The 259,936-nt window shown below is 41.5% G+C and overlaps 2 protein-coding genes across 4 annotated transcripts; one reads left to right on the forward strand and one right to left on the reverse strand.

Annotated features, from left to right (window-relative positions):
- Positions 1–11,368: 11,368 nt before the first annotated feature.
- Positions 11,369–242,437, reverse strand: cbl (Cbl proto-oncogene, E3 ubiquitin protein ligase). Of its 3 annotated transcripts, XM_048562032.2 has the most exons (16): positions 242,061–242,437; positions 202,047–202,294; positions 130,209–130,355; positions 104,534–104,690; positions 70,049–70,170; positions 64,338–64,475; positions 61,140–61,227; positions 58,050–58,181; positions 55,227–55,427; positions 48,375–48,506; positions 37,584–37,964; positions 33,226–33,320; positions 24,676–24,837; positions 24,184–24,272; positions 23,861–24,052; positions 11,369–19,456 (listed from the first exon to the last, which is right to left on the reverse strand). In XM_048562032.2, the coding sequence occupies exons 1-16, from the start codon at positions 242,214–242,216 to the stop codon at positions 19,194–19,196; spliced, it is 2,703 nt and encodes a 900-aa protein (XP_048417989.1). In that variant the 5' UTR covers positions 242,217–242,437; the 3' UTR covers positions 11,369–19,193. The 3 variants fall into 3 exon arrangements, with proteins under 3 accessions (XP_048417989.1, XP_048417991.1, XP_048417992.1); XM_048562034.2 differs by lacking the exon at positions 48,375–48,506; XM_048562035.2 differs by lacking the exons at positions 202,047–202,294; positions 242,061–242,437 and adding an exon at positions 185,877–185,960.
- A 2,486-nt stretch (positions 242,438–244,923) lies between these two features.
- Positions 244,924–257,101, forward strand: ccdc153 (coiled-coil domain containing 153). The gene is made up of 8 exons (XM_048562300.2): positions 244,924–244,996; positions 245,094–245,210; positions 247,710–247,781; positions 249,927–249,992; positions 250,933–251,052; positions 253,327–253,419; positions 253,933–254,063; positions 255,579–257,101. Exons 1-8 carry the CDS (start codon positions 244,924–244,926, stop codon positions 255,705–255,707), a joined length of 801 nt encoding a protein of 266 aa, XP_048418257.2. The 3' UTR covers positions 255,708–257,101.
- The last annotated feature ends 2,835 nt before the right edge of the window (positions 257,102–259,936 follow it).

A 259,936-nucleotide genomic window follows, 5' to 3' on the forward strand; every position in this document is an offset into this window, starting at 1 on the left:
ACAGTGCACAATTTATACACAGTCAGTCAATATGGCATTTTATAAATTCCAACTTTAGAAATAAAACTAGTCTGACTACAAACCAAAACACAAACAGATTCTAAACAAGGCCTCACACCTAACATAAATTGTCTGACCTAAAATGTCATCTCTTCTTACACCAATAAAACCATTAGCTCTCTTAGGGAAATGACTTGCAAGAAATTTGGAGATTTATATGTACACATTGAATTAACTTAAACTTTCTAACTGATTAACCAGCAACTCAGATTTGTTTAATACACCCTCATTAGTGGTGTGACCCTTTGATCTTTCACTTATAAATTCTGTGCCTGATACCAACACTCTCACTGACAGCTGGAAGAGGATTGAGCCTCCAAAAGCTTGTGCTTTCAGATAAATCTGTTGGGGTGTAATCTGCTATCATGTGATTTCTGACCTTGTCCACCATCTGCAAGGCACCCATCAGTAGTACAATGGAATTTGCACCACAGCTAAATATTCACTCCCTCCAACACACTATGGCAAAAGTGTGTACCATTTCCCATCTCTGCTGACATCAGTTAACTGAAGAAAGACATCAGATCCAAAAATGATAAAGACACTCCATTCCATACTGACTAACTCAACACTAGAAATGGAGGAACAGTTATAATTATTGGCCTTGTTAGGAATACAGGTATACATAATATACGATGCGAAATTGAACGATGGAACTGGATGTTTCTGGTTTAAAGAGGCTTAATCCTTGAAAGTTGCCACCCAGGTTGACAGGGCTGTTAAGAAGGCAAACAGTGTTTTAGCTTTTATTAATAGAGGGATCGAGTTCCGGAACCAAGAGGTTATGCTGCAGCTATACAAAACTCTGGTGGGGCCGCACTTGGAGTATTGCGTACAGTTCTGGTCACCGCATTATAAGAAGGATGTGGAAGCTTTGGAAAGGGTGCAGAGGAGATTTACTAGAATATTGCCTGATATGGAGGGAAGGTCTTACGAGGAAAGGCTGAGGGACTTGAGGCTGTTTTCATTAGAGAGAAGAAGGTTGCGAGGTGACTTAATTGAAACATATAAAATAATCAGAGGGTTAGATAGGGTGGATAGGGAGAGTCTTTTTCCTAGGATGGTGACGGCGAGCATGAGGGGGAATAGCTTTAAATTGAGGGGTGAAAGATATAGGACAGATGTCAGAGGTGGTTTCTTTACTCAGAGTAGTAAGGGAATGGAATGCTTTGCCTGCAATGGTAGTAGATTCGCCAACTTTAGGTACAATTAAGTCGTCATTGGATAAGCATATGGACGTACATGGAATAGTGTAGGTTAGATGGGCTTGAGATTGGTATGACAGGTCGGCACAACATCGAGGGCCAAAGGGCCTGTACTGTGCTGTAATGTTCTATGTTCATGTAATAGCTTCAAAATTGAATGTCTAAAGGCCAGAATGGATTATTTGCTGTTTACCAGAAAGCATGTAATTTTGTTAAAAAGATACCAATAATGGTTTTTAAGAAAACAAGATGCATTTTCATAGAATCCCTACAGTGCAGAAAGAGGCCATTGGGCCCAGAGTCTGCACTGACCATTCAAAGTGCACTCCACCATACCCTGTAACCCTGCATTTACCATGGCTAATCCACCTCGTTTGCACATCCCGGGACACTAAGGGACAATTTGGCATGACCACTCCACCTAACCTGTACATCTTTGGACTGTGGGAGGAAACCACAGCACCTGGAGGAAACCCCTGCAAACACGGGGAGAACGTGCAAACCACATAAACAGTCGCCCGAGGGTTGAACCGAACATGGGCCCATGGTGGGAGCGAAATGTGCTGCCGTTGTGTTATGGAGTAATTGCAGGACAAACAAACTTGGAGAAACCTTGGATCTGGGTCAGGCTGTTGTCACAGACCCAAGATGAGAGTTGTTGGTGAAGCTTGAAGTTGAAAGCAGCATTCTCTGTCAACAGACAAATTTTTTCAAACTCACGATATTTCTGCGGAGCAGTCTTGTCTGTGTATGAATGAGAGTATTTGGAAATAGGGAATATAGTTGAATTCTGCATCATAGCTCAAATTGATAAATTTCATCATTTGTTTTAAGAACAAGTTGGTTGCTAACAGTTTATTAGAGAAACCCAGTGATAGTCTCTTTTGTTCTAGAGGACGATAATAGAAATTGACCTTTTCGGTGATTAAATCAGAGATTTGGTACAATTTATGGAAAGGTGGGATGTGATTTCCAACGCACTCAAGACTCTTAGCAGCTACAGCCACTGAGTGAGGAAGCAAAAGAAAAACAACCAAACCAATTCCTCTGGAAAGTGCAAGCACCATTTGAAAATGAAATCAAACTGAAATATGAATTCCATCATGGGCAAATAATCTGTCAACATTCAGAAGTTTGCATGAGGAGTAGCCTTTTATATAAAGATTATCTAAACAGCAGCCTAACCCAATTACACGGTTAACTTTTTTTTCCTTTATTCATTCACACGATAATGGTGTCATTTATTGGCAGCATTTACTGCCCATCCCTAATTGCCCAGCGTCAACCACATTGCTGTGGGTCTGGAGTCACATGTAGGCCAGACCAGATAAGGATGGCAGTTTCTTTCCTTAAAGGACATTAGTGAACCAGATGGGTTTTTCTGAAAATTGACAATTGATTCATGGTTATCATTAGTTTCTTAATTCCAGATATTTATTGAATTCAAATTCCACCATCTGCCATGGCAGGATTTGAACCAGAGTCACCAGAAAATTACCTGGGTCTCTGGATTAACATTCCAGTGATAATACCACTAGGCCATTGCCTCCCACTGATGAGAGGCAAACTGGGAGCACTGTAATTTGAAACCAGTGAATGGTGTTGGTAATATTTATTTATATTTAAGGACTGTGAGAAGGAAACTTGAAGAGATGGAATTACTTAGACATGTTTTGGATTGAACAGGATCATGTAATTTCTTGGAAAAGTGTTCAATAATATGTGAACAGTACAAGGTAAATGGAAAGTCACCATAGCCTTACCAGACCATAACGCTGTTCTCCCAATTGAGAGAGATGACTCGTGCTGGTTTAACCTAAAAGGTCACTACGTCTCAGGTCAGGGGAGAGGTTCAGCAGCAGAGTTCTTGTTGGACAGTAACCTACCTGCTAATTGCCAAAGTCAAAAGTTTCACGTGTGATTTACACTACCTGCTGTTTTTCTGGAAATCAAGTGACTTTGAAGAAGCAGCTAAGCAAACAAGGACATAAGAAATAGGGTTTATTGCTTAGAATACTGAAAATAATCCTGGCTTTGAGGGGACTAGGACCCTCTGTTAATTCTGTTTTGAACCCATAAGGTATGACATAGAGACTACCAAGAAGCTGTAGTCTCTCTTCAGAAACAGGATTTCAGAAGATGGCCTTGGGAACTTGTTTCCAAATACCAGCATTTCTGCCTGTCTGGTAAAAAAATTTTTTGACAACTTGAATCCAAGTTGATTGGAATCAGAACTAGACATTTATCAATCAATAGCTGCTAGCAATTCAGTTTCATCACCAGGAAATTTAGGGAATGTGAGAAATCACAATTTATCCTTTGGCTCCAGAACTGCGGCCCAGGAGGTTGTTATTTATTCCCCCATTTGCCTTCATGTACACCAAGACTTGTCTTGTTTCATTTGTGTAAGTACGTTTGTGCATGTGGAATTCCCAGATCACTGATTGCCACTTTCAGAATAAGTTTTGCTCACGACAGATTGTTTTTGAATCCATTAAAGAAGCCTGGTCAATGTTTCTTTTTTTTTGTAGGTAACACTATAAAACAGTGGAATTTGTCATGTTGGTAACTGAATCAATGATACATCACAGTGGGGAGAGTAATGAAGCAAGGGGGCTTTATCAGCTCACCCCTCCTGTCAATGGCCCCTCCTTGTCTAAGTCAGTGGTGATTCTTAACAATTTATGGATTAAATGAAGTATCAGTTTAGAAACTGCAGTTACCATTAGTAATGCAAAATGAAAAGCCTAGTATTTAACCCAAAGCCTTGCATCATTTCTAACTTATTTAAAAGAACAGATGAAGTTTAATTCTGTGTGAAACAGCTGCAGCTGAAAGCTGTGATCAATTAACTGGTATCGGAGTTACATCCCAGACAGCAGGATGGTGACACATGGGGTCCTTGCAGGAGGAAGTGGCAGTCAGCACCATTGACAGGTGGAATTAAAGACAGAAAACAGCTGACAACCGAGGTCCAAACAGACAAAGCCTACAACAGTCCTGTTTCCCTTTGTTTCATTCAGGAGTTTGTTAAAAACAATGACTTTGATATGATAAATGAAAAATTATCAGGGGACCCTTCATGTGGAGTGCATTGACGCCTGCCTCAGTGACTATTTCCTTCTCTTATGCTGCAGTGTTAAAAAACATATATGTTATTTGTGTAGGGTAAAAATAGTGAGGAAGCACCTCAACCACTGAGGCAGAAATCAAAAGGCTTTTACCATTTTCAGGGGTTACCAAATAGATTGAGGAAAGGGATTCAGGAGAGGTGCTCAGCCATTTTCAAGATTTGTCTCCACTAATTAAACCAGTAAATTTATCTACCCAATATTGTCTGACTCTACCTGTCTCCTCTATCACTGACACCAATTCATGCTTTATCACTTCCAATGACATTAGAAGATCTCTTTGTTGTCTTCTCCACTTCCACATATTGCCCCAAATTCTGCAGCCACTTCTTAAACTAAACGAGATTCTACGTGCAAATCATTCCCTAATTATTTGTTGCTTCTCTGGTGTGTCGGTGGAGAGAACGTCTACCAGAATCAGAAGGCTGTCAGTTCAAAACTCACCCCAGAGAAACAAATTGAAATTTCAAGGATGCAACTCCAGTAAACTACTGAGGGAATGCTGCAGCATGGGAAGGGCAGGACTGAGTAAAAAGTCTGAGAGTACTAATCAAAGAGCCTTCCTCATGATCCTAACTGATATTGTTCCTCAAACAACACTAATCAAATCCCATTATTTATTGGATTGCTGTTTCTGGGAATCTGCTGGGTGTATTGTGGCTGTACCAGTAACCACTTAAAAAGGTTTTTGACTGGCAGTGAAATACTTTACAATGCCCTTAGGCAGTGAATAATGTCATAAAGAAAGAATATGCTTCTTTTCTATGTTAGGACAACAGTGAATGTGATCTAGGGCACAAGTTTCAGATCAGTCAAGTCTGTAAATCTACAAAGAGCAGTATTTGCATTCAATGAAATTCCAAAGTACTTTACAGAGCATCAACCACTGTACACTGTGAACAGTTTCTGTATACTCAGTGCCAGAGGAAATTGGTTTCAGTGACTGAATACAAGAGACATTCTGTGGGGCTCTGGGATACTCACTGATGTTTGTGGAATCATGCAAACCATGTTAGTTTTTTTTAAAGGTTATTAACATAAATAAGGATTACTTTTTTGACATCTAGTTGAGAAGGCAGTATTAAGTTGGTACAGATATGTGGTCACAAACAAAACTAATATGACAGTTAGAGAAAAGTTGATACAGAAGATGGTTAGAATGTGAATGTATTAGCCACAGATCAATGCTGAAGGAAAGCCTATCTTTGTTTTTAGCAGGGAATTAGTTAGTCCAACACTAAATTAATGAGTTTGGCAAATATGGGATTAGACTCACGACACCTCTGAAGAAAAATGCCAACACAGACCACAAACTGGATGTGATAATGGGAACTGCAGATGCTGGAGAATCCAAGACAATAAAATGTGAGGCAGAATGAACACAGCAGGGCCAGCAGCATCTCAGGAGCACAAAAGCTGACGTTTCGGGCCGAGACCCTTCATCAGAGATGGGGATGGGGTGAGGGTTCTGGAATAAATAGGGAGAGAGGGGGAGGCGGACCGAAGATGGAGAGAAAAGAAGATAGGTGGAGAGGAGAGTATAGGTGGGGAGGTAGGGAGGGGATAGGTCAGTCCAGGGAAGACGGACAGGTCAAGGAGGTGGGATGAGGTTAGTAGGTAGGAGATGGAGGCGCGGTTTGGGGTGGGAGGAAGGGATGGGTGAGAGGAAAAACACGTTAGGGAAGCAGAGACAGGTTGGACTGGTTTTGGGATGCAGTGGGTGGAGGGGAAGAGCTGGGCTGTTTGTGTGGTGCAGTGGGGGGAGGGGACGAACTGGGCTGGTTTTGGGATGCAGTGGGGAAAGGGGGGATTTTGAAGCTGGTGAAGTCCACATTGATACCATTGGGCTGCAGGGTTCCATTGTACCCAGTGTGGCTTCCTCTACATTGGGGAAACCAAGCGGAGGCTTGGGGGCCGCTTTGCAGAACACCTCCGCTCGGTTCGCAATAAACAACTGCGCCTCCCAGTCGCAAACCATTTCCACTCCCCCTCCCATTCTTTAGATGTCATGTCCATCATGGGCCTCCTGCAGTGCCACAATGATGCCACCTGAAGGTTGCAGGAACAGCGACTCATATTCCGCTTGGGAACCCTGCAGCCCAATCGTATCAATGTGGACTTCACCAGCTTCAAAATCTCCCCTTCCCCCACCGCATCCCTAAACCAGCCCAGTTCGTCCCCTCCCCCCACTGCACCACACAAACAGCCCAGCTCTTCCCCTCCACCCACTGCATCCCAAAACCAGTCCAACCTGTCTCTGCCTCCCTAACTTGTTCTTCCTCTCACCCATCCCTTCCTCCCACCTCAAGCCGCACCTCCATTTCCTACCTACTAACCTCATCCCACCTCCTTGACCTGTCCGTCTTCCCCGGACTGACCTATCCCCTCCCTACCTCCACACCTATACTCTCCTCTCCACCTATCTTCTTTTCTCTCCATCTTCGGTCCGCCTCCCCCTCTCTCCCTATTTATTCCAGAACCCTCACCCCATCCCCCTCTCTGATGAAGGGTCTAGGCCCGAAACGTCAGCTTTTGTGCTCCTGAGATGTTGCTGGGCCTGCTGCGTTCATCCAGCCCCACATTTTATTGCCACAAACTGGATGGCTTGTTTCCATGCTGTGAGATTGGAATAAAACCCTTAAATAAATACAAAGTTGCTCTTACTAACAGACTCACAAGTACAAGTTAGGCTCCTCAGTAATCAGGGTGTGCCTTTTTCCTGCCTAATACTTAAAAAGCAAGCCCCAAAGGTTCTACAGATGTCAGTCAAAGAACACTTCTTTAATGGAATGCCACAACAATTTTCTTGATTGTAGCATTCTTGGATTGGTTTTAAGCTAAATACAAACATCAACCTCAAATAATCAAAAGAGTATTGATCCCTTTCCTGCTCTAACAATCAACCATGCAATTCTAACTGAACCCTGGCAGCTGCAAATTAATTCACAGCTGAAACGCTGGCATATAAATTCAAGTATAACACCTGGAGATTGTGCATAAGAGCTGTTCATTGTCAGGACTATCCTTAAATGTAGTTTGATCACGCTTAAACCTATAAAGTACTAACAAGACAAGACAAATGCAGGAAGGATGCTCCCAATGACCAGGAGTCCAGAAATCACAGTTTAAGGATATGGTGTAGGCCATTTAGGAATGAAATAAGACAAATTTCTTCATAGTGGTGAGCCTGAGGAATTCTGTGCCACGTAAAGTGGTTAAGATCAAAACCACTGAATATTTGTTAGGAGTTAGATAAAGTTCTCAGGACTAAAGGTGTCAAAGGTGTGGGGAGAAACTGGGGAGAGGGGACTGAGTTTGAGGTTCAACCATGATCATTTTGAATGGTGGAGCAGATGAAAAGGGCTAATTGCCTAGTCCTGCTCCTATTTTCTACGCCTCGCCCACCAATTACTCAAACTGTGAGCCAGCTGTTAATGAAACATTTATTACTTTGAAGAATTCTCTGTCAGTTTCACAGGATTTATTCCTCTGGGAAACAAATAGATCTGTAACTGCTTGAAAAGATCACTTCACCAACTATTGCACACCTACCCACCAGGATGCATTCAATGGATATTCACATGATATTGTCCATATTAATGGTTCAACAGATCCTACCACATTCATGATCTGTGTAGATAGAAGAACCAGTTCATAGCCATGGAAAGGGAAAGGAGCAGTTACCAGGGGAAGATATTTAACTGGGGTAAAGGAAACTATGACGCTATCAGACAGGAGTTGGGAAGTACAGATTGGGAGCAATTGTTCCACTGAAAGGGCACAGCAGACATGTGAGGGCTGTTTAAGGAGCAGTTATTGTGAGTGATGTATACATTTGTTCCTCTGAGACAGGTAAGAAGGGGTAGGATTAAGGAGCCTTGGATGACGGGTACAGAGATGCTTCTTGTCAAAAAGAAAAAGGCAGCATACATAAGGTGGAGAAAGCAAGGGTCTAGCACAGCTTTAGAGGATTACAGGCTTGCTCGGAAGGAGCTCAAAAGTGGACTGAGGGGGGGCCAGGAGGGGGCACGAAAAAGGCTTGGCAGGAAGGATTAGGGAGAACCCGAAGGCATTTCACTCATACGTGAGGAATAAGAGAATGATCAGGGAGAAGGTAGGGCCGATCAGGGATAGCGAAGGGAACTTGTGCGTGGAGTCTGAGTAGATAGGGGAAGCCCTAAATGAGTTTTTTGCTTTGGTTTTCACTAAGGAAAGGGACCTTGTTGTGAATGAGAACTTTGAGGAGCAGGAAAACAGGCTTGAACAGATCAAGATTGAGGAAGTTGATGTGCTGGAAATTTTGGCAAACATTAAGATTGATAAGTCCCCAGGGCCAGACCAGATTTATCCTAGGTTGCTCCGGGAAGCGAGAAATGAGGTTGCTAAGCTGCTGGCAAAGATCTTTGCTTTCTCACTCTCCACGGGAGTCGTACCGGAAGATTGGAGGGAGGCAAATGTTGTTCCTCTTTTCAAGAAAGGGAATAGGGAAATCCCTGGAAATTATAGATCAGTCAGTCTTACGTCTGTGGTCAGCAAGGTTTTGGAAAGAATTCTGAGGGATAGGATTTATGACTATTTGGAAAAGCATAGCGTGATTAAAGGGAGTCAGCATGGCTTTGAGAGGGGCAGGTCATGCCTTACAAATCTTATTGAGTTCTTTGAGGAAGGTTGACAAGGGTCGAGCAGTGGATGTGGTGTACATGGACTTCAGCAAGGCATTTGATAAGGTTTCCCATGGCAGGCTCATTCATTAAGTCAGGAGGTATGGGATACAGGGTGATTTGGCTTTCTGGATTCAGAATTGGTTGGCTGACAGGAGGCAGAGAGTGGTTGTAGATGGTAAGTATTCTGCCTGGAGGTCAGTGCTGAGCGGGGTCCTGCAGGGGTCTGTTCTTGGGCCTCTACTCTTTGTAGTTTTTATAAATGACTTGGATGAGGTGGTTGAGGGGTGGGTTACTACGTTTGCTGATGACACAAAGGTTGGAGGTGCCGTTGATAGTATCGAGGGCTATTGCAGGCTTCAGCGAGACATTGACAGAATGCAGAGCTGGGCTGAGAAATGGCAGATGGAGTTCAACCTGGATAAATGCAAAGTGATGCATTTTGGAAGGTCAAACTTAAATGCTGAATATAGGATTAAAGGCAGGATTCTCGGCAGTGTGGAGGAACAGCGGGATCCTGGTGTTCAAGTGCATAGCTCCCTCAAAGTTGCCACCCAGGTGGATAAGGTTGTTAAGAAAGCATACGGTGTTTTGGCTTTCATTAACAGGGGGATTGAGTTTAAGAGCCGCGAGGTTATGCTGCAGCTCTGCAAAACCCTGGTCAGACCACATTTGGAATATTGTGTCCAGTTCTGGTCGCTCTATTATAGGAAAGATGTGGAGGCTTTGGAGAGGGTGCAAAGGAGGTTTACCAGGATGCTGCCTGGGCTGGAGGGCTTGTCGTACGAGGAGAGGTTGACTGAGCTCGGACTTTTCTCTCTGGAGAGGAGGAAGAAAGGTGACCTGATCGAGGTGTACAAGGTAATGAGTGGCATGGTTAGATTCGATAGCCAGAGACTTTTCCCTAGGGCAGGACTGACTGCCACGAGGGGTATAGAGGAGACGTCAGAGGGTGGTTCTTCACCCAGAGAGTTGTGAGCGCATGGAATAGTTTACCAGTGGTAGTCGTGGAAGCAGAGTCATTAGTGACATTTAAGCGACTGCTGGACATGCACATGGACAGCAGTGAATTGAGGGGAATGTAGGTTAGGTTATTTTATTTTTGGATTAGGATTATTCCACGGCACAACACGGTGGGCCGAAAGGCCGGTACTGTGCTGTACTTTCCTATGTTCTATGTAATTAACATTAAACCCACATGCTGTGGCCGACTTGAATTCTAAGTCAAGAAGCCTTTGTTCTCATTCCAAAATCTGTGAACACACAATTATAAAGTGCCATTCAAACTGTGCAGCCAAGATACCTGAAGTAAAATAAAGGCAGAATTCACTTGAAACTGTAATCTGAGAATGTAAACTTGGCATAAAAAAATTATTTCCATAAAACATAACAGTTGATTCTGTAGAATTTTACAATTCACTCATTTAACTTGTAAATGAATCAGAAAGCCTGTCGACATATTAACAAATTAAGTACCTGTCCATTAAAATTTCAAGGGGAAAACAGAAGATGCAGGAAATCTGAAAAATAAATGCTGGAAATAGAGATCTGTCAGTGCCTATTAGGAGAAAAGTTAACATTTCAGGCACAGGACTTCTTGCAGATGTGGAAAATTAATCAAGATGTGGAAAAAGAGGCAGCAGTCATGCAATCACACAGGTGAATGAGATGCAGAGTAGACTGTTAACATAGGAGTCTTGATAAATATAGTGAGCATTAGATTAGGCTTACATTTATTGTCACATGTATATAAAAATACAATTAAAAGTGGTCTGTCGCATGTTAGATGCAAAGTGTCACCATATTGAAACTGAATATAACAAACTGGGTTGCAAACAGGATAGCTTGGAAGCAACAAAACAAACCATAGAAGCTAATGATCAAAGCATCATTAATGGAAGAGACTGGAGAGGGGAGGGGGAAAGAGAGACACGCGCACGCACACGCACGCACACATGCACGCGCACACACACACGCGCACACAGGCAAAAAAGGTTCATGTAGAGGAATTGGAGGTGAAAGACTGTTTAGAGAAAAAGGGGGTGAACGAGATGATGAGTTCCAGGCTAGAAGTGAAGAAAAATTGTTCATTAGAAATGAGAGATGAAAGATAAAAGCAGAAACACACTTAGTTGATCCTTTTCCCCATCATCTCCATCACACAACAGGTTTTACTTCCCTAACAAAGTTGTTCTTTTCTGGAGCTGTTACTAATATTTGTGACTCTCAATAAAAGCCCAAACACAAGCCTTTGTGATTTCAGTACATATTTAATACATTATTTCACAATAGTACTTTCCATTTGCTATTTCTTAAAACATTTATCAACACAGTAAGAGAGCACTTAAATGAATATAAATTAATTGCACAGAACATCCAGAATCTGCAATGAGGTTAGGAGTTTAAAAAACAATTACACATTGCAAGCACAAAAACCCTGAACAAAGTGAAAGATCATCCTACATCAGTGCAGAATAAAACAAATTGAAATCTCAGGAAACTGACACATTGCTTGAAATGGGCGCCAAAACTGACCTATAACATGGCAAGTCTCGACTTTCATTATATCAAAAGCATTGAAGTTCATTTCTTATAGGAGCATTTTCATCAAAATTAAAATCTTAAGATTACAGTATTCAATAAAAAATACCGTGACTTAAACGTCCTGCAGTTCTGTACATTTCTACATTTATCACATTAAACATATGAAATTTACAGAAAACCATTTTCTCAGAGATTATGAGGCAAAGCAAGTGCATACTGGAAAGCTGTTGAGTTCTCAAAAGGGTTAACGAAGAGATCCTTTAAAAGTAGGGTCTCCTATTTTCTGATCGTGCCTTGTGTGTGTCGGCCTTTCTATCACATGGTAGTCCTGCCTCCATCCACCTCTTCCCCTTACCCATCTTCATCAGTACCCAGATTGTGAACTATGCCATACCACAATCAATCCAGCACAATGGCTAACCCAGACTGGAGCACAACTGGATATTCACTTTGAAAATTTGCCCCTCAAGTATTTGTATCTCCTCACAGATGAATCACAGTGCTGTGTTCAATTTGAAGAAAAATAGCTGTTGTTCTAAATAATTTCAACTCAAGGCTTATTGGTGCGGTCCTCATCATACCTGCAGACATTAGTCCAGGTTTCTTTATTCAGTTTGCTTAGACCCAATTTTTAAAAAATCTAGGAGTTGAATGATTCAGTTGTCTCAACCATTAGAGACTGCTAACTGACACAAGCTGCGCGATGAAACTCTGTTAGCATAGCTCAGGCTTGCAGCCTGTGAAATTTAGCAACTTGATTAGGTTAGTTTAGTTGATAGTTTTAATCTCAGGTTCAAAGAATTAAGGAGGTAGCCTTATTCATGACATCTGAGCACATACTCCAAGCTAATATTCAAACTAGGAGGCCTCAATTTGGGTGATCAGTTTGGGGGATGTTAAAATCTGAAGGGCAGCGAGAAATTAACTGGTAATTTATCTCGTTGCTACTTAGTGCATTTGCTCATCAATAGTCAGTGCAAATTCAAATAATTTGCGTGAGAAGCCAGGTATTTCAGAGTGATGACATAAATCTTAATGTGACCCAAGCCTAAACTTCATAAGATGATTTCTCAGTCTGCTATTCACTGGAAAAGTTCCAATCACTGGAGAGCACATGAACCACCAAGAAAGGATTCAGGTGTTAATCAGAATCAAAACCCCACAAACCACACTAATCATTTCATCCTGATGCAATGAAAAAATGCCTATTTTACGGGAAATGTTTTCCATGAAGTAGGAGGGGTTAAGTTGGCTCAAAGCAAATAATGTGATTCATAAGTTGTCACCTTTTAACTTATTTTTGTGTCACACTCACTGTAGACATTGACTGGCTCTTGTTCCCTCCTTCAAAAGAGGCCTTTGTCATAGATTGCAGAATAGCAACATTCTGCAGCTCCAAATGGAGAAAACTTTGCATGACATCGACTAAACGTAACCTTTCCTTAAGTGCCAACGAGATCAACTAATGCCAGTCTGTACAGAAGAAACAAAATGACTGCACTACACAGCAACAAGTTCAATAAAAATACATATATGTTCTCTTTATTAAGATTTAAACGTCTTTTCAAACAAGGCGTGCTGGGGGTGATTGGAATGAGTACATTTTGGTGCCCATTTCTAAAATGGGAGACAAGAAAATGAAACATCCAATCCAGGCCTTGGGCAAATTGGGGGTGATTGGAATGAGTACATTTTGGTGCCCATTTCTAAAATGGGAGACAAGAAAATGAAACATCCAATCCAGGCCTTGGGCAAATTGGGGGTGATTGGAATGAGTACATTTTGGTGCCCATTTCTAAAATGGGAGACAAGAAAATGAAACATCCAATCCAGGCCTTGGGCAAAATGGCTACACAACTATCACTGAAAGTTCAGCAAATTCAGAAGTAATAGGTTTAATTTTTTTTGAATGTTTTTATAAAATATAAAAATGACCCTGATTACCTGAAATATCTTGCATTAATAATGCTGGGTTTTAATTAGCTTAGGTCTAGAACTCCTAACTTCAATTTCAACCCAGCATTATGTTTAGTATGTAAAATCAGATGGCTACTTTGTAAACTGTGGCATTATTAAGGCTCAGGCTTGAACCACATTTAAAGATAAACTACAAGTCACATCTGGCATCTGCCGTGGCTAATGCCACTAATTTGGCTAATTGGGGTCTCAGGTCTGCTTTTCATCAATAAACAGAAATCGGCATTGTACTTCACTTCCTTCAAAGTGCAGCTTCAGCCTCAAATACAAAATTCCTTTCCAATACAATACACCCTGGATTACTAAAACGCTCAGGAGAAGATTCACAAAAGTTTAAATGGAGGGTGAATCAATTACACCTGCAATGAATCACAATTTGAGTTGAAGTTGCAGTGAATATCCTTGACGTTGTTTGAAAGATATTAAAAGGTGAGAATTCCAGAAGTGATGTTGACAAATTGTCAACTGAAAGAATCTATAAGATTGACCGTCTGTTCATCCTGAAGGCGGTCAGGGAGAAGGAAGTTAGAATAATCATACCTTAATTCTATTTCATAAGACTCAAGTTAGCACATCCTGCTATGTGTGGTCAAGTTGTTTTAAACTATTAGCAATTTGCTTTCTCCCTGAAAATGAATGCTCTGAAACCCCTCAAATCTGGTCAAGTCCATTGATTATATAATTAAACTCAAGCTTTCAAGACATTGTGATTTCAGAAGAAGTTAAATTAATTTTAATTTAAACACAATGTTATACTTTTAAACCAATTCATCATTGAGTAATGTGCCTTTTTCACACAAAACAAGCAGCAGTAAACAGCAAACCAAACCATGAAATTATCAGTGCTTTCTAAACTCTTTCCTGCAATTGGTGGAAGCACTCATCAAATGGCAAATTTAACATTATCAGACAAAAGCAATTATTTTTTCTACACCCCTTCCACCCCTGAAAACTACATTTTCTACTTAATTTCCACAACAGTTCTGAACTCAAGGGCAATGCAAAATAGAAATGATCCAGAAAGTCGCCTGTTCTGTTTGAAAACAAACATATTACTACTCTGAAGAAAAACTGCAATGGATCTGATGTATATAAACATGTAATGGGGTAATACGTGCTCCAGCTACTCATTGCCATTGTAATCAGGCTTACATATGAACTCTGAATTAAAACAAACACAAAGCTCAAAAACTAGCTGCATTTCATTTATCTGAGAATATTCGTTCAATTTGTCCATTCACAAGGAGCACAATCACAGGGTTTCTTTTACTTTTATTTGCTCCCTACCTCACTGTATTTGCTTGAAGCCACAGAGTGATGGAAAATATTAATATATTTTAAAAAATACAAATAATGCAGTTGCCTTTTTGACAATGTCAAAGAATTCCCAAGGCTTTTGGCAAAGAACAGGAGTGGAACTAATCAGATAAAACATGTTACACACTAAATACAAGGTTACTGCTAGAGGTTTTCAGAGTTGAGATCAACTGCATCATGCAATCACGTCTCTGGAGGGCAAGTGGAACTACAAACTCATAACTCTTCCCTTCGGGAAATGGGAATCACTTCATACAAACACTGTCCAACAAATCTTCCTGAATACTGTGCAAGTTGCCAACATCACTCAAAATCGTATTCATCTAATGAGTTATGTGCCTCCCAAGAAACCAAGTTATTGCATTATCTTTCATTAACAAAATTATATTCTTATGAAAGACTTCTAAATTTGGATCATGTTTAATTACACTCACACTGAAATGCAACACTGACGGGCTTTTGTCAGTGTCAGGTACATGAAAAAAATCCAGTTATTAATGCCGACTACTGATCAATAAGTACAAATGATCACAACAGCAAACAGATCCAATCTGAGTAACTAAGATAACAATAAACTTAAAACATAGTTGGTTACTAGATATTTACACTCCATAACTAATAACCACTACCATTTCTGCACCCCTACCCCAACCCCACAAACAAAACACATCCCAAATATGGCACAAAACATCAGAATACACCAGGCAACTTTGCAATTCACCAAATGTCTGTAAAGTTAGCCACAACCAAGTTATAATCAAAGTATGACAACCTATAAATAAAGATATTTTTAATTAATTACAGTTTAGAAAACTGAGTTGTGCTGAAACAAGAATAAAATTAAATTAAGCTGTTAGAAAATTGTGATAAAGCACAAATATCTATACTAAAAACAAAGTCAACTAAATACACACATTGATCCAGTGTTCAACTCTGCCAGACAATAGGCAGAATATTTAGATGCGTATAGTACTGGGAAAAGAATAGTTGACTACAGTCAACTTTCCATTCTCCATTGCAGTACACAAACACACATGCTTGCATTTGAGACTGATGAAAATGGCTCTTTTAATGAAAAAACTGCCCACAGTTTGGGTTAAAAATAACATCACAGGATTATGCAGTTAGAATACTATATCTTCACATAAAAGATAAAACCTTTCCAACATCTACTCCAGTATCTTCAATCAAAAATGTTCATTTTTTGCAACTCTGAAATTGAAAAACTTCTTACAAATTTTTAATTTCAATAATTTTAGTTTCCGATCTATCCTGCTAAAATCTGTAAACAAAGATAGGGCAGAACGTAAACAAAAATGAAATCATTGTGCTTTTGACAATGTCAAAGAATTTACAAGGTTTTTGAGAAACAGTGGGGTGTGGAATTAATTGGATAACGTTTTCTAGAGAGCTGGCACAGGCACATTGGCCCAAACAAACAGTCTCCTGCTCTGGTGTATCATGGTGATTCAACGTTGGGTAGAAATGCCTTCCTCATAAATATCTGCCTTCATATACTTTCATGAACTTCACAGTAAATGTAATATCAAGTTGTATTTGCTGGTTATCGATCACAACAGCAGTGAAAAATGGCACCCATATTACTTCTTACATCAATGCTTGCATAGGGCAAGAAAGAAAATTATTTAAAAGTGCAACAGTAATATTGCTGTTAATCTCACTTGACTGTAGCAGTTTGAATTATTTTAACTTAGTTTTAACAAGTTTTGAACAAAAAGCATTGTAGGAAATAAATTCTTTTAACATCTCTGAACTTGATGAAAACTATTTAAAATTTTTTTTGTTAAGAATTCTTGTGAGATACGTGCAGCTGGCAAGACCAGCATTTATTGCCCCTGTCTAGTTGCCTTTAAGATGATGGAGAGCCACTTTCCTGAATCACTGCAGTCCATGTGGTGCAGGCACACCTACAGCACTGTTAAGAAAAGAGAAGAACTTCAACCCTGCCTTAGCAAGGGAATGGTGATATATCTCCAAGTAAGGATGGTGTGCAATGTGTACTCCTCAGCAGAGTGCCACATAGCCTGAAATAAGGAGCTACAGCACAACCTACAAGACAGTACTCCACTGAATCCGAACAGGAAAAAACTAGGCCAAGGTAAAAATGACAAAAGGTAAAACTGAGTCGGATTCAAAATACCACACATTTCCTCTTTTCCACTTGCCGTCTCCTGAATCACTGACTCCCTCTAGTGCCTGACAAACGCAGACTACTATACCAAAGAGGGCAAGGTTACATAGGGCAAGTGCAACCCTTTGCTAGTAGAACAACTGCAACTAACAAAGAGATAGACAGATGCCAACAGCCAGAGGTGCAGCCACATAGTGACCGACCCAAGTATATCCACACAAGCATTCTTTTGCAGGATTTACTGGAATGCAATCAGAAACCGATTTTTCCCATCCTCTGTCCAGAGACTATTATGATCAAGCGCAGCATCCCAGGTATTGCCCCTATTCAATTTTGGAACAAGCAAATTGTAATCCAAATAGCAATTTGAATCGGTCAACCCAGACAATATATTGACATAACTCCTTTATCAATAAAAAGAAGAAAATGTTCTAAGTATCCCAGATTAACTGCAAGCTTCCATGGAGAGAGAGCACAAGTCAGAGAATATTTCAGGTCAATGAAGCCAGTTCTGTTGAAAAATCACTGATCTGAAACTTCAATTTTGTTTCTGTCCCCACCTCCAAAGATGCTGCTTGACCTGAGTACTTCCAGCAGCTGCAGTATTTTGCTTTTCTATTAGAATTTTCATTTACTTGTTCATATTAAAATAGATAATAGAATTAGAACCATAGCTCAGTTCTAAATATCTTAGAAATTACAATGGGTGAGCAGTACATTGAAAACTACAAGTACATCTTCATTTGGGGCTAAATGGCCAAGTGTAGGATAGGGCTAATGTTCTTGAAAGATGAACTTCATGTGTAAGGTTGCAACTTACAATTCCTGACTTTCTTCATGTTCGTGTGATTAAATGCATTGTATTACAATGATTACAAAACCAAGTGTTTTTAACCTAGAGGGTTCTTTCTTGGTAAACTAACATTGAGACTTCTCTCAGAGATCATTGGGGATAAAATAACAATCTCTTCTAGTATCTGCTCAGCATCAGTGCTGCATCGATCACACGCAGTTATCTTCAGATGAATTTTCCATTCTTATTTGCTCCTTACTTTACACTCAAACCTCATGCCAAGCACAATATTTCAAATGGGAAATATATCAGTTAGAATTGCACAATAAGACCCATTCTGTTGTTGCAAAACGTGTGTGGCAAAACTAGCCACCTCTTTGTCCAAGCTGATTCGGTAGGGATTTAATACTGGTATCAACCAAACCAAGTGAAAACTGTGCAGGTGTGTCATGGCAAATTGTAAGACCATCCCAATCCAATTTATTTACAGCATGAACTTTGCATGATTGGACTGAACATCTGTTTTGGATCTGTGTAAATTGGGATCCACTTTTCACATTAAATTCCTCTTTCATACGTACATAAGGTACTGTATAAATACAACCTCCTAACTATATTTTATTCTGTGCAAATGATTCCCGCTTCTACAAAAATAGACCCACATGTTTATTCTGAATGGCTGGAAGGTTTAAGTGCTAACCTGATTCCAGACCAGTAGCCATACATCCCAGTGACACAAATTTATAAGTAATACCAAGTAAAGCTGGGTCTACTTTTACTCCTTATACTGAAACTACCTTTTGAACCCCAACTCACTTAAAGTTTTCAACTTTGTTCACACAATACTTCCACAGGCAGACAGATGCCTGTTACTGCACACTTTGAATAATACAATGTTTGAATATGATCCAGCCTGTGTATTTATCAACTTTGGGATCCAATTTGGAAAATACAACTTCGAAATCTGTTCATGAACTACATTGGAATATTTTTGGAACAAGAACCAAAGATAACATTCAAACATTTCTGATAATTCTGCACGAATTAATCAATTGGGATCAGTTTTACATGGATTGCAAAATTCCTTTGTATGTGCCCTTAATTTTGTAAATTTATCCAATGTCAGACATCTTTAGAATACCTTCATACATAAACTTTCATCAAAAATCCTGCAGTTGGAGTGGAAACGAGGCAGGGTGCTACCATCCTGTTATATTTCAGTAATTGCACAGACCTGATTATTCAATTTGATGAGGCGAGGGGGTTAGACGAGGCACGTTGTCACTCAAGCCAAGGCTTATATCAGACTAACCACAAGCTCTGGCTAGTTGGAGGCAGTGTCCTAAGGGATGGCTATGTTGCAATGTGTGCAGGGGAAGGGACAGACACAAACTCTCGAAGAATATTCTTTGCCATTTCCACATTATTTTGAGCAATTAGCAATGCTTTCTGGATATCCTGATATGAGTAGCCCTGGCTCAAGAGACTGTTGATCTCAGCTGAGAGTGTCTGTGGCTGTGTCTTATGACAGCTGTTGGACTGACCAGGACCAGCTTTACGCTCTGAGTTGATTCGCCGAGGTAATGGCTTGGGAGGTCTTTCAGGTGCAGATGAATCTGTAATAAAGAAAAAGAAACCCTGCTGTTCAGGCAGTGTTATCATCCAAAATCACATCTCACTTCTAGTATCTGAAATTGTTTTATTTCCTGGCTTTAAAGTACCGACACTTGTTGGTTTATAGATTGTAACTGCCCCTCACATAATCCATGTTGCAATGTTGCACATTGCTGACACATACAAATTCAATTTGGTACTCTATTCAAATAGGTAGCCTTGAAATATAAAAGTCAACAAAACTTTGCTTTCACAGGCTTCTTCCTTTCCTTTTTCTAAACATTTTTTTGATGTTGACCTTCTTCAGTTCAATGACAAGCAACCTGCATCCAAGAATTAACATCAATGATGCAAGAAACCAAAAACACAAGAACGCAATTGATGCGAAGGGTGTGAGACTGAATATTACAGATATAGTGGGAGGGAGGTAGGATGTGTGCATCAAGGTGTCATGGAGTGATTTTTATTTTAAAATGAGAACTTTAAAATCAAGATATTGCTTAACCTGGAGCCAATGTTGGTGAGTTAGCAAGGATGGGGAGGGGAGTAGATGTTCCTCAGAACACCATCCAAGACCTAAACAACTACTTCATTTATCTTCCCTCCATCGTTAGGTCAGATATAAGGCTATTGTATCCTGATCACAAGGCGTTCGATTCCATTGTCAACTCTGAAGGAAATGAATCCTCCAAAGCTGGATAAAAATTAGAATGAAGCTGCTGAGTGACAGTTTCGGCCATAACAATTACATCCAATTTGGCAGGTTAACCACTTTCCATGAGTTGAAAAGCATGACCAACGAACCTCCCAAAATTTTCTCTTGTCATTGCCAGGGCACAGAACAGTTGCTCAGTCAGCCCAAGGGTTTGGGCTTAAGATTTTATTGAGAGCTAACATTTGCTTTTGGGCTGCTTTTTATATTTACATAGAACATGGAACATTACAGCACAGTACAGGCCCTTCGGCCCTCGATGTTGTGCCGACCTGTCATACCGATCTGAAGCCCAACTAACCTACACTATTCCATGTACGTCCATATGCTTGTCCAATGACGGCTTAAATGTACCTAAAGTTGGCAAATCTACTACCATTGCAGCAAAGCGTTCCATTACCTTACTACTGAGTAAAGAAACTACCTCTGACATCTGTCCTATATCTTTCACCCCTCAATTTAAAGCTATGCCCCCTCATGCTCGCCGTCACCATCCTAGGAAACAGACTCTCCCTATCCACCCTGTCTAACCCTCTGATTATTTTATATGTTTCAATTAAGTCACCTCTCAACCTTCTTCTCTTTAAGAAAACAGCCTCAAGTCCTCAGCCTTTCCTCGTTAGACCTCCCCTCCATACCAGGTAATATTCTAGTAAATCTCCTCTGCTCCCTTTCCAAAGCTTCCACATCCTTCTTATAATGCGGTGAAGAACTGTACACAATACTCCAAGTGCGGCCGCACCAGAGTTTTGTACAGCTTCAGCATAACCTCTTGGTTCCGGAACTCGATCCCTCTATTAATAAAAGCTAAAACATTGTATGCCTTCTTAACAGCCCTGTCAAGTTGGGTGGCAACTTTCAAGGATCTGTGTACATGGACACTGAGATCTCTCTCCTCATCTACACTGCTAAGAATCTTACCATTAGCCCTGTACTTTGCCGTCCGCTTACTTCTACCAAAGTGCATCACCTCACACTTGTCAGCATAAACCTCCATTTGCCACCTCTCCTTTCTCATTCTCATCAGTACATTTATTCATGCCCTCTTTGAAGCCTCTGTCTCTCACCATCACCTCCCCTTAATGATCCCATTTTTCCCACAACCAAACCTGCAGTCTCTCTTTCTGCACTTTTATGTATTGTTTGTGCTTCTTATTACTGACGAGTTCTGAAGAAGAGTAATAGGACGTGAAATATTTACTGTTTTCTCTCTCCATAGATGTTGCCAGGCCTATTGTGTTTCTCCAGCATTTGCTGTTGTACTTCAAATTTCCAGTACCTGCACGGTTTTGCTTTTCTTTCAAGCTTCAGGTACATGACAATATTGTCACCTACAAGTTCCCTCGCAAAAGGTGTGTGGCAAAACTAGCCATCTCTTTGTCCAGAGATAATGGGAACTACAGATGCTGGAGAATCCAAGATAATAAAGTGTGAAGCTGGATGAACACAGCAGGCCAAGCAGCATCTCAGGAGCACAAAAGCTGACGTTTCGGGCCTAGATCCTTCATCAGAGAGGGGGATGGGGTGAGGGTTCTGGAATAAATAGGGAGAGGGGGGAGAGGCGGACCGAAGATGGAGAGAAAAGAAGAAAGGTGGAGAGGAGAGTATAGGTGGGGTGGTAGGGAGGGGATAGGTCAGTCCAAGGAAGACAGACAGGTCAAGGAGGTGGGATGAGGTTAGTAGGTAGGAGATGGAGGTGTGGCTTGGGGTGGGAGGAAGGGACGGGTGAGAGGAAGAACAGGTTAGGAAGGCAGAGACAGGCTGGGCTGGTTTTGAGATGCAGTGGGGGGAGGGGACGAACTGGGCTGGTTTTGGGATGCGGTGGGTGAAGGGGAGATTTTGAACCCGGTGAAGTCCACATTGATACCAATGGGCTGCAGGGTTCCCAAGCGGAATATGAGTTGCTATTCCTGCAACCTTCGGGTGGCATCATTGTGGCACTGCAGGAGGCCCATGATGGACATGTCAATGATGAGACCACTCTCTCTGTGACTCCCTTGTTCGCTCCACACTGCCCTCCAACCCCACCACACCCAACTCCTTCCCCTGCAACCGCAGGAAGTGCTACACTTGCCCCCACACCTCCTCCCTCACCCCTATCCCAGGCCCCAAGATGACTTTCCATATTAAGCAGACGTTCACCTGCACATCTGCCAATGTGGTATACTGTATCCGTTGTACCCAGTGTGGCTCCCTCTACATTGGGGAAGCCAAGCGGAGGCTTGGGGACCGCTTTGCAGAACACCTCCGCTCGGGTCGCAATAAACAACTGCACCTCCCAGTCGCAAACCATTTCAACTCCCCCTCCCATTCTTTAGATGACAGGTCCATCATGGGCCTCCTACAGTGCCACAATGATGCTACCCAAAGGTTGCAGGAACAGCAACTCATATTCCGCTTGGGAACCCTGCAGCCCAATGGTATCAATGTGGACTTCACCAGCTTCAAAATCTCTCCTTCCCCCACTGCATCCCAAAACCAACCCAGTTTGTCCCCTCCCCCCACTGCATCATACAACCAGCCCAGCTCATCTCCTCCCCCCACTGCATCCCAAAACCAGCCCAGCCTGTCTCTGCCTCCCTAACCTGTACTTCCCCTCACCCATCCCTTCCTCCCACCCCAAGCCACACCTCCATTTCCTACCTACCACCTCATCCCACCTCCTTGACCTGTCCGTCTTCCCCGGACTGACCTATCCCCTCCCTACCTCCCCACCTATACACTCCTCTCCACCTATCTTCTTTTCTCTCCATCTTTGGTCCGCTTCCCCCTCTCTCCCTATTTATTCCAGAACCCTCACCCCTCTCTGATGAAGGGTCTAGGCCCGAAACGTCAGCTTTTGTGCCCCTGAGATGCTGCTTGGCCTGCTGTGTTCATCCAGCTTCACGCTGCATTATCTTCACCTCTTTGTCCAAGCTGATTCAGTACAGATTTAACACTGGTATCAACCGAACCAAGTGAAAACTGTGCAGGTGTGTCATGGCAAGATGTAAGACCATCCCAATCCAATCCCTTGCAGATATCGAAGCAGTACATGCCCACATACAGTGTGACACGGACAATATTCAGACTTGGGCTAGTAAGTTGGAAGTAACCTTCACATCTTACAAACGTAACATAATGACCATTTCCAACAATAAATTATCTAATAATCTCTCCTTAACATTCAGTGGCATTACCATTGCTGAGTCCCCCAAAATCAACACCTCAGGGGATTATGATTGACCAGAAAGTGAACTGGATCAGGTATATCCACATTGTGGTGACAAGAATAGGTCAGAAACTAGGAATTTTGGAGTGAAAAGCTCCTTTCCTGACTCCACAAGGCACAAATATAGACTGTGATGGAATACTCCCCACTTCCCTGGATGAGTGCAGCTCCAACAATGCTCAAGAAGCTTCACAACATCAAGGACAAAACACTCCGCCTTCTAGCTATTCTATTCATCACCCTGAGTATTCATTCCCATCATCACCAATGCACAGTTCCCCTCCAAGCTATACACCAACTTGACTTGGAACTATAGTGTCATTTTTTTTAGTGTTGCTGGGTTAACATCTTGGGAGTCCTTATCTAACAGCACTTTCACCAGACTACAATGGTTCGAGACAGATTATCATGTCTTCAAGAAATTGAAGATAAAAATGCCGGTGACCTTCACATCCAGAAATTGCATTACTAAAGAAAACTCACCTCCTGTGTTGGGACTAGACAGATTTTGATCAACAGACACATTGGCAAATGCTGAACTTGCTTGAGAGATATCAGACAGTGTGCGACGTGCTGGAGGAAGTGGCACAGGCGGTTTAGGGAAGTCGTATGCATTATCTTCATCTTCACTCTCACCTTGTTCAGGTCCATCACTGATAGCACAGTCACCATTGTCTACAGATAATAAAGAGATTAAAACGTTCAGTTAAATAACAGAGAAAAGATCACTAAGGGTTTTGGAAGGAGCAAAAAAAATGTATACATCACACAGAAGACTCACTGGGAAGGATAAAGAAGCATCTTACCAGTTGTAAAGTCTATGTTGGTGGCCTGAGACGACGACGTAAACATAAATTCGCACATCTGCTTCAATGGGTCTGAATCAGACAAAGCTCTAATGAAACAAAAAGGGAAAATCAATAACACTTACTCAGTTACAAGAATCTCTCAATTGTGTTTCAGCTTATATATCATCAGGTGGATGGTTGTTGATATTGACATTAAGAATAGTTTTTCATTCATGAACAAGTATTTGTCATTATATTCAGAAAGACGATGCACAGCACATTCATATTACTACCAAAGATTTTTATGTGACGAAGAATATCCAACTGAACTGTTTATGAAACACAAGTGCATTCCAAAAGGGGCTGTAGGGGGCAGCAATGCTTCTTATGAGCCTTTTCCACAGATTAATCTGATTGCAATCAATGTCGCCCAGGTTCAACTAACGAACTCGCTTTCTAGCAGCTCAGAAGTCTTAAATACTAATATGCTTGAAATAAAATTTCCCTTACTCTGCATTGTGGCTGCCCTGTGACTGAACCAAAACACTGGAATCCAACGAGGTGGTAACACAGAGTGGAGTATGTACAGGGAGTGAGGACGGAGTCATGTAATCAATATCCTCATCACTACTTTCTGAACGCTCCTCTGGAGTAAAAGGCTTTGTCAGGGGTCTGAAAGTACAAAATGAGAATTAAAGTAAATTCAAAATGATTTATTCCACTTTTATAAATTTATACACACTCACCCTTGAGCCCTGTAAACTCTGCCACAAATAGTGCCGTTACATACAAGCAGCACCCAATCCATGAAATAGAGATATCACATCTTGTGTGTAACATTAAATAATTATTTAATATTAGATACAAGATGTGATAGCTCCATTTCATTAGAACGTGAAGGACAAATGACTTCCATTTCAGAGAAATTAATTAATAGAATACCATGATTCCAGTTGTCTGCTTAAACAATGACCAGGGGTTTAATTACGCAGAAAACACAAATAGAACAACTTCATAGAAGCTGTTTCGTGCCAAAATATTTGTGACTCAACTGAATTCATGCTGTAGAAAGTTACTGCAGTAAATCCTGTATTGAAATGATTTAATTTATTATGGAAGAGATGAAATTGATTGCCCATTCCACTACTGTCTCAAAGTTACCTTTTGGAAAGTTAATAAAGTTATAGCTTTCTCCCCTTTAACACAAGATTAGATCATGGATAGAAGGCTACCTCACTTTCAGATCTCTGTCAATACCACTGAACAATGCTCAGCAATGAGATGCCTGAAAGCTACTAGGGTACAACTAAACTCCGTACCCTTTTTGAACCTAGAAACATAGAACAGTACACACAGTACATGTCCTTCTGCACACAATGCTGTGTCAACCTATCATCCTACTCTAAGACCAACCACCCTGCATTTTACTATCATCCATGTGCCTATCCAAGAGTCGATTAAATGTCCCTAATGTATGTGACTCCACTATCACCGCTGGCAGTGCATTCCACACACCTAACACTCTCTACCTAAAGAGCCTACCTCGGACATCTCCCTTGTACCTTCTTCCAATCATTTCAAAATTATGCCCCTCGTAACAGTCATTTCCGCCCTAGGAAAAAGTCTCTGGGTATCCACTCGATCTATGGCTTTCATCATCTTGTACACCGCTATCAAGTCACCTCTCATCCTTCTTCACCCCAATGAAAAAAAAGCCCTAGCTCCCTCAAACTTATCATAAGACCTGGACTCCAGTCCAAGCAGCATCCTGGTAAATCGCCTCTGCACCCTCTCTAAAATTTCCACATCCTTCCTATAATAAGGTGATCACAACTGAACACAATATCGCAAGTGTGGTCTTAACAGGGTTTTATACAGCTGCAGCATAACCTCGCAGCTCAAACTCAATTCCCCTGCCAATGAAAGCCACCACACCATAAGTCTTCTTAACAACCCTATCAACTTGGGTGGCAACTCTGAGGGATCTATAAATGGCATGGCAGTTCAGTGGTTAACACTGCTACCTCACAGCGCCAGGGACCCGGGTTCAATTCCGGGCGACTGTCTGTGTGGAGTTTGCACATTTTCCCCGTGTCTGCGTGGGTTTCCTTTGGGTGCTTCGGTTTCCTTCTACAGTCCAAAGACGTGCAGGCTAGGTAGTTTGGCCATGCTAAATTGCCCATAGTGTTCAGGGATGTGTAGATTATGTGGGTTATAGGAGGATGAGTCTAAGTGGGATGGTCAGTGTTGGTGTGGACTTGTTGGGCCGAAGGGCCTGTTTCCACACTTTCTCTGTTTCTATCCTTTCGTCTCTTCATGACGTGGCTCGTTATCATTGGCTTCTCCTGATTACTATTCTGATCAGAATCTCACTATGTGGGAAGCAATGAACAAGAACCCAAATTGATGCACTACGATCATACATCTTGATGCAGCAGAAATAGAGTACTCACATGCACAAGTGTGGCTTATCTAAATTGAGTTGCATTTTACAGTTTGGGTATCAATGCTGCTCACTGATTTCTTCCTAAAATGGCATTTTAAAAACTCTTCAATCTTAAGTATAAACTGAAGATACATCTATACAAGTGTACCAAGTCTGAAGGCAAGTACAACATGCCACAGATCAGAGTGGAATTATGGAATTCTGAAGTACAGAAATCAACCCATTAGGTCTGTACTAGCTCCCAAAAAGAGTTACCCAGCTAGTCTCATTCTCCAGCCCTATCTACAAAATCCCCTAAATTAATCACTTGCAAACTTATATCCAGGTGTCTTTTGGAACGTCATGTGGAACTCACCTCCACCACTCTCCCAGGCAGTGCGTTCCAAATCCTAAAAACTCTGAGTATTCATAGGATCCGAACAGTCTAGAAGCAGGCAATTTGGCCCATCAAGTCCACATCACCTACCCAAAGAGCATCCAACCCAGATCAAATCTCGTGCACCCCACCACCCCCAACCTACCCCTGTAACCCTACATTTCCCATTACGAATCAACCTAGCCTACACATCTCTGGACACAATGGGCAATGTAGCATGACCAATCCATTTAGCCTAAAGAAGTTTCTCCTCATCTCACTCCTAGCTGACAAACTTGAAATTGTGACCCTTAGATACTGACATACCAGTAAGTGAAACTGAATATCCTTTAGCCTGTGAAAATTGTTCATAACTTTGAACGCCTCAATAAAGGTCATCTCTTCAAATTTCTCTGCTCCAAGGAGAATAAGCCCAATTGTGAATAAGCCCAATTGTGAATAAGCCCAATTGTGAATAAGCCCAATTTCTTTAATCTTCCCTTGAACCCTATTATTCTATTTGTCTACCTGGAATTCGGCAAGGCGATCAACAAGGTAGACTGGTTAGCAAAGTTAGGTCATACGGAATCCAGGGCGAGCTAGCCATTTGGATACAAAATTGTCTCAATGGTAGGAGACAGAGGGTGATGTCAGTGTAAGGTTGCTTTTCAGACTGGAGACCTGTGACTAGCAGTGTGCTGCAAAGGTTGGTGCTGGGTACACTGTTTTTTGTCTTTTATGTAAATGATTTGAATGTGGATATAGAAGATATGGATAGTACATTTATAGATGACACCAAAATTGGTGGTGTAGTGGGCAGTGAAGAAGGTACCTCAGGGTACAAACGAACATTGATCAGATGGGCTGAACAAAGAAACCGTGGAGTCCAGGTTCATAGTTCTTTGAAGGTGGAGTTAACATGTTGTCAGGTTAGTGGAGACAGCCCTGTTTGGTAAGTTTGCTCTTATTGGTCAGTGTAGGAGTTGGGATGTTGTATTGCAGCTGTATAGGGCATTGGTTAGGCTACTGTTGGAATACTGCTTTCAATTCTGGTCTCCCTGTTATAAGAAAGATGTGATTAAACGTAAAAGGGTTCAGAAAAGATTTCCAAGAATGTTGCTGGGGTTGGAGGGTTTGACCTATTGAGAAAGGGTAAATAGGATGCAGCTTTTTTCAGTGGAGTGTCAAAGGCTCAGTGGTGATGCTACTGAGGTTTATAAAATAATGAGCATGGGGAAGGTAAAAGCCACAGTCTTTTCCACAGGGTAAGGCAGAACTAGGCGGCATACATTTAAGGTCAAAGGAAAAAAATTTAAAAAGGGACCCATGGGGAAACTTTTTCACGCTTATGGAATGAGATGCCAGAGGTTGTGGAGGAGACTGATATAATTACATTTAAAAAGCATCTGGATGGTTACATGAAAAAGGGTCTAGAGGGACATGGACCAAATGCTGGCAAATGGGACTAGATTGATTTAGACTATCTGGTCAACATGAACATGTTGGACGAAACAGTCTGTTTAGTGCTGTACATTTCTATGACTCTGACTCTAGTAAATGTCTTTTGAAATCTCTCCAGGGCTTTAACACCATTCCTTCAATCAGCTGCGGTTATGGAACACAGTATGGTCGAACCAATGATTTGTAGAGGTGTAGCACCACTTCCCTTGCTTTAATACTTTATGCCTCTATAAAACCAAGCATCCTATAAGCAATGTTTCAACTTACCTGGTCACCTTCAGAGAATTATGCATATAGGCCAGAGGTCTCGAAAATCTTACACATCCCTCGAAGTAGGACCACCTGTATTGTCTGTCCATGTTTCTTCTACCAATGTGTATTACCTCACATTTCTCTGCATTGAGGTTCATCTGACAGATGTCTGCCAACTTGGTCAACTTGTCAATGACCCTCTGAAGTCACTCAGCATCATCCTCACAATTCACTATTCATCCTACCTTAGGATCGTCTGCAAATATCCAGATTTTGCCCTTGAAACCAATCTCCAAATTATTTAAAAACATTAGAAAAATCAAGATTCCCGACACAATCCCTGGGGAATATCACATTCAACTCATCTCCAGTCTGAGAAATGCTCATCCATACCTACCCTCTGTTTCCTACCTTTTAGGCAACTTCTAATCCATACTACTAAAGGCCCAACAATCCTAAACAATTCTAATTTGCTAACTAATCTGCCATGTGGCATCATATCAAATGTTTCATTCACTGCCTGCATCACCCTCAAAGAACTCTATTAAATTTGTTAGACATGACCTGTCCTTGACAAAGCCATGTTGACTGCCTAGTATTAACTTACATCTCTCTAAAAGTATAATTACCATATCCTACATTATGGCCTCTATCATGTTTTCCCACTACTGACGACAAGCTGACAGGTCAGTAATTTCCTGGATTATCCTTTGCCCCTTTCTTAAACAATATAGTGTCATATTTACAAACCTCCAGTCCCCCAGGACGCATCCAGTGTTCAGAGAGGTCTAGAAAACTTCTGTCAATGGTGCCACAATTTGCTCCCTTATCTCTCTCAGCAACGTTGGATGCATCCCATCCTGGCCTGGCGACTTTGCTACCTGGAGTGCTGCTAGCCTTTTTAGCACTTCTTTATCAATCACTATACTGCTCAGTTACTCAACACCCACGTTTTCAATTCAGCACTTGTCACAATTTTCTAATCTGATAAAGACAGAGCAAAAGTACTCATTTCGTAGCCCTTCCATCCCTTTGCTTCAGTGAGTAGCTTCCCCTGCTTGTCATTTATGGGCCTCACTCTATCCTTCACTAATCTTTTACTAATATGTTTGAAGATGATGTTACTACTTGTCTTAGCACAGCCTGCCATCCTTTCCTCTTGCTGCTTATTAGTCTCCCTTATTCCAGCCTTAGCCTCTCTCCTGCATTTGAGGTACTCTTCCTGATTTCTATTGCTGTTATTATTCCAGTATGCATCATGAGTCTTTCTTTTCTTCCTTATTTTCTCACTAACATTCTTAGATATTCAGGGTAATCTGCTTTTGATACTTGTATTTATTTCTCGCACATACATACCTGGCTTACACCCTATTCATCTTTCTTTGGAATTCTCACATTTCTCATTCCATTTTATCCAGCAAAACGCAGTTCCAACCTGCTCCAGTTCAACTTTTAAACCCTTAAACGCTGCCCTTTACCAGCCTGGGATCTTGGATCTTAGTCACTGACTGATTGTTATCTTTTTTCAACTTAACATTGAACCTTATTATGATTGTTATTTCCCAAATGCTACCCCAGTCTGAAATTCTCACTTGGCCTGCCACATTTCCTAAAACCAGATTGAGCACAGCTCCCTCGCTGGTAGGACTTGAAATGTACTGTTCTAGAAGGTTCTCCTCCACACACTGCAAGAATGTCTCTCCTTCAGTACCTCTCATTCTACATTTTTCCCAGTGAAGCCTACGACAATTAAAGTTACCAGCTATCACAACTATCTACATTGCAGGGGAGGCAATGGTCTAGTATTATTATCACAGGACTATTATATATCCAGAGACCCACATTGTTCTAAGGACTCACGTTGAATTCCTAACAGAGAAGATGGTGGAATTTGAATTCACTTAAAGAAAAAATTCTAGAATTAAGAATCTAACGACCATGAATCCATTGTTAATTGTTGGAAAAACCCATCTGGTTCACTAAGGAAACTTACTTCCTTACTTAGTCTGGCCTACATGTGACTCCAGACCCAGGTTGACTCTTAACTGCTCCCCTGGGATGGACAATAAATACTGGCCTAGTCATTGATGTCCTCATCTTGCTGTCGAATAAAAAAAATCCTATTTGTCTTGTAGATTTTCATAATCTGCCTATAAATGTTCTCTTCTCTTTCCTCCCCAGTACTTGGAAATCTATAATAAATCCCCAACAAGGTTACTGCTCCTTCCTGTTTCTTACCTGTAACCATATAGATTCTAATTCAGGAAGTGCATCTCGTTCAAGAGCAATGATACTATCTTTGACCAAAACTACTTTACTTCCTCCCGTTTTACACACCCTCTTCCTGCTAAAAAAAAACCTTATGCATGCTAAGTATCATTCTGGTTCTGGCTCAAGCTATGATTCCATCATTGCTACAATGCCATATCCTCCAACAGCAATTTCTGCTTCTAATTCTCCAATTTGTTTGTGATACTCCATGCATTTACATACATACAATTTAACCCTGATGTTACCTCTTTCTTTCCCATTGGAAGGCGACCATTTCTTTGTTCACTGTCAACACTCAAGACTTCCCTCACCACCCCCAACCCACAACAGTTCCCCATCTTCTCTCTTTGGCCCTCTGTGGTACTTCCAAAATTAGGTCCATTAGTCAAGGCATCCCCCAGGAAAGATGTCATATTGAAAACATTTCTCATTACAAATTCTGAAGGATTTCCTGCATATTTGCATCAATTTTTTTCTCCCCACTTTAAAACTATAATATAACATTTTGTCTAAACACCTGTACTTTAGGTTCTATCAAAACTGTTGTTATTAAAATAATGAAGTGGAAAAAGCACTCAGTACAGTGGAAGCCCCTACCATACTGCTAACTCACTGCTACTACAAATACATAACTTCGGAGGTTTTTTCCCCTGACTGGGTTGATAAAAAAAGATATGTTTTTAAGCCAATTACAGCCAATAACCTGTCCTGAAAACTCAGGTTACAATTTTCAGCTGTGACAAATTGCATCACATAGCTAAGACAATCCAAGATGTCCTAAAACAATCAACTGTATACTAAACAAAACAATCTACAAAATAAGTCAATTTATCCAATTTCACAATGACAACAGTTCCTTTGAAAAATTCCAGAATCTTTGTCAAACACCAAGAAAACTAAGGTTTTCCTTGAACCATATAACGTGTACTAAGCCGTTTTAAAATCTGTCCATTACTTTGAGACAGGCAGATTAATAAACAGGTGATAAACAGGTATTACTTCCTCCAACTTTCTCTAAGGCAATATATCTACAAATCAGAATCCATTTGCTGACTAATCAGCATTCCCTTCTTATACAGTAAAAATGTGTTTTCCCTCTACTTTGGTATTACTTACAAATCATCCTGATGAGTGAAAGATTAAAATTTCCACAAAATGTGTCTTATTTCAGCAATATTCAAGTTCTGTATTACCAAACGACAATACGTAACTTGTTACAAAAACAGAAATTTCTGAAGAAATCCTGGAATAAGGGTCACTGGACCCAAAACATTAACTCTGTTGACTCTCCGCAAACGCTGCCAGACCTGCTTAGTTATTCCAAAAATTTCTATTTTTGCTTTTGATATCCAGCATCTGCTTGCAGTTCTTTGCTTTTTTTTGTAGGTAACTTGCTGATTATTTCAACAGTTACTGCTAGTTATGACATAACTTCAGGCAACTGACCTGGCATGTGCCAAATGAGGGTGCCTAACTTGTAGCCTTGAAGATTAAAACGATCAAATGCGATCTTACCTTGGGGCTGTCTGTGCATTTGAGGCTCCCGGTATTCCACTTCTATTAGTGGACAGAAAAAGTATAGCCAGCAGCATATAAATTTTAAAGTTAGTACAGGGCCTTTTCTAGCAGAGCAGAATTATCTTTACAATTTAGACAGTATACTTGGAGACATTCATCTTTGAAAGAAATTGGTCACATCAAGTTCCGTGGGTCACAACCTCCAGGTGAAGGGTTATGATTAGAATACTTGACTTTTTTTTAAAAAGACAATGTTTAAAGCAAATCCTAAATTTAAAAGGGCAAACCTTTGATGGTGGAAAATGGCACAGATCCATTTTTTAACCACTATTACTATAATTTGAAAATTACTATAATTGAAAATATGGGTGTGGATACTTGGCAAGGAATAAAATGAGTTGCCAGTGGGTTCCCCCAACTCCCAATCAAAACCTATCCATGCTCTATTCATTAATAATGACCACTTGAGTAGGACTGCCAGTATCCTTGAACTGTATGTACCTAAAGCACAGAGTAAATTTGCTAATCCCTCACTCCCTACAATACCAGAGAAAAATACTGGAACTGACGTCACTGTCTCACTTAATAATGACAATGTAAGTCATGTAAAGGAAAACTGTGATTGCTTCATGCGACAAGTCATTGGTGCATTGCTGCATACAAGTAAAACTATTCACTTCCTTATGCACACTATTGCAGATAACACAAACTGTCACTGACGCTCAATGCAACATCCACGATGCAGAATTTTATATACCGTGAGGCAAGAGAGTAGATGGTATTTGCTGATGTGGAGGGTTTCACTTTGGAGGACTCGTACTCCAAGCCGTCACTCAAGGCACCACAGAAAGCCTGCAATAATCAAAAGATATCATGTAAGGATTAGTAATTTCAAAAAGACATTCTTACTAAAAATCAGCGTAAAGTAGGTGAGTTAGATGTACATTTGGATCTGCATACAAGAACCCAAATCAAGCTGTGAATTATTTAACAAAATAGGACTGTAGAAACTGCTAAAATTCTGTCCAGAAGCTGCCACCATAGTATGCATACACACAGATCACCGTTTGCTCAGACTATTTGCTTTCTTTGGCCTTTCACCTGCATCTTTCATTTTCTTGCTGATCGCTATTGGTGAAGAAATCGAATATAATTTTATGGCTTTTGTTTAATGCTGGCAAGCTGCTGTCGAAGTAACTTAGTGTAGCATGTAAATCATGCATTTGGATAGAGTAACTAGCACCTCTGTTTATGCATTGAATTCAGTTCCAGTTGAACATTTATTCAGTACCACCATTTAAAAGATAACTATAGCTGGGGAGGGGCACTCTGTGTTTCAGATAATCCATCTCGAAAATTCCTACTGAAATTGATGTACTGCAGGGTCTAATTGTAACGTCACTGAGTTGTACAGCACAGAAACAGACCCTTCAGTCCAACTTGTCCACGCTGCCCAGATATCCTAAATAAACCTAATTCTATTTGCTATCAATTGCCCCATATCCCTCTAGGCCCTTCCTATTCATGTACCCATCCAGATGCTGTTTAAATTTTGTAATTGCACCCACCTCCACCACTTGCCGTGGCTGCTTATTCCATTCACACATCACCCTCTGCGCAAGAAAGTAGCCCCTGAGGATCCTTCAAAATCATTCCCTTCTCACCTTAAACCTGTGCCATCTAGTTCTGGATTCCCCCACCCTGGGGAAAAGACCTTGGCCTTTCAGTATATCCATGCCCCTAATGATTTTATAAACCTTAACGTCACTGCTCAGACTCTGATGCTCCAAGGGAAAATTATCCTGACCTACTCAGCCTCTCTGTATGGTTCAAACCCTCCAGTCCCAACAATTTCCTTGTAAATCTTTTCTGAAACTTTTCAAGTTTCACAACTTCCTTAAAGAATTTAATCTCAACTTTCTAGACTACTTATCAGATCACTGTTTGCTATCTTAGAAAGCTCAAAATACATGGAATCCGTGGGCAGATCCACCCCTGAAAATAGCCTACGAACGTTCACTCATGGGGACCACCAGTAGAAAAGTCATCCCATAAAGAGAATGTGAGAGTGATAATAGGAACTGCAGATGCTGGAGAATCCAAGATAACAAAGTGTGGAGCTGGATGAACAGAGCAGGCCAAGCAGCATCTCAGGAGCACAAAAGCTGATGGCCCCACACCTCCTCCCTCACCCCTATCCCAGGCCCCAAGATGACCTTCCATATTAAGCAGATGTTCACCTGCACATCTGCCAATGTGGTATATTGTATCCATTGCACCCGGTGTGGCTTCCTCTACATTGGGGAAACCAAGCAGAGACTTGGGGACTGCTTTGCAGAACACCTCCGCTTGGTTCGCAACAAACAACTGCACTTCCCAGTCACGAACCATTTCCACTCCCCCTCCCATTCCTCAGACGACATGTCCATCATGGGCCTCCTGCAGTGCCACAATGATGCCACCCGAAGGTTGCAAGAACAGCAACTCATATTCCATTTGGGAACCCTGCAGCCCAATGTTATCAATGTGGACGTCACAAGCTTCAAAATCTCCCCTTCCCCCACTGCATCCCAAAACCAGCCCAGTTCTTCCCCTCCCCCCACTGCATCCCAAAACCAGCCCAGCCTGTCTCCGCTTCCTTAACCTGTTCTTCCTCTCACCCATCCCTTCCTCCCACCTCAAGCCACACCTCCATTTCCTACCTGCCACCTATTCCTGCCTCCTTGACCTGTCCGTCTTTCCTGGACTGACCTATCCCCTCCCTACCTCCTCACCTATACTCTCCTCTCTACCTATCTTTTCTCTCCACCTTCAGTCCGCCTCCCCCTCTCTCCCTATTTATTCCAGTTCCCTCTCCCCATCCCCCTCTCTGATGAAGGGTCTAGGCCCATAAAGAGAATGGAAGGGAATGATAAGATGCTGCTTCTCCAATCACAGACTAAGTCTCCCCTAAATCTGCAGCTAATATGCACATTTGTATGCACACAGTACTGAACATAAGAAAGAAACAGTCTGTGATTGGAGAAGCCACAAGCAATTAATAAAGTCAACACTGGCACTGAAAGTAGGAACTGCAGATGCTGGAGAATCCAAGATAATAAAGTGTGAAGGCTTATTATCTTGGATTCTCCAGCATCTGCAGTTCCCATTATCACTGATACAATTTTAACCTCACTGCGAAGCCTCTTTGAGGGATGCCTAACCTGAAGAAGTTACCCTCCTCCCTCCAGACTAACATCAGGGAATCTCTCTCCCACTGCAACTCTCTTGTAATCTCTTCTTTTCTCTCCATCTTCGGTCCGCCTCCCCCTCTCTCCCTATTTATTCCAGAACCCTCATCCCATCCCCCTCTCTGAAGGAAGGTCTAGGCCCGAAACGTCAGCTTTGTGCTCCTGAGATGCTGCTTGGCCTGCTGTGTTCATCCAGCTTCACACTTTATTAACTGGCACTGAAAGTGTTGCTTTTATCAGGTGAGGGTTGAGAGTCAGGTAAAGACAGCCAGCAGCTGGGGTTTGGGGCTCAGAGCTGCCTTTAATCATGTTGGGGACACGTTTTGCAAGAGCAACCTTTTGCTGATGCTGGAAGGAACGCACGTTAGAACCATTTTTGTTTGTTGCACTCAAAGCGTGTATGCATATGTATGCGTGTCAGTGTGCTGTGTGCCTGTGTAAATGTTGGTGTATGGGAAGGGGGAGGCAGTGCATGGAGAAGAGAAGTGAGTGAGAAAAACAGAGAGGAGGCTGCAAAAGGGGTGCAAGAGAAGAGGAAAAATAAAAAATAAAGAGAAGCTGTAAGAGGAATGCAGTGTGCAAAAAGGCAATCGAGGAGGGAGCAAGAAGCTACGAAGTGTTTGAGTGGAGAGAAAGAAGCTGCAAGGGAAGGTTGGTGAAGAAGCAAGCTTCACAGAGCGTGGAGTGGCAAAGGGTTGCTGCAGGGTTATGAGCAAGATACAGGCTGCGTAAGGTTGTGCGTGTGTCTCCGCTCGTCAGGGGAGGCACCAGAGGAGTCAGGAGGGAGAAATATGTACGAGAGGTCTGCGTAGGGGAAATAAAGCTGAAAGAGAGATACAAGGAAGGGAAGGTTGCTAGAGGTGATGGGGGGATGGGGTCAGAGAGTGAGAGTGAGAGAGTGAGAGAGTGAGAAGAGAATTTAAAAATTGTGTCGTCTGGGAAATTAATGCTTTCTTTGTGCATGTGGCTTAAAGTTTTGATGGTGAACTGAACGTCATTGAAGATATTGATGAATTAGTTTAATTCTGCTAATGCAAGTCCAGATATCACGTATGTCAACAACAGTACAGAAAGTATTGTTGCTACATGATGGCATCACCTAAAAGGGGAGTTCAAGAAAATGGAAAAGTAGCCTTCAAGGAAAGCTCAAGAGGAGAGCTGGCTATTTTATGTCTCTAAGAGCAGCTCCCTGATGCTCATTTTTGAGGTGGTAATGTCCAAACTCATCCTTAGACACTGAGAATCTATCACTTAGATGTCTTCCTTGTGTTTCAGTGATTGCATGTAGTGCTCAGAATGTAGCATGATAATAGTACTAGACAGTTTGACCATACTCTCGCTAACTTGCATTCTCATATGCTAGTTTAGTGGCTGCTGCTTTATCTTGGTTGTAATTCCTGGATCTCTTAATACCTTCCCTAACAATAATTAGCTTTTCAATGGTGATATTTACTAGATGTTCAATTTAGTTATTTCACTGTCACATTTGACGCATTTGTGTCATTTTATTTTCAGTTTTGAAGTGCATTATTTTAAATATCATCTGCCAATGATCCACTCACTTGCAGATTTTGTCCAACTCATTTGTAAATTCTAAGCTGCCTTCTTGAATTTCACTTCAAAACCACGGAGTTTGATAATATTTGATTAAATTTGTGTTTCTGAATCTAAATCACTGATGTAAATTAGAACAGCATTAGCTATTGCTTGTCTGATCAAGTGTCTAAGCAAAAACCTGCATCCCTCACCATTAAACAGAAACTCGGATCCAACATCAGGTTACTATGGTTAATTAAGAACTTTTGTAGAAGTTAACCAAAGATCTGCACTGCAACGTATTCAATGCTAACAAAATTAAATGAAATGACAGTGTTGGAGCTCTCACCACTGTATTATCAAGCCCGAGTGAGCTGCTATGTCTAACCACCTCTGTCCTGGTATCCATCTGAGATGACAATGCTAATGGCAATGAGTGCCTGTTGGATAACTCTCGACCTGTCCATCTATCCCCAGAATTAATAGTCTGGACTGGTGTTTTAGCTGCCTGAGATCGTATATGCCAGGTTTCTCCAGGTCGGTTTGGTGGAACAAGAGGTGGCTTGTCTCGTGGTAGGAGGTCACTTGGCGTGCTGGGTAAAGGCCGCCTCTGCATTCGAGAATCAATGCTGGCGGATGGGTGTCGCTCAGGTGGGGTAGGTGGAAGATCTCGATGTGTTGGTGGAACTGGTAAAGGCTTGTCTTGTTTATGCAGGCCACCAGAAGAAGTCTGTTGAAGAAAAATAATATTCAAAATACTAAATCTTTACAACATTAAATATGTCATAATTGTTTTAAAGTACACTAAAGTGGTGCCTCAAAATCAGGTGTTTAGCTCTCATCATGCAAAGGTTCAGCAATGACGACTGAAAAGCAACAATTACAAAGGTGAAGACACAACAGATGGCAAGTGCAAATTTATACATTTTAGTTTTTCCTGCTATATTCTAAGTAAGCTTCGAAACTGCCTAATATAGTATTACAGAAGTGTAAAAACACATTAAAAATAGGATAGGAAAGAAAGAGTGTCTTTTGATCATTCAGGAGCTGGAAGATAACAAAATGACAATATCTTGAGTCATATGAAACAAAGAACTGTGGATGCTGAAAATCTGAAACAACAGAAATTGGTGGAGAAACTCAGGAGGTCTGGCAGTATTGAGAAAAAAAGTGTTTTGAGCCGAGCCTCATTTAAGTGACTAAAGGCTCAGAAAACGCTACGCACAAATTTCAGCCGTTTGAATTCTTACCATCCAGGCTTCGATGTTTTAAAATATGTACTGGCCTTTGTCAAATAAAAGCCACAAAAGTTGGGCAGCGGGTTGCCATAGTAGCTTAGAATGTGCTTCTTTAAACTTTGGGTCCATCAGGAGGAAATGGAACAATTGTTGCAGCTGCAAGGATCTTTTTCAAATGAGTTTTAATATTCAACCCAGTCCTCAGTTAACAGCAAATTTGGAAATAAATGGTCACCTTAACTCTTGACAAACCAGAAATGCAATAGCACACTCAGAAGCTCCTCTCTAAATTGGTAAAATGTAAATCAGGCTGTTTGCTATACTCGATACAGATTTTCAGAAACTAGAATGACCGTGCACTGAATGACCAAGAATGATCAACTAGCTGAACCTACCCTGAACGCAACCACATCATCTTATCAAGTTCCCTCGAAACTGAACTGTAAGCAAGTATCCAATTATACATTGCAACTTTAGATTTTAGCAAATCTACATAAGGTTTCAATCCTTCTAAAAATGTTTACTAGAATGTGTCATTCAATTATATCCCCTAAATCTAGAAAAGATTTAAAAAGCTAGAAATGACACCATGCAATTCCAACATCTATTTTAAAATTGCTCAAAACTATCACTGACAATTTGCAAGCTTTCACAAGACTACAAGCTATGAGAAAAATTAGACAATTCAGTCCATTAAATCTGTTCCACTCTTACTATCATAGAATACCATAATGTCAAGAGTCTGGATCAACTAGTGAGCTGTTCTGTTAGAAATTCAGGTGCATAATGATAATGTCCATGAACTAGAATAAGAGAGTTCAAAGACCAATATGGTAGCCTGAGAACTAAAGTTAATTTTTAAAAATGAAATTTGGAAAAAAGAAGGCAGTTTGTGAAATATTGTGAAGTTGCAAGATGTAGTTTTAAAAAACTGGTTCAGCAATGCTCTTAAGGTCAGGAAAGCTGAAATTCCAATGTTGATCCAGTATCAGGGGGAGGAACAATGCAATCTTGAATACCAATACACTCCAATTACTGAAAATTATCACAGGTTAGCAAGGCCATTAAAAAAGAAAAAAAACAAGGACTGACAGCCTGAAGGCTGTTAAGTGTTGATTCAGAAAGACCGTTGTCTCCATAATGCTCTGGTCTACTTTTCCATCACCCCTAACACTTTCCCACTCTCTATGACATGTTCCCATGCAATCACAGAAGATGTCACACTTGCCCTTTTACCTTAAGGCCACAGGAACAGATTTATACCATTTGGCCCATAGATTCTGGTCCACCATTCGACCATGACTAACAGGTTTCTCAAACCCATTCTCCTGCCTTCTCCCTGCAACCCTTGATCCCATTACTAATCAAGAAACTATATCTATCTTAAATATACTTAATGACATGATCTCTTCATTCCTCTGCGACAATGAGTTCCACAGATTCACTGCACTCTTACTGAAGAAATTCCTTCTCACCTCATCTCAAAAGGTTCAACCCTTCTCTCCGAGGACGTGCCCTCAAGTCTTGGTCTCTCTTCCGAATGAAAACATCTTCTATGTCCACTCTATTCAGGCCTGTTAGTATCCTGTAAGCTTCAATGAAATGCCCCTAATCCTTCTAAACTCCAAGTAGAGTAGGAGTCCTCAACCACTCATCGTATGACAAGCTCTTCATTCCCAGGAATGTTCTTATAAACTTCCTCTGGGTCTCCTCCAACACCAGCACATCTTTCCTTAGATATGGGGCCCAAACAGCTCACAATGTCTCAAATGCGGTCTGACTGGAGCCTTACAGAGCCTCAACAGTGCATCCCTTCTCTTGTATGCTAGCCCTCTCAAAATGAATGATATCATTGCATTTAGCATCCTAACTGCCAAATGAACGTGCATTAGAAGTTCAGTTGAAGAATAATAATGTCAGTCAACTAGAATAAGAGAGTTCAAAGACCAATATGGTATCATGTGGCACCTTGCCGTAACGATAAGGTTAATGTTAGCATGGGCACAAGGTAATTTATTGAAATAGCAAACTGCAGGAAAATTGGGATAACAAAGTGTGGAGCTGGATGAACACATCAGGCCAAGCAGCACCTTAGGAGCACAAAAGCTGACATTTCGGGCCTAAACCCTTAGGCCCGAAACATCAGCTTTTGTGCTCCTCTGATGCTGCTTGGCCTGCTGTGTTCATCCAGCTCCACACTTTTTAATCTCGGATTCTCCAGCATCTGCAGTTCCCATAATCTCTGATGCAGGAAAGTTGGGCTCATTCTTATCAACAGAGTAGAGGTGCACTATAAAATAGCCACCCACTTGCTGTTTGGTACTCCCATTGTAAAGAAAACTGCATTGTGAGCAGCAAATACAGTAGACTAGATTGAAAGGAGTACAAGTAAGCCACTACTTTACCTGGAAGGTGTGCCTGAACAGTGAAGAGGCAGGTCGTAAGAAACCAGCAGAGGGTAGCAGAAAAAAGCAGTAAGTGGGAAAAGCTGAAATATGTGGGTAAGCTAACCAATAATATAGAAGAGGACTGTCAGAGTTTATTTTAAAGATATAAGTGCTAAGAAAGAGATAACAGCAGACATTGGACTGTTGAAAAATTAGGCTGGAGGAGTAGTAATAGGGAACACGTTCTTTTTCTTTATTCATCCATGGGATGAGGGCATCGCTGACCAGACAGCATGTATTACCCATCTCTAATTGCCCAGAGGGCAGTTTAGAGTCAACTACATTGTTCTGGGTCTGGAGTCACATGTAGGCCAGACCAGGTAATGATGTCAGTTTTCTTCCCTAAAGGACATTAGTGAATTAGATGGGTTTTTCCAACAATCAAAAATGCATTCATCGTCATCATTAGATTCTTAATTCCAGATATTTTATTAAATTCAAATTCCAACACTTGCAATGGTGGGATTTGAACTTGTGTCCCCAGAACATTATTTGATATACCACTCAGCCAGTGCCTCCACAAGTGGTATAAATAAGTGGTGTGGGAACCGAATAGGTACTTTGCATTAGTCTTCATGGCGGAAGACATCAGGAGTATATCAAAACTTCAAGAGACAGGGAGCAGAGGTGACTGCAGTGGCCATCACAAAGGAGAAGGTGCTGGGGAACTTTAAAGGTCTGAAGATGGATAAATCACCTCGATCAACTGGAATAACCCAGAGATTTGAAGGAGATGGTTGAGGAGATTATGGAGACATTGGTGATGACCTTCCAGGAATCATTGGAGTCAGAGGGGACAGGAAAATAGCTGATGTAACACCTCTGTTTAAGAAGCGAGGGAGGCAGAGGATGGGAACTTATATGCCATTTAGCCTGAGATCAGTTGCTGGTAAGATTTGAGTGTCCATTATTAAGGATGAGATTGCAAACTGCTTGGAAGCGCATGGTAAAATAGAGCTGAGTCAGCATGGCTTTGTCAATGGAGCCCATGTTAGAATTACTTGATCAGAAGGCATATGACACAAAGTTATAGTCCAACAGGTTTATTTCAAATTGCAAGCTTTCGTAGCACTGCCCCTTCATCAGATGAAGTGGCTTCACTTGACGAAGGACTAGCACTGCAAAAGCTTGTGATTTCTGATAAACATGTTGGACTATAATCTAGTGTCATATGACTTGTGACCTTGTCAGTCCCAGTCCAGTATTGGCATTTCCACATCAGAATTATTTGAGGAGGTAAAGGGCAAGCTAGAGAAGAGACACCCAGTGGACATGATCTACTTGGATTTCCAGATGGTCTGTGACAAGGTGCCTCACAGAAGACTGCTAAATAAGGTGCGGCCACACAAGGCTAGGGGCAAAGTCTTGGTAATGATTGGTTGACTGACAGAAGGCAAAGAATGGGGATAAACGACTCTTTTTCAAGAGGGCAGCCAGAGACTAGTGGAGTTCGCAGTGGCCTGTTTTAGGACTATAATGATTCACGTTATGCATTAACAATCTGGATGAAGTAGCTGAGCACATTGCTGCTAAGTTTGCAGATGACAAAATAGGGACAAGTAGTGTTGAGAAGGCTGCAGAAGGTCTTAGGCTAGGAGAGCAGGCAAAGAAGTAGCAGATAGAATATACTATGGGCAAGTGTGAGGTTATTCACTTTGGGAGGAAGAATAGAGGCATTGACTGTATTCTAAATGCAGAAAGGCTTCAGAAATCTGAAACTCAAAGGGACTTGCAGTCCTAGTTCATGATTCTCTTAAGGTTAACGTATTACATTCTGACTTTGTTGTAGTGCTCCAATGAAGCTCAACGCAAGCTGGAGAAATGCCACCTCATTTTCTGATGAAGCTCTTTATGGCCTTCAGGACTCAACATCAAGTACAACAACCCCAACTCCAATACACTTCTCTCAGAAGTACAGGCCTAATTTCTCCTTTTCACACTCATCAATTACTTCTATTTTACATGTCAAAATGCCCTTTACTACCATCAGCACTCTGCTTGTCTTTTGTCCTGACACACTCATTCCATGTTTCCCTGTCAGTTGCATAAAATGCATCATTTCCAGCCCCTTTCACTTCTGAATGTGTTTCATATCATACCCAAAACATTAATTAACTCTCCACAAATGCTGCCAGACCTGCCGAGTTTCTCCAGCACTTTGTGGTTTTGTTTTAAAGTATTCAAAATGCCTGATTATGTTCACAATTCTGTTCTCAGTTATCTTAGTATGTCTATACTTGATAATTACAACTATCACACTGAAAAAGATAAAGAAAAATCCATAAAACAAAATTATCGATAATCACACGTGGGATAGTTCACCATTACTGAATACATAAATGCTGAACACACACACTAGAAACAATTAAAAAGAGATGAAATTAGCAAGAGTGACAAATTATAATAGTGACAGAACAGCAAGGCTCTTTTAGGATTTCGGATTTCAGTTACCCAAACTGTCCAAGTCATTTCAGAATCATTTATGTGTAGGAGTCGCAACTCGTAGGTAGACCACATAATTAGCATCCAATTCCTTCTAGTATGTACCCCTGCTCCGCTTATATATCACTGACTTAAGCATTATTTATCAGAGGGCACATAACACATTTGCCAAACAGTGATTTAAAATTGGTATGTTATAATTCTTATAACCACAAACAAAAACGATTGCCAGACTTACTTTTCAGAAGTAAACATTTTTCTGTAACAGGTGCCAATGACCCTGCCACTTGACACCATTACTTCACTTAATGGAGTAACACCTCTAATTATCTTGCAGACTCACCAACACAATATGCTGCAATTTAGATGTGGGTTTCTCACTTCCTACACAGCACAAGCCTCTTGTGATCACAGCACATAAATTTTTCAGAAGTACTATACCATGCCTTCGGCACAGCAATACAAATCTCACTTTATTCAATTCTTCCAAGACAGCTTGGTCATATCTCACTGAACAGTCACCACCTCTTAGCTTCCATGGGTCCATTTTGCTACCAACTTTCTTGATTTCACTTTATCTTAAATTAAATAATCCCTTCACTATAAAAGCTACCCCAAGAAGCCCAGCCTTTTTTCTTATCATGCCAACACACTTTCCTTAAAATTTCCTCCTTCTCCATTTATACTTTGATCCAATCATAGAATCCCTACGGTGTGAAAACAGGCCCGTCAAATTCACACCAACCCTCCAAAGAGCATCACAGCCTGATCCAACCTGTACTCTATCCCTGTACCCATGCATTCCCAATTGCTAACCCACCTAATCTACACATCCCTGGGCATCATGGGCAATTTGCCAAGACCAATCCAGCTAACCTGCACATCTTTGGACTGTGGGAAGAAACCGAAGCACCTGGAGGAAATCCAAGATAATAAAATGTGAGGCTGGATGAACACAGCAGGCCAAGCAGCATCTCAGGAGCACAAAAGCTGACGTTTCGGGCCTAGACCCTTCATCAGAGAGGGGGAAGGGGTGAGGGTTCTGGAATAAATAGGGAGAGAGGGGGAGGCGGACCGAAGATGGAGAGAAAAGAAGATAGGTGGAGAGAGTATAGGTGGGGAGGGGATAGGTCAGTCCAGGGAAGACGGACTGGTCAAGGAGGTGGGATGAGGTTAGTAGGTAGATGGGGGTGGGAGGAAGGGATGGGTGAGAGGAAGAACAGGTTAGGGAAGCAGAGACAGGTTGGACTGGTTTTGGGATGCGGTGGGTGGAGGGGAAGAGCTGGGCTGGTTGTGTGGTGCAGTGCGGGGAGGGGACGAACTGGGCTGGTTTTGGAATGCGGTGGGGGAAAGGGTGATTTTGAAGCTGGTGAAGTCCACATTGATACCATTAGGCTGCAGGGTTCCCAAGCGGAATATGAGTTGCTGTTCCTGCAACCTTCAGGTGGCATCATTGTGGCACAGCAGGAGGCCCATGATGGATATGTCATCTAAAGAATGGGAGGGGTGTGGAAATGGTTTGCGACTGGGAGGTGCAGTTGTTTATTGCGAACCGAGCGGAGGTGTTCTGCAAAGTGGTCTCCAAGCCTCCGCTTGGTTTCCCCAATGTAGAGGAAGTCACACCGGGTACAGTGGATGCAGTATACCACATTAAGCAGAGGTTCACCTGCACATCTGCCAATGTGGAATGTCATCTTGAGGCCTGGGATAGGGGTGAGGGAGGTGGTGTGGGGGCAAGTGTAGCATTTCCTGCGGTTGCAGGGGAAGGTGCTGGGTGTGGTGGGGTTGGAGGGCAGTGTGGAGCGAACAAGGGAGTCACGGAGAGAGTGGTCTCTCCGGAAAGCAGACAGGGGTGGGGATGGAAAAATGTCTTGGGTGGTGGGGTCGGATTGTAGATGGCAGAAGTGTCGGAGGATGATGCATTGTATCCAGAGGATGGTGGGGTGATGTGTGAGAACGAGGGGGATCCTCTTTGGGCGGTTGTGGCGGGGGCGGGGTGGGAGGGATGTGTTGCGGGAAATGCGGTCAAGGGCGTTCTCGATCACTGTGGGGGGGATGTTGCGGTCCTTGAAGAACTTGGACAGCTGGGATGTGTGGGAGTGGAATGTCTTATCGTGGGAGCAGATGCAGCGGAGGCGGAGGAATTGGGAATAGGGGATGGAATTTTTGCAGGAGGGTGGGTGGGAGGAGGTGTATTCTAGGTAGCTGTGGGAGTCGGTGGGCTTGAAATGGACATCATCTCCAACACCATTCATGACCTCATCACCTCAGGGGACTTCCCACCCACAGCCTCCAACCTCATTGTTCCCCAACCCCGCAGGGCCCGTTTCTATCGCCTTCCCAAAATCCACAAACCTGCCTGCCCTGGTCGACCCATCGTCTCAGCCGGCTCCTGCCCCATCGAACTCATCTCCACCTATCTAGACTCCATTTTCTACCCTTTGGTCCAGGAACTCCCTACCTACATCCGTGACACCACCCACGCCCTCCACCTCCTCCAGGACTTCCAATTCCCTGGCCCCCAACACCTCATTTTCAACATGGACGTCCAGTCCCTATACACCTGCATTCCGCATGCAGATGGCCTCAAGGCCCTCCGCTTCTTCCTGTCCCGCAGGCCCGACCAGTCCCCCTCGCCGAACTCGTCCTCACCCTCAACAACTTCTCTTTCGACTCCTCCCACTTCCTACAGACTAAGGGGGTGGCCATGGGCACCTGCATGGGACCCAGCTATGCCTGCCTCTTTGTAGGTTACGTGGAACAGTCCCTCTTCCGCACCTACACAGGCCCCAAACCCCACCTCTTCCTCCACTACATTGATGACTGTATCGGCGCCGCATCTTGCTCCCCAGGGGAGCTCGAACAGTTCATCCATTTCACCAACACCATCCACCCCAACCTTCAGTTCACCTGGGCCATCTCCAGCACATCCCTCACCTTCCTGGACCTCTCAGTCTCCATCTCAGGCAACCAGCTTGTAACTGATGTCCATTTCAAGCCCACCGACTCCCACAGCTACCTAGAATACACCTCCTCCCACCCACCCTCCTGCAAAAATTCCATCCCCTATTCCCAATTCCTCCGCCTCCGCTGCATCTGCTCCCACGATAAGACATTCCACTCCCGCACATCCCAGATGTCCAAGTTCTTCAGGACCGCAACATTCCCCCCACAGTGATCGAGAACGCCCTGACCGCGTCTCCCACATTTCCCGCAACACATCCCTCACACCCCGCCCCCGCCACAACTGCCCAAAGAGGATCCCCCCTCGTTCTCACACACCACCCCACCAACCTCCAGATACAACGCATCATCCTCCGACACTTCCGCCATTTACAATCCGACCCCACCACCCAAGACATTTTTCCATCCCCACCCCTGTCTGCTTTCTGGAGAGACCACTCTCTCCGTGACTCCCTTGTTCGCTCCACACTGCCCTCCAACCCCACCACACCCGACACCTTCCCCTGCAACCGCAGGAAATGCTACACTTGCCCCCACACCTCCTCCCTCACCCCCATCCCAGGCCCCAAGATGACATTCCACATTAAGCAGAGGTTCACCTGCACATCTGCCAATGTGGTATACTGCATCCACTGTACCCGGTGTGACTTCCTCTACATTGGGAAAACCAAGTGGAGGCTTGGGGACCGCTTTGCAGAACACTTCCGCTCGGTTCGCAATAAACAACTGCACCTCCCAGTCGCAAACCATTTCCAATCCCCCTCCCATTCTTTAGATGACATGTCCATCATGGGCCTCCTGCAGTGCCACAACGATGCCACCCGAAGGTTGCAGGAACAGCAACTCATATTCCGCTTGGGAGCCCTGCAGCCTAATGGTATCAATGTGGACTTCACCAGCTTCAAAATCTCCCCTTCCCCCACCGCATCCCTAAACCAGCCCAGTTCGTCCCCTCCCCCCACTGCACCACTCAACCAGCCCAGCTCTTCCCCTCCACCCACTGCATCCCAAAACCAGTCCAACCTGTCTCTGCCTCCCTAACCTGTTCTTCCTCTCACCCATCCCTTCCTCCCACCCCAAGCCGCACCCCCATCTCCTACCTACTAAGCTCATCCCACCTCCTTGACCAGTCCGTCTTCCCTGGACTGACCTATCCCCTCCCTACCTCTCCACCTATCTTCTTGTCTCTCCATCTTCGGTCCTCCTCCCCCTCTCTCCCTATTTATTCCAGAACCCTCACCCCATCCCCCTCTCTGATGAAGGGTCTAGGCCTGAAACGTCAGCTTTTGTGCTCCTGAGATGCTGCTTGGCCTGTGTTCATCCAGCCTCACATTTTATTATCTTGGATTCTCCAGCATCTGCAGTTCCCATTATCTCTGGAGGAAATCCATGCAGACATGGGGAAAATGTGAAAACTCCACACAGAATCACCTAAGGCTTCAACTGAATCCTGGCACTGTGAGCCAACAGTGCTAACCACTAAGCAACCGTGCCACCCTCTGAGTTGCTCTGCAGCTATCTTTTACTATTCCCAGGTTCCACATGTTTTCTTTCACAAATTCTTCCTCTTCCAGGGTGTCAAAACCCAGACTCATTTCATTCCTCCCACATTCCATACCAGATTTATTGATGACTATGTTGCAGTTATAGACAGGAAGGGTAGAAATGCTTTGCTTGTGAGGGAATATTCGCTTTGGAAAACTATGACAGTAGGTATTGCTTTCCTTGGGAAGAAAGTTTGAGAAAGGGGTAAATAACTTTCTCTCCAACCTCCCAAAAATTTTGCTGTAACCTTTTATTGCATTACACGGAACATTCAATGTAGGATGATTCAAGGAAAGGTTAAAATTGCACTGGACTACTTCGACTAAATCTACACATTTTGTCTGAATCATTGTACATTTTTATCTTCTAGGCCAAATCAAGAACTCATTATACCCAGAATTGTAATATTAATTCCAGTCCGTACACTGTCTCAATAAGTTTTTGGGTCTCAGAAATGTTAGCTATAAATATACAAAGTATCATGTGAATAAAATAGTCCCTTACCTTGGGTGAAACACAAGGACTAGGTGCACTAGAAACTGTGGGTGATCGATGCTGCAGCAAGTCTAACCGCGGAGGAACTGGTGGAAGCGCTGAATTGGGAGCTGGGGTGATTGGAGATGGTGGCCTCTCAATCTTTTTAGGAAACAAATTACAAACTAATATAGTGAATGATGCATACAAGAAACATTGTTCAAGGTTTCCAGCTCACAATATTTTTGTATAGTATCAGTAGTCTCGTTCCACACTTACACAATATTGTTGCTGCTCCTCTATACAAAAAAAATTGGTAGGGCAGTAGAGAATTAGCCAAGCCTCTTTTCCCTAAAATCTATCTTATTCTGCAGAAAAATACATCTCCATTCACACACACATGATATCATCAGGATCAAACGGAATTATCCCACAAACATTTGGCTGGCTGACTCTCACCATCAAGGTCACACACGAGGAACTTTTTTTTGGATTGCAGAAAGCATCTAGGCAATGCCTTCAGGAGAGGAGAGAAAATTGAAAAACCCTCATAACATTAAATAAGTATTTCGATGTGACTCACAATGCCAATGCCTACAAAGCTACAGGCAAAGTGTTGGAAAGTAGGATTAGAATAGGTGGTTGTTTTGGACCACTGTGGACATGATGGGCCAAAGGGTCTCTTGATGTGCTGTAGATCTCTTTGACTCTATGATTCGAAGGGTTAAAATAAAAACTGACAAATGATCAACCATGGGGCAAATAATAAATTTAGTACCATGACCTGGAACTGAAAACCAAACACATCTATATTAGTAAAGAAAGTCAAAGCAAAACAACATCACAGCTTCAAGTAAAGGGAATGTTAACAGTAAACAAAAACTTTGAATATAGGAATGACCCACACAGATTTAATTATACAACATAATTGGCAGGGTAATAATAAATAGAAGCAATAAATACCATGCCAAAGGGACCAGTAACAGTTCTAAGTGGCACTCACGCAGCAATAATCTGCTTGCTGAAGCTCATTTTGGATTCCAACAGATCCATTTAGCTCCAGACTTCACCACAGCCTTGGGCCAAACATAAACAGAAAAGCTGAACTCCAGAGGGGAGCTGAGAATGATAAATGCTGTCCTGATCTCAAGGGCAGACAGAGTGTAGCACCAAGGAGTTCCAGCAATGACTCTTACCTCATGGGAGCATTGCTCTTGTTGGAGATGTTCTTTTCCTCGGACTTGTGTGACACAAGTATTACTTGCCTCTTGTCACCATGTTTGAACATTGTTTATGTCTTGTTACATGTGGACAGAGACTGCTTCAACAGCTGAAGAGTCATTAACAAGGCTGAACATTATTGAAGTGACCCCATCTATGATGGAGGGATGGTCATGAATGAAGTAGCTGAAAGAGGTTCGGCCCAGGACACTATGTTCAGGAAAACCTCAGTGAGAAGTGGAGATGCTTCTGATGACATCAGTGATTTCAGTGGATAATGTAGTTCCTATGATGTGGATGCTGAAACAGTTACTAACTACAAGTAGTTACAATTTAAAATAGATGGTAAATTGAATTGCATGGGACAGAAGGGAGTTGGGTCAAGATTAAAATCCTTTTGCTATATCTCAAAATTATAAAATTCTTATACGACTGAAGTTGAGTTCCATTCTATTTTGATATCGCTCTAGATACTGTGCCCTTTGCGTATTAGACTTTGTAAAGATACAGAGATTGTTGATGTAGGTGAAAAAAGGTGTTACTGGACAAAATCTGCTTCCAAAGAATTGTGGCAAATGTAAACATCATGAACAATAAGAATTACTGATGGATGTGTTCAGGGAAAAGGCCACAATCCATTAGATGCAAGACAAAATGGGTCTTGAGCTGATTTGCATGCGTTTTTAGAAGAAATTCTCTACAAGGAATGTGATGAAAGAATGAGAATTTTCACTCATTCTAGGACTTAAAGACTGATTATGTTAATGCTAATGAAACAATACTAATTATATTTTTAATTAAATGTAGTCATCTGTAAAGATGTAATTTTTGGATAGACAAACATGTACCCAAAATGAAGTTCTGTTCAAACAAAGTGAAATTGAATTGAACAGAAAATATCTAGAAACAGAAGAAATGTAATAATAGTCAGCCTGGAATTCAAAAGGAATAAGCTTGCTGGACCATCCTTAATAAATTTTAAGAAATGGTAACAGAGAGTAGACAATGGCATCATGCAATTTATCTGAATTTTCAAAGGATCTTCGACAAGGTACCACACAATAGGCTAATGAATAATATCAGAGAACGAAGAAACATTGTACAAGTGGAAGAATGCCTTATTAGCTTGTTTCAAGACAGAAAACTGAAGTAATAGGTAATTATTCACAAAAGCTGAACGTGGGATTGATATTCCACAAGTATCTAACAACACTGCTGTTAACAATTTGCATCAAGAGTTGGATATTGTATTATAGATTCCAATCTTTGAATCTTCAGATGACACCAGCTTGGAGGGATAATCAATACTGGGGAAGGCTGCAACAAAATACTGAGGGCGGCATTAATAATTTGCAAAATGAGCAAACAATTGGCAAAATAAAACAGAAAATCAGTTGTGGAAGGGCTGAATGACCACAAGCCTGCTCTGTAATTCATTTTGATCATGGTTGATTATTCAACTCCACAGCCTATTCCCACTTTTCTGAAACATCCTTTGATCTGTTAAACCCCAAGTGTTATATCCCATTCCTTCTCAAAATCATACGATGTTTCAGCCTTGATTGATTTCTACAGTAGTGGATTCCACAGGCTCACCACTTGCTGAGTGAAGACATTTTTCTTCATCTCAATCCTTAGTAGGTATCCAGTACCCTCAGACTTTGAACCCTGGTCCTGGACTCCCCCACCATCAAGAACATCGTTTTTGCATCTACTTTATTTAAACCTCAGAGGTTTTGTGGTTCTATGAGATCCCCTAGTTATTTTTCTGAACTCCAGCACAAATAATCCTATCTGATTCAAACTGTCCTCATACGTCAGTCTGGTACTTCTGTAGCATAACGTACAGCGAGGAATATTTCCGATCCAACAATCCTCCACTATCAACATCCTGGGGTCTTCCATTGGCTGGAAACAATTGGATCAGTCACATAAATTACTGTGGCTAAAAGAACTAGTCAGAGACTGGGAATCCTGCAGCAAGGAAATTACTGTCCGCCTCCCCCAAGGCCAGTTCATCATCAGCAGTGTGATAGAATACTTCACACCTAACCTGGATGAGTGCAGTTCCAATAACAGTCAGGAAACTTAACACTAGTGAGGATAACTATCTGGCAGACAGTGAACGTCAAATGGAGCATGAAATGCACTGAGCCAAATAGACCGAAGCTAAAGCCTGGCAGCATAAACAATAAACAGTGGAATACTTTCAAACAGGAGATGGCTCAAGCACGGTCAAAGTATAGTGTCTTAAATAAAATCCAAAGCTCTAAAAATGATAAGAGTTGGAAATCATGTCAATGTAAAAGAAGTGTGCCTTTGATAGGTTTGAATTTGATTGAGCAAATTCAATTAAGAATCAAGCTAAATACAAAGGCTCAGAAGTTGGAAAAGCAAATTAGAGAAGCAAAGAGGGGTCATGAAAACAGCCTGGCAGTTGATAAAAGGTGAAACCCCACAGACTTCTATAAGCCCATCAATGGTAAAAGAATGAGAGAAAGGAAGACTTGGGCTGATTACGGACCAGAAAAGGAGATTAGCACAAAGCAGCAAGAGGCATGGCTGAGGAATTAAATGAATACTGTACATCTTTCCTCACCCGAGACATAGATGCTACCCAGGCCATAGTGACACAGAAGCAGGTTCAGTCACTACAAGAGTTTAAAAATGATGAGGAAAAAGTATTGGATAAACAGCTGGTACAAAAAATTCATCATCTACTGGAAGTGGATGAGATGCATCCAGTAATGTTGAGAGAAGTGAGTGTGGAAATCACAGACACAAGCAACGATATTTAACCTTCCCTGGATTAAGGGGTAGTGCAGGCGACTACAGAATTACAAACATTATGCTTCTGTTCAAAACAGGTTGCAAAGCAGGTGCAGATCTTGGTCACAGTCTGCAAGGGAGAATTACAATGCTTGCAGATGGCACAAGCTTGGAAGAATGTGAGGAGTATTGTATAGAACACCAAACGGACATTAACAGTCTGGTGAAGTTGTCAGACAGATGGCAGATGAAATTTAATATCTAGAAAAGTGACATGATATACTTTGGTACAAAGAACATGGAGACACAGTCTAAAATAACGGTACTACTCTAAAAGGCATATAGAAGCAGAGAGACCTAGGCATTTATGTACAAATGTCATTAAAGGTGACAGGACAGATGGAAGGAGCTCTTTAAAAATTCAGTCAGTATTCTAGGCTTCATTAATAGGGGAGAGAATGCAACAGCAAGGAGATGATGTACTTCTAAAAGATAAATACCAAAAGAACTGTGGATGCTGTAAATCAGAAAGAAAAACAAAGTTTCTGGAAAAGCTCCACAGTTCTGGCAGCATCTGTGAAAGAGAAAACAAAGTTAACATTTTGGGTCTGGTGACCCTTCCTCAGAACCATTCTGCCAGACCTGCAGAGCTTTTCCGGCAACTTTGTTTTTGTTACTTATACAGGATGCCAGTTACACTTAGAACATAGAACATAACAGCACAGTACAGGCCCTTCGGCCCTCAATGTTGTGCCGACCTGTCATACCGATCTCAAGTCCATCTAACCTACACTATTCCATGTACATCCATATGCTTATCCAATGACGACTTAAATGTACCTAAAGTTGGCGAATCTACTACCGTTGCAGGCAAAGCGTTCCATACCCTTACTACTCTGAGTAAAGAAACTACCTCTGACATCTGTCCTATATCTTTCACCCCTCAGTTTAAAGCTATGCTCCCTCGTGCTCGCCGTCACCATCCTAGGAAAAAGGCACTCCCTATCCACCCTATCTAACCCTCTGATTATTTTATATGTTTCAATTAAGTGACCTCTCCAGAGTTTTGTACAGCTACAGCATAATCTCATGGTTCCGGAACTCGATCCCTCTATTAATAAAAGCTAAAACATTGTATGCCTTCTTAACAGCCCTGTCAACCTGGGTGGCAACTTTCAAGGATCTGTGTACATGGACACTGAGATCTCTCTGCTCATCTACACTATCAAGAATCTTACCATTAGCCCAGTACTTTGCATTCCGGTTATTCCTACCAAAGTGCATCACCTCACACTTGTCCGCATTAAACTCCATTTGCCACCTCTCAGCCCAGCTCTGCAGCTTGTCTCTGTCTCTCTGCAACCTACAACATCCTTTGTCACTATCCACAACTCCACCGACCTTAGTGTCGTCTGCAAATTTACTAACCCATCCTTCTACGCCCTCATCCTGGTCATTTATAAAAATGACAAACCACAGTGGACCCAACACCGACCCTTGCGGTACGCCACTAGTAACTGGACTCCAGGATGAACATTTCCCATCAACCACCACCCTCTGTCTTCTTTCAGCAAGCCAATTTCTGATCCAAACTGCTATATCTCCTACAATCCCATTCCTCCGCATTTTGTACAAAAACTACTTCTGTGCAGTTCTGTAAATGCAGTGGAGAGAGTAGAAAAGAAAATTCCCAGAATGGTTCTAGTAATAAGAAATTTCAGTTATGAGTTATGGAGGAAATTGGGGCTTGTTTATGCTGCAGTGGAGAAGACTGACGGAAGATTTAATCAACCTTCATAAAATCATGAGGGATCTGTAGTTGATATGGTGAAACTGCTCCTTCTTCAACAAGATCAAAAATGAGACGTCAAACATTTAAATGATTTTGGCCGAAGGAGAAATGCAAACAGAAAGAAAATCTTTTTTCACATAGTGGGTAGTTAGGGTGAGGAGTTGCACTGCCTGGAAGTGTAGTGTAGACAGGTTTAATTGAGACATTCAATGATAATTTAAACAGAAATTGTATGCTGGCTCATGAGGATAGGACAGGAGACTGACACAGAATCAAAATCCTTATAGGTCCAGACACAATAGGTCAAACGGTTTCTGTCTGCTCTGGTAACAATCCTGTGATTCAATGCAGGGATCTCTTTAACTTTGCTTTCCTTTGTACTTTTCGTCATCACTTTGCTTGTTTGTGTAATAATTATTCAATCTGCACAGCTTCCAGTTTTGTCAGTGGGTGGCAGTGTGGCCAATTTTGACAATAAAATAGATAACAAAGAGATTTTCTCGTTCAATGTTCTGGCACAATTCACATGAGATGAGATTTGTCAGCTATCAATTTTACTATCCATTTCTCATTTCAAAGCACTAATTTAAATCGACACAATATCAGATTCTTTCTGCTATTTCTCACTTCCAGCATACTGCAATTTGGCACCACTGAATCTGTATAATTCAACATCATTGCCAGTATTTAGATTACGCTCTTTCCAAAATTGGGACTCGTAATTTAAATGTATAGAGACTTTGGAAGATAATCTCCAATCTGTTATTAGCCCAACATTCCCAACTAAAATAACACCTTAAAAACCAATACTAGATCTTTCCAAAGAAAGTTTCCTGCTAGTCTAGATTAAAATATATCGAAATTACAGGACAAGTAAGGTGTTCAATCGTTCATAATTCAAATGTGAATGGTACAACAAATAAGTAAAAAGTTATTCTTTGAAATTTGATCCATTTGTTTTCGTGGATAAGTATTTTATTGATACAAGGCAGAAGCTGGCCTTGTATGCTAGCCTTAATACATAATTTCAGCTCAGCAGGAGCCCTGGCACTCTTCATTAACTGGATTTTGAAAAATGCGCACACAAAAATCTTTAGTACCTTGGTACTTGATAATTTGTTCATCATAAACAATTCATCAGCACGGTCATCTTCTTCATCCTCATAATTCGGGGATAACATTGTCTCCATTCCTAAACGAGCTTGACCTGGCCCATCTTTGGGGTCAAAGGGGTCCACAACAATTGGTTCAGTGCCTTTTATTTCACAGCGACAAAATGGACATCCTTGGCCTTCAGATTCCTAGATGGAGCACATAGAATTTAATGAGATGAATCTCCTAAAATTAAGTCTCTCTGCAAAAGTTCTCAGGAAGAGTCAAGAGAGTGTTTTATGAATTTTCTGTGCAGTAGAATGCAAACATACTTCCACCGTAGTGCTGCCAAGTCATATACTAAACACTACTGCAAAGTTTACAAAAATCAAATTTGATATTCTGCAAAGCTTTAGTTGAAATGACACTAGTATTTCACCATCGGTGACAGGAAGAACTGGCTTTGCTTCCCTCCGTAGTTACATTTCCCTCTTTTCATTAATGGTGCACCAGAAATATAGACCAGAGATATATAATGCAGCATGATATCTATGTCATCATTCCTTTTCTTGTCACTACCTGAAACTAAAACAAGAAGTTCAAAATAATGCTACAATATAATCACGCTAAAGTACATTCCAAAAAGACTGAAAACAGCTCACTAATAAAAAGGATGAAAAATATCTTCACTTTGTGATTGATTAATTATGACCGTAATGATTATTTAGCAAATTCTGTTGTCACGACCCACTCAGAAAAGTGCACCGATTGTGATGCCCTACTACTCTCAGGGTCATCACAAAATGATAATGATTTAGTCAAAATACACAAGTTCCCAGAGTTGTCTGTTGGAATCAAGTTAACGAAAACACTGACCAGATTCCTGCACTATCAAGAATTACTACTGTGATGATCCCAGGTGATGTTATCACAGGACAATTCAGATTCCACACTGAAACCTGGCTTAAAACATAATATTTTGGCTTTAATAAGGTGGTCCAAAATACAGGCATGCAACGTTGCAGAGTTATCTTGAGCAATAAAGTTGAAGTTTATTAACAAATATCATGACAATAGAATAGAACAATCCAAACTAACATTTTTAAACACACAGAAGTATAATCCCTTGAATCACAAAACAACATCATAAATTGACAAAAGGATAGCAGGTTTTGTATAATACGCAAAACACCACTCATGCAGTGTGCACACCACAGTCCCTCTATCTAACACCTTGATAGGTACAAGTCATTTGTGACATCTTATAGATTGGAACTGCAGATAGCTTCTTCCAGGAGGTATTAAAATGATCCAACTTCAAGTAACCTCTTCAGGGCTAATCCCATACTTCTGGTGTGGGAGTCTCATTAACTCTACTCTAAGGTAGTTATAGTCTTACTGTATCCTGCCCTTCTCAGGAACACTGGTCTATACAGTACCTTTATCAAGAACTTAAAAGGACTGCTCCAAACACAAAGCAAGACTGCAAAAAACTCTCTCTTTAAATTCTGCAAGTTCCACTTAATATTAAAACTCTCCTGATTTTCTGAAGTGGAGCTTGTTTTTCTTGTTCAGTCATAAAACTCTACCACCGTACACAAAGACCTACTTTCTAAAATTAGGCCTCCAATTCGGATTTAAAATAAGTTACCGTGCAGAAATACTTACAAGTTAATTATTAACTTGAGACACACAAAAAGCCCATGTTACTAATTCTAAAACCAAAAAGTCCAAACTTACAATAAATTATATTTTAAAAATATAAATCATCTAGTTTACAGTATGCCATTTATTACAAATAAGTAAATTCTAAACACAAGTAAACAGCTATGAATTATCAACATAAGGCTCTCCTCAAAAGGACTATAATTCCTTATAAAACCCATATATATACAGACAGATGGAGACAAATTTTTTAAAAAAGTGTTAGTATAAAAGAGTAGCGGGGTGGGGGGTTTAAGGGGGGTGCGTGGGAAGCCAAGACTGAAAACCATAGTTCAATAGCACCAGTCCACAGGGTTCGCTGATATGATGATCTTGGCTTGCCATGACTTTCTGTTCTTCAATCTCTTTTCTCAAGATTTGTTCACTTCTTCGAAGAAGACACAAAACAACTGATACACTAACTGCAAAGTCTCTTAATTACTGGTTAAGGCAAAAAGCTTACAGCTACTGATGGCAAAAAATAACTACATTTTCAGCCTTCATATATTTTTACCGCAGGGGTGAGACAACAAGCTACTTGTTACTGGCCAAATCTCACTTTTCATATCTACCCTGGCACTGGACATCTACGAACAGCTCCCCCGACTCCTTGAACAAAGCAGTGTAAACATCGCCTGCAATGAGTTTCAGGAACATGCTTTTAAAAATAAAGCAACTCCTCTCACTATGCTTGGTTCAGAAGTTCTTGTGCTATTTCAGTTCATATTTAAAATTCAAGAAAAAAAAGGTACAATCTTGACATTTCATTGTGTGGTTCACAATTTTATTTCAAACTAACTACATTCTTCCATCATCTCACTATACCAACTGGAAAAACACATTTAAGTGCTGTAAAGAATGCATCTTTTTTAAAAAAACAACCATATTTCAGTAGTTCTTAATGAGGTGATCTTCTGAGCATTTATCTGATAACAATTTGATAACAATCTGATAACACTTTGTGGCTGAGATCTACAATACCCGTTGTATCTACATTCAGCATTGTATTTTGGCTACATATAACAGGAATAGAATGGAAATGTCAACAGATCATCTTCATGATAATCTGCATTAGCACATATATAAGTTACAGATGTTCCTGACAATTGTAGATTATTCTCTCCTACCTGCCAGGATGTAAGACAGGAAGTACACATTAGGTGGCCACAGGGTTCTATTTTCACATCCTTGTCATTTTCTGCACAGATCTTGCAAAGCTGGAAGGTGGAGCCCATCTCACAATACAGTTCATATTGTTCCTTGAAAAAGCAAATCAAAAAGATGAGGATTATATCTTTGTATTGGCAAAAGTTCAATAATAAAACAATTCAATTGTTTATTCTATCTCCTGAAAAAGTACCACTTTGATGCAGTTCCACAGCTACCAACTGCTGTTTGGTACCTTGCACCCAAGCGACTCATCCTTATATAAAAAAAGAGAAAATGGACAACAACTGAAACAGGAGAAGGGATTTTATTCATGCCTAAAGGCTAATTCCAAGAGTTGGGTGATCAAAATTTAAATAAAGAAACCCTAGCTCATTTTTCCTTTCTTGTAGCCAGAGTGTGATAGGCTAATAATCATGGAGGCCACAAACCGAATCTCAACCTGAATAGTTCAATCATATGCTCGCTTTACCAAATATCTTGATAGGTCAGTCACTTTGCATTTTTTTTAATCAATTACATTTCCACACATATGACCTCTTATAAACATAATTAAACACAAATATTTAGTTATCCTTGCTCTTAGAATGGCAATAGGATGAAGAGAAGTGCCACAAAATTTGCACAAGTACAATTTCTTAAAATGACTAAATTGCTCTACAGTATCTCAGATGTGGGTTCTGGACTTTCCATACTGGAACATGGAGTTATTTAGGATCATTTCCCCATCAAAAGCACACTCAACACAATTTGTACACAAACCAAAGCCATAACTGGCATTTTAAATATTGAATCATGAATACATAATTGTAAATTACCAGCACTGGGTAACCTTATTAAGACGGTCATCTAATTCATTGAAGTTTAAGTTAACTATCTAAACCTCAAAAAGGTAATAATTTGCACTGAGCAACTTTATATCATTCAAGTGCACTGCAGACAAACTTCACAGAGCCAACTTACGACGACAATATTTCAGAGCAAGTAGAAGCAGGTAGTGATGTCCCACAGGGTTCTGCTTTTGAGGCCACTTTTGTTCACCACGTATGTCAAATATTTGGATATAGGTCAAGAGAGAATGGCATTGAAATTTGGAAACTTTATCAAATAGGAGACAAAAGACAAGCACACAATATCGATAAGGTTATGCTGTGCACCAAAATGTAGACAGAATTTCCCAAAAAGTGTGTACAAGTTTCAAAACAGCAGTAACTATACTTTGAATGATGGTAGACTAAGATGCTGTGAATGAGCAACGGTCTTTGGGGCTACAGATCCACTGGTTTAACATTAGAATTTCTGCTAATGAAATTACAGCTTTTATCATAACACATACAGGGTAAAAAAGTTCAAGTAATGATCAACAGTCTTCATGAAAGGTAGGAAATTAAAGAGGAATGAGTTAGTGATGCTACATTTAGGAAGACAGATGATTTAGAACATATAGTAAAATAAAACATTTCATGAACTTTGCTCCAGAATTAAACATCTGACGCCAAAATGATCAACCATTAATTATTTCACAGTAACTTGGAGTTGGACAAACACAGTCTGGAACGCATGACTAACAACATTTTTCAGCTCATTCCATCATATTCAAAATTCTAACCTTAATTTACTGGACCACAGGGTGTGAAAGAAAGTGGGTAAGAGCTGTAATAATGCGTCTGTTAGAGACTGTATCCAGAAAATAGAGTTTTGAGTTGGTTCAAGTGATTAAAAAGTAAAAAAAAATACATCCAGAAATGAAAACAGGCATTCATCTTCAAGTTGGTGAATATTTTAGCAGTGGTGCACAGAAAATAAAAAGACAGTGTTGAGAGGAGGAAGGAGGTAAGGAAAACTCAGTTCAAGTCTCCGAGAAAATATAAAGGCTGTGCACTGTCAGATCACCTGCCAAATGCAGCCAGGATACAGTAAGTCACTTCCAGAAAGAAAGCGGGGATTAAATTAGCTATCATTATGGAACTTTTATCTCCTCCAGTTGCAGATGAGGACATGCAAATTCTATAGTATGCGTGGTAACTGCAGTGACAGACAAGTATACGTCTATAAAAATAAACAAAAACAAGATTTTAATGGTTTAAAGGATGATGAGAAGTGGGCACAAGGTTGAATTTATTCTGCAATGAGATCAGCTATTATAGAATTAAATGGGAGAGAAGGATCGCGAGGCTGAATTGCTGACTCCTCCTCCTGGTTCTTACGTTATGTTTAAAAACTCATTAGTAATTGATCATCTCTTCTCACTGTTGACTTTTTCAGCACTGCTGAGCACAACAATAAAATACAGACAGAAAGCAGGTATCTTGCTGAAATGGTAAAATGAAATAGCAACAGACATGGGTTCTCTCATTGTCAAAGAGAATCGGGAGAAAACCGAATTGACCTCCGGCTCAACAATCTATCCGTTGCAGATGCATCTGTCTATAATGTTATAGTACTAATGAACACAGCCAGTTCTTGAAATAGAATAATCTGTCCACAGTCAATCCTTCATTGTGTTTTGTGGCACCACCACCATGCTAAATGGACTACACTCAGAACAGATTCAGCTAGGATCAATGAAGTGCTGTGCACCATCAGCAGCAGCATAACTGTATTCAACCACAACGGCCAATAGTATTCCTCATTCTATCAATATGCTAGAGGGGGACACATGATTCAATGAGGAATGTTGGAAATGATACCAGGAGGAGCACATTCACTAAATGAGCTGCTAACCTGGTGAAACCACAACGTACATCTCGGGGGAATCACATGCATGCATGAACAGAAGCAACATGTTGTAAGTGGGACCAACAATCCCATTACCAACCGATCAGTTCAATAGTCTGTAAAGTCTATGAACATTTCCTTCTTAATAATGCAGGTGTTCAGGACATCAGAGCAGAAGTTGGGCTGAAGCACTTACAATGACAGTTAGCCATAAATTTTGAGTGGAGCTTATAGATGAGCCAAAAATAAAATTATATGGCAAAAATCAATGTAATTTTGTTGACAGCACTATTGAGTTCCACAGAGAGCAGAAGCAGACGTCAGAAGTATACCTGTGTCACTTTGATATGGTCATGTGGTGTAGGCTCACATAAGCCATTCAGGTCTGGATTTTGACTACGTCCATCAGGAAACAGGTAACTAGAAAAGAATACAAAGAAAATTAAATTTTTTTCTGAATACAACAGAAACACACAATATCAATTTGTACGATAGCAACACTTGCAAGAATCTTGGAGAATCTTAATGCACATTCTTTTTGCATCCTTTTATTGGGACGCAAAAACTGAAAAATCGGGTAAAGAGAATTTTTGTCGAAATTTAATTTTGACTTTATGTCTAAATTGTTTATTTTAGCTTTCTAACGCCATCATCAACTGAAGGGCACAGGGTCACTGACCAGAACAAATTTTACTTGCATTGTACCACATAAAAATAATACTTATTCAAAACTAAAGTCACCCAATCTTAAATAGAGTGTCGGCGCATCAGAATGGGTTCAGAGAAGTGATCAGAATGGTTCCACGCTTCAGAAACCTAATTCATGAAAGACAATAACTTACTTTCCATAAGTAAGAAGTGACTGAACACCGGTGTTATGTTTATAGATGGCACAAAAGTTACAAAATTCATAAGTCTTCTTTGAGACAAAATGTAAATAAAAACAAGACCCCTCTCCATAGGATAACTGACATGTATGGAATAGAGAATGAAACTGAGGGTCAATTACAATCTTTAAAAAAACAAACTAGGCTAAATTGAGAGATGGTTGACAGTAATGCTATCAGCAAATATTCCCTCAAGAAATGATCCAGGAGGAAATTAGGTTTCCTTAAAATAGGGTCTCAACAGCTGGCGTGGGAGGTAAGTCAGTGATAGAATAAATACACATGCACTTGGACTGGAGGAAGGTTAATAGGCTAAATAGAATTTCAATGTTTTGGATTTTCTCCTAAAGCACAGAAACAGGGTCATATTCACACTACTCCCAGTTTAAAATACAATGGCATTAATTGACAGGTGATTACTCAAAAGAAATATTAAATTCATGACTGACATAAACAGTCAGGAGTTCAAATAATGGGAGAAGCATGACAGGGAATTCAAATCATGGAAAGCCTAGTGCAGCAACAATGGAAAACACTCCAATCTAGCAACAACACTGAATTATGAATACCTCCTGTGTTTTATTCCTTTGAACAATGATTGCGACAACGGATTATCATATTTTTAATTTCTTTTTACAAAGACCATGTAATTTATTGAGATTCCAGATTGGGAAAACAGTTGGATCTCACAGGCTACACTTTATGGAAGTTTCCAAAGTAGTCCTAAAATCTCCAAGTTCACACTTCTGCCCATTTGGGTTATAGTCCAACAGATTTATTTGAAATCACAAGCTTTCAGAGCATTGCGTCTTTGTCACGTGAAGTCAGCCACACGCCAAAAGTTTAAGACTTCAAATAAACCTGTTTGACTGTAACCTGGTGTTACCTGACTCCTGGCCTGTTCCACCCCAGTCAACACTAGCACCTCCAGATCACTGCCCATTTGGGGTGAGGCATATCATTCCCTACAAAGGGCAGAAATGGAAATTATATATAACGAATTTTTGTAGATTAATATATAGCTTGGTTTTCCATCTGACTGTCATTCAACAGTTGAAGTAAAAGAAGGGAGGGAGAAAGGATTTCAAATCATATTAGTAATAGATGATTCACCACATAGCAATATTTCAAAAGTCACTCCTTTCAGAACTGAAGAAGCTGCACAAATCCCCATCTGCAGATAACTGGCAGCTGAAACCAATACTGTTCATTCAAAGACATGGAATAGGCTAAGAGGTCAATGTTGAGGTGTACTGACTATTTAGATAAAACAAAATAGGGTGGCATTTCTCTTCATCACTTAAAGAATTCAGACAGTAGTTTGTGCTTATGATTGTTCACTTATTGCACTAGTTTAAACTGCGTCCTTTAAAAGCTAGCCTGATATTACAAGTTGCATTGCAACCACAAATGAGTTCAGGAATTCCATCCCAGCAGTAAAAGTGTTAGCCAAGAATACCCAAATCGTGAAATGTAAAATCTAAGAGAAAAGAAAAGTGCTCATCATCAGTGCATCCAATTATCTAACTTTTCAGATTTCAATGGAAATAAAAACTGAGTAAACCACAAAATATTCAAGTACAAACAAAAGTAATGCAGATACTGAAATAAAAACCGGAAGTGCCAAAGAAATTCAGCAGGTCCAGCAGCATCTGTGGAGAGAGAAACACAGAGTTAACATGTCAAGTCTGATATGACTCTTCCTTATAACTGAAAAGGGGTGAGAAATGATGGGGTTTTTATGCTGTCGACAGAGGGAGAGGAGGACCAAGTAGAACAAGCTGTGACATGTCCAGCTGAAAAGCCAAAAGGTAGTGCTAATGGTCATAAAGGAGAGAGCAAGTGAGGGTGACAGAGAGGGAGAGCAAGAGATGTAAAATGTGTAAATGATGCAAATAATATAAATGATAGGTGTAAGAAGGAGAAAGTGAGTTAGCTCTGCTAAGGCAAGGTGAGCAAGACACAAACAAGAGATGTCTGGAGGGGAAGTGGAGGAATGCAAGAATAATAGAAGACAGAAGTCATGGTCGGGAGTTGTGGAACATAGGAACAGGAACAGGTTGTTTAGCCTGATAGGAAATGAGGTGTTGGTCCTCTAGTTTGTATTGAGCTTCACTGGAACACGGCAGCAGGCCCAGGAGTCAGTGTTAGCATAGATCACGGTAGTCAATTAAAATGACATGCAACTGGAAGGTTCCTTTGTCTTTTACTAGAGGTACCCTCACAATCTGTTCCATTCGCTTTTCCTCAAGTGTACAAAACACCACATTCCAGGCCCTTTCAGGTCTGAAGAGTCAAATTGGAGTTGAAATGTTAATTCTGTTTCCCTCTCCATAAATGCTGTCAGACCTGAATTTCTCCAACAGTTTGTTTTTAAACAATATAAACAGATAAAAGATCATATTAAGTTCTTTGTAGTAATTAGTCACAATATTCAAATTTTAATTTAATGACGCTTGCACAGAGTTGAAACTGGGCCACATTTGAGTCAAACACAAAAGCCATAATTTGTAAGTCAAGAGATATTTGAACAGTTTCAACATTTTAAGGGGAAATTTTAAATGCAACTGAAAGCGAAGCTAACATTATAGTAGAGTATTATATCTGTAACATTATAACACAAAGAAACATTTGTGAACTTACAATCCTTCACGGAATCCATCAATCAGAGCCTGGAAGAGAGGTTTGTTATGGGGGATTGTTTGAAGAATGTTGCCGTCAGCTGTGACATAACCAATTGCCCATTGGCCAAGCCTGGTGCAGCTCAACCTGAATATGTAGCTGAAAAAAAAGGAAGTTATATTTGATGAATTATAGTATAATTACAGATGTTTTGGCAGGTCAGATTTGGAAGTTCATTTTTTTCTTTTAATTCATTCCTCAGGTTAGTGTGTCACTGGCAAATAACCAATATTTATTGCTTAAGATAACAAAGTGTGGAGCTGGATGAACACCGCAGGCCAAGCAGCATCTTAGGAACACAAAAGCTGATGTTTCGGGCCTAAACCCTTCATCAGAAAAAAATTTTTTTGCCTATTTGTTTTGAGGTAGTGATGGTAAATCACCTTATTGAATTTCTACAGTGATAATGGGAACTGCAGATGCTGGAGAATCCAAGATAATAAAATGTGAGGCTGGATGAACACAGCAGGCCAAGCAGCATCTCAGGAGCACAAAAGCTGACGTTTTGGGCCTAGACCCTTCATCAGAGAGCTTTTGTGCTCCTGAGATGCTGCTTGGCCTGCTGTGTTCATCCAGCCTCACATTTTATTATCTTATTATTGAATTTCTACAGTTCACTCTACTAGCAATGGAGTTTCCAGTGATAATGAAAGAACGGCATATGAAGTCAGGATGGTGTAAGCCTTGGGGGAAAACTTTCAGGTAGTTATATTTCTTCCAGCAGTTGTCATGGCAGACCATCTTGCTGAAGGTACATCTAGTACGTGGTGATCTATTAAGTTATGATCTTTTGATCACTTCACTGCCATGAAATATTTGAGTTTATGGATAGGAATAGGTGCATAGAGGGTTTCCACACATCAATACCAATCTATGTGGTGAACGAGTACATCTTAAAGTGTGAAACATACCATAAACTACGCTCATATTGATTCGTGCCAGTTAAGTTTTGTAGTCGCGGCCTATACAGATTTTAGCCTTGCTAACATATTGTTGTTTCAAGAAATTAGTACTTTTCCCAATACTTTTTATTCAGTAAAATGTGTGAAGGATTTCCTACAATAAGAATTCATTTATTTATGCATCTCCATCACAAAATAGGGCACTGCAATAAGAGAAAAGAAGCATCACATCAACAAAAGCATTATCCCAAAGCCAAAACATCACTCCCTGGCAGTCTTGCTGGTGAATGAAATAAAACTAACATTAATCCATGACTTTTCATTAACTTAATGTCGCTACTGTTTCATTCTGTGAATAAAAGTAGTGATTCAGATGTTCTGGAATGATGCTGGTTTTAGTACAATAACTGCTTCACAATGAAGATGTTGAGCAAGCAAGGTCAAATCGCATTACCCATTTTTTAGCAAAAAATTAAGCTGATAGGTGGTGTATACTCCTCTGTGAAGGCTGTTCAGAAGTTTATTTTGGAATTATATGGGTAGTAATAAACTAAGTGCCAACTTTTCACAAAACAGAGAATTTAATTGTTAAAGAGATTTGCTGCTTCTTCCCTCACCTTTAGGAATATCTCTCTGACCTCTACAATTGATTTACTGGGATAATCATTAGAAGTAGCAATGACATTATTCTGGCGACAGAGTCAATCCTGGCATATGCAAATAATAGAATACATCATTATTTCCTATCATTAATGCTATTACATTCCCGGCATCCATTACTTAAAATCTAAATAGCCAAGCATGTTTCATGCAAGTTTTGAGCAATCTACTTATTAGGTAATTCATATCGAACTAAGTTTTTTGAATATTCACAGGATATCCTGGAAAGTCGAGGTTTATTGTCTAAACCTAAATGCCCTGAGAAGTGGTGTTGGAGCCTTCCTGAACTGCTGCAGATTGCATGGTGAAAAATCATCTCACATTGCTGTTACACAGTGAGTTCCGAGATTTTGATCAGCAACGATGAAGGTACAGCAACACATTTCCAAATAAGATGGACATGCAACTTGAAAGGGAGTTGGTGGTTTCATCATGGGCCTGTACCCTTGTCCTTCTGGCAGTATATATTTCAAATCTGCAAACGTCTTGGTGAATTGCTACAGCACATCATGTAAAAATCATTTGTTGTGCTGGGGATCGAGTGAGGTCAATTAGTTTAAGTTCAATTGTGGGAGAGCTTTTAGAAACAATAAGCCAGGAAAAAAAAATTAACAGCTGCTTGGCCAACTGATAAAGAAAAATCAGTATGAATTTCTTCAAGCAAATGATGTTTAACTAGCTTATTTGAGGTTTTCTAGATGTAACAGAGAGGATTGATGAAGGTTATGTGCTTCAGGTGGTTTACATGAACTTGCAAAAAGTATTTCATAATGTCCAACACCATAGATTTGAAGGCAGTGGAATAGTAGGGAAAGTGACAAAATGAACACAGGGTTGGCTGAGTGCCGAGAAACAGTAGCAGTGAATAGAAATGGAAGAATTCTAAACGAATAGAAATAGAAAAAAAATGGAAGTTATATTTGATGATTTATAGTATAACTACAGATGCTTTGGTAGGTCAGATTTGGAAGTTCACTCTTTTCTTTTAATGCATTCCTCAGGTTAGTGTGTCACTGACAAATAACCAACAATTATTGCCTATTTGTTTTGAGGTAGTGATGGTAAATCACCTTCGAATTTCTACAGTTCACTCTACTAGCAATGGAGTTTCCAGTGACAGTGAAAGAATGGCATACTAAGTCACCACTTCTCAGAGCATTTAGGTTTAGAAAATAAACCTCGACTTTCCAGGATATCCTGTGAATATTCAAAAAATATAGTTCGATATGAATTACCTAATAAGTAGATTGCTCAAAACTTGCATGAAACATGCTTGGCCATTTAGATTTTAAGTAATGGCTGAAAGCCTTGGGGGAAAACTTTCAGTTAGTTGTATTTCTTCCAGCAGAAGTCATGGTGGAGCATCTTGCTTATGGTACATCTACTCTGTTAGCATTTGGAATGCAAGATGATATGGTTGTCCCTGGGTTCAGTATAAAGACCACTGCTTTTCTAGAAAGATTTTAATGATCTGAACTTGGGGATAAATGGCATGACTACAAAAATTGCAGATTGTTGCAAAGAATTTGTAGAATATAAAAGCACTTGAAACTATAAAGACAATAGTGATAAACTTAAGAGGAAATCTACTGACTGGTGGAATGGGCAGATAAATAACAGATTTTATTGTACAGAATTGTGAAATGATAGATTTTGGTGGGAAGTATAAAGAGAAGCTGTATAATGATAGAATCTAGTATCCCTATAGTTCAGAAAGAGGCCATTTGTCCCATCGGGTCACACCAACCATCCGAACAACATCTTACCCAGACCCCAATCGTATCCCAGAATCCCACGTTTACCACGGCTAACCCAACTAGTTGCACATCCTAGAATAATAGAATTCCTACATTGTGGAAACAGGCCTTTCAGCCCAACAAATCCACGCCGCCACTCACAGCATCCCACGCAGACCCATCCCTCAAAACCCACCTAATCTACACATCCCTGAATACGAGCAATTTAGCATAGCCGATCCACCTAACTTGCACATTTTTGGTTTATGGGAGGAAACTGAATCACCCGGAGGAAACCCACGCAGACACAGGAAGAATGTGCAAACTCCACACAGACAGACAGTCACCTGAGGGTGGAATCGAACCCAGGTCACTGACACTGGGAGGCAGCAGGGCTAACCACTGAGCCGCCAAGCTATACAAACAATTTCAGCATTGTGAATCCATGTAACCTCTACATCTTTGGACTATGGGAAGAAACTTGAATACCCAGAGGAAACTTCAAAATAGAGAGTACAATTCTAAAACAAGTGAAGGAACATAAACATCTGGGAGAATTTATACAAATTATTGAAGATATTAAGGCAGGTTGAGAAGATGGTTGAAATATTGAGATTTAGTACAAGCATTTGGTACAAAGTCAACTAAGTTATAATGAACTTTTTTGAAACAAAAAATCTCTCAACTGGAGCAGTGTGATTAATTGTGGACACATTTTAGGAAGCATGTATTATAAAAGAAGAGTCAAAATTTATGAGCTCCAAAATTGAGAGATTTCAGTTGCATAGGCAGATGTACAATCTAGGGTTGGTGCTTTCGAAAGAGAAGAGGTCGAGATGATTTAAGCAAAGCTTGTCAAAATACTGAGGAATCTAGAAAGAATAGATAGAGAGAAAATATTCCCTTTGGCAGAACGGTCAGGAAGCATAGGACACTGATGAAGGTGACTGGCGAACAAAAAAAAGCAAGGTGAAGCATTTTTACAACAGCAGTAAGGATCGTGACAGCACCAAGGGTACGGTGGAAGTAGATTCAATCACAACTATCTGACAGCGTCATAGAGGCATACAGCAGGATCCAGACCCTTCAGTCCAACTCGTCCATGCTAACCAGAAACCCTACATAAATCCAGTCCCACTTGCCAGCATTTGGCCCCTATCCGTCTAACCCTTTCCTATTCATATACCCTCCAGATGCCTTTTAAATGCTGTAATCATACCAGACTCCTCCACTTCCCGTGGCAGCTCGTTCCATACACGCATCACCCACTGCATGATAATGTTGCTTCTTGGGTCCCTTTTAAACCTTTCCCTTCCCACCTCAAACCTATGCCCTTTTGTTTTAGATTCTACTACCCCTGGGAAAAGACCTTGTCTATTTACCCTGTCCATGCCCCTCATAACTTTATAAACCTCTAAGGTCACCCCTCAGCCTCCAATAGTGCAGGAAAAATAGCCCCAGCCTATTCAGCCTCTCCCTATAGCTCAAAACCTCCAACCCTGGCAACAACCTTGTGGATCTTTTCTGAGCTCTTGCGACTTTCACAACTTCCTTCCTATAGGAGGGAAACTAGAATCGCACACAATACGCCAAAAGTGGCTGAACCAATGTCCTGTACAGCTGCAACATGACCTCCCAACTCTTATATTCAAAGTACTGAATAATAAAGGCAAGCATACCAAACGTCGTCTTCACCATCCTATCTAGCTGTGATTCCAGCTTGAAGGAACTATGGGCCTGCACTCCAAGGTCTCTTTTTCAGTAACACTCACTAGAATCTTGCCATTAAGTGTATAAGTCCTGCCCTGAATTGCCTTTCCAAAATGCAGTATCTCATACTTATTTAAGTTAAACTTCATCTGCCACTCCTCAGCCCATTGGCCCATCTGATTAAGATCCTGTTGTGCTCTGGAGGTAACCTGCTTCACTGTCCACTACACCTCCAATCTTACTAACCAGACCTCCAATGTTCACATCCAAATCATTTATATACATAAAAAAAGCAGTGGACCCAGCACCGATTCTTGTGGTAAATCGCTGGTCACAGGCCTCCAGTCTGAAAAGCAACCCACATCATGAGTTGAGTTGAGTGTTCTCCTTCTGGCATTTTTGAATGCTTTCAACCAACAATAGCCAAGATGAAAATTTCACCATGCAAGATCCTACCATTGAATAATTCCACCCATTTCATAAAAGCTGACTTAAGGAAATATTTTTCTTTTCTTCTCATTTAAAAAAATCTCCCATTCAGTTACAGGAAGCAGAAATTTGCCAAAGAAAAATGACTTGTTAATTAGGTCATGCTGCAAAAAATCTGATTCCCTCTTTCTACTCGACCCACCCCCATAAACACTGTAGGTCTTAAATTCCTTACCTCCCAGGTTTGTGGATGAATTTCTGGAGTCTTGCTTTTACCTCATCATAGGTTAAGAAGGCCATGTATCCTGGGTGAGTAACAGCTAATGAGTTCCAGTTCCTGAGCAATGACGACCATGGCTAAGGAACAGAAACATATGGCGCAATAAGTACAACTCACTTGTTACAATTAATATCTAACTGTCTTCTACATCAATACCAACCACAAAAGGCAATGTCCTGTATCCACAAGATATGCAGTCCTTGAAGAAATTAGTCAGACTGCAATTTGTAAAGCAATGCTTATGCCTCACAGTGATCAATGATAGAATTGCCATTCTTCAACCACAGTAGCAAACAGAATCACATCCAGGGATTCAATCCTATTTGATGACGTAGTGTATTTGATCTAATTCAAGTACTTGACGAAGTATTGTACTTAGCAAAATTAAAAACAAAAAACTGTAGGGGAGGAGAAGAACTGGAGAAGCCCTTGCATTTTCAAGATTTAACTGGTACTTTCGGAACTAACTTTTCAAATGTTTTAGTTGACCTTTTAGGAACCACTAATCTCACAAATGGCAATTATAAACTCCCAATTACTCATCAGGTCAACCCACTCATGTGATGATCCTTGACGACTGTCTTCACCTTGTTGCCTCCATTTTTCACGCATTCTGTTCTTAAAGATTGCCAAATTTATGCCAAACCGAGAGAATTATTCTGCTGTGGAATTTCACCCACTGAGATGCCGAGTTGACACTATCAAAACTAATTTCATAGAAAACGGCTAGCTAAGACAGGGAAAGTTTTTAATTTTAAATGTTACAAACATTTATGATTTCATGAACTATTTACTAATGCTGTACTCCACATCACTTATCAGTAGAAAAGACAGTATTCACATGCCTTCACTTTCATCTGTTGAACGTCTGCACATTAAAGCAATAATCGTGGTTACATTCAAAGTCATGTCCTAATCGTGAAATGAGATGCATCAAATAAGTCTCTTACTACCAAATAAAAACCAAAAGAACTGCGGATGCTGTAAAACAGGAACAAAACCAAAGTTGCTGGAAATGCTCAGCAGGTCTGGCAGCACCTATGAAAGAAAAAAAAGTTAACATTTCAGGTCCAGTGACCCTTCCTCAGAACCAATGGTGGCAGGGTAAACGTTAGTTTATACGCAGAAAAAAGGGAAGGGGGTGGTGTAGGGAGTAGACGATCGGATAGAGCCAAAAGAGGGAGAACATCAGTTGGACAAAGAGTTGATAATGATTAGGGCTGAGATGGTGAATAGTTGTTAATGGGGACTAATAGTGACTACTAACAGGTAGTGTGTAATGGCAGGCTATGTGGTATCAAGGCCTAGGGGTCTCCTCTCCAGTGGGTAAACAAAGTGTAGACTGGGTGATCACTTCATAGAACATCTACGTACTGCTCGCAAAAAGACCCTGAACTCCCCGTTGCATGCCACTTTAATACACCACCCTCTTTCCTGGCCAACATGTCTGTCTCTGGCTTGCTGTAGTGTTCTAGCAAAGCTCAACACAAGCTGGAAGAACAACACCTCATTTTCTGCTTGGGAACCCTGCAGCCCTCTGGACTGTATATGGAGTTCAATAATTTTAGGGCCAACACTCTCCCATGTCCCAGCACCCTCATTCCAAACACCAGGCCTTGTTACCACAGAGCCTGTTATTACACGCCACCTATTATTAGTCACTAATAGTCCCTATTAACAGCTATCCACCCACCCAATCTGATTGTTAGCAGCTCTGTCTGTCCAACTGCTCTTCTCTCACTCTTCAGGCTCTATCCTATTGTTTACTCTCTGCCCCCTTCCCCCTCCCCTTTTCTCTGCACATAAATTGACATTTTCCCAGTCACCAGCAGTTCTGAGGAAGGGCCACTGGGCCTGAAACGTCAACTTTTTTTCTTTTACAGATGCTGCCAGGCCTGCTGGACATTTCCAGTAACTTTATTTTGTTATTACCAAACCTCTTCAATATTTCTGTTTCACAGTGTGAATAACAACATTTTATTTCAGAGTTTAAGCAGCACCCTAATATCCTCTGCAATAGCCAGTTACGTTGCAAGATATTGACAGTCAAATGTTTTCTGAATAATTACGTTACAGCTGAACAAGCTCTTTCTCTTTGTTGAAGTATGTAGAAAGGAAATGCACGATTAATACTGTCCAGCCATACCCAATTAAGTACTCAGAGATAATAAAATGTGAGGCTGGATGAACACAGCAGGCCCAGCAGCATCTCAGGAGCACAAAAGCTGACGTTTCGGGCCTAGACCCTTCATCAGAGCTGATGCTGCAGGTCAGGGTGAAATTGGTTTCAAGAAATTAAGTGTATTTTTGAGATCAATAACCAAGCTGAAAGCATACTTTCCCTTACTTACCAGATCTGGTGCTAAAATTAGTCCAAACTTTCTCTTTCTACTATTAACCTCTACTCTTGCTTTTCTCCAAGAGAAATACACCATCAGATTCAACATATATGCACTTATATAAGAGAGAAAAAGCTAAAATCTAATAATAACCAGGAGGTGCTGTTAAAGTTGCTACAATTGAAAGTGCTTGCCACCATGCAGTCACTTTTGCATTATGATGTGATGGCTGATATTTCTCATTTTCCTACCCATTTAAAGCAGCTGTTGTCAGAGAGTTAAAAACAGAGGAAACTGCATATGCTAGAAATAAGAAACAAGAACAGAAATTGTTGGAAAAACTCAGCAAGATTGGCAGCATCTTTGGAGAGAAACCAGACTTAATGTTTTGGGTCCGAAGAAGGGTCACTGGACCTGAAATGTTAACATTGGTTTCTCTCCACAGATGCTACCAAATCTGCTGAGTTTTCCCAGCAATTTCCGTTTTTATTACTGTTGTGCACCGAACACAGTTCCGCAGATTAGGGAAGTAGGTTCAACTTATCACATCACTGAGCTCCACGCAAGTAACATTGAGAGAAAAGCAATAAGCCAAATTCTGAGCTTTGTCGATAAAATAGGAGGGGGGGTTCAGGACAAATGGGGGAAAATTACAAATTGAACTGGTATTTTCCAGAATGAAAAGTAGTCTTAGACAATCTTTGCCTCACCACAGTACCACAGGAACTTTGGGCAACAAGATTCTACCACTGGGCTTGGTCCATTGCAATCTCTTTCACTTCTGCTCAGATTACATCGTTTTTGAAGTTCCTCCTCAAAAATATTTCATCAGGCCTTTTTGGATGAGCCAGCCTTCTTTTGCTATCTGGTGGTGTCCATTCTACTGTTCCTCTGGTGGGATGTACTCCAGGAAGGAAAAGCATATGTGCTGCCAATCTGAATTCTGTCAGATGTCTTTCTGTAGCATCTCTTGCTTATCTCTCCATGTGATTTCAAGATTTTACAGACAGCCTGTTGAATGATTACCAACTTGCACAACACTTTTGTTGTTCTCTTCCATGTCTCACTGACACAAGTTGCAGTTTGTCCTAATATAAAAATGTAGAGTCACAGGTTCATGGCCATGTTGATAGCATTGGATGCCCAGATCACGTGGAACCACTGGAAGGCTGATTCTGGTTAGCCAATTCTTGTGTGAACATTGATTTCTACAAGATCCTCCCTGGAGCAGTTGCTTTCTAGATAACAAAATGATTGACGCCTTTATTGTTTGACTGCCTGTAAGTGGCAGGAGGGCCTTGCTGCCAGCCAATTGCCAATGTCCTCATTTTATCACAGCTACTAAACAGACCAATCTTGGTGCCGAGTTCAAGACCGGTCACGGTGTTTTGGAGTATGCACAGTTCCTCAGCTAGATAGACAATGTAATCTGTGATATATACTGGATACCATGGTTTGTACCCATCATTATGATCTCCATTATAAAATCAACAACCAAGAGAAAAGGATGAGTACGCAAACCATCTGCACTTCTGTGATAATCTGCAAAATGTCTGTAGTCCCTGTGCTATTCTTCATGCAGCACTAAAGATGCACTACAAGGTTTTGAAGATGTCAGCATACACTGAGTGGTGCTATATCATACCGTAATATACCATAGTGCTTGGTGACTGATGTTATTAAAACCCTTCTTGAAATCATTGAATTTGAATACTGATATACCAGGCTCTGCTTCTAATGTCCCTGACTGCGAAGATCTATTTGCAGTATGACCTGCCAACCCAGAAGCTTGACTTATTCACAAAAGAGAAGAACTGTCTACTTTTCTGTCCATCTGTTGAGGATTGGAGGTCCAGGTGTTGAACTGGGCAGACAAAGTTAGAAGTCACAAAACATCAGGTTTATAATTTAAACAGGTATAATTTGAAATCACAAGTTTTCAGATTCCTGTTTTCTTTGTCAGGTAAAGTGATGAAGGATCAGTGCTCTGAAAGCTTGCAATTTCAAATCAACTTGCTTGACTATAATCTGATGTCATGTTAGTTCTGAATCTTTGGACAAGTATTACGCTCCTCCAGTTGTTATGGTCCCTTTCTTTGGCACCTTGAGGATCATACCTTGTCTCCATTCGTCTGGGATGCAGACAACAGATTGCTAATCATAAGCTCTGCTGTAACAATGTTTTTACCAAGTATCTACATCACTGCTGGAATTTCATCCATCCTAGGTGCATCATTGTTCTTCAGGCTCTTGATGGCTCTTTGGATCTTTAATGTGGCAACTTCTCCCAAGTGATTTTCAGTTTCTAAGGTGTGAGTCTGTTATCAAACTCAAATGTGGAATTGCTGTTGGGCTCATTAAAGCTGTCCCAAAAATTTTCTATCGTCTTCATCTGAAAATCAAGTCCTGCCGTCCTTATCCTTGATTGTTACATCGGTCCTGCTTCTGGCACCAGCAATCCTGTACAGAGTATTGCATCCATTCCAATTTGTCTCATCTCTCCATGCCTTTTAACTCAATCCATCCATATTTATCTTCTTTGCAGCTCTTCTTCAAAGCTTTGTTCACTCCTGTACTTTCCATGGTCTTCATTCAAAGTTCCTCCCCTGGCCCTTCTTGCTCTTTGCCAGTTTACCTCCATCATTCAACTTCCATGTTAGGTTAGTGATCCATCATTCTATACCAAACAAAGAAACAACTAAAAGAAATGCAGATGCTGGAAATCAGAAACACAAATAGAAAATACTGGAAAATTTCAGCAAGTCAGGCAGCACTGTAGAGAGATATATTTTGAAGAAGTGTCACTGGACCCAAAACATTAACTCTGCTTTCTCTCCGAGAATACTGCCAGATCTGCTCAGTTTTTCAAACAATTTCTGTTTGAGATTCATCGCCGATGGTGGTTCCACTCCTCTACCCAATGGTGACTTCTGCACTGTCCTGAATCCTTTTCTGAAAATTTCAAAAGACTGTATTTTGAAGTTCAAATTACATACAAAAGTAGGCAACTATCAGAAAGAGCCAGCTAGAAGCAGGATGACATGTCCTTGCCCCTGCCCTGCAGGTTCCGCTTTGCAACTGGTTGCTCTCATTTCATGGTTACCATCTTCTTCAGCTTCAGGTAGATCACGCTTCACACAAAATGACGGCCCAAACGTACGTTAGTACATCACATAACAATGTCCTTGGTTTGCTACTGATGCACACAGAGCCATTCTTGCTCAAGGAACATCTGCTATTGCAATGAGTTTAGCACTGGGAATACTTTCTTCAAGAACAAGGCACTAATTTCTGTACAGTTCTCTAGATACTAACAAACTGAATAGTAGTATTGTAATGATGATTAAAATGAGACTGCAATTTAAAATCAGCAATCTACAAATGGGGAAAAAATCATATTTCAATTGTTTTATTACTTGGTTATTTTCAATACTAATATATCCTTTAACAGAACATAAAGAATCCAATTATATAACTCATGGCTAGAATCACAAGTACTGGCAAAAGGAAAATGGAGCCAAAGTTAAATAACTATTAACTCCACAGTTATCTTTACAAAAATGCGTTTGGCATATCATCCAAACCTAACTAAATTACAGCTCATGACTCATTCATATTGATGATACAGCCTGTTCTCTTGAATCCATTTTTGCTTTAACACAACAATTCAAATCAAATGCAAAGGCATTTCCTATATAATTAGAATTTTCTGTTAATTTCAATTGTAATTAAAGAATTCATGTGCAATAAACAATATTTCCAATAGAACACTGGGTGCTTTCACTTGGATCAGAGGTGGGTGAAGGAGATTGGAAGTGTCTTTTGCTAGCAACCTACAGTCTTGGCCTTCTTTTTGAAGTTTGCCTCAAGTACCAGAAGCTCAAAAGTGCTTACTGTTGCCTTACACGATCTGCTGATTTAAATGTATTTACAACAACAGATATTTACAAAAATCACACGTTTAAAAACATTTTTAAAATTTACAATTGATTTTAAATGGACAGAAACAGGATTTTTCCAAACCTCGCTGTTCAAACTATTCTATGTAGAAATAACAGACAGGCAGACTGGAATGAAATAGCCATTTACCAACTCTGCAATACACCTGTGAAAACACTACTGTCCAATGTGTGGTGCATCATCAAGGAACCTGAACTCCATCTTAGAATTTGATTTTTCAATTTTCAGGATTACTGAACATCATTTTCCACAAACTTAGCTTTTCAAGGACAGCTTTCAGATTCTTAAGTATTCTTAAAAAAACTGAAGCCAGTGATCAGAAATTCAACCATTTCCTACATTTAGAGGATTGATTCTTTGCCAGTTCTAAACTGAACCAATTTAAACAGTAAAATCTCCTTATAAACACAGATTTTTTTTCCCTTCCCTAGTACATCAGCAAGCTTACTTAGTTACTCAGCTTCACAAGCATGCAAGGTCTCTGGTTCAACTCTTGGTCTATGATAGGTTCCTACAACTCAGCCACAGAGAAAGTGAACACATCAAAAATTTACAAGCTAGTTCAGCCCAAATAGTACATGTGGATTTTAATCTTTCATTAAGCTCAGTAATGGGGTGTCTGAATAACTGCTCAGATAATTAATGTGGAACTGTAAAAAAAACAGATCCACCCCTGACATTAAGGTTGAAGTTTGCTGAACCAAGGACCTTCTGCAGAGGACCTCTTGCAGTGTGGTCCTGGGTGACGGTGATAGATTTCAACCATCGCATTAATGTTCCTTTACCACACTTATCCCTGCAAATCAGACTAGCGTTTTCCCTCACTGACCACAGTTTTGCCAAGTCTTCTTGCTGCTATACTTCATCAAATGCTGCCAAAATGTGAAGGGTAATGACTCTCACCTTTCCTCAGCCATTGGGTTCTTGCATCCACGTCTGCAACAAGACTGTGAAGACATCTCATGATGTCAAGTTAGCATTCTATTTGGCAAATAGGTCCTGTTGGACGGCACCACTGTATATTCCATTCAACATTTCATTAATTTTCTTTGGAGAAGATTTATGGGATCAGAACTGGCTTGATAAATTACTGCTGTTTTACCGTGCCAGGGATAGGAGTTTAATTCCAACCTTAGGTGACTGTCTGTATGGTGTTTGCACATTCTGCATCTGTGTGGAATTCTACCAGGTGTTTCAGTTTCTTCCCACAGTTCAAAGATCCTTCAGTCCTACTTGTCCATGCTGACCAAATATCCTATATGAATCTAGTCCCATTTGCCAGCATTTGGTCCATATCCCTTTAAACCCTTCCTATTCACATATCCATCCAGATGCCTTTTAAATGTAATTGTACTAGCCTCCACCACCCCCTCCAGCAGCTCATTCCACACATGCACCACCCTCTGCTTGAAAAAGTTGCCCCTCAGGTACCTTATAAATCTGTTCCCTCCATTCCTAAACCTATGCCCAGCTAGTTTTGGACTCCCCTATCCTGGGAAAATGCCTTGGCAATTCACTCTATCCACGTCCCTCATGATTTTATAAATTTCTTATTAGATTACCCTGCAGCCACCGACACTCCAGGGAAAATAGCCCCACCCTACTTAGCCTATCACAATAGCTCAAACCCTCCAACGACAGCAACATCTTTGACAATCTTTTTTGTACCCTTTTAAGTTTCACAACACTGTTCCTATAGGAGAGAATTTCACACAGAATTCCAGAAGTGGCCGAACCAATGTCTTATACAACTGCAACATGACATCCCAATTCTTATACTCAATGCTTTGACCAACAAAGGTACATGCTCCAAACAGGGTGGTCTTCACTATTCTGTCTACTTGTGACTCCACCTTCAAGGAACTATGAATCTGTACACCAAGGTCTCTTTGTTCAGCAACACTTCCCAGGATCCAACCATTAACACTATAATGCTTGTCCTGATTTGCCATATCAAAATGAAACACCTCATATCTAAATTAAACTCCATCTGCCACTCTTTGGCCCATCTGGTCAACGTCCCATTGTACTCTGAGCTAACCTTCTTCACTGTCCACTGTACCACCAATTTTGGTGTCATCTACAAACTTACTAACCATACCTCACATGTTCACATCCAAATCATTCATATAAATGACAAAAAGCAGTGGATCCAGCACCGATCCTTGCAGCACAATGCTGGTAACAGGCTCTGGTCTGAGAAACAACCCTCAACACTGCCTCACACCTTCAAGCCAATTTTGTATCCAAATAACTCCCCCAGATTCCACAAGATCTGACCTCATTGATCAGTCTACCATGTGCAATCTTGTCAAACACTTTGCTAAAGTCCATATAGACAATGTCTACCGCTCTGCCTTCAATCATCTTTGTCACTTCTTCAAAAAAGAACTCAATAAAGTTCGTGAGACACGATTTCCCACATACAAAGCCATGTGAAACAGCCTTTAGCAGTCCTTGCCTTTCCAAAAACATGCAGATCCTGTCCCTCAGAATTCCCTTCAACTTACCCACCACTGATGTCAGGCTCGCCAGTTTATAGTTCCCTGGCTCTTTCTCATCACCTTTCTTAAAATAATTGCACCACATTAGCCACCCCCTAGTCTTCTGGCACCTCACCGTGGCTATCGATAATACAAATACCTCAGCAATCACATCCCAAAACTGAGGGAAGCCAGGGAAATATTGATCAGCTCCCAGAGATTAATCCATCTTTATGTGTTTTAAGATGTCCAGTATCTCTCTGTCTGCAATTTGGACACTTTCACGATATCACCAGTTATTTCTCCAAGTTCTCTAGCTTCCATATCCTTCCCTAAAGTAAATACTGATGTGAAATACTGGTTTCATATCTCATCCATTTCCTGCAATTCCACACACAGATGACCTTTTTGATCTTTAAGGGACCCTAGCGTCTTCCTAGTTAGTCTTTTGTTCTTCATATATGTGTAGAATTTATCTGGATTCTCCTTAACCATAACTGCCAAAGCTTTCTTATGTCCCCTTTTTGCTCTTCTGATTTCCCTTGAGTATAATCTTACTGCCCTTATACACCTGGACAGGTTCCCTCAATCCCAGTTGCCAAAACCTGCCATATCCTTTCTACTTTTTCTTGACCTGAGCCTTAATTTCTCTAATCACTCAGCATTTCCTACACCTATCAGACTTGTCCTTCACATCAATAGGAACATACTGCCTCTCAACTTTCATTACCTCATTTTTGAAGGGCTCCCACTTTCCAACTGTCTCTTTACCTACAAATAGCCTCTCCCAAACAACTTTGGAAATTCTTGCCTAATACTGTCAAAATTGGCCTTCCTCGAATTTGGAACTTTAACTTGTAAGTCAACTCTATCCTTTTCCATAACTGTTTAAAAACTAATAGAAATAAGATCACTAGCCCCAAGGTTTTCCCCTATTGACACCTCAGTCACTTACCCTCCCTTACTTCCCAAAAGATGTCAAGTTTTGTTCCCTCTCTAGTTGATTTATCCACATACTGAAGAAAATTTTCCCTGTACTCACTCAAATTCATCTCCACCTAAGCCCTTAACCCTATAGCAGTCCCAGCTTATGTTTGGAAATCAAAATCCCCTACCATTACAATCCTATTTTTCGTACAGATATTGGAGATCTTCTTACAAATTTGCTTCTCAATTTCCTGCTGAGTGTGTGAGTGTGAGTGTGAGTGTGAGTGTGAGTGTGAGTGTGAGTGTGAGTGTGAGTGTGAGTGTGAGTGTGAGTGTGAGTGTGAGTGTGAGTGTGAGTGTGAGTGTGAGTGTGAGTGTGAGTGTTCGGGGGGGGGAAGAGAGAGAGAGAGAGAGAGAGAGAGAGAGAGAGAGAGAGAGAGAGAGAGAGAGAGAGAGAGAGAGATTCTATAGTACAATCCTAACAAGGTGATTATCCCTTTCTTATTTCTCAGTTCCACCCAAGTAACTTTGCTGGACAGACACCCAGGAACATCTTCCATAAGTGCTGCCATACTGTCATCCCTAATCAAAAATGTCACTCACCCCTCCTCTTGTACCCTCCTTTCAATTGTTCCTATAGCATCTGAACCTTGGATCATTAAGCTGTGAGTCCTGTTCCATCCCACTCTTCCGACTCACTATATCTTTCCTATAGCAGGGTGACCAAAACTGGACACAATACTCCAAATGCAGCCTCACCAACAATGTACGCAACCACCACATAACGTCCCAACTCCTACACTCAATACCTCATCCAATAAAGGCCAGCTTGCTAAATGCCTTCTTCACCGACCTGTGATACTGCTTTAGACAATGTATTTGTACTCCTAGGTCCCTCTGTTCACAACAATCCTCAGGACCTTACCATTGTATAAGTCCTACCTTGGTTCAACTTTCCAAAGTGCAACACCTCACACTTAAAGGTAGTAAAAAGGGTCCTGACCCAAAACATCAACTTTCCTGTTCCTCTGGTGCTGCCTGCCCTGCTGTGTTCCTCCAGCTCCACAATGAGTTACTTCACACTTATTTGTATTGAAATGCATTTTCCAATCCTCAGCCCACTTCCCCATCTGATCAAAGTCTCTCTGGAATTTTTGATAACCTTCTGCTATCAATGCTACCTCCTAATTTTGTATCACCCGTGAACTTACTAATCATGCCTTGTACATTCACATCCAGATCATTTATATAAATAACAGATAACAAACGCAACAGCACTGACTCCACCTTCATGACTAGCCTGCCATGCGGAGCTTGTCAAAGGCCTGACTAAAGTTCATATAGACAACATTCACTACCCTACCCCTATCCATTGTCTTGGTTACCTCTTCAAAGAACTCAAAGATTTGTCAGACAGACTTTTCATGCACAAATCTGTGCTGACTGTCCCTAATCAGACCTTGACTATACAAATGTTGAGGTCGGTTGGCTCGCCAAGCTGGCTTGTTGTTCCACAGAAATTTTGTTACCGTGCTTGGTAACATCATCTTTGCAGACAAAGGGAACGTGACAGTGATAATGAATAAAAAGGACTACATCTCTAAAGCACAAGCACTGCTTGACGAGAACACATACCCGACCAGTACAAACTGACCCGACACCACAACTAGGCAACAAAATCCTATACATGCTTCAAAGACTTAAACAGAACAGATCAACAAAACAGACTCAAGAATGTTCAAAGGAACCAACACACACCGATTCTATGGCCTCCCTAAAGTGCACAAGTGGAAGTGCCCCTCAGACCCATAGTCTCCCTCCCAAGCACTCCATGGCACAGATTAGCCAGAGAACTACATAAACGACTCAAGCACCTAGTCAACAAATCAACCCACGAATTCCTCAACTCCGACAAAGATGTAAAGATAGAGGCCGAAGAGACCATGATATCGTTTGATGTCACCACCCTATTCACATCAATAGGCATACCACTAGCAAGGGAAACAATGACAACATTACTTGAACAAGAACACGACCCCAATGAGACCATCTCCAAGGACAACATGCTTAAACTACTGAACCTATGCCTGACCACACACTTCAACTGTTAAACATACAAGCAAATCAATGAGACACCCGTGGAATCACCTATCTCCGGACTCATAGCAGAAACCATGACGCAAAGACTGGAAAGGACTGCCCTTCCGCAAATCCAACCTAAACTATGGATACGCTACGTGGACGACACCTTTGTCATCATTAAAAGGACCAAACTGGAAGAGACACACAAACTCAACCAACACCCTCACCGCATAAAATTCACCAGAGAGGAGAAGAACAAACAACTCCCATTCCTGGACATCATGGTAGATCGCAAGACAAATGGGGAACTGAAAACAAAAGTACACCGAAAAGCCACACACAGACCAGGTACTGAACTTCAATAGTAACCATCCCAGCACATACAAACGAAGCTGCATGCGAACACTATTTAAAAGGGCAACAACACACTGCAGCGACATGGAACTATGCCAAGAGGAGGAGGAATATCTCTTCCAAGTGTTCAAGGATAATGGATATCCAAAGAACTGGGTCAGGCGATGCCTACAGGAACAGCATCAGAAAGATTCTACGTGCCCCAACACACTCATCACACTACACTACATCAGGAACATGTCTGAACTCACCACAAGACCTCTATGACAGCTGGGGATCAGAGTGGCACACAAGCCCACATGAAGCCTACGACAAGTGCTCACCCGAACTAAAGACCCAGTCCCCGCCAATGGACAGAGCCAATCCCCTGCAGAGACTGCGAGAAACACTACATCGGACAAATAGGAAGGAAACTAACAAGAGTACATGAACACCAACTGGCTACAAAAAGACACGGCCAATACTCACTCATCTCAATCCACATGGACAAGGAAAACCACCACTTCGACTGGGACAACACCCGAGATCCTGGGACAGGCTAGGTAGCGACATGCACGAGAATTCCTGGAAGCATGGCACTCCACAAAGCATGCTATTAATAAACGCATTGAACTCGGCCCCATATACATTCCACTGTGGAGGAAAACTGGAAGTGAAGCAATCCATTGCAACGGACCCCAGAGTTTAAAAACCAGGCAGGAAAACACACCAATGCTTCATCAGAGGCTGCAGTGAAGATGTTACCAAGCACAGTAATGAAACATCTGCAGAACAACAAGCCAGCTGGGCGAGGCAAACAACCTCAACACCCACAACCTGAGCTACAGATCTACTCCAAAACCTTACATACAAATGTTGGTTGATCCTGTCAATGAAGACTTGATGGGCTGAACAGGCTCTTTCCGCACTGTAAGGATTCAATGATCCTATGGTTCTACGAAAAGTGAGTAATATTCTATATTGCTGGTTAGATGTCCCTTACCAAACTATGACAGCTGGAAGAGCACAACAGAATGAGTCACAGCCAGGAGGCTGTCAGCTACATAACAAGAATCTACCAAACAATATGGAAAATTTACCAGGAATGTCCCATCCATAAAACAGAGCAGAAATCCAATCCGAACAATTACAGTCCAATTAGTCAGCTCTAAAGCACCGGCAAAAGGATGGAAGATGTTGTCAACAGTGCTATCAAGTCCAAAGATGTGCAGGTTAGGTGGATTAGCCAATATTAATTGCCTATAGTGTCCAGGTATGTGCAGGCTAGGTGGATTAGCCTTGGGATATGCAGGGCTACAGGGGTAGGGCAAGTGGGTGGGTCTGGGTGGGATTGTCTTCAGAGCGTCAGCGTAGACTTGATGGGCTGAATGGCCTGCTTCCACATTGTAGGGATTCTATGTAGCGGTACTTAGCTAACTATAACCTATGCACCAAGCACAGATGAGTTCCACAAGGGCCATTCAGTTCCAGAACTTACTGCCCAAACATGAAAAAGAGGGGTAATTTCAAAGTTGACATTGCTTGACCAGGAGTCAATGAAACTCAGCAAGGACAGAGCCAAAAGGTGGTGAACACAGCTTTCTGAAATTTAAGACATAGTCAGCAGAGTTTGAATGACCTCCGGTTTATGGAGGTTTGATATCATAGATTAGTCAGAAGCATAAATAGTTGAATCTAGGAGTGCGAAATAGATCAGACCATGTACAGATTGTGCTGGCATACAATTCTACTGCTGCTATTAATGAATCTCACAGACATGCAATTTTGAACTGTTAGGTCTGCCTATATTCTGTTCTATGGAGCATAATGTTAAAGTGAAACATTACATGATAGACTATGTCCTCGGGGTGAAAACAAGGCAAGATCATCATCGTCAGACTGTCCTTTGTCTTGAACCGATTTTTAAAACTCCATAGTGCTGTAACCAAATAACTATAACTTAGGTTACTTCACCTACTCTCTCCAGTCTCAGCTATCCATCAAGGTTTATATATTTTAAATTACTTGACATAAATGAATGAGAAGAATTGTCTTCATTGGCCAGTTGAAGAAAATTACAATCCCTTTTTTCCTTTAATACATTAGGATCAGAACTAATAAATTTAATCTTTTCAGGTGTATACACATTGCTTTGGATTCCCCGCCATCCCACGACATGGACACATTTATTTACTGAAATGGTCCTCCAGACACACGATCAGTATTTGAAGCCCCTTGTCCTTAAATAAAATTCTTGTTCGCACTATCACTGCTTTATGTTTGCCAGCACAACAAATTAGGTTAACTTTTATATAGTGCTTGTTTGTGATACTCAATACAAACCAACTTTCTGCATGATATGCAGTCATGAGAGCCCGTAATTAGAAATTATTGCTTTTATTAGTTCAGAGATTCTAACATGAAACTTCTGTGCAACTGGTAGTTTTTTGAATTGTCAAAACAAGGTCCAAAAGTAAACAAGGCAACTTTAAGGGAAGATTTTTGCATTCAGTATCATTATCTACAGAAGTATTTAGAATTTTTGAAATACATATAGCTTCTAAATTCACCTTTTAACAGTAGAACTACTCAAACAGTATAAAGATGGGGTGGAGTACTCTATTCTGACCCACACAGAAAGATCTATATCATGATAACAAAATGTGAGGCTGGATGAACACAGCAGGCCAAGCAGCATCTCAGGAGCACAAAAGCTGACGTTTCGGGCCTAGACCCTCCTCTGATGAAGGGTCTAGGCCCGAAACGTCAGCTTTTGTGCTCCTGAGATGCTGCTTGGCCTGCTGTGTTCATCCAGCCTCACATTTTGTTAACCCAAGATCTATATCATTCCATCTTTAACAGTTCCACCACTAGATGGTGTCACTGTACTCGTCTGAAAACTTGACATCAGCTGAACTACAAGGAAATACAGAGTGTATAGCATGGGACCAGACCCTTTGGTCCATCTTGTCCAAGCTGACCAGATATCCAAAAAGTAGTCTAGTCTAATTTGCCATCATTAGGCCTGTAACCCTCTAAACCATCCGATTCATACACCCATCCAGGTGTCTTGTCTTTTAAAGTTTGCAATTGTACCAGCCTCCACCACCTCCTCTTGCAGTTCATTCCATACACACACCGCTGTCTGTTGAAAGAGTTGCCCCGAGGTCTCTTAAATCTTTTCCCCTCTCACCCTAAACCGAAGCCCCCTAGTTTTGAGAGACTCCGTGCCCGAATTCAATTTGCCAACTATAGTCAAACAGCAACAAGAAAAATTGCAGGAGCGCACCAAAAACGTGGCGTCGAATGGAGTTGAAATAACGAAGAGGTTCCTAACTTACAGTAGCTCGGCACTATAACAGGCAATTAAAGATGTTGGAATTCACTTGGGAAAATGCTCTCCAATCTTTTTCTGCTTTGCATGGTGTTTTTGGTGAAGTTCAGTGCAATCATAGAATTATAGAATCCTTACAGAGTGGGAGCAGGCCATTCAGCCCATCAAGTCCATACTGAACCTTCAAACAGCATCTCATGTAAACCCACACCTGTTCCCTATCCCTGAAAGCCACCTCTCAAGCACATCCTGGGGCACTAAGGGCAATTTAGCATGATCAATCCACCAAACCTGCACATCTTTGGACTTTGGGAGGAAATTGGAGCACCTGGTAGAAACCCACGTAGCCGGGGGAGAACATCCAAACTCCACACAAACAGTGACCCAAGGTGGAATTGAACCTGGAACGCAGTCAAACAGGTTTTCATGCTACAGCAGAAGATTCCAGATCATTGCAACATTAGGCAATAGGTGCTGGAGTAGGCCATGCGGCCCTTCGAGCCAGCACCACCATTCATTGTGATCATGGATGATCATCCACAATCAGTATCCTGTTCCTCCCTTATCCCCATAACCCTTGATTCCACTATCTTTAAGAGCTTTGTCTATCTCTTTCTTGAAACTATCCAGAGATTTGGCCTCCACTGCCTTCTGGGGCAGAGCACTCCATATATCCACCACTCTCTGGGTGAAGAAGTTTTTCCTCAACTCTGTTCTAAATGGCCTACCCCTTATTTTTAAACTGTGTCCTCTGGTTCTGGACTCAATCATCAGCAGAAACATGCTTCCTGCCTCCACAGTGTCCAATCCCTTAATAATCTTACACGCCTCAATCAGATCCCCTCTCATCCTTCTAAACTCAAGAGTATACAAGCCGAGTCGCTCCAATCTTTCAACATATGATAGTCCCGCCAATCCGGGAATTGACCTCATGAATCTACGCTGCACTCCCTCAACAGCAAGAATATCCTTCCTCAAATTTGGAGACCAAAACTGCACACAATACTCCAGGTGCGGTCTCACCAGGGCCCTGTATAGCTGCAGAAGGACCTCTTTGCTCCTATACTCAATTCCTCTTGTTCTGACGGCCAGCATGCCATTAGCTTTCTTCACTGCCTGCTGTACCTGCATGTTTGCTTTCATTGGCTGATGTACAAGAACACCTAGATCTCGTCATACTTCCCCTTTACCTAACTTGACTCCACTGAGATAGTAATCTGCCTTCCTGTTCTTGCCAAAGTGTATAACCACACATTTATCCACATTAAACTGCATCTGCCATGCAACCGTCCACTCACCTAGCCTGTCCAAGTCACCCTGTATTCTCATAACATCCTCCTCACATTTCACACTGCCACCCAACTTTGAGTCATCAGCAAATTTGTTAATATTACTTTTAATGAAACAGGCAAGTGAGCAGGAGGATAGTTATTGGACTCTAAACCATCAGCCTCCATGGCTGAAAAATGTACTATATCTATGACTGCCTCATCTGTTAAGTCCATTGTACAGCTTATGGCATCATCCACTTCAGCACACATTTCAACAGTTATCGTTGCTGGGATTTCCATGGCAGCCTTCTGTAGGCAAGTGTAAATAGCCCCATCTTTGGGCAGGATGGCCTCACTGAGCTTCTCCTCATTTTCAGCAGTTTGCTGAATTGTAGCCTGTTTGAACCCAGCATGGTGGGAGCAGTTGGCAATTCTAGTTTTCACATCTTCCACATTGGTGTTGCGAACATGGTCTCTAGAATAGCTGGCCTGCTCTCCTTCTTACTGATGGCCTAGCTAGAGATAAGCTACCATTGAAAGTTGGTTTTTAGGCTCCCAACCATCCTGACCCATTTCCCAGAGCTTTCCTGTGTTTTGGGAGGCAAGTTCATTAGCCTAATACTCTTAAGGCAAAGATGTCACCGATGTTGTCTATAAATGTGACTACTTCTTTAGTTATGCACTTTATTCATTTTCCTGACCAAGAGTTTTGACATTCACAAAACAACATGATTTCTTGAAAATCACAGAGGCAAAAGCTCAAGCAACAGAAAACTGTAGAAGGAGTTTAAGAATCTATCTTAAAATAGTAAGGTCTGTTAGCAGTCTAAGGATCTTAGAAAGAAATGTGGACTAAAGAAATAGCTGGGAATGAATTACAACAACTTAACAAACCAAACCAAAACAGAGGATTTGCAAAGTAGCGGAATTGAAACATTCAATGACCCTCAGAATTACTCAATTGCTCCTCACCAGGCTTTACAAATAATAGATCTTGGACCCAAATTTATAATTTAAACATAAACATAAATTAACAATTTATTAGGAATGCAATTTTATTGGAACACAAATAAACTACAAGACAATATTTCATATCTACTCTACAATTCAAGTCCAATCGTCACTTAATATAAACTCCCACTCTCACTGACAGTGCCGGGGATAAGTTTAAAAAAAACTAGATGGTGACTTTTTAAAAGATTACACTTGACAATGAGATAAGTTACTTTCAACTCTAGTAGATAATCTTTGGTCCTGCATCTTAATAAGCTTTGCTGTTGCAAAATTCAAACTATATAATCTGAGGCGTCAATCCATATCTCCACAATGCCAAGACACTGTAAACAGCTAAAATAAAACAAAAATGCAAGACAATAGGAGGGCAGGGAGTAATTGTGAAGAGAAAGAGATAAAATTTCTGCTTTGTGATCTTTCATGACCTGAAACATCAAACCCCTCTCTCTCTATGGATGGCTCCTGACCTGGTGAATATTTCTAAGTTTTTTATGTTTTTATTTCAGATTTCTAGCATCCACAGTATTCTGCTTTTTGACTGCTGATAATAGCTAGTTTCATTACTTCAAAATCTGACCTGATTTAATCCAATGCTCAGCAAATTAGAAGGCAGTAAAGAGTGTGGAGTCATATGTAGGCTAAATGAGAAGGACAGCAGATTTCCTTCCCTAAAGGGCAATAGTGAACCTAGTCCGTTTTTACATCAACAGTGGTTGCTTACTACTATGCCACTGCCTCCCCAAAACCAGCATCCTCTACAGATAAAGTGTGGGGCTGGATGAACACAGCAGGCCAAGCAGCATCTTAGGAGCACAAAAGCTGGCATTTCAGGCCTAGACCCTTCATCAGAAAAGGGGGATGGGGACAGGATTCTAAAATAAATAGGGAGAGGGGGAAGGCGGACCGAAGATGGATAGAGGAGAAGATAGGTGGAGAGGAGAGTATAGGTGGGGAGATAGGGAGGGGATAAGTCAGTCCGGGATGCAGTGGGGGGAGGGGACGAGCTGGGCTGGTTTTGGAATGCGCGGAGTGTGGAGATTTTGAAGCTTGTGAAGTCCACATCGATACCATTCGGCTGCAGGGTTCCCAATATTCCACTTGGGAGCCCTGCAGCCCCACGGTATCAACGTGGGCTTCACAAGCTTCAACATCTGCTTCCCGCCACCGCACCCCCCCCCCCCCCCCACACTGCATCCCAAAACCAGCCCAGCTCATCCCCGCCTCCCTAACCGGTTCTTCCTCTCACCTATCCCGTACTCCCACCTCAAGCCACACCTCCATTTCCTACCTACTAACCTCATCTCGCCCCCCCCCCCCCCCCCCACCTTGACCTTGTCCGTCCTTCCTGGACTGACCTATCCCCTCCCTACCTCTACTCTCCTCTCCACCTATCTTCTCCTCTGTCCATCTTCGGTCCGCCTCCCCCTCTCTCTCTATTTATTTCAGAACCCTTCCCCCATCCCCCTCTCTGATGAAGGGTCTAGGCCCGAAACGTCAGCTTTTGTGCTCCTGAGATGCTGCTTGGCCTGCTGTGTTCATCCAGCCTCACATTTTATTATTCTTTAAGCCCATGCTGGAATATTCTGTCCAAGCCTGTGCAGCACACTTTAGGGTGAGCACAGTGGCTCCGAAGAGAGGTTAATGAAGTGTTCTACCAGAATGGTTCCAAGGGTTTACAGTTATGTAGGTAGACGAGAGAAGCTGGAGCTGCCACCCTGGAATATAGAAGTTTGGCATCATATTTAATAAAATGGAACGTTTGGATAATGTTAACATAGGGGAACTATTTCCAAAAGCACAAAGGATCAACGATCAATGGATAAAGGTTTAAAGTGATTGACAAAAGAGCTCAGAAATTACACAAGAAAAATCTTAAGAAACAAGTGGTTAGGGTTCAGAACAGGCTGCCTGATAGGGTGTTAACTACAGATTAATTTGCAGCCTTCAAAAGGTTTCAGAATAAAAGCTTGATGGAAAAAATGCAGGAATATGGGAAATGAACAGCAAAGTGGGATTGCTCTTCGAAAAGGGCAACTGCAGACTTCCTTCCTTCGGTGCAATAGAAATGATTCCTCAGAGATGGTGTATAAACAGTCTATACAGAAACAGGGATGAAGTTGTTCTCATTTTGGAACCCATCCAAAACATCATCCCATCTTTCTTTCAGATTAATCAAATTATTCTACAAATGGGAATAATGATTTCACACTGTCCAGCTCAATTCAGATATTGCTCCTTGCTTCATTACAGAATGTTTCAAAAATAATTGGCATCATTTTAAAAGAAACTGAATCAAGCAAAGACGCCTCGAAGTCAACTTAATTAAGAGCCCTGAAACAGAAACAGAATGTCTGAGTTAAGGGGCTGAAGTGGAGAGAGAAGTTTTTAATTGTTTAAAAAAATCAGGGTCCCAAAATTTTGCAACATTTGACTGCAATATTTGAGACGGTGAATGTTGTTGGCCTGCATGTGACAGGTTTAAAATTATATATATTTAAACACTCTCAAAATTTGTTCTTAAGCATTTTACAAATTACCAATACATAAATCTATCATTGTAAAGGACTCAAGTCCAATTTATTCCTCATTCAGTGCAACAGAAAAAGAAGTGTATATTTCTATAGCAACTTTCATGAGCACAGTAACAAATGAAGTCCTGAAGCTTACAGAGGGTCCCACAAACATCTCTCTGAAATGATCACATTTTCTGTTTGAGCAACATTGAGCGATAAATATTAGCCAATGCTCTGGGGAGAACACTGCAGCGCCTCTTAAATTGTGTCACAAGTTCTTAACATCCACCTGAGAGAGTTTTAGTTTAATATCTTGAGAGATGATTATAGGAGGCATCAATTCTATTTGAAGGTTTCATCGGATGCCTTGGCCAACGTTTTTCAGAGTGCAGCAGCGCAAGATTGCATGCCACTAGTCCCATTTAAAACTGCACACTTAGCTTTTCACGCAGGAACCTTTTGGTTCCAGCTCAGCTTTGGATCCAATGACAAGGCAACACTGGCAAAGCACTACAATGACATCATAACCCCTTTTGCTTTATAAACCGAAGACAATTCCCTTGAAGTGTATCTTGGATTCAATGCAATCCAGTATTTCTAAATAAACCCATCCTTAGGTGTCCCCCTACTTTAATCCCACATCCCATCCCTGCTCACAGACTCCCCTCTGAAGGATACTCACTGCCCTGCCCACACGGCTCAGCAATGCTGGACTTCCCCACCACCTGCCACTAGCATCTGTCCAATTAAGGAGCCAGAGATTCTAAAGATAGTGGATAATGGGCCAAGGAGTGGGTAGTGAACACTGGTCCAGATATTCTGAGGATGGGAATCAGTCAGTCTGCCACTCCACTCCCACTTCCTTCCACCTTATATGGAGCTCTGCATCTCTGTCCAGAATTTTAAGCTCGGCTCCTTCAGACACTTTAACCTTTGAGATCTACAGTGAAAAGGCATGTATGTCAGTGGAGTGTGGAGTTAAGGTGATAAGTAATTAGGTAGGAATGTGGAGGTGAGGGAGTGGGGAGGGGGAGAGGGGGCGATTCCAGAGTGAGAGTGGAAGTATAGGAAGCAGGTTTTCAGGCCAGTATTGAGGGAGAATTGGAGATCTAGTTTTCCTGCATTACTGCCAAATAAACAGAAACAGATCCCTTTAAATCCTGTGCTTAAAATGGATTCTTTCAGAAGTAAATTGCCCACTTAAATCTTCAAATTTCCCATAAAGAGAATCTGCAGTGTCTGTGATTCTACAGGATCCCAATGTGCAACTCCAAGCTGCACTAATCCAATGACTAAAGGAGTATGGAGCCCATCATTTGGGCTGAGCCTGCATGGGGGAATAGCACAGTACTGGGGTGGAGAATGAGATATTAATTGTTCCGATTCAGGCCTTGACAATACAGTTTGCACAGTCAACCTAGGTTCTACACCTGTGGTGACACTGAGGGGCCCAGGCATGGCAATTTAGCCAACCTGAAATTTAAAAATCCCCAGTTAAATTCTCTCTTGTTAATAAAGGTCAATGCCCAGTACTTGTGAAGCACGAATGTCACTCGTTTGCTTAGCCCAAGCCTGAAGGCTATCCAGGTTTTACAACATACGGATACAAACTAATTGAATATCTCAAGAGTAGAAAATGGTGCTGAAAATGCAACCATCTGAAAGTCCGCCCATTTCTGACCTTAGGTTGGCAGCACTGTGTTTGACAGAACAGCTGAAAATAACTATATCTAAGATACTGCTCCAAGAGCTTCCTGCAATTATGTCAGTACTTAAGCACTCTGGGAAATGCACTGGCCAGGACTATGGTATCAAGTAAAGCTTCAAACAGCAAGTCTCACACGCTAATCTTTGATGGGAACATTTCTCCCTGGTAATTCAGACACCAAGAATCTAGAAGTTCAGATGCATTTTGCAACAAATTCAATTTGTATCCTCCTGATGTTTTAGACAAGACCAAAAGCAGTATTCAGGCTGTTCTGGGCCACGAGGTAAAGAGAGACTTTATGATATTAATATCTTCAGAAATCAACATGAAAACATATTGCTAATAAAGTGTGTTAGAATTTCAGCTATTTTGCTTTGCAAAATCACAGATACATTTTAAAGAATTCACAAAATCTTTAAGAGTGGATTCTCTAAACCGAAAACAATGAGTATTAAGCATTAAGGATGTAACGAAGCAACTTAGCAATATATCAACATTTGGACTGCACAGAAATATTTTTAGCCATGAACTTCCTCCTGCACTCGCACCAGGATTTTCACAAAGGTGTCTTGCAGCAAATGCACATAGAGCAGAAGAGATAAACGCAAAGTTTGAAGCCTTACATTTGGATACCCTCATAAAATATGCCCTTGTGGAAGTCACTGGCTATGTTCTGTCAAATCCAATTAAACAAAAGTGCTGATCAATCCCAGACATTAATCACCTTGATCTTTTTGAACCTGTGTCCTGCAGAAACAAAGGCCAAACAACAACAAGTAGGCAGGATAACCTCTAACAGAATGCAACAAATGAAATCGTGAGGGTCAGGGATGAGTGTGATCAAAATCAAAAAGATCACATCTTTGTGACAACGAAATTTACATACTTTTCACATGCAGTGAAATACAAATAGGTCTAGGCAACTTCAAATGGGTGGATTATAACACTTTTTCCCCAAATGAATGTGAGCATTGCTTACTAGGCCAACATTTATTGCTGATCCCTAATTGCCTGGAGATGGTGGTTGTGGTGAAAATCCTTTCCAACTGCTGCAGTCCTTGGGGTATATAACTTGAAGTGGATAGAACCATTAGTTTCCCTTTGCTTTCTATTATTGTCAAGACTGTGGATCAATGCATTTCTATCAAATAAACAGTGTGTCCACAGCACTTAAACATTTTACCTTTAAATGCAGTTAGCATGACAGGAAGTTCCAAGTACTAACACGAGAACATGACATATTTCCATCTTGCATTTGAATGATGATTAAAAGAATTGAAACTTAAATGTCCATAAGAAGGAATGCATGGTCTGTGTTTGACCCTTTCTATGTGCGCCATTGTTAAATGTAATCTATGTTATGATCTCAGCTGATGGCAACATTCGACAAGTCAGGTCCCAGAGTGAAACATGGTTTGACAGATTATGGGTTTTAATTTAAGCAGTTACATACAGTAGTTAGTCACTAAATGTGTTCACATGAGGCTGTCAATATGCTTCAATAAAAGGATACAAGTTTATTACACAAAAGAAAAATAAAACCAAACTAGATACGACAATTTAAAAAGGGCTTAAAATAAACAGCAAAGTTCCAATCTTTACCTCAGCAACATTTTGAAGATATTCAATTCAAATGAAATACCTCTCCTACCCTAACTTTAACTTTTACTGAACTGATTCTTTCCAGTTTTGATGGCCAAGAGACTTCTTTACTGTTCCGATGACCCAGATTCCTCCTCAGTTCTAATGGACTAAGCTTCTTTATCATTCCGACGCCAAGAAAACCTACACAAAAACTTTCATAGCTTAGAAATCTCGCAAACTAAGATGCCATAGCCTGGAGGTTTTCACATCTTCTGCTAGGATGAAACCCAATTCTGAACTCAAAACTACGTTACTTTTGACAATTTTCTGTCCCCCTGTACCACCAGCTTACGAATGCTCATACTTACAAATGCGATCCCACACAGGTGTGCATTAATATTCCTTTACTCATGACCAGCAATTTTATATTATCAATAACTTTTCACTTTCCCATCTGGAGTTTAACTTTTTTTTAAAAGCCATGGCTACAGTTTTTTTCTACCAATAGTGTGTGTGTTAAACCATTTGTCTTTTTCTCTCTTAATTATAATTGAAAGTGTGAATATTTGGGGTTTTGGAAGGATATGGTTTAAGTTTCCCAGCAGTAGTTTGGAAATCCTCTTTTCATTGCTTGTTAAAATTAAGTGTGTTACAATAGCATTATCTTTCTGTTACTGACAAAACTTGGTGTGAATTGTTTCTGTCGGGAGTAGCAGTCTGTCAGGCAAACTGATCACTCTGGTGGTCTTGTTGAGACTTCATACATTAATACTTGGGTTGTGGAATAGTGGGGTATGATCATCAGTGCACTCTACCCAATTAACTCAAGACATCAGCAAAAGAAACACCAACAGTGGGGGAGTTTTTATATCTAACTTCTCAACTGTGTCCATGAGAAACCTCCAGGCTATGACCTAACAGAGTTTTATTTACCATACAGCTCAGTTTAGATGGTCAAAGATATTTGTGTTTCAAAGGTAGATGCTGAAATCACTTTATATGCCCAAGATTTTACTTCACTTGTAATATAAACCTGTTAGTTTCCATACACACACTAATAACACCCCCAGCTCTACCTTACCATTAGACAAAAGCACAGGTTGCTGGAAAAGCTCAGCAGGTCTGGCAGCATCTGTCAGGTCAAGCCAAAACATTAACAGATTTCTGTCCACATGTGCTGCCATACCTGCTTTTTCAGCAAGTTCCATTTTTGTTCCTGATTTACAGCATCTGCAATTCTTTCAGTTTTCATCTACTTTACCATTACCTCTCTCAAGCCATCTATCGCCTCCACTAGTTTTAAGTCCACCATTCTACAGGCAAAAATATTCACCATTTTAATATCAGGAAGATTAATGCCATTGTCTTTGAATTCCTGACAAAGTCTGTTCTCTCCTCACAGATTTCATTCTTTCCCAAGGTTAAACCAGACTGTGCCTACTTCAAGAGGAACTACCACCTAATGCATCTCATCAGTAAGACTGCATACTTCCACTTCTGCAGCATTGCCCATCTCCACTACAGCTTCAGCTATCACAATTAAATTGAAACAAACAGATTTGAAGGCCTATATAGCTAATTTCTCTCGTGTCACCCTAAAGAGATCGAGTCTGTCAACGTGAATGTGAAACATAACTTCATTGCTTCTAGTGGAAAGGATGAAAACCTTGGCAATCACTATTTATTTACTTTCCACAACCATATTCTGTAGAATTCATTCGTTCATTCCTAACTATCTGCTCAGTTACATTGAACCATATTTTTTCAGGTGCCTAAAAGTTCCTCACTAAAGGTTGGGAAAGATAATGAGAGATGGCAAGGCATGAAAACAAAAGGAGGCAGGGGTGGGAATAACAGAACAAGGGGAGAAGGAAATGACAAAAGACCATAACTACAACAGTCCATACTGAAAATGAGGCAAAAGGAATTAATTATGCAGGAGTCGAGGTCTCGGATTGGAAGAAGTGATAAAAAAATCAGTTATAACTCAATTTATTAAGTACATAATTAACTGTCAAAATTAGTCTGGGATCACCTATTTCAAAACGGCAGATTTCTTCTCAATTTGGGTTATACTTTGATTCGGATATATTCAAAAATGTGAATCTGACTGTGATAAAGGTGACATGTAGAAGTGGCTGCTGTGTTTGGTGGCTAATTTGTAGTTCCTAGTAGTTCTTCAAATAGAGATAACTAATCCAAAGAGCTTCACAAATCCCACATGAATTTGAATGAAGATTAGGAGAGCTATCAGTGCTTTAATTATCAGATTAATTCTGCCCACAAGTTCATTTCAGTATTAGACTTGATTAATTCTAATTGTTAGTTTGAAAATGAAAAATGTGCAGGCTTACAAAAATAAAGACACTAGGTATACTGCTGATTTGAAAATCTTACATAGACGATGGGCTAAATGGCCTCTTTCTATGCCATAAAAATCATTCAGTGACAAAGTAAAAATGGGTCACAAGATAGAAACTTGGTTACTGAAGATTGTAATCACATGGTCTGCCTGAAAGTGCTTTTCAGGATAAACCCACCAACCAAATAAAACATTATAGGGAAAGCAGAGTTTCTTAATGTTTTTGTAGTTCAGAATCAGAATAATAATTTTGTTTTATAAAACGTTGGGAACAATTTTTGTATAAAGTAACATAATCCTCTAATGAGTAACATTTTGCTGATGTTTGATTATTGTACATTAATTACTCTTAAATTTACCCTGTTGGAGTTATTTAATCAATGTGCATCTGGTCATGTTTGATATTTTAAAGCATACGTGAAGGTCATGAGACAATTTATTGCATTGGAGGATTTACTAGATGCTGGTTACTTAATGTTCTATAAAGAGCGAATCTCTTATGTTGTACACTTCCTGATTGGGAAACATTGCATGACCGTGTAACAAGAGAAGACATTTAAAAGCCCAAGCCACACAAAGACATTTCATATATTGGAATTTGTGTACCCTCAAAGAGAATTGAGAGATGATACTATGGCTTTAAATGGTGCATTTTGTCCTGGTTTTATTTGGAGATTGATTTTGAACCATAGGCGTCGAGTTGTTTCATCTAAGCCAATAAAGTAAACAGCTTGTGGGGCCTGGGTTTTCTTTTAAAAAGGTTAGAACAACAGAAACAGCATAATGGGTAGAGTCAGGTTCCCCACAGAGCCAGCATTTTAGTTTAGCTTTAGTTGTTGGAGTTTTGAAGTTGGCCGTGCAAGTTGTTTCATCTCTTAGCCGAAGCAAAAACCTGGAGCACTGTCTCACTGCCAGATTTTTCTCTAGGTGCTCCTTTCACTTGGACCAGAGAAACATTGCATCCAAGACAGTCCATTTTACTGAATTTGCCTTTGCCAATGGTGTTCATGGGATGTTACTACATAGGAACAATTGCTGTTTAGGAATTAAATAATCTATTATTCTGTTAATTATTCCAATAGAGTTAAAGTTGTACCAATTATTCTTTCTTTCAAATATATTTTAGCTAGGTATAGGAATCAAATGTGTTTTGCTTAAAGCCAACAGTCGAATTACATCAGAAATACTGCACCTTACACTTGCCTTTAAACAAGATAGAAGTTAGGGTCTAGGTTATCGCCTAAATTTTTTGAAGGGGGTTTGATCTGGTCCAATTGGGAAAAGAGTGAAGTAGAAAATTTGTTTGAAAATGTAACAGTTTTAAGCCATTCGTGGAGGCCAGGGTATTAATAAGTCCAAAAGGAAATGTCTATGATAGGGTGGAAGACATGAGCAATTAAATGATGAAAGGTGATGCATGGCCAAGATAATGTTAATTTAATAAATAAAGAATCAAACGATGCATCTCGTTGATACACGAATGGCAGAATCATGAACTGCTGTATCAAAGCAGGAGATTGAAATGAAACCTGCAACAAAACGGCAATTAGAACGAGGACTGCAAAGTGAAAGAGAGGCGAAGGAGTTTAATGGAGGAAATAAGGCAACCAAAGATTTTGTCATTAATGGCAGGCCAAAATGAGAGGTGGGAGAATGCATAGGATCACAAAGTTGGAACACCAAACAGCGCAGGTAAGGATGCAAAAATGCAGGTAGCTGTAGAGAATGAGCATTTAAACCTAAAGCAGGAGGGCCAAGGTACAGCAGTGGGAAGTTGGGCAAATGAAATCGGAAAGGCAAAGAGGAGAATGGCAAGGAGTATATAGGGAAAAATATAACATTTAATGGCAATAACAAACATCAAGGCTTCAGCAGTACAGGGACAAGATAATGGCAGGAGACAGGTATCTTCATACATGAATCATAAAAATTTAGCATCCCAGGAAAGAAATCCAAAGAATGAAAATAGAATGTCAGCCCGTATTGCAAGGAGATGGAGGATACAAGTAGTATTAAAACTGGGAGAGCAATGGTGAGAAGGCATCTAAAGTACTGTGTACAGTTTTTGGCCCATTGTAACTGGTTCTGATTTACAGCACCTGCAGTTCTTTTACTTTTTAATCTGTAAGTAGTGCAGCTCACATTGGAGAACAAATTTAAAAACACAGGAGGGAAGGCAGTGAGCTGCTGCAACCTTATGAAATGCATCAAAGAACAAAAACCTTCCAGTGTTGAAACAAAAAGATTTGAGAATGGCTCCTGGTTTGAGGGTGTACAACCAGTTTCAGGATTCAGGTAGTCCATTTGTGACTGAGATGAAGAAAAATTGCTTCACTCAACATGGCAGAGAACCTGAGGAATTCTCCACTGGAGGACTGAGGAGGTCAAGTCACAGAATACATTCAAGAACGATGCAGACACATTTTTAGGTTTTAAAGGCATCAAGGGGTATGGGGAGAAAGCAGGAATATGGCATTGAGATAGAGGATGAGTCACAGTTATACTGACTGGAGGAGCAAGCTCAAAAGGGCCAAGCGGCCTTCTACTGCTCCTAGCAGAAGTTTAGATGTTATTTTTTGCTTTTCATTACATAGACATGGTTTCTCATGGGTGAAACATTGGAACCAACTTAATGCATTTTTAATGATCTGTATTTACACAGATAAAATATATTATTCTATTGCAAACTACCTGAAAGAGAAAAATAATAATGGGCACAAAGAATAAATAAGACACTGCCAACCAGGTGGTCACAGTGGACAAAAGCACTGGCACAGACATGAGTGAAATGACCTGATTCTATTTTGCAATTTTCTATGATTCCGTAATTCTATTAAAGCATGCTTAAATTTCAAAGCCACAAAACTCTTTCAACCCATGGTGTCAACTCATAAGAGAATGTGAATACAGCTTTTACACATTGTATTGTTTCACTGAAATGTTGAGAGCGATGTTAGTAATAAATTTGTCTAAAAAAATTCAGTGAAGAAATTTTGTACAAATACACTAACTGTTACAATATTACATGTATGATTTCAAACGTTTTAAAACAAATACTGTTAACACCAGTATCCAAAGTGAGGTATGAAAACAGGATGTGTAATGCACCAACAAGAATAGACATGACAATGTGATTCAAAGGCATTAACACAACCCTTGCCACTCTGCTTCACTTCACCCAAAATTATACATGCATTAATTAAGGGCTTTTCATAGAATCCCTACAGTGTGGGAACAGATCCTTCGGCCCAACAAGTCCACACCAACAGCATCCCACCCATACCCAACCCCCTATAACCCACCCAAATACACATCCCTAGACACTATGAGCAATTTTAGCATGGCCAATCTACCTAATCTGTACATCTTTGGTCGGTAAGCAGAAACCTAAGCACTCAGAGGAAACCCAAGCAGACACGGGGAGAACATGCAAACTCCACACAGACAGTCACCCAAGGGTGGAATCGAACCCAGGCCCCTGGTGCTGTGAGGCAGCAGTACTAACCCAAGCCACTATGCCGCCCCCACTTTACGACATGGTTCTTGGAATATCAGATGATCTTTGTCTAAAACAATACGGCCTATTTGAAAAAAATTGAAATCCTTATTTTGCTTAGACAACTTCAACTGCAATCATAGAAAAACTCTTTCCTTTCACAACGCACATTCTAATCCTCAAGCTTTTATATTGTCTAGGATGTTAAAAGGTGGGGAAGGAATAGACGGCAGAGTTTTCACGTTCATGGTCAGAAGGTCAAATATTCCACCCATTCAGTGAAAAATTAAAAGCTGAGATGCAGAAGCAGACACTTGGCCAGAATTAAGCATTTCTAGAGAAGTCAATTCAAGACATTTGGATAAACCATTTTAAATATATATATACACATCCTGACAGGAGCGAAGCTGGTAAAATCTCAGTTCTGAAACAAGGTCACTGGACCCAAAACGTTGACTCTGCCTTTCTCTCTACACGTTACCAGATCTGCTGACTCTCTCCAGCAATTTATCTTTTTGTTTCAGTCTCCACACTGGCTGTGGTAGCTCATGTACATCTGCCTCCTGAGAGTAATACCCCTTCAGTCACAAAGGGTGTAAAAGCAAAATTCTACAGATGCTGGAATAAAAAAAACTGCATTAAAAACCCGAAAGAACAGCGGGTGCTGTAGATCAGGAACAAAAACAACGTTGCTGGAAAAGGTCAGCTGGTCTGGCAGCAATTGTGAGGCAACTATGAGGTCTGAGGAAGGGTCACCGGACCCGAAACGTTAACTCTGTCTTTTCCTTCTCAGGTGCTGCTAGACCTGCTGAGCTTTTCCAGCAACTTTGTTTTTGTTCCATTAAAAAAAACTGCTACACAAACTCAACAAATGCAGCAGCACTTGTGGTCAGAGAAAGAGTTAACATTTTGAATCCATTATGGCTTTTCTTCAGAACACGAGATAGACAGGGGTCTTGAACTCTTATTTGATCAATAAGAGATCTGTTTAGCTCCTTTCCATAGCCCTTATTTCAGAAATGAGGAGTGTAGGATCTATTTGATATTGTGTTTGAAGTTAACTGTGAAAGTCCACATTTGACGTCAATTCCATGTGTTACTTAAACAAACAAATTTCATTTCGACAAGCAAGGTTGCTCTTCAATATTTTTCAATGCTAAATTAACCTCCATTTCTTTTTCTTGGATAGTAGGAACTGCAAACGCTGGAGATTCAGAGATAACAAGGTTTAGAGTTGGATGAACACAGGAGGCCAAGCAGCATCAGAGGTGCAGGAAGGCTGACATTTCAGGCTTTCCTGCTCCTCTGATGCTGCTTGGCCTGCTGTGTTCATCCAGCTCTACACCTTATTATCTCAGATTTTTTTCTTGCTAGTTTTTCTTTCCAGCCATGTAAATAATAAAGCTTAGATTTTTTAATGCACTATAGGTACTACCAACATAAGCTGCATTTGATTCCTCACTTTCTAAATAAACATATCTACGTGGGTGGCTCTTTACAACACCCGGGCCAAAATATAAGTCTGGAAAAACACAAGTGGACTTGCAGCTATACTGCTGTGAATAATGAAAGTTTATTATTGGAATTGGAAAAGAGATAATGGATGCTGTAGTTGGAATAAGTCAGTTACATAACACAGAAAAATAAAGCTAGACCAATTTAGTTTGCAACTTTTACAACAACTGACACAGGTCATTATCGGAGAGACAAGCACGGCCAGTGTAGTCAAGGAACTGACAAGCGTTACCTCCCAAACAGAATTACATAGTTAGCCAATGCATAACCATTCACTCAAATGGGGATAAATTAAATAGTCCCTGCAATGTCAGACATCCCCAACAAAAGCAGCCAAGAAACAGCATCTAAATGCAATAAAAGGGTTTTATAATTTTTTAAAATTCTAATGGTGGAGGAGGGAGGAGCTCTAATAGAAGAGAAAGAGGCCTGTCATGAATTAGAAAAAATTGCTTCACTGCATGAAGATTTTTGCAATATCGCAAATGTCAGTTTGGACAGTGAAGATCTGCACATGAAAATAAACAAGAAAATATAATAATGGCTTACGACAATCAATCCCAAATATATTTTTCTGCTCATTTCTCTTTCTTTCACTTATCTATCTTTCCTTAGTCACCTCACCCACTCCTTGAAGTAGTGAGTTCTATATGCTTGCCATTCTCTGGGTGGAATAATTCTCCTGAACTTCCGTATTAGATCTCTTCGCTACAACCTTACAGTCATGGCATGTAGTTTTAGACTCTCGACAAATGTGAACATCTTTTCTACAGCTACACAATCACATGCATTGGGAATTTTAAAGATCTCCAGCAAGTCAGCCTTAGTCTTCTTTCTCAAGAAAAAAGTCTTCAGTTTGTTCAGTCTTCTCGATTGTCACACCTTTCAATTCAAAATGGCTCGTACTTTTCAACAACGTCACACAAAAAAAGCTGTGAATATTAGTGCATGCAAGATTATACTTCATGATTTTTATTTATTTTGACCTGACAGTCAGCATGAATAATTATCTAAATACCCACATATTGCTCATGAAATTAGACAGGTTACGAAGTAGCAATGCTCAAGCTCATTATAGAAAAGCAACTTATTATTAATTAGCAATAACCTCCAGGACCTGTACATGTACAAAACCTAGTCATGACTTGAAGCACAAAGTAGACATTGAGAGTCAGGACTTTCCAACTCTTCTGATGCTGCCTGACCTGCTATGTTCCTCCAGCTCCATGCTGGGTTCTCATAATTCTAAACTAGACTAGTCCCACCTGCCTGCTCCTGGCCCATATCCATCCAAACCTTTCCTGTTTATGTATCTATCCAAATGTCTTTTAAACATTGTAATTGTACCCGCATCCACCACTTACTTTGGCAGTTCATTCCATGTGCAAACCACCTTCCGTATATTAAAAAAAAATTATCCCCATGCCATTTTTAAAATCTCTCTCCTCTCACCTTAAAAATGTGCCCCCTAGTCTTCATACCCCCACTCTAAAGAAAAGACAACTACCATTAACCCTATCTGTACCTTTCATTATTTTATAAGCTTCTATCATGTCACCTCTCAACCTCCTATGCTCCAGTAGAAAAATGTCCCAGCCTATCTGGCTTTCCTTTATACTCAAACTTTTCATACCCAGCAACATCCTGGTAAATCTCTTCTGAACCCTCTCCAGCTTAATAATATCTTTCCTATAACTCCCCTTTCGATCTTGAATAAATCAGTAATCCATTAAATGAATCAAAACTAACTTAAGCTGTCAATCCTATGTTCTCCATTTCCCACTGTTACGGAGAGGAGTTCGAACCCCTCTGATAATTAAACTGAAATTCAAGCCCCAGTCTATTGTGGTGATTTTAGAGGTTGCCTTCTGATAATTAAACCCGAGACACCCAGAAGCTCACCTTGCCTTTATAAACTATTAAAAGAGTGGTTAAATGAAATAAAATCCCTGACATTCACTTTATAAGTAACAATTTATTTATTTAACCCTAACAGTGAACAAATTAACAGAATTAATAGCAAACCAAGCAATTCTCCCTTAATGGCTAAATATTCCCTAACTGAACTATATTCTATTGGTATGCTGTTCCAATAATAACAACAAGTTCCATTTATATAAACCCAAGTAATGAGAAGATAAATGAAAACTTAACCTCTCAAAGTCGACACGCCTTCCTTCTGCTATTCTCAACCCATAAACGTGTTTCTTCTGCTGATCAGACTGTCAAGGATGTTTTCACTGTGAAGTCTTCTGGGAGGACTCTTCGCTAGAAGTGCTGTGGTACTTTTTACGGATAGCAGCTGTTTTCTTAGAGACATTGGTGATTACTTATCAGAGCTAGGTGCTTATTTCTCAGATGGCTGTTCGCTCTCACCCAATTTTCAAAAACCCTCTGCTTATATATCTTGGATGACATCAATTTTCTTACAATAGCACTGGGGTTCAAGGTTGTCAAAAATCAGATTTCAATGGAGCAAAGGCCTTATGAAAAAAGGCTGAGGGACTTAGGTCTGTTCTCATTGGAGAGAAGGCAGCTAAGAGGGGGATTTAGTAGAGACATTCGAGATGATCAGGAGATTAGATAGGGTGGACAGCGAGAGTCTTTTTCCGAGGATGATGATGTCAGCTTGTACGAGGGGGCATAGCTACAAATTGAGGAGTGATAGATTTAAGACAGATGTCAGAGGCAGGTTCTTTACTCAGAGAGTGGTAAGGGTGTGGAATGTCCTGCCTGCCAATGTCATGAACTCAGCCACATCAGGGGCATTTAAACAGTCCTTGGATAAGCATATGGATGATGATGGGATAGTGTAGGGGGATGGGCTTAGATTGGTTCACAGGTCGGCACAACATCGAGGGCTGAAGGGCCTGTTCTGCGCTGTATTGTTCTATGTTCTATAATTCAATTGGCTTTCAATCGCTAAGTGCTTGACTTAAATTAATTGGTTGATTGCAGCAAGTTGCCAAAATGTCAAAACAAGCCTCAAGTTGTTTCCAATCACACAGCCAATTGATGCATGTTTCAATTTCAAAACTGGCTGTACATCTCCAGCTAAATAGACATTATTTTCTCTAAACTTAGAAAAGCGCTTTATCTCTTTAGGGAACCACTCACATTTTCAGAAAAAACAGATTCTAGTTTTCTGCCTTCCAATTCACGATTACCTCACATAACTTCATAACACCACACAGTTCCATAACCACCACACCCTCCACCTTATACAACTTGGCAAGTGGTGAGCACTAGCACAGTTCGCGTATGGCAGACAACTGTTCATGTCTGAACACAAAAAAGTAAATTTCAATAAGAAACACTAACACGAGCACATCGTAAATCAGATCCTAACCTTAAGTCATGCAAAAGTGTTTTCTATAAAGGTCACTGGATAACATTCAGGAGCAGAAACTCCCCGTTACTCACTCAAAAAAGGTGGGGCTAAATGCAGCTTTGCAACTAGACTTGAGAGAACATCAGTTTAATAGTCTTCTCATAGTTACGTTGACATACAGTACTTACCTGAAAAAGTCGAGTGAATATGTCAAATTCAAAGACAGAGATGAAATCATTACATGTTAGATCGATAGTAGATTTCAAGGCCATGGCCTCCAAGCCAGAAGTGATTGGGTGAACATCATGCAAGGCTTGTCGAAAAACCTTCCAGTGAACGATTGTCCTAACACAAGGAGGAGAGACAGATCAGTCAACATAAAAATAACAACGAAGCAGTTTGGAATGCTGCAGGCTTTACTTTAGCATAATGCCACTCTGATCAACCACAAGTATAATCTTAGAAGATACAGCAATGCTGGTAATTTTGATCGGCAATCTTCTAACACACCAGTCAGTCCATTTTACTGTTACTTAGGTAGTTATAAAATGGTATCGATAGTACTTTGTATAGAAAACAGCTGAATGTGATCACACAGTTCACATCCTGTGAAGTGCATTGTTATAAATGACTCCACCCTCAGTAGACCACAGACGCTGCTGACCCACATCACTTCCTTAGTGTTGACTGGCCACGAACAATTAAGCCAGAAAAAACTCTTTAAATTGAAAAGTGAGGAGGGAAAAAGGAACAAGTCCATGGGAAGTAAATGCTCTACCCACCAACTTTCTCCACAATGTTCCAACTACCATCAGTTGCTAAGTGGTTAAATAAATCAGATACCTGGGCATTTTACAGTTACTTTTTTTGGATTTTCTTTCTCTTCAAGGAATTATTTGACCCGCACACTGATTCTCTACATATGTATACCTGAAATGTACAACTTGTTGCGCAAGGAAGTTAAATGAACAAGTAACTGCATCTTAGATAATGGGAACTGCAGATGCTGGAGAATTCCAAGATAATAAAATGTGAGGCTGGATGAACACAGCAGGCCAATCAGCATCTCAGGAGCACAAAAGCTGACATTTCGGGCCTAGACCCTTCATCAGAGAGGGGGATGGGGAGAGGGAACTGGAATAAATAGGGAGAGAGGGGGAGGCGGACCGAAGATGGAGAGTAAAGAAGATAGGTGGACAGAGTGTAGGTGGGGAGGTAGGGAGGGAATAGGTCAGTCCAGGGAAGACGGACAGGTCAAGGAGGTGGGATGAGGTTAGTAGATAGCTGGGGGTGCGGCTTGGGGTGGGAGGAAGGGATGGGTGAGAGGAAGAACCGGTTAGGGAGGCAGAGACAGGTTGGACTGGTTTTGGGATGCAGTGGGTGGGGGGGGGAAGAGCTGGGCTGGTTGTGTGGTGCAGTGGGGGGAGGGGACGAACTGGGCTGGTTTAGGGATGCGGTGGGGGAAGGGGAGATTTTGAAACTGGTGAAGTCCACATTGATACCATATGGCTGCAGGGTTCCCAGGCGGAATATGAGTTGCTGTTCCTGCAACCTTCGGGTGGCATCATTGTGGCAGTGCAGGAGGCCCATGATGGACATGTCATCTAGAGAATGGGAGGGGGAGTGGAAATGGTTTGCGACTGGGAGGTGCAGTTGTTTGTTGCGAACTGAGCGGTGGTGTTCTGCAAAGCGGTCCCCAAGCCTCCGCTTGGTTTCCCCAATGTAGAGGAAGCCGCACCGGGTACAGTGGATGCAGTATACCACATTGGCAGATGTGCAGGTGAACCTCTGCTTAATGTGGAATGTCATCTTGGGGCCTGGGATGGGGGTGAGGGAGGAGGTGTGGGGACAAGTGTAGCATTTCCTGCGGTTGCAGGGGAAGGTGCCGGGTGTGGTGGGGTTGGAGGGCAGTGTGGAGCGAACAAGGGAGTCACGGAGAGAGTGGTCTCTCCGGAAAGCAGACAGGGGAGGGGATGGAAAAATGTCTTGGGTGGTGGGGTCGGATTGTAAATGGCGGAAGTGTCGGAGGATAACGCATTATCCTCCGACACTTCCGCCATTTACAATCCGACCCCACCACCCAAGACATTTTTCCATCCCCTCCCCTGTCTGCTTTCCGGAGAGACCACTCTCTCCGTGACTCCCTTGTTCGCTCCACACTGCCCTCCAACCCCACCACACCCGGCACCTTCCCCTGCAACCGCAGGAAATGCTACACTTGTCCCCACACCTCCTCCCTCACCCCCATCCCAGGCCCCAAGATGACATTCCACATTAAGCAGAGGTTCACCTGCACATCTGCCAATGTGGTATACTGCATCCACTGTACCCGGTGCGGCTTCCTCTACATTGGGGAAACCAAGCGGAGGCTTGGGGACCGCTTTGCAGAACACCACCGCTCAGTTCGCAACAAACAACTGCACCTCCCAGTCGCAAACCATTTCCACTCCCCCTCCCATTCTCTAGATGACATGTCCATCATGGGCCTCCTGCACTGCCACAATGATGCCACCCGAAGGTTGCAGGAACAGCAACTCATATTCCGCCTGGGAACCCTGCAGCCATATGGTATCAATGTGGACTTCACCAGTTTCAAAATCTCCCCTTCCCCCACCGCATCCCTAAACCAGCCCAATTCGTCCCCTCCCCCCACTGCACCACACAACCAGCCCATCTCTTCCCCCCCACCCACTGCATCCCAAAACCAGTCCAGCCTGTCTCTCCCTCCCTAACCGGTTCTTCCTCTCACCCATCCCTTCCTCCCACCCCAAGCCGCACCCCCAGCTACCTACTAACCTCATCCCACCTCCTTGACCTGTCCATCTTCCCTGGACTGACCTATCCCCTCCTTACCTCCCCACCTACACTCTCTCCACCTATCTTCTTTTCTCTCCATCTTCGGTCCGCCTCCCCCTCTCTCCCTATTTATTCCAGTTCCCTCTCCCCATCCCCCTCTCTGATGAAGGGTCTAGGCCCGAAACGTCAGCTTTTGTGCTCCTGAGATGCTGCTTGGCCTGCTGTGTTCATCCAGCCTCACATTTTATTATCAAGTAACTGCATCTTGCTAATTTGCAACAGAGTATACTGCAGCTCTAATACTTAAATTAAATACAGTTTAAGATCGTTCACACCAACCTTGGTGAATTATAAACACCAATACAGGAGCTCCACATTCAACTCTCACTTACTAATAACTTAAGTCATCTCTGATAGGAGCAACTGCAACATTCTAAACTGATGTAAGCATCCAAAGGAAGAGGTGATATTTAATTCCTGTTTTAAGTGGCATCCAATGATACTTGCTAAAACTACCTGGATCTCAGGTATCAGAATCTGGGCCAATCCTTGTGTTCTCTACAGTCAAAAACTCGGCTGCCATTCTGTGCAGTTAACACAAAAAGAGTCAAAGTACTATAAACAACCAAGTCAAGGAGCCAAAGCACTAGTAGTAGAAGAAAGGTGAGAGGGAAAAATCTAACTGATCTTGCCCTCAACAACCTATATCTCACAGATGCATCTATTCATTACAGTATTAGTTGGAGCGACCACTACACAGCCACAGGCTAAATCCCATCTTCTCATTAAGGGAACCTACCATCATGTTATGTGGCACTGGAGTACCACCACAGTAAATGGAACAGACTTTGAACACATTTCAAATTTAGTAACTCAAAACTGGACATTTATTAAGGTGCTGCTGATCATCAGCAGCAGAATGGAATTCAATCACAATCTTAAATCTTATAGCACATCTCCCATTCTACCCTTACTGCCAAGCCAAATCATCAACACTGATTCAATGAATACAACAGAAGTACATGCCAGAGATAGCAGATGTACATAAAAATGATGCACCCACTTGGTGGATAAACTTTACAGGACCATCTACATGCCAAACAGCTGGAGCAACATGCATCAGCCAGAGCTAAGTAATCCCACAACTTAAACTCTTCAGTCCCACCTCAGCAATGGACAACTAAAATAAAACCAGGAGCTGCAGGTTCCAAAAATATCCCCATATCAATAATGGGGGAGACCAGCTCATCAGTGCAAAAGACAAGTCTGAAGCAGTTGCAACCATCTCCACCCAAAAGTGCGAAGCATTTCAGCATTCTCCTCAGGTTCACAGCACCACAGATGTCAATTTTTAACACATTCTATTCACTCCACATGACATCAGCTCTGTAAAGCATTTGGATGGGGATGGATGTATCAGTAGCAATCTGTAGAAGAGAAAGTTTAGTAAAACGAGATTATCTTGAAATCAGCAGTTTGCGATAGTCCCTAACCAGAGGAATTGGGATAAAACCCTGAAGGCGTTATTTGAAGTGGAATATTTTTAAGCTCGAGGAAGAAGCTATCAGCATATCCTGTCTAGGAATTACCTTAAACTTAAATCAGGTGCTAGGCGAAGATTTTTCCCTCTGGTGCAAGCTTTGTACCAGAGGTGCTGCTGGGCACGATACAATGTGTTAAGACAAAGGGACAGCAAACTAAACTAAATCATCTTTGCTATCACTGGATTCGCAACAGTGAAATTTAAGTATTCACTACTCTGCCAAATTGTTCCTAACCAAGCTTTCAGACACTAAGGTTAAAATTTAAACAGAAATTAATTTATTATTTATACTGTAATTTTTGCAGAGCAAAATTAAACAAAGCAATACAATAACGTCTATTTCTTCTTTGATCATAACCCACCCCCCACTCACATAGACAGACACTTGCATATACAAACACACAGATAAAGAATAAATTAAAAAGAAAGTAAAACAGATGTAGGTGCCAGCTCAAAAACCATTTCAACAATGAGTATCAGGTCTCAAAAGAATTCTTAAATAATATGTTGTCTTACAGATATATGGAACTGTATCTTGCTTCAATTCTAAAATCATGTAAACAAAAACAGATTCCAGCAGGCTCTAAGATATAATCACATGTTTTTTGAAAAGCTGGAATTCTTTTCTCAGAACATACAATAATTCATTATCTGAACATAAAACGAGACACCAAGTAAAACTCAAACACGGCTTCCCAGTCCACAGCCTTCAGCCCAAATATCTAATCATGACTAAATCAATGGTTTGAGAGAGATAATGGGAACTGCAGATGCTGGAGAATCCAAGATAAAGTGTGAAGCTGGATGAATACAGCAGGCTAAGCAGCATCTCAGGAGCACAAAAGCTGACGTTTCGGGCCTAGACCCTTCAGAGAGGGGGATGGGGGGAGGGTTCTGGAATAAATAGGGAGAGAGGGGGAGGCGGACCGAAGATGGAGGCGCGAGCAGTTTCAAGGCTGAAGAGATTACAAGAGAGTTGCAGTCGGAGAGTGATTCCCTGAGGTTGGTCCGGAGGGAGGAGGGTAACTTCTTCAGGTTAGGCATCCCTGGAAGAGACTTCGCAGTGAGGTTAAAATTGTATCAGAGATAACGGGAACAGTTCCCATTATCTCCGGACCAACCTCAGGGAATCACTCTCCCACTGCAACTCTCTTGTAATCTCTTCAGCCTTGAAACTGCTCGCCTCTCCACCTATCTTCTTTTCTCTCCATCTTCGGTCCGCCTCCCCCTCTCTCCCTATTTATTCCAGAACCCTCCCCCCATCCCCCTCTCTGATGAAGGGTCTAGGCCCGAAACGTCAGCTTTTGTGCTCCTGAGATGCTGCTTGGCCTGCTGTGTTCATCCAGCTTCACACTTGATTATCTAAAATCAATGGTTTCTTTCTTTTTCCAATATAGAACATAAAGAACATAGAAAAGTACAGCGCAGTAGAGACCGTTCGGCCCACCTTGTTGTGCCATGCAATAATCGTAATCCAAAAATAAAATAACCTAACCCACATTCCCCTCAATTCACTGCTGTCCATGTGCATGTCCAGCAGTCGCTTAAATGTCACTAATGACTCCGCTTCCACGACTACCACTGGCAAACTATTCCATGCTCTCTCAACTCTGGGTGAAGAACCTCCCTCTGACGTCTCCTCTATACCTTCCGCCTAACACCTTAAAACTGACCCCTCGTGGCAGTCAATCCTGCCCTGGGGAAAAGTCTCTGGCTCTCGCCTCCAACCATGCCTCTCATTACCTTGTACACGTCGATCAGGTCACCTCTCTTCCTCCTTCTCTCCAGAGAGAAAAGTCCAAGCTCAGTCAACCTCTCCTCGTAAGGCAAGCCCTCCAGTCCAGGCAGCATCCTGGTAAACCTCCTTTGCACCCTCTCCAAAGCCGCCACATCTTTCCTATAATAGGGCGGCCAGAACTGGACACAATATTCCAAGTGTGGTCTCACCAGGGTTTTGTAGAGCTGCAGCATAACCTCGCGGCTCTTAAACTCAATCCCCCTGTTAATGAAAGCCAAAACACCATATGCTTTCTTAACAACCTTATCCACCTGGGTGGCAACCTTGAGGGAGCTATGCACTTGAATACCAAGATCCCACTGTTCCTCCACACTGCCAAGAATCCTGCCTTTAATCCTATATTCAGCATTTAAGTTCGACCTTCCAAAATGCATCACTTTGCATTTATCCAGGTTGAACTCTATCTGGCTTTTCTCAGCCCAGCTCTGCATTCTGTCAATGTCTCGCTGAAGCCTGCAATAGCCCTCGATACTATCAACTGCACCTCCAACCTTTGTGTCATCAGCAAACGTAGTAACCCACCCCTCAACCACCTCATCCAAGTCATTTATAAAAACAACAAAGAGCAGAGGCCCAAGAACAGACCCCTGCGGGACACCACTCAGCACTGACCTCCAGGCAGAATACTTACCATCTACAACCACTCTCTGCCTCCTGTCAGCCAACCAATTCTGAATCCAGACAGCCAAATCACCCTGTATCCCATACCACCTGACTTTATGAATGAGGCTGCCGTGGGGAACCTTATCAAATGCCTTACAGAAGTCCATGTACACCACATCCAGTGCTCGATCTTCATCACCCTGTCACGTGACCCCCTCAAAGAACTCTAAGATTTGTAAGGCATGACCTGCCCCTCTCAAAGCCATGCTTTAATCATCTCCCTTTAATCATACTATGCTTTTCCAAATAGTCATAAATCCTATCCCTCAGAATTCTTTCCAAAACATTGCTGACCACAGACGTAAGACTGACTGGTCTGTAATTTCCAGGGATTTCCCTATTCCCTTTCTTGAAAGCAGGAACAACATTTGCCTCCCTCCAATCTTCCAGTATGACTCCCATGGAGAGTGAGGAAGCAAAGATCTTCGCCAGCGGCTTAGCAACCTCATTTCTCGCTTCCCGAAGCAACCTAGGATAAATCTGGTCTGGCCCTGGGGACTTATCAATCTTAATGTTTGCCATAATTTCCAGCACATCAACTTCCTCAATCTTGATCTGTTCAAGCCTGTTTTCCTGCTCCTCAAAGTTCTCATTCACAACTAGGGCCCTTTCCTTAGTGAAAACCAAAGCAAAAAACTCATTTAGGGCTTCCCCTATCTGCTCAGACTCCACGCACAAGTTCCCTACGCTATCCCTGATCGGCCCTACCTTCTCCCTGATCATTCTCTTATTCCTCACGTATGAGTGAAATGCCTTCGGGTTCTCCCTAATCCTTCCTGCCAAGCCTTTTTCATGTCCCCTCCTGGCCCTCCTCAGTCTACTTTTGATCTCCTTCTGAGCAAGCCTGTAATCCTCTAAAGCTGTGCTAGACCCTTGCTTCCTCCACCTTACGTATGCTGCCTTTTTCTTTTTGACAAGAAGCACCTCTGTTCCTGTCGTCCAAGGCTCCTTAATCTTACCCCTTCTTACCTGTCTCAGAGGAACAAATTTATACATCACTCGCAATAACTGCTCCTTAAACAACTTCCACATGTCTGCTGTGCCCTTTCTGTGGAACAGCTGCTCCCAATCTGTACTTCCCAACTCCTGTCTGATAGAGTCATAGTTTCCTTTACCCCAGTTAAATATCTTCCCCTGGTAACTGCTCCTTTCCCTTTTCATTGCTATGGCAAATGTGAGGCTGTTGTGGTCACTGTCGCCAAAGTGTTCTCCCACCACGAGATCTGACGCCTGTCCTGGCTCATTGCCGAGCACCAAATCCAAAATGGCCTCCCCCCTTGTCAGCCTGTCCACATACTGAGTAAGGAAACCCTCCTGAACACACCTGACAAAAAACGGCTCCATCCAAACCATCTGCACTCAGGAGGTTCCAATCTATATTGGGAAAGTTGAAGTCACCCATAACAACAACACTGATACGTTTGCACTTTTCAACAATCTGCCGAAAAATGAGTTCTTCGATCTCCCAACTGCCATTTGGGGGTCTGTAGAAAACCCCCAGTGAGGTGACTGCTCCCTTGCTGTTCCTAACTTCCACCCATACTGACTCAGTCGACAAACCTTCCTCAGCAACCTCAGCCCATACCACCTCAGTAGAGTCCTCAAAGGTTCTTTCAGCCACCGTTATACCATCCTTGACCAACAAAGCCACTCCTCCCCCTCTTTTACCACCTTCCCTGACCTTAATGAAAGATCTAAACCCTGGAACCTGCAACATCCATTCCTGACCCTGCTTTATCCATGTCTCCGAAATGGCCACAACATCGAAGTCCCAGGTACCTATCCAAGCTGAAAGCTCACCTACCTTATTCCGGATACTCCTGGCATTAAAGTAGACACATTTCAATCCAGCTTTCTGCCTGCCAGCACACTCCTGTGACAGTGAGGTCCTGACCATGTCTTCCCTACACTCATCCTCCTGTGTACTCGGACTACAACTCAGTTTCCCATCCCTCTTCTGACCTAGTTTAAATCCACCCGAATAGCACTAGCGAATTTCCCACCCAGGATATTAGTGCCCCTCTGGTTCAAGTGGAGACCGCCCTGTTTGTAGAGGTCGCACCTTCCCCAGAATGAGCCCAAGCCCTCCCTCCTGCAACATCCCTGCAGCCACATGTTCAGCTGACATCTCTCCCTGTTCTTTGCCTCACTATCACGTGGCACGGGTAACAAACCAGAGATGACCACTCTGTTTGTTCTAGCTCTCAACTTCCACCCTAGCTCCCTGAAATCCTGCCTGACATCCCAATCCCTCTTTCTACCTATGTCGTTGGTGCCTACGTGGACAACGACTTGGGGCTGGTCACCCTCTCCCCTCAGGATCCCAAAGACACGATCCGAGACATCACAGACCCTGGCACCTGGGAGGCAACACACCAATCGTGAGTCTCTTTCGTTCCCGGAAAACCTTCTATCAGTCCCTCTAACTATCAAGTCCCCAATGACTATCACTCTCTTCCTATTCCCCCTTCCCTTCTGTGCAAGAGGGACAGACTCTGTGCCAGAAACCTGCACCCTACTGCATGCCCCTGGTAAGTACCCCCACCCCCAACAGTATCCAAAACGGTATACTTGTTTTTCAGGGGAACGACCACAGAGGATCCCTGCACTGACTGCTTTTTCCCCCTTCTAACAGTTACCCAGCTTTCTTCACGCTTAGGAGTAACTGCTTCCCTGAAACTCTTGTCTATCACTGACTCTGCCTCCCAAATGATCCGAAGTTCATCCAGCTCCCGCTCCATATATTTGCGGTCGGCTGGCCAGCCAGCACTGGCCTCCCCTCAACTGACCGATGCAACACCCAACCAACTGCCAGACCATCCATATAACATGTCCTGATGCCAAAACATCTGCAGTGCTCTTCGAATAATAATTAGCTTGAAATTATCGTTCCAGGCTAGTTCCAAATTGCAAAGATCACTTTGTTTGTTCTGTTCTGTTTTCTGAAACAAGCTGTTCAAAGTTCAAAGTCTGGTTCATAATGAAAAATGAGAAAAATAAAAGAAAACAGGGATGGCCTCACCAAAAGGATGCTAATTTTTTTAAGAATTTGTAAATGATTGATTTGGGATTAATGGGGTTATACTATTACATAATAAAAGGCGACTTGGTGACAGGATACTGGACTCAATAATTGAGTTATTTCAGTGGTAATATGAGTAAGGTTAATGATGTAGCTTCAAAGAGGTGCTGCTTTGGGACACCACAGTGGCTCAGCGGTTAGCACTGCTGCCTCACAGCACCAGGGACCCGGGTTCAATCCCACCATCAGGTGGCTGTCTGTGTGGAGTTCATAAACTCGCCGTGATTTCTTCAGGACTGCTAAAAAAAAACTGTTGTTAGTGCCACTATGTGGACTCAAGACAGCAATAAAAAAGTCTCACAAGACCTAAACTGAGCAAGAGAACTGATAGGCTGATATCCAGGAAAGCACACACCCAGGCAAGTCCACCTACACCTTGTTTGGAACAGTTCAAGCATCCAAATCAGAACCAAATCAAAATAGAGAGATAGCAAGAATCGCAGATGCTGGAGCGACAACACTCTGTGGAGCTGGAGGAACACAACAGGCCCGGGAGCATCAGAGGAGCAGGAAAGTTAATGATTCGCGTCAGGACCCTGCTTCAGAAACCGAGCACGTCAACTTTCCTAGATAATAAAATGTGAGGCTGGATGAACACAGCAGGCCCTGCAGCATCTCAGGAGCACAAAAGCTGACGTTGGGTCGAGGCCCAAAACGTCAGCTTTTGTGTTCCTGAGATGTTGCTGGGCCTGCTGTGTTCATCCAGCTTCACATTTTATTATCTTGGATTCTCCAGCATCTGCAGTTCCCATTATCACGTCAACTTTCCTGCTCCTTTGATGCTGCCTGGTGTGCTGTGTTCCTCCAGCTCCAGTGTTGTGCCAATCAAAATAAACACCTGTTTAAATGGTCACCTCGTTCTTATGAAGGTTGATACTGGTGCAGCCACTGATTACAGAACCAGTCTTTAACAAAATTCGCTCTAGACTTCAACCCTTCAGTTTGCGCAAGACCTGGTACAACTTTGGTTCCAGTCTGTCTTGAGAAGCACCTTCGTTCAGTTATCACTGATTTAGAAGGTGGTTCAGGCCAAAGTTTGATGGGGCAATATCGGTTCAGAGAGATTCACCTACATGGGCATAACATTTTTTAAAATTTAAAAATGGCTGCCTGATCAAAGTCCTAACTAAATGCCTGCAAGTTTCTCAAAAGGTCTAGGGACTATCAAAGGAGCTAAGGCCACCTTACATGTTGACCCGGAAGCAATGCCACGAATCTGTAAAGCCCATACAGTGCCATGGGCAAAAGTAGGGGCAGAAGTCAGATGTCTGTAAAGCAAAGTAATCATAAAATCAGTCTAATTTGCAGAATGGGCAGCTCTGGTCATACCAATTGTGAAGCTCAACGGGTAGGTTTGCCTTTGTAGGGATTTTAACCAAATGGTAAACTGTTTTTCGCAGCTGGATAAATACCCAATCCCTCACGTAGAGGATTTATACGCAAAGCTGGTAGCGGCGGCCATCCTTAATGTAGCTGGACAGGAGTCATGCATACCTGCAACTGCAGTTAGATGAGGATTCCCAGAAATATGCTACAGTTAATACCCCTAAGGATTTACACCAATACATGAAACTGCCAATTGGAATATTGCCAACCTGTGCAATTTTTCAAATGGACAATGGAGAACATTTTACAAGATCCATCCCAGGTCACTATCTAGATCACGTGCTAGAACTTGGACATAGTCCTTAAACATTTAGTCCTTAGAAGAGAAAAATGTGTGTGTTCTAGGCACCCCAAGTGACCAACTTGAGCTACAGAGTCAATAAGACCGGGCTACAACTGTTGAAAGATAAAATGGTCGAGATCAAGTGTGCCTCAGTTTTCACACCTGAACCGGAGCATGGGTCCTTTCTTGGGGTGGTCAACTATTACAGAAAGTTCATATATGACATGGCCTCCATCCTGACACTTCTGCATCAATTCTTTTTTTTACAAAAGGGTCAGCCTTGGAAGCGGTTTATGTAGCCAGCCACAGCTTTCAGGGAAGTGAAGAAACAGCTACCATCCTCTAAGGTGCTGGCACTCTGTGATCCCAAGCGAAATCTGAGTTTGACATACGATGCCTCCCCATACAACACTGCGGTAGTATTAGCTCATAGGTGGCACAATAGTGAGAAATGCCCTAAAGCGCATACATCCAGGACTTTGGCTCGTGCAGAGCATAAATACACCCATGAATTGGAGGTGCTGATGTTAGACTTGGGCAAAGTTAGAAGTCACATAAAACCAGGTTATAGTCCAACAGGTTTGTTTGAAATCACAGCTTACGGAGGACGAAGATGAAGGAGCAGTGTCCAACAAGCTTGTAATTTCAAATAAACCTCTTGTACTATAACTTGGTGCCAAATGACTCCTCACTGAAATATACCCAGAGAGAGAAAATAGATTTAGCAGTCATATTTGTAGTCAGGAAGTACCACCCATTCCTTTATGGATGCAAATTCATTATAATAATGGACCACAAACGTCTGCAAGGTCTGTTTAACCTAAGGACAAGGCAGTGCCACCCACAGCTTCAGGATGAATTTAGCATTGAGCTCTAATACTAATTTTTTAGAATTACAGTTTGAAATATTGTCTTGGAGGCCAAGTAGCAAATGAGGATGCACTGAGCCACCTCCCACTGGTAGGCACATCACTGGTGGTACCACCACCAGAAAGTCTGTAATGGTTTAAATTTTTTGGACATACTTCCAGTCACAGCTGACAATGTCAGACTTTGGATGCAGAAAGATTTGGTCCTGGCAAAACAAACAGCTGATGGTGATGGGGGAAACCAAAGGGCAGTCACAATTAAAACTGAAACCTTTTCAGACCCAGAGAGACCAGATCACAATAAAGGATGGCATATTATTGGGGGGAGCACTAGTGACTATCCCAAGTAAAGGTCGCTGCCAGATACTTGCTGAACTCCACTAGTGTTATCTAGGGGTTTTCAAAATGAGGAAGATGTTGGTGGCCAGGGCTGGATACAGACACAGGTGCATTGGTGGAGCAGTGCCCAGAGTGTTAATGAGGACAAAAATTAACACCAGCAGCTCCTCCGCATTCATGGGAATAGCCAGGTAAACCCTGGACTTGGTTACACGTTGACAATGCAGGTCCCTTTCATGGGCTCAAAGCTCTTAGTCATTGTGGATGCCCTTTCAAACTGGTTGGACGTGCATAGAGTTCATTCATCAAATACGCAGACAATAGAAAAAATGTGCACGGCTTTTGCAATACACAGACACATGGAACTGTTAATCACAGAAAACTGGCCATCGTTTACCAGCGGGGAATGAGTATTTCTTGAAGTCGAATGGTATTCAAAATACAAGGACAGTTCCATACCATCCAACATCCAGTGGTCGAGCAGAAACAGCTGTCCCAAACTTTGAAGGCAGGCTTAAAGAAACAGCCTACAGCTTCAAGGGATACCAAACTGTCATGATTCCTATTTAATTACAGGGCCTACATGAAACTACAGAGATAGCTCTGGTAGAGCTGTTAACGGGAAGAAGAGTCTGCACCAGGATAGATCTACCCAGACCAGGTTGAGTGGGCATGGGGGTGCTATGTGTGGGTGTGTGCTATGTATGTGGTTGTGCTGTGCACAGGGGCACACATGTGGCAGGGTGGGTGACGGAATGAGGGGTGGAAAACAGCACCAGGAACACCAATGCCAGACACAAGACTCCAGTAAGCCAGAGACGCATTTTACTGCAGGGAGCGAAATTCTGATGTAGGAACCACAGGAATGGTTCTGCACGGATAGGGATGGTCAATGCCAGGTCAGATACAGTAATGTATAGAGTTCAGGGAGGTGCAGTCTTGAACAGGCACGTGGACCACACAAAGGCTGCAAACTTCCAAACAGTGCAGGAGCTAAACATGCCCAGCTCTTCCAACACATTTGTGTTGGAGATTCCTTGGAATCTGAGATGGACACGGTGAAGTCCAAAGATGTGCAGGCTACGTGGATTGGCCATGCTAAATTGGCCGTAGTGTTCAGGGGTGTGTGAGTTATGGGTGATGGATCTGGGTGGGATGCTCCAAAGGGTGGTACAGACTTGTTGGGCTGAAGGCCTGTTTCCACACTGTAGGTGATCTAATTTCATGTAATCTAAACATCACCACCTCGAAGCCTTTGCCACCTGGAGACAAGATGAATTTCTTCCCAGACATTCTGGACGTAAGAGGTGAACTACAGTGTGCTACATGCTGCCCATACCAGAGGCAGAGTTGGAGGAACTTGATCCAGTGCTAAAACACCCCTCAAGTAGCTACAATTAAAACTGTCCTATGCCCTCAGACTCAGATGAGGTCAGTCTGGCAGACCTCTCAGAATAGGAGTTCCCTCATTGGAGTTGTTAATCTGGTCCAATTAGAAACCCCTGGCTGATAGATATAAAGAGGAGTATCAGGGGTCTAGCCTAACCTCAGTCATTGGTAAAATTCTAGAATCCATCGTTAAGGATGAGATTTGTAAATTCTTGGAAGTGCAGGGTCGGGTTAGAACAAGTCAGCATGGATTTAGTAAGGGGAGGTCGTGCCTAACAAACCTGTTAAAATTCTTTGAAGAGGTAACAAGTAGGTTAGACCAGGGAAACCCAGTGGATGTTATCGATCTAGACTTCCAAAAGGTCTTTGATAAGGTGTCTCGCGGGAAACTGTTGAGTAAGGTGAGGGCCAATGGTGTTCGAGGTGAGCTACTGGCATGGATTGAAGATTGGCTGTCTGACAGAAGTTGGGATAAAAGGCTCTTTATCGGAACAGCAACTAGTGACAAGTGGTGACCCGCAGGCTTCAGTGCTGGGGCCACAGCTGTTCACCTTATACATTAATGATCTGGATGAAGGGACTGGGAGCATTCTGGCAAAGTTTGACGATGATACAAAGTTAGGTGGACAGGCAGGTAGTAGAGGTGGTGAGGAGGCTGCAGAAAGATTTAGACAGTTTAGGAGAGTAGTCCAGGAAATGGCTGATGAAATTCAATGTGAGCAAATGCGAGGTCTTGCACTTTGTAAAAAAAGAATACAGGCATGGACTATTTTCTAAACGGTGAGAAATTTCATAAAGCCGAAGTACAAAGGGATCTGGGTGTGCTAGTCCAGGATTCTCTGAAGGTTAACTTGCAGATTGAGTCCATGATTAAGAAAGCGAATGTAATGTTGTCACTTATCTCAAGAGGTTGGAATATAAAAGCAACGATGTGCTTCTGAGACTTTATAAAGCTCTAGTTAAGCCCCATATAGAATACTGTGTCCAATTTTGGGCCCCACACCTCAGGAAGAACATACTGGCACTGGAGGGTGTCCGGCAGAGATTCACACAGATGATCCCTGGAATGGTAGGCCTAATGTACGATGAACGGCTGAGGATCCTGGGATGGTATTCATTAGAATTTAGAAGGTTATGGGGAGATCTAATAGAAACTTACAAGATAATGTATGGCTTAGAAAGGGTGGACGCTGGGAAGTTGTTTCCATTAGGTGGGCAGACTAGGAGCCATGGGCACAGCCTTAGAATTAGAGGGGTTCAATTTAGAACAGAACTGAGGAGACATTTCTTCAGCCAGAGAGTGGTGGGCTTGTGGAATTCATTGCCACTGAGTGCAGTGGAGGCCAAGACGTTAAATGTCTTCAAGGCAGAGATTGATAAATTCTTGATCTTGCAAGGAGTTTAGGGCTACAGGGAGAGTGCAGGGAAGTGGAGTTGAAATACCCATCAGCCATGATTAAATGGCAGAGTGGACTCGATGGGTCGAATAGCCTTACTTCCATTCATGTGTCTTATGGTCTCAGGTCCTGCTCACTCTCAGAGCTGGCTATGGAGGAAGATGGATCAGCGCCAAGGACTTTGCAAGGGAAATAAAGGGTGATATGGTGAAAAGGATATCAGCCTCTATGGAGTTACTTCAGACTTGAAGCTGAAGACACCATTTATATTGTGGCTACAAGAGCAGGTCACAGGCTGCAATAAGTAACTCGACTCTGGTATTGACCGTGTCAGTCCACCATCTGTAAGGTACAAATCAAGAATGTAATGTAATACTCTCCAATTACCTGGATGGATGCAACTTAAAAAACACTCAAAATCTGATGCCATCCAGAACAAAGTGGCTCACTTCTCTGGCAATCAATCCATCATCTTCAACATTCACTCCCTTGACCACTGATGCTCAGTTGTAGCAGCGTGTACAATCTGCAAGATGCGTACCAAAGAAATTCACCAAGGCTCATTCGACAGCACCTTCCAAACCCATAACCTCTACCATCAAGGCAGAGAAAGGTGGCAGATCCGTGGTCACCACAACACACAAGTTTCACTCCAAACTACACACCATTCTGACTTGGAAAATACATCACCATTCCTTCACCGTCACTTGGTCAAAATCCTGGAACTCCCTAACAGGATCATTGTGGCTCAGGAAGACAGCCCACCACCACGTTCTCCAGGTTAATTAGGAATGGGCAACAAATGCTGGTCTAACCAGCAACAACCACATCTCATGAAAAAGTAATTTTTCTTAAAAATCAATTGACAAAAGGCTGTTGCAACAAAACTGCAGTGCAAACCAGACTTATCTGAACCCATTAAATAGCTGTAGTTGACATTTTGTCAGAACGAAACAGCCCCTTGCAAGTAGTTTATCAAAGGTTCAACAAATTGTCTGCATCCGAATGCATTTCAATTCCATCTGGAACACAGAATTTAACTGACAGCCTTTTTTTTAAATTCAGGCAGGTGTGCTTTTTAACTTTTGGCAATACATGCCAAACACAAGGAGTGCGAATCACTATAAACTAATAATTATAGATGATGCTTCAACAAGATATCCTGAAACAGGTTCAAGCCTACCAACTCCCGTAGCTACCTAGAATACACATCCTCTCCCCCACCTTCCTGCAAGAATGCCATCTCCTATTCCCAATTCCTTCGCCTCCAAGGCATCGGCTCCCAAGATGAGACATTCCACTCCCTGACGTCCCAGATGTCCTCGCTTTTCAAGGACTGCAATTTCCCCTCCAGTGGTCGAAAACGCCCTCAACTGCCTCTCTCGTTTTTTCCGCAACTCATCCCCTCACACCATTCCATAACAACAACAAAGACAGAATCCCCCTTGTCCTCAGATATCACCCCACCAACCTCCGGATTCAACACATCATCCTCCACCATTTGCAATCTGACCCCACTAACAAGGACATTTTTCCCTCCCCACCCTTATCAGTCTTCCGGAGGGACCGCTCGTTCCGCAACACCCTCATCCGCTCTACACTTCCCAGTAGCCCCACCACCCCTGCCACATTTCCCTGCAACTGCAGGAAGTGCGACAACTCTCCACAAGAAAACCTTCCATATTAAACAGATGTTCACCTGCACATCTGCTAAAGTGGTATATTGTATCTGCTGTTCCCGATGTGGCCTCCACTACATCGGGGAAAAACAGCGGAGGCTTGGAGACTGCTTTGTGGAACACCTATGCTCAGTTCGTGACAAACGACTGCACCTCCCAGTCACGAACCACTTCAACTCCCCCTCCCACTTCTTGGACAACATGTCCATCCTCAACCACCTCCAGTGCCACAACAATGCCACCCAAAGGCTGCAGGAACAGCGCCTCATATTTCGCTTGGGAACCCTGCAGCCCAATGGTCTCAATGTGGACTTCACAAGCTTCAAACTCTCCCCACCCCCGATCTCATCCCAAGACCAGCCCAGCTCACCCTGCCTCCTTGACCTGTCTATCTTTTCTCCTACCTATCCGATCCTCCCACCTCACCTGACCAAGCCCCAAACCCCACTTCCTACCTACTAGCCTCATCCCTGCCACCTTGACCTGTCTGTTTTCCCTCACCTGACCAACCCCCACCCTACACTCACCTTTACTGGCTCCATCCCCGCCACCTTGACCTGTCCATCTTCTCTCCACCTATCCACTCCTTTACCCACCTTCCATCATTGCCTCCCCTTCCCCTCGTCCATTTCTGAAGGGTCCAGACCCGAAATGTCAGCTGCTCCTCTGAAGCTACCTGGCCTGCTGAGTTCATCCAGCTCTACAGCTGGTTATCTTATTCCTGAAACAGTTGTGCTTCGAGAAAATTAGGACTAAAATGCTAGCAGAGAACTTAGTCTAATTTTTACAACGTGTAGATTGAATTTCTTTGGGAAATCAGATCATGGTTAAAATTTATGTCATGAATATTCAGGGAAGAATGAACAGTCTGACAATAAAATAATTTTGACCCCAGCTTATCATCCACAATCTCAAGGAGCATTGTGAAGATAGCATCAAAACTTAAAGATCATGATTTCAGCTTATTGTCAAACTATCCTAATGATCGGGATAAAGGAATTTCTTTGTTACTGTACATCATTGTGATGAACCAAATGAGTCCACAGGATGCAGCCTTTTTGCAGATATGCAGAAATGAGTTGAAAGGCCCCCTTAAAATAATCAAAAGAAAATATATAAACCAAAGCCTCCATAATGCAACATCTATTTATCAAGTTTCAGAGCAAACCTAACCAAAACATATGAAGCATTTGAAAAGTGCTCAAAAAACAATGAAGTCTTGAGGAGGTGAAATGAACAAAGATCAAAATTTTGTTGCTGGAGTCTGGTTACCTGTCTCTAAGGAATCATTCAAAGCAACGCTCATTGAACCTTAGCAAATAGAAAATAAAATGTATCGAGGAGCATTATGCAGAACACTGAAGGGGAGGAAAAAAATCAGAGTGTGCCATATAATTACCAATACATTCCTAAGGTACACAGAACACAGAACAATACAGCGCAGAAGAGGCCCTTCGGCCCTCGATGTCGTGCCGGCCTGTAAACTAATCTAAAGCCCATCCGAGTTTTGAGAAGATTTGTAGCTCAGGTTGAGGTTCTGGATGCAAGTTTGCTCGCTGAGCTGGTTAGTTTTCAGACGTTGCGTCACCATTCTAGGTAACATCATCAGTGAGCCTCCGATGAAGCTTCATCGGAGGCTCACTGATGATGTTACCTAGAATGGTGACGCAACGTCTGAAAACTAACCTTCCAGCTCAGCGAGCAAACTTACACCCTAAGCCCATCCCCCTACACTATCCCATCATCATCTATATGCTTATCCAAAGACTGTTTAAATGCCCCTAATGTGGCTGAGTTCACTACACTGGCCGGCAGGGCGTTCCACGCCCTTACCACTCTGAGTAAAGAACCTGCCTCCGACATCTGTCTTAAATCTATCACCCCTCAATTTGTAGCTATGCCCCCTCATACAAGCTGACATCATCATCCTCAGAAAAAGACTCACTTTCCACCCAGGTAGAGAGGATAGTTGAAACAGATGCATATTTACAATGGCAGAACATATCAGAATGGTTAGGGTATTAATCAGAAAGTTGAAACTCATCAGTTGCACCATCAGTAATCAGATTAATTTCTTAAAGTTAACTAGGAACAGTAGTAGGCAACTTAGCCCCTCAAGCCTGCTCTACCATTTGATACGACAATAGCTGATATCACCTAAGCCTCAACTTCAGTTTTTTGCTTGCTCTCCGTAACACCTTTGACCCATTAGTAATTAAAAAATTGTCTATTTCCTCCTTAACCTTACTCAATATCCCAGAATCCACCGCACTCTGGGGTAGTGAATTCACAGATTCACAACCTTTTGAGGGAAGGAATCCTCCTCATCGCTAGTTAAAATCAACTACCCCTTATCATAACTATGACCTCACATTCTAGATTTCCCCAAATGAGTAAATATCCTAAGTCTAATCCCCTTTAGAATCTCATATAACCTAATTAAATCTCTTCTCATTCTTCTAAACTCCAGAAAATACATATCTAAACTGCACTCTGTCATCACAAGACAAACTCTTCATCTCTGGAATCAATCCATGATGAACCTCCTCTGAATAAACTTCCATTGCAAACTACATCCCTCCTCAAGTCTGAGGACCAAAACTGTAGACGGCATTAGTGCAGTCTCACTAAAGCCTTACAGTTCTAGCAACACTTCCGCACTTTTATCGTCTATTCCTTCAGCAATAAATGTCACAATTCCATTTGCCTTATTTTACCTGCTCTATCTACACACAAACTTTTTGTGCACAAGAACACCAAGATCTTCCTCTATTGAAGCACTCTGAAGCTTTTCTCCATTTAGATAACATCACGTTTCTATTCCTCTGACCAAAATGGATAACTTTACAGTTATCCACATTAAACTTCATCTGTCAAATTTTGGTCCATTCACCTAACCTGTCCAGTTCTGTTCATAAACTACTTACTGCTCCTTTGCATAGCTAAACTTGACAAAATCTATATCTAAGGATATAATAACGGTCAAGCGAAGACCATTAGTTTGAACAAGTCCAGCATTTTTGACTGATTTTAACACCATAAAACATTTGCTTGCTGCACTGTTCAATCATTTCTTCCATAAGTTAATTGTATATTGAACAAAATGTAGCCTGTCCTCTGGACTTGGTCTTCATTGGTAATCAAAAGTAGCATTTGTCACAGTTCAACCAATCATTTCACATTTGTTCTAACTTGTTGATTTTTTAAAAATGTAGTACTCTTCACAATTAATAGCGGCCGAGAGTAACTTCAATAAATATCTTAGGGAAATGAGTGTGAATAAATGTAGCTTCTAACTTATTTCTTTTTCAGCAGTAATTAAGTTTTGTACAACCAAGCAATTATTAATCACTATTGGCAAACAAAATTTTTTTCAATTCATTTGTGGGATGTGGGCATCACTGGCCATTCAGGAGGGAATTCCAGGATTTTGACCCAGCGACAGTGAAGGAACAGCAATATGTTTCCTAGCCAGGATGGAGAGGGGCTTGGAGAAGAACTTGGTGGTGGTGTTCCCACGTATCTGCTGCCTTTGTCCCTCCAAATGAGAGTGGTCATGGATTTGGAAGTTGCTGCCTGATGATCTTTGGTGAATTTCTGCAATGCATACTGTAGATAGCACACACTGCTGCTTTGTCCTGGACGGTGTCAAGCTTTGAGTGCTGTTGGAGCTGCACTCATCCAGCAAAGTGGGGAGTATTCTATCACACTCCTGGTTTGTGCCTTGTAGATGTTGGACAGGCTTTGGGGAGTCAAGAGGTGAATCACTTGCCACAGTATTACTAGCCTCCAAACTGCACATGTAGCTACTGTGTTTGTTTATGTGGTGAGTCCAGTTGAGTTTCTGGTCAATGATAACTCTCAGGATGTTGATAGTGGGGATTCAGTTACTGAATGTCAAGGAGCAATGGTGAGATCGTCTCTTAGCCTGGCATTAGTGTGGCACAAATGTTACTTGTCACTTGTCAGCCCATCTGGATATTGGATATTAAGGGTTATGATGAGTGGGTGGGTAAGTGGAGCCGAATCTCAAAGATCAGCCATGATCTTATAAATGGCGGGGCAAGTTCGAGGGGGCAAATGGCCTACTCCTGCTCCTAGATCTTATGCTCTTATACTCAGCATCTGAGTGGCCGCAAATGATTCTAAACATTGTGCAATCACTGGTGAATATGCCCACTTTCAACCTTATGATGGAGGGAAGGTCGTTTATGAAGCAGCTGAAGAGGTTTGGGCCTCGGGCACTACTATGAGGAACTCCTCTAGAGATGTCCTGGAGCGGAGATGACTGACCTCCAACAAACACAATCATTTTCCTACGTGCAAGGTATGATTCCAATCACCAGAGAGTTTGTTCCCTGACACTCACTAATTCCAGTTTTGCCAGGGCTCCTTGATGCCACTCACTGCATCTTTTTCATTGAGGAAATGGCTACGGAGACAGCCAATCCCAGTTGCATCTCCTTGACAACACATAGACCAATTGCAGTTGACTCGCCCGATTTAAAATGAATCAGTTAACTAAGGGAGTTAACAATTTCAGCTGCATGTCAGCTGCATGTCCATGCCACGACTGTCCAAACAATCATCTTTTTCTCAGGTCACATAACTTATTGTTGCCTTTCTATAGTTGGTTTTCTTACATTTCAGTCGTGAGGGGTGTAAGAAAAATTGCTTCGACTTCATGTCTCTTTTTAGCTACATTCATAAATGCTACAAAATGTAGATCACATTTAAGTATCACACCTCCACAAATAAAGTCACACTTTCTTAGCTTTTCATTACAGCCAACATCCAAAATCTTGTCTATTCATGATCGCCATGGTTAGCAACATATATTGATACATAGGTCCTGTTCTTTGCAGGCAGAAAGACAATGTATAGAAGAGGTGATTGCCTAGTGGTATTATTGCTGGGATTGTTAATCCAGAGACCCGGATAATGTTCTGGGGACCTGGGTTCGAATCCCACCAGGGCAGGTGATGGAATCTGAATTCAATAAATATTTGGAATTAAGAGTCTAATGGTGACCATGAATCCATTGACGATTGTTGGAAAAACCCATCTGTTCACTAATGTCCTTTAGGGATGGAAACTTCCATCCTTACCAGGTCTGGCCCACATGTGAGTCCAGACCCACAGCAATGTGGTGGGCTCTTAACTACCTGCTGGGCAATTAGGGATGGGCAATGCATTCTGGCCTAGCTGGCACACCCTCATCCCATTAATGAATAAACAAAGGATTCACTGCACTTGTTTCAACTCATCAAAATAGGTGATAGCCATTCACTGGCTCATCAGAATTAGCCTACCCGGTTTAAAATTTAAACAGAGCTCAGTTGTGGAGTGTCAATCAGCATTAATCTGTGTATTCTCCATGGCAATGCCTTTACGAGAGTCCACTTGCCACCCAACCAGCAATTCCCTCTCATGCAACATAAATGTTGGTTGTCCCTCTGAATCTTGCAAACTGTCCTAACTAGTACAAGGTGAAACGCTTCAACAAAATGTGCCCTTCTGGGCAATATAAATTTTGTACTATCCTAATTATTAACCCTCTCTTAGCTGATTACAGCCTTTGTAATTGTATACTATATTTGGGTCTGATTAAGTCAGCTTCTACCAACATACTGGGGGTTACCACCAATCAGAAACTGAAGTGGACCAACTATTAAAAAAAAGAGTGACTACAACAGCCTTCACAGATAAGAAATTCTGCAGCAAGTAACTGTTTACAATCTACAAGGCAAAAGTCAGGAGTGGGGTGGAATATTCTCTAACTGCCTGGATTGATGCAGATCCAACAACATTCAATAAGATTAATACATCCAGGACAAAGCAACCTGCTTGGTTGTTGCTCCGTAAATCACCTTAAATCTTCACTCCCTTATTTCCAACACAGTGACAGCAGTGTATACCATGTACAGGATACACCAGAGTAACTCACCAAGCCTCTACCATCTGGAAAGCAAGAGCAGCAGATGCATACCTACGCAAGTTCCCCTCCCAATCACATATTAACCCTCTCCAAAAGCAAGCATGGATGGGCAATAAATGTTAGCTTAGCCAGCAATGTCCACATCCCCTGAACAAATATAAAACAAATCAGTATTTCCTTTTGTGACTAAATTGCTACTCTGAAATTTTCCCAAACTTTCCAGGAATATAATTATCAGCCTACTATATGCAACCATCTAACAAACAGGTCTCAACATAACTAATATAGGAAACTGAGGGCGCTTCACTTCATAGGTATGGGATTTAATTTGTCAAATGAGGTTTGCAGTTACAATCGTACATGGATTCTAAATAACCTCACTCAAAACGTTAAAATACTGAACAGATCTTTATATTTCAGGGGGAACACCACAGATTAAAGTTTTATGTTTTAATATTTCTTTGACTGGTATCCCTTCACAATTACACACTTGTAAACAAATACAGTCATTGTTTGGCACTATAAAGGTTCTGTTTTGAATGAAGGGCTCCAAATTAAGGCCAAGGCTGCTAAAGAAAGATTAGTACATTTTATGTAAGGACAGCAAGAGTGGGAGTGCAGCTGGTCTGATGAATAACTGCATGCTCTGTGCTCCCACACCCAGGAAGTCGCTGGTGCAAGCCATTTAACAACTGCTTCCAAACAAATACTTGAATGTAAGGTGCAGCAATTGCATTTTCTATTTCTATCTTGCTGGTGGACTGTTTTATTTTGTTGTGAAACAGTGATTTCTGTCTTTTACTCCAGTTAATATGAATTGATTCATCACTCTCCTGAAACAGAAGGTTATAGGTTCAAGCCCCACTCCGGGACTTCAGCTCATAATCCAGACAGAACAGTACCAAGGAAATTCTGCATGATAGCATTTTATTTTTGGTGAGATGTTAAATTAAGGTACTGTCAGGAATCTTAGATATAAAAGACACCATGGTCCCCATAATTAACAAAATGCTTCAAAGACATTTTGGCAAAGGCCTAAATCTCTTCCACATTGTATGCATTTAATTAATGTCAAAATTTATAATCACAAACAAATTTCCTTAAATCAGCTTGAAACTAGTCAATTGTTTACCGGTTCATTGCTGGCATTACACCACTCTGGGCCATACACCACACAGATTTGGAACTACAATGTTATTTCTTCACTGTCACTGAGCTAAAATCCTGGAACTCACTTCCTAACAGCATGCAAGTTTACCCATAACACGTGTACCAAAGAGGTTCAAGAGACTGAAGGAAGCTTATCAATCTTTGCAAAGGCAATTAAAGATGGGTAACTATAGTGGCCTAGCCAGTGATACCCATGCACCTTGAAATAAATTTTTAAAGCCAAGAAATTTGCAAAATCTTGAGGTTAGGGCTATAGTTATAACCAAGAGGATGAAAGTCAACATAAACTTTAGGGGTTATGGTGCAATATCTTTCCACAATGATGACTACAGCCACTCCCTTTAAAATTGTGCATTTTTTCTGAAACCAGGATGCAGAGCAAGGCAGCAACAAGATGTTCTCAACTTGAAGTAGATAGCAGCCTCACAGCAATACTTGGAAAAGAGCAGGGAAGACGGATCATTCCTGACGTTTTGTGATAACAAATAATAAGTAATCCAGAGATTATAATGAGTGGGTTTAGATGGTTAACAATGGGGATCTGTGCTTTTCTTAGTAATGGGGAACAATTTTGATTTGATCAACAGCTAAGTTGAGTTTGATAGTATCAGCTCCTGGTGTCTGGAGTGCTGAGAGTGAATTGAGCATTCAGAATAAGTTGACCAAGAGACAAGACACAGTTTGGAGGATGTGAGGAGGGAATATATGGAACACTTTTTTTCCTTGGGTGAGGAAGAAACGAAGCACTGAGCAGAGAATGGACAGCATTGAGTAATTTGGCAAGCAGTGGGAGAGACTGATTGTTCTTAACAAGAAATAATTTGCACTCAGGATGATTGCATGAAATGGAAAATGACAAGCAGTGGAAAGCAAAGCATCGATTGTTAGATTGTAGGAAAATGTTCTTGAAATGTGAAAAAAAAACTGACAGAGCAATGGCAGAGAAGAAAGTATTGTTCAATTTGAGAAGGAAAGATAAAGAAATTTGATAGGTTGAGTAGTAGAGGGTAACAGCATAGGGGGAGAGAGGTACAGAAAATAAAAACTTCCAAGTCTTTCCTTCCATTCTCTATGTTAGGTTTGATTGAGGAAGTTTGCATTTTAATAACAGTTCTGTGCTTCAAAAACACACCCCACCAGTGACACAAAACAATTTATTTCTAAAATGTACCATGCAGCTGTGAGAATGGGCTGCACAAGGATAGGAGAAAACAGATTCATACAGAGATCTCTAAAATTAAAACCAGGTGGTCAGGATGGGATTGCTGATGGGAAGACGACCATGATGTACATGTTTGAGACCACATAGTGGAAAAAGAGCGAGATGGAATGCATGTCTTTTAAAAAAAATGGCGTGGAGCAGCAAGTTCGGTAGTAACCTGCCTGATGCAATTAACTTACATGATGCTCCATTCATTAAGAACTGAAAACACAAACCAGTAAGATAACTATTTCATAAACAAAAGGATGATTTTTATTTTGGAGGTGGAAATTGTCAGGACTCTAAGCTGTACCAAATTAAGGAGCTTACTTTTCTCCAAACACTTTCCTCCAGAAATCCGCTGCATCTGCTTTTGTGATCCTGAAAGTGTCCCCCTGGAACACGCCATTTTGGAATATAGCTTTCAGCTCTGCCAACATATGACTGAATATCAATGACAATTTCGTCAGGTGTCGCCTGCAAAGAAAAATAAATAAAGTTTCAGACAAGACGAAATATTTTAACCAAATAATTAGATTTACAACCGAAATGTCCTTAATGTTTATGAATTCCACAGAGCTCCTGAAATGACAAATCCAACATCAACATAAATAGGAGCATTTTAACTGAACACAAGGATAACAGCTCCTGGTAATGAATATTGCAATTGTTCTTTTCACCAATTTTGTTGCCTCATCCTTTCTTTAGTTTTTCCTGAAAACTATTATTCATTTGGTTGCAAGACTACAACAGGCGTCACAGCAGATCTCCAATTTTCCTTTATCCAACATCCACATGTGCATTTTCAAGAGAATTCATGGGTTTGCAAATAGAATCAAGAATCTTTTACCCTCTTCGAAGTTGCTGTCCTGAAGTCAAGTGCAGTACCCCATCACTGCGTCAGCTGACATCAAGCAACTCAGCAGAGAACAACGTAGTAGTTTGATGTCATTGGTTAAACAAGGGATTTTATTAGCTTTGAAATTAACTGAAGTATTAACTCATTTAACATAAACCCATATTCAATATTCTCCACAAGTGGGGAAAAAAACTCAATTACACTCAAGCCACGCAGGATCCAGAAATGGCATTATATAATTAAACACTGATTGGATGTGAATAAGTAGCATTAACACAAAGCTAAGAACAAGTAAAGAGAGGGCTCTTGAGGTGCAGTGAAGGTGTCCCTGTCTCTGAGCCAGGAGACCCAGGATCAGGTCCCAGCTGCACCAGAGATGTGTTTTACATCTGAACAGGTTGATTCAAAAATGCCAAGAATAAGATATCAAAGGATAAATGAAATGAACAAAAAACTCAACATCTGGCTTTACCTTTGGAGGGAGAAACAGAGATAATGGTTTAAATTTATGGGGTGGTTAAAGTGGGTTGAAAGATGAAGGAACTATAGAATTTAATGGTAGAATTGGATTTGACCTTTCCCTGCCCATTTCCTTTTGGACAGCTGGCCACCTTCAAGTTAACTTGCTGCCAGGCGGGAGGCCTTTCAATAGGCATCAGGCCATATACAAGAAGTGGATGAGAAGGGCAAGTGGGATTAGCAGAAAGGGTGTTTACAGAGAAGGGGCAAGGAGATAGCGATCATAAAAGTGAAATATCTGGCTATGTGATGGGATTTTGAGCAGTCACATGGGTGGGTGAAGCAACTCTAAAGGCTCATTTGGGGGCCGCTGGGACAGTGGAAAAATTCTGGAGAAACATTAAACTACACCCAACACTGGTTATGTCAAACCTTCAAAATTTAGCCCAAAATTATTAAATCCAAACACTAAACTCTGAGGCAAGCAGCCTCATTTTGTTTGCATCCTGAGGGGTTAAAATTCCATTTCTCCCCTACCATCTTTTTCCACCGATGTTGTCTGATCTGCTGAGTATTTCCAGCATTTTGTTTTTCACGTTAGAGTTCCAGACGCACAGCATTTTAATTTATTTGTATAAAGATTTTTCATTCTTGACTCTACTAGTGATCAGGATACACCTTAAACAACTGAATGTACAACAGAACCAAAACTTGTCAATTCATTCTTGCATCATGGCATGTTTGAGGTCCAAAATCCAGAACAGTCAGGGCCGAGGCCATTGCCAAATTGTGAATTCTTCCTCAATTTTGGATTAGCTGCTAGATCAGAAGAATGAATCCAGGTTTAAAAATAATAATTTTAGTTTCAAGTTTCTGAACTGATCTGAAGTCACCTGTCTTTTGACAGGTCAGAAATCCCTCTTGGATACAATATTAACTTGAAGTATTTTTGGTGAGGCAATTTCCTCTTATTTAATATGCAAGTTTGAGTGACAGTGCCAAAAACACTCTTCAGTATTGATAATAATTTCAAGGATGTCATTTACGTAAGCATTCACATAACCACATACTGTTTTTCAAACAGCTTGCAATTATTCCTTTTCTTCCTCCAACAGCCATATTTAATGGGTTGAGAGAAAAATACGCACTTTTCAGTCAGCCAGGTTGGGGGTACTCTGCCGAAAACAGCATTAAATCCGGTGGTAGAATACTATCCAACGACATCCACAATAAACCATGGCTTGCGCATCACATGCTAATTATTTAGCAACCAAAGAATTTCAATTTTACAAACATAGAAAAATGCACTTTGCACTGTTAAAGCCATTATTACAACTTAGGAAGTTGGATTCTTAGACTGGGAAATAAACATTTCAAACTATTGGAATTATCACAATCTATTCTCATCTCCTATTATGCAGATGGATTTCAGCATGACACTGGCAGTTTTGTTATAATTAAGCCTGAAAGAACAAGCAGCACACATTCAATGGACTGAAGCCACACAATCCACAGTCCAGTCACATTTCATGAGGAATGACTTCCACTATTTTCTGCATATTACCACAACACAAATAGAACACCCAGGGGAGGTTTTAAATTATTGGCTGAATAGCAAAGGCTTTGTACAAAGTTCCATTCATTTTCCTTTGAAGTGCGGCTTGCAATGCAATATTTTGATTTCTGTGTTTATACTGATTATCTTTCAACCATTCATATCCTCTCAAGCAGTGCCAAGCAAGAAATGTATCTTTTGGGGGTAACCAAATGGCTTTACGGCCACCATGCGCTGGGTTTCATTTTCCTGTCTGTTTAACATAACAGGAACAGGACAAACCAAATCTAACTCTGATCGTTATGGAGGCCAATTCAGTCACTACCAGCTGGATAAGGAGTTAGCATTAATAAAATATTGAAAACTGAAAATATTTTAATACATTCAGGCTTTTGCTCAATCATGGTGGAGAAGGAAAGGCTTTCATTATTTAAGCTTTTCTCATTACTCTTTTATTCATGGGATGTGGATGTTGTTGCTGGCAAGGCTGGCATTTATTGCCTATTGTTTGTGGTCCTGTAATAAAATCAAAGTACAGAGAATGCTGGTGATCTGAACTACACACAAAGTGCTGGACAAACTTAATGGGTTTTACACAATCTGAGGAGAGGGAAACAGAGTTAATGTTTTGAGTTCAATATGACTTCTTCACAATTAAGTGTCCTTTAACAGAATAGTGGTGTGCTTAGCCACTGCAGAAGACAGTTAAGAGCCAACTGTGCTTCTGGAGTCACATATAGGTCCACCCCGACTCACTTAGGGGAATAAACTTCCCTCCCTAAAAAGGATATTTATGAACTAGATGAGTTTACAACACTTGACAACGGTCTTATGGTCACCATTACCAAGACAAATTCCAGCTGTATAAACTGAATGTAAATTCAACCAGGTACTATAAAGAGATTTGAATCTGTGTCTATCCTCAGAGCATGGGCTGGGCTTCTGGATTACTAGCCACGTTTCATTATCACCATGCTACTGTCTCACTACATAACAAACTTAATCAAGAAACAAACTATTATTTCTCTTCTCTTTACCTCTTCCACAGATATTAATGCTTCTCTGGGATAGGACATTCAAAAAACATGTTGGCAACCTCCTGAAATGTTGCCCAAAATAATATCATTCATGATCAGTAAACCTACACAGGCTAGTTTTTTGATCCAAGTGATTTGTTTTCTCATCAAATATTAGGGTGTGCACACTTGCAGCAGTGATTTCCTATGGTTGCCAAGGCCAGTTGAAAAATTCATATTGCCAGCTAGGATGAGACCAGCAAACTCAGCATAAACTTGGAAGTTCACCCCAGGCTTTCTAATCTCTATGTATTAATGCTGAAGTCAGTCAGCATTTTTACCCATAAACTTCCAGAGATCTTATATAGAGATAGTAGGAACTGCAGATGCTGGAGAACCTGAGATAACAAGGCGTAGAGCTGGATGAACACAGCAGGCCAAGCTGTATCAGAGGAGCAGGAAGGCTGCTGATGTTTCGGGCCGACACCCATCTGCATAAATGGATTCTGAAAAAAAATTAGGGAGAAAGGGGGAGGCAGATAGAAGTTAGATAGTGGAGTAGATAAGTGGAGAGGAGATAGACCGATCAAGGAGGCAGGGACAGAGCCAGTAAAGGTAAGTGCAGGTGGGGAGTTAGGGAGGAGATAGGTCAGTCCAGGGAGGACAGACAGGTCAAGGCGGCGGGATGAGGTTAGTAGGAAGGAGGTGGGGAGGGGCTTGAGGTGGGAGAAGGGGATAAGTGGGATGAAGGACAGGTGAGGGAGGCGGGGACAAATTGGGCTGATTTTGGGAATGCGATAGGAGTAGGGAAGGGGAGAATTTGAAGCGAGATTACACCTCCTCCCAACCACTTTCCTGCAAAAATGCCATCCCCTATTCCCAGAGATAACGGGAACTGCAGATGCTGGAGAATCCGAGATAACAAAGTGTGGAGTTGGACGAACACAGCAGGCCAAGCAGCATCTTAGGAGCACCAAAGCTAACGTTTCAGTCCTCGACCCATTTCTGATGAAGGGTCTCGGCCTGAAACGTTAGCTTTTGTGCTCCTAACATGCTGCTTGGCCTGCTGTGTTCATCCAGCTCCACACTTTGTTATCGCCTATTCCCAATTCCTTAAACTCGGCCACATCTGCTCCCAGGATGAGGCATTTGACTCCCGTACATCCCAGTTGTCCTCGTTTTTCAAGGGCCACAACTGCCCCCCCGCCCTGCACCCCCCCCCCCACCCTGCAGCCTTTGCCAATCTAAAACCCCGACTATAACCTCTATTTCTATTCACTGTCGTATGTTTCTCTTGCTTTCCCTTAAATCCATCAACATTTTTCACTTTGCAATCAATCTTTTGGTGAAGAAATTTCTTCCAATTCCCGTTTTGGACTTTCTTATTTTAAAGAGCTTCTAGTTATGGTCTTATACTCAAAATGAGGCATTTTTCCTACCTGTGCTTTATCAATACCTTTCACAACAGACTAGACAGGCTCAGGGTATTTGCCTCAGAGCAAAGAAGGCTAACAGCTGATCTAATTGAGATGTACAAAAGACTGACTGGCATAGGCAAAGTAAATGAGGAGAATATTTTCCACGGGAGGGGAATAACAAAGGGGCACAGTGTTAAAATAAGGAGCATGAGGTTTGGAAGGGATTCAAGGAAAGATATTTTCACCCAGAGGATATTGGATATCTGCACTCGTTGCCTAAAAGGGTGGTAGAGTCAGGAAACTTCATGACATTTAAGAACTATTTAGATGATTGATTGATTTGATTTATTGTTACGTGTACCTAGGTACAGTGAAAAGCTTTGGTTACAAGCAGTACAGGCATATCACGATAAGCAAGGATGTACAGATCATAGGGTGAACAAAAGACTTGTACTGAGGCATACAGGTTACATCGCACAGGGCGTGCAAGATCAACTTCAGCAAGATGAGCATTATTTGAAATTATACAGCCCTTTCATCAGTCTATCAACAGCAGGGAAAAAATTCTTCCTGAACCTTCTGGTGTGTATGTTCAAGTTTATGTATCTTCTGCCTGACAGAAGAAATTGCAGGAGAACATTACTGGTGTGGGATGGGTCTTTCATGATGTTGCAGCAAAAAGGCTGCCAACAATCCATGTAAATGGAGCTCATAGGTGGAAAGTTGGCTTCCATGAAGGTCTGAGCTGTGCACACCATCTTCTGTAGTTTGTTGCAGTCCTCGGCTGACCAGTTGCCACACCAGGCAGTTATGCACCCAGAAATTATGCTTTCTATGGTGCATCTGTAGAAGTTGTTGAGGGACCTTGTGGCCATGCCAAATTTCCTGAGCCACCTGAGGAAGAGGCGTCGTTGTGCTTTCTTGACTGTTGCAAAGATTGTCAGTTATCGTCACTCCTGGGAACTTGATGCTCCCAAGCCCACTGCTCTGTTGATGTCGATAGGGACATGTTCTCCTTTCCTTCTGAAGTCAATGATCAGTTCTTTAGTTTTGCCAACATTGGGAGATAGGCTGTTATCACTGCACCATGTCACCAAGCCCTCTACCTCTGTTTTGTATGCTGACTCATCATTATTTGATATCCGTCCTACCACAATGGTACAGTCAGCAAACTTGTAGAAGGTGTTTGTTTGGAATTTGGCAAGACATGGGGTAAAAGTAGGGGGCTGAGAACACAGTCATGGCGGGCTTCAGTGTTGAATGTTATCCTGGAGGATGTGCAGATGTCTATCTTCACCACTTGTGGTCTGTGGGTCAGGAAGCTGAGGATTCCGTTGCAGAGGGCAGAGCCGAGACCTACATCGCAGAGTTTTGCGATCAGTCTGGAGGGGATAATGGTGTTGAAAACAGAGCTGTAGGCTGACATAGGCATCCTTATTGTCCAAATGTTCCAGGAAATGAGTGCAGGGCTAGGGAAATGGTGTCCACTGTGGACCTGTTACATCAGTAAGCAAATTGTAGAGGATCAAAGCAAGCTAGGAGGCTAGCGTTAAAGTGGGCCATGACAAGTCTCTCAGAGCATTTCATTATTATGGAGGTCAGAGCCACTAGGTGGTAATCATTTAGGCACGTTGCATGGGCTTTCTTTGGTACGAGGATGGTGGAGGTCTTCTTGAAGCAGGTGAGGATGAAAGCTTGGAGGAAGGAAGAGTTTGAGGAAATCAACAAATACCTCTGCCAGCTCATCTGCACAGGCCCTAAGTGCTCAGATGTGGTCTCCGTCTGGGCCCGTCGCTTTCCTTGGGTTGGCTCCAAGGAAGACTGATCTGACTTCTGCAGTGGTGACAGTGGACACAGGTCATCCGGGACTGTTGGGGCAGTGACATCACATGGCTCGCATTCTGCTTAAACCAAGCACAGAAAGCATTAAGCACATCAGGCAAGCATGTATCTTTGTCCACTATATTGCTCTGCTTCATGATGTATCCAGCACCGTCGTTTAGGCCCTGCCACATGTGGCGGGTATCTTTATGGTCGGTTTGGGTCTCTAACTTGGTCCGGTACTACCTCTTGGATCCCTAATGGCTTTGAAAACTCGAAATGCCATAGCATGCAAGGCTAAGGACCTAGTGCTGGCAAACAAGATTAAATTAGCTGGGTGTCTGATAACCATCATGGACAAGATGAGTCAAAGGATCTCATGACTCTAATTTTAAATACCTCTATTAGGTCACACTTCCACCTTTTATCTTCAAGGGAAGTGAGACAGCCCGTAAATTCCTTCCTGACAAGGGTAATATCATTTCTGTTATCCTTGAAAATCTTCCCGCCACCATCTTCAATATCACCATGAGGGTGATCCATGATCGTCTACAATTTGCTTACTGATGTAACAGGTCCACAGCGGACACCATTTCCCTAGCCCTGCACGCATTTCCTGGAACATCTGGACAATAAGGTTGCCTATGTCAGCCTACAGCTCTGTTTTCAACACCATTATCCCCTCCAGACTGATTGCAAAACTCTGTGATGTAGGTCTCGGCTTCGCCCTCTTAATGACTGAACAAAAATTTGCTCAGTGCTCTCAGAGTGGGCAAACCAAAGTCCTTCGTCTTTTTTCATTATGTTATCTTATCTTCCTTGAAGTATTTTTTAATGGTCCTCTTGGACTGCCCAATTGTTTTATTGACTTCTTTTATTTTTTTTTCAAACTGGCACAGTGGCACAATGGTTAGCACTGCTGCCTCAGCACCAGAGGCCAAGGTTCAATTCCAGCTTTCGGCGATTGTCTGCGCAAAGCTTGCATGTTGTCTCTGTGTCTGTGTGGGTTCCTCCACATGCTCTGGTTTCCTCCCACAGTGCAAAGCTATGCAGGTTAGCTGGATTGGCCTTAATAAATTGCCCATAGTGTCTGGCATCGTGCAGATTAGGACATTTAGCAGTAAAACCCTGTGTACGGTTACGTGGAAAGGGTGGGGTGCTGTTTGGAGGAGCAGCGCAGACTCCGAGCATAAATGGCCTCTGTCAGGACTGTAGGAATTCAATGATTATCTGTTATCATACATATCTGCGCTGTTTATTTACATAAGATGTGCCTCTTTTCGAATCCTTGATTGCTTGTTTATGTCTTTCTTCATCTATGACAGGCTATCGTTTTCAACCTCTCTCTATTCCTGAGATGTAGTGACCCTCAGGTTAAACTACCACCAGTTGTCTTGCTCTAATGACAAGGCAGTCTAGTAAAACTAATAGTAACTTTATGATTGTTTCATCTGTTCTTTCCTTTTAACAGAATACATTTTCTTACATTCCAAGGGATGCAATTAGGAAGGCAATGGCTGAGTGGGTATTATCGCAAAATTATTAATCTAGAAACTCAGCTAACATTCTGGGGATAACAAAGTGTACAGCTAGATGAACAAAGCAGGCCAAGCAGCATCTTAGGAGCACAAAAGCAAGACCTCAAGTTCACCTGGACAATCTCCAGCACCTCTCTCACCTTCATGGACCTCTCTGTCTCCAGCTCAGGCAACCACCGAGAAACCGATATCCATTTCAAGCCCACCGACTCCCACAGCTACCTAGAATACACCTCCTCCCACCCACCTTCCTACAAAAATGCTGCCATCCCCCTATTCCCAGATCCTTCGCCTCTGCCGCATCTGCTCCCAGGTTGAGGCATTCCACTCCCATACATCTCAGATGTCTTCGTTTTTCAAGGGCCGCAACGTCCCCCCCGCAGTCATCAAGAACGCCTTCGACCGTGTCTCCCGCAACTCATCCGTCACACCCCACCCCCGCAATAACCGCCAAAAGAGAATCCCCCTCATCCACACGCAAAACACCAACCTCCAGATCCCACGCATCATCCTCTGACACTTCTGCCATCTGCAATCCGGACCCCACCACCAAAGACGTTTTTCCCTCCCCACCCTGGTCTGCCTTCCGGAAGGACCACTCTCTCCATGACTCCCTTGTCCGCTCCACAATCCCCACCAACCCAGCACACCCGGCACTTTCCCCTGCAATCGCAAAAGTACTACACCTGCCCTCCACACCACCTCCCTCACTGCCATCCTAGGCCCCAGGAAGACTTTCCACATCAAGCAGATGTTCATCTGCACATCTGCTAATGTGGTATATTGTACCCACAGTTCCTGCTGTGGCCTCTTCCACATCGGGGAAACCAAGCATAGACTTGGGGACCACTTTGCAGAACACCTACGCTCGACTCACAGTAAACAACTGCACCTCCCAGTCATGAGCCATTTAAACTCCCCCTCCCATTCCTTAGACAACATGTCCATCCTGGCCCTCCTGCAGTGCCACAATGATGCCATCCAAAGTTGCCGGAACAGCAACTCATATTCCGCTTGGAAACCCTGCAGCCCAATGGTATTAATGTGGACTTGACAAGCTTCAAAATCTCCCCTCCCCCTACTGCATCTCAAAACCAGCCCAGCGTATCTCCACCTCCCTAACCTGTTCTTCCTCTCACCTATCCCCTCCTCCCACCTCAAGCTGCATCCCCATTTCTTTCCTACTAACCTCAGCCCACCCCTTTGACCTGTCCGGACTCTCTGGACTGACCTATCCCCTCCCTACCTCCCCACCTGCACTCACCTCTACTGCCTCCATCCCTGCCTCTAACTTGTCTGTCTCCTCTCCACTTATCTTCTCTTCTATCCATCTTCGATCTGCCTCCCCCTCTCTCCTTATTTATCTCAGCACTCTCTCCCCCTCCCCCATTTCTGAAGAAGGGTCTAGGCCTGAAACGTCAGCTTTGGTGCTCCTAAAATGCTGCTTGGTCTGCTGTGTTCATCCAGCTCCACACTTTGTTCTCTCAGATTCCCCAGCATCCGCAGTTCCTATTACCTCTAACATTCTGGGGAGCTGGGTTCAAGTTTTGCCATGGCTAAAAACCCAAAATTAACAATCCATTGATGACCACGAACACCATTGCTGATTGTCAGAAAAACCCATCTAGTTCAGTATTATCCTTCAGAGAAGGGAATCCGCTTTCCTCACCTGGTCTGGGCTACACATAACTCCAGCCTCAACAATGTAGCTGACTCTCAACTGCCCTCTGAACTCAACTTAGCTCAAGGGCAGCTAGGGACGAGGGCAACAAATGCTGGCCAGCCAGCATTGCCCAAGTCCCATGAGTGAATAGAAAAAAAAATTCTGATGAACACCATCTAAAATAGTTCTCAATGGCAGTCTATATTATTGTTCGGCAATTCTATTTTCCCTACGTTCCAATCTCAGACTCTCAAAATACACTTTCTCCAAGGTTAAGAACCCAGCTTTTACCATACTGGCCTTGCCATCCATCATCTTCAAGTGTGTTTTATTATTGTCACTGCAGCCTGGATGTTGCCCTATTTATCTCTCTTATCTGGTCTGGCTCATTCTCCATTCTTCCTTTTTGGTCTTATTACATTTTTTTTAAGAAGTGATTGGATGATGTCACCAACATTATGCAGCTGTGCAAATTAAATAATAAATAAATCTGCAGAGTCAGATGAGATGCATCAAAGGATGGAAAGGAGATAAGGCAAGAAAACATGAACTCTGTCCTAAATTTTGAAGAAATGACTAAATACTTGACCATTGCTTGAAGAAAGCAACTCTTTATTTAGGTTATCCAATTTTGTTGATTTGAAACCAAGGTTAGGCTTTCACAAATAATGCCAGAATGGATGACAACCTGAAACAAGCACTGCGTCACAGGGATCAGTGCTGGGGCCACAATTACTTTCAATATATATCAATAACTTGGATAAGCAAACTACTACAGCCAAGTAACACAAAAATGAAAAAGTGGGGAGAAAAATGGCGAGAATGACAAACAGTCTGCAGAGGAATACAGACAGATCAAGTGAGTAGGTAAAAATTAAGCAGATGGAACATAATTTGGAGAAATGTTAAGTTGTACACTTTGGCAGAAAGAGATGGACCTGAATATTTTTTAAAAGAAGAAAACTTACAGTAAACTACAAAAACAGAGATTTGGGAATCCTTGACCATAAATCACAAAAAGTTAGCTTTCAATGTCAATGTGTAATAGGAAGGCAATGGAAAGCTGGCCTTCAGTTAACAGTGAATAAAGTACAAAAAATACTGAGGTTTTGCTAAAACTATTAAAGACAGTAGTCAGACCACAGCTGTAAGACTGTGAACAGTTTTGGTCCCTTTATCAAAAAAGAGAGATAGACTGGCATTGGAGACAATCCAGAGAAGGTACATTAGGCTGATACCAAGAAAACAGGGATAGTCTTATGAGGAGATATTAAATAGATTAGGCCTATGCTTGTTGAAATATCAAAGAATGAAAGATGACTGTATTGAAACATTGAAGATTCTTAGAGGACTTGATAGAGTAACTACAGAAAGGTTGCTTCCCTTTGTGGAAGAGCCTAGGACCAGAGGGAGTAATCTCAGAATAAAGGGTTGTGCATTTAAATCAGAGACGAGGAGGAATTTCTTCTCTCCGAGGATTGTGAATCTGTGGAATTCTTTGCCACAGAGGAAAGTTGAGGCTGGGTCATGAAGTATATTCAAGGCTGAGACAGCTAGATTTTTAATCAGTAAGGGAATCAAGTATTAGGAGGAAAAGGCAGGAATGGGGAGTTGGGAATTATCAGATCAATCATAATCTAATTTACTAGCAGGGTAGACGAATAGGCTGAATGGTATACTTCTGGTCCTCTTTCCTATGCCTTAATATGGTGTTCAGAAGTTGCGTCCTCCCTCATCTTTCTGTTCAGTGATGGAGATGGACTAATAGAATGAACGATTATATGGAAAGTTGAAATAATCAGATTTAGTTATTTGTATTTAAATATTGCAAAACTAGGAGAACAGAACTACTTAACGCAAAGTAATCCTGTTAGGAAATGTCACTATATGTTTAACAAATCCACAATTCCACATCCAGTGAAGGACTGGTGATAGAGTTACAAGTCACGAGGGTAAGTGGATTGGAGGGAAAACTGCTGATTGTATGTTCTCATGTATTTACTGTCCTTGTCCTTCTAAATGACAGTAGTTGTGGGTTTGGAAGATGTGACCTAAGCAGCCTTGGTAAATTTCTGCAGTGCATCTTGCAGTTTCAATACGGTCATCTTTCACTCTTTGATATTTCAACAAGCATAGGCCTAATCTATTTAATATCTCCTCATAAGACAGTCCCTGTTTTCTTGGTATCAGCCTAATGTACCTTCTCTGGGTTGTATCGGTAAGTTGGGTCTTTAGTACAGTTTTTTTTTTAAGTGTTTTGTACCGAAAATAAAGCTGAGTCAGTGGCAATGCTTGAGAATAGATATATAACTTATTGATTGATAGACCCCAGAGGTTGGTAAAATTAGAGACTCGTGGACCCATTGAATGCAACCAACGGCATGCTATTTGGGTCTGTTTCAAGACATCCTCTATTTTGTACCTTTACCGATCTGGAGTTAGAAGTCACCAGCACAATAGTTTTGTATCACTTCTACAACTCAGTCAGTGAGATGAGCAATTCCAAAGTTAAAGGCTATAAACTACAGAGGAATTTGTACATATTTATTGGTTGCACTTCTCAACATTGGCAGATAAAATTCAATGTGCTTCATGTGTCAACAAAAACTTCAGGAAAGCCCTTGACAAACAAAAAGAAAATAGTTTGCATGGAAACTGTAGGAGGTTTCATAATGCTGTCTCATAATTCAAACCTATCTCAGTCACGTTTAACCACAGCGAGTAAAGCAAATCAATATTATGGTGCATTGAAAATGTCACTACTGAACCAAAATAATGATGTAAACCTATCAATTCATAAATCATTGCCATAAACAAAGAAAATTTTGTACATTTCTGATCACTATAGTATTCAAAGGAACATTGCAACTATTGAAGAACGAACAACCAGGATGACAGAGGGAAAACTTTTACGCAAAATGAGATGATCGAGAGGTGACATACAGTAATTGTTCATTCTTTGATGCTAAAAAGAGACTAGAACCTGCTAATTCTCCCTGGAACAGAAACCAAAGTAACTTTAAATTTCAAAATTTAGACGTAAATTCAAAACTAACCATGAAAATATGAAATAAAGTACCAGCAAAACTCAGCAGATCTGGCCAACAGAAACAGAACCAACACTTCAAGTCCAGTATGACTCTTCTTCGGAACTCTTCTAAAGATGTTGCCAGACTTGCTGGGTTTCCTTAGCACTTCCTCTTTTTATTTCAGATTTCCAGCATCCGATAAAATAAAAACAAAATATTGCAGAAGTTTGTTTGAATGAAAGGAAGAGTAATCAATGGAATAGTTGCTCTAGGGAGATGATAAAAAGTATTTTGATTCAGTTAACACAAACTCCATTGCTTTCTTTCAGAAAATATACAATACCAGCTGGCATTGCTATTGCAGTCCCTAACATGTGTAATGACAAGTGAAGGCAGGTTGGCTCCATACAGTAACAGAGACCCAAGGCTGATTTCTCAGCTAGGGCAAAGCAACAGAACTTATTTGATCATCCCATTTCAAAGGTGAATTTGAATGTCTGTAGGATTTGGTGGGACTCCTACTGCTGCATGCATTGTGACTTAGGCAACTTCAAAAAGGACCTGAGCATTTGTTCACTGTGACAGCTTGATGCTGAAATGGGGAGCATCAAAGTTATCCTGCAGAACAGCTACACTCAGATAATTTCTCACTGTACAAACTGCAAAGTCACGAACAGGCTGAAGGCTGTTGTCAGTTGTGATTCTGAAAAGGTGCCCAGTCCACCTCAGACTGTCCTAGAAATAGTACAGTATCTCATATGTTCGAAATGACATTAGCTGTTTGATACTGCTACTACGCAACAACCACAGCACAGGCTGGACTCAACCAAACCACACTTGCAGAACTCAGTGATTCTGCAACTGGACAAGATTTGCCAGATTATCCCAAGTGTGAGAAGAATTACACTGTCAATTAATTTAGTATCTTCAGGCTCACAGTGCGGTGAACATGGTACACCCAGTTCTTTGTAGACGGAAAGATCATGCACATTCACAGCACATGTTTCAAATCAACAAAAATAGGTGACAGCCATTCACTGGTTCATTTCCCTGATCCGAGTCAGAATCAATTGGCCCGAATTAAAATTTAAACCAAACTTGGCAGATTCTGCCAGTTATCATTAATTGCTACATTCTCCATGGCTATGTCTCTTACATCAGGATCCATTTGCCAATCAGCATTTACTCTTATTTAGAAAAAGAAGTGTTGTCTCTTTGCTTTGTTACTTCTTGCAAGTTGTTCTGATAAGTGCAAGATAAAAAGCTTCAGCAAAATGTCTTTTCCAGCAATACTCAAGTTCTGCACTGCCAAATGACGATATATTTCCTGTTGATATATGCGGGTGATAGCTTCACACCTGCAAAATCGGTGACTTCTGAACACAGTTTATAAGTATTGATATAATTTTAAAAACTAAACATTCTGCCTGGGTTGCCAGAATCATAAAGGCAATAAATGCACCACTGTGCATATCTCCAATTATTCACATTGCACTAATTTAGTGAGAAATCATTATCCTGTCGTATGCACTACTTCCCTTAAGAGCTTGGTGCACTCAGCATCTGAGCACTGTGTAACAGAGGGGTGCTTGCCTCTTGTACCAGGAGTGCCTCAGTAGACTTTTACTCTCTTCATCCAGGGGCAAAACTGTTGAAGTGACTTTGTTTTGTTGTGTACCAACCTAGAGCCACTCTGTTCAGAATATGTCCTGAGTGAGGCTATTCAATTGCCTGCACTCTGTGTCCACTTCCATTGGAATACTTCGCAACTCAAATGCTCCACTTGCCTCATTTTCCAATGATAAAATCAGTTGTAGCACTTGTTTGAAGTCTGGTTGAGCTTCAGCTAGGAGTTTTTGCACTGGTACATCATTAATCGTGCATAACAGTCAGTCTCGAAGCATCCCATTAAACCAAATTCACAGACTTCTGCCAGTCATCTTAAGGTAGTGGAAAACCCCACTGCAGATTTCCCTGGTTCTCAAATTGATGAATAAAAACTATTGCATTTCAGAATTAAAAGAGGCATGGGGTCAAATATTCTTAACTATATCAGTCAATTCTTGAAAAATTTTAATATCCAGTGCCTCGTAGGAAGTTAGACTTCTAATGATAGAAAAAACTGCAGCTCCACAGGCTGTCAGGGAAATTACTCATTGTTTTGCAGGTGCCAAAATGTCATTTTCCCAGAAGAAATTACACATTCTTTCCACATACTGGGCCCAGGCTTGACTGCAGGGTTAGACAAGTCAAACTTCCCAGAGGCATGATCTAAGAAAAATGCTTATCCCAACTCAAAGATAACTGTTGCAAGTGAGTCTCTTCAGAATTGTGCTTTACTCTTGGTGCCACTGAAATAACTCTACATAGGCCAGTATCCTGTCACCAGATTAACAGCCCCAATCAGGGAACTGTGACATCCAGCTGGCTGACCTCATTACAAACAGCACATGCAGAACATCACATTTTCTGACCTGAGATTCTTCTGCTAAGTCTTTTGCCAACTAACTCAACCTGTCTATATCCCTCTGCAGACTGTCATCCTCACCATTTGCCCTCCCACTGATGTTTGCGCTATCTACAAACATGGCTATTTTGTATTTCTGTTTCGCTATTCCAAGTCATTGACACATATTGCAAATAACTGTGGCCCCAGCAATGATCCCTGTGGCACTCCGCTAGTTAGAGATTTCCATTCTGTAAATGCCCCCTTAACCTAAGTCTCTATCTTCTGTTTGTTAGTCAATTCTATTTGTTAATATACCACCTCCGGCACTACGAGCTCTTATCTTACATGGTAGCCTGATACATGGTATCTTATCAATCGCTTTCTGAAGGTTCAAATATATTACATCCACTACTTCCCCCTTCATCTATTCTTCTTGTCGTCTTCTCAAAGAATTCTACTCAATTTGCCAGGCATGATTTCCCCTTCCTGAAGCCAGGCTGTCTCTGCCTGACCATGTTATATACTTTAAATGCTCTGCTGGGAGATCCTTTATAATAGACTTCAACTGGCCTAGAGTAACCAGTTCTGTTTTTGTTTTTCTTACCCTTTTGAATAGAGTGTGTTACATCAGCATTTCAGAATTAAAAGAGGCATGGGGTCAAATATTCCTTCACTATAATCAGTCAATGGCTGTTACATCAGCAATTTTACAATCCTCTGGAACTTACACAAAATCTAAGGATTCTTGGAGATTACTACCAGTGCATCCATAATCTATGTAGCAATATCCTTTAATATCCTAGGATGTACGCCATTAGCATGATGAGTTTCCCTCATGATAGATGTGCTTAATTCCTCTCCTCCCTTTGCCCTTGACTATTTAGTAACTTGGAAATGCTATTTGTGTCTTCTACCGTGAAAACTGATACCAAATATTTACTCAACTCCTCTACCATTTCCTGGCTCCCCATAATAATATCCAAATGCCAGGCAATGGCCAGACAAATGCCAGATAATGGCCATCTCCAATGAGAGAAAGTCTAACCACTGCCCTTTGGCATTCAATTGTCACAGAATCCCTCGCTATGAACATTCTGGAGGCTTACCACTGATCAGAAGCTCAGTTGGATGCAATGGTTACATCAGCAGGTCAGAGGCTAAGAATACTACAGCAAGTAAGTTATCTCCTCAATGGCCAAAGCCTGTCTCCCATCTACAAGACACAATTAGGAATGTGACGGAACATTCCCCACTTGCATGGATGGGCCCTCTAACACCGATGTTCAGCAGCAGCATCTGAATGATGCATTGCAGAATTTCATCAAGGATCCTGAGACAACACCTTCCGAACCCAAGGCTATTTCCATCTAGAAGGACAAGGGCAGCTGAAACAGGGGAACCTTTATTACCAAATTCTCTGCCTGATTTGGAAATATATCATCTTTCCTTCACTGTTGCTGGGGCAAAATCCTGGAATTCCCTCCCTAAGGGCATTTTGGGTCAACCTACTTCACAGATTTTAAATAGTTCAAGAAGGTGGTTCACCACCTCCTTCTCAAGGGCAGCAAGGAATAGGCACTAAATATTGGCCAACCAGTGACAACAACATCCCACTAGTAAATAAAATAAATTCCTAACCTCATTCTCCAAGGCTCTAAAATGTCAGAATAATGACAGGTGATATAACCAAAACGTATAATTTCACAGAACCTCTACAGCTCAGAAAGATGCCATCTGGCCCATCATGTAAACACCAACTCTTCAAAGGGCACCCACCCCCATTTGTATTATTCACACAACTGCAAATTTAGCATAACCAATCCACATAACCTGCACATCTATGGACTGCTGGACGAAACCCACAGAGACACAGGGAAAACGTGTAAATTGCGCATGTACAGTCACACAAGGCTGGAATTGAACACAAGTCCCTGGTGTTGAGAGGCAGGACTAACCACCACATTTTGGGGTCATGATTGGGTGAATACTGCAAAGTTTTTTTTTAATCTTGCGAGGGAGACTTGAACTCATGCACATCGCTTATGAATAAAAATTTGAGAGGGTGGTTAGGAGATTTTTTCCCCAACTCCAACAGACATGCTAATTTGTGGAATTACTTTTCCAGAAAGCAATGAAGGTCAGATCGTTGAGTTTACTCAAGGCTAAGCTAGACAGATTTATAATAGTCAAAGAAGTCAAGGCTTATGAGCAAACAGGAAAAGTTGGGTTGAGATAACAACCAGATCTGCAAAGATCTCAAATGGCCGAGAAGACTTGAAAGGCTGAAAAGTTAACAATTCCCATGTTCCTCTTATTATTACAGGTTGCAAAGTTCTTCAAAACCAACATTTTAAAGTTTATTTTCTTCACCTTTGGCTCAGAACATGCATGATATATAGAGATAACAAAGTGTAGAGCTGGATGAACACATCAGGCCAAACCGCATCGTAGGAGCAGGAAGGCTGTCGTTTCGCGCCTAGACCCTTCTTCAGAAATGGAGGCTGGGCGTTCTAAAATAAATAGGGAGAGAGGGGGAGGCAGATCAAAGATGGATAGAGGTGAAGGTAGGTGGAGAGGAGGTAGACCGGTCAAAGAGGCGGAGATGGAGCCAGTAAAGGTGACTGTAGGTGGGGAGGTAGGGAGGAGATAGGTCAGTCCAGGGAGGATGGACAGGTCAAGGGGACAGAATGAGGTTAATAGGTAGGAGGTTGGGGTGGGGCTTGAGGGGCGAGGAGGGGATAGGTGGGAGGAAGGACAGGTTAGGGAGGCAGGGACGAGTTGGGCTGGTTTTGGGACGTGGTATGGAGAGGGGGGAGTTTGAAGCATGTCAAGGCTACATTGATACCATTGGGCTGCAGGGTTCCTAAGTGGAATGTGAGTTGTTGTTCCTGCAACATTTGGGTAGCATCATTATGGCACTGCAGGAGGCCCAGGATGGACATGTCGTCTGCGAAATGGGAGGGGGAGTTGAAGTGGTTCGCGATTGGGGAGGGGAAGTTGTTTGGTGCAAACCAAGCGTAGGTGTTCTGCAAAGTGGTCCGCAAGCCTCCATTTGGTTTCCCCGACGTAGAGGAGGTCACAACAGGAACAGTGATGTATTGTTTGCCAATTTATAAGTTGCAGAAGCTTCAAACATAAATATCTTTGAACTGCTGCTGGTTGGAAGGTATCACCTCAAAAAGTAGCGTCCTTAAATTTTCCATTCCTGCAAGAGAAATTTCCTAACTAGAGTCATACAGCATGGGAACAGACACTTTCATATAACAGATTTGAGAGTGGGTCTGTCACCAAGTTTCTTTCCACTTTTTAATTTCCTGGTGAAAAATGGAAAAGTCATATTCCTGCACTGGCCTATTCACAAGGACGGTACAATCGTCTGCAGATAGTATAGGCAAGTGCATTTCTAATTTCACGAACCGGTACGCCATTAGATTCTACATCCCAAAGTGAACCCTGCAGCCCAAAGGCATCAATGTGGATTTTACAAACTACAAAATCTCCCTTCTCCCCACTGCATCCCAAAACCAGCCCAGCTTGCCCCCGCCTCCCTAACCTGTTCTTCCCCTCACCTATCCCCTCCTCCCATCTCAAGCCACACCTCCATTTCCTACCTACTAACCTCATCCCACCCCCTTGACCTGTCCATCCTCCCCGGACTGACCTATCCCCTCCCTACCTCCCCACCTATACTATCCTCTCCACCTATCTTCTCCTCTATCCATCTCTGGTCTGCCTCTCCCTCTCTCCAAATCATCTCCCATCCCCCTTTTCTGATGAAGCGTCTAGGCCTGAAACGTCAGCTTTTGTGCTCCTGAGATGCTGCTTGGCCTGCTGTGTTCATCCAGCTCCACACTTTGTAATCTTGAAAGTATACCATTAATTGCTATTGTCTGCATCACCAGATAAATGCCACACCTGATTACTTCTCATTATTGTGTCTGTGCTATCAGAAGTCAGGTCAGTTAAATCAGAATGTCATAGATAGTAGGAGTAACCACACAGCCAAAAATAGATCATGTTTAAAAATACCTAAAGCAGCACAAGGCAGACAACATAAACTGCATGACTTCAGAAACCAACTGCACGATGTTCTCTCATGCTGAATTCTCTATCACACAGTCCCCACACACTTCCCAAAGAAACAAAAATAGAAATTGCTTTAAAAAAAGAGCTTTGCAAGTCTGGCAGCATCTGTGGAAAGAAATCAGAGTTAAAGTTTCAGGTCCAGTGACCCTTCCTCAGAAGCCCAAATAAAGAACCTTCAGAACACCCATTCTATCCCTTTCACACCTTAATTTACACCAATTTTTCACTTGTTTTTCTTTTTCACTATCATTAGCAAATCCTTTGTCACTTTCAGTCCTCTTTTACTTTTAGGAAAGAAGGACTCCCTCAGAAATATGGTGACTTCTATTCTGACAGTTCTTTCATAGCACAGAGTTGTCAGAAGAAAGTAATTTACACCTTTTCAAAGTAGATAGCTGCTTTATTCAGAGATGTAAAAGTCTTGATACAATTTGACAAGGACAAAGGCTAAGCACAAAAGGTGTGTGCGATGTCAGGATGCAAGGAGGATAGGATGGCAGTTGGGTCAGATGCCAGATAATTACATTGCTGGCTGGGGAAGAGAGTGCACTTAAGTACAGGATCTGTTGCACAGTTACTCAGGAGTCAAGTTATGTCTTTAATAGTCTAATTTTTTCTGAGAAACTTATTTACTTAATTTCAGAGTCCTTTTAAGTCTCCAATTTAAATGAAAACTTCCAGACAGTTGAGGCATAACTGAATTTTCCACCCGACAATTCCTTCTGGAGCGTTCTATCATGGGGATTTCAGAATGGCCCCATGCACAACTTCAACCTAATTTAGACTGCCTGGCCAGCTGAAAATGCAGATCATGATCTCCAGAACAGAACGTTGGAGAAGACAAATCTTCAATCTCATTGGCTATTTGTCCAGTGACTAAAAAGTAGCCCACAAAAGGAAAATCTATCATTCAAAGATACACCCAATATTCCTACTCTTACTTAACTAAGTAAAAAGGTAAAGTTGCCGTGGTCTTACCAGACCATAGAGCTACTCTCCCTTTAGAGACGACTGGTGATTTAACCTGAGGGTCACCATACCTCAAGTAAGGGAAAAGGTTGAAAATGAGAATCCTTCATGGTAACCTCAGCCGGTGTGAGAATTATACCCATCCTACTGGCATCATTACAAACCAGCTAACTAACCTAACTGACCCTTTATTTGCAGTCTGAGAAGATTTTACAAGTAACACCAATGATTCTACCTGGATTTGAGCCTTCTTTCCCAATATCCATGCACATTACCACACATACTCCCATTGAAATGTTGTTTTTTCTATTAATTGAAACCCTGGTTTATTTAAAGTGAAATGCAGCAGGTTTCTGAGTAAACCATCTGCTTTTACTGTAAGTGTGACAATGGTTTGTATAATTTCACTATTTCTCTATTGCTGGAGAAGATATCATTACACAAGACATCACAACTTGTTAATCAGAGCATCGGGTCTGCTACTTCCGAGAGTTTCCGTCTCAGCTTTCTCCTCCGCTTCCTGTGCCTGAGGGAGAAAAAATACACCGCCAGCAGCTCGTGAAGTGTAAGTCCCGCAGCATTGACTGAAATGCAACAGGTTATTTAGAGTGGGAGCGGGTTTGCACTGTTTGATCTAACGATGTAGGGGCGCCGTGCAGCTAATGCGGTGGGGTGGAAACAGTAACAGGGGAGGGAATTGCAGCGTTGTGGAGAGGAACACACACGATGTCACTGCAATCACTGATACACAAAAAAAGGAGGCTGAATTAGTGGGATTGTTAGGGAAAAAAATGTTTTATCAGTGTTTAATTCCTCAGGGCATTGTGACCATTGATTGCTTGTTCTTGGAGCTTCCTCTGCGCAAATAGTGTGTGTTCCCTACGCTACAACAGGGACCGCATTTCCACACCATCACGGTAAAGATGCCACATCAGTGTAGTTTCTTCTCCCTGCTTCTCTGCCCCAAACCTCTTGAAGTTTCATTGCCTCTCCCCTGGAGTTACCCACTGTGTTGATATGCAGCCCTCTGCTGCAAGACGTGTAGTGAACATATTCGGTCGGCGTTGAACCTGTTTAAGTTGTAATTGTTGGTAGCTGGGAATGTTGTCTTATTGGACCGTTGTATTCAATGTTGCAAGCTGATTTTAGACCGCACACGAGGCTAAATTCAATTGAGAGTAGAAGTGTGCTGCACTCTTGCAGTGGCAGGATTCTTGGCAGTGTGGAGGAACAGAGGAATCTTGGGGTCTGGGCCCACAGATCCCTCAAAGTTGCTACCCAAGTTGATAGGGTTGTAAAGAAGGTGTATGGTGCATTCGCTTTCATTGGTAGGGGAATTGAGTTTAAGAACCGTGAGGTTATGCTGCAGCTCTATAAAACCCTAGTTAGACCACACTTGGAATATTGTGTTCAGTTCTGGTCACCTCATTACAGGAAGGATGTGGAAGCTTTAGAAGTAGTGCAGAGGAGATTTACCAGGATGCTGCCTGGACTGCAGGGCAGGTCTTATGAGGAAAGGTTGAGGGAGCTAGGGCTTTTTTCAGTGGAGCGAAGAAGGGTGAGAAGTGTACAAGCTGATGAGAGCCATAGACAGCGTGGATAGTCAGAGACTTTTTCCCAGGGCGGAAATGACTATTACGAGGGGGCGTAATTTTAAGATGATTGGAGTAAGTTGTAGGGTTCTTTACCCAGAGAGCGATGGGCATGTTGAATGTGCTGCCAGCAGTGGCAGTGGAGTCAGATACTTTAAAGACTTTTAAGCAACTCTTGGATGGGCACATGGAGGATAGTGAAATGTGGCATGTGCAGGGTAGATTGATCTTAGAAGGATAACAGGTTTGTACAACATTGTGGGCCAAAAGGCCTGTACTGTACTGTGTTCTTTAACTTCTTTAACTTAATTCCATTTTTTTTTACAAAATAGAATTACTAATGGAGGCAAATTCAGAAATTGCAGTTACATTAGGCAGTTTGCAACAAGCTAAACAAACATGAGAGCTGGTCAACTCTGTCCGATTCTTCTAAAACAGAAAGAACTCTGGAGATACAGCCAGATACTCTGCTGAGTATCACGGGAGACAGAAAAACTGAGCTAATGTTTCGAATCGGATATCAGTCTTCTTCAGAACGCTAATTCTTCTTGCTGATCCTATGACAAACTGGTTCTTCCAACAATTTAAGAGTTGTCAAGAGTTTGGCATACCTCCATGCATAATAGCAAATGTATGAACAGCCTATCTGCCCAGAGGAATATCTTTATTTTTATACCAATGAATTTGATGAGCACTTGCTCTGAAATCTCTGTAAAACAAAGATGATCAGAGAACAATGATGCTTGCGAATTTTTTAAACAAAAAAGTGCTACAGGACTACATAAGAAACATAAAAGTATATAGGTTTAGGCCATTTAAATCACAACAGACACTTGACTTACACCTGATCGAAAACATCATCAATTTCATTTTGAGGCAAGCGAGATGCAGTGAACAACTACTAATCTCAACACTACTGTAAGGGCACCAGCTATCCAAACCTAATCATTATTCAGCATTGGCAACTCGAAATTCTAAGAGAGAACCACATCAGATAAATGCCTGTCCTCATGTTTAAACGCATACACAACAGTAACCCACTTGTAAAATACCAAAAAAAAGCACAGGACAAATAATAAAAAAAGTGAACAGAAGACACAAGAAACACCGAGTAGGTCAGGCATCAGTGGACAGAGAAACAATGATAACATGAAAACATCAGCTATGCCTCTCTGCCAATGATGACTGACCAGCTGAGTATTTCCAGCAGCTGACGTATTTGGTTTCTTTCAGGACCTGTTGTATTTTCTCAGCAGGAGTCAATGACTTTGTGAGAAAACATTTTAATAATAACTCTTCAGTGCATCCTAGCAATAATTTCCACTCATTTTTTTAAAAATGGCTGTAACAATTGAGGTTGTGGATTTTTCCAAATAACAGAGCTCTTGGGACATCAAGTTTGTTCTTGAAAATGAAGTTCAGAATATTCCAGATAAAATCAAAATGGTATAGCAAACTGAAATTTACCTAGATGGATGGATTTCTGACATGAAAGGGGTCAGGTCAGTTTGTTCAAGAATTTTCTTGTTCAAAATGACAAATAGAGGGGCAGCTCTGATTGCATTCACAAAGGCAAAACCAAAAAGACAGGTCAAAAAGTTGACAATTCAAGTTCATTAAATATGATTCATAACAAACAAACCTTTGTATTTGGTGAACTGGAACTCAGTCTAACTCTAGACAAGCCTGATAAAGAAAAACTGAATCAAATGACAATCATAAATTACTTAGAATCCAAATGAAATCTTATTATTCAGTCCAAGAACAAAGAAAAGACAGCACACTGGCAACTTCCTCTCTTGTTCAAACTGTCTGACCCACTCTCAGTTTACATGTTTTTTCACTCCTTTACTGACGTACTGCAATGCAAATTGGAGAATACGCTGGAAAATATTTTTTCTGAAAATGCAATAGTTAAAAACAGGTTATGAAATAACCACATGGACAGACTAAAAAAACATTCAGAAACTGCTGCAGAGAAAGGCTAAGAAAGTTTTCAGGACTCTTAGGATATTGGACTCTCTACTCAAGTGTTCCGTTTTCACACAACAGATGTATCACCAAATCCCAAGAGTTCCTCAATAACATTAGAAAAAGGTAGCAAAAAGTGATTTTTGCAGCTGTTTTACGATTGAGGGCATGTGCATTGTGAAAGCTGGAGAGGAAATTCAGTCCATAGATAGCTTAAGAATGTTACGTATTCATTTAAAGATACAATATGCAAAACACATGCTATTGATTTCAGCTGCTTATCGTGTCATATGGGAATTGTAAATCAGGGAACTGTAGCCAGAAGACAACGTTAAGGCAATCATAGAAAAAGATGTGTACAAGATATAACTGTCCCCTCTACCATTGACAAATGCATCTTCTTTTCCTAGAAAAGTTTCCTTTTTCTCCCAGTTCCTGCACAACCACTCATTTAATTCAATGGATTTTAACTGCTAGAAAACAGGTGGTAAAATCTGCAATGGCCTTCCCAGGAACCCAAATGGAATTAAATAGCAAACGAGCCATCGGCCAGCTACCATCAAGGGCCCAGTGTATTGAAGGCAAAAGATCCCATCACCAAGAGTACCAGCCCATCATGGGACTCTTCAGTCATGGCATAAGTGGTAGCCGCTGCTGCAGACCCACATCCAGAAACACACTTGGGCTGAAAAACAGGCAAGGTAGATGATGGTGACACATGACAGGTCTTGGGGGAGAACTGAATGAGGATCGAAGGTAAAGGATTGGGGCAGAGAACTTGGGTAAAGGAGAAGGAAAATCAAGAGAGCGGGGAGTTAGGGTGGGGAAGAAATAGAAGGAAAGGGATTGGGGGGTGGAAGGTGGTGGTATCCAGGGATGGAATTGAGGGGAGAAATGGATTGGGATGTCAATGTGACAGCATGATTGTTTGGAAAGGGTGCAGGGCTGTCAGCAGGGGCAGCATCCTTGGGGTACCTACCCAAACAGAATACTATCACAACAAAGCCTTTTCATCCTCAGGCGGCTCAGAAAATCTGGCACATCCATAAAAGGTCTCTCACCAACTTCTACAGATGCATCACTGAGAGCATACTGTCCGGGTGCATAACGGCCTGCTCCACCCAGGACTGTAAGAAGCTACAGAAGATGGTGTGCACAGCCCAGACTATCACGGAAGCCAAATGTCCATCATGGCTTTATTTACATGGCTTGCTGCCACAGAAAGGCAGCCAACAAAGTCCCATCGCACCCTAATGATTTCCTACAACCTCTGTCAGGCAGAAGGTACAGAAACCTGAACACACACAAAAGCAGGTTCGGGAACAGCCTCTTTCTGGTCATTATCAGGCTGTCAAATGCACTATAGCATCAAATAACGTAACCTGCAATGAAGCCTGTATGCCTCCAAGTCTTTTTGGTTTGTACATCCTTTGCTTGCTGTCTGCTCCAGTCTGCCTGTACTGCTTGTCAATAAAGCTTTTCACTGTATTTCAGTACACAAGCAATAAATCAATAAATCAAATGACAGAATGAGGTCTTTAAGTGGCCTTCTTTTCTTCCACCTTGGCAAGCTCAGAGTAACTTCCTGCTGTTGTTACAAGCTCTTACTGCCAAGAATAAAATTGAAGTACACAGTCACATCCCTAAAAGCATTCCTGTTTGACATCCTAAACACACCAGAAAATCTAGAGGAAGGAAAATCTAGGTGAGGGACAGAAGGAAGAAGGAAAACAAAAAAAAGTTTGCATCGATATAACATTTTTCACAACCTCAGTAGACTTGTCAAATTAACTACATTTGAAATACAGCTAACAGTGCAATATGTACAGAAAAGCAGCAGCCAATCAAATACCAGTGAGATAAATGATATGTTTTATTTTATCAGGATGAATGTTACCAGGAAAACTTGACTTCAAAAATCACAGAACATTGTTATTTACTATCGCCTTGTGAGGAAATTCAAGTCTTTTACTTAACATTTCTTCTGAAAGAGGACACTGAATAGCAAACTAAACTAAACACTCAAATCCCTTGAGAAATAATCACAAGCAATGCCTTTGCAAAATCCTACAAATCTGCTGGCTGGATAGGTGCTCTAATATCAGTACCTTTTCTCAGGCCAACATCCCCAGTATGGAGGCATTGGTTACATCTATTCAACTTCATTTGATGGACCATATTATGTGTACACCTGACAAAATTTCCAAAACAAGACCTCCAGTCAGAGCTTTGCACCACAAGGGCAGAGGAAGTGCTTCAAAGATGTCCACAAGTCTTTCCTGAAATTATGCATTATTTCCAGCAATTCAGACCAAAATATCATAAGGTATAGACACAGAATTGGGCCATTCAGCCTACTGAACCTACTCCACCATTTGATCACGACTGATACATGTTTCTCAATCCCATTCTCCTGCCTTCGCCCCGTAACCCTTGATCCCATTGCTAATCAAGAACCTATCTCTGTCTGAAATATATGCAATAACTTGGACTCCTCAACCTTCTGCAATGAGTCCCACACATTCTCTACCTTCTGACTGAAGAAATTCCTCCTCAACTCAGTTCTAAAGGGTTATTCCTTCATTCTGAGATTGTACCTTCTGGCCCTAGACTGTCCTACTAGTGTAAACATCTTCTCCAAATCCACTCTGCCCAGGTGCCTCAGTATTCTGCAAGTTTCACTGTGAACCCTCCTCATTCTTCTAAACTCCATCAAGCACAGGCCTAGAGTCCTCAACCGCTCCTATGACATCCCCAGAATCATTCTTGTAAACCTCAAACACCAGCACATCCTTCTTTACATAAAAGGGGCCCAAAGCTGCACACAATCTGATTTGTAAGAATCTCTAGCTTAAGAGGATCAAATCTGGTGAAAAAGCATTCACGAAGGAACCAACAATTTCAAGCATCTCTGTCAAGCCCAGGTGGGGGCCAAAAGCAAACATGAGCGTACAGAAACCCAAGCATTCAAACCACCCACTTCAGCAATCATTTTATGCCCCTGTGATCCCCATGGATCCGGTAATGGTTTATTTAGTCATCTCAAGAGCCCAACGGAGGAGCGGATGGAAGTAATTTTCAACCTACAGTCGCTAAGACGTAGAAGCAGCTGTTAATCTAGGTTTGTGTGCTTTCAGATGGAGTTGGAGTTGAATCTCTAAAACAAACACAATAAACTCACCACTGAGAAAAGGATGACAGCTTAAAACCTTGTTCACTAACCATTCGTCTCCAATTATAGATATGCAGTTTCAGAATCCAATTTCTAAAAACCACACCACCAAATTTGCACATTGCACTATTTAAAATTAAGTTTTAGAAGGCTAGAGTAACTATTTTGGCTTTTAAAAAGCATGTTAAAGGATGCAACCTTATTAAAACTAACTGAAAAAGTGACAATAAAAACTAACGCTTCATAACTGAATTTTTGGAAAGGGATTCTAAGACAAACATTAGAGTACAAAGTGGAGGTTAAGTAAACAGAAGAATATTGCTATCAATGCATCCAGTAATGCACAAGCTCGAAGTGATGAATGCTGCAGATTTTTTTTTCTGAACATCACTTCAGCACCTGCAGCACCCACACTGAGAAAAGCACTTATCTGCACCATCTCATACGGTTACAACTGCAAACAGTTCATTGCTTGTTTAGCCTCAAATATCTGGAAAGCAAACAGATATTCTTAAGGTCTAAATCTGCATCACCACCTGTTTTTGTGCTTTCACAAGCAAACCACGATTAGCCATACATTAAGGAAAGTTCAACTCAAGTGAGTTGAAGTAATTCTCTGCTCTACAATAGGTACCTAACAAGCCAAAACACGTCCCCAGGTTTCTCCCGAAATAATGGCAAATATTTAGCTTAGGTAATTTCAAAACAGGGAAGGGAAAGAATGGACAATGAGCAGAAGTCCATAAGAATAGGCAGAAGTAGGTAGCAGGGCGGCTTGTGCTCTTTTGTCACCATCCTCCATTCTTATTTGGGGCACAATCTCCGGTAAAAACAAGACAATACAACACAATCTGTATTTACACAAAGCTTTTAATGGAATGGGGCCTCAAAAGAACAGCATAAAGCAAAGACTCAAGATGATATCACCCAGATAACAAATAGCTTGTCAAAAGAGATTGATATCAAGCAGCATCCTAAGGAAAGAAAGAGAGGTAGAGATTTTTGGTGAGAAAAGTTAAATGTTTGGCAACCAAAATAATTTAAATTATTTTATTTAAATGCGAGGTGTGAAAGAGTCCAGAATTAGAACAACATTGGATTCACAGCAGCTTTGCAGTTAAAAGAGTGTTACAGAGATAGAAAAAGTGCCTGGTCATGTGGAAATTTAAAAGCAAGGTGAAAACTTTAAAAATCAATATGTTGCTTAACAATGAGCCAACGTAGAGAGTTAATGGGCAACAGATAAACAGGGCTCAGTGCAGATTCAGAGATAGGTAGCAGAATTCTGGACGATGCCAAGTTTATGAAGATCGGAATGCAGGAGGCTGGCAGCATGGTGGATTAGTCAAGCCCTAAGATAAACAGAAGCACGGAATAATGGTTTCAGAAACACATGAGCTGAGATGTACAGCTGAGTTACATGGCAGGTCTTAGTGATGGCTTGGATAAGTGGTCGGGAACATTCTCAGGATGAAACATGATACCAAATCACAAGCAGTCTTGTTTAGCCATGATAGCTGCGAGGTAGAGGGATAATATCAGTGGCTGGGGAACAGAGTTTATTGCAAACAATAATTTTGATTTTCCCAATTTATAGTCGGAGGAAATTTATTTTCAACCAGTACCAGATATCAAATGGACAGTGAACAATTTAGGGTAAAAGTATTAAGGGAGCTCTTATAAAGGAAAAAGATAAAACAGAGCTGCTTTCCTTAGTTTTGATTCAAATGCCTATTTCAAATCCATATTGTTTAGCACAATTGAACATTCCTGTACCATCTGTGTATAAAACATCTCAGAAATTAAAGGGCAACACAAGGGTCAGTAATTAGCACTGTTGCCTCACAGAACCAGCGACCCGTGTTCAATTCCAGCCATGGGTGAAAGCACCTGTGTGGAGTCTGCATGGGTTTCTGCCAGGTGCTCCAGTTTCCTCCCACAGTCCAAACACGTGCAGATTAGGTGAATTGGCCACGCTAAATTTCCCCGTAATGTTTAGGGATGTGCAGGTTAGGTGGATTAGCCATGGTAAAAATGGCGTTATGGGGATATGGTGGAGGGCTATGCCTGGGTGGGATGCTCTTCAGAGGGTTGCGACAGATATGATGGGCTGAATGGCCTCCTTCCACGTTGTTGGGATTCTATGATTCTATGAAATCATACTGGAGCAATGTGACAGAGAAAAAGATTGTACTGGAGTGATTCAGATAGGCACCAATTTAAATCCAAGGCAGTCCAAATCATTATCTACTTTGGGAGATGTAGCTCAATTGAGGACCAGCTAGGCATACAACACAAGTTTACGCCGGCAACCCTCCACATAGGGAGTTCCTAATCTCAGTGATGTGTCTGGGGAATGGTGCAAAATAGAAAACATATGCTTCCTTTCAGGAAGTGAAGAAAGACTCAGCAAAAATAACCCTAAATACTTAACTGCTTAATTCTGACTCCTGGGCCTCAGTGTCACAGGGTATGGTAGGAGCTTCAGCTAACTTGAAAATCAACCAAGATGAAATAAGACTGTGCCAGTGAATTCAGCCTTGTTAAGAGTACTCAACCTAACTTTAGCTTCCTCTTGCACAGAATTCTAGTTTGCCTTTTTTCACTAGAACGCTCCAAGTCTTTTTCTTTGCCCACAGATGTTGCGTGATCTGCTGAGTATTTCCAGTATCCTCTGTTTTTACTTAGAACAATTAGCTAGTTGATCAGCAAGGGGATTATGTATATGAACATGAACCATACAATCTGGTTCTTTCCAATGTGAACAGAAGTTCATTGATTAGTTAGCTATACAAGAGCTTCAACTTAACCCTGCCCAGTGAAGTGGTTGACGCTACCTCACAGAATTTTTTAAGACAAGGCTAGATAAATTTTTGAATAGTAATGGAATTGAGGGTTATGATGAGTGGGCGGGTAAGTGGTGCTGAGTCTCAAAAAGATCAGCCATGATCTTATTAAATGGCAGGGGAGGCTCAAGGTGCCAGATGGCCTACTCTGCTCCTAGTTCTGATATTCTTAACAGGTGCTCAAACTGGAACCTAGACATGCATTCAACTTCGCATGAATGATTCCTTGTTATCTGAGTTCTACTCTGAAAGTTTACTTCGTTGGTGAGGCCATGGAGACAAATTAATGCTGCCAAATTGTGTCATAACCCAAGGTATGAATGCAATCCCGTTTAAATTCCTTGGTGAATTACTTACTCGGCCATTCAGTTGCAGGGCTCTTGCTGCAAGCATTTTTAATTCAGCACTGGAAGCATATGTTAAAAGATGATTCATCGTTTGTTGGAACATTATTCTCTTTGCAATTTTAATAGACAAAACTTCAGAGATAGGAAACAAACTAACACCACAACCCAGGAGCATAACACTGCCATCTTAACACAGATTTAACATTGAATGCAAATTGGGCTGAGGAGTACTGGAACAAAGGGCTGACTTATAGATGAAAGACTAGATAAATTGGGTATGTTTCTAGGAGTTTACAAGTGTGAGGGGTGACTTATTTCATGTGTGTAAGATCCTGACTGCCCATGATAAGGTTGTTTGGAACAGATGTTTTAGAATACTCTGTACAATTCTTGTCACTCTTCAAAAGGAAAGATGTTGTTAAACTTGAGAGAGTGTAGAAAAGATTTACAAAGATGTTGCTGGGACTGGAGGGTTTCATCTACAGGGGGGAGGGTAAATAGGCTGGGGCATTTTTCCCTACAGCATCAGAGGCTGAGGGCGACCTTCCAGAGGTTTACAAAATTATGAGGGGCGTGGATAGGGTGAATAGCTAAAGTCTTTTTCCTAGGGTGAGGGAGTCCAAAGCTAGAGGGCATAGATTCAAGGCGAGAGGAGAAAGATTTAAAAGGGATCTGAAGGGTAACTTTTTTCACAGAGGGTGGTGTGTGCATGGAAAGTACTGCCAGAGGAAGTGGAGGTGGTGAGTACAACTGCATTTAAAAGGCATCTAGATGGGTACATTAATAGGAAGGGTTTAGAAAGGAGCAGGCCAAATACTGGCAAATGGGACCGTCAGATTAGGACGTCTGGTCGGCATGGACGAGTTGGACCAAGAGGTCTATTTCTAATAGCATATGACTCTAAAGCTCTACACTTCCTCTTATGGATCAGTCCAGAATCTGGGGCACTGTTTAACAATTAGGGGTTACCCCTTTAGGACAGAGATGAAAAGAAATGCTTTCTAAGAAAAAACGATAACAAAGTGTGCAGCTGGATGAACACAGCAGGCCAAGCAGTATCTCAGGAGCACAAAAGCTGACGTTTCGGGCGTGGACCCTTCAGAGAGGGGGATGGGGACGGGGAGAGGGTTCTGAAATAAATAGGGAGAGAGGGGGAGGCGGGCAGAAGATGGATAGAAAAGAAGATAGGTGGAGAGAAGAGTTAGGTGGGGAAGTAGGGAGGGGATAGGTCAGTCCAGGGAGAACGGGCAGGTCAAGGAGGCGGGATAGGTTAGTAGGTAGGAAATAGAGGTGCGGCTTGAGGTGGGAGGAGGGGATAGGTGAGAGGAAGAACAGGTTAGGGAGGTGGGGACGAGCTGGGCTGGTTTTGGGGATGCAGTGGGGTGAGGGGACGAGCTGGGCTGGTTTTGGGGATGCAGTGGGGGAAGGGGAGATTTTGAAGCTTGTGAAGTCCACATTGATACCATTGGGCTGCAGGGTTCCCAAGCAGAATATGAGTTGCTGTTTCTGCAGCCTTCAGGTGGCATCATTATGGCACTGCAGGAGGCCCATGATGGGCATGTCGTCTAAGGAATGGGAGGGGGAGTTAAAACAGTTCGCAACTGGGAGGTGCAGTTGTTTATTGCGAACCGAAGTTGTGCAGCTTTGGAACATAGTGCCTCAGAAGGCAATGGAAGTGGAGAGTTATCGAATATTTTGAAGACAGAGGTGGTAGATTCTTGTTAGTCAGGGAAATCAAGGGTTAAGTGGAGTAGATGGGAGCGTCGAGTTCAAAATACAAACAGATCAGCAGATATCAGATCTTACTGAATGGTGGAGCAGGCTTGAGAGGCCGACTTGTGTATATGTGTTCCCATTGCATATGTTCACAAGTAAACTAGCTGTACTCGTTACAAATTCTACATAAAGACTGTGAGCACCAAAGTGAATGCACATAATTGATCAAACTTCCTTTCTCCTAATTATTAATCTTTGCTCTCCTCAATCCAAGTTCAGATCCAGTCCAAAAAGACCATATATTCCTCTCTAATGAAATAAACTCTCAGCCACAGGACTGAATTCACTGCAGAACAACAAAAGTCTCTCTTGTTTATACTTGAAGTGTGTGATATGCCTAATATATCTACCCCCTCAAAAATTAGGTTCAAGTTAATGTAACAGACCAGATATTGATCACAAGACCATTACATACAGCAGCAGAATTAAGTCAATCAGCCCACTGTGTCTGTTCTGTTATTTGACCATGGCAGATATACCTCTCGCCATAACAGTTGGTCTATTTACAAACCAAGAACATATCACTGTCTTAAATAAACTCAATGACTTGACATCCAGAACACACTGTGGCAATGAATTCCACAGATTCATCACCCACTGGCTGAAGAAATTCTCTCATCTCAGTTCTAAAGGGTCATCCCTTCTGAGGCTGTGCCATTGGGTTTTAGTCTCTCCTACTAGTGGAAACACCTTCTCCAATTCTACTCTATTAGGCCTCTTAGTATTCTCAGCTTCAGTGAGATTCCCCTCATCCTTCTAAACGCACTTTAGTACAGACCTCATAAGACAAGCCCTTCATTCCCGGTATCATTATTCTGAACCTCCTTAGAATCCCATTCAGGGGTAGCACAACAGAAATAGAGATAAAAAATATGTGGAACTGGATGAACACAGCAGGCCAGGCAATGTCAGAGAAGCAGGAAAGCTGATGTTTCGGGTCTGGACCCTTCAGCAGAAATAGTCTGGTTTTTCAAGTGTCTTGAAAGGACTAGCTTCTTGGATTAACAGAAACAGAACTTAAATCACTGATGTGTCCCTGGATGCAGCCAAGATGCCCAGCAGATCAATTATTGATCAGACACCACATAGTCAATGATAACACTTGTGATGATGCATTCTACAACAAGCACGACAGAAGAATTGGCGGATTTGACTAAACAGAGCCTGAAAAGAATTAATATCCTGGGGAGAACCAAACAAATAAATTCAGCTTAATATTATCAAGCCTAGGCATTTTCTTCAGTTTACTAGCTCTTGCATACCTTACCTCCATTCCAGAGTCTAGGGATGTGGAATTTAGAAAATTGCTGGACTCCAAATTGAAACTCCTTCCCCATATTCATTTTGTTATGAAGGCTAGTTTTTCCCCATTTACAAACACGACTATTAACTCTTTGCTTTCCCTAGCTCTTCTTTAATTCATATATTTGACATCAAGATTCAACTTCAGTATTGCTCTCCCAGCTATTCTTCACTTGTCTCTAATACTAACTCATTCCAAACACTGGAGCTTGTATTTTACCCATTTAAGTTCTATACTCTCATCATTCCTGTCCAGTTCCACAGCATTCCCATACATCAGCATGACTTCCTTCCCCTTACTTCCAAAAACTTCTAGGCAGGGGATGGAAGGATATGGTTCAGCAACTGGGATTACTTTACAATGGCATTATGGCCAGCACAGACACAGTGGACTGAAGGGCCTGTTCCTGTGCTGTACAGACGATGTTCTATGTTCCATCGTCTCACTCCAGACTGTCTCAGCAATCTCCTATAGCTATATCCTTTGTAATCATCATCCAATTTCCAATGCTGCATTTGAACTTTTTACCTCACACCCTCTGCTCAAATTAAAAGCTGCATTTTCAGCCACGAGCTCCTAGTGTCCAGAATTTGATCTTCAAATTCATTTTAGAGTGTCAACTTGACTTAATTGATAGCACAGCTGTTGGGTGAGAAGTTTATGATTTCAGGCTTGTCTGCAAGATTTAAGCACCAATAACACAGCACTGACGCACTATCAAAGGTAGTGTCAAACTGACTGCCAAGCATTAGCGGCCTTATGTTACTGGACACCTGCCCGTTACAAATTCATGTTTGTTGAGGCTCAAGGTTTTGAAGTCTTACAGGATTCACAGTTACTTTTCCTGAACCAAGTAAAATATGGCTTTTCATGCGGAATTTGGAGAGTCACCCCCTGCTGACAGACCAAGTACAAAGCATAATTTCTTCTTTTAAGATTCTGGAAACGGGACTAAGTATGTTGCAAGTGAGAAAGATAATTAAAAAGGTCAGTGCTATCTGAAACTAAAGCATTAAAGCAAAGAAAACTGAAGATCACAAAGAATGGCGTTATATCTACAGCCACAAGTCCAGTTTTCTCATTCCTCAACAGCAAAAAAAACACCAACGTTGAGATTTGCTGAACAAAGAGACCTTGAAGTGCAGGTTCTCGGTTCCTCGAAAGTGAAGTCGCGGGTGGACAGGATCGTGAAGGCAGAATTTGGTATGCTTGCCTTTACGGGTTAGTGATTGAGTATAGGAGGAGTTAGGAGGTCATCTTGAGGCTTTACAGGACACTAGTTAGGCCACTATTGGAATACAGCATGCAATTCTCGTCTCCCTGTCGTGAAACTTCAAAGAGTTCAGAAAAAATTTACCAGAATGTTGCCAGGTTTGGAGGGCTTGAGCTATGAGGAGAGGCTGAATAGGCTGGGGCTATTTTCCTTGTAGCGGTGGAGGCTGAGGGGTGACCCCAAAGAGATTTATAAAATCATGAGGGGTATGGATTGGGTAAAATAGCAAGATCTTTCCCTATAGTTTTGGACACCCTCAGGAAATGTGTTTAAGAGGAGAGGGGAAAGATTTAAAACAGGCCTAAGGGGCAACATTTTCACGCAGAGGATGCTGCATATATGGAATGCGATGAAATGGTGGAGGCTGATACAGTGACAACAATTAAAAGGCATCTGAATGGGTAAATGAATAGAAAGGTTTTACAGGGATATGGGCCAAATGCTGGCAAATGGGATTTGATTAATTTAGGATATCAGGTTGATATGGACAAATTGGACTGAATGGTCTGTTTCTATGCTGTACATCTCAATGACTCTAAGTCACTGGACGCTTCAGCAGCTGGTATATCTTTTGAAAATTGAGGATAATTATTGTCACCACACCTTGTTGGCCCAGGGGTTCTTCATGACATTACCAAGTAAAATTTTCCATCTCAGTCTGACTTCTGACTTAGTAAATCTTTAACGGGTTCAGTTGGCAACGCTTCTGCCTGTGTACAAGGAGCACAGTGGTCGAGGCCCTACTCCAGAAATGTAATGCCCATGTAATTTAAACTGAACCTTCAATAAAACATTTAGAAAGTGCGCCATTGTTAGAAGTGTCATTTTCTGGACAAGTAGTAAAACAAAAGGTCCTATATCGAATGAGGTGGACACACAAGATGCATAACCATAATGTTATTAAAAGAGCAGAGGGGGAGTGCACTAATGCCCTGCCCACATTTATTCTGTACTCAGTTTCACCAAAAGAGTGACTGGTCATTTACTTCATTTGCTGTTTTGTGGAACTATACCATATTTACCTAACTAATATTAATTACACTTCAAAAATAAATAATTGTTCCAGACTCCATACATTAGTTCCTTTACACTGTCCATGTAGGGGAAGTCCATGCTCTTGAAAGGCTGTATGGGAACCAAATTGAGGTAATAACCTGAAAAGACGGACTTAGTTGCATTTTGTGTATTATACTGATAAAAGAAAGTTAATTAGAACAAGTTTAAGCATCAATATACGTTGTATCATTCTTAGATCAACCACTAAGCACCTGAACTTCATATCTGCAATTTATGCTGGGTTGGTAATCAACTCAAGTAAGAACCTGGCTAATTATGCCACACCCAGCCCAGAAAACTAGACGTCAACTGAAGCATCTTTGACCTTATCCTTCTAAAGCCATGTGTTTTCAAAGCAGTGGTTACCAACAGAGTCAGACTAAAAACAGCTCCAGAATCACGCACATTTCTCCATTAGCATTTTTCTAAGAGGATTACTACAAAAATTAAATTAGTTATCAACATCTATCATTGGTCAGGTTGATAGAGGTTGTTGTGTACAGCACTGTCAAACCACTTCTCTTACTCAAGTGACCAAAGCTGGCAAAACATTCCAAATGGATCATTCATCATGAAGGACAGAACAGGCTCAGAGGGCTGAACTGCCTACTCCTACCCCTATTTTCTGAATGTCTGAGTGCTTTCCCCAGGACACTGTGGTTCACTCTTCCATTCAGCCCACCACCTGCTTCTATTCTCCTGAAATGCTGGGATGTATATTACAAGCCCCACTCAATGTGTCTCAGTTGGTTGTGGAGCAGGGGCATAAGGAAAGCCCAGATTACCACTTTCTCATCTACTCCTCAGATGTCCCCAATAATACAGAAATGGTTTGACTGCCAAAATCAACAGCCCACCCACCACTAGGTAAATAAACAAACAGACAGGGGCTTGTTAAAATCTTAATTGATTCCACTTTACCCTGTCAATGCTATTATAAGGTGGGCACCTAGAAAAGGAATGGGCCAGCCAGTCATTTTTATTTCACGTGTTTTTTAATTACAGGAAGTAGTTGGATAAAAACTTTGGACGGTGACCATTGCCAGGGTTTCTGGAGTTGTTGACCAATCAGAATAGCCAAGAACTTGAGAGGTAGGGATTTTCTCCCACTGAGTGGCAGGAGTCACATGTTCCTTCCAGAGAAGTTCCTGAGTTGTAAGATATGACCCTGTTGAACTTGATCCAAAATGAAGACTTACTGCCAGCTGTGTTCTCCCAGACTCTTCCCCATTAGTTAGTTTCCATTTTAATAGTTGTTAGACTTCAGCTACACTTTCTGTCTCCAGTTAGGGAGACTTGAGAATACATAGTGGACAAGATATATACTTTTGAAGTTATCCTAGTAGAGACTTTTATTGTTTGTGCTGAAAAAAATTTAGGCCAAAAAATGTTTATGCCAAAAAATCTTTTGCTTCTGATATTACTTATATCCATTATGATTTTTCTCTGGTTCTTAAGTGTAATCTTTTAGTATGTGGAGAAGTCACCATAGTCCCAGCAGACCAAAGTGCTTCTCTCCCAATTGTAGATAGACATGATTGGTGGTGGATTAACCATGCCTCAGGCAAGTTAAAGGTTGAGAAGGAGGGACCCACATGGTAACCTCAACTGTTGACGTCAGTCTCTGCATCGCAAATCACCCATCAGCCAACTGAGCTCGCAAGTTTTGAGAAGATTTGTAGCTCAGGTTGAGGTTCTGGATGTGAGTTTGCTCGTTGAGCTGGAAGGTTCGTTTTCAGACGTTTCGTCACCATTCTAGGTAACATCATCAGTGAGCCTCCGGTGAAGAGCTGGTGTTATGTCCCGCTTCTATTTATCTGTTTAGGTTTCCTTGGGTTGGTGATGTCATTTCCTGTTCTTTTTCTCAGAGGATGGTAGATGGGCTCCAAATCAATGTGTTTGTTGATGGAGTTCCTAGAAGGATGGCATTCCAACTGGAAATCCATCAACAAACACATTGATTTGGAGCCCATCTACCATCCTCTGAGAAAAGGAACAGGAAATGACATCACCAACCCAAGGAAACCTAAACAGAAAAATAGAAAGCGGGACATAACACCAGCTCTTCACCGGAGGCTCACTGATGATGTTACCTAGAATGGTGACGAAACGTCTGAAAATGAACCTTCCAGCTCAGCAAGCAAACTCACATCCAGCCAACTAAGCTAAATGATCTCCGAATGTGGAGAACTGAGTGGAAATTGGACATCAAACCTCTGCAGTTTTCCTGTGTGTATTTTTGGAAGAAAAATGGAGCTGCAGGTACAAATGTGTACTGGCCGAAATAGCTTGCTATCCAACTTGCCATCTAATTTGAGTCTCTTCAGAGACTCATGGCTCCAAGCATTACTTGAGATTCCAGTTTCTGAGCTCAACACTTTACAGAATCATTTTTTTTTGGTCCTATCACCAGAACTGGTTTTAGAGTAACTAATTTCTATTTGAGGCACATATCAGCAAGTGTACGTGTGCATGCATTTATAAATCGCATTCCAACTGGAAATCCATCAACAAACACATTGATCTGGAATTTTAGAATTTAGAATTCTTCTAATTGACACAGTGGCTCTGTGGTTAGCACTGCTGCCTCACAATGTCGATGGATCTGGGTTCAATTCCACCTTCAGACAACTGTCTGTGTGAAGTTTGCACATTCTGTGTCTGCATAGGTTTCCTCCAGGTGCTCCATTTTCCTCCCACAGTCCAAAGATGTGCGTGTTAGGTGGCTCAGCCATGCTAAATTGCCCATTGTGTCCTGGAATGTGTAGGTTAGGTGGATTAGCTATGGGAAATGCAATGTTATGGGGATAGGGCAGGAATATAGGTCAAGATGGGATGCTTTTCGGAAGGTAAGTGTGGACTCAATTGGCCAAACGGCCTGCTTCTGCACTGCAGCGAGTCTACAATTCTACAAAGTGAGCGGATTCTCCGAACACCACACTGTAGGTTTCTGCCAGTTAACTCTTTTTCTCTTAAGAGACAGTGCTTGACTTATTTCCAGCAATTTTGTTACTTCATTGGTGATTGCGTTGTTCATCAATCTGCAAATGTGAGCCCGAAATTCCAGTTGCTTGCTACTTCAATATTTCTCTCCCCCTCCTGTCTTTGGCCTCTTATACAATTCCAACTGAACACAATGTAAGCTTAAGGAAGAGTACCACGCCTTTCTATCCTTCAGTCCTTGAAACACTGAAGTTAGCAAGTTTAGATCTTAAGTAGGTTCAATTTTGTTTGGCCGGCAATGGAAAATAGCTGCACCAGAGCAAGCGGGTGGGAAAATAGTGTGGCCAATCCTCCAAATAGAAATTTTCTTTTGCTACACTATTCTGAACAAGAGTCACTAGATCCCAAAAGTTAACTCTGCTTTCCTTCCACAGATGCTGCCAAACATGCAGAGTTTCTTCAGCACTCTGTTTTTATTTCAGATTTCCAACATCTTCAATTCTTTGCTTTATTCCCTTTTGGTACATAGGTGGTCCCCAACTTTCAGATCTCATCTTTCTTTACCATATTCTCAGGTCTTTGGAGCCTTGTGTCAAATCCATATATCTGTACCCATCTTGTGTTTCTTTCTTTGTTCAACTATCATCTCATCCTTCCTTTCACGGTCATTCTTTTGTCATTAACTCACTTGTCCTCCATGATATCACAGATTTTCCTTTTGTTCTATCCATCCCTCGTTCCTCCCCACCTTTCACTTCCATTCCTCCACCCATCTCGCCAAGTACTTTATGTGGCTTTATACTGGTTTAAAATATGTTAATCTCAAAAATCCATTGCTAATGAATGGACATCGGCTTGAAACCCAAACCATGTCCTCTGAAACTCATGTCCTGTTGATTAGCCGCAGTTTTGGTGGACAGCATACAGGCAATTTGCATAGTAGCTTCATTAATTTGATGTCTTATTTTAAACCAGTTATCACCTAACTAGATGATGGAGCAGTGAGAGGTGTGTTCAGCACGAGGGTATACATTTTGGAGGTACATGCTTTTGCGACTGCCTAAATCCATCAGAGAGATTATTGCACACTTTGCTTTCCCTCCTTTCATTTGTTAAGAATTCTAAAGTATGATCAAATATCATCATGGGGGTGATAAGAAAGGCTTTTTGAAAGATTCCCTCAATTAAGACATTTACAAGGTTTGCTGCAAAATTCCACACTTCCTTCACAGCTACGTAATGTAGCAAGTCTGTTTTGAGGCACATATCAGCAAGTGTACGTGTGCATGCATTTATAAATCTCATGCACAAAATAAAAGACCAACCTGTTTGGATTACAAAATGTAGGAGCAAAGTAGGCCTTCCATTGAGGTCATAGCCAATCTGATCATCGACTCCAATGACCTACCTATCCTCAATCCTTGATCCCCTTTTTTTTGATTAACATATGTCTCAGCTTTGAAAATTCTGAAACAACTTAACTGTAAAAGTTGCCTGCAGGTTCTCATCTCTTTCTTATATGGGCAAAACCTTACTCTGACATTATGCCTTTTGGTCCTAGACACTCCTACAAGAGGATGCAACAACCCCACATCTACCCTATCAAGCCCCCTAATAATCTTAAATTTTTTTTAGTCAGGTTGTCTCTCATTTTTCTGGGCTCCAATCAGTACAGGGCCAACCTGTTCAACCTCTCCACCCAAGACAATTCTTTTATACTCAGAATCAACCTGGTGAATATTTTCTGGACTGCTTCCAATGCAGCATATCCTTCTTTAGATAAGGGGCTGAAAATTGTTCACAGCATTCTCGATGTAATTTGACTAGTGCCTTGCATACTTTTAGCAAAGTTTCCTAATTTTGTACTCCATTTCCTTTGCCTATCCTATTTCCTACAAATTTGGATGCTGGCTTTTAGTCATTCATGCACAAGAACTCAAATTCTTCCATTCTGCAGTCTGTCTTGGTTTAAACAACATTCAGCTCTTCTATTTTATTCTGACAAAGTGTACAAAACTACACTTTCCCACATTATGTTCCTTCTGCCAAGCTTCTTGCCTATTCACTTAACCTGTCTATATCATGGACTCATTCTGTCATCCTAACCAGTTCCCTTCTCACTTATTTTCATATCATCTGCTAACTTGGCATCTGTACATTCACTTCCCTCATCTAAGGCATGAATACAGATTGTACATGTACGTTTTGGTGGTGCACTGATACGCTGATCACTGAAGCAGTCTATTAGTTACAAGCTAATAGACTGAAAATGGCCCCCTTCCCCCAACTTTAGCCCCACGCACTGTCTTTATTAATTAGTCAATCCTCTCTGTGCTAATATATTACCAGCACCATGGGCTCGTGCCTTAAGGAGCCTAATGTTTGGTCCCTTATCGACTACCTACTGAAAATCCAAATATGTAACATCCATTGTTTCCCCATCATCTATCCTGTTTGTTGCCTCCTCAAAAGAATATTACTAATTTTGTTAGCCATGATTTCACAATTCACAAATGATTTCACACTGACTCTGCATGGTCATATTATCAATTTCTAACAGTTCTGCTATTACATCCTCTAGACTTTAACATATATACACCATACATCCTGCTTTGGGCCTTGCTCAAGCTAAACTGCAGCATTTCCATCTGTGACTTTTAATAATTCTAAATGGTACAAAAGCCAGAGTGAACCCTGGCTTTTTAACACTCTGCCAGAAACTAATTAAATTACTTGTTGGGAATGTAAAGTGGAAAAACACAATGAAGTGCCAAAAAATTCAAGACAATCTCACCACTATAACTTTTAAAATTGTCAGAATGTAAACTCAGTACCAGGACACATTCTTACCCAAATAAAACAGTGGACAGGATAATCTACCAGCACATCTTCAGTTAGCACTGTTAGGCCGCAATATTAGCACAGGTACACTGGCCCATTATAATTCTTTCATGCACGACATTAAAAAATGCACTTTGTAAAGCTATGTAGTGGCTGTAGGTAGCATCATATATCAGGTGGATATCGCATGACCTTGCTACACTGATATGCTGTACAGTTATTAATGAACAAAGATTTAATCATTATTTCTTTTTCCAGTATACCACCTTCAGTGTGTTTTTGTCTAGAGATCAAATGGTGCAAATTTTATCTAGGTTCCGTACAAGTCTTTATCGTTGGTGAAAGAGACTTTGAAACTAATAATTACCATTAATTCAGAAAGCAGAATTAAATAAAATACTTGCAAATTAATTTACTGCTTCAGTTTGAACACTAGTGACAGCACAAACTAGAAGTACTAACTTCCAACTAATAGTATGTTTAACTTAAAGAAAGGTCTTAAAGCAACACACATTAAGACATAAGGAAAATGTACATTAAACCAGAAAGTGACAGAAGGCCTGATCTTGGACAAAGAAATCAGTTTTGAGGAAACAAAGACAACAAGGTGTACAGCTGGATGAACACAGCAAGCCAAGTAGCATCAGAGGAACAGGAAAGCTGACATTTCAGGTCTAGGCCCTTCAGTTTTGAGGAGTTTTTTTAAAGAGAAATTTAGCGTGCAGTTCTAAAGAACTGGACCAAAGCAGCACAAATCTGACATTAATGATGACATAAAGCTGGAATGAAGCAAAGAAGAGAGGCCAGAATTAAAGGAAGAGAGCCAGTGTGGGCCAATAAAATTCAAAGAGAAATTCTGAAGGACGAAGGTTTTTGAATGAGTTGTAGATAAATGCAAGGATTAGAATAAAATGCAGATGCACTTCAGTCATCTGTATTTCTTTCTGCTTTATTTTCAACTAGGCATGAAGACTATCAGATCTGAAAATCAGATAGTGTCCACTTCAGGAACTCAGTAACTTTGAATACTAAACCCATTAGACATTTCAATTCCCACTATAATAATTCCAACAGAGTGAACAAATATATGAATTCATGCTTTGGACTAGTCCCTTGAGTTGTATTAAAAGTACTCGCAACAGCATTTTAATTAGAATCTTTGCAATTAAGGAGGGAGGCGAAGATTTGAATGGAGCTGGATTTTAGTCAAATCTCAGGATTAAAGTGCCATATTCTAATCCATTAAGGAAATCAATCCCCTCAACAAACACAATTTAAACCAAAATATAAGGCGCATAACTTTCATATGAAAGAATACGTCAAATTGATTGTTTTTTTACTTCCACATCTGGAAAAAACAAATTTTCATAACTGACAAAATTAAAGCACTGCAAAGTATGGTACTTTATTAGTGTTTGTCAACAAAAATAGTCAATTTCTTCCAGAATAAAGGTCTTTAAGAAAAAGAATAAAGAAACCATAATTCAATCATACCTTTCAGAAAGGAGTGAATCCTGAAAATAAGTTTTATGGCTGCAGAGAAGATTCAGAAGTGTGGAAGAAGCTAAATCTTGCAGAGATTTGACAGGGTTTAGCAAGTGAAATGGTCTATTCCTATGCTGCAATCATTCTATGACAATCCACACAATACTTGAAAATGGGGCCTGACGATTATTTGGCAATTCAAGTAACAGCAAAAATCAGAAAGCATCCAGCAACTATTAGATATTCAAGAAGTTTTGCTGTTTCATATCAATTTTTAGTGAGGAAAGTATGCTGTCTTGGATACCAAATTTGAAACATTCCATGCTAACATCAGAAAACAATTTATTCCATCAGGATTTCCTCCTTTGATTGTTCTTATGCAGATGACTATATTATCTCCATGTTTGTAAGTAAAGAATTTTACAAGTATTCATAGCTACAACAATTCTAGAAAAGAACCACTTTTTGGCCTTGTGTCATAATTAAGTGCATTACAGTCTCTGTTCTGTAAACATACAAGCCACTAACTTTTGTTCAAAGTACTTTAATTTGCATTAACTAAAAGTTTCATTAACATTTCTCTATTGAAAACTGTAAAAATTCAATAAAGTAGCTATTTATATTTATTTACAGCCATTCTGTTGTCAATGTCCATAGCCTTTGCTACACCCCATGCACTCGACTACGACCACTTGTCCAAAAGGACTGAAATGAAAATCTGAACACCGCCATAGTGGAGGCCTCAGGAGGCAGCCAGGTAGGATAATCCATTTAGCAATTGTAGTTGAATGCAGTTCAAACGATGCCTACAATGTCTCCACATCAAGAATAATAAACTGTAAAATTAGAGAATGACAACTGGTCTCCCTCGACTGCAAATCGAAAAATAGAAATTAATCATTCACATCATCTTCAGCAACATATTTTCTTTGATCTACAAACATCAACTGAGGTTAGAGGGCTATCAACTCGGCGAAAGATGCACTAAAATCTACAAGAAACTTTCAAAGGCTAGGACAGCGCTAAGAAACTCTAAGCGTCTAGGACAGCCATTGCAGAGGTGCAGTTGGAAAAGGCCACTATCTAAGACTCTTCACCAATTAGAGACTCAGGTTTTTGTAATAGAAGAATTCCTTGGGTTGTATATTTGATGTCTAATGAATATGATTAAGCATTAAATGCATGCACATAGAAAGTGATTTGATTCATATCTCACGTAATGTCAATTCTGAACCATCATGTAATATAAATGATAAAAATATATTTCCCATAAATTTTAAGAATTAGGTTTATTTTGGGGAAAAAAACACATCAAATAATTCTGGTCCAACTCTTTCATTCACTGCTGGCCTGGACCACTGCAGAGGATGAGAACATTCACAAGAAATAGCAAAAGGGGCAAACCACCTGGCTCATGGGTCTGTTCTGCCATTTAATAAAAATCACAGTTGATCTGATTCTGCCTGTAACTCCTGATTCTTGCTTTTCCCTGCAAGCCTCAGCTCACTTATCAATCAAAAATCTATCCAACTCAGTCCTGAGCATATTCAATGGCCCAGCCTCCACGAGTCATTGACAGAATTCCAAACAAAAAGCCCTCACAAGAAATGCTTTTGCCGGTCTTAAATAGAGCACATTTTTAAACTGGCCCACAGTTCTAGATTACCATGAGAAGAAACATTGCTTCTCTGCATCCTGCCTACTAAGACCCTTTCTCGGCAGGCTGCTCTTTGGGGGATTGGTGTGGGCTCTGTGGGACAAATAGGCTGCTTACACACAGTATGGATTCTATGAAGAGGGTAACTCGAGAGAGGATAGGGCCCTTGAGGATCAAACAGGTTGTCTTTTCTCAGGAAGTGGGAGAGATATTAAGTTAATATTTTGCGTCAGTCTTTACTGTGGAGAAAGAAATAGAGGCTACAGAAGTCAGGAAATAAATATTAATGTTTTAAAAACAGTTCTTATTACTGAAAAAAGGGAAGTTCTGGAGATCTTAAAAGAGATAAAAGGTGGATAAATCTCCAGGACCCGATATATCCTGGAACATTGTGGGAGGTAAGGGAGGAAATTGGGGGATACCTCGCAGAAATATTTGCATTACCTATAATTACAGGTGAGCTGCGTGATGACTGGATAGTGGCTAATGCTGTGCCTTTGCTTAAGAAGGGTTGTGGTCTCACTTTGCTTGTGGGTAACTTGCTGGAGGTGATTTTAAACAATAGAATTTATGGACATTTAGAGAGGCAAAAATTGATTACAGATAGTCAGCATGGTTTTGTGCAAGAAAAATCATGTCTCACAAAATTGCTTGAGTTTGCGGATGAAGTTACCAAAAAGATTGATGAAGGCAGTGATAATGAAGCTGTTTTGTCAAGGTTCTGCATGGCAGACAAATTAGTAAAGATAGGTCACACGGAATTCAGGGTGAGCTTGCCAATTGGATACATAGTTAGCTGAACGTTAAGAGACAGACAGTGGTGGTAGAGGGCTGCTTTTCAGACTGGAGGCTTGTCACCAGTGGTGCTCCACAGGGATTGGTTCTGGGTCCTCTTATCCTTTTACATAAATGATTCAGATGAGAATATAGAAGGCACAGTTAGTAACTTTGCAGACAACGCCAAAACTGGTTGAACAGTAGACAATGAAGAACAATAGAATGCTAGAATGCTAGATGGAGCGCAACTTGGGTAAATGAGAGGTATTGCATTTTGGTATCATAGAAAAGGGCAGGCCTTATATAATTAATAATAGGGCCTTGGGTAGTCATAGTCATAGTCATAGAGATATACAACATGGAAACAGACCAACACATCCATGCCAACCAGATGTCCAAAATAAATCTAGTCCCATTTGCCAGCATTTGGCCCATATCCTTCTCACCCCTTCCTATTCATATACCCATCCAGACGCCTTTTAAATCTTGTAATTGTACCAGCCTCCACCACTTCCTCTGGCAGCTTTTTCCATACACGCACCATGCTCTGCACGAAAAAGTTACCCTTTAGATCCATTTTAAATCTTTCCCCTTTCACCTCAAAATTATGTGCTCGAGTTTTGGACTCCCTCCTCTGCAGGAAAAGTCTATTTATCCTTTCCGTGCCCCTCACAATTTTGTAATCCTCTGAGGTCACCCCTCAGCCCCCAACATTCCAGGAAAAATAACTCCAGCCTATACAGCCTCTGCCTATAGCTCAAGCCCGTCAACCTAGCAACATCCCTGTAAAACTTTTCTGAACCCTTTCAAGTTGAGTGACACGGTGGCTCAGTGGTTAGCACCACAGCCTCACAGCGCCAGGGATCTGGGTTTGATTCTAGCCTCGGGCGACTGTCTGTGCAGAGTTTACACATTCTCCCTGTGTCTGTGTGGGTTTCCTCTGTGTGCTCCGGTTTCCTCCCACAGTCCAAAGATGTGCAGGCTAGGTGGATCGGCCTTGCTAAATTGCTCATAGTGTTCAGGGGTGTGTGGGTTATAGGGGGATGGGTCTGGGTGGGATGCTCCAAGGGGTGGTGTGGGCTTGTTGGGCTGAAGGGCCTGTTCCCACACTGTAGGGAATCTGAAGTTTGATAGCATCCTTCCTATCAGCAAGGAGACCAGAACTTCATGAAGTTGCTGATATTCGCCTAACCAACGTCCTGTACAGCCACAATATGACCTACCGTACCGACTCCTACGTTCAATGCACTGACGGCAATCACACCAACATATTCTTCACTATCTTACTACCTGCAACTCCACTTTCAAGGAACTAAGAACCTGCACTCCAAGGTTTCTTTGTTCAACAACACTGCCCAGGACCTTACCATTAAGTGTAAGTCCCATCCTGATTTGTCTTTGCAAAATGCAGCACTTCACACTTATCCAAATTAAACTCCACTTGTCACTCCTCGGCCCATTGGCCCATCTAATCAAAATCCCATGTACTCCGAGGTAACCTCCTTCGCTGTCCACTATACTTCTAATTTTGGTTATTATCTACAAATTGACTAAACACATCTCCTACAAAATAATTTATATAAATGATGAAAAGCAGCGGACCCAGCACTGATCCTGTGGCACACCACTGGTCACAGGTCTCCAGTCTGAAAAGCAACCTTTCATCACCATCTATCTTCAAGACTACTGTATTCAAAAGGTTAGTTCGCCCTCTATTCCATGTGATCTAACCTTGCTAACGAGTCTACCACGAGGAACGTTATCAAATGCCTTGCTGAAGTCCATATAGATCACACCCACCACTCTGCTTTCATCAAGCCTCATTGTGTCTTTTGAAGAAATAATAATCAAGTTGGTGAAACGTGACTTCCCACACAGAAAGCCATATTGACTACCTTTAATCAGTCCCTGCATTTCCAAATACATGTAAATCCTGTCCCTCAGGATTCCCTTCAACCACAAATGTCATGCATGCCAGTCTACAGTCCCCTGACTCTTCCTTATCACCTTTCTTAAATTGTGGCACCACATTAGCCAGCAGCGAGTCTTCTGGCAACTTGCCTGTGGCAATTGAAGAAGGATATATCTCAGCAAGGGGCCCAGCAATCTCTTCTCTTGCTTCCCACAGAGGTCTAGGGTACATCTGATCAGGTCCCAGGAATTTATCCATTTTTATGCATTTTAAGATGTCCAGCACCTCCTCTTCTGTAATATGGATGTTTTTCAAGATGTTGCTTTTGTTACCATAAGACCATAAGACATAGGAGTGGAAGTAAGGCCATTCGGCCCATTACCACTCCGCCATTTAAATCAAGGCTGATGGGCATTTCAACACCACTTCCCTGCACTCTCCCTGTAGCCCTTGATTCCTTTTGAGATCAAGAATTTGTCGATCTCTGCCTTGAAGGCATCTTGTTACCTTTTTGTCCTTAATGAATTTGTAGAATCCCTTTGAATGGGGCGGCACGGTGGCTCGGTGATTAGCACTGCAGCCTCACAGCACCAGGGACCCAGGTTCAACTCCAACCTCGGGCGACTGTCTGTGTGGAGTTTGCACATTCTCCCTGTGTCTGCGTGGGTTTCCTCCGGGTGCTCCAGTTTCCTCCCACAGCCCAAAGATGTGCAGGCTAGGTGGATCGGCCATGCTAAATTGCCCATAGTGTTCAGGGGTGAGTGGGTTACAGGGAATGGGTCTGGGTGGGATTCTTCAAGGGGCAGTGTGGACTTGTTGGGCCAAAGGGCCTGTTTCCACACTGTAGGGAATCTAGTCTAAATCTTGTCTCCATAACCTTCTTTGCCAAAGCTATCTCATGTGCCTTTTCTGCCCTCTTGATTTCCCTCTTTAGTATGCTCCTAAATTGCTTTTATACTCATCCAGAGGTTTATAATCTCTGTTGTCTATATCTGACATGTGCTTCCATCTTATTCTTGACCAAAACATTAATTTCTCTAGTCATCCAGCATTCCCTACACCTACCAGCTTTGCCCTTCACCCTAACAGGGAAATACTGTCTCTAGGCTCCCGTTATCTCATTTCTGAAGGATTCCCATTTTCCAGCCTTCTGCAAACATTCGCCCCCCACCCCCCCACCCCCGACCCCCCAGTCAACTTTTGAAAGTTCTGGCCAGATTCCATCAAAATTGACCTTCCTCCATCTGAGCCCTTAATACTATGGCAATCCCAGTCTATGCTTGGAAAGTTAAGATCCTCTACCATAACCACCCTATTATTCTTCTCTATGATTTTTACTCTTGACTTGAAGCAAACTATTTTCATACTACAGTAAAAATACAAAAAAAAAATTGGCTTAACTGGAGCCTATCGAAATGCTTAACAGAACATATACAAACTGTTACTAATTACTAATTGAACATAAAAGCAGGGATGTACAACTGAGTCTTTACAAAGGTCTGATCAGGCCACATTTGGAGTATTGCATGCAGTTTTGGGCCCCATATCTCAGGAAGGACATACTGGTCCTGGAGCAGGTTCAGAGGAGGTTCACGAGAATGGTCCCAGGAATGGAAAGCTTACAATATAGGAACAGTTGAGGATTCTGGGACTATACTCATTAGAGTTTAGAAGGATGAAGGGGAATCTAATTGAAACTTACAGAACACTGAATGGCCTGGGCAAAGTGGCTGTTGGGAAGATGCTTCCATTGGTAGGAGAGTCTAGGACCCAGGGGCACAGAGGGAAGCCAGGACAGCAAAAAGGGGACATGAGATAACTTTGGCAAAGAAGGTTAAGGAGAATTCAAAGAGATTCTACAAATACATTAAAGGACAAAACAGTAACAAAAGCAACATCTTGAAAAATGTCCACATTACAAAGAGGTGGTGTTGGACATCTTAAAATGCATAAAAATAGATAAATTCCTGGAACCTAATCAGGTGTACCCTAGACCTCTGAGAAGCAAGGGAAGAGATTGCTGGGCCCCTTGCTGAGTAAAGGAAAGACCTTTTAGAATGGAGATAAGGAGAAACTTCTTCAGCCAAAGGGTGGTGAATCTATGGAATTCACTACCACAGAAGGCTGTGGAGGCCAGGTCATTGAGTACATTTAAAACTGAGAGAGATAGGTTCTTGATTATCAAAGAAATCAAGGGTTACAGGGAGAAAGCAAGTGAATGGAGTTGAGGAACTTATCAACCATGATTGAATGGTGGAGCAGACTCAATGGGCTTAATGGTCTAATTTCTGCTCCTATGTCTTATGATCTGATCGTCTAACTGTTCCAACACAGTAACATACTATAAACACATCCTTGGCAAGGATAAATTCAGTAAAATAGATTGTTTGTGTCACATTCAATTCTAGCAGCAGGAAGAGAATCCCAGCTTTTGACTGGAACAGAAACAGGAATAAGAGCTTCTACAGCTAGCTTCAAGACTCCAGCATGGCAGAAGACTAAAATTAAAAACCCTGGTCCTGTGGAAGCTTGACCCCACCCAAAGTGAATGATTTCACATTTATCTACATGGAATTCCACCTGTCAAACCTTCACCCATTCACTTAAACTATCTATATCTCTCAGCAAACTTCCACAGTCCTCTACACACTTTGCTCTACCCCTATCACAGTGTCATCCGCAAACTTTGACACACTACACATGGTCCCCAACTCCAAATCGTCTATGTAAATTGTAAACAATTGCAGTTCCAGTACTGATCTGAGGCTCACCACTAGTTACTATACGCCAACCAGAGAAACTCTTATTTTTCCCCACTTTTTGCTTCGTTAGTTAACCAATCCTCAAGCCATGCTGATACAGGTGCATGGCATTACAGGCAATGTATCTTATCCAGTAAGCTTTTGTGCGGCTCCTTGTTGAATGCCTTCGGAAATCCAGATACACCATATCTACTGGGGTCCCCATCATCTACAATGATCATAATGTCTTCGCAAAATTGTAGCAAATTAGTCAAGGATAACCTGCCTTTCATGAACCCATGCTGCATCCCAATGGGGCAATTTTCTACCTACGTCCTGCTATTTCGTCCTTGATGATAGATTTGAGGACTTTCCCCACAACAGAAATTAAGCTAGCCAGCCTGTAATTCCCAATCTTTTGTCTACCTCCTTCTTTGAGCAGTGGCCTCACATTGGCTGTTTTCCAATCTACTGGAACTGTCCCCAAGTCCAGCAAATTTTGGAAAATTACGACTGCGCTTGCTACTATTCCCACCATCTCTCTTAGTAGCCTGGGATGTATTCCAGGAGACTTGTCTACCTTTAGCCTCATTGGCAAGGGTACAAAATGTACTCTTGATGGGGGATTTCAATGTCCACCATCAACAGTAGCTTTGTAGCTTAGCAACAGTGCTTCTGATCTTGGTCAGGTCCTACAGGACATAGCTACTAGGCTGGGTGGGCAGCAGGTGGGGAGGGAACCAATAAGGAAAAACATATTTGATCTCATTCTTACCAATCCACCAGCTGCAGATGCATCTGTCCATGACAGCATTGATAAGAATGACCACTACACAATCCTTGTGGAGACAAAGGCCCGCCTTGTCATGGACAATAAACTCCATCGTGTTGTGTGGCACAATCAACGTGCTAAATGGGGCAGGCATCAAATAGATCTAGCAACAGAACTGTACTCAAGCGCAATCTGCAACCTCATGGCCTGGCATATCCTCCACTCAACTATTACCATCAAGCAACGGGGGTCAACGTTAATTAAATGGAGATTGCAGCATACAGAAAAATGAAGTGTCAACCTGGTGAAGCTACCAAACAGAACTACTTGTAAACAAACAGTATAAGCAGCAAGGCACAGGTATAGCCTAGCAATCCCACAGCCAAAAGGTCAGATCTAAGCTCTGCAGTCCTGCCACATCCAGTTGTGAATGGTGATGGTGAATGATTAACCAACTCACTAGAGGTGGTGGTGGCTCCACAAATAACCCCATCCTCAAAAGATCAGTGCAAAAGATATGACTGTAACATTAGCAATCGTCAGTCACAAGTGCCAAGTGGATGATCCATCTCAGTCTCCTCGAGGTGGTCCCCAGCATTAGAGATGCCAATCTTCAATCAATTCAATTCACTCCATGTGATATCAAGAAACAGTCAGAGGCATTGTATACTGCAAAGGATGTGGGCCCTGACAATATTCCACCAAAAGTACTGCTGATTTGCACTCCAGATCTCCAGTTCCTTGGCCAAGCTCTTCAACACAGTTACAACACTGGCATCTACCCAATATGAAAAGTTGCCCAGGTATTCTAAAAGCAGGACAAATCCAACCCGGCCAATTACCATCCCACCCATTTATGTTCGATGATCAGTAAAGTGATGGAAGGTGTCATCAACAGAGCGATCAAGCAGCAGCTGCTCAGTGGCACGCAGTTTGGGCTCTGCCAGGGCCACTCAGCTCTTGATTCTATTACAGCCTTGGTTCAATCATGGACAAAAGACTTAAATACCATGGGTGAGTTAAGAGTGGCTGCTCTTGACTTCAAAGCAGCATTTGACAGAATGTGACATCAAGGAGCCCTACCAAAACTGGGAGCAATGGGAATCGGGGAAAAATTCTCCCCTGGTTGAAGTCGTATCGGGCACATAGGAAGGTAGTTACAGTTGCTGGAGGTTAGTCATCTCAGCTTCAGAACATCTTTACAGGAGTCCCTCAGTGTAGCAGCCTTGGGCCAACCATCTTCACCTGCTTCATTAATGACCTTCCTCCATCCTAAGCAATGTTTGCCGATAGGTGTGCAAGGTTCAGCACTATTCACCACTCCTCTTGATGCTGAAGAATTCCAAGTCCAAACATTACAAGATCTGTACAAAATCCAAGCTTGGGCCAACAAACGGCAAGTACATTTGCGCCACACAAATGCCAGGCAATGATCATCTCACCACTGCCCACGGCATTCAATAGTGTTACCATCACTGAATTCACCCACTACCAACATCCTGGGGGTTACTACTGACCTGAAACTCAACTGAACTCACCAAATAAACAGAGTGGCTACAACTGGAGGTCAGAGGTTAGGAATACTGCGGCAATTTACTCACTTCTCACTTCCCAAATCCTTTCCACCATCTACAAGGCACCAGTCAAGAGTGTGATGGAATACATGAGCTCTATGCCCAGGCCTAAGGGGAAAGAGCACCAAAGCAGGGAGAATGGCAAGGAATCATAAAATAATACAGAACAGAAAGAGGACATTTCGCACACTATGGTGGCTCTTTGAAAGAGCTTTCCAATTACCTCTACTTTCCTATCTTCTCCCCAGTGCCCTGTTAAATCCATATCCAATTCCCTTTTGAAAAATTGAATTGTTGAATCTGTTTCCACAATATTTTCAGGCAGTACATTCCACAGCATGACTCACTACGTAACGTTCACTTTCATAATACCTTTCTTTAGCCAGTGATGTTAAATCTGTTCCCTCAGATTGCTGAAACTCCTGCCACTTTTCTAGCAAAACCCTTTGTGACAATTCATGACAGCATCAATGTTATAGCTCCTGTCAATTTCTTCTTCTCCAAGCAGGAGAAATGTAGCAGAGATAACAGGAACTGCAGATGCTGGAGAATCTGAGATAACAAGGCAGTTTCTGAAGAATGTAGTTTCTCTAATCTCTGAAAAGTACCTTAAGTCATGCATCAACAATACAATCCAGGAAACCTCTTCTGTACTCCAAACCAAAGCCTTGGCATCCTTCTTCAAGTCTGTTGTACAGCGAAAACGAGACATTCATTCAAAGGGTAGGAGGGGTCTGGAATTCATTGTCTGAAAACAGAGGCTGAAATCCTCAACTCACTTAAAAAACACCTGGAAGCATTGAGATATATGGGTCAAAGGAAGGTCTAAGAACATAGGCTACAGCTCTGCCATGATCTTGTTAAATAGTGAAGCAAGCTCGAAGGGCTGAATGACCTAGTCCAATGATATGTAGTTTTATTCTCATAACCTCCATGGATACAGACTAAGTACTGGAAAGTACAGTTAGATTGGTATCAACTGCAGCAGGCGCAATGTGGCATACTCTGTGACATTTCTAAATTTCTTAAAAGGATCAAGGTGCAGTGACATAGGGAGAGAATGAGGGTGGCAGCAGGGGAATTACTCCTTAGAAGGTCCATCACAGACACAATGGGTCAAATCACCTATTGAACTATAATAATTCAATTATTCTATTTGAACACTAAAGTTTAGCATAACTTCTCACTTTTGTAATCGAGCTCTGTATACAAAGCCAAAGATTCCATTTTCAGAAAGAAACAGCCTTGTCAATTTGCCATCTTCAAACAGCTGAGAGCATTCCCCTAAAAGTATGCTGCACTTTAGGTTGTCATTCCTTATGTTTTCAACCAAAGTAAATCACTTGACAGTTAACTTTCATACTTTGATGCCGTAAGCCTAAGGTGTTAAATTTACAATTGTCCACTGAGTATTCAATCTTCCACCCCGTCCAGGTCTTCCTTTAGCATTTTACTATCCTGCTCATTGTCTCTAACTTTGATATTTTGCCAGACATACAAAAGTCCAGGTAACTGAGATTGCTGGCCGAGCTGATTTGTTTTTGTTCAGACGTTCGTCACCATGCTAGGTGACATCAGTGGAGCCTCCAATGAAGCGACGTCGTTCTACTCCACTTGGAATTTGTACTGTTTGGTCCGCTATGCTGAGTACTGTCATTTCCTGTTTTGATCTACATGGGTTGATATGTGGGGTCCAATTCTATGTTTGTTGATTGAAGTATGGGTGGAGAACCATACCTCTAGGAATTCCCGTGCGTGTCTGCGTTTGGCTTGAGCTACCATGGCTACTTTGTTGCAGTTGAACTGATGGCCTTCATTGTCTGAATGTACAGATATACTCTTCTTAATATCTGTACATTCAGACAACGAAGGCCATCAGTTTAACTGGGACAAAAGTAACCATAGTAGCTCAAGCCAAAACATAGACATGCACGGGAATTCCTAGAGGCATGGTTCTCCATCCATACTTCAATCAACAAACATAGAATTGGACCCCACATATCAACCCATGTAGATCAAAACAGGAAATGACAGTACTCAGCATAGCGGACCAGAGAGTATAAATTCCAAGCGGAGTAGAACAACATTGCTTCATTGCAGACTCCATTGATGATGTCACCTAGCATGGTGACAAAACTTCTGAAAAGAAAAACAAGCCAGCTTGGCAAGCAAGTCAACAACCTCACTTATAACCAGAGCAACAAATCTTTGCCAATACTTTAAAGTCCAGGTAACTAAAAAAAGCAGTGATTCTAATATCAACTCTGTGAGGAAACCACTGCACGCTTTCCCAGTGTAAAACAACCATTCACCATACTTCTCTGCAATTCTTGTCTTAGCCAATTTTATATCTACACTGGCGCTGTTTCTTTAATCCAAATATCCAAAATGCATCACAATTCAAGCAACATAATCTTTTGAACTGCAGTTTAAGCTTAGTAAGCTAGAAGCATCAGTTGGGAGTTTTGACAAGAATGAAAAACTGCGCAAGAGCAAAAGGAAATGAGGAAGGAAGTAAGACTGCAATGAAGCCACAAGTGTTATTACACTGTGCAGCATCTATCAGCATAAAACAGCAGTATAAGCCTTTCCAAGAAGTGCTGTTAAAAATGCTGATAACACAAGTCACACCCACAGGCATTTTTTTTGCATATTTTTCTACAAAACATTGGCATCATCAGTCCAAACAGTCTTAACTATTTATGTATTATGAGATATGTAGCATTTAAAATTAAAGGCAGCACACTCCTGTTTTTACTCCAGTTTAAGTTGGTAGTTGGGTATAAATTTACCAAAGGGTGCTTCAGCAGTAATTTTCAACAGGAAGCACCTAGCAAGTCAAAAAACATATACAAGACATTAAATAGATTAACAAATCAATACTGTGAAATCCTTATGTTTAGGCCAATCAAATGAGAAACAAGTTCAACCCAAAATGCATCATTGGTAAAACCTCAAATATATAATCGCAGTTAGAGAGACGTCTGGAAACCAATGACCAGACAAGATGCCACTTGACATTTCTGTGCCATCAATTTGAAAATTTCACAATTGAACTTAGAAATAAGAGATTCAACAGTTTTTGAAGAATGTTGTACCTTATAGGAAATACATTTCCTGGGCATTTCCATTATGAGCAATCTTTGCTTTGAGGGAGATTGCGTGCAGCAAGCACACAACATGCATGAAGAACAGCATAGACAAGTTGAACTGAAGAACCTGCTTCTATGACGTAAGTTTAACATTTCCCCTGATAACAGTTTGTTTTGTTCTGGCCCACAGATATTCCAAAAATTAACAAATTAAGGAAATTGTCTTATCAAAATGGATATCCGATAGGAAGGTTCGGGCAGGAGCAGAGAACGACTGATATAGGACTATCACAAATCAGACACATGAGAAGAGCAGCAATGTAGAACAATCTCACGAGTCTAGGAAGTAAACTTTACAAACTGCCAAAGAACATAAAAGAAAAGGAAAGAACTGATTCCTGAAAAAATTTATTTTCTTATCAAGATCACTGCGTGCTACATGAAATGCAAATATTTCGGCTGGATGCACGTCTGTTGGGTTACTCATAGCAACATATACAAGGAATGTCTATCACCTATTTTGCAGATCTGGATAAGCAATCTACAATCACTCACTCATTAATGTGTAAAACAATGAAGTTTATCAAAGGCAAAACACAGGAAGGGGCTATTTGATAGAAAACTACATTTTGATAACCACAGTTCATGCTTGATTTGCTCATTCCAGGATTCCCTCCTGAAGGGAAAATATATCTGCATTGCAGCAGTGCACTAAAGATTCACTAGGTTCAGGATCACAGAACTGTTACAGTTGCAGAAGGATACTATTCAGTCCAACGTGACAGCACTGGTTCTCAAAATAATCGATTTACTTAGTGTTATTCATCTACCTTTATTCTGTAACTGCACATTGTCTTTTTGCAAAAAGACAATCTAATTTCCTTCTAGATACCTTGGATTGAAAATCCACCATCACACACTCAGGCTGTACTTTCAAGACCCTGACCACTCACTGCATGAAAAAATTCTTCCTCATATAACTTCTTTTTTTTTAAACTAATAAAGGTTTAAACTTTGAGATAAGAAGGTAGGTCAACAGTAAGAGGTGAGCAAATTTGATCTACATTCTTTGGAATTTAGAAGGATGCCAGGTGATCTCATCGCAAATTTCACAATGAAAATGTTTGTTAAGGTAGATACATTATTTTCCCTTGGCTGGAGAATTAGAATAAGGGAGAATGGTTCAGAATAAGGAGATGATCATTTAGAAATAAGATGAGGATAAATTTCTTCATTAAAAGGGCTGTGAATATTTGGAATTCTAGTAGGTAGTTGGTAATGGATGCACCATCACTGAACACATTAAAGGCAGAGACAGATTTTGGTCCATGTAAAGGATTTAGGAAGAAGCTGGGAAAGACTATTGGTGGAACACGTTCAATGGGAAATATAGTCTACTTTTGTTCCTATTTATTATATTCATATGAACTACAGGACATTGAGAAATATTTCACCGAAGTTTATTATCCGCAAGAGAATTCCCTCATCACTATTCTTCTCTTCTTTCCTTCTCTTCCTTGCTGCTAACAAACAACCTAATTGTCAGTGCTTTAGGCCAAGCCAAATTTTTCTCCACCATAATGTCAGCAGACATTCACTGATGATTGCACAGTGTTCAGTACTAAAATGGAGAAAAATTCACCTGTTGACTAATGTCCTTTAGGGTAGGGAATCTATAGACCACATGGCCTATGCTGTGGTCTGGAGTGACACAATGTGGTTGATTCTCAAGTGTCCTCTAAAATGATCCAGCAAGTCACTCATTACAATGACAAATAGGGACAGACAAATGCTGGCCTTGCCAGTGACACCCACATCCCAGGGAATAAAGGAAGGTTTAATTTCTAAATCCTCAGTTACTGGAGTAAATTGTGCCTATACGTGGACTGAACTGGACAATCAGGCTTCAGCTGTTCGAGTTAAGCAGTATTTGTGTCACAAGTGTCAGCCAATGACTGTCAATGCAGAATTTAACCATCTTGCCTTGACACACAAACTGATTACAAACAAGGCCTCACACCTCGCATGCATTGTCTAACCTAAAATGTCACCTCTTCTTTACACTGAAAGCTTTTAGTTCTCTTAGGGCAGTGAATTTAAAGGAATTCAGGGATTTAAATACACATATTAAATCAATTAAAACCTTCTAACTGATTGAAGATTTAACGGCATCCTAGGTTTGTTTAATACATCATCAGTGGTGTGACCCTTTGATCTTGTACTTAGAAATTTTGTGTCTGATACCACTTCACTAACAGCTGAAGGAGGAGCAAGGCTCAAAAAGCTTCTGATTTCAAATAAACCTGTTGGACTACAACTGGTGTTGTGTGATTTCTGACCTTGACATACAAAGACATCCATCATCTCTCACAATGAACATTTTAATTACCATTTACCATTATTAGAAATTTAACCAGTCAAATCTTTTCCATACTGATCAGAGGCTGGGAATTCTGCCCAAGTAATTTTCCTTCTGATTTTACAAAGGTGTTGAACAATTTCTATGATACAAATCAAAAGTGTGATGGAACACCGTATATTTATTTTTGAATATGCACTTTCAACATTACTCAAGAAGCCTGGTATCATAGACAAAGTAATCCACTTATTTGCCACCCCAGTCACCACTGTAACCCATTCATTTGGCACTCCCTGGCTTATACATACAATTAAAGGTTTAAAAAAAATGCACTTAGAATTTTCCAAGGCTCCTTTGACAGCATATTCAGATTTGTAAACTCTGTGACCGAGAAAGAACAAGGCAGTGCTGCAACATCTGCAAGGTCCCTTTCAAGTCATACCCATGGCTGGCTATATATCCCTGTTCCTCACCTTTGATGGGTTAACATAGTGGAATGCATTCCTTAACAATACTGAGAGTATAACAGATATGTTTTCAGTCAAACTGAGCAAATGAAGAACAATGCTGAAGTTCAACTCAATTTCACAACTGAACTAAACAGTAACAATGATAAAGGTAAGTACTGCAAAAACAAGATGCACTCGAAAGAGGAGAATGGTTCTAAGAGTGGATTACAATTTATCATTTTGGCTTTACCCAATTTTTCCTTCTTTCTCTCTCCAAGGTTTTACATCAGTACCGAATCTCTTGCAGTTTATGGTATATATTGATGATATAGGGTTGAATATAGGGACACAAATTAAGACGTCCCAAAAATTGACCCCGTGGTTGATCATAGAGGTCACAGAGAAAGGCTCTTTAGCCCATCAAGTCTGCCCAGTTCAAAAACAACCGCCTAACTATTCAGATCCCATTTTCCAGCATTTGAACCATAGCCTTAGACATCTTGGGGCGGCACGGTGGCTCAGTGGTTAGCACTGCAGCCTCACAGTGCCATGGACCTGGGTTCGATTCCAGCCTCGGGCGACTGTCTGTGTGAAGTTTGCACATTCTCCCAGTGTCTGTGTGGGTTTCCTCCGGGTGCTCCGGTTTCCCCCCAATCCAAAGATGTGCAGGCTAGGTGGATTGGCCATGCTAAATTGCCCATAGTGTTCAGGGGTGCATGGGTTATAGGGGGATGGGGGGGGAAATGGGTCTGGGTGGGATGCTCCAAGGGGCGGTGTGGACTTGTTGGGCCGAAGGGCCCGTTTCCACTCTGTACGGAATCTAATCTAATCTCGGCATCACAAATGTACCACTAACTACTGCTTAAAATGTTATAAGGGCACCTGCTTCCATTACCCTTACAGGCAGTGAGTTCCAGATTCCCACCATCTTCAGTCGGAAAATAAATTTCTCACATTCCCTCTAAATCTCCTGGCCCTTACCTTAAATCTATGACATTTAGTCATTAATCCCTCTGTCATGTTTGCCTCTCAATCATATCCTCCTTAGTCTCCTCTGCTCCAAAATAAAACCCCAGTCCATCCAATTTCATTTCATAACTAAAACTCTCCATCTTAGGCAATGTCCTGGTAAATCTCCTCTGCACCTTCTCCAGCACAACCATATCCCTCTGACAATATGGACTCCAGAATTGTACACAATACTCTAGCTGTGAACTGATCGAATTTTGTCCAGTTTTAGCATAACCTCACTGCTTTTAAAATGTATGTCGCAGTTAATAAAGGCAATCCCATGTATCTTAACTTGTCTACCTGCCCCACTACAAGTGACTGATGGACACATACACCAAGGTCTCATGGTGCTTCTCAGGCTCCTACTATTCAACACATATTCCCTTATTTGTCTGTCCTACCCAAGGGCATCACCACACATTTAATCCGACTAAATGAGGGAAAGGCTGTAGATGTCATATACATGGACTTCAGTAAGGCGTTTGATAAGGTTCCCCATGGCAGGCTGATGGAGAAAGTTAAGTCACATGGGGTCCAGGGTGTGCTAGCTAGATGGATAGAGAATGGGCTGGGCAACAGGAGTCAGAGTAGTAGTAGAAGGGGGTTTCTCAAATTGGAGACCTGTGACTAGTGGTGTTCCACAAGGATCTGTGCTGGGACCACTGTTGTTTGTGACATACGTAAATGATTTGGAGGAAGGTGTAGGTAGTCTGATCAGCAAGTTTGCAGATGACACTAAGATTTGGTGGAGTACCAGATAGTGAAGGGGACTGCCAGAGATTACAGCAGAATATAGATAGACTGGAGAGTTGGGCAGATAAATGGCAGATGGAGTTTAATCTGGGCAAATGCATTTTGGAAGATCTAATTCAAGGGCGAACTATACTGTAAATGGAAAAGTCCCAGGGAAAATTGATGAACAGAGAGATCCGAGTGTTCAGGGCCATTGTTCCCTGAAGGTGGCAACACAGGTCAATAGGGTGGTCAAGGCGGCATCTGGCATGCTTTCCTTCATCGGACAGGGTACTGAGTACAAGAGTTAGCAGGTCATGTTACAGTTGTATAAGACTTTGGTTCGGCCACATTTAGAGTACTGTGTACAGTTCAGGTCGCCACGTTACCAAAAGGATGTGGACGCTTTAGAGAGGGTGCAGAGGAGGTTCACCAGGATGTTGCCTGGTATGGAGGGTGCTAGCTATGAAGAGAGATTGAGTAGATTAGGATTATTTTCATTAGAAAGACGGAGATTGAGGGGGGACCTGATTGAGGTCTACAAAATCATGAGGGGGAGAGACAGGGTGGACAGCAAGAAGCTTTTTCCCCCCCACAGAGTGGGGGACTCAATTACTAGGGGTCGTGAGTTCAAAGTGAGAGGAGGAAAGTTTAAGGGAGATATGCGTGGTAAGTTCTTTACAGAGGGCGGTGGGTGCCTGGAACACGTTGCCAGCGGAGGTGGTAGACACAGACGTGTTAGCGTCTTTTAAGATATATCTGGACAGGTACATGGATGGGCAGGAGCAAATGGACACAGACCCTTAGAAAATAGATGACAGGTTAGACAGAGGATCTCAATCAGTGCTGGCTTGGAGGGCCGAAGGGCCTGCTCACGTGCTGTAATTTTCTTTGTTCTATTTTCTTAAATTCCATTTGCCATTTTTCAGTCCATCTGACCAGCCAGTCCATCCTCTGCTCTAATCCTAGGTTATCCTCCACATAATTTACCACCTTACTAATTTTCCTACCAACTGCAAAGTTACTGATCAAGCCTCCTACATTCAAGTCTAAATTATTTACCAGTACACCACATCCAGCAAGGGCACTAACATTGATCCCTGTGGTACCCTACATGACAGCCACAAGAAAACACCCACTGACCAACACCCTCTGCTTCCTGCAGTCAATCATGAATCCAATTAGCCAATTTCCTTGGATCCCAGAGACCTTTGCTATCAGTCTCTCATATGAGACTTCACCAAAAACCTTGAAGTCCCCAGTATTGTTTCCAATATTTTCCCCACCACCAAGGTTAGGTTGAATGGCCTACAGGTGCCTGAGTTATTCATTGCTCCATTCTTGAATACCAGTCCCACATTTACTGTTCTCCAATCCTCTTCAGAAAGACAGGCCTGAGGGGAATTGAACATGATAGTTAGTTCCCGCCTATTAGTTAGTTCACTCAACAGCCTGGGATTCATTTCATATGGCCCTGGAGTCTTATCTAGTTCTATGTCTGCTAGACCACACAGAACCTCCTTTCTTGAAGTTTCTTGCCAATTTCTTGAAGTATATCACCATTCTTCTCCCTGATTTCTATACCCACATTGCATTCCTGTTCACTCATGACAGGGACAATGCTTTCATTTAGAACACTACCTACATCCACTGCTTCCATAAACAAATTAGCTGTGTGGTCCTTAATGAGCTCTATTCTTTCTTAACTACCCTTTTATCTGTAATATACTTGTAAAATAGCAGGATGGCCTTTATTTCATGTTATTATGGAAAGAAATATCCCTTGTTTGCTCTCCTGATTTCATTTTAAGTTTCCCTTTGCACTCCAGGACTTCTGCTGTTCCGAGTCCTCAATATCTGCCATAAGCCTTCCTTGCTCTCTTTATTCAATCCTGTTTGATTCCTTAACATCCAGGGTTCATCGGATATGTTGGTCCTACCCTTTATCTTTGGTCCCATCCTGTCCCAATTTCCTTCTTTATTGTATCAGAGCAGTGGGACACAGATGTATCTTAAAGTGTCTGCTCCCAGCCCACTCTGGCCAAATCATAACAGATCTTAATAAAATCAGCATTCCTCACATTTAGAACAGGAATTTCAGGCCCATCCTTCTCCCTTTCTATAATAATTTTGAATCCAATGGAGTCACGACTGCTGTCTGAGAAATTATTCCCAACGATTATGCAACCATTTTCCAGCTTCATTCCCAAAACTTAAGTCCAGTACTGCTCTGCCTCTAAGGCCTTAGACATACTGTCTTAAACACCAAACACCAAACCTTCGATCCAGTTAGTCAATATCAACCATGCTTTCAAACTAAACTCATCTCACTTGCTAGCATTTGGACCTATGCCTCCAAACCTTTCCTGTTCATGTACTTACCTGAATGTCTTTTAAACATATCCACCACTTACTCTGGTAGTGCATTCCACACACAAAGAACTCTGCGTTAAAAAAAGAGTTGCCTCTCATGGCCTTTTTAAAAAATTCTCACCTTAAAAAATGCCTCCTAGTTTCAAAATCCCCATCCTAGGGGAAAAAACCCTTGCTACTCACCTCACATATGCCCATTAGGATTTTCTAAACCTCTGTAGGTCACCCTTCAACTTCCTATGCTCCCATACAAAGAAGTCCCAGCCTTCTTTTATAACTCAAACCCTCCATTCCCAGCAACATCCTGGTAAACCTTTTCAGAACTTTGTCTAATTTAATATCCTTCCTAAAGCGAGCTGACCAGAATTGCGCACGCTACTCCAGAAGATGCCTCACCCCATCCTGCATAAACTTAACGTGACACCCCTACTCCTCTAATCAAAGGTCAGAGCAATGAAGACAAACGTTCTAACTACATTCTTAACCACCTTGTCTACACGTGACGCAAATGACTCAAAGAATTACGTACCTGAATCTCTAGGTCTTTATTCTACAATAATACCCAGGTCCCTATCATTAATCGCATAAGTCCTGCCCTTGTTTGCTTTACCAAAATGCAATATCTCTTATTTATCTAGATTAAACTCAATCTGCCACTCCTCAGCCCATTGAACCAATTGATCTTTGTAAACTTAGATAACCTTTCTCACTGTCCAACATACCACTAATTTTGGTGTCCATCTGTAAATTTACTAACAATGCCTCCTATTTTCTCATCCAAACAATTTGCAAATAACAAACAAAAAGTAGACCCATTTTAAAAATTCCACCTCCTCTGAAGTTTCATACTGTGGTAGGAAAGCTTAAATCCCCTACCACTGCAATATTACTTCTAGACATCTCAAAGTGAGGAAGAAAGCTGTAGAATACAGGAAGATATGAAATGGGCTGGTTCAATGGGTTCAAAAAATTGCAAATGGAATTCAGTCCTGTGTAAGGGCAAGGTCTTACAGCTGTACAACACGGAAACAGACCCTTTGGGTCCAACTCATCTAAAGCGACCAGATATCATGAATTAATCTATTCCCATTTGCCAGCATTTGGCCCATATCCCTCTAAACCCTTCCTATTCATATACCCATCCAGATGCCTTTTGAATGTTGTAACTGTAATGCCTCCACAACTTCCTCTGGCAAGTTGTTCCATACATGCACCACCCTCTGTGTGGAAAAAGTTGCCCCTTAGGTCCCTTTTAAATCTTTCTCCTCTCACCTTGATCCTATGCCCTCTAGTTTTGGATCTCCATTACCCTGGGGAAAATACCTTGGTTATTCACTCTATCCATGCTCTGATGATTTTAATAACCTCTAAGATCACTCCTCATCCTCCAACCCTCCAGAGAAAATCGTCCCAGCCTATTCAGCATCTCCCTATATCTCAACCCCTCCAACACTCAACGTCCTCATAAATCTTTTCCGAACCCTTTCAAGTTTCACAACATCCTTCTTAAAGCAGGGAGACCAGAACTGTAGTATTCCATAAATGGCCTCACCAACGTTCTGTACAGCCCTGAAAACTGCCCTCACCACCACCCTCTGTCTTCTACCTTTGAGCTAGTTCTGTATCCAAATAGCTAATTTTCCATCTATTCCTTGTGATCGAGACTCACCAACTTTAAGGGCATTTAGATGGTCATTGGATAAACATATGGATGATAATGGAATAGTGTGGGTAGATGGGCTTCAGATTGGTTTCACAAGTCGGCGCAACATCGAGGGCCGAAGGGCCTATACTGTGCTGTAATGCTCTATGTTCTCTCTGTTCTATCTAACCTTGACAGCCAGTCTACCATGAGGAACCTTGAATGTCCTGAAGTCCATACAGAGCACATGGAAGGGTCACCTGACCCAAAACATTAACTCTGATTTTTCTTCACAGATGCTGCCAGACCTGCTAAGCTTTTCCAGAAACTTGTTTTCTTTTTCTGACTTACAGCATTCACAGCTCTTTCAGTCTTTATTCCATATAAATTATGACCATCATATTCTGTCACCAATCCTTTGTTACTTCTTCAAAAAACTTAAGTCAGAGAGACAGGGTTTCCCGTGCACAAAGCGATGTTGACTATCCCTAATTAAGCCTTGCCTTTCCAAATACATGTAAATCCCCTTGAACAATTTATCCAACACCAACATCAGGCTCACCGGTCTATAGTTCCCTGGCTTTTCCTTACGATCTTTCTTGTGTCGTGGCACCATGTTAACCAACCTGCAGTCTTCCGGCACCTCACCTTTGGCTATGGATGATACAAATCTCCCAGCAAGGGGCCCAGCAATCACTTCCCTGGCTTCTTAGAGTTCTAGGGTACATCTGATCAGGTCTCAGGGATTTATCCACTTTTATGCATTTTAAGACATCCAGCACCACCTCCTCTGTAATATGGACATTTTTCAGGATGTCGCTATTTATTTCCACATGTTTTCTATCTTCCATATACTCCTCTATGGTAAACAGTGATGCAAAATACTCACTTAGTATCTCCCCCATCTCCTGTAATTCCACATATAGGCAGCCTTGCTGATCTTTACGGGATCCTGTTTTGTCCTTAATGTTTTTGTAGAATCCCTTTGGATTCTCCTTACCCTTCTGCGCCAAAACTATTTCATGTCTTCTTTTTGACCTCCTAATTTTCCTTTTGAGAATACTCATGCTGCCTTTACACTCTTCTAGGGATTCCCAATCTCTGTTGTCTCTACCTGACATATGCTTCCTTCTTATTCTTGACCAAAACATCAATTTCTCTAATCATCCAGCATTCCCTACAACTATCAGCTTTGCCCTTCACCCTAACAGGAACACAGTGTCTCTGGGCTCTCATGAGAAGACTTTTTGGAAGACTTCCCTTTTTCCAGCTGTCCCTTTACCTGCAAATGCTAACCCCTCTCCCCATGAACTTTTGAACGTTCTTGCCTAATACCAAAATTAGCCTCCCTTAAATTTAAAAATTTAACTTTTAGATCCAGTCTATCCTTTCCCATCAATATTTTAAAACTAATACAATTATGGTCACTGGCCCCAATGTGCTGCCCCATTGACACTTCAGTCACTTGCCCTGCCTCATTTCCCAAGAGGAGGTCAAGTTTTGCACCTTCTCTTGTAGGTACATCCACACACTGATCAGAAAGTTTTCTAGTACACACTTAAATTCCACTCCCTCTAAGCCCTTAATGCTATGCAAGTCCCAGTCTATATTTGGAAAATTACAGTCCCCCAGTGTTCTTACAGATAGCTGAGATTTCCTTATAAATTTGTTTCTCAATTTCCCGCTGACTATTGAGGGGGTCTATAGTACAATCTCAATAAGGTGATCATCCCTTTTCTATTTCTCAGTTTCACCCAAATAACTTACCTGGATGTATTCCCAAGAATGTCCTCCCTAAGTACAGCCGTAAATCTTATCCCTAATCAAGAATGTCACTCCTCCTCCTTTTTTGGCTCCCTATCTTTCCTATAGCATCTACACCCTGGAACATTAAGCTGTCAGTTCTGTCACCCCTAAGTCACATCTCTATAATCACTATGATACTCCAGTCACGTGTTCCCAACCATGCCCGGAGTTCATCTGCCTTACATGGCAATTCATTTGAGAAGAGCAAAACAGAAAAAGAAAACACAATAAATATTAAGATTCTGAGAATATAAAGGATGAGAGTTCATTAGAGTTCATGTGAACTCATGACAGAAAACACAGAATTTTGTCAGGAATGGAAAACCCTAGTTACAATGAAAGATTGGAGAAAATGGAACAGAGGAAGCTGTGGTGTGGTGACATTCAATTAAGATGTGAAAAAATTGAGAGTGCTTTGATGGAGTGAATATAGGGAACTATTTCTGTCAGCTAAGTCAATAACCAGGGACAAGGATTCAGAGTAATTGGTAAAAACACTAAAAGAGTCGAGAAGTAGCTTTTCAACTGGACGATGGTGTGGCTTGACATTCAGTTAGAACAGACGATGATGGCAGAAACATTCAATGCATTTTTTAAAAAAATTTAGAAAAACATGTAAGGTGCGTACAGGACTACAGACTAAGAGTTAGAATGGGGAACTAACTTTTCAAATGGCAGAAACACAAGGCTTAATTGGCCTCTTTCCGTGCAGAAGATAATTCTATAATTCAACATTGCTTCGAAATGGTTCAACAAGCACCTCTAAATACCTCAAACCAGAAGTGCATTAAGAAATGAGGTTTTCCAGAATATTCTCCCCTCCCCTCGGCATAAGTATCATAACCAAATCTAAATATATTTCCTCAAAATTCACACACACGTCCAACAGATGATACTGGGTCGTGGCCAGAGGGGGGCCCCTTGACCAGTTTCTCTTTTCTGTGCCAGTAGTAAATTATCACTAATTGCAGCACTCCTTATTGTGGCATAATTCAGAATAGCTAACTCAACATTGGTCAGTGATTGAACCTGGCTCAGTTATTCAGTGAATACACTTCCTGAAGTAATCTCAAAGTAAACTTGCTTGTTAAAGAAGTAGTTGCAACTGTGAGACGGAAAAGATTTCAGCCATTTCAACACTTTTTAAGCAACCCCCAACCCCATTCAAGGCTGTTTTCAAACCTACAGCACAGATGAGATTTTGTATGGTGTCTGAATGAATCTGCAGTAACAGAATGTACTGGTTACCCATGTTCCAATGAAGGAGCCATTCTAGAAAATATTAGCCCTAAGAATATTACTGCAAATTTTGTAACATTATACTTTGAATGAGAATAGCCTGGATTTAAAAGCAGCCCAAGGCACAGGATATTTCCCAAAAATGTGACTGCGCTCAAAAGATATTTATTAGTCATTGCCCATTTGAAAACTGTAAAACAACTGTTCATCCATGCTTAGCAGATCAGGATCATTAATTTTAAAATCAGATTACTTTCACTCCAAAAAGAGAACGAATCAAAAACTATATAAATCACTAAATGATGGCACTGATCATCAACACCTCATTGATTTAATTCATTACTGTGCCAAGTCATTGTGACAAGCTACCACTCTCAAACTTATGACTGTCACAATCTCTGTGCAGAGAAACTCTAATGCATTAAAAATGTCAATCATATTAAAGCCTCAAAAGAAATCATACTGTCAAGGCACTTTTGAAATTGAACTTCCTTCCTGCTCAACATGTAAACTTCAGTCACCCAAAGATTGTCTTCCTCTCCTAAAAAAAAGTGTCTACACAAACACTGATGAAATACAAGATCAGTAAAACGTAAAAATGTTCAAAAACACAACTTTCATTCCTGGTTTTGTCATCCATTCATTCCAGACACGAATAAAAAGAGATATAACACCATGGCAGCAACTTAAAAAAGTGTTCTATCACCTTCTAAAAACTAAAACATTCAAGGACTCCACCATTTAGGTATACAGATTACAATCTGAGTGAAATCACCAATCATAACACTGAGACCAATCTACTTTGTTTACCTATGTATTAATAATCGGTAATAATTTACCTAAAGTTTGAAAGGTTACTGAAATTTATGACCAAGTTTCCAACAATTCAAATAAGGTTTTGTTTATTGTAGCCACAATACATTTCGGGTTGCAGATAATGTCTGGGAGGGAGGGGAGACAAACAGTACCATAAATTAGGATGAAGACTGAAGAAACAAACGTAAACAAACTCAAGAGTTAAATACTGCAAAATTACACAACTTAACTGAATGGTTCAATTACCAGACTGAATCCTCAAACTACAAGCAATACTGTCTCTAGCTTTCCTTCAATAATTCTGACTTGGAAACTGAATTAACAAAAATACTGAGGAATATTTGCTTCTTTTTCAAAATTTGATATCAAAAACTCAGGGATTTGGCATCACCCCCAAGTTTGTGAAAAAAAAAACATTTTGATATGCTTGTTCGTGAGATTGCTGGTGCTAATAAAATGGCCAAAATATGCAAGTTGCAAACTTGTTATGGCTTTTTACAAGAAATACTTCCACATAAGGGAAGACTGGACCCAATACAAAAGATTCTTTTTCATGAGCTTACAGATTCATTAGAACATCCTGATAAAAAAAGGAAAAGGTGATATGAACAAAATGGGTTTCAACGTTATTCTCTCTTATCTTCCATTTACTTTTCATATACAATTTTAAAACTATTAAGTATTGCCACAGACACTACTTCATCTTATAGGAGGTTATTTTTATAAAATTGTGATGCGATACTATTATGAATTGGGCCAGGGACATAAAAAATATTCAAAATGTTTCACAATTTCAAATTTCCAAAGCGTTTTACACTGAAGAAAGTACTTTTTAAATGTAGATGCTTTTGGAATGCAGGAAAATCAGCAGCTAATTTACACAAAGCAAAATCCTACTATATGATAACAGGCACAATCTGCTTTTTGTAATGCTGCTTGAGGCGTTACTGTTAGCTAGAACACTAGTCCACTGTTCTTTTTCAAACTAGCAGCACGGGATCTTTTACATCACCTTAGAAGGTGGACTAGGTCTTGGGCTAACATCTCATTTGAAGGACAGTACTTGCCAAAGTGCAGCACTCATTCAGCACTGAGGTGAGCACAATGATCTAGGCTGATATTCAAGTTTTAGTATATAACTTGAGCCCACAACCTTTTAACTCAAGGGGCAACAGTGATACCAGCTGAACCGTGGTGAATGCTCCAATTCTTTTTTGGTTACCACAGTAATACAAGTCTGTCTTATCAAATCAGTACAATTATTCTACCTTAAAAATTCTACGTTTATAAAAGGACATTGACACTAACATGTTATACAATGGAGAAGTAGGAATGGGTTCAAACATCTTGTTGCAAATATATTCTAAATAAAAACCATTTCAAAATCTACATATAACCAGAACCTTTTACCACTTTCCCTCAGTGAAAGATTACACATAACGATATGACTTATATTACTTTTAGGTCAACAAAACACCAATACCATAGCAACAACTTGTGTTAGTGTACAGCATTTAATGTAGGAAAACATCTCAAGGCACTTTAACCAATTCTGTGCCAGCATTTCTTGGTCTAGGCTTTTGCTTATTTTAAGCTGTTGATCCTTCACCCTGAACCAAACAATTACATTCAAATAACCTAGGAGCCTTTCACATTAACGATACTCAGTGTGCCTCAGCAAACATCGGAGGACTGTGCTCACCTGCCAATCTGATTCTTAGGTATCACTTGTTATTTTGGGCTTGCACTCCGTGCTGTCCCCAAAATTCACAGTAGCTTTTGCAGCTTCAGAATGCTGTAGACAGAAGCACATTTAAGGATACCAGAAACTAAAGGATTAAAAGGTGCTATTACAATGAAATGGGAAAATGCAGGAATGAAGGACAGTTAGATATTCAGTTGGGGGAGGGAGGGTGAAGATAAAAGCTGCGAAATCACTTGCAGGTAGGATGAGAAAGGTCCAGAACAAAACAAGTGGGAGAGAGACTTCCTACATCAAGTGGAGAGATAAATGGGAAGAAGAATGCCACCTTAACTGGGTAGGAAGGATAGCATTCAACAGCTTGAAGTGGGAACACAGTGCAAGAGAGAGGGACACAACATCAATCTGAAATAGAAGGGAGGGTTGGAGCTGAAGAGAGCAAATGCACAAAGATACAAGTCCGCGTAGAAACTTGCTTTCACATGGCAGGATAATTATCGAGCCATAAGTTTTTTGGGAGCTGTGTGAGTCTTTAAGAGTTTGACTAATTTTAAGAGCTTGTTGTTAAGTTGGCTAAATAAATAAATTGTTTGAATATAAGACTCAGACTAGCCTCAGGATAACCAGACAATTCAGGAAAAAAAAATTCAAGACCACTGCCATCATTCCAAAGATAGCCAAGGTACAAGCTCCAAGTTTCAGCTCTACTCTAGGCGCCATTTTCCACTATTTTCTCAATTTTCATGCTAAAATCTAAAAGCAACCAAGTGTACTGAATCACATCATGCATCCAGTACACACTCAGTTGTTAACTAATCCGGTCAGATATGATTTTGAATTTATCACGTCCATCAAAATACAGTGAAAAGCTTGGTTTAGAAGTGGTACAAGCAGATCACAGCAATCAAAGGAAGTACAGATCAAAAACACTTAGAAGCATACAGGTTACATTATTTGAGGCTAGAGTCCACTCAACAGTCTGATAACAGCCAGAAAGAGCTGTTCCTGAACCTGCTGGTGCACATATTTCGGCTTGTGTACCTTCTGCCTGACGGAAGAGGTTGTAGGAGGTCATTACCAGAGTGCATTGGGTCTTTGATGATGATCATTGTCTTCCCACAGCAGCAAGCCATGAAAATAGAGTCCATGGAAGGTTGGCTTCCGTGATGGTCTAGGCTGTACACACCACCTTCTATAGTTTCTTACAGGCCTAGGCAAAGGAGTTGCCGTACCAGGCCATTGTGCACCTGAACAACATACTTTCAATAAAGCATCTGTAGAAGTTGGTGAGGGATCTTATGGACATTGTGCCTTCTTGACTGTCGCATTTACATGGGAAGTCCGAAGCAGGTCGGCAGTTATCGTCACTGAGGAATTTGATGCTGTTCACCCCCTCAACCACAGTTCCGTTGATGTAGATAGGGGTGTGTTCTCCTCCTTTCTTTCTGAAAGAAATTATCAGTTCTTTGGCTTTGCCAACGCCAACATTGAAAGATAAATTGTGACGCATTAATTGCAAAAAGAGGAGTGTTCAATCATTTGAAAATGTTATACTTTACCTATGTTAATTTGGTACCTTTGCATGGTGCTTTATACCAGAATTGCTGTATAATTAGGTAACGTAAAGGTGAATTCACCCTGGCCTTACCAGACCAAAGGGCTGCTTTTCCATTAAAGGAAGGAGAAACAACTGGTAGTTTAAACTGAGGATTGCCAAAACTCAGGTAAAGGGAGAGCCCGAGAAGAAGAGTCCTTCATGGCAACATCAGCTAGTGTATGAATTAAATCCATTCTGTTGATCTCACTACGCATCACAAACCAACTGTCCAGCCAACTGAGCTCCCCGACTCCCAATAGTTACGTATAAACAGTTAGACAGTGCAAATACTATATTTCTGGGTTACAAATTTTGTACACTGGCAAGTTACATATATAATATACTTGTGAATAGCTCTTAAAATACACTTTCAACTATGTTGTTTGTTATGCCATCACATCCGACCAGCAGCATTACGAAATTCAGAATAGAAACAAAATCAACTCTCACCTTGGCTGTGAGGTTTCCTCATACATTTTCTCTTTCCCTTCTTTGAAAAGGCTAATGGTCTGTTTTGTCTTCTTAAGCAGGTTCTCCATGAAGACTCTGAAATATTCATTCTCACCAAGGACTTCCATCTTTCCCTCATATCGAGTCAGGATCAGGCGCAGGTGCTGGTAAGTGTCAGGCAACAGATCCAGAATGTAGGGAGGGCTGTTCTTTAGCCCTACTTTGGGATTCTGACACAGTCTCACCACCTAAAGGGTAAAAACAAACGAAACACAAAATCGATCAATAAAGAATGAAAAGGGCAGACAAAAGAAAGTAAAATAGGCTCTGTCCTAACCAAATGAAAGAGGAGATCATTTTAAAAATGCACACCTTGCTCTATTATAATAGAATCAGGAGAGAAGGAAGGAGGTTTCAACCCATTAAGACAAGCTCATTTCTGAAGGAGGGTTACAGGACTTGAAATGTTAATTCTCTTTTTTCTCCACAGATGTTGCCAGAACTGCTAAATTTCTCCAACAATTTCTGTTCTTGTTTGTTTCTCACACCTATGTTTAGCTATTAACCAGTAGTCTCTTTTAGTTCAGGATAAGGTTGATACAACTCAAATTGCCACGGCAGTCACTGCTGCCTCAGAGGACGCAGCCCTCAAGTTCCTGGCCCCTACTTCAGGAAGCCCTGACGCATGCTCTCAGGTTACCGAACTGTTAATTGGTTCAAATTGTTCTTTCCTATTTATATTAAGACATCAGATTTAACTCACTTCTTTTATTCTCTTTTCACCAGAGTAAAGTCCAGTTTCTTACACCTAATGACTTGAAGTATTACATACTTTTCTTTCCTTCCTATAAAAGGAAGCACACAGTTGCATCTGAGATTCAGTGAACCGATTCCTGAATGAGGATTTGTCCTATGAGGAAACATTACTTCGAGAAAGCATGAGGTTCTTCAGATTTTGAGTACATTCTAGAAAAAGATCTAGACACTTTCAGGTTCATGGATAATGGATGTAAGTGGAATTTAAATAGGTCAGGCATGATCTTATTAAATGGTGAAGGATGTTCAAATGGCTGTATGCCCCATATCTACTACCATTTTTTATTTGATTCTTCCAAAAATATGAATCCCAAAAACGACAATGGCCCAACTATGTCCTAACCTATCATTCAAGTGAATCTAATTTCACACTGTCCAATCTGTATTATTTCTTGGATAATTACGCGACAAGAGTTTGCTTAATCCTATATCACCATAACCAGAGATCTACTATTGGTGTTAGATTGAAGCTGAGCAAGACTTCCCCAAAGGTACCAGAGGTCTATCAGGGGGTAAGGCTTTGCAGAGTGAATATGAGGGGTTAGGTTAAAAAAAAATTAAAAAGAACAGCCTCAAAAGCTTGTAATCTCCAGTCTACTTCTGGTGCCCTGTTCTAATAAGAGTAGGAATAATAAGGTAGGGCAGAAAATCAATGGCTAAAGAGGTGGTACAATGTGCAAGGATTCAGACTTTTGATTCATTAGTATCTCTTCTGGGCCAGAAAAGACCTGTTCAAAAGGAATAGATTTCAGCTGAACTCCAAAGGGATCAATACCCTGGCAAGAGAGATTTACTAGTTCTATTTTCGGAGCCATTAGCGCACATGTATGCGTCGTGCATGGAGCCTGGGGGTGGTGATGGAAATAGGGGTCCTGTCTAAGTAACGGAGAATGCAGAAAGACAGATGAGGATGGCTCGGAATCAGAAAAGAGCATGTTAATTAGAAAAAGCAGATGAAAGCACGAGTTAATTCTGGAGAAACAAACTGCATTTATATCAGGTAAGGCTGATGAACTCAGGGCATGTATGGAATATGGATTTGAACATCAAAGCTATTCCAGAAACTTGGCTGAAGGAAGGATAGGACTGGCAGCTCGATGTTTCTGGTTTTAGATGCAGTAGAACGGATAGAAAGGGAGGCAAGTGAGAAGGGGGGGTTGTGGCTTTCTTTAAGAAAAGCGTTACTACTGTAATTAGAGAGGATATTTCTCAGGGATTGTTCAGTGAAACTATATGGGTAGAAATTAGAAATAAGAAAGGGACAATCACCTTTATGGGATTGAAATATGGGGTTCCAATAGTCCAGGGCAAAATGTGTAGCAAATATGTACAGAGATCTCAGATATACGTAAGGATCATAGAGTTCTAATAGTACAAAACATTGATTGGGACTGCCATAGTTCTAAACAACTGGATGAGGAGGAATTTATTAAACTTGTTCAAGAAAACTTTCTTCAATATGTAAATGTTCCTACTGGAGAAGGAACAAAACTTGACCTTCTCTTGGGGAGTAAGGCAGCGCAAGTTACCGAAGTGTTAGTAGGAGAATACTTTGGGACTGATGGTCATAATTCTATTAGTTTAAAGCAATTATGGAATACAATGAGCCTTCCATGAAAGTTAAAGTTCTTAAAAACACAAAGCACCGGACAAACAGATCTGCAGGCATCTGTGGAAAGAGAAACAAAGTTAACATTGAGTCCAATTTGACTCCTTCAGATCTGAAGTGCATGTAAAATTATGCTGTTATGTTTTTTATGCTGTTGGGATGTAGAGAGATCTCTAACGGGAATCTAGAATTAGGAGCCACAGTTTGAAAATAAGGGGTCTCTCATTTAAAGACAGTGTATGAGGAGAAATGTCTTCTCTTAGTCTTTCAAATTCTGTTTCAGAGGGTGGAGGCAGCCATTGAATGTCTTCAGGATCAAGTTAGAAAGATTTTTGATCAACAAGGAAATAAAATGGTTATGGGGCACAGGCAGAGTTAAGGCCAGAACCAGCTCAGTCATGATCTGACTAAAGGGCAGAGTAATCTCAATGGAACAAAGGGCCTACTCCAACTCCCATTTATTAGGATGTACTGATCAGAAATAATTGTGATGTGGAGGTGCCGGTGTTGGACTGGGGTAGACAAAGTCAGAAGTCACAGAACACCAGGTTGTAAACCAACAGGTTTATTTGAAATCACAAGTCACTTCACCTGACAAAGGAGCAGAACTCCAAAAGTTTGTGATTTCAAATAAACTTATTTATCTATAAGTTGGTGTTGTGCAACTTCTGACTGAATTAATTGGTTTGCTGAATTATTGCGTCAATTTACACAGAATATTCACACACCAACACAGGAGCATGACTGACACCTATAAAAACTTTACTCTAGTACAGATCACCATCTTTAGATTTTAAAAAATTCCAAATAACTAACTGAACAACTTCTGTTTGAAAGAAAGACAAGTAGAAACAAACTTTAACCCTGGTTCCACCATTGGGGAAGTGGCTGACAGGACAAGCCACCAGATAAGAAAATGAGTCAAAGTTACACTTCCACTTTTTATACTTCCCTAGTTAGCAAAAGGGAAGTGAACACAACAGTGCAAATGAGTTACATTCTCAAACCACTTAAGTTTTAGAAAGCAGTACCGATAATATTTGCTATGAAAGATTTAAGTGACTAAAACAGAGACTATACCATAGAAATATATCAATTTCTCAAACTGCTTCCCTTCAATTATCTGTCTAAGCTAAGTAAAAAGATATGGAATTATAAAGGGCAGCTGGGATCAAAGCTATTGCTTATCTGGAGAAGAACGGCTAACTGACAATGGCTGGATCAAACCGTACATTGCAATGTCAAGAAAGCACTTCCCTATCTAAATCTTCCCCAATCTCTTAAAAATGTAAGCCTTAAAACCACCAAACTTAAAAGGAAGTCCATAAAAGGTCTGACGACTTTTCATTCATTCACAGGATGGCAGCATCACAGGCTGTTGCAGCATTTACTGCCCATCCTCAATTGCCTAGAGGATAGTTAGGAGTCAACTACATTAGGTCTGGAGTTATACATAGGCCAAACCAAATAAGGCAATCTGTGAACTAGATGAGTTTTATCAACAATACAACTCAATTCCAAGTTTTTACTGAATGCAAATTCCACCATCGTCCATGGAGAGACTCAAACCCTGGTCCCCAGAACTCTACTTAGGGCTCTGGATCAACAGTCTAGTGATAGTACCACTAGTGATAATTAATAGTCTAGTGACCTTTTAGGTCACCAAACCTGCTCTATAAGGCCACTCAGTGACACAGCTCTATACAGATTGACACAAAATGGTGCAGACCAGCTGAATACCACTAATTTTCAGCTAACTAATACATCATATACAGGATCCTGTTTTTCTCATTCCAAATGAGTTAATAAATATGCCAGTGTTACAGATCAATATACAGATGGAAGTACTAATGTACAAAACACAAAGCTCGCATGCAGGTACAGCAGGTAGTCAGGAAGGGTAATGGAATATTGTTCCTTATTTCGAGGGGGTTGGAGTATAAGAATAGGGAATTCTTACCACAACTGTACAAGGAACTTGTTGAGGCCATATCTGGAGTACTGTAAGTTGTTTTGGTCCCTTATTTAAGGAATGCTTTCATTTTAATGGAGGCAACTCACAGAAGATTCACTGGGATGATCCTCAGTATGGAGGGATTGTCTTATGATCAAAGGTTAAACTGGTTGGGATCCTACTCACTGGAGTTTAGAAGGATGAAAAGCGATCTCACTGAAATATATAGAATTCTTAAGGGGTAATTGCTGAGATGATGTTTTTGCTCATGGGAGAATCTAGGTCCAAAGAATATAGTTTCAGAATAAAGGGACACCAATTTAAGTCTGCGATGGAGAGGCAGTTCTTCTCTCTTGGGGTGGAGTGTCTTTGGAATCCTTGCCATAGAGAGCTGTGGGGAAAAATCCTTGCATACATTTGAACCAGAGATAGATTTTTTGATCAGTAGGGGAATTAATAGTTATGGGAAAGGGTAAAAAAAGTAAACATGAGGAATGTTGGTGGAGCCATTATTTACTAAATCGCAGAGCAGGTTCAAGGAGCCAAACAATCTAATCTTGTCCCTACTTCATAAGGCCTATTAATTAAAACAATGGAACTACTGGAAAATAATTACCAATGCACTCTTGATATTAATTGAACTCGAATGATATACAAAAATCAACATATATAGAAACGAACCAAAAAATTGGAGTTAAACCACAAGCCTTTATAACCAATAATCTTGTCCTTTTCGAAAAAGAGAACGGATTGTTGGTTAATCATGAGGAGTTTCATAATCTCAAACCTATTCCAAATTCACTCAAAAACGAGAGCCTAGTTAACACTTACTTACCAATCTGCAGTTTCAGCAGCTTTGGAACCAGATGGTGAAACTTGAATTCAATAAAAGTTTGGTCATAAGAAGTTGGCCTAATAGCAACCACATAACCTCCTTTTCTCGCTATATAAAAAAAACACTTGGATCGCCAATGTCCTTTAGGAAAGAAAATCTGCCATCCTCACCTGGTTTGACCCACAAGTGACTCAAGACCTACAGTGTTGTGGCTGAATTCTAACTGCCCTCTGAACAACTAGAAATGCACAATAAATGCTGGCCCAACCAGGTGAATGAGAAGTAAAAGCTGAACAGATGGAAGTGATCTAGTGCCTCTAGCATATCCAGGACTTTGTGGGAAGTTGTGAAAGGAAATTGTGGGGCCCTTTGCAGAAATATTTGTATCATCTATGAATATGAGTGAGGTGCCAAATGACTAGAGAGTGGCTAGTGTTGTGACTTTGTTTCAGAAGGGACGTAAGGAGAAGCCTGGGAACTATGGACCTCTAACTTCAGTGATGGGTAAGTTGTTGGATGTGATTTTGAAGAATAGGAAGCGTGTGTATTAGGAAAGGCATGTAGTGATTAAGAATAGTCAGCATGGTTTTGTGCAAGGGAAATAATGTGTCACAAACTTAGGGTTAATTGAGGAAGTAACCAAAAAGATTGATGAGGTTAGAGTGTTAGACATTGTTTACTTGGACTTTAGTAAAGCCTTTGACAAAACTCCACCTGGTAGGCCAATCAGTAAAGTTAGATCACATGGGATTCTGGGTGAGTTTGCTAATTGAATACAAAATTGCCTTAAAGGCAGGAGACAGAGGAGGGTTGTTTTTCAGACTGGGGCCTGTGACCCGCAATGTTCCAAAGGAATCTGTACCAAGTCCACTTTTGTCTGTCATTTATATAAATGATTTAGATGAAAACACAAAGCATTGTTAGTAAGTTTTCCCATGACACCAAGATTGATGGTATGGTGCACTGTGATCAAGGTTATCTAAGATTACAAAGAGATCTGGATCAATTGGGTCAATGGCCTGAAGACAAATGAGAGGTATTGCCTTTGTTTTACCAAAATGTAAATAGGGCCTTGTGTAATGTCATAAAACAGATCTAGGGGTTCAGGTACATAATTCATTGAAATTTGTGTAACAGGTGGACAGGATGGTTAAGAGGCATTTAGCACACTTGCCTTCATTGTTCAGCCACTTTACTATCGGAGTTGGGACGTTATGTTGAGATTGACAGGACACTGATGATGCCTCTTCTGGAGTACTGTGTCCATTTCTGGTCTTCCTATTATAGGAAGAATATTATTAAGCTGGAGAAGATTCAGAAGAGATTTACCAGGATATTGGAGCATTTCAGTTATAAGGAGAGACTGGATAGGCTGGGATTTATTTCACTGGAGCAGAGGTTGAGGGTGACCTTGTGGAGGCTTACAAAATCATGAAGGATATTGATACAGTGAATGGCAGGGGGCTTTTCCCTAGAGTGGGGGATTTCAAGACGTGGGGTGGGGTGGGGGGGGGGGGGGGGGAGGCATATTTTTAAGGTGAGAGGGAAAGATTAAAAACAAGACAAGAAAAGCAACTTTTTTTGCAAAACAGAGTTGTTCATGCGTGGAATGAACTTCCAGAGGAAGTAGTTGGTGTGGATATCGTTATAACATTTTAGCTAAGTACACGCACAAGAAATGTTTGAAGGGAAAAGGACCAAGCGCAGGCAAGTGGGGCTAGTTTAGTTTGAGATTATGGCGGCAAGGACTGGTCGGGCCAATGAGTCTGTTTCTGTATTGTTTAACTGTTTGACTCTAAAATTGTTATTTTTGGTCTTTCTGTAGTCAAATTTACTACCTCAAACAAAACCTAATTAAAATATTTATCCAGAATACTGACTTAATATAAGTTATTTTGCCACAAGTGAAAAATTTAAAATATACAAAATGTCATCCAGTTCTCAAGACATACACGCACACCTTCAGACAAACAAATTTACTTTTTGATATTAAAGCAAAACAGGCAAAATTTGGCTAGTCTTCCTTTAAAGCTCCACTACTGAACTATTGGCTGTTTCTGCCAAAACAACATTTTCCAGCAGTATCTCTTGATATCTTTAATTTATAGAAATCTCTGTTTTGAATATATTCAATGACAGCCTCACACAGGAGGCCACCAAGTTCATGATGCCAGTGTTAGCTCTTTCTAATTACTCCATTAGCCCTACAGGCTTCCCTTATTCTTTTGAAAAATTTATCTAATTCCTTTTTGAAAACTGATGAACTGAAAATTTCAAGATGTCTCAGAGACAACTTAAATTCAAGATGACTACACGAAAAGCTTTAAAGTTACAGAATCACACAGGAAAAAGGGTGAAACCTTCCAAAGACAAAACAGGTCTTAGCCCTAATAGTATCAGCTGACAGCATGGTGTCACAACCCTACAAGTGATTTATTAACAGGTCATCTCTGCCTTCACTTTCTAATTAAGGAAGGCAGAGGGACTCCCAACTAAGAAGGTTAACTGGATCCAAAACAGTGGAAGGCAAGGAGACATAACAAGAGAGTAACAAAGGAAACCACAGGGATGCCTCAAAGCTCGGATTTCTGAAAATTAACAAATAACCACAGATACAGGTCAAACTCCTCCCCTGGATGAAGCTGTCGCCCCATGACCTGACAGTTCTGGAACAAGTAGATTTGACAGTAGGCTCTATAGCCTGTTACCAGGAGACTTTATCCAGTACCTGAACAGTTTCAGCTTTGAAGTGAATTCCAAAATGCAAAATTAATGGCTCTTTATTGGAATGCACTTTCCATAGTATTCAGAAGAAAATAAGTGAACTAATGGCATAAATAAAAGTTAATGAAGTATGAATTTATAGCCAGTACAGAGAAATGGATACAGGGAGTCAAAGCTGTGCACTAAATATTCAGGGGTATATTAATTTTCAAAAGGACAGACAGGGAGTAGAGTACGAGGAGCAAGATAATAATTTGCTGACCATTATAGCACTGTGTCAAATTTAAAGCGATCATTACACAGGTGTTCAATAATTTTTATGAACTTCAGTATAAAGGATTGTGGTCACCTGGCTGCCATTTTTTTTTAAGAACAAAAGCAATAAAAGGATAGCACGTTCAATGAGTGAATAAAAAAGGTGTATGATTTTTAAAACAAGGAATTGCTTGGTAATCATCTCTTTAGATATCTTCACATTGAATGATGACTCCCTGCCTGGGTTTACAACCATCTGTTTACAGTAGTTTGTGACCAGCCTGACAAAGGGAAGGAGCTCCCAGTTCAGATCTTTTTCTAAAACCCTGACTATCCTCGTAAAGAGCACCTGGAAGACTTCTTGATGTGGCGTTCCCTGAGCAACCCAAGTCTGCCAGGATCCAAGAGGTAACTGTCTGTTTAGTATCACGCATCTACTGCATATGCCATAATGTCAGAACAACAGCTATGTGTCTCAGACTTGATTCTTTCACCTTCAAGAATTAAGACATACTGCTCAAAAATATTCCTTTTAAATCTCTGAAGCAAATCTCTGAAGAAACATTTTTCTCTGCTGTTACTCAGTCTCTCTCTCTCTCTCTCTTTTGGGTTATTTGGAGGGGTAAACGGTATTTAAAATAAAAATATGGCACTAGAATGAAAACACACATAATTTGCCAACTTGTATTTCCTTTGTGCTTTTTCTTGGCCAGCCTTCCATTCATTCTTGCCTCTGCCAAACTCGCCAATAGACAGTCACCTCCAGAGGTCACAGCTAACAACAACTGTCTCCTAGTTCTCAGGAGAGTATGACAAAATGAAGTGTAGTCATAACTTTTTTTACTTCATCAGGCGTAGCTATCTCTAGCAATGCCAGCATTTATTACCCATTCCTAATTACCCAGAACAGAGTGGGCTTACTAGGCTATTTCAGAGGGCAGCTAAGAATCATTGCTGCGAATCAGGAGTCGCATGTAGGCCAGATCAGGTAAGGATGAGACCTGAGCCTAAAGAACATTCATCAACCGGAAGGGTTTTACAGCAACTGACAATGATTACATGGTCACCATTCAGCTAGCTTTCAATTTCAGAATTTTTAAAATTTTAAATGTCACCATCTGTCATGGTGGTATTCAAAAAAGTCAAGTTACAACAAATACAGCCTAGCCTTCTAAGTTATTAGTCCATGGACAATACCATTACAGCAAAGCATCCAACATGAACCAAGTCAGAATCAGAAATGCATTTAAATGGAAATCTCCAAAATCAGTCCATCTTCCAGCAAAGATTGCACTATGATCTCCATCATGGACAGGTCAAAAGAGGGTGCTCCATAGCCACCCTAACAGGGAACAAGACACCATACTAATCTGATCCACACTAGCTGTCCTACCAAATAGCGAACCAAGGAATTAGAGTTACTGGGGCATCATGAAATGATACATGTATGTTGTGGCCAGGAGCTGTGGATAGTGATGCCACTGCCTCCATATTCTTTCCATCACATAACTAACCAGGAATTCCTCTTTACTTGTAAAGCCTCAAATATCAAATGATGAAATAGTCTGAATCATTCCACTACTGTCAAATGTATCGGAAAACATATTTCATCTTTGAGCATAAATACTACTGCTTCAATTCTACACATACATCCATCTCCTCAAAGAACTAACCATCATAATCATCAATAATCCTCAATCTCTTGGAACATTTCCAACTCCAACACTGGTTCAATTTTCAACATGGTTCTTCGTGCTATTTGCAGCAGTTGAATAGGAAGACAACTTTTAAAAAAAAAAATCACAACAGTAGTAACTTGATGCAAGTACAAAATTGTTTCATGAACTTCACTCCGCAATCCCCAAATTCTAGGTGTTATCATCCAAGGTAACACTGGAAATCTCAATTCCTGGAGTGATTCTTGTATGATATACCATAACACTGTTTTCATTGACTTGTGAGATGTGGGCATCACTGACTGGCCAATATTTATTCCCAAACACTGGTTGCCTTTCAGAAGGTGGTTACAAGCTGTAGTTTGCAGTTTGGTTACTATGATAACTTGAATACATTCACACAAGGCTGTTAATATTCTTTTAAAAAATGCAGAACACAAAATAACAAAAAAAACTATGTAAAATAATTTGAAAAATTCTCAACACTGTCCATAAAACAAAGCTTCATTTCTTTTCCCCTCCAGCAATACCCTTTACAGTCACTCAAAGCACATCAAGTAATATTCCCAATTTAAACTTGAGGATTTTTTTTACTCCAATAATTCTTTCCAGCCCTCCTTCATGGACTGCTAAACAGCTTTACAACTTCTTTCAGTGTTATAGCCTAGGAACATCTTTCCAATTCTGAGGGCCTGAATTCCTTATCACTTCAGACAGCCAGGACTTCAACATAAACTCATTCAGTTTGGAGACTTCATAAACTATATTTCCTTCTGCTGATGAAATTGTTCTTCTGATCTACTAGTGGCTCCTCACCATTTGTTTTTATTCACATAATAAAACTCAACATAGTAAAAACACTCAACTCCACAAGTACCTTACTAGGCACTTAAGTCACCTTTCTTGAAAATAATGTATTTAGTTCATGTTTCAAATCACTGATCTGTTTAAAAATGTTACTTGAACAGAACTGAAACAGATATTTTACGTGCCCTTTAAAATTCAAATTCCCAAACCACCCTTTTATACATTTTTAATGCGCTGGATTTTTAAATTTCAAAATTCCCAAAATTAAGGATTTAATCTGTTTTAGATTCTTGGGCTCCAATTCTACCATCAGAATTAATGCAAATTCCAGTAATTCCCTCTTCTCAAAAATCTAAACTAAACCTTTTGGCTGAAGCTTCTGTGGTGGAACAGAGAGATGCCATGAATCCACCTCAAAATAGCCAAGCACCAAAAACAGTTTTGTCCCCTTAGTACAAAGGATGCTAGGTCATGGAGTTTTGCATTCTAGGCTACAGTGGTGGATTAATACCAATAGTTAACGTTTAGCTTGGGCATTGATAATCCAGTATCTGATCTTTGAAAAATAATCTTCAGAGTCAAACCTATGTATATCTTGCTTACCAGGGATAGCGCATCAGATTAATAAATTGTATTTTGCTCATAAAATATTAACAAGTTCACTTGAACAGCTACTTCTTTTGGTTACAGAATGTTCCAGTTAATTACAGCTCTGGGGTCTGATAATCCAGACAAACAATTAAAAGCTTCGTGAGTATAAATTGCAAGTTTTGAACTTCTGTCACTATGGTAGACTGTATGGGTTAAGCATGTTTTTTTAAAAATCATATTGGTTTTCAGCACGATGTAAAAAAGTTCTTTTACATATTTTAACTAATTCAAATGATTCAAGTTTCAGAAGCACCACACAATGTAACTTGAGCCTCTAACACTACGCAAAGTTTGTAAGATATACTTCATTGGTTTTCCTTTAGATGCCAAGTGACTGAGTGAATACAGCCAGTTTACAAACTACAATCTAACAGCAGCCTATAATCACTCTCAGGCACTCAGCTGACTGGAAGTTTTCCACGTTCAGCAAGCTTTACGTTGCAATGTTTTGATAATTAAAAAGGTTCCTCATTCTTTTCAAAATTTGGGATAATACAACTTTGTATTAAATTTAACCAAGATTGGATGGGGATGAAGATTTTCTCTCATTTTCAATGGTAGAAAAGGTTTCAGAAGTATTATTCGGACACATTTTGGCACTCTACATGGCAAAAATCACTTTGAAGTGCTTAATCACATCTAATATTGAGGAGAAAGCCAAAAAAATACTGAAGGAGCCTTACACAGATCAAAGTAAGTTGAATTATTAAGTCAAGACTCAGCCTATAGTATTTCTGAACTAACAACACATTTATTGACCCAAAAAATGAAAAACATTATTTTATTCAAATCGCAGACACAGCTAATTCTCAATCTATTTTATGGAAGATTATTTTCTGCAGAAGTGATGAGGTAAGGAATATAGAACAATTGCAAACTGCTTATAGATTTCCATTCACTCCTCATTCCTCACATAAGCCTCGGAATGACTTCCCACATGTACAGCGAAAAAAACTTTAGGCAAAAACTTGTTAGCTGAAAAATAATGAGGGAAAATGGGTTGTTATGCACTTTGGAAGGATGAATAGAACATAGAACATAGAAAAATACAGCACAGTACAGGCCCTTCGGCCCACCATGTTGTGCCGTAGAATAATCCTAATCCAAAAATAAAATAACCTAACCTTCATTCCCCTCAATTCACTGCTGTCCATGTGCATGTCCAGCAGTCGCTTAAATGTCACTAATGACTCCGCTTCCACGACTACCACTGGCAAACTATTCCATGCTCTCAACTCTGGGTGAAGAACCTCCCTCTGACGTCTCCTCTATACCTTCCTCCTAACATCTTAAAACTATGACCCCTCCTGGGGAAAAGTCTCTGGCTATCGACTCTATCCATGCCTCTCATTACCTTGTACACCTCGATCAGGTAACCTCTCTTCCTCCTTCTCTCCAGAGAGAAAAGTACAAGCTCAGTCAACCTCTCCTCGTAAGGCAAGCCCTCCAGTCCAGGCAGCATCCTGGTTAACCTCCTTTGCACCCTCTCCAAAGCCTCCACATCTTTCCTATAATAGGGCGAACAGAACTGGACACAATATTCCAAGTGTGGTCTCACCAGGGTTTTGTAGAGCTGCAGCATAACCTCGCAGCTCTTCAACTCGATAGAGGAGCTAAATATTATTTAAATGAATAAAAAGACTGCAGAAAGCTATAGCAGAGTTTTTGGCACTCTCACGCATAAATCGCAAAAACATAGCATACAAGTTCAGTAGGTCACAAGATGTCAATTGGAATGTTGGACTTTCTTTAATTAAAATAATAGTATAAAAGTGAAAATTCTACTAAAACTGTACATGGCACTAATCAGACCTCACCTGGAACTCTGTGAAAGATTTGGGTCTCCTTATTGATTATTAGAGGCAGTCCAAAGAAAGTTCAGACTGGGTTGGTCCCACATATAAAAGAATTAAGTTCTAAATCAAGGGTGAGCAGGTGTTATCCAGACTCATTAAACTTTAGAAGAATGACAGGCAACATTACTGAAACACAGGATTTTTAGGAGGGTGTTTGACGAGGTAGATGCAAAGAGGCTGTTTCTCTTGCAGGAGTTTAGGACCAGCAGGCATAGGGTAAGGGGTCACCCAAAAATGAAGGGGAAATTCTTCTCTCACAAATGTAGCAAGTGTGTGGAATTCCATACCACAAAGAGCTGGTCTTTAATTATATTCAAGACTGCAACAGACAGATTTTGAATCAGTTAGTACAATGGAGAAAAGCAGGAAAGAGAAGTTGAGGATTGTTGGATCAGCCATAATCTCATTGAATGACAGAGTAGACTCAAATAGGCTAAATGGCCTCCCACTGCTCCTATATTTTATGATGTAAAAAGTAATAACAAATACTTTTGAAGGTGTACTCGAAACCTTTGACAATAACCTCAGATCAAAAATAAACTCAAACAGCAAGATTTAGTAGAAGAATCCAACAAACAATCATCTGTGGATTTCCCTAGTTATAAGATTTACACATTTGTTGGAAAATGCAACTCTGGTGGTTTAAAGTCAAAATTTAAATGAATAGAATTGTTGTTGGAATTACTGATGAATTTGTCAGATTTATTCGATTTATTCATCAAAAGATTATTGCAATCCAGAAAAAGGAAGACAGTGAAAAGCAAAAGTGCAGAAACAGCAAACATCAATTCTAAAAAAGGGGGGAAAAAAATGAACCTTGGCATAGGAGATCAGGAGAATCCACGTACTTTTTAAAAGATACAACAACATACACAACATGTCAGAAACCAATTTAACACACAAGACAGGCACCAGACAATAAAAGTCCTCATCAGTGCTCTGAAATGAAAAATCCCTCAGAGGCAGACAGTGCCCAGTTATTACCTGCCACAGAATAGGTCACTTTCAGAAAGTGTGCAGAAGTAAAAGAAACAATTACAGAAAAACAAGAATCCAAACAGCTACCCAGATGAAGAGGTTAATGATATAGAACAGTCTACAATGGAAGAAAACCCAAATAAAAGTGATCTTACAGGCAACTGAATCAAGGCCTAGCTTTTTGGCAAGGGGTTATTTATGCTACTGGCCACCTCATGAATTTCAAGCCAGACACCAAGGCAAGCATCACTATATTACCAGTGAATGAAAGAAGGCTGCAAAAAAAAAACAAAGGCAACAACAATGCAAATACATGGCATTGCAATAAGTTTAAAGATTAAAGCAACGCTCCAACATTTGGGATGCCAAATAGTCAAAAACTTGTATGTGCTTCATAATCAAGAATTCTCACATAAGCAAGATTGTGAATCTAGCCCTCAAAAAAATCAAAGGGTTAATTCGCCAAAGCTAATAGCTCCTTTGAACTGGAATGCCCTAAATTATTTAATGGTTTAAGGAAGCTCAATTCTGAGTACAGCACTACACTGCGAAAATATGAACCATTATGTCACTACACACACAGGAAGATTCTGTGTCTTTTAAATAACGGTGGTTGAGATAACCAGATAGAGGATCATGTTCCAGGTTATAAAGTCAATCAAGCAGAGCTCAGGCATGAATTCTGGCTTTATACAATTCAGTGATGAGAGATAGCCACGTTACCCAAATTATCCAAAAGCAGAGTTTTCACAAAACTCGACACAAACAGAAGATTCTGGAAGTGTCATCAGGTGAGCAATTAAGATAGTTTATCACATTCAAACACCATTTGACAGCTTTTTCTTCAACAGACCAACATCTGGAATCATCTCAGCCCAAAAGTATTTCAACAGGCCAGTTTTAAATTTTATCAGTCTTTAAAGGTGTCAAATGCTGCATGGATAACATAAAGGGAAAACAGTCAAGGAGAATGACCACAGAGTCCAGACAAACCTAAAGCAGTTACAAGAAAGGTTCACCCTTCACCAAGAGTGTGAATTTTCAAAACAGCCTACTGACTCGAGTCACATTGTTCACTTTGTCAATGGCAATGGCATTAAGGAGGCTCACACACCAAAGTTAGTTCATGACCTCCAAATATTTTTAGCGATGGCACATTTGTTGGCGAAAACCTTATTTCACTAGGGAATTACCACATAACCACTGAGATAAGTCGAAAAAGATGCAGTAATTTCAATCCTGCATCAAGAGGATGTTTTTCAGAGAAACAAGGACATTTTAACATTCATAGATGTCCCAACTCACCACAATGCACTACTCCAACCTTCAAAGCAGCTTATGCTTCAGCACAGGCTCAGCAGTGCTCTCCCAGGAGCAATCAGATAACTGTCATAAGCCCATCTCTATACATTATGGGCTTAATCAGACAGAGAAATACAAAATGCTGAAATTGAGAAGGAGGCGCTCTCCATTCCAATCAACTCAACCAAGAATGTCTCAGTCGGCATTGTGTCAGAGGTTTGTGACAGATACATATTTTGCAGTAATGGATAGCCATGCCAAGCAACATCTTAGCCTTCACATGTTGTCAGAAATAATTCAAGGAAATAAGGTAAGACATTATTGGAAATGAAAAGTCTGTGCCCACACATTTCCACGGTCTAGGGATAGTCCAAGAAACTACAGTCCAGTGATTCTCACATCAGTGGTTGGGAAGCTATTGGAGAGAACTCTTAAGGATAGTGTTTACGTGCATTTGGAAAAATATGGTGTAATTAAGGACAGCTTTATGTGGAGCAGGTCATGCCTTATTAATTTGATTGACTTTTTTTGAGGCGGTAACAAAGGTGATCAATGAGGGTAGAGCAGTGGATGTTATCTACATGGATTTAATTAAGGCTTTTGAGAAGGTCCCTCATGGTAGGGTCATCTGGAAGATTAAGATGTATGGAATCCAGAGTGGATTGGCTGCTTGCATTCAAAACTGGCTTGCCCTTGGAAGACAGAGGGTAGTGGTGGAAGTGTTTTTTTGGCTGGAGGTCTGTTACCAGTGGTGTTGCACAGAGATCCATATTGACACCTCTGCTACACGTATATAAGAAAGATTGATGGAGTTGCGGATAGCATAGCAGGTTGTCAAAAGGATACAGCAGGATGTAGATCAGTTGCAGAGATGTGCAGAGAAATGGTAGATGGCGTTTAGTCCAGGCAAGTGTGAGGTGCTGCACTTTGAGAGATCAAATGTTAAGGAAAAGTATACAGTTAATGACAGGACCCTGAACAGCACTGACGTACAAAAGGATCTTGCGGTTCAAGTCCATATCAGTAGATAGGTGGTAAAGAAAGTTTATAGTATGCTTGTCTTTATTGGTCAGGACAATGAACATAAGAGTCAGGATGTCATGTTGCAGCTGTATAAGACTTTGATCAGGTCATGCAGAGTACTGCATTCAATGCTGGTCACCACATTTCAAAAAGCATGTAAAGACTTTGCAGAAGGTGTATAAGTAGTTTACCAGGACACTGCCTGGATTAGAGGATATGAGATATAAGTAGAGGCTAGAAGAAACTATACTTCTCCAGAACGGCAGAGGCTGAGGGGAAACTTGTTGCAAGTCTATAAAAATTTATGAGATGCACAGATATGGTTGACAGTCAGAACCTTTCTCCCTCAGAGATGAAATGTCTCATACTAGGGGTCATGCATTTAAGGGGAGGGGGGCAAGTTCAAAGGAGATGCGAGCCAAATTTTCTTCTTAATACAGAGCACAGGAAGTGTCTGGAACACACTGCCAGGACTGGTGGTGAGGCAGATACAATAGGAGCATTGAAGTAGCTTTAAGAAAAGCACATGAAGATGCTAGGAATGGAGGGATATGGGCCAAGGGCAGGCAGAAGGGATTAGTTTAATTTGGTGTCGTGCTCAGTACAGGATTGTAGACCAAAGGGCCCATTCCTATGCTGTACTGCACAGGCTATGGTTTGTGAATAGAACTAGTTGCACAGTCAGCCATGACATCTTCATTATCCTTGGACATTCCAGGTCACCAGCATTTTACGACACAGACAACTGGTACATGCTGAATGGCTGGTCATTTGAGCTTCACTTCAGGAAGAAAGAAGGAAGCTACGCCAGACACACTTGAAGATCACAAAATGGAGAGCCAGAACTCAGTCAATGGTGTGGTGTCCAGGAATCTATAAAGATTGTGAAGATTTGTGGCTGACTATAAAACATGTTCCACTCACAGATCACAGCCACCAAATCCCATCATATTCCACACCAAACCATGGAAATGTATGGGCAAAGATCTCTTCATGATGTCTTACCTTATTGTCTTTGACTAATTCACACGATAGATAAAAGGTTAAGCCTGAATGAGATTCTTACAATATATGGTGTCCCTGAAACAGGCATGTCAGACAGCAGACCAATTTACAGCCAGACATAGATATTAGCAGGTCATAAGCTCACTGAGATATCTACAATCAAATGGGAACAAACATGGGATCAGGACTGTCAAGCTGCTTTTGAAGTAAAGCGCCGACTTCAACTCTGCACCAGTAAATTACAGGTCTACCCAACTCCAATGTGCTCCTGCAGCAGCAGAGCTGTGGATGGGCAGGAGCCAAAGATACAGTTCCCCATCCTAACAATTTGCTCACAGGCCTACCAAGATGCAGATAAATAGTCAGCAGTTGCTGGGATTCAACAGCCACTCTCATCTACAGGTAGGCCTGCAAAAGATCCATCTTTGGGAATTTTTAACCCCCTCAGGCTGCTAAACAGAATCAAGGGCAATAGATATTTACCTAAACATAGCACTGGATTAAACAGTAACATTGAAGACACCACAGATTCAGATGGATCCATAAACGTTCAAAATGGTACAAATGGGGTTGCCCAATCACTGGTTGATACTAGTTCGAGTAGAGCCTCGTGCCAGCCTCGTTACCTCTGCCCCTACTTTCGGATGGATGGAACAGTGCGTGCCCTCAGACCTTTAGATTGAAAAAGATAGTCAATTTGAGGTTAACCTGGATTTCATCCATTTCTCCAGGGTGTCTCAAATAAAAAGTGTGGTACTTATTGAAGATATCTTAAGAACTTGTTTTAGAATTGACCAATTTGTTCATAGCCCTCAGTTCAATTTCAGTTTCTGTAGCCATGAGTGCCCAGATAAGGCCAGTTAAATTCCTTTCACAATCTGGGGAGGTAAGTTAGCATCCTGATCTGGCAGTTGCGCCACCACCACTGAAAATCCTTTAAGGGCACCATCTACTTTGTTTATGCCCAGAGGGTGATTTTGGAATGCTTGAGTGGTAGCTGCCTCAACTTTCAGTTGTAATTTGTTTTGTCAATATGTGAAACTGCCACCCTAGTATCTATCTCCATTTTGATACATTACACATCCAATTTAGGACAATCCAAAACCTTTGCATTTTGCCCTGAACACATGGGACGTTCAATTTAAATTCCTTGCAAATATTTGATTCACTAGCAGCATTCACATCGATCTTGTGGCCGACAGCATTGATCTCCTTCCTTGGATCTAACTGATTTTTCCTTGTTACAGCCTTTTCCGGACTGCTGTTTTTTCCAGAAATCCCTAGAAATGTGGCCTAGTCACTTAAATTTCTTGCACTAACAGTTTCAGACTGCCCAGATCTGCCACGCCTGCAGTACTCCTGTCGCTGCACGGGTTTCTTTTGTGTGACTGTTGTTTTATATACTTAGGTGCTGGCCTTGGCCGTGCAGCTTCTTTGGTTGTAACTCCATAAAAACTGCAAAGGACATTGCAGTGTCTCACTCAGGTCGACATTGTTGGATGACTTCATTTGGTCAGCCATATTCAAGTATGGACTCTTACGGAGTCATCTAAAATGTTCCAAAACTCAGGGCTCTAAAAATGTTTAAGGAACACAATAAGCCTCTAATTCCCTGTCGTTGATTCTTTCTGTGAAATCAGAACCTCTCTGCAATTAGTCCAGGTTGCATCTAAACTGGATGAACACAAACATTCTGTCTGAGCGATTTGCTGGTGTCACTCGGGAGGATTTAAACTAGCTTGACGGGCGTTGGAAACCAAAGCAAAGGTGAACTGACTGAAAGGGAACTACACAATAGGGTTACAGAATAAGACTCAGAGGAAGAGCAGGCAGGGTCTGGTTGCTGGTCAAAGTGGGTCTGGTGGACTGAAGTGCATTTGTTACATTGCAAGAAATGTGACAGACGAGGCAGATGAACTGAGAGCTTGCTTGCATTTGTACTTGGAACTATGATGTTGTTGCTATTACAGAGACTTGGTTATGGGAGAGACAGGATTGGCAACTTAACTTTCCAGGATACAGATGTTTCACACGGGATAGAGGTGGACGTAAAAGGGGTGAGGAAATAGCACAACTTGTTAAGAAGAATATCACAGCTGTACAGCAGGAGGGCGCCTTAGATGGCTCATACAGCGAGGCAATATGGGTAGAGCTCAGAAACAGGAAGGGTACAACCATAATGCTTTGGGTTTACTGTAGGCCTCCCAACAGCAAAGGAGATGGAAGACATGGAGACAGATTTTGGCAGGTTTTAAAAGTAACAGGGTTATTGTTGCTGGTGATTTTAACTTCCCATATGTTGACTGGGACTCACTTAGTGCTTGGGGTGCGGATGGGGCAGAGTTTGTAAGGAGCATCCAGGAGGGCTCCTTGAAACAGTACGTAGATAGTCCACCTAGGAATGGGGCCATAGTGGACCTGGTATTGGGAAATGAACCTGGCCCGGTGGTCAACATTTCAGTAGGGAAGCAGCTCAGGAACAGTGATCACAATTCAGTAAGTTTTAAGGTACTGATGGATAAAGTGTGGTTGTCAGGTAAAGATGCTAAATTGGGGGAAGGCTAATTACAACAATAGTAGGCAGGAACTAAAGAATGTAGATTGGAGGCAGATGTTTGAGGGCAAATCAACATCTGGTATGTGGGAGGCTTTCAAGTGTAAGTTGATAAGAACAAAGGGTCGGCACATTTTATAAGGATAAAAGATAAGTATGGCAAATTTAGGAAACCTTGTGTAACGAAAGATTATGAGCCTAGTCAAAAAGCAAAAGGAAGCATTTGTCAAGGCTAGGAGGCTGGGAACACATGAGGCAAGGGTAGAATACTGGGAAAGCTGAAAGAAACTCAAGCAAGGAGTCAGGAGGGCCAAAAGGGGTCATGAAAAGTCATTGGCCAACAGGATTAAAGAAAATCCAAAGGTTTTTCATCAATATATAAAGAGAGTAAAATAGGTAGCCAGGGACAGGGTTTCCCCACACAAACACAGGGAAGGAAATGCATGCGTGGAGCCAAAGGAAATGGGCATTAAATAAGTACGTTGCATCAATATTCACCACAGAGAAGGACTTTGTGGATGATGAGTCTGCAGATGGGTGTGTAGACAGTTTGGTGCATGTTGAGATCAAAAGGATAGTGATTTGGGGGTCTTGAAAAATATTAAGGCAGACACGTCCCCGTGGCCTGAAAGATGATCGATGATGGTAGGGCAGCAGATGCTGTCTACATGGACTTCAGTTAGGCTGAATGTCCCTCATGGCAGACTGATACAGAAGGTAAATTCACACGGGGTCAGAGGTGAGCTTGCAAGATGGACATAAAACCTGGCTCAGTCATAGAAGAAAAAGAATAGCCGTGGAAGGAAGCATTTCTGAGTGGAGGGCTGTGACTCGTGGTACTCCTCACGGATCAGCATTGGGGCCTTTGTTATTTGTAATATATATAAATGATGCGGAGGAAAACGTTAACTGGTTTGATCAGTAAGTTTGCTGATGACAAAAGGTTGATGGAATTGCGGATAGCTATGAGGACCGTCAGAAGACACAACAGGATATAAATCGGTTGGTGACTTAGGCAAGAAATAGCAGATGGAGTTTAATCCAGAAAAACATGAGGTAATGCATTTCAGAGGGTCTGATCCAGATGCAAAATATACATTAAATGACACAATCCTTAAGAGTACTGATAGGCAGAGGGATCTGGGTGTACTGGTGTAGAGGGTAGATGGTGGCCTAGTAGTATTATCACTAGACTATTAATCCAGAAACTCAGCTGATATACCGGGGACCCGGGTTTGAATCCCACCACGGTAGAAGGTGGAATTTGAGTTTTAGAAAATGAAGTCTGGAATTAGGAATCTACTGATTTCAATGAATCCACTGTTGGAAAAAAACCTCTGATTCACTAATGTCCTTTAGGGGAGGAATTCTGCCATCCTCACCTGGTGTGGCCTACACGTGACTCCAGATGTGGAGTCTGCCCTCTGAAATGCAAGCCACTCAGTTGTACAAATCACTACAAAGTCTCAAAGAAATGATGGATCACTGGCATCGACCTATGCATCTGAAAAGACAACTGCAGAAACAACCCTGTCGACCCTGCAAAGTCCTCCTCACTAACATCTGGAGGTTTGTGCCAAAATCGGGGAGCTGTCTCACAGGCTAGTCAAGCAACAGCCTGGCACAGTCATACTCACAGGATCATACCTTACAGAAAATGTCCCAGATACCACCATCACCATCCCTGGATATGTCCTGTCCCATACATGTGAACAGACCCAACAGACGTTGTGGCACAGTTGTATACAGCCAGGAGAGAGTTGCCGAAGGAGTCCTCAACATGGACTCCGGACCCCATGAAGTCTGATGGCTTCAGGTTAAACAGGGGAAAGGAAACCTCCTGCTGATTACCATATATCATCCTCCCTTCGCTAAGGAATTAGTACTCTTCAATAGTGAACAACACTTAGAGGAAATGCTGAGGATGGCAAGGGCATAAAATGTACTCTGGGTGGGGGATTTCAATGTCCACCACCAAAAGTGGTTCAGCAGCAGCACAACTGATCAAGCTGGTCGGGTCCTAATGGACATAGTTGCTAGACTGGGTCTGCGGCAGGTGTCGTGGGGACCAACAAGAGGGAAAAACATACTTGATCTCATCCTTGCTAATCTGCCAGCTGCAGTTGCATCTGTCTATGACTGTATCAGTAAGAATGACCATCGCACAGTCCTTGTGGAGAAGACAAAGTCCCACATTCACATTGATCTGGCAACTCAAGACTGGGCATCCACAAGCACTGACAGCAGCAGAACTGTACTACGATACAATCTGTAACCTCATGGCCTGGCACATCCCCCAATCAACCATTAATATCAATACAGGGGATCAACTCTGGTTAAATGGAGTGTGCAGGAGGGCATACCAGGAGCAGCACCAGGCTTACTTGAAGATGAGGCATCAATCTGGTGAAGCCGCCAAACAGCGGAAGCAGCAAGTGGTACACAGCGCTAAGCAATCCCACAACCAACAGATCAATCTAAGCTCTACAGTCTTGCCACATCCAGGTGTGAATGGTGGTGCACAATTAAACAACTCACTGGAGGAGGAGGCTCCACAAATATCCCCATCCTCTATGATGGTAAAGCGCAGCACATCAGTGTAAAAGAGAAGGCTGAAGCATTCAAAACAATCTTCAGGGAGAAATGTCAAATGGGCGATCTATGTCAGCCTCCTCCAGCGGTCCCCAGCATTACTGATACAAATCTTCAGTCAATTCGATTCAGTCCACTTACTGCAAAGGCTACAGGCCCTGACAACATTCCAGCACTAGTACTGCAGACTTGAGGAGGCCACATCTGAAACGGCAAATACAGTATACCACATCAGATGTGCAGGTGAACATCTGCTTGATGCAGAACGTCTTCTTGGGGCCTGGAATGGGGGTGAGGGGAGGGGGAAATGTAGGGGTAGGTGTAGCACTAGAAAGTGGAGTTGAAGCCAAGATAAGATCATGTTTAAATAGATGAGCAGACTCAAAAAAAGGTTGAACTGCCTATTCTTGCTCCTAATACCCGATGTTCCTATGTTCCTTTCCTGAAGGGTCTCAACCCAAAACGTCAGCTTTCCTGCTCGGCCTGCTGTGTTCATCCAGCTCTATACCGCATTACCCATGTTCCTATGTTCAGTCTGAGCTGAACTCCAACAACTTTTAACTCACTTTAGCCCTGAATGAGATTTTTCTTCCTTTTGCAGTCTGTGTGTCCAAGATCCCTCACATAGTGAACACCAAGACTAGGCCTCCCAGTCGCAAACCATTTCCACTCCCCCTCCCATTCTCTTGATGACATGTCCATCATGGGCCTCCTGCACTGCCACAATGATGCCACCCGAAGGTTGCAGGAACAGCAACTCATATTCCGCCTGGGAACCCTGCAGCCATATGGTATCAATGTGGACTTCACCAGTTTCAAAATCTCCCCTTCCCCCACTGCATCCCTAAACCAGCCCAGTTCATCCCCTCCCCCCACTGCACCACACAACCAGCCCAGCTCTTCCCCCCCACCCACTGCATCCCAAAACCAGTCCAACCTGTCTCTGCCTCCCTAACCGGTTCTTCCTCTCACCCATCCCTTCCTCCCACCCCCAGCCGCACCCCCAGCTACCTACTAACCTCATCCCACCTCCTTGACCTGTCCGTCTTCCCTGGACTGACCTATCCCCTCCCTACCTCCCCACCTACACCCTCTCCACCTATCTTCTTTGCTCTCCATCTTCGGTCCGCCTCCCCCTCTCTCCCTATTTATTCCAGTTCCCTCCCCCCATCCCCCTCTCTGATGAAGGGTCTAGGCCCGAAACGTCAGCTTTTGTGCTCCTGAGATGCTGCTTGGCCTGCTGTGTTCATCCAGCCTCACATTTTATCACCAAGACTAGGCCCTCTGGATTTCCTCTCATTTAAAGCTCAAATTCTCTTGTTTTTTATCTCAAGCAAGGAATCTGCTTTCCTGCTCTCTCTCTTTCTTATCTGGCCAAAGTGAGGTGCAGATCCTCTCCTGCTGGCCCGACATCAGAATGCTTTCTTTCCTCCTCTCTTTCACACTCTGGCCGATTCCAGTTTGTTACCAGTTATTCTGTACTGGACAATTACTAGGCTCCAGGCAGTACCAAAGAATATCCAAACTCAACATTTGCTGTCATCCATCAGGGAGCTGTATTCTGAAGTTGTTTTTTTGTCATGATTCTGTAGATGTAGGGATCTACAGGATCTTCTTCGGTAGTGTGGTAGAACCTGCATTTTATAGGCCCCATTTGGAATACTGTGTCCAATTTTGTGCCCCACCCGTCAGGAAGGACTGGAGCTGGAGCATGTCCACCAGAAATTCATCCGTGGAATGGTAGCTTTAACGTATGATGAACGGCTAAGGATCTTGGGATTGTATTCATTAGAGTTTAGAAGGTTGAGGGGAGATCTAGTAGAAACTTACAAGATAATGTATGGCTTAGAAAGGGTGGACGCTGGGAAGTTGTTTCCGTTAGGCAGGGAGACTAGGGCCCGTGGGCTCAGCCTTAGAATTAGAGGGGGTAAATTTAAAACAGAAATGAGGAGACGTTTCTTCAGCCAGAGAGTGGTGAGCTTGTGGAATTCGTTGCCACGGAGTGCAGTGGAGGCCAGGACGTTAAATGTCTTCAAGGCAGAGATCGATAAATTCTTGATCTCACAAGGAATCAAGGGCTACGGGGAGAGTGCGGGCAAGTGGAGTTGAAATGCCCATCAGCCATGATTTAAAAGGCGGAATGGGTTCGATGGGCCGAATGGCCTTACTTCCACTCCTATGTCTTATGGTCTTATAAGAACCTGCAGCAAGTATGAACAAGCCCACAAACCTGAATTTAAAAAACCAAAAGAACTGTGGATGCTGGAAATCAAAAACAAAAACAGAAAATGTTGGAAAAAGTCAGCAGGTTTAGCAGCATCTGTGGAGAAAGCAGAGTTAACGTTTTGGGTCCAGGGACCCTTCCTCAGACCAGTCTGAACGAACCTGACCCTGAATGATGATTCACCAGTGCTCAAGGAATAAGACCTAACATCCAGGTCCTCCTTGTTGTAGATAACAAAGTGTGGAGCTGGATGAGCACAGCAGGCCAAGCAGCATCTCAGGAGCACAAAAGCTGACGTTTCGGGCCTAGACCCTTCATCAGAGAGCTCTCTGATGAAGGGTCTAGGCCTGAAACGTCAGCTTTTGTGCTCCTGAGATGTTGCGTGGCCTGCTGTGCTCATCCAGCTCCACACTTTGTCATCTTGGATTCTCCAGCATCTGCAGTTTCCATTATCACTGATAAAATAATCTACAACAAGGAGGTTATAATTGTAATATAACAGTCTCTGTAACAATGATGTGTTAATATGCAATAAGCCACTTGAAGAACATAGAAACGAGGAGGAGTAAGCAATTCAGCTCCTCAAGTCTGTTCCACTATTTAACATGATGGCTGATGTCATCACGGCCTCAACTTCACTTCCCTTTCTGCTCTCCCCACCACCACTCCCCAGAACCTGTGAACCTGTTAGTAATTGAAAAACCTGTCTATCTCCTCCTCAAATTTAATCAAGTATTCAGATTCTCAACCCAAGTAATTTATTTGTTCAATACATCACTTAGATCAGTAAGTAGTTTTCCTCTACCACACCAACCATAGAAGGCCCTGTGGATCCCTATATCTACAGAATAGTGACAAAAACACACTCCATATAGTGTGTTTAACTGCACATACATTTATGATGCCTGCAAAGCTGACTAATCCTTATACTCACTTTCAAAACTCAAGTCAAATGCTCAAGCAAAATTGCCAGTGGAGTGCTGATGAGATTAACATTGCTATAAAGTTTAGTGGCAGGCATATTAATTTTTCATTCCAAAAAAATGCAAATTACATGAGCAGCAAAATTATAGATTTTGACCTTTTGGACTTTACCTAAAAAGCAGTATGATTATACAACAAAAGGCTGAAGTATCGAGGGATTAATGCATTGTAATGAATTAACAGTTAAACTGATTCACATCGAAGCATTATGCCTTAAGTTCAATTCTTTACGTATTACATTCGGATATCAATATACACAAAATGCCTTGTGATAACCCTCGGTACCAGGTATAACCCAGGAAATCAACACAATCACAGAAATTGAGGCCAAATCATTGTCAGTGGTTACAACTCTGTTGTTTGGAACATTAGAATAGTAATAAAACAAGGGAATACTTAATGTACTGCAGGACACTAGAAAGTTCAGAGGAACAGAAAGATCTTGGTGTGCTTACCTACAAATTCCTGAAGAGGCCAGGCAGGTTAAAAGGGTGGAATACTTGCCTTTAATCAGTCAAAGCATAGATTTTAAAAGCAGGAAGATTATGTTGCAGCTGTACAATCTTTGGTTAGGCCACAGAAGTACCGTGTGCAGTTATGGTCACAGCACTACAGGAAGGATGGATGCAGAAAAAAAAACTCACCAAGATGGTAAATGGGGTGGAACACTTTAGTTACCAAGAGAAGCTGGATAAGCTTGGGTTGTTTTCTCTGACAAAAGTCAAAAATGGTGGGGGCAGGAATGAGAATCTGATAAATGGTGTAAAGATTACAAAGGGCATGGGGACAGGGTGGATAGAAAGCAGCTGTTCCCTTGAACTGAAGGTTCAATAACAGGGAGCACACTTTTAAAAGATGAAAGACAAAATGTTTAGAGGGGATTTGAGTAACAAGATTTTCACCCAGAGGATGGGGGACTCTGAAATGCAGTGCCTGTGAGGGTAGTTGAGGGAGATAACCTCACACAACCTTTAATAAGTAGCTGGATGAGTACTTGAGATGTCATAACAGACTAACATGGGTACAGACCTAGTGCTGATAAGTAGGACAAGAGTAAAATTAGCATAGTTTTGGTAGTACAGACACAATGGGTCAAACAGCCTTTTCTCTACTGTAAAATTCTATGACTAACCCTATTAATGGATAAACATCGCATCAATAGGACAGAAAAAGATTCAGCAAGACCTCGATATGGCATAGACATTAGGATCAATTATCCATGACGCTATAGACAAATACTCATGTGACTCGACCAATGTTGTCTATTTCATACGTTACAGGCAAGAATGCCATAAAGCATGGTACAATGGTGAGACCATGCAAGCGCTGCAACAATGGATGAACGGACACCACACTACAATCACCTGACAGGAATGGTCCCTCCCAATTGGGAAACACTTCAGCGGTCAAGGACATTCCGCCTCCAAATCTTCAGGTAAGCATCCTCCAATGCAGCCTTCCAGATACACAACAGAGAATTTCCAAGCAGAAATTGATAGCCAAGTACTGACCCATGAAGACGACCACACATGTGATCTTGGGGTCGTGTCACATTACATGTGACCCCAACATACTGTTCCGTATCAGTAAAATCTTACTGTCCTGTTTTGACAACCATCTTGATAACTTGTTACAATCTCTCTACCTTAATTAGTTTATAATTTTGGATTCCTTATCACTTTGCTTAGACCTTGGCATGCGATTCTTCGACCTATGATGTTATTCCAGTCATTTGGTTTGCCTCCAGGACCTTACTTTTAAACTTTTTGTAATTATCTCTCTGCCTCAAGTAATCTGATTATAGGCCATCCCTTCACATGCTCACATGTTTCTGTTCAGCTGCTGACATTTTACTCACACTGTCTGATACTCGATCACCTGCAGAAACCTATTATTCTGCGCATCAACACTCCACTCACCATTTGTTTGATCATTACGATTATATATTCTGTGCCTGTGTGCTTCTCCTCATTTCACCTGACGAAGGGCTGTTATTCAGAACGCTTGTGACTTCAAATAAACATGTTGGACTATAACCTGGTGACTTGTGACTTCTGACCTGGTCCAACCCAGTCCAACACCGGCATCTCCATATCATACAGTAAGCAATCATTGGGCCATTAAGCAGCCCAAGAAAGTATAAGACCAATGAAATTCCAAGCAGTGAAGCCCAGGAGGTACGTCACAACGGAATCATAGCATGACATAGGAAAGAACATGTCAAACGTTCTCAGCACATCTACTGCTACAAGACAAAAGGAGTCTGCAGCCTGTTGATCCTGAGCCTGCAAAAACAGTTCTCAAATTCTGCCACAGTTACCTTAAATGGAAGAGAAAAACATGGTCTTGGTGGGTGCACAAATTGCACCTGTATTGAATTATCGTCTTTGTATAATTTGTGGGTTTCTTCATCTATCTAACCCACCATTCATCTTCCAGCGATTTCTACCACCAAGGACAAGAGCTGAAAATGCATGGGAACACCATCTCTCAGAAGTTTCTCTCCAAGACACACACCATCTTGGCTTGGAACTATAATCACAATTCCAACGCGGTTGCTCAGTCAAAACAAAAACAAAGTTGCTGGAAAAGCTCAGCAGGTCTGGCAGCATCTGTGAAGAGAATTAACAGAGTTAATGTTTCAGGTCCGATGACTTGAGAAATGTCACAGGACCCGAAACATTAACTCTGTATTTTTCCCCGAAACAGTTGCTGCCAGGTCTGCTGAACTTCTCCAGCAACTTTGTTTTTGTTCCCAATTTACAGCATCTGCAGTTCTTTCGGTTTATTTTTGCTTAGTCAAAACCGTGGAACAACCCCGTAACAGCACTGTGGGCGTACTTACTCACAAACATCAGCGGTTAAAGAAGGCAACTTGTAATCACTTTATGCAAAGTAATTAGAGGTGTCAATAAATACTGACCTAACCAGCAATGCCCACACCCATTAAACAAACAATTTTTAAAAACTTTTGTAAAAGGGCAACAGTGAATCCAATGCCAATAACTTTGAAGTCAAAGCCTAGAAGTTCCAGCTTTTAAAAGTAAAGAGCTTAACAGACTGAATGTAACGGGCATTGAATATCTTGTTTCAATGCTGAAGTTGTTATCTTTTAGTAAAATGCTAAATAAAAGCTCCTGTGTACCTGCTCAAGTAGACAAAGGTCCCAAGCATGAGTCAGTGAGTAGTACATCATTGCTCTGGCAGCCAGAAGATTTTTTTAAAGCGTTCACTTGTTTGCTTTTTCAGAATATCAACTGCAAATGATCTGTAACACTGTGTATATGGCAGTAACTACATAATAATTTATTGGCTGTAAAGCACTGTGGCAAAAAAATTAAGAGATACTAAACAAATTCAACTTTTCCTTCTTAAAGCAAAATTAAGCACATGGAGCAAGCAACAGTAGAAAACTAAGTACTCACTGTACAAAGAACTATGAGACCATGGCATGTTAAGTGCCATGTACAGAAATCTATTATAAATAGGACAGTTCATTGTAAACAATACAGTAATTGCCAAGTAATCTCCACGAGCAAGACTGATCAAACAACCTACACATTTGAAAGTAACAAACCATATTACAGTTAGTTTCCTAAAAATATGTTTGTGGTCATCACTGCAACTGTAACATTTGATTCATGGTATGAATTCAAGTCAATTTAGTTTTAACTGTGTATTTTTGCAGTCCACAATTATTTGTGAAATTTTTTTTTGTAGATTTGCTCAGAGGATATGGGTGGCATTGGCAATTACTGCCTATCCTTAGCAGCTGAGCAAGTGGCACTTCTTTCTTAAAACTCCTTCATGCTATGTGAGCTAAGGCTCAGCCAATATTGACTCCACATTCTGAACTGCTCAAGGAGCTGTAAGTTACTTTCATGGGCCACTGCAGTCCTTGGGGGTGTAGATATGCTAGTAGGGAATGAGTTCCAGGATTTCAGAGAGTACTTAAGAGTCAACCACAAGGTATACATTTCTGATTTTTGTTTATGAACTTCAGATTCAGATCATTTTCAGCTAAATATTTCTCATGCACATGTTACAAGATACTACGTTTCCTTATAAAGTTATCCTCTCAGGTCAATAACAAATTAGGCAAATACAAAATTGCAGGCCATACACATGTATGTACACAATTGTACAGAGGCTTGAAACTATATTAAGGAAAAATTCTCAGCTTTAATCAACTCAAACCAGAAGAGCCCAAAACCCAGAAGTTAAGAACAGTATCTAACTTGCTTACTAAACTTCCTGCCAACACAATTTACTCCTGCATAGCAGAAAACCAATTTCCATGAACAGCCCAATGGCTCACATGAACTAAAAACTAGTTCTTTTATGCATGAATTGAGTGGGATACTACGTCACATGATTAATAACTCCTCAAGCACACTTTCAAACCAGTGTTATGTTGGCTGTCCACCACGTCTCCTGTTCACTTCAGAGTGCAGTAATTATCACAGTGTATGACCACTACATGGAGTGCAAACGTAGCTCAATTTCTAAGTCAAACAACTAGATAGAAGCAAAAGATACATTAACTTGCACTTATGCAGCATCTTTTACATAAAATGTCAAACATTGACACCCCAGTCATAAGGTGACGTTAGGAAAGGTGAATGAGAGTTTGGTCATACATGCAGGCTTTGAGAAGGATCTTAAAAAGAGAGGAAAGGTCACTGGACCCGAAACATTAACTCAGTTTTTCCCTTAACAGATGCTGCCAAACCTGCTGGGCTTTTCCAGCAACTTTGTTTTTGTTCTTAGAGAGAGAAATTAAGGAGAGAATTAGGGTCTTAAGTCTCAGGAGGTTAAAGATACGACTGCCAGGAGTGGCTCAAATTAAATCAAAGAACTTGAAGGGGTCAGGATTGGAAAATGCAAAGTTCTTGGAGAGCTTAAGGACCTAAGAAGTCAGAGATAGAATGGGGCGACTTCACAGAGAAGCATGGGATGAGAAATTTCATAAATCCAGTTCTGTCCTAAATGTTTCTGAGTCCAGACAACCAAGCAAATCATAATTCCATTTACTCTACTGATACAAAATGTCCAGAGTGTAACAACTGCATTTAAATTACAATTGGAAAAAACATATAGGTTATTAAACATTCTGGAATATTGTAAAGTTATGTGCAACTTTATAACAATAGTCTATCCATCCAGGTAACCTCCAACTTTTTTTTTTAAACTCACTTTATGGATGTTGGCATCACTAATGGGGCTAGGATTTATTGCCCGCCCCTCCTTGCCCTTGAAATACATAGACCCACAATACTGTGAGCGAGGAAATTCAAGAATTTTGACCCAATAACGCTGAAGGAAGGACAGGATATTTGCAAGACTGGATGGGGAGTGACTTGGAGGGGAACTTGCAGGCAGAGGTTCCCATGTATCTGCTGCCCTTGTCCTTCTAAATGGAAGTAGTGGGGGGGGGGGGGGGTGGTGTTTGGAAGGTAATGTCTATGGATCTTTGGTGAACTTCTGTAGAGTATCTTCTGGATGGTACACACTGTTACTTCTGAGCATTCGTGATGGATGGAATGGAGGTTGGTGAATGTGGTGCCAATCAAGTAGATGGCTTTGTTCCTGCATGTCACTGGAGCTACACTCATCCAAGCAAATGGGGAATATTCCATTACACTCCTGAATTGTGCCTTGTAAATGGTCGACAAGCTCTGGGGATCCAGATGGTGAGTTATACACTGCAGGATTCCTAGCCTCTGACCTGTTCTTGTAGCCACTGTATTTACATTGCTAATCCAGATCAGTTTCTAGTCACTGATAACACCAAAATATTGATCTAAAAGTAATGGTTTTTAATTCGACTTTAGGGCTATCTTATCCAAATAAAGATGCTAAACAAAATTCAAGAAAAATAAAACACGAGATTTCTTTAAAAAAAAAATCAACACACCAGAGTGTGACTTCAAGATAAAGTTCACTGCATCATTCCATTACTGAAAATTCCTCAGATTATAGGAAGTTTGTAATTCTCCCAGAGTGGGTGCAGAGGAGATTCACTTGGAAAATGCCTCAGATACAGCAGTTTATCTATGAAACTGGATAAACTCAGGTTGTTTTATTTACAGCAGAGACAACTGAGAAAGGACATTGCCGAAATGTATAAGATTACGAGGGACACATAGTGGGTAGGAAGCAGCTGTGCCCTGAGTTGAAGTGTCAATAATAAGGGACATAATTTTAAGGTGAAAGGCAGGAGCATGAAAGAGGATTTGAGAATTCTTTTTCACCCAAATGGTAGAGAGAATCTGGAATGCACTGTTAAGGCAGGAAACTTCTCAGCCTTTAAAAAACATTTTGATGAACACTTAATGTCATAATGTTCAAGACTAAGGACCAATTGCTGCAAAGTGAGACTGTTGTGTATTTAGAGTAATTTTTTTGTCGGTGTAGACTCAATGGGTGAGAAAGCTTCACTTCTACTGTATGATTCAATTACTATTGTCCTGTGAACTATTTTGTAGGTCTTTTGTAGCAAGCGTCTTATCCAAGAACCAGCACTGTAAGATCGATACCCAACACAAACACAGGTTGAAGAAGAACAGAGAAAAATGCAGCTAACTTACCAAATAATAGTTTCAAAATTCTGCCACATCCAAGCAAGAATTTCTTGTTGCCAGTGCCATTGGGAATTTCTTGTTGCCAGTGCCATTAACACTTTTGATATGGATGAATTAGCATGTTTTAGATATTGAAATGATAAGCAGTTAGTAACAGATCAATCAGCACTCATTTTCAGCCACACTGGCTGTTGCTCACTCTGTGACGCACTCATTTGAGTCAGAAGTTGTCAATTCAAGTCCCACTCCAGAAATTTGAGCACATAACAATGTCCAACTCTCCTGGTGCACTGTGAGCTAGCTACCATTCGTTCAGAATGTTGACAACTTGTCTAACAAACTGCATCACTCTTAAATCACAATGTCTTAATAAATACAACAAAACACTAAAGAAAAAGAAGTGAATCCAGTGCTCTGTGGAATGTTATGTCAAAGGTCTGTAGGTCCAAATTGGCTTGTTCAGTCACACAAAGGCCAATGGCAGGAACAAAAACAGCAATTGCTGGAGAAACTCAGCATATCTGACAGGGGAGAAAGAAGATTTATTGTTTCAAGTCCAGTGAGACTTCATGAGACCAATGGAAGAAGTTTGGGATCCTTAGTAGACATAATCCTAAAATTAAGAGGGAGTAATTGAAGATATTAGGGTGCACTGGAGTGCCCAGGATAGTAACGTTTGAATCAGACATCAAAGCAACACCCTCTCAGCCCTGTAGGGTGAATGTAAAAGACCTGCAGCACAACTTTAAAAGATAAATTTAAGGAGAAGCCAGATAATTTTTAAAAAGTACGGAAAAAATAACAGGATATATCTATAGGATATGTAGGATGGAAGAATACTTAGTACAGCTTATAAACCGACAATCTGTCTACGTGCTATACATGCAGAATGCTTACTTAGAAGAGGTCTCTTGATTTCAGTTTACTAACGAAGAGAAAGATCAGTTGAATCTAAAAAGGCACATTAAACAAATAGGGGTCAAAGAGAAGTTCAGGAACAGATTGGCAACAAATATCAAAGGAAACCCAAGCATAACATATGGATATGTTTAAAATAAGAGTCAGAATTGCAGAGGCTCTGACAACAAGCTTCTAATCCTCCTTAAATACAAGAATAATACATGTTTTTCATAGTGGAAAATTTCCCCAAAGTTCAGTACCAGGATCACCAATAGTTTTGATATATTTTATTAAGTTATTTTTATTGAGTAAAACTTTAAGGATACAAAGTACAATTTCAAATTTGCAGATGACGAAGTCTGGAATGGATGGGAACAGATTCATCCACTTACTAGGGCAGCACAAGTTCAGTGGTTAGCACTGCTGCCTCAGCCCCAGGGACCCAAGTTCAATTCCAGCCAACAGTGATTGTCTGTGTGAACTTTGCACACTGTCCCAGTGTCCGCTTGGCTTTCCGCCGAGTGCTTCAGTTTCCTCACACAGTTCAAAGCTGTGTAGGTTAAGCAGATTGGCCACACTAAATTGCCCTGCAGTATCCAGGAATGCAGAGGCAAGGTGGATTAGCTGTAGTAAATGCAGGGTTACACAGATAGATTGGGGTATTGGATTTGGGTGAGATGCTTTTTGGAGGGTCAATGCAGACTTAATGGGCTGAATAGCCTCTTTATGCATTGCTGGGATTCTACAATTCTATAACTTCTAAAGAATACAGAGAAACTTGTCAGATGTATTTCAACACAGAATAGTGAGGGACGATATTTTTGTGGGAAGAAGGAGGAGAGACAATATGTACAATGCATATAATCTTTAATGAGTGGAAGAATAGACTTGGCATGCTTGTGCACAAATCTTTGAAGGCTGCAAAGTGGGTTAATAAAAAGTGGGCAGGATACTGAGTTTTATAAATAGAGCTACTGAATACAAAGTCAATAGGTTATGCTGAATAAAATACAACATTTTCCCAAGCAAGAGTACTGCATACAAGTATGGGTGCCACATTTTAAAAACCGCACAGAAGCGATCTTCTAGAATGCAGGTCAGAGAACAGGATAATAAAGTGTGAAGCTGGATAAACACAGCAGGCCAAGCAGCATCTCAGGAGCACAAAAGCTGACGTTTTGGGCCTAGACCCTTCATCACGTCTGAAGAAGGGTCTAGGCCCGAAACGTCAGCTTTTGTGCTCCCGAGATGCTGCTTGGCCTGCTGTGTTTATCCAGCTTCGCACTTTATTATCTTGGATTCTCCAGCATCTGCAGTTCCCATTATCTCAGAGAACAGGATACTTTTTTTTAAATTCAGTTGTGAATTTTTGTAATTCTCCATCTCAGAAGATTGAGGCTGCTTTGACATTGAATAGATTTAAAGCTGATATAAACATATTGTTGGTCTCTCAGGAAATCAATGGATACGATGAGTGGGTGGCAAAGTGGAATTGAGATCAAAGATCAGTCGTGATCATGTTTAGTTGTAGAGTAAATTCAATGTGCTATATAGTCCACTCCCACTTCTTGTGTACTTTTGGGATTGCAATCAAGGGGGTAGCTTGAAAAAGCTGACATTGAGTAGTTCAAGCCAGCAAAAGATTAAATAGAGGCCTGATAGAATTGTTTAGGGCCTTGAAGGAATTTGCCTAACAATTTTGTGGAGATAGGTTCAACTGAGGCACCCAAGTGGACATTTAATGTTTATTTGGATAGAAATAGTGTGCAGGAATATGGGGAAAAGGCAGAAGATTGACACTAGAGAATAGAATTAGTTTGGGCACGATGGGCTCAATGGCCTCCTCCTATGCTGCAACAATCCTGTGATTCTCAAATGGTTTATCTTTTTTTTACGGATTCCAATTTCCAAGCTGGTCAGGAGCCAGAGGCAAAGATTTAGGGTCACTGGAAGAACTTTTTAAAACAAGTGGTTAGGGTTTGGAATGGCAACTTAGAGTAGAGGATACAGGTTCAGTAGTAGTCTTCAAAGGGCTATAATAAAAATACATGGAGGAGGAAAAAAAAACAAATGTAGGGATGTTGGGATTCACTCTCATCTTGTGGACAAAACAGACTGCGCTCAAGAGGTCCAGCAGAGACGCAAATGGCCTCCTTTGTATATTTATATGAAAGGATTCTATGACGCATGCCCTGGACAATATTTAGCCTTTAAAAAGGAGATCATCTGATCAATATCACTACACTCTATGGGAACCTTGCTGTGCACAGATTAGCTACTACGTTTCCTTCATTACAACAGTGATTACACCTCAATATAAGTACTTAATTGTCTGTAAAGCACTATTGATCAGCCTGAAGTTGTGAAGAGATTCATGGTTTTATTTTAATATCTGCCTTTCCGAGTGCAGAGGTACAGTCATACTATCATACAACTTAGGAGCAGAAACCATTTAGCCCCTTAGTCTCTTTTGTCATTCAAGAGACCATTGCTGATCTGACTGTAACCTCATAACTTATTCCTGCTGAGTAACAGTTAGTCCTGGTTCTAGTCCTCTACAAAAGAAAACATTCTCTTCACATCTACCTTGTTAAGAATCCCCAGGAAATTACATTTTAATCAACTCACCTCTTACTTTAAACTCCTGCCAACGTAAGCCAAGCCTGCCAAACCTTTCCTCATGAGACAATTTCTCATTTCAAAAATTAGTCTGAAAAATCTTCTTCGAACTACCTCCAATGCAGTTAAATGCCCATTGCAGAGTAATGGTTATCTGATTCACAGTAGGCACTAGTGTACCACCTACTTTTGTACCAAATTCCCTTCACAATAAATGAGGACATTTCATTAGGTTTTCCTAACTCCTTCCTGCACCCGCACCTGCACACTAAGCTTCTGTGATCCATGCATTTGGACACCAAGATCTCTCTGCATCTCAGAGCTCTGCAATCTCTTGCCATCAAGATAATGGGTTTATTTTTTATTCTTCCTGTCAAAAAGGGCCTTTCACATTATATTCCACTTGTCACATCTTTGTCAGTTCAATTAACCTACATCTTCGTTTGTAGCCATTTTAAGTCCTCTTTACTAAGCCTTTATTTACGTCTTTTTTATACAAACGTTGAGGCCCAATCTGAGAAACTGCTGCAAAAGCTCATCAGACCTGGTACCATCCATAGAGAGAAAACAGTGCCAATGTTTCAAGTCAAGTGACCCTTCAGGATGCTTCCAGGCCTGCTGAGTTTTTCCAGCACTTCCTGTTGTTGTTTGAGATTTCCAGCCTCCTCAGATATTTGTTTCGTTCTAGTACAGCCTGCTCTCTGGTCAGCCCAGAAAAATGTGATTCTAAGAAACTATCCAGAAAACAGTTTTTGAATTCCTCAGCCAGGCTACTTCTGCAAACCTGTTTCCAGTCTGTGTGTAAATTAAAGTTTCCCATGATTATCGACAAGCCTTTCCAACAAGATCAATAATTGTTCCTTGATGCTCAACCCACCATGTTATTACTGTTTGGGACTTGCGTACCATCTCTGGCAAGAGACTTCTTGCCTTTCTCATTTCTACCCATACTGCTGCTGCATCCTGGAGTCCTGAACTTAGGCTCCTCTTTTCTTTTTGTGACAAATAATGTGGTAAAATGTGAAAGGCCCTTTTTGACAGGAAGAATAAAAAATAAATCCATTATCTTGATGGCGAGAGATTGCAGAGAGATCTAGGTGTCCAAGTGCATGGATCACAGAAGCTTAGTGTGCGGGTGCAGGAGCAGGAAGGAGTTAGGAAAACTAATGGAATTGTCACAAATTGACTAACAAAGGCAGCCCTCCACCTCTTGCTGTAATTCTTAAATGTCCTGTATCCTTCAAGATTCAAGTCCCAATCCATGCCATCCTACACCCATGTCTCCGTAATGTCTACCAAATTGTACTCATTTCTATTTGTGCTCTCAGTTCACCCATTTTGTTTAGAATGTCATGTGCATTCAGATGCAAAGCCTTTTTAGTTTAATTCTTTTTCCGTCTTTCGTAACTTCTGGCATGATTGATTTGTTGACTCTTCAGTTTCAGTCTCTCAGCCCCATGTCACGTGTTTATCATTTGCTGTTTTATTACTTTCCGCTCTCTTTGGCCTTACTTCATTGTTTGATTTACCACATCTTCTCAAATTTAATCCCTTGTCTCCAGTACATCACACATGACAATATTATACTAACGTGCGCCTACAGAAACTACAGTCAGCAGTTTACTCAATCAGGCAAAATATCCCAGTATAGTGCAGTTCTATCGTTCCCAGATGTCAACGCGTACACATTTTTCAACATGATTTAGTGTATATTTATCATAGCAGACCAGTTTAATTCTTTCTCCCCAGGCCAGAAAGGTTGAGGATGACTGCGATGTCCATAGGCCATAAGACATTGGCCTAATTTCTGTTTTTTCCAGCCCATATCCAACTACTGCTCAGGCTGAAGTTTACAAATTCAGTATACTAGGGCTTGAACATAATTTTGCTGATCCATGTAACTCCACACCACACCAGATAATAAATGATCCATTCCCTTTTTCAATATTATATAACTTTATAGAGAGGTCTTAGACAATGTTCAGTTTTTGTTTGCAAAGGGAAACTTACACACCATTATTCCCACCATTCTTTGGTAATTTAGCGAAACTTTAAATGTTCATTTGATTAAATTAAAATCATACCACTCATTTGTCATACCACTAATGAAGTCTTCCAGGCTTACAGTTTTCTCAATGTTACAGTTGAGTCTTATGGCTGAATTAACTATAGATTGATTGGGATTCAGACCAAATACTGGAATTAACTGCCACGGTCAATCTTTTGATAACTTCTGCTTTGGCAAGTTATTTAATAAGGGGGAATTTTACTTTCTCACATTGTAAGCTGGATGCATTATGCAGCATTTTATAAAACATTAAGACAGCCCTCCACAAGACAAAACCCAAAATTGCTCCAGACATCTCTACAAGTTGCTAGTGAAATATTAGATGCCCAAGTAGCGTAATAATAGGACTGAATAATTAAAATAACTTTTATCTTCCCCCCCCGCCGTCTTACAGAGTAGCTTCATGCATATACAAAAAGTAGTAAGACTGACTAAAAACCTGTTAAGCAGTACACAGACATTGCATTTACTCAAACGGATCAAAACATACAAACTGTTTGACAATAAATAAGATCTCAAATGAAACTTGGTTGCTAGGCATACCAAATGTGGGTACCTCCAACACCGGTTCATAACCTCAGTGCCTTAGACAGATATCCACAATTATGATGATCAAAACAGAAATTTAACAATTGTTTAACTGCCTAAACAATGGTGGGCTTTTAAATAATAGCAGCTGGAACACATACTGCGAATACACTGACTTTAGTCTTTGGAATTTATCTACCAATGCAGTTAGGTTGACAGTTATAAACACACAGGGTGATTGTATTACAAAGGGCAAAAATGTCAGAAATCAAAACCGAAAGTGCGAGAAATCCTCAGCAGGTCAGGTAGACGTTTGTAAAGAGGGGTCAGATCTACTTTTTTGTTACTTCTCTCCCACAATTGCGTTTCTCTAACTTTTTGTGTTTTTAGTAATAACGATGCAAGTGAGAAAGTGCAGGACTAATGCTGGTTTAGCAAACTTTGCAGGCACAGTTTTAACGTACACATAAAGTGACAGATCAATCTTAATACTAATTCTATCATATTCACTTCCTAACTTCGTATTTTAGATCATGGTATTCATTTTGAAAGGCTTCAGACATTCTTCAAAGATTGGTCTCGATTTGTTGTGACATTAATACATTTGTGTCAACTGTAGACTGTTTGCGTCCAGAAACATTAAACCTGTTCGTGCAGGAGCACGATAAGAGGAGGGTCACTGCAATGTAACCTGCAGCTTGTCCGTCAGTTTCCTTCTCTCCATGGGTTCTCTCTTGTCCCTCTAGTAAAAATCACCACTGACAAGGCCACCTCAGGGGAACACTGCCCAAGGGGTAAACATTAATTTGGAGTACAAGAAGATGCAGTTTAGTTAGAAGGGAATCCGCCAGAGTTCTCCCTGACTCCCCCAGGAGATTCTGACCCGAGGGACGGGAGATGGGCTGTCCGTCAGCTCCGGGCACAACTGCTCCCTCTGACCAGTGACGGGTAATGTCCGAGCGCTCCCCGCCCTGTCCGGGGGTGGTTTCGGCAGGACCCAGCGATTGTCTCCACCACCACCCCCCCCCCGACACACACACACACACACACACACACACACACACACACACACACACACACACACACACACTCTCTCACACACACACACACTCTCTCACACACACACACACACACACACACACACACACTCTCACACACACACACACTCTCTCACACACACACACACACACACACACACACACACACTCTCACACACACACACACACACACTCTCACACACACACACACACACACACACACACACACTCTCACACACACACACACACACACTCTCACACACACTCTCACACACACTCTCACACACACACTCTCACACACACACTCTCACACACACACACACACACACACACACACACACACACACACACACACACACACACACACACACACACACACACTCTCACACACACACACACACACACACACACCCCGAGCCGGCTCGCCCCGCACCTTGTCCATGAGCTTCCAACATTTCTCCACGGCCCTCTTGTCCACGACTCCAGCCGGTTGGTGTGGGTGGGGGTGAGGCTGGAAGGCATCTTTCACCAGCCCGATGAATCCTCCCGCTTTCCTCAGGTTACTGCCCCGGGCCGCCGCCGCCGCCATCGACAACCAGCACAGCCTTTGGAATAAAAACCTGCCTCTGGGGAAACACGTCCTGACAAGAGACGGCCCCGTCAGGGAATCCGAGGGCGGCTTCACCTCAGCAAACTCTCCGCTCACATCGTTTTGATCTTTAAACCCGGCGTCGCCGCCGATTTCGCCTCCGGTTTTTCTTCTCGCTCTCTCTCTCTCGCCTTTCCGCTGACCCCGCCCTCGGCCCGCAGCCGCCGAGGTCAAAGTTCAACCCCACCCCTAGAGGCGGAGTGCGCGGGGACCGGCGCTGCGCGCGCGCACGGAGCCGGCCTGGCCCGGAGCTGCGCCGCTTTCGCACGGCGCCATCTTTGATACTGGCGAGACCTGCGTGCTGGCAAATTCTAGGTGGATGGTGTGAAATAATTTTCTGGATAACAAAGTGTGGGGCTGCATGAACACAGCAGGCCAAGCATCATCTCCGGAGCACAAAGGCTGACGTTTTGGGCCTAGACCCTTCATCAGACCTTGATAATAAAATGTGAGGCTGGATGAACACAGCAGGCCAAGCAGCATCTCAGGAGCACAAAAGCTGACGTTTCGGGCCTAGACCCTTCATCAGAGCTCTGATGAAGGGTCTAGGCCCGAAACGTCAGCTTTTGTGCTCCTGAGATGCTGCTTGGCCTGCTGTGTTCATCCAGCCTCACATTTTATTATCTTGGAATCTCCAGCATCTGCAGTTCCCATTATCTCCTTCATCAGACCTTCATCATTTTCTGTCTGTCTCTCTTTCAGCAAAGGTTACAGGGTCATCTGGGTGATTCCAGTATTTTCTGCCCATTATTTCACTGGAAGAGGTTTCTCCATTCGATTAGGACCATGCTAATTTGTATTTTAGAAAGAACAGAAATTGCTGGAGAAACTCAGCAAGTCTGGCGGCATCTGTGGAGAAAAACAGATTTAACGTTCTGAAGAAGGGCCGCTGGACTCGGCACGTTAATTCTGTTTTCTCTCCGCAGACGTTTTTCTCCAGTAATTTCAGTTTTTGCTTGTTTCGGTTCTCCAGCATTTGCAGCTTTTTTTTTAATTATCCGCGTCTTAACTCAATTTGCGTATCTCATCGGTTCACCAACACAATATATTTGTTTAACACCGATAATCTTAAATAAATCCATTGCTTAAATATAAGCCTTTTGTTTCTTATTGCGTCAACTGTCATTCCCAATGAATAAAAGTAGCTTGCAGTAAATTCATTACAAAATCTCATGTTGTCATTTATAATGGAAACTGTTTACATAACCATGTCACGCTATAACTCCTCTTTCCTTCCAGAAGTGGTGCGAAGAAACTCCGAACACTGACATTGAATAACATCAGATCACTGTAATTAGGCTAGATATTGTTTAATTGCTCGTTCATAGAATGTAGCTAGGCCAGTATGTATTGCCTAGCCCCAACTGCTCTTAACATATGAGAATATATAACATTACAATAGAGGCCGAATTGCACCTGCGTGCTCTTCATCAAATGTATTAGTTTTCCTTCTAATGTTCCTTAACCTTAAAATGACATTTGCTCCTGTTTCCCCACAAACAATGGCACAAGAGATTAACTGGCACAAATGTTTTTTTCTGTCTGGAATCGAAGGATTTGTTATTTTTCGGTCTTTTTTACAGTCTACAATGTTTAACTTCCATGACTGTGCCCTAGACACACAAGTTGTTGGTGCCCCCTATAGAAACAGAAAGACGGCATATTCCATTCTCTCTGCACTGATTTATCCAAGTTCATCCTACTTTCAAACTTTCTATCCTGGATCTGACCCGTAGGCTGCTCCTGCATCTCAAGTCGGTACCAACTATTTTTGAAGTAGTGGTGTGGCAAGCGGGTGGGGCTGAAGAGAAGTTCTACCACCCTTTCAGTTCCAACTTCATCACTTCCCTGGGAAAAAGAAATACCAACTTTCTCACACTCCTCCCACCAACCACTTTATATCTGTCATCTGATGTTCATCTATTTCCACTTATAGAAAAAAGTCCTTTGTATCCACTCTATCAACCCCCTCGTAATTGTGCTAGGCAGAGGCTTGCCCAACTCTGTTCTTGGTGAATTATTTGGACCGAAACAAAATTTAGGGCGGCGTAGTGGTCTGGTCAGCATTGCTGCTTTCAGAGCAAGAGCAAACCGGGTTCAGTTCCAGCACCGGTTGACCATGTGGAGTTTGCACGTTTTTCCCATGTCCTGTCGGTTTCCTCCTATAGTCCAAGGATGTGTAGGTTAAGTGTTTTAGCTTTTCTTTAAACTGCCCTTGGTGTCCATGATTAGCCAGGGTAAATACAGAGGTAGGGTGGTATGCTCTTCGGAGGATGGGTGCAGAAGGGCCAAATGGCCCTTTGCCACACTTTAGGGTTTCAGTGAAAATTCTGTTTCTCCCTCAAAAGTTCTGCTAGATCTGCTCGGCTTCTCATCCACGTAATCTTTTTATTTCATATTTCCAGCAGCGGCAGTGCAATATTTTGTATCAATTACAATCCCCTTTCCCTCTTCCATGATGATGTTACGGGGAAAACAACAGTAAAAGAGGAAGGGAGAAATCAGCGCAGTATCTACACAAAATTAATGATTGACAATATTGTGATAATGAAGCGTGCATGAAACGCATTTGCATTATCATAACTGTATATGTAAATAAAGCAAAACTGCGAGGAACTCAGTGAGGAAGGCGATATCTCTTTATTCAATGATCGACGACGAACGCCTTGGAATTGGGCTCCATCCGCCTGTCTCAAAGATGGCGCCGCCTTGTGACCCAGGTATTCCAGTCTCCAAGCAACCTACTCCAGCGCTGCCTAGCAACTTCAAACATTGGCATCGAGTGCCCACCCCTTCATCGTTATTATTGGCTTGCAGGCTTACATGGCGTCATTGTGTTGTGTATAATTGGTGTAAGGACTGTCAATCAAGCCACTTCCGGTTTCCGTCGGGGCGTCCCAGCAGAAACTGCAAACAAGCCATTCAACAAACTGTGTAAATATGTTTTCTTAACATTGCAAATAGATCTACAGTTACGAAAATAATTTAGCATCTAAATTTGTTTCTGTTGGTTTTAACAACATTTAATAAATTGCATTTTTTATTCAATCTTTTATTTGTGTTTTTCTTCCCAAATCGGAATTGCCTGCAGCTAAAGTATTTTAATCTTTACTATTTTCATTTAGTTACCTCTGTTTTCTTGTTATTTCGTTGCGTAACTGTAGATTTTGAGTCAACTCAGTTCCTTTTTTTTAATTTCTCTTTCTGTAAATGTAATTACTTTGCTACTTCCTTAAAAAATGACTTCCCAAAAATGTCTTGAGAATTAACGACCCTAAATCTCCCAGCCCCCTCCCCTGGAATATTCCAGAAAGACTTTCAGTAAAGGCCACTTAAGGTTATTCAATGAAGAAGGTGAGGGGCATTTGAATATCACCCAGACTGACCTAGAGGATTTTGGTTTCATCCTATTCTCTGTTAATTACAGCCTGATTACAGCCTCATATTTCCAGCAGCGGCAACAGTTAACGTTTCGGGTCTGGTGACCCTTCCTCAGAACCGAGGGTCACTGGACCTGAAACGTTAACTCTGTTTCCTCCTCCACAGATGCTGCCAGAGCTGCTGAGCTTTTCCAGCAACTTTGTTTTTGTTCCTGATTTACAGCATCCGCAGTTCTTTTTGATTTTTAGAAACTTTATCATTTTGGTCAATCTCGGTCAATATTTGAGCTTGAGGGGGAGAAAAAAAATGTCAGGCCACTTCTTGGCACTGCAGAGGAACAAGTTTGTGTGTCTGTGTGTGTCACTGGGTCAAAATCATGAAATTCCTTCCCTAACAACATTGTGAGTGCCCCTACACCAAATAGAATGCAACAGTTCAAGGAGGCATCTCATCAACACCTTCTCAAGAGCAATTATGGATAGCAATAAATGCTGGCCCAGGGGTGTGTATGTGTGTGTGAGAGAGAGAGACCCACATGGTGACCCACACATTAAATAACTTTATTAATATTCAATGTCTACATTCACATGTGAAAGATGGCTCCTTGTCCGATGTGGTGGGGATGGCTGCATTGTTACCTCAGCCCTGTCAGTAGACAAGGGAGGTCGCTGCAGGAAATTACATGTAAGATGTAAACTTAATTTTAAACATGTAACTATGTCATACATTTCACAATCTCAGAGCATGCAATAGTACTTTTCAATCAGTATGATAAGTAGTTTTTGAAGTCATTCTTAAGATCATAATTTCATTTAGAAAGCTAGATTCAAGTTGAGACTGTTCTTCTAGGAGAAGAGAAAGCAGAGAGGAGATCATAGTGACATATTCAAATTCTTGAAGAACTTTGACAAACAAGGAGAAAATGTTTTCATCCATGGAAGGGTCAAGTGAGCACAAGTTTAAAGTAATTCTTGTAACAAGTAAAAGCAAACACGGAAAAACGAGTGGTTACAGTTTAGAAAGTGCTGTGCTAAGGTGTGGTCATGGTGGGCTCAAAAGTGTTATTGTCAAAAAAGAAGGCGAGTATAAGGCAGCACCGGGTGAGATGCTCATGCAGAGAGCCAGTGCAAACACGATGACAACATCGATTGTTTCTGCTTTGTAGCAATTCTGTAATGGTGCAATGTAGGCACAAAGGAACCAATTTACACACAGCAAGCTCTCATAAACAGCAATGCCATCAGCCAGGTAATGTGTTTCTGTGATATTACCAGATGTGGGCCTGGACACTGACAGAAACCATTCTTCCCAAATCGTTTTTCAAAATAAAGCAATGGGACCTATGTATCTTCTTGAAAGAGCAAAAAGGGCCTTGATTTAGAGTCCCAGCTGAATGACATAACCAATAGTGTGGCCCTGCCTCAGCAATGACCCTCCAAAAGTGTGGCAATCCTTCACCACTGACCGTCTGAAAGTGCAGCAGTCCCACAGTATTGACCCTTCAACAGTGTGGCACTCCCTCAGCACTGACCTTCCAACAGTGAGGCACGCCCTCAGCATTGACCCTCCAACAGTGCAGCGCTCCCTCAGCACTGACCCTCCAACAAAGCAGCACTCTCTCAGCACTGATCCTCTGACAGTGTGGCACTCCCTCAGCACTGACCCTCCGACAGTGCGGCGCTCCCTCAGCACTGACCCTCTGACAGTGCAGCACTCCCTCAGCACTGACCCCCCCGACAGTGCGGCACTCCCTCAGCACTGACCCTCCGACAGTGCGGCGCTCCCTCAGCACTGCCCCTCCGACAGTGCGGCGCTCCCTCAGCACTGACCCTCCGACTGCCTGTCGCTACTTCCACATTGCTCTGTAATGTTGGACAAGATTTTATGCAGCAATCTCTGGGATTGATGTCTGGACTTGAATTCTCCTGCCTCAGAAAGTGAGAGTGTTAGCAATACAGTCACAGGTAACAAACACAGGGACCACATTGCCAGATGTAACCACCAGTTCCAGCCTCCTCCTTCACAGGAACATATTTATTTGTTTCTTTGCAGGTTCAGGATATTTGACGAAAATGCCACCTAAGAATAAGGGAAAGATAAGGAAAGTGAAGAAAGGAGCAGAAGGTGAGTGAAGAGCAGAATAAATAGTAACATTTCAGTTGGCATTTCCTCACGAGTACATTACAGTGTAACACCCCACAGTGTGAGATCAGCGTCAAACTTGGATTATCTGAGGAGTTTGGAGCGAAACCTTAACTTATTATTTCTGTTATGGCCAGGGTTTCATCTCCGTTGTGTTGCCTCACTGGCAGATCATATAACATTTGAGGGTGAGGGAAAGATGGAAATGAAAAGGGGGCATTGGGGGAGTTTTACACACCATGTGACCAATTTTGATGATACAGCTGGTCACTTCCTGCCTGTGCCTTTGTGACCAGTTCTGGTTCACCTGCTCAGGACCATGTGCATAAACCTGATGTATCTACCCATCAGTTTTCATCTAATATCATCACACTGCCACCAGATGTGACAAGCAGAGATTTCATGGTGGCTGGGAGCACATGCAGGAAGAGTTCACAGGCAGAAGATGTCAGTTGGTCTAAACTTGACAAATCGCTGACTTAAATTAACCGTAGCCATTCTCCTTCTGTGAGCTGCTTTATTATGTCTCAAGATCCATATAACCTCCTGATATCCATCTTCAAAACCAGCAAGAACCTGGGCTCAAAACTGCCTCTCCCCCATCTCTTTAAACTGGGGCAGCAGTCATACAGTTCAGACAGGCTGTGAGACTCACTACCGGCTCAATGGATAAGAAAAACTAAATCACTTAAACGGGTCTCTGTGTAATTTCAGTGAGTCAGATTTTTTTTGATGTTGTGGAGGATTGATTTTCAACTGAGCCTGACAAATATTTTATAAAATGCAGAAGGCAGTGAATGGTGTGAAACAAAACCCATTCAGAGTAAAGAAAAACAAAATTGCTGGAAAAGCTGAGCAGGTCCACAGCATCCGTGCGGAGAGAACACAGCATCAACATTCCCGGTCCGGCAACCCTCCTTCGCTCACTGGACGTCAGAGGTTAACTCTGCTTTCACTCCACAGATGCTGTCTAACCTGTTCAGTTTTTACAGCAATTTCTGGTTTTTGTTTCTGATTTCCAGCATCTGCAGTTGTTTGGAGGTATGTTACCGTTTAGTGTTTAACACATTCAGAGTACCTCAGTTATTTTTGTTTTAATCATACAGGCAATGGAATAAAAATTTATTACATCAGTTTTACAGATGTTGGTGAGACCACATCCAGACTTCTGTGTATGATTTTGATGTCATGATTTAGAAAGAGCAGTATTGTGATGGAAGCAGCTCAGAGAAGGTTGACTTGACTGATACCTGAGATAACAGGGTTATTCTATGAGCAGTGGTTAGGCCTGTACCCATGAGGGTTTAGAAGACTGAGAGGTGAGCTTATTGAAACATATAGGATCATGAGGGCACCTGGTAGGGTGAATCCTGAAAGGATGTGTCTCCTAGGGTCCTGAACTAGGGGACACAGTTTAAAAGTAGGGCATCTCCCATTTAGGAGAGATGAAGTGATTCTTTTTTTCTCTGAGGATTCTAAGTCTGGAATTTTCTTCTCCAGAAAGCATTAGAAGCTGATATTTTGAATATTTTTTAGACTGACTGAAATAGATTGATGAGAGTGTGAAATGACCATGGGGGTGGGCAGGAAAGTGGACTTGTGGTAGCAGTGATAATGGGAACTGCAGATGCTGGAGAATCCAAGATAACAAAGTGTGGAGCTGGATGAACACAACAGGCCAAGCAGCATCTCAGGAGCACAAAAGCTGATGTTTCAGGCCTAGACCCTTCATCAGAGAGCACTTAGATCACTTTTGATCTGATTGAATGGTGAAGTAGACTGTATTCTGGCTCCCAATTCATAGATATTGTTTGAACCTTGTCTTTTGTCATTCCTGATTGGAGTCAGTGTGCCCCAGGGCAGGTGAGAGTAATTTTCTGGCCAGACATTCCCATCCATCACAGACGCCCTGGGGAATTGAGCCAATTTAAACTGTAATCTATGGTTCCTATTGATAAGCGAACCTCAAAACAAACTTCTGATTTGCACATGAATTTAGAATTTTATCTGACAACAGAACATCTAGCAATTTTGTTTTGTTTGTGCCTTGTTCTTTCTCTGTTCTCTCTCACTCTCCTGATTTCTGACATTTCTTCTGTGCCCCTCTCACTGTTTCACATATTACAGGAGATAACATTGAGGAAAAATACAAGAGGACAGTTCAACAAGTTGAATCACTCAAAGATCAGTTGGGTAAGATAATTCATTCTATATCCAGAATTTGAAATAAAGTTGGACACTAATTTCAGTCGGCAGAGCTGAAGGTTTAATGGACTGAACATGTTGGTGAGGCTGGAATAATAAATTGCACATAGACCTTGTCATTGCCATCACTGATAACTCTCTGTGGCTCACTGTCACCACCAGCAATCACACTCCAGCAGATGCTTTTCCAAGTCTAGATTTTAAAAACAGGATATTCTTTTAACAGCCAGGGAATTACCTTCCAGAACAAGTTCTAAACAGTCATGTTCTGCATACGCCTGACGTATAATCTGTGGTTAGATACACTGTAATAAATACGACAGAGTAGAGCGAGTTTCACTCTATATTTAACCCTGTGCTGTCCCTGTCCTGAGAGTGTTGATGGGGATAGTGTGGAGGGAGCTTTACTTATACTTTAAAAGAGTAGAGGGGGCTTTACTTGTATCTAACCCCATGCTGACTTTGTCATTGGAGTGTTTGAGGGGAACAGTGTAGGGAGAGCTTTAACTACTATTTCCTTTCTGTTGTAAAAAGTAGAGTAGCTTTACCTTCAGTTTAGAAGAGTACAGAAAGCTTTACGTTCAGTTTAAAAGGGTAAAGGCAACTTTACTCTCTATCTAATCCTGTGCCGTAACTGTACTGGGAATGTTTGATGAAGGCAGAGTCAAGCTAGCTTTACTTTAATTGTTGAACAGTACAACAGGTATTATTTTGTATGTAACCCCACACTGTTCTTTCCTGGGAGTGTTTGGTGGGGACGGAGTAGAGGGAGTTTTACTGTGTATCTAAGCCTTTGCTGTCCCTGTCCTGGAATGCTAACACCAGGTCAGTTGCAAAATAAATTATTTTCCAGTATTTCTTACTTGATGAGCATAAACTGAGAGTTGGAATAAAGGCATTGTATGAATGTTTGATCCTTTATTCTCAGTTTTGCGGAAGGATATTGCAAGACAGGCTTTGATGGTTAAAGAAGAGTGGAAAGCAAAGTTGCAAGTTCTCAAGAATGATTTGGCTGAAGAACAAGACGTTAAGAAGGCGATCCATTCAGGTAAGCATGAGATGTAAATGGATTCAGAATCTAGCATCTGTCCAAGATGCAGAGTGAGGCACTAACTCCACTGAGATTACCGAGGAAACAAGTTTGTCAGAAATTGACCTTCCAGGGGCCTGACCTGGTCTGTGCAAAGTGAGCAAATCAGAGCTGAAACAGTGGTACAAGATATCCAGATATTAACCGCCTCCTGTATTCCAGGGTTTCAAGGTTAGGAATTAGTCCTAATCTATTGCCAAGTCCCTTTGAGAGTTTCAAAAATGTTGTTGTTGTCAGGTTAAGTTTAGATAAGACCAGGTTTAATTACAGGAAGCAGCATAATGAGAGAGAGGGTCAGCTGCAGCTTCAGTGTCCTCTCCTCACCTGTACCATCCTATTTTGGGCTAAATAACGTCATCACCGTTTATTTCCAATCAAAACCTGCACCAGAATATCATTCAGACAGACATCTACTCCAGGGCACAAACTCTCAGCAGAGAGAGACAGAAACACGTGACTGACACTCAAGCAGTGGAGGGGTTAGGGTGAGGGTGAGGGTAGGGGTTACAGTGAAAGTGAGGGTTAGGGGTAGAGTTAGAGTTAGAGTTAGAGTTAGGGTTAGGATTAGGATTAGGATTAGGATTAGGATTAGAGTTAGGGTTAGAGTGAGAATTAGAGTTAGGGTTAGAGTGAGAATTAGAGTTAGGGTTAGGATTAGGATTTGGGTTAGGGTGAGCATTAGAGTTAGGGTTGGGGTAGGGTGAGAGTTAGGGTTAGGTTTAGGATTGGGATTAGGGTGCGATAGGGTTAGGGTGCGAATTAGGGTTAGGGTTAGGATTAGGTTAGGGTTAGGGTGAGCATTAGAGTTAGGGTTGGGGTAGGGTGAGAGTTAGGGTTAGGTTTAGGATTGGGATTAGGGTGCGATAGGGTTAGGGTGCGAATTAGGGTTAGGGTTAGGATTAGGTTAGGGTTAGGGTTAGGGTGAGAGTTAGAGTTAGAGTTAAGGTTAGGGTTAGGATTAGGGTTAGAGTGAGAGTTAGAGTTATGGTTAGGGTTAGGTTTAGGGTCAGAGTTAGGGCTAGGTTTAGAGTTAGGGTTAGGATTAGGATTAGGGTTAGAGTGAGAGTTAGAGTTATGGTTAGGGTTAGGTTTAGGGTCAGAGTTAGGGCTAGGGTTAGAGTTAGGGTTAGGGTTAGGATTAGATTAGGATTAGGGTTAGGGTTAAGGTGAGAGTTAGAGCTAGGGTTAGGGATGGCAGAGTGAGATATATTTTGTATGTTAGGAAACCTAGTGTAGATAGATAGTTACAAGGATGACAGAGCCTTAAGAACAAGCTGAAGTGGCTCACAGAATCAGGAGCCCATCAAGACCACACGGGCTCTGAGACTACACCATAAAAGCCCAGTGCCCTTGAGAGCAATAGGTTCCCTCAAAGGCCCATCACAAAAAGCAGCCTTCCTCCCACTGACTCCATCCACACTCCCCACTACCTCAGGAAAGCAGCCAACATCATCAAAGATCCTTTCCACCCCAGTTATACTCTCTTCCGCTGTCTTCCATCAGGCAGAAGATACAAAACTTTGAAAACACATACCAACAGATTTAAGAACAGCTTCTTTCCAACTCTTTTTTTTTAGATTAGATTACCTACAGTGTGGAGACAGGCCCTTCGGCCCAACAAGCCCACACCGCCCCTTGAGGCATCCCACCCAGACCCATCCCCTTATAACCCACACACCCCTGAACACTACGGACAATTTAGCACGGCCAATCCACCAAGCCTGCACATCTTTGGACTGTGGGAGGAAACCGGAGCACCCGGAGGGAATCCTCACAGACACAGGGAGAATGTGCAAACTCCACACAGACAGGTACCCGAGGCTGGAATCGAACCCAGGTCCTTGGCGCTGTGAGGCTGCAGACTTACAAACAGACCTCTCATGTATTAGAATTGATCTATCTCTGTACCTTCTCTGTAACACTGTTCTGTTCTGCATTCTGTTCCATTACCCTAATGTACTTATGTAAGGTATGATTTGTCTGCTTATTAGTAAAACAATACTTTTCACTGTATCTCAGATATGAATTCAGATAAGGCAGGTTTGAATGTATAGGTGAAACACAACTGATTGATACGGCCACAGCAGCACAAGACATGGTCAGCGTTCTCTCAACACAGAGCAAATTTTTACTGATTGTTACTCAGGGAGAGCAGAAATATATCAAGCCTGAAGTAAATGCTGTAATCAGTCCCCAGACCATGCAGTCATCTTCATTCTTTCTTCATTCCAGATATGACCCGTCAGTACAAGACAATGAGGGCAGACATGGATCTGCGAGTCCATCAGCTGGAGATTGAAATCAGTCATTTGCAGCAACAACTCAGTGAGTGCCATTGAAAACCGCACTGACACTTACACACTGCAGAGCAGTGTCAGCATTGTGTGTGTGTGTCTGTGTGGGTTCATGTGCTTGTTTGTTTGTGTGTGTCTGTCTGGCTATCTATCTGTCTGTTTGTGTATGTATCTGTGTGTGTCTGTGACTATCTGTCGTGGATCTGTGTGTGTAACTTGAGTGTATGTTTAGCATTTGTGGCTAAATTAATGTTTGTCAAAAATTAAATGACTGAAAATGTGTAGCATAACCTGATCACACTTAAATGTACTGGGACTGTGGGGGGAATATGTTGGGATTGTTCGGAAATTGTGCTTGAACTGTGCTGAGAATGTTCTGGGACTGTGTTGTGATGTGAAGGGTTATGAGTTTGGAATGTGCTGGAGTTTGTAATGTTGATTGTACGATGGGGTTTTGTTACAATTTGGCCTAATGAGGGAAGGGGAAGCTGTAGAAGTGAAGACGTAATGTTAGAACTAATTCAGTCACTTACTTTGTTTTCAGCATCATGTCAGCAGCAATTAGCAAGGACTCAGGAGGAGAAGCTGCAGATCATCAAGGAGAAAGATTCCACCATCAAAGAACTCCAGTCCAAGATAGACAACATGGAGACCGAGTATGAGGCCATCCTCCATGTAAGTAGCTGTGTCAGGTGAGTGATAAATACATACATGTCATGGGGGTACATATCTGTGTTAGTATTTTTAATTCTTCCACAGGATGTAAGCAATGCTGGCAAGATCTATCCCTGAACTGATTAGCTGTCTAGTCCATTTCGGAGGACAGCTTTGTCAAGTGCTGCTGTCTTTCTGAACTGGGGTCAGCTCAAGGCCATGTCACCCTCTCAGTTAGACATAAAACGTGCCATAACAATATTTCAAAAAAGTGCAGCCTGCGGTTTTGTCCGTGGTGTCTGAGCTAATATTTACCGCTCAATTAACAACACAAAAACAGGTCACCTGGCCACTGCTTATTTTGGGATGCCGACACTGATGCAGATTGGCTGCTGCATTTCCGCCATTACAAACAATGATGCTTCTAAAGAACTTCATCATTGGGATGACCCAAGCACCTGAAAGGTGAATTCTTACTGTACATTCCATGGGTTTCTGTGTTGCAAACTGACCTCAGACGCTCCGAGTTTAGATGTTCAATGTACGGGACAGCTAGACGGACAATGTACAACACAGAAACAGGCCTTTCGGCCCATTTGGTCTATGCTGATATTCAAACTCGACATGTGGGGTCTCCCCACTTCCCATCTTCAACTCACCCCATTAGTAACTCCTTCTCCCTCATGTCTCTATCCAACTTGTCCTTAAATGTGTCAATACCTCTACGCGTAAAATTCCCAATTAGATTTATCAATGACTATCTGATATTTAAGGCCTAGTTTTGCATCCCCTCATATTAGAAACATCTCTTTATCCTAACTAACACGTTCATAATCTTAAGTCTAGACATTACTCTACATTGTAAGGAGTTGAATATTAGAGCAGCTTGACAGTTGTTCAGTAAGCTATCACTTTTCTCACACTCCTCCTGAACACAACTTTCTGTGCTATAAACTCTTCCTACTTGCTTTCCTGACATGCCACATTCAAGATCCATCATGCTGACTTTAGAATCTCAAACAGAAAACAAGACCATTTGGCCCAGTTGTGTCTGGCAGGAATTTTAAAAGAAGGATAACTAAATCAGACAATTAGTCCCACATTCCCTCCTCTGGTTTGGCAGTTCTGAGATTTTCCCTTTCCAGGTTTCTTTGTGTTTTTCCATGGATTATAGGTATCCCAGTGAAGGTCAGTATTGGCCTTGAGAAGGTGTGTGCTTGTTCAATTATCTTTTGAAAGTTACTGTTGAATCCAATTCCTAAATCCTTTCAGGTAGAGTGTTCTAGATCACAACAAATCGCTGTATAAAATAATAATTCTCCAATATACATCCAAACTTATCCTTTCCATTTTGGAACTCTCAAGGCTCTCAGCATCCTTCCCCTGCTCCCCCATTAACTCATAAAACCCTCAACAAAAAGCCTAGGTGATTGAACACCATCCCTCTTGTACAGGGGGCTGCATCAGGCTGGGAGTTTGTAAACGCTGAGACACGCTGACCCCCTTCTCTCTGTCTGTCTGTCCTCCACAATACAGGATAGCTTCGACCTGCTGCTGAACAAGCTGGAAGCAGCCAGGCTCCAGTGGGAGAAGACAGCAACAAGTTTCCACTCCGAACAGAAGCAAAAACTGCTGGAATTTGGACTCAAACCTCTGGTGATTTAAGCCCTGGGGGACCGTGGATATTTGATTGGAGACTCCCCAGGTGTAAACTGTTTTCCTTTATTCTTTCACAAGATGCGGCTACCACAGATGCGAGCTTCTGTCGCCCATCTCAATGCCCTTGAAATGTGGGGTTTACAAAAGGGCAAGTAAGAGCCAACCGCTTTGCTGTGAGTCTGGAGTCACATGAATGCCAGAAGATCATTAATGTACCTGATGGTTTTTTTACAATAATCAACCATGGTTATGTTGTTACTGAGACTAGTTTTCAATTTCAGATTCATTAATTCAGTTGGTGATAATGTAATCACTGTAGGGGTTGTCATAAATCCCTTTTGGTTCACTCATGTCCTTTAGGGAAGAAAACTGCCACCTGGTCTGGCCTACATACGACTTCAGGCCCACTGCAATGTGGTTGACTCTTGACTGCCCTCTGGGCAATTAGGGATCGACAATAATTACTGACCTAGCCAGTGATACCCTCATCCCACGAATTAATAAAAACAAATAAAAAGTACTAGTTATGCTCCTGCTGTAACAGATGTTTCCCACCCCTCCTCCCACCCTATCAAATGCTCTCCCAGGTCTCCCCCTGCCTCCCCTCACTGTTCCTATTGAAGGGGTTACAGCAATTTTCAATCTTCAAATTTGTTCCAAGTGGGAAACAATTTAGAAGAGCTGTTGCATGCAATTTGTGTAGTCAGCCAGCACATTGAGAACACTGTAACATTCAGAGCACCCTCAGTGCCAAGGAGTCACAATGGATTGTTCTGCCTGACAATAGGGTCTGGGATTGTATTCAATCAGTCACTCAAGACATTTTTAGTGTCACTCAGAGCAGTACAAAGATTACAGGAAGCTAGAGCAAGAGACAGACAGGGACAGGAACAAGCTCCATGCGATAAAGAACTATTAAGCTGGACCGCTGTAGAGTTATCTAACAAAACTTTGTGTGCTGCGAACTCGGTGAGCAGTTGGGTATCTGTGTGCTGTTAGAACTCAGGAATAAATTCTAGGAGTTAGTAGACAGTGAAGTGTTGGATCCAGGGTGCCAGAAAAATCTGGGCAGGTGAGGGAAATTCCTGTGGCCTGTAAATATGATTTCCAATAATCAGGAGAGCATCGGCCCAGGAATGTGGGTCACCAGAATGTGGCAGCCAATGATTGAGTAGCTTCTGAAGGAGTTAAAACGTGAAGTCTTTGATGAGAACTTGTAGAGTTTAATAAGATTAATGTCACTAAAATCCGAGGGATTGCTGAGGAATCAATGGAATGTATCTTGACCACATCTGTAATTTGACATCCCTGTGGGATGTAAGGCCACAGTTTGTCTATTACAGTTTGTCTGTTACATCAGATTAATTCTGGATGTTGGAATATAAGTTAATAGATATTGATACATATTTGTACATCAATTCCTATTCTAGTGTTGTAAAGTTTATTGTTGTTCAAAGCCAATGTAACCTGGGCTTTACACTCTTTGTAAGATCCTGGGACTCACACTTTGTTGACGAGAAGTTACTGGTCCCAAACCAGATTAGAGCATGAATTTGGCCTTCTGGTCTGGGATCATAACACTGACACACACATACACAATAATACACTGGATGACCCACACAAACATTCACAGTGATTCTCAAACCGTGGGCCATAATGACTTTCTCGAGAGCTAGTGTGTTGATTGGGTGGTGCTGGCTGTCTCTTTGGTGCAAGTCGGGAGATGAGAGCCACAGCTGGCTATTCAATGCAGAACCAGCTAGCTGCTATCTCACTGAGGACACCACTTTCTGCAAGTCTATACCAATTTTCAAAAAGCACGACATAAGCTCTTTATATGCAACTGTTTCATAAAATGGGTATTCTGTGGTTTAACTTAGACAGAGGTCTATGATTGTTAATCCATTTGAATCAGCCACTTCAGAAATGACAGAAACGCTGAAGGAATACTGTCAAAAGATGCAGTTTCAAAGTGACATTAATACTCACATGTTAGAACTATGGACTATTTCATGAATGTAATCTTTGTCATTTTGATATTTAGGCCAATATGACAATGCCAGTCTTACTTACCTTCAGCAGCTGCTCTCAAAGTGGCTCAAATTGCGTGCAGCGAGTGAGGAACTAGACAGAGAACAAGTTGAAAGCTGAAGCAGAGTCTGGCCAGTTTGACTTGTATCAGTGATAATGGGAACTGCAGATGCTGGAGAATCCAAGATAATAAAATGTGAGGCTGGATGAACACAGCAGGCCCAGCAGCATCTCAGGAACACAAAAGCTGACGTTTCGGGCCTAGACCCTTCATCAGAGAGGGGGATGGGGTGAGGATTCTGGAATAAATAGGGAGAGAGGGGGAGGCGGACCGAAGATGGAGAGAAAAGAAGATAGGTGGAGAGGAGAGTATAGGTGGGGAGGTAGGAAAGGGATAGGTCAGTCCAGGGAAGACGGACAGGTCAAGGAGGTGGGATGAGGTTAGTAGGTAGGAGATGGAGGTGCGGCTTGGGGTGGGAGGAAGGGATGGGTGAGAGGAAGAACAGGTTAGGGAGGCAGAGACAGGTTGGACTGGTTTTGGGATGCAGTGGGTGGAGGGGAAGAGCTGGGCTGGTTGTGTGGTGCAGTGGGGGGAGGGGACGAACTGGGCTGGTTTTGGGATGCGGTGGGGGAAGGGGAGATTTTGAAACTAGTGAAGTCCACATTGATACCATTGGGCTGCAGGGTTCCCAAGCGGAATATGAGTTGCTGTTCCTGCAACCTTCGGGTGGCATCATTGTGGCACTGCAGGAGGCCCATGATGGACATGTCATCTAAAGAATGGGAGGGGGAGTGGAAATGGTTTGCGACTGGGAGGTGCAGTTGGTTATTGCGAACCGAGCGGAGGTGTTCTGCAAAGGGGTCCCCAAGCCTCCGCTTGGTTTCCTCAATGTAGAGGAAGCCACACCGGGTACAGTGGATGCAGTATACCACACCCGGCACCTTCCCCTGCAATCACAGGAAATGCTACACTTGCCCCCACACCTCCTCCCTCACCTCTATCCCACGCCCCAAGATGACTTCCCACATTAAGCAGAGGTTCACCTGCACACCTGCCAATGTGGTATACTGCGTCCACTGTACCCGGTGTGGCTTCCTCTACATTGGGGAAACCAAGCAGAGGCTTGGAGACCGCTTTGCAGAACACCTCCGCTCGGTTCGCAATAAACAACTTCATCTCACCCATCCCTTCCTCCCACCCCAAGCCGCACCTCCATCTCCTATCTACTAACCTCATCCCACCTCATTGACCTGTCCATCTTCCCTGGACTGACCTATCCCCTCCCTACCTCCCCACCTATACTCTCCTCTCCATCTATCTTCTTTTCTCTCCATCTTCGGTCCGCCTCCCCCTCTCTCCCTATTTATTCCAGAACCCTCACCCCATCCCCCTCTCTGATGAAGGGTCTAGGCCCGAAATGTCAGCTTTTGTGCTCCTGAGATGCTGCTGGGCCTGCTGTGTTCATCCAGCCTCACATTTTATTATCTGGCCAGTTTGACTCCTGGTTTGCAGTATTCTGTGTATGTCCTTGCACATGCTTACATGCATGTATATGCGTGTTTGTGTTCTCAAGTGTGCCTGAAACCCCACTCACTCTGTGTTTGCCTCTTAGTGTCAGTTGGTGTGTCAGTATGCATCTATCTCTCCGGACACCCTCTCTATTCCTCTGAGTCTCTTTATCTATACCTGGTTCATGGACAATTTTGTATGTTGGTGCCTCCGTAATTCTTAGAAAAGCTCATTACAGCCTCAGTAAGAATCAAATACAGAGGGAGATGAAGCAGCTGAAGATGGTTGGGCTGAGGACACTAGCCTGAGGAACTCCTGCAGAGATGTCCTGGAGCTGAGATGACTGACCTCCAACAACCATGACCATCTTCCTATGTGTCAGGTATGGCTCCAATCATTGGACAGTTTGCACCCTGATACCCATTGATTCTAGTTTTGCTATGGCTCCTTGATGCCACCCTCGGTTGAATGTAGCCTTGATATCAAGGGCTGTCACTCTCACCACACCCCTGCAATTCAACTGTTTGTCCATGTTTGAGCTAAGGCTGCAAAGAGATCAGGAGCTGAGTGGCCCTGGACGCCACTGAGCAGGTGCTGCCTGACAGCACTGTTGATAAATCCACTTTACTGATGATCGAGAGTAAATGGATGGGACAGTAATTGGCTGGGTTGGATTTTGTCATGTTTTATGTGT

The sequence above is a fragment of the Stegostoma tigrinum genome, chromosome 32, assembly GCF_030684315.1.
Source record: "Stegostoma tigrinum isolate sSteTig4 chromosome 32, sSteTig4.hap1, whole genome shotgun sequence".
NCBI lineage: Eukaryota > Metazoa > Chordata > Chondrichthyes > Orectolobiformes > Stegostomatidae > Stegostoma > Stegostoma tigrinum.

Bases quoted from the DNA above. Each gene is read 5' to 3' on its own strand.
- cbl (XM_048562032.2), bottom strand. From the start codon at position 242,216: ATGGCGGCGGCGGCGGCCCGGGGCAGTAACCTGAGGAAAGCGGGAGGA. The intron at 58,182-61,139 runs GTATACTTCTGA...TGCTTTTTCAAG, and splicing joins ACCATATCAAAGTGACACAG to GAACAATATGAACTGTATTG. The intron at 33,321-37,583 runs GTGAGAGCTCCA...TGATTATTGCAG, and splicing joins TCGGGCTTGATAATACAGTG to GCTTTCTGTGGTGCCTTGAG.
- ccdc153 (XM_048562300.2), top strand. From the start codon at position 244,924: ATGATCGACGACGAACGCCTTGGAATTGGGCTCCATCCGCCTGTCTCA. The intron at 244,997-245,093 runs GTATTCCAGTCT...ATTGGCTTGCAG, and splicing joins GGCGCCGCCTTGTGACCCAG to GCTTACATGGCGTCATTGTG. The intron at 254,064-255,578 runs GTAAGTAGCTGT...TCCACAATACAG, and splicing joins AGTATGAGGCCATCCTCCAT to GATAGCTTCGACCTGCTGCT.